General features: G+C 34.8%; 2 protein-coding genes across 10 annotated transcripts; one reads left to right on the top strand and one right to left on the bottom strand.

Annotated features, from left to right (window-relative positions):
• Window positions 1-21,701: 21,701 nt before the first annotated feature.
• On the top strand, window positions 21,702-139,650 carry TRIM24 (tripartite motif containing 24). Of its 7 annotated transcripts, none has more exons than XM_051961774.1 (20): window positions 21,702-22,128; window positions 22,904-22,966; window positions 77,510-77,628; window positions 88,495-88,642; window positions 96,435-96,567; window positions 103,028-103,144; window positions 106,896-107,010; window positions 110,491-110,637; window positions 111,838-111,955; window positions 114,514-114,782; window positions 117,795-117,965; window positions 121,255-121,434; window positions 122,889-123,024; window positions 124,540-124,612; window positions 125,695-125,863; window positions 126,294-126,619; window positions 129,366-129,498; window positions 132,122-132,196; window positions 134,341-134,490; window positions 135,458-139,650. In XM_051961774.1, the coding sequence occupies exons 1-20, from the start codon at window positions 21,741-21,743 to the stop codon at window positions 135,665-135,667; spliced, it is 3,240 nt and encodes a 1,079-aa protein (XP_051817734.1). In that variant the 5' UTR covers window positions 21,702-21,740; the 3' UTR covers window positions 135,668-139,650. The 7 variants fall into 7 exon arrangements, with proteins under 7 accessions (XP_051817734.1, XP_051817737.1, XP_051817733.1 ...); XM_051961777.1 differs by having other exon boundaries at window positions 21,704-22,128; window positions 114,514-114,680; XM_051961773.1 differs by having other exon boundaries at window positions 21,705-22,128; window positions 117,792-117,965.
• Window positions 135,697-200,168, bottom strand: SVOPL (SVOP like). 3 transcript variants are annotated; one of them, XM_051961781.1, is made up of 12 exons: window positions 200,097-200,168; window positions 192,184-192,308; window positions 190,979-191,042; window positions 185,980-186,105; window positions 182,359-182,487; window positions 175,831-175,904; window positions 171,329-171,531; window positions 168,299-168,410; window positions 164,706-164,787; window positions 161,991-162,080; window positions 149,198-149,311; window positions 135,697-141,981 (listed from the first exon to the last, which is right to left on the bottom strand). In XM_051961781.1, the coding sequence occupies exons 1-12, from the start codon at window positions 200,166-200,168 to the stop codon at window positions 141,970-141,972; spliced, it is 1,203 nt and encodes a 400-aa protein (XP_051817741.1). In that variant the 3' UTR covers window positions 135,697-141,969. The 3 variants fall into 3 exon arrangements, with proteins under 3 accessions (XP_051817741.1, XP_051817740.1, XP_051817742.1); XM_051961780.1 differs by lacking the exon at window positions 135,697-141,981 and having other exon boundaries at window positions 142,373-149,311; XM_051961782.1 differs by lacking the exons at window positions 135,697-141,981; window positions 192,184-192,308 and having other exon boundaries at window positions 142,373-149,311; window positions 200,097-200,110.
• Between the last annotated feature and the right edge of the window lie 2,088 nt (window positions 200,169-202,256).

Genomic DNA, 202,256 nt, shown 5'->3' with positions numbered 1-202,256 from the left:
AGGACCATTTATATTTTATAAGCACTGAAGAAACAAAAACAAATAGTTCTTGCTCTTAATTCAATTCAATTTAATGAGTATTTATTAGTAATATATTATGTAATTAATTCTAGGCATTGTAAGGCTACAAAACTCACTAACCCCAGTGCCACCTTCTTCCCTAGGCATCTCTTCTGTGGCAATAAGAAGCTCAGAGTCCCAAAGTTTACTAAATTTTTAGAGATTGGAATTCTATGACTGTATAATGGAGGCTTCTGGGAGAGAGGAGGACTAGAACAACAGACATTCTTGTTTTCCACTAAGCAGGAAGAAGCACAGACAGGGTGGAGTGGGTGATCTCTGGGTACTGTATCTCTTATCCTTTTCTTCATGACCTTACATGCTACAAAATGGGAATTAGAGACTGAAAAAAAAAGATTTCTTCTCTCCAATCCTTAGATAAGAACTACTGATGAGATTGTAGAATAATCAGAGGGATTTTGTGTTTTCCTTTACTCTGTTAAAGAAGGATTAGTCCAAAGCTATTATCTCCAACACCCTTAATTTGGACAGTTTCTTTTCCTTTTGGGAGCATTCTCAGCCCAAGAGAAGAAACTCATCTGGCTTGGCATTCAGTAGTACAAAATGCCAAGTTATTCCCATCCAAATGAAATTTTTCCCTTATTGCTCACTCTCCTTTCTGGTTCTCATTTTTATTCCTCCACACATTTATATTAAGGAAAATGTAGGTGCTGCTAAATCTTTGTCTGATTTGGGGACAAGTCTAGATCTTTGTAAAAGGATAGGTAATATAACCTTGCTTTAATAAGACTGAGTCATGATGAAAGGAAGAGCTGATATTGACTCCACATGGAAATCCTAAACACAAAGGAACTCATATTAAAATGTCATCTACCCCTACACAAGTGCAAATTTCTATAAACAAGAGAACTTATTATCATGGAAAGAGTAATAACATATTCTTATATACTATTAGACTTAGAAGAGATAAATCTTTGAAACACATCAACCTAAGGAAAAGAAGGTTTTGTGCTACTGATGGGATACTTACTTGCTAAACCTCCTGATGCAAGAGAAACATTGTTTTAAAACTGTATATGCCTTAGAAGTGGTGGTATTGAAGAGTGTAGAACATTCCCCAAGAATAGGAACTCTGCCATCCAGCTCTGTTCCTGCCTACCAACTCTCTAGTCCAGATTAATGTTAGGACATTTCTCAAAGGGAATCATATCTCCATACTAATGAAATATTGTGAAATCCTTTAAAATCCTGGACACAAAATAATTCTTCCCTCAGTTAGCTCTCATTCTCCTACCGTGTTTCCCCGATAATAAAATTAAAATTTTTTTTGGACAGAAAAACACCAGAGGGCTTATTTTCAGGGGAGGGCTTATTTTAATGAACATTGACAGCAATTTTAATAAACAGGTAAATGTGAACAAAAAAAAGTACTTTTATTCAATAATGATCATATCATCTTCTTCAACAACATTGTCATAAGTGTCCATACCCTGAATTCCGTCCTGGATGTCTTGTGCCTCTATTTCCTTCAGAAGAAGTGGACCCAATCTGTCATGTCCAGCAATATAGCTCTCTTTAAATGAACATGTCTTGTCCAGGTAACCTGCTTACATACCGGGTTTTTATGTTGTCCTGCCTCAGCTCTCCTCCGCGGCACTGCTCTCAATGGCACCAGCAAGCAAATCACTGGGGAAGAACAGGATGACGCGCTCACTGCTGCAGCTCTGATTGGATGCAGCTCAGAGTTCGGTGTGCCTTTCACCCAGGAGGAGGAGTGGGGGGGACGGTGCATACAGAGGGTACCGTAATGTTGTGTGTAGCGCAGGGGATCACCTTCACTACAGTAGCAATCTCAATAGGACTTATTTTCGGGGGAGGGCTTATTTTAGAGGAATCTTACACAGTAAGGGGAGGGCTTATTTTCAGGATAGGTCTTATTATCGGGGAAACACGGTAAAAAGACAGTTTGCTCAGAATATAGAGTATGTAATGGGAAATAATGTGAATTCTGGAAAGGGAAGCTGGATCTGTTCTATAAAGGCTTTTTTATGCCAAGAAGAGGAAATTGTATCTTATCATTGATAGACCAATAAGAGAGACAAAAAGACAACACACACACACACACACACACACACACACACACACACACACGGGGAGGGGGGAAGAGAAGGAAGGAGATTTTTTCACTAATTAATAAAGTATTAATTATGTGCCAAGTGCTGGAAACAAACAAAAATAAGAATGAGTAAATAAGACAGTAAATAAATAAGCTCAAGGAGCTTGTGTCCTAACAGGAAGACAATACAAAAAGGAAAGCAGAAAAGATAGACTTAAAGGGTCCATTTCCATGTGGAGGGGCCTGAGAAGTGATAGAGATACCACATTTGGTAAAAGATGAGGTGTAATTTTGCTTAACAGACCCTGGCTTTCAGGATAGAGTCTATCTACAATTCTAGTGGGAGGGAAGTAAAGTCAATGATCATAGAATAGATGACAAATCACAGAGATAACAACTAATGTGGAGATTTATTCTGGGAAGAGAAAGTAAAAGGTTAGCTATCAGAGACTGGATCTAGTGAAGCTTCTTGAACAGCAGAATATTTTCCAACCAGTATTTCAGGAAGTTTATTTTGACAGTAATATGAAGGGTAGATTGGAGAGAGAGTAGAGACTGAAAACAGGAAAATCAATTTGTAGGCTATTACAATATTCTAAGTAAAAGATTATTGTAGGTGGGGCGCTAAAGTCAGAACACTCAGTTCAAGTTTGGGATGAAAGGAAGTGCTTGTAAGCCATTGAACAAAGGAGATTTACTGTGTTCAAACATAGCAAGAATATACATGAACAATATAGTGGCACTTAGTTTTTCTACACAGAACTCTTTTCCCACGTCTCCACCTGGAATATCATGTGGTACATCTACCTTAGAGTGACTCATGTAGTCTTAGGCAACCACTAAGTCTGATTGTCTGAACCTTTCATGCCTCCAGGACAAGAAGCTTCATCAAAGAAGCTGAACCAATTGGGGTGCATATCAAAGAGAAAGTCAAGGTAATCAGAAGAAATCAGAAAAGTCAAGGATGCAGAATCAGAAAATAAAACAAAATTATCCTTATTATATTCCACCCCTTGCTGGCAAGAACTTAATGTTTTTCTTTTTCTGTTTTCTTTGTTTTTTTATTAATGTTATTTTTTTCCAATTACACATAAAGATAGTTTTTCAACATTCATTTTGTACAATTTTGAGTTCCATATTTTTCTCCCTCCCTCTTCTTTCTCCTGCATCTCCAAAACAGCAAGAAATATCACATTCCTAATGACTTTCATAATGATTTTCCACTATATAAATGATAGGATAGTTCTCCTATCATGGATAATACTAAGGAACAGAAAAATAAAATAAACCAAAATGTATATAAGGACAAAAACTAGGAATCCTAAGTCTTTCTTTTCTTATTCAGAAAGACTCAGTTTCATAGTTTATCCTATATGATGTGTAATGCCATACTCCTACATTTCTCAGTAGGTATCCTAACACAAAATATTGGTGGTAAGTCAGAGCAACACCAAGAATATAGTACAGATGATGATACATTCAGTGTAATTGAAGATTTTTGAAAGCAGGCTCCAGGGTCTCAACTGCTAGTTTCAGGCTCTGGCATAGTCATTATTCTTTTCTTTTCTTTTTCTTTTTTTGGTGAAATGCACTACCACCAGAAGGAACTAGACAAGTATGATTTCTAATGTACCATTTCCATTTAGCAATACAAGGCCCCTATGTTTTATACATCTTGTTAGAGGGACTCTCTTATATCATCCAAACTATAATAGGCAATCACAAAGTTGATTGCAACCAATACCCAGTAAGAAAAAAGCTAAATATTTTCAATGAGATTTCTCTGGGGCATTTAGAAGTCCAGAAGCCTAAGAGTGGCTTATTCTGGCCTCTTGGAATAATTTGGTGCCTGCCAGGTACCCAAGGAAAGGGACTGCTGGATGGCCTACTTTATCTCTTCCCAGTGTTGAAGTCTATTGAGAACCACACATTTATGGGTGAATTGGTCATTTGGGACTATCAGGATAGTGAGGTGAGATATGTACATTTTTCAAAACCTAAAAAGTCCAATAAATTTTTGAACTTGCTTCTTAGGTCACAGGGAGGCAAATATCAGTAGTTTATTCTCATTTGTGCTTGTTCTCCTCTGGGGTTTTCTATCATATTTCCCCAAAACTTGACTTATCAGACTTGACCTTAGATCTCTTTAGGATTGATTTTCCAACCTTTATCCCTCGTATGGATTACTGTTTGATTTAGAACCTTTGCCACAGTGGCTCATATGACCCAAACAACAATAAATCATGAATCTAATGATACACATCAATGTCTTAAGGAAAGGAAGTCTTTTTTAGTCTCTGTCTATCATAATTTGGCAGTATGATGGAGTATTTAGATAGACTTGGGAAAGGAGAGTCAAGCATATTTGATTCCTAAGATAAAAGGAAACTATTTCTGAGTAGTTTCAGCCTAAAGTACAGAAATAAAGGTATTGGCAAATTTGGTAGAGCCTTATTATTCCAAGCCTTGGCTATATGATCTATAGCATTGATGAAATCAGGAACAGTAATAGAGATGGACATTATATGGAATGACTCAGGGAACTCTAAGGGGTTTCATTGGATGTCACCCATGTAATATTCCCAGAGGTTATAGGAAGGGCTTGAACAAGTATTGAGACTGTAATACCTATCACCTCAAGGACTGTCCTCTATAGTTTCCCAGAATGATACAATTGAGATAGGAGTTTGGAGAATATTTCAGGTCTGGATAAAGCTGAAGGGTTCCTAGTTTTTTATTTCCCTGAACATGTGTTTTATTAGCTGGTATTTTATATATATGTTTTATGTTCTATTTTTAACAGTAACCTCATGGATTGGCCATCATTTACTGTACCATCAACCCCATGTTTCAGGAGCTACATCTAAAGCTCCTTCTTATGGATGGCATCATTCCCCCTCTACCTACCTAGCAGGACAAATAGGTTGTGTAACTCCTCTGCCTATCTAGAATGCACAATCTAGAATAGCAATATTAATCCAAGTCACAATTGTCTCTACCTCTATTTTATTTTATTTTTTCCAACAGTAGGAAAAACTACTTTATTATTATTTTTTATTAAAGCTTTTTATTTATAAAGCATATGCATGGGTAATTTTTCCAACATTGACCCTTGCAAAACCTTTTGTTCCAAATTTTCCCCTCCTTCCTCCATCCCCTCCCTTAGCTGGCAGGTAGTCCAATACATGTTAAATAGGTTGAAATACATGTTAAATCCAATATATGTATATATATTTATACAGTTATCTTGCTGCATAAGAAAAATCAGATCAAGAAGGAAGAAAAAAAACTGAAAAAGAAAATAAAATGCAAGCAAATAACAACAGAGAGAGTGAGAATGCTATGTTGTGATCCACACTCTGTTCCCATGGTTCTCTCTCTGGGTGTAGATGGCTCTCTTCATCCCTGCACAAGTGGAACTGGTTTGAATCATCTCAATGTTGAAGAGTCATGTCCATCAGAATTGATCATCATATAGTCTTGCTGTTGCTGTATATAATGCTCTCCTGGTTCTGCTCGTTTCATTTAGCATCATTTCATGTAGGTCTCTCCAAGCCTCTCTGAAATCATCCTGCTTCAACCTCCATTTTAAGTTTCACCAGTTGTTTAGAAAAAAGAAAGAAAAAAAAACTGACTCCTTTCTGTATCATTATCAATACTTTGTACAATTGCTAAAGTTAAGGCTCATTTTTCTAGCTTTAGTTTTCCTGAAAGTAACATGATTGTGGAGAAATCTTCTATTATTATATCATTAACTGTTTTACAGGATGCAGGTGAATACAACTAATCACAACCCCAAAATTCTGGGAAAACTCCTAAATCTACAAACTATATTTTACTATAAAAACTCTTATAAATCTCTCTTTATGATCCTTGTATCTCCTGAGAGGCTCTGGACCTAATTTGTTCTGCATACCCTACTAACAAATCACAGAGCTCTGATCTTATTTCCTTAATTATTACAAAACTATTCTGAATGGTTTTGGTGAAGAAAATCAGGAGAATGAGAGGGGACTTCAGCCCCTAGAGACAGCCTCTATTGGACTTCCCCTTGATTTCAATTTCTGAGCTAAGGTAAGCCTCCACACTGTTGTGAAAGTCTCCTCAAGGGAATAAAGGAATCAGAGAATAACATACAGAAGAGACCCCTTCCTCCTCAAACTAGAAATATGTCTTTCAGCATGGGACCAGTTTGTGCCAGATATGATGAAGAAATGTTCCATTATCTTATGTGAAATTTGGTCTAAAACTGAGAGACTTAGCTGATAATTTGCATTGGCTTCAATTTGGCACTTTTAAGCATTGTAAATTAAAGGATCTAAGGCTAGCATGGAGACACATCACCAAACCAGTTGGAATTCTGATTCTATTGAGCTCCCCTTTCTGATGGCATATGTCTCACATATTCATAGATATTTTCTTTCCATCCTATTTTGCCTGCTCCCTCTCCTATTCCTTTACAACACCTTTCAGTAATTTTTTCTTCTACTAGGCTGCCTCCTCTTCCCCACCTTCTGGATCTCCATCTTATTTTCTATCTGAATTAACTGGAGATTCAGTTTCTCTTTAGCAAGAGGGGCTCCACAACTGATGATTTGCTTCTTCAACAAAAGAGTATATATAATACAGCATATCCTGATCAGATGGTCACAATTAGCAATAATCAGCTTTTTAATCCCTCTGATATTTCTATCTGGAAAAGGGATACTCTCAAATTTGATGAAGATCCAGAAGCAGTTAAAACCTAATTGCAGACCTTTGTTAGAGGTTAGTTATAGTCCCACTCTGGGGGAACATGGCTGACAACAGGAAATCTTACTTTCCCCCAATGAAAGAACTGCCATCATTGAAGCTACTAATAATCAAATTCTGACCAGGGTTTTAGGGGATCTGGCCCTGCAGAATTTCCAAATAGCCCATTGTAGAACCTGAACTCCTATAATGGAACTCCAAGAATCCTGTTGATTACATGAACTTATTTCAGGATAGGGAATGCTTAATTAAAAGCATGGATGTTTGTGCCATCCACACAAAATTGGTATAAGTTCAGAGAAACTCTTCAAGTAAAAAATAAAACCCCTAACTGCTTTTAAGATAGGTTGTGTAAGATTGCTAAACTGCATTAAATCCACTTAATCCAAGAAATGTGAGAATTCATTTAGCCTTTATTGGCCAATCCATGTTAGAAATACAAAAATATTTTCATAAGGGTTTCCCTGGTTGGCATGAAAAGGGTATTGATGAGCTTAAAAGCATTGTCCAATTGTTTATGAAGTAAAAAAGGGAGAAAGAGAAATCTGAGTTCAAGGGCCAAATTACCATCCTTGCTACTGCATAAGTTGTATCAAGAACTTGCCAGTCATAGAGATGATTTTACTTACCACACAAAAAAACTATATTGCCTGAGAATGTAGAAAGAAAAATGGAATCAAAGGAGTAGAAATAATGGTGGGCCTAGATATGTCCAGGGAAATTCTGCTGCATGAAGGTGTGTCAGAATGGTAGGGGCTGTAGAAGATCCTTCAGTTTTCCCTGATCCTGATGTCCTTATCCCAGCCATCCCCATCCATGTCTTTCCCCACACTGGTGAACTCCATGTCACCTTAAAAGATGGTGATATACTCTATTATTGTTTACTAGATACTTGAGCTTCTAATTTAGATTTAGTGAGTAAACCAAACTTCTACTGCGTCTCTGAATGTTGTAGAGGGTTTCAGGAAAATCTCAGAATGTTCCAAAACTGTCTCATCAACATGGTATCCATTGGTCCTCTTTCTGTTGAACACTCCTTCCTTCTCATACCCAAATCCTCTGTAAATCTTTCAGGTCAAGATCTTCTTTGTAAACTTAGGGCCACTATTTCTTGTTTCCCCAATGGAGCTCAGATTTTGCAAATCCTTCTCTTTGTTCTTTGTAATGGTTTAGAAGGTACAAGAGACTCCTGATAATAACCCAGGGATTCCCTCTGACATTCCTGATTGTCTGTGGGTGACATCATCCTCAGATATAGGATTTCTAAACTCATCTGTCCCCACTGTCATCAAGAAAAGGAAGTTTCCTCACCTCCTATCAATTCTTCAATATCCTTTGTCCAAGAAAACCATTGAAGGTAATCTACCCATCATTGACTCTATGAGAGTTCAAGATATTATGTAATGTTCCCCTCATAACAATCTTATCTTCTCTGTTAAGAAATCCATACAGGCCCTGATGATAAACCTGTTTATTACTCTGTACAAGATTTATGTGCTTTAATGCCTATGTTATATCCAGACACCCAGTGACTCAACCCTGCTACCATCATTTCCTCAATTTCCTGTGAGACTATCTGTTTTACTGTGATAGATCTTTTCTCATCATCAGCATCATTATTATTAACATTAACATTCACTTAGATACAAAGGGCCTGTTTGTCTTGACCTGGAAAAACATTCAATGGACATGAACTCATTTACCTCAGTGGTATGGAGTAAGCCCTACTCTGGTTTCTCAAATCCTTGCTTCAAATGGAAGCAAGATTTAGCTTCCATCACTTTCAAAGGTTTGTTTTTAATCCAATATAATGATGATTTTCTACTGGCAGCACCCAGTATTGAAGTTTAAGAGAACAACTGTTACTTTCTTCTTCAACTGCCTCAAAGGGGTCGCCAAGTCTCTAAAACAAAAGTTCAGTGTGCCTCCCACAGGTGAAATATCTTGATTTCATTTTATCTGCCGGTATCTTCTGTTTCACTCAAGTGTGTGCTAGGTTTAATTAAGTTGTCTGTACCCACCAATAAAAAACACTATCCTTGGAGCAGTTGCATAGTTTTAACAGTGTTTCCTAGATGCCCATTAATTGGGGAATGGCTGAATAAGTTGTGGTATATGAATATAATGAAATACCATCATTCTATAAAAAATGATGAGCAGGCAAGTTTCAGAAAAATCTGGAAAGACTTACATGAAGTAATTAGTATTGAGTGAAGTGAACAGAACAAGGAAAAGATCATATACAGGAAAAGCAACATTATACAATGAGTAATTATGGTAAACTAGCTCTTTTCAGCAATACAATGATCCATGACAATTCTAAAGGACTCATGATGGAAAATGTTATCCATATCCAGAGAAAAAACTCTGGAGACTAAATGCAGATTGAAGTATACTACTTTCACTTTTTTTAGTTTCTTATTTCATGTAGTTTTCCCCTTTTCTTCTGATTTTTCTTTCATAATATGACTAATATGGAAATATGTTTTAAGTGATTGTACATGTATAAAAAAATCTACTCCCATACCCCCTCCACATACATACCAAATAAAATAAAACATGAAAGCTTAAAAAACACAACAAAAACAGTATATTCCATCATTTGGTGAGATCACTAAATTAAGGAATTTCTCTAAAGAGTTTGTTCCAAAACCTTGATAACATCTCTCTTATCTTGCAGATCTCAAAAAGACCTTGTTTTTGGCCTCTGCTCGGGGACTCTCAGATTATAAGTAAATCCTTCATTCTCTTTGTACATGAATGAAGTAGGGTGACTTCCAGTGCCTTGACCCAAACATTTGGCCTGCTTCATTAATGTCCCATAGCTTATTATTCTGCTCAGCTTAATGCTATGGCTGCTGGTGTTCTGCCCTGTCAACAGGCCATGGCTACCATAGGCCTGTTGGTGGATAAGGTTTGTATATGGTTCTGAGTGACCTGTTAATGATACAATATCCCCATAAGGTTAAGAACTTCTTTTATTTACCTCTGAATTCAGGCCTTTTCTGACCAGACACTTTTAAAATATGAAGTGACCTTGCTGAGTAAAGTGAATATTCCTCTGGAGACATATGCCATCCTCAATCCCACCATATTGTTCTCCAGTTTGCTCTGGGGAGCCACTCCATAATATATCTCTAGCAGACATGGCTGAACAATTATGTTCTTAACTATCTCTTGCAAAATTCTGATTATATTTTGTTTACTGGTGGGCCTGATTTTATGTGGGATGATCTTCTTTACAATAGTGCTGCTGTGGTCTCTGACCATGAAATCATCTGGGTGACCTATTTGCACTCCAACTTCAGTCAAGATGCTAAGCTTGTGGTTCTTACTCAGGCATGTCACCTTGCCAAAAGAAAAAAGTGCCACAATCAATATTGACATATGGTATGTTTTTGGGGATCTGTCACTGGGTTGGATTTCTTTGGCTACAAAGGGTTTTTTGAGCACTGCTAATAAAGACATTACAAATGTAGAATTCATGAAAGATCTCCCATCTGTCTTAAGGCTTCCTCATGCCCTAGCCACTATCCATTGTCCTGCCCACACCAACAGAAACTGATCCTATTTCAGGAGGAAGCAGTGCTGCTGACGCTTGTGCTAAATTTGCTACCCTAAAGGGACTGGTGAGTTTGGGTGATTGTGGAAGGCAAACTGCTTCTTCCTCAGAGCTTCTATTACCAGGGAGGTTTAGCTATGCATGGGATTGCTGTTCAGTCATGTCTGATGCTTCCTAACTCCATTTTGGGTTTTCTTGCAAAAATACTGGAATGGTTTGCCATTTCCTTCTCCAGATCATTTTGCAGATGAGGAAACTGAGGCAAATGGGGGTTCAGTGATTTGCCCAGGATCACACAGCTAATAATGTCTGAGACCCGTTTTAAATTCAGGAATAGGAATCTTCCTGACTTCAATCTATCCACTAGACTACCTAACTTCCCACTTCTGTTCACAAAAGGAGCCATTTTGGTACACAAAGGAATATGAACTATATAAGGAAGGTTTGGGTTGCTCTGGGCACCACCTCACTAACTGCACTTCCTGCTTTTTTTTTTTAGCAGATATCTAATGAACGGGCCTTCCCTGCCATTGGTAAGGCCTCCTAGTTTATGTTTCTTTTAAGCATTTGTAGATTAATTTTGTTTGTATGCCTAAGTCAGGCTACTTTAAAGCCTGCCTCGTTATTGTAGACCAATTCACTGATTAGTAGAAGCCTTTCCTGGCTCTTAAGCTACAACTGGATTTGCAAAGATTCTCCTGAAAGAATTTGTTTCCCACTTTGGCCCTCTGACTTTCACTGATTTTGATAGGGGCACACATCCTACTGATTTTATCCTATCCAGGATTTGCTCTTGCCAGGATTAGTCCTAAAATTTTACACACCTTGCCACAATCACAGTTCATGTCAGGTTGTGTATATACAAAGAGTTTAAAAATCTGATTGGCAAATTGCATGTCAGAACCCTGTAATGTGGTTTGATATTCTTCCTCTAACTCTGTTCTGTTTGTGGAGCAGACCTGAATGGAAATTTCATACTTTTTCTGAAGTGCTTTTTAGGAAACATCATCATTACCAATCCAAGAAGACCTTTTCCCCTGTATGCAATTCTCCATTAAGAGGAAATACCTCCGTTGCTTCTTATATACAGAAGCTTAAAATCAGGGTGATAAAAGTGCTGGAGCAGCAGTCCAGACTGGATCTTTGGACTTTTCACTCCACGATTTTGGTCCTGTACATAAAGGCTACCTCAAGAATTTTTAATAGACCTATTAATGGACCACAGCTAATTTAAGTACTACTGACCACTCCAACAGCAATTAAGATTGGGAAAAGGGACTTTTGGGTACCTTGTTCCCACATGAAGTGTGCCCCTTGTGCTGCTTTATAATTATTTTGTTGTTTGATGTGTGCTCTTCCAATTGTGACTTTTTCTTTCCCAATCCAGTCCTTTCAGGATGATTGGAGGAAACAATGCTGTCAGCAATCCTCATGATGGGATAGGGGATTCTTTATGTCATCTCAAAGTTATTGGGCCTTCTAGGTGTTGGGTTTGCCATCATCTATGTGGAGGTGGGGGGAGGAATCTTGAACCATGTGCAGTCCTTCCCATTATAGAGACTGAAATCATTCTGTCGTCCTCCAAGATTATTGGAGATGATTTGTATGTCTGTGTTCTGGTAAGCCCTTTGCTTCCTGTCTTAATACTTTGTAATATACCTAGAGGGAAAAAAATCTAACTCTTTGGCTCTGCAAGCTATTTACCTTTTCTGAATTAAAAAATAGTAGAAAAAAAAGTTTTGTTTAGATAAATGTTATGTGATTTTAGGGAAAAATTCGGATTCACTCCTATAAATGACACTCTCAGACTCAAAGTGAAAGTAAAATTTAATTATACAATACATGGAATAGAATGCTTACAATAACAACTAACATGGCAAATAATACATAAAAGACAAAGAATAATGAGGATTATGATTAGAATAGAGGAAAAAGAGAGAGAGAGTACATCACCAATTCGAGGGAGCACCTAAGTGGCTGGGGGCCCCATTCTGCAGCCTTCAAACTCGATTGGGAAAAGTGGGTCCCAGGCTGATCGTTATCTCCATGGGTGAGGCTCCAGAGATTCCTGGGAAACCCAGGGTTTATATAGTTGTTCAAACAAAGAAGGCTCTGAACCAAACAAAGGCTTATATGAGACATCATATAAGACAAGGAAATACCAATAGGGGGCTCCAGGCAGTTATAGTTAAGTGTTACGTCGACAAGTGGGCCAGTCCTTGTCAACTACAACTGTTCCATGACTGGAATCATGTATTTGGAGCTAAAACACATGTGGTACATTCCCAGCTTATAGGTTAAAAAACGGTGAAGTTCTCACAGGAGAAGGAGATAAAACATATGCTCTGATAGGTTAAAGAATGGTCAAATTCTCACAGGAGAAGGAGCTAAAACACCTATTCTTATAGGTTAGAGAACGATCAAGTTCTCACAGGAGAAGGAGCTAAAACATATGCTCTTATGGGTTAGAGAACGTCAAGTTCTCACAGGAGAAGTCACGTCTTACCTTGATTAGGTTCACATGGTTCACATGGGGATTAGGTTCACATGGGGAAAGTCATTCATATGGAGACTGGGTTCACATGGTTCATATGGAAATTAGATTCACATGGGGAAAGTTTCGTTCTTACAATGATTTGAAATGAATTTATTAATAATATGGAGATTTCTTATTAAATAAATAAATAAGAAAAAATAGTAGATTCCTCATCTAGCTTAATGATTTCTCCACAGCATACGGTAGCTGGATTACTACACTACCTGTATCAACCCCCTTGCCTATATTCCCTATGTGTTAAGCCAAGAAAAGGATTAATGTCACTTGAGCCTGGATGATGCAGTGAATTGCATTTAAACTGCCATGATTCCCAATGCCACTGAAGGCAGTTTCTGCGTGTCACTACAGTTATGCATCACCTCTGATCAGAAGACCACTCCAAATTATGTTTTTCTTGGCAATTTGACATGCAATGGCACTACAGCCAGTAATTTCAATAACAACCTTTGGTTCATATGTTATCACCCTGCTAAGATCCTTCAGCAAATTCAACAAGTTACAGCAGAATCACAATCACTCACCCAAGTGATCCCTGGTAGAATCCTTCTTCCTGGTTCATTTAGCTGCAGGGAAATGGCCTGGTAGCAACCCTTGGTAAATGGCCCCTTATTGCCTTTTGCCTTATAATTTTATCTTAGACTTTGCATTAGTTGGTGCATTAAAGCCTATTCTAAGCTAGTCTTAGAGAGGTTCATGCTAGTCTACCCTGCTGACTTTGACCATGTCAAAACATCTCCTTGGGAGGTTAAATTTCAAAGATCAAAGGGGGAAATTGAAAGAATCATACCAACTTCATTTTGTATCATCACCAACATTTTGTACAGCTGCTGAATTAAGGCTTTTTTTTTTTTCTTGAATTAAATTTTTCCTTTTAAGTGACATGAAATCATCTACAATTGTATCATTAACTGTTTTACAAGATACAAGTGGATGCAACTAACCAGAGTCTCTGAATTTTGAAAGTCCTTAAATGTAAAAATAATAACTGTATCTTACTATAAAAACTCTTTGTAAATCTCTCTTCAGTGCCCTTGTGCTTACTGAGGGGCCCTAGATCCAATCTGTTCTACATTGCCAATAAATTGCAAAGATCAGAGTTTGTTTTCCCAGTTATTATAAAACTACTGGAGACACTAAGCTAGTCTTATAGAGGTTCATGCTAGTCCACCCTGCTGACTTTGACCATGTTAAAACATCTCCTTGGGAGGTTAAACTTCCAAAGATCAATGGGAGAAATTGAAAGAATCATACCAACTTCATTTTGTATCATCACCAACATTTTGTACAGCTGCTGAAGTTAAGGCTTGTTTTTTTTTTTTTCTTGAATTAAACTTAGTTTTCCTTTTAAGTGACATGAAATCATCTACAATTGTATCATTAACTGTTTTACAAGATACAAGTGGATGCAACTAACCAGAGTCTCTGAATTTTGAAAGTCCTTAAATGTAAAAATAATAACTGTATCTTACTATAAAAACTCTTTGTAAATCTCTCTTCAGTGCCCTTGTGCTTACTGAGGGGGCCCTAGATCCAATTTGTTCTACATTGCCAATGAATTGCAAAAGTCAGACTTTGTTTTCCCAGTTGTTATAAAACTACTGGAGACACTACCCCACACATATAAGTTTGTGTGATAATAAGCCAGTACTAAAATCTCAAGCCATTCAGGTAGGTGAGGGAGGGAGGGAGAAATTGGAGAAGGTTTAACCAGAAAGAAGGATCTAATGGCCTCTGAGACAACCTGGGCTTAGGATGTAGCAAGCATTGATAAGACAACATAAATACAATCTATCTAATCTATTTCCTGTAGGAATTTCAGATCCCCATCTTCCAGCTGATGGCAGCCTGGAATGGATAACTGGGCAATTAGATGGTCCAGTGGATAAAGGCTCAGACATTTACTAGCTGTATGACTCTAGGCAAGTCACTCAACACTGCCTCAGTTTCCTCATCTGTAAAATGATTTGGAGAAGGACAGGACAACCTACTCCGGTATCTTTGACAAGAAAATCTCAAATGGAGTCACCAAGAGCCAAATACAACTGAACAATTACTGAATAATTCTTCATTTTAGCCACCCAAAAAGGGACAGAGTGTATCCCCTCTATAAATTTTAATAAATTTAACTGGTCCTGTAACAGGTCTTCAGGGAGTTCTCCCAGGCTATTGAAATCTAAAAGTAGCTGGGGTTAAGTTACTTGGCCAGCGTCAAGTAACCACCTAGCTAGTCCCAGCAGAGAGCTTTTCAACATTGGCTATCTTAGATCATATCTTCAGGAACCAATCCAAGTTTCTGTTTGTGCATCCACCTGTTTGTGCAATTTGATGGAGAGTGTCAGCCTGCTCTCTCATGGAAGATACTCAGAGAGCAGTGATAGATACAACCGGTAAAAGTTCCCTAGTCTTCCCAAGTCTGTTCTCCAATCTACTTATTTGTATCCCCAGAAGAATTGGACCTCTGGGTCAGAGACCACAGTAAGGGATCCCACAGGAGGGATTTCATCATTTGCACAGCTACCAGTTCTATTTGCTATGTCTCTATTTTTATTGCAGTCCCCATAGTTAAGAGGTCTGTTTCTAGCAACTGAATTTGCTGGCTTAATTTACTTTCAGTCTATGCTGGCAATCTAACTTCTACAACATCCAGGGAATGCTGGCTTTGCTAGTCTCTTTACCCTCCTGGGAAGCTTGTTCCAACATCCACTAAGCTAATCCATCTGCCTAAGCTGGAGCCTGTAACTGGTCCCACAGAGGACTCACTCTACAAGATCAAGAGGGCCCTAGCAACAGGAAGCCAGGCAACGTCCTACCATAGAATCAGATGACTCTTTTATATTTACATGACTCTTCCCCCAATTTAACCACAATGTGAACCAAAGGATCAATTCCTCTTGTTCCACCCTGCTAAGACTACACCAAATGTTATGGGTGAAGCATTGAGGCCAGTAGCCTCTTAATTTGGGTTCAAAACTGGGATGAAATGGGGTGTTCATGAGCCATTGGACAAAAGTTTAATGTGTTCAAACACAGCAAGAAAGGATACACTTAGCTTCTCTGTACTCTGGCCCCCCTTCTCTTATATCCATTTAGTCAGTATATCATTATGTGGTTTTAGACAGCCATTGAGTCTGAAAAGCTTGTACTACAGAGGTCTGGGATCTTTTATGACCCCATTCCATGAAGTTGTGTCAAGGAAGCTGGAGCCAAACAGTTTTCATGAAAGGAGAAAGTCAGGGAAAGAATGCTGAGTAAAGAAAACATGGAGTCCTGTCACAAAGGTTGTCATGGAATTCCAAGTTGTCCAACCTACAATCAAAAAAACTAAGAACTGAGCTCATGGTACTTTATTAAAGGGTCCCATGTCCCCCTCTAATGAAGTAGATCTTAGACCTTCCTCATAATTTGAGATGACCCTTTCCTCTGGGGCTTTAATTTTGTAATGCTTGGTACCCAAACAATACAGATAAACTAAAAATATAGAATTTCCTTGGTTGACCAACTCTACCTTTGACCCTCCAGAAGTTCTACATGAAATAAAGAATCCCTTTGGTTGATAAATGGGTTAATGAGCAGACCAGACTTATCTTGAAAGGATTACCTTTCAGGAAGTCCTACCAAACTGATGAATAGCCTCATAGGACAGAATAATAAATAGATGTCAAAATATCTGCATGAATCCATGAATCCATGGGCTGGTAGAAAATAAGGTAGCAGGCTGGCACCAAGGATCATTCACTGGTCAAGTGCTCAGGATCATCTCCTTATGTGTGCAATAGAGGGATGGTAAGGAATGGAGGACAACAAAAATAGCTGGGGAACCTTGCATGTATTTGTGTTACCTCCTCCATGCTTGTCTTGATCATCATTACAAGGTTAAAAATGTGTATATGTCCTCTAATTAGCTTCGTAGGGTTACACAGTGAATTTACAATCTGCAGTTCACAGTTTAGGGGCCTAATTTATGAACTTATAAACATTACTCTTATGGGATCATATCAAACTGATTAATACTCACTGGAATAAACTAGGGGTCCAATTCATCATCTATTACATTGTGAGAGCCCAAACAAGGACAGTGACCATAATGTGGAGCTAAGGGGATAGATGCAGATGTGAGTGATGTTGTGGGAAGAGTTGACAATACTTGTATATGAGTGGGGTGATGGAACAAGAAAGAATAAAGGAAAGAGATGAGTAAAAGGTGAATTAGTGTCAAAAGATAAAGAAAAGGAAGATCAGGAAGAGACTAAGAAAAGGCCATTAAATTTAGGTCTTGGTTAGATTACAAAAAGTTTCAGTTTCTATATGGTTGAGATAAGGGATAAGGAAGTTGAGAAAACTGGTATAAACCTGAATAGGTGACTTTTTCTTGGTGTTTGACTCATGGAGAAGAATGAAAAACAATCATTTTGTGATATCTCTGATACACTAACAATGTAGAAATCCCTCAAACATAGTAAAATGAATCGTCTCAAACATGTTGTAACAACTACTTGTTCTTGGAAAAGAGATCCAACAGTTTTGCTTAAAAGAACTTTAACAAATTGTAAAAATCTTTGATTCTTTCTCTTTTTCTTGCTCTTGGATAGGGAATGTATTTTACAATAAATCCTGCTATTTGCATTCCAAATATTTCCCTGCAATGATTCTCCCCTCTTTCTTTACCTCTCCTCCTTCTATGAAATCCTCTAGTTATCTTCCAAAGTTGTGGAAGAATGTTGCTGATTGACTATGTATCCTAAAATGTCCTGAAAAGCTATAAAAAGCCACATTTTATCCTAGAAAACTAAATGTGCTATTCATCAAGCGTAGTGTTCTTTATCATGCCAATTAAGTTTCTTTGCTTTCTGTTTGCACTCCTATCTTTGACCCATAGTCATTGTAGTAGTCCTCTCCCAAGATGCCTCATTCCTCTAAGTCATCAGAATTATTGAATGGTAGGATTATAAAAATAGTTTTCTTACATTTTGTTTTTTTAAAATATTATATCCATTTCTGAATACACATCTTCCTTGTTCTCTACAAAGTGGGCATTATTGTAGACAGGGGTAAATTGTTTTCCTTATTCTACTTACTTCACTGCTTTCTTCTGCATCAGTTGATGTCTTTCCATTTTCTTTTGTATTCCCAATGTAAGAAGGGGTCCTTTGAAAAGAAATTGTCTTTTTTAGGTAAGAACATTTCTTGATTGAATCAGTTGTTACTAGTTGTGAACAAATCATGGACAGCTCTCCTGAAGCAAGCAAAAATTTAAGCTGGATGAAATTGAAACACATTTAAAATAGAAGTCTGTTCCAGTTGGTTGAGGGAATTGGTGATGCCTTCTGGGGCCTATATAAAAGCAGATAGCTTGTTAAAAAACAAAAACAAAAAACTACAAACAAACCTTCCAAAGATGAGTGTCTAGTGGAGAAAAAGAGAGATTTCTTCCTCTAGGGACAGGGACTAGATCAGTAATTTCACTAATAAAGTTCCCAAATCAGGAAACACCTTTTACCAATGTAGGTGTGCACTTTCTCTGCATTTTAGGCCTAAAGCACTTTAAGATTAGGTGGCTGGCCCAGGACCACAAAGCCAAAACCTGCCATTGGTAGAATCAGAATCAAAGTTCTCTGAAGAGCAGCTCTTTGTCCACCATGCCATTCTTAGTCATTGGCTCTTTTACAACAGTGCCTTCAGGAAAACCTTCAGGAAGCCCAAAAGCTATTCCAATTTTTGGGTATTAATAATGTAAGAAACAAGCATCTTATCAAAAACTCCACTAAGAGATGAATCCTGGAAAAGAACTTTATATTGTCCCTATCTGTTTTCCACATTGGTGGGGTACTACAGAGGTTACAGACTATCTGTTGTGCCTAATTCCTCAACCTGAGTGTTCCCCACTAATTTCAAGGGCCATTCCCCACATTTCAGGAACTAAGACCTGATTTTCTTTTTTCTTTATTTGGGTTTGTATTCACCCTTACAGCATCTACCAATAGCTTGTTTCTTATTCTAATTTATGGCTTCCCTCTGTAAGTTTCCTTTTCTTTGTTCAAAGTCAATTTAACCTTTAGGTTTCATTTCCTAAAATTCAATTTGTTCTTCTGCATTTCTCTAATTTAATTTCTCTGATTTTTTTAATATAAGTTATCTAATTTTTACAATAAGCAGCTAAGTGTCCATATTCTACTTGCATTCACTTTCAAAACCCATTGTCTTATTTTGACCTTTGCTCACTTTAAAAAGTTAGCATTTTCATGGAAATGCCTTTTTTGTTTTGTTTTTTTGTATCCCTAGACTAAGTTGGGTATAAAGCCCTGTCTTCCTGTCATCTTTCAGTTATGTCTGATTCTAGGTGACTCCATTTGGGGTTTTTCTTGGCAATAATGGTGGACTGATTTGTCATTTCCTTCTCATTTTACAAATGAGGAAACAGAAGCAAAGAGGGCTAAGTGATTTGCCTAGGGCCACAGAGTGTTAGCAGCCACCTTTAAACTCAGGAAAATGCTTTCTTAACTCTTATCCATTGAGCCACCTAGCAGCCCTTCTTAAAAAGTAGGTACTTCCTAAATGCTCATTATTAGCCATAGGCTCTGGAAGCACTTCCTCACAACAGGGGCTCTGGCTAGATTTTATTTTATTTTTTTAAATAGCTTTTTATTGACAAAACATATGCATGGGTAATTTTTCAACACTAATCCTTGCAAAAACTTCTGTCCCAACTTTTCCCCTCTTTCCCTCCACCCCCTCCCACTAATAAATATATGAACGTATATGTTAAATACAATATATGTATACATATTTATACAGTTGTCTTGTTACACACACACACACACACACACACACACACAAAATGAGATTTATAGATTTTAGTTTTTACAAGGACCTAAGAAAGGAGATCATCTGGAACTCCAGAATATATAAATACCTGGAGATCTAACCCCTAGGCTGGATTCAAATTGAAGGCTACTTCCTAGGCCTCTCCTCTAGGTTGTAGGAACACATTGCAATCAGATTCCTAACAGGTGCAGATAGAAAGCTTAATCTCTGAGCTCTACTCCTTGGAAGATCTGGTGTTTGCTCCACTTAAACTTTGAAGTTTAAATTCTGTGGACGTTGAAAAGAATGGCTACCTCTATCCTATCTAAAAATCCCATTGGCAAACCTCATAATACAAAGGTTTTGAAAATCCTTGTATTGGTGGATTTTGTTTTTCCATAAGGAAAAGTCACACAGTCTCCTTTCTTGCCCTTTAAAAGCTGTTACAGCAAAAATTCCTCCCTAGGATCTTATTTTAGGATTAATTTTTTTTTTTTTTTAAAGAAGCTCAATATTTTTTCTTGATAAACTGTTTCAATCCATCCCCAGAATCCAGGCTCTCTTAAGAGAATCGTTCCGCGTACAAATCAGCATAAAAGAGGTTTGACTTGATCCATTCATCTACTCACTCTTCCGCTCACCCAGCATTGTAAGGGTTCATTTCAAGTTCCACCCACATTTCTCCCCACCTTTACCATTCATTATTCTGATTAAAAAAAAAAAAAAAAAAGCAATTGTAAAAATCCGTGGACCTCCTGCATTGGAAAAAAAAAAAATCACAACACACCACCATCTCTTATTTTTCCCCTTAGAAAAAGCTCGTGTTTCCTCTGCTTCTTCCCACTCTGGCACTACCGTCCAGACCTTTATTCCCCTCAAAGCAAAGGTTCTCAACCCGAAATTATGTACTTTACACACAAAATCTGAACGCTATATTTTAATATACATAGATGGATTCTTTTGCAAACCTATGCATTTTATTTTATGCATCTAAATATAATATTCTGAGGTGTCGATTCAGAGGCTTTCCCGGATTGCCAGAGGGTCCGTGACACAAAAAAGATTTCTGTCGTTCTTTTGAACGCCGAGTGCCGGGAGGTCGTGCCCCCAACTCTACCACGCAAAAGGCCAGGAGAGTTATCTCGGGCAGTTACTTATTAATCACGGCTCTCAATAGGGAAAAGGGGGGGAGGGGGGGAACGCTCCGGGGGCTGGAGGAACGTGCGGAGTTAGGTGCGAGGTGGTTGGACGCAGGGAGGGTGCAGGCTGGGGGAGGGAGGGCGCCGCTCAGGCCGGCCAATACAACAAACGGAACCCTCCATCTCCTCCGCGGTACAAAACCGCCACCAACAGCCCAACCGCCGCCAGAGTTCCGCGGAGAGGAGGAGGGGCTTGCGCCTCCCTCCTCTCCGCTCCCTCTCGCGGTCCCCTCTCCTGGGCCGAGCCTGGGTAGTCCCGGGCAGACTCCGCCCCGTCGCGAGAGACGGCGGTCATTGGGCTACGGGGCTTTTTTTGCGGTCGTCCTAGTTGCGAGGAGAGGGCGGAGTCGGGGAGGAGGCCGCCTACGGAGGGCGGGGGAGGTGGGAGGCGGCGGTACGCGACCGGTCCGAGAGCAGAGCCGAGGGCTCAGGAGAAGCCGGAACCGGGGAGGGCTCCAGGATCGCGGCGGCCTGGGCGAAGCTTCCCGCCGTCGGCGAGGAGCGGTCTCTGCCGACTCCTCTCGCTCTTTCCGGCCGCGCCACCGGGGAGGCGGCTTCCTCTGCGCCTCCCTCCCTCTCCTCCCCGCCCCCTAGTCCGGAGGAGGAGGCCGGGGGCGGTGGTTGGAAGGAGGAGGAGGAGGAGGAGGAGGAGAAGGCGGCGGCGGGCGGAGACCGCGCTCCCCCTTCTCTCTCGGCGGCGGCAGCGGCAGCGGCGGCGGCGGGGACAGGACAATGGAGGTGGCTGTGGAGAAAGCGGCTGCGGCAGCGGCAGCGGCGGCGGCTGCTGCGGTAGCGGCTGGGGCCCCGGCGGCCGCGGTCCCCAGTGGGGAGAATGAGGCCGAGAGTCGGCAGGGCCCGGACTCGGAGCGCGGCGGGGAGGCGGCCCGCCTCAACCTGTTGGACACTTGCGCCGTCTGTCACCAGAACATCCAGAGCCGGGCGCCCAAGCTGCTGCCCTGCCTGCACTCGTTCTGCCAGCGCTGCTTGCCCGCCCCCCAGCGCTACCTCATGCTGCCCGCCCCGCTCCTGGGGGCCGCCGAGACGCCCCCCCCTCCCGCCGCCGCCGCAGCCGCTGCCCCCGGTTCCCCCATCTCTGCCACCCCTCCATACAGCACCCAAGGTGAGCGAGACCCTTTCCCGCCGCGCGCGTGAGGCCCTGGACAGGGCGAGCCGAGCGGAGCCGCGCCGCTAGCTGGGGGAGGGGAGCCGAGGGGCGGGGAGGCGGGGGATGCGAGCAAGGGAGGCTCACGGCGCGTGAGTGAGAGAGAGAGAGAGAGTGTGTTTGTGTGTGTGTGTGTGTGTGTGTGTGTGTGTGTGTGTCGACCCTGCTGTCATGTCGCCACTGGCGGGGGGGCGGGGAGGACGGAGAGAGAGGAGCGCGCGCGTGTGTGTATGTGTGTGTGTGCAGGCGTGTGACATGCATGGAGGGCCCTGCGCGCTCTCTGCGGTGTGTCGGCTTCTCTGCAGGCAACTTCCATGGGCGCTGGTGACTTTGCCACCCCGCCGCGGGGAAGACGTGCCCCGGGCTCCCCCCAGTGCCCCTCTTCGGCCTCCGCGCCGAGCACCCCGACTTTGCCTTTTTTTTTTTTTTTTTTTTAAAGTCTCCCTCGAGTTGATCAATGTATTGTTAATGTCGAACTTTTGCAGCTTCCTTAGAGTTATTTCTCGGTGTTTGCCCGGAGCTTTTGTCCAGGTCTCCGTGGTTCCGGGAACGTAGGGGAAAACCATTCCATTTTTTTCCTTGAATTGTGGAAATGATGGTAGATTTCACGTCCGATTCTGGGGTCGGAGCTTTGAGTCGATGTAATAAGCTGGTTCCCTGCAATGTTCTTGCTCCCCTTCGTTAGGGACAAAAGGACAAAATGACAGGGGTTTTATTTTTTCCTCCTGTAAAGGGACTAACTTTAGCGGGCTTGGACACAGGAGAGTGAGAAGAAAAAGAACTAATCCTGAAAAAAGTAAGTTTGTTAGGAGTGTGTGGGTTGGTGTTTTTTTTTTTTTTTTTTTTTTTTTAATATGCACGTAATAATGAAAACAGCTGGAAATGGGAAAGATGTGCGGCTTCTCCAAGGTGAAATGGTTGTTGGTCAATCTGGTACGAGAATCTCTTTAACAGGTAATTTGACGTTGCTTTTGATAGGAAGGCTAAACGTTTTTCTTTCTTTTTTTTTTTTAAGTTTCAAAACAAAATATTTTATATAATTTATATAGTCTTAGAAAAGTTTTGCATTTTGGAGTGCTTTTGTTTTTGTTTTGTATCTTTCTTTAAAAAGTGTAAAAGTACATTCAAGAAAATAGGTTAATTGCTTTTTAAAATGGAAATAATTTATTTTTAACTCCAACTATTGTTAGAGGAAAAGCTCGACTTAGCTTATGTTATAATGCAGTGGAGAACCCTGAGCCTGGAGTCCGGAGACCTGAGTTCAAGTTCGGCCTCAGATAGTTGTGTGAACATGTCAGGACGCTGCGTTTATGTCCGCCCCAGGTTCCTGTTATGACGATTAAATGAGATAATAGACCTAAAGGACTTATCAATGCCAGCTATTAAGAATTATTCCTACATTTGCTGGTTTCCTCCTTTTTGTTCAGTCCTGCCCAACGCTTCATGACTCCATTTGGGATGCAAAGGTACTGAGAGCTTTACCTTTGCTTTCTCCTGCTCATTTTAAAGATGATGCCAAACTGACGGAAGTGACTTGGCCAGGGTCATTTAATGTTCTAAGGCAGGATTTGACTGCCACCTAGCTGCCAAATGTAGTGCCAAATTATTATTGAACTAGATTTTAATTTTAGGGATGAAAAATGCTTTTTATCGGATTAAATGAACTGTGGCTTTAATTTATCCATGTAGTTTATCAACATTGTGTTAGGAACACCATCCAGCTCACCTTCCAGTAAGGAATCAGCCAGCCTATCCAAGATTTATCGTGGGTGTAAAGGCAATTTTAGTGACTAAATTGGGGGCTGCGGGGTAAAGGACTTAACCCAAGTAGTATATTTATTTATTCAATGAATCTGCTTTTAAAGAAGTAATTCATAAAACTATTTTGATCCTTAACTAGAAGATAACCAATGTTCCATGACCTTCTGAATCTGACCTGTCTGAGCCTAGAATTGTTCTAAAAATTGTAAACTACATTAGTGTCATGCAAAGAGATCTTGTTCAAATATTGAGTTTATATTTTGTGGTCTGAAAAATGGGCTAGATGATCTTGAAGTCTCTTCCAGGTCCAAAACTGGAATTCATACAAGTAGGCCAGATAATACTTGTATTGTGAATCCCAGATTATAGATTGTAATTTACCTGAAATAGGAACAGGACAAGTTTTCAGAAGGACACGCAGGATTTAAAGAGGTTTAAAGTTTCAGCTTTGCTTTATAATATATAATCTCAGTGAAAAAGCAAAACAATTAACTCCTTGTCTAGAGTTATGTGATTTAGGATCATTTATAATCTTAAGGAGATTTTTCTTTCAGAACCAGTTGCCTTGTCTAGTTTCTTCACTTTATTTTACTCTTTGAGTCGTGATTTGTTTTGGAAAAAGAAGCTAATTTTAATAATGTAAATGATTGGAAAGGCAAATCTTCAAAAATTACCTTTTAAAAAAGGTAGAATTGATTCCTGGAATTCATGTTGACTTCCTTAAGAGAGAGGCATTATGAGGGGCAGCTACATGGTGCAGTGGACAGCACATCAGCCCTGAAGTAAGGAGGACTTGAGTTCAAATCTGATCTCAGATATTTAACACTTCCTAGTTGTGTGACCCTGGGCAAGTCACTTAACCCCAATTGCCTGAGGGAAAAAAGGCATTATCATGTAGTGGGGACAAAAACACTGGAATTATCATCATCATCATCATCATATTATGGAATTTAATGAAATCTATCTAATCTAAACCTTTCATTTTGCATTTGAGTAAACTGCCTCAGTGATTTGCTCAACCTCACACAGGTGGTAAAGTAGTTGGGGTAATCAGACTTAAATCTGCTCTGCCACTGTGAAATTGTGTCCTTTTCACATGTAAAAATAGTTCATAAATTTGGTGTTCATTGAGCTTTATGTTCTCTTTAGTTAAAGCCAAGTATTTACTATCATGGGAAATATAAAAATATTTAATAGAGTTAAGTGAGGTGAGAGACTAATGTAAAAGTAGTAGGTCATGCCTTCTTTAATCCTTGTTTCCTCATCCTAGTAGATCCCTTTCAGCTTTTAACAAATTACAAACAAATAACAAAAGTTTCTATAATCATTACTAATGAACAGTATGACAATACACAGGAAGAGTTCTGAAAGGCAGTCTAGATTTAAGCTAGTAAAGATGCTAAACTGCATATCTATTGACTCAGCAATAACAGTGCTAGGCTGCTACCCCAAAGATCTGACTGAACAAATTCTGATTTATCGAAGTAATGAATACTTTTGTGGAATGGGAAGGGTTCAGAGCAAATGTGTAAAGACCTTTATGAACTGAGCAGAAGCAGAACAACTTACACACTAACATGAAGATAAACAACTTGGAGGACCTACTGATAAAATAATACTCTTCTCCTGATAGAAGTGTTGGACTGAGGAATGCTGCAAACTGAGATAGATAGTTCTTGGATGTAACCAACAAGATTTGTTTGCTTGACTTGACATATTTGTTTGAAATTTTGTTTTTGTTTTTTTTAGTGGAGGGAGGTAGAAGGAAGAATTTATTTTTAATCATTTTAAACATGAAACTAATTGACTTCACAGAAAAAAAGAGCAAAAGGAACTTCAGAAGGATAACGAGAAAGCAAGAATATTATTGCTTTCATGTTAAATTTAAGGGACACTAAAAAATTGCAACAAGTTTATATAAAATCCTCATTTCTGTTCTTTGTGTATTGAAATGTTCAAGTTTTATATCTGCTAAGTTTGTTAATATAAAATTTATGTTGATGCTCCTTTTGTGTTCTTAAGGACTCCACACACAGACTCTATTGGAAAACTGTCACTGTTGCTCCAAGTATGTAATGTTTCTGGAGGGTCTCTGGACTAGCCTTGGTCTTAGGTGAAGGAATGAAGTCAGGAGAGCCACCAGGAGGATCTGTTTCTGTCTCCTTCTGTGTCTCCTCTGTGTATGCGTCTTGAGTCTGAGATCTGAGCTCTCATTTCCAGTCCTCTTAGCCCTTAAATACTTAAGTATGATTACATCTTTACATCACACTAGGTATATGCCAACTAGAGTGATTACATCATTATATCACACTAAGTATGTGTGAACTAGAGAACCATTATCTCTGAGTCACACTGAGTAAGCACTCTGCTGTAAGTACCCTTGCTTCAAGTAGGAAGTGTCATGCCCTGACTTCTCAGGGAAGGAGGTGAGAAATTCTATAGGGAAATTGGGGAGCCATTTTCTAAAGATAATGGAGTTGCTCACACTGGACACTGCCCTTCCGGTGGGTTATACAATGTGTCTGCCAGAGCCAGTGCATCTTTATCAAAATTCAAGAAGTTAATTGTATAAAGAGCTAAATTTAAAAGTTCTCTAGGGTTACCTTTGGCTCCCTCTTTCTTTTGTTTTTGGAGGAGTGTCTTTGATGTCTGTTTCTCCTCTCTACTATTGCCTGTTCTTGAGGATTGCCAGTGTTTTGTAAAATCTGCTACTGGGCACAAAAGTGTGCAAAATGTTTAAAAGTACATACAGGTCCATTATCTGTAATTTATGGCTTGTAGCACACCCATAATTGCAAATGCTTGTGTAAAGAATTCAGTGATCACTCGTGCTGTCTCTTTTGCTGCTGGTACTGCAAAAGTGAATCCTGAAAAGGTGTCTACCACAACTTGGATAAAAGACAGACGACCAAAAGATTTATAACGGGTCACATCCATATGCCAAATTTCACTGGGTCTCAAACCACAAGGGTTCTTCCCTGGAGGCAGTATAGGAGCTTGGAAAGGAAGGCAAACTGTACAGGCTTTTATTATGCTCCTAGCTTCTTCTCTTGTTATTCCAAATTGAAAATGTAAAGCTTGAGCATATTGATGATATTTAGAATGAGATTCCTGGGCTTCTTGAAATAAAGGAGTATTGGCTAACATGGTTAGAAGGTGACCTGGACCTGCCTTTGAATTTCCATAAAAAATAGGACCTGGAAGTCTACTATGAGAGTGGACATGCAAGATATAAATCTTACCTGAATGCTTTCTCTCACTTAATCTTGAAGTTCCTTAAATAGCCGATACATATATTTACATCTCCTGGATAATAAGTAAGAGCTAGCATGATTGCATACAATTCATTCTGCTGAGTGGAAAAGGAGTTCTGACTACTCTCTTTATACTTAAGTCTTGAGATTTAACTATAAGGTCATGACATATGTCATGAGGCTTAACTATAAGCACAAACGTTATGTTTGGATGCATATGTAAAGATAGTTGGTCCTTTAAGAGGAACCTTAGAAAACTTTTCTTCAAAAATCTCTATTGCCAATTGTGTAATAGCCAGGTTATCTTTAATGGAGACCCATGTGTAAAAATGTATAGCTGTGGCCAATAAAATTTGCCACTCTGGGATGGTTTCATAGCATACATTAATTTGTGCATTGATAAAAAAGGGTTTATATCTTGTCAGGTCTTATCCCAGGTAATTGTACTACTCTCTTAATGGCATTTAATCAGATTCTAGCCACAAGTACTGGGTATAAGGCTTTGGTCTAGTTGTGCTGGGAGAGTCACCCACTCTATCACACTCCTTCATGAGGGATTGTTGTGGGTACCTCTTCTGTGGCAAAAACTGGTATTTCCAAGGGTTTTTGAGTGGCTTAACCACATTGGATAAAGCCAGTTCAAAGTAAGCTGATTTGGTGAGTTTAAGCAGTGTCTCCCTTTAAAATGCCACATAATGGTTGTAATTGATAGTCAAGCCTAACACTGGACGCATCCATTGGATATCTCCTATCAATTTCTGAAAGTCATTTAAGTTATTCTGTTTCTCTGTTCTTTTTTTTTTTTTAAACAACTTTTTATTGACAACATATGCCTGGGTGATTTTTTACAATATTATCCCTTGAACTTACTTCTGTTCCGAGTTTTCCCTTTCCTCCCTCCACTCCCTCCCCTAGATGGCAGGCAGTCTTATTCATGTTAAATATGTTATAGTATACAATATATGTGTGTAGAACCAAACAGTTCTCTTGTTGCACAAGAAGGATTGGATTCAGAAGGTAAAAAATAACCCGGAAAGAAAAACAAAAATGCAAACAGTTTACACTCATTTCCCAGTTCCTTTTCTGGGTGTAGCTGATTCCGTCCATCATTGATCAATTGGAACTAAGTTAGATCTTTTCTTTGTCAAAGATATCCACTTCCATCAGAATATATCCTCATAAAGTATTATTGTTGAAGTGTATAACAATCTCCTGGTTCTGCTCATTTTACTCAGCATCAGTTCATGTAAGTTTTTCCAAGCCTCTCTGTATTCATCCTGCTGGTCATTCTTACAAAATAATAATATTCCATAACATTCATATACCACAATTTACCTAACCATTCTCCAATTGATGGGTATCCATTCAATTTCCAGTTTCTTGCCACTACAAAAAGAGCTGCCACAAACATTGTTGCACATGTGGGTCCCTTTCCCTTCTTTAGTATCTCTCTGGGATATAAGCCCAGTAGTAACACTTGCTGGATCAAAGGGTATGCACAGTTTGATAACTTTTTGGGCATAATTCCAAATTGCTCTCCAGAATGGTTGGATCTGTTCACAAACTCCAACAATGCATCAGTGTCCCAATGTTCCTGCATCCTCTCCAACATTCATCATTATTTTTTCCTATCATCTTAACCAATCTGACAGGTGTGTAGTATCTCAGAGTTGTCTTAATTACATTTCTCTGATCAATAATGATTTGGAACACCCTTTCATATGACTAGAAATAGTTTCATGTTACGATTCTTAAACAAAGTGCTAAGTCACTGGAATTGATAGAGACAATGCTTATATACTTAGTTTACTTTAAGAGAGTTCACACCTTTAGAGAGCATATATAAGGAGGAGCTCCCACATGCCCATTAGAGACTCCAGGAGATTCACAAGTCAAAAGTCCACAAGACCACTCTCAGAGGAAGAGTCAAGATTCATTCTAACTTCCACCTTTGTGCTGGCTAGAGACTTTGGATTCAGAGAGAGCTAGAGGCTGAAACTGGAAGAAACAAAGGACTAGCGGCAAGAGCTCTCTGAACCAACGAGAAAGAGAGGCCTCTAAGAAAGCTAACCAGGCTATTTTGAAGGAAACAATAAAGTATTTGGAATTTAACAGCTGGCTGCATTTAAGGTAATTATTACACTGAACTGAAAGGAAGGCTGCTTCCAGAAGCTCCCAAAGAAACCTGATCCCAGAGAATGATTATATTTGAGAGAAGAGAACATTACAGTTTCAATTTCATCATCTGAAAATTGTCTGTTCATATTCTTTTGACCATTTATCAATTCTTACAAATTTGAATCAATTCTCTATATATTTTGAAAATGAGGTCTTTATTAGAACCTTTAAATGTAAGAATGTTTTCCCAGTTTATTGCTTCCCGTCTAATCAAGTCTGCATTAGTTTTGTTTGTACAAAAGCTTTTTAACTTGATATAATCAAGATTTTCTATTTTGTGATCAATAATGATCTCTAGTTCTTCTGTGGTCACAAAATCCTTCCTCCTCCACAAGTCTGAGAGGTGAACTATCCTATATTCCTCTAATTTATTTATAATCTCGTTCTTTATGCCTAAATCATGGACCCATTTTGATCTTTGTGTAGAGTGTTAAGTGTGAGTCCGTGCCTAGTTTCTGCCATACTAATTTTCAGTTTTCCTAGCAGTTTTTGTCAAATGGTGAATTCTTATCCCAAAAGGGGTGAGATCTTTGGGTTTGTCAAATGATAGGTTGCTATAGTTATTGACTATTTTGTCCTGTGAACCTAACCTATTCACTGATCAGCTAATCTATTTCTTAGCAAATACCAAATGGTTTTGGTATCGGCTGCTTTATAAATATAGTTTTAGATCAGGTACAGCTAGGCTACCTTTATTTTATTTTATTTTTCCACTAGTTCCCTTGAAATTCTTGACCTTTGTTCTTCCATTTAAATTTGGTTGTTATTTTTTCTAGGTCATTAAAACAGTTTGTTGGGAGTCCGATTGGCATAGCATTAAATTCGTGTAGATAGTATTGTCATCTTTATTATATTCACTAGGCCTATCCAAGAGCACTTAATATTTTTCCAGTTATTTAAGTCTGATTTTATTTGTGTGGAAAGTGTTTTGTAATTTTGCTCATTTAATTCCTGGCTTTCCTTTAGTAGATAGATTCTCAAATATTTTATGTTGAGTTTTTTTCAATGGAATTTCTCTTTGTATCTCTTGCTGTTGGATTTTGTTAGTGATGTATAAAAATGCTTTGAATCCTTCAACTTTGCTAAAGTTGTGTATTATTTCTAATAGCTTTTTAATAGAATCTCTGGGGTTCTCTAAGTATACCATCATATCATTTGCAGAGTGGAAATTTGGTTTCCTCATTACCTACTCTAATTCCTTTAATTTCTTTCTCAACTCTCATTAATGATAAAGCTAGCATTTCTGATACAATATTGAATAATAATGGTGCTAGTGGGCAGCCTTGTTTCACTCCTGATCTTACTGGGAGTAATTCCAGTTTATCTCCATTACATATGATGCTTACTGACAGTTTTAAATAGATGCTACTGATTATTTTGAGGAAAAGTCCACTTATTCCTATACTTTCAAGTGTTTTTATTAGGAATAGATTTTGGATTTTATCAAATGCTTTTTCTGCATCTATTGAGATTAATTTCGTTATTAGCATGGCCAATTATAATAATAGTTTTCCTAATATTGAACCAGCCCTGCATTGCGGGTATAAATCCTACTTGATCATGGTGTATAATAACCCTGGGGATGAGTTTCTGTAGTCTTTTTGCTAATATCTTATTTAAGATTTTAGCATCAATATTCATTAGGGAGATTGGTTTATAATTTTCTTTCTCTGTTTTCAGCCTACCTGATTTAGGTACCATGTCTATATTATAAAAGGAATTTGGTGTTAGGACTCCTTCAATCCTTATTTTTTTTTTTTTTAATGTTTATATAGCATTGGAGTTAATTTTTCTTTAAATGTTTGGTAGAATTTACATTTAAATCCATCTGGTTCTAGGTATTTTTTCTTAGGGAGTTGATTAATAGCTTGTTCTATTTATTTTTCTAAGATAGGACTGTTTAACCAATTTACTTTTTCCTCTGTTGATCTGGGCAAGCGATATTTTTTAAGATATTCTTCCATTTCACTTAACGTTATTGAATTTATTGGCATAAAGTTGGGCAAAGTAACTCCTAATTATTGCTCTAATTTTCTCATTAGGGGCTAGTTCTCCCTTTTCATTTTTAAGACTTAACAATTTGATTTTCCTTTTTCCTTTTTTAAATCATATTTGCTAAGGGTTTATATATTTTGTTGGGTTTTTTTCATAGAACCAACCCTTAGTTTTATTAATTAATTCAGTAAATTTTTTTTTTTTTACTTTCAATTTTATTAATCTCTCCTTTTATTTTTAAAATTTCAAGTTTAGTGTTTGGGGTTTTCTAATTTGTTCCTTTTGTAGCTTTTTTTTTACTTGCAAGCCCAATTCATTGACTTTCTTTCTCTATTTTATGCAAGTAGGCCTCTAGAGATATAAAAATTTCCCTTATTACTGCTTTGGCTGCATCCCGCATATTTTGGTATGACATCTCGTTATTGTCATTTTCTTGGGTGAAGTTATTATGTCTATAATTTGCTGTTTCACCCAATCATTCTTTAGTATGAGATTTAGTTTGCAATTATTTTTTGGTCTATTATCCTCTGGCCTTTTATTGAATGTAATTTTCATTGTGTCATGATCTGAAAAGGATGCATTTACTATTTTTTGCCTTTCTGCATTATGTCCTAATATATGGTTAGTTTTTGTATAGGTTCCATGAATTGTTGAGAAGAAAGTGTACTCCTTTCTGTCCATTTAGTTTTCTCCAAAGATCTATCATACTTAACTTTTTTTAGTATTCTATTTACCTGTTTGACTTCTTTCTTACTTGTTTTGTGGTTTCATTTATCTAATTCTGAAGAGTGCAAGGTTGAGATCTTCCACTATTATAGTTTTACTGTCTTTTTCTTCTTGGAGTTCTCTTAACTTTTCTTTTAAGAATTTAGATGCTACACCACTTGATGCATATATGTTTAATATTGATACTGCTTTATTATCTATGCTACCCTTTAGCAAGATATAGTGCCCTTCCTTATCTCTCTTAATTAGATCAATTTTTGCTTTTGCTTGATCTGAGATCAGAATGGCTACCCCTGCTTTTTTGACATCACCGGAAGCATAGTAGATTCTGCTCCAACCTTTTACCTTTACACTGTTATGTATCGCCCTGCTTCAAGTGTGTTTCCTGTAAACAACATATTATAGGATTCTGGCTTTTAATCCAGTCTGCTAGCTGCTTCCTCTTTTTGGGGGGAGTTTGCCCCATTCACATTTATGGTTAAAATCAGCAATTCTATATTACTTGTCATCTTGTTAACTCCTGTTTGTTTTTTTCTTTCCTTCCCTCTTACCCTCCTCCCCAGTATTAAGCTTTTGAGCACCACTTGCTTCTCACAGCCCTCCCTTTTTAGGATCCTTCCCCCACCTTAAAATTCTTCCCCCTTTCTTACCCCTTTTCCTCACAATTTTTGTATTCCCTTTTGCTTAGCTTACTCTTTCCCTTTTCACTTTTCCTCTCCCACTTTTCAAAGAGGTGGGAGAAGTTTCTCCATAAATCAAATATTTCTAATATTTTTCTCTTTAAGCCAATTCTGATGAGAGTAAAGATACACACTATGTTCATTCTTCTCTCCTCTCCCCCCCCCCCCCAATTCCTTCTCTCAGATATAATAGCTTTCCTTTGCCTCTTTGTGAGATGTAGTACTCCCACTTTACCCTTTTTTTCTGGTATAATTTCCTTTACACCTCTAGTTTCTAGAACAAATTATTCATGTGTTCTTTATATATCTTTATAATAGAAATATAGTTCCCAAGATTTCTTTTTACCTTTTTAGGTTTCTCTTGAGTCCTATATTTGGAGATCATACTTTTTGTTTGTTTCCAGTTTTTTTTTTTTTTTTCATCAGAAATAGATGAAATTCACCTATTTCATTGAATGTCCGTCTTCTTTCCTGGAAAAAAATGCTCATTTTGGCTGGGCAAGTTATTCTTGCCTGCATACCAAGTTCCTTTGCCTTTTGGTATATGAGATTTCTGGCCCTTTAGTCCTTTAATGTGGAAGCTGTTAGGTCCCAAGTAATCCTTATTGTGTGTGGCTTCTCTGTATTTGAATTGTTTTTTTGTTTTTTTCCTAGTAGCTTGTATTTTTTCCTTGGTCTGAAAATTCTGGAATTTAGCCACAATTTTTCTTGGAGTTTTGATTTTAGGGTCCTTTTCAGTAGGTGATCGATGAATTCTTTCAGTGTCTATTTTGCCCTCTATTTCTATAACTTCTAGGCAGTTTTCTTTGATAATTTCCTGGAATATAGTGTCCAGGCTCCTTTTTTCATCATATTTTACAGGAAGTCCAATAATTCTCAGATTATCTCTCCTAGATCTATTTTATACCAGGTCTGTTGTTTTCCCAAGAAGATATTTGACATTTTTTCCATTGTTTAATTTTTTTTGATTTTGCTTGACTGACTCTTGGCATCTCCTCCAGTCATTCAATTCCAATTGTTCAATTCTGATTTTTAATGAACTATTTTCTTCACTCACTTTTTAAATTTTCTTTTTCTTATTGTCCAATTGAGTTTTTAAGTGAGTTGTTTTGTTCTTTGGAATTTTTTTCCATTTTGCCAATTTTATTTTTTAGAGAGCTATTTTCTTTTTCCAGTTCACTAATTCTGTTTTCCTTGGAATTGTTTACCTTTTCCAATTCACTAATTCTGTTTTTCAGGGATTTGATTTCTTTACCTATTCTATCTTTAAATGAGTGGGAAGACTTATTCAAACCCTCTTGCCAAGCTTCCCTTTCCTTGCCCATTTTTCTTCTAGCTCTCTTGTAAGAGCCTTTTTAATTTTGTTCTTGGAGAGTCTTGTGTGGTGGGGACCACATCATATCCCTCTTTGGGGGGTTTCATCTGGAGACAGTCTGTTTTTAGTCTCCTCAGGGTTTAAAAAGTCTGCTCTCTATCCGTAGAGAAGCACTCTGTTGTTAGAATGTGCTTTAAGTTTTAGCTCGTTTTGTCAAAGAAGAACCAAAGAAAACAAACTAACAAAAAAAGTAAATGCAGTCTGCATTGGGGGGGGGGGGGGGAGGAGGAAACAGTGAGGCACTAGCAGGATAGCAATGGCTGCGCTGGCGCTGTGCTCTGAGACTCTGAGAGCTGTGGAGTCACTCCAGGTGGGTGTGGACAGGTTCTGAGAGACCCTAGTGTTTTGGGGTTATAGTCTTTACTCCCTGCGTTTATGGTTTCTCTGCTGATTTACTAGCTTGCTGCCAAGGCAAAGTAGCCACACTGTGGTAAAGTTCTCCCCACAGATTTTCCGCTGGCTGAAATACCACACCCTTCCCCGTTCAGGTCTGCCCAGTGTGAGCTACCTTCTGTGCTCTCACTGCCTGCCTTCAGTCTGCACCTCATCTAACTGTCCCCACCGGGAGCAAAAAGGACCTTTTCTGACAAATTTCGAGGATATCTTCTTTTGGTAATTATTTGTGGATTTTTTCAGTCAAGCTCTAATTCTGAGGCCTTGTCGTGAAATAAAGTATTCTGAGATCAAGAGGAGCTTAGATTGATGTGTGTGTGTCCTCTCCGCCATCTTGTCCAGAAGTCTAGTTTCTCTGTTCCTAAAGAAAACTTTTGAATTGTAAGCAGCTTGGGATATTTCATATCCTAAATATTGAAAAAGGAGCATGCCTTTGAATTTTTTCTATGTGCAATTGGTAGTTCCGTAGTGTTTCTATGGTCTTTTGTAGACATGTTTCTATAACATTTGCAGGTGCAGATCCCAAGATATCCATGTAATGTTATAACATAATTTTTGGAAATGCTTTTCTTAGTGGAATAAAAGCAACAGCAACATACATTTGACACATAGTAGGGCTGTTTTTCATTCCTTGTGGCAAAACTATCCATTCATATCTTTTATAAGGCTCAGCTAAGTTAATACTGGGCACTGAAAGAGCAAATCTCTTCATAATCCTCCTTATCTACAAAGATAGAATAGAAACAATCCTTAATGTCTATAACCCAAAGATGCCATTGTCTGGGCTTATTGAGTAGGGGATGGAACTCCAGGCTGAAGAGTTCCCATAGTTTCCATCTGTTCTTTTCTTTTCTGAAATCAGTCAACAATCCTGCATTTTTAGATTTCTTTTTTACTACAAATACAGGAGAATTCCAAGGACTTAGAGAAGGTTGTAAGTGTCCTTAGTCAAGTTGCTCTTGTAGTATATCTAATAAGGCCTGAATTTTATCTGACTAAGGGCCACTGTTCTATCCACACTAATGTATCAAGTTTTCCACTGAATAGGAACAGGTGAGAGTGTTCGCAGGCCTTGCCTAAAAACAGTAGCCCTGCCTGAAAAACCAAAGTACTCAATTGTAATCCTAACTGTTGTAGGATGTCTCTACCCCACAGATTGATGGGGATTTTTTTTAACTACAAAAGGAGTAAACACTCCTGTTTTACCTTCAAATTTCAGCTTCAAATCGATCCTCCTATGCCAGACATATGGGTGTCCTGTCGGAATCTTTGGCCAATGACTGCGCCAGTTGGCAGCTCTAATGACCGTACGATCTGCACCCGTGTCTACCAACTCTTTCAATGGTATGTCATTTACATAGATAGTGAGCAGAGGATGGTCAGCTGTAACTGCTGCAGTCCAGAATATTCCTGGATTCTTTTGCTGGAAGTCAAAATCTGGGTAAATATCACCAGATTGCCTATCAGGCTGTCAGGAGTGTGTCAGTAAACCTGATGCTACTACTTCTCCTGGGTGATAGATCACACATTGTCTACCTGTATTAGTAACTGGGATATTAGCTACATGTTCCCCAATTTCCCAAATCAGTGCATGGATAAACACTGTTTTGTAACCACTCTTACAAGGTAAAATGATCAAGCCCACTCCTTGGGGAGGCAAGGGTTCTATAGGCTGGAGAGGGATAGATTTTACCTCTCAGGGGATAGTCCTAGCGGCATACAGCTCTGTTCTCCCTAATTACAGCCTCCTTCCCCCATCAGGTTGCTTTTCAGCTGATTGATCATGTTTAAAGACACTCTAGATGTAACATCGGCTGCCATCATGCCCCCAAGTGTGTTTTGCCTGGGGCCCTGGGGCTAAGTCCTCCTTTCACCTTTCCCTGAATCAATGTACATTCTGATCCCCAATGGAAGCCTTTGTTGCATTTTGAACATGGGTTTTGGGTCTTGTTCTCTCATCCTGCTTTCTCACTCTGTCTCTGTGCCAACATTGAGCTTTCAGTGCCCTACTTAACCACATTGAAAGCATTGATGAGTCTCTCTGGAAGTCCTTTGCCAAAAGGCATCCTGTCTTCCTATGTTTGGATCTTGTGAAGTCTGCATCATAGACTGTCTATAAAAGTATTTGTGCCCACTGTGGCACAGCATCTTATGATCTCCTCTAAAGGAGCATCCTTGCGCAGTCCTAGTATAATTCTTCTACAAACCTCATTAGCATTTTCTTTAGCAAGCTGTCGTCTTATAATTTCTGTTGCTGCATTTTCACCAATAGTTTATATGACAGCTGTCTGCAGACTTCCACCGAAATCAGCAAAGGGTTTATTTGGACCTTGTACTATTTTCGTGAAGGCTTCCCCTCTATCTTGTCTTCCTGGGAGGCTGCCCCATGCTTTGATAGCAGCAGAAACAATTTGCTCATCTGCTGCTTATAAGGTAATAAATCTGTGCTAAAGTATCTGCATGAGGACCTATATCTGCCAAGTGATCAAAGGTGACTGGCATATGAACTCCAGGTTGCCTATTTCATTGGAGTTCTTAACTGTCTTCATGAAAGCCACAACAAGTTTTGTCCAGGTTCTAAGCATGTCTGCTATAGATTTCCAATCACTAGGGGTTAAAACTTCATAAGCCAAATTCTCTAATACTCTAATCTTAACATAAGACTATGTAGATCCATAAAGAGTGCAAGCCCTTTTCAGATCTTTGATTTCAAGATTAAAAAGAGTGTATCTTCTATTTTCTTGACCTGAAGAGTCAAACTCTTCAATTATAGGGTGTGCTTCTATTCTCAAATCAGTTGTATTCTGTCCTTCCTTTTTAGCTTTAACTAGGGCCTTTTGTAATCATGTCATAAGGGGTGGGAAGGCTGTTGCATGGGTGGTGCTAATGGTGTCACTGCCCCTCCCACTCCTCCCTCCACCCAAGAAGGCAAAAGTAAGGGGGGGAGGGGTAGTGGGTAGTGGAGGTGGAAGTGAAACTGAGCTGTGAAAGTGGGAAGCATCATACCTCTTAAGTTCATCAGCACTGTACTTAACTCTTTTCTTGTCCAACTTTCCATGCTTTTCAGCTACTTTGTCAATACCAAATCCCTCCTACTCTTTCTCCTCACACTTCCTTGTCTGGCTGTCCATTTCAAAACTTTTTCTTTTTTTAGAACTTATGGGCTTCTTTAAAGGAATTGAATCAGGCCCTCAGCGTTGTAATATTCAATTAGTTGCTCTCCCACTAGTCCCCCATATCTGGCTCTAATTTTTCTAACTTAGGGAGCTAAGAAGATGTACACTCTGATATATTTAACAGCCCAGTGATCTGCTTTCAAGTTACCAACAAATCTTGCTTCTTTATTAACCTAATTACGCATGCTACATACTTCCTTCAGGGTGGGGAAGGCTCTTTTTCTTGCTCCATTTCAGCTGAAAAATGAAAGTGACTAGTTTACCCCTTACTAAAGTTTTCTGCTTGTCTATTTTTATACTCAACCTCTTTCCAGATCACAGGGACTTATCCACTGAATCGTGTGTTATGTCCATAGCCTCATGCCTAAGACCTCAAATTTAGTGCCCTATGTTTGGGCACCAAAATGTAAACTCTGGAACACCTCTCTGGAGTATCTCTGGATGAGCCTTAGTCTTATGGTGATGAAGGCAGGAGAGCCCCCAGAAGGATCTCTATTTCTGTCTCCTCCTGTGTCTCCTCTGTGTGTCTGAGCCTGAGATCTCAGTTCTCATCTCCAGTCCTCTCAGCCCTTAAAATACCTCAATATGATTACAGCATTACATCATACTAAGTATATGCCAACTAGATTGATTACATCATTATATCACACTAAATATATGTGAACTAGAGAACCATTATCTCTTCAATCACACTGAGTAAAATCACACCTTACTTTTAGTTTCCTTGCTTCAAGTAGAACACAGGTGGTCACACCCTCCCTAACTTGTCAGGGAGGGAGGTAAGCAATTCCAAAGGGAAAATAGGGAGCCAAACAAGATATTTTTAGCAGGTTTCCTCTGGGCTGAAGAATCTTATGCCTCACTCATAGTTCCCCCACTATCTGCAGCCCTCTACAAGAATAATGTGTGGGATGGCAGTGTGCAACCCCTGACTCAAAGTGATTACTCATGAGATTTCTCAAAGTGAAGATTAGAAGTTTTATTTAGAATCTCTGGAGAAGTGGGCAGTCTGCTCGCTGAGTCTGAGAGAAACCTATGGGTACAGAGTTAGAAGCCGACTATATAGTCAAAACCATAGGAACCCGTGACCCCCATGCTTTATCTGGTTAATTTTCACTCTTTGCTCAATGCTTGCTCAGCAGGTAGCAAAGGTTTGCTAAATTCTAGTCAAGCCAATATTGTTGACTTATTGCAGATGTGTTGCCTGTTTATTGTGTTCATGTTTGCTAATGCTTGCTTGAGCCCATATAAATACAAAGAGTTTCATTTTTCCCAAACCCATCAGACCCATACCTTCATAAACAAAAATTTAGGTTATAGGTTCAATCCATTTTATGATTTTGTGAGATATAACATAATTCCTCCCAGTACTGTAATCTTCAATGTTTTCCTTTGATATAATTGTTGTACTGCATTGTTCTTTTAGTTCTCTTTACTTTGTTCTGTATCAATTTCTACAAGTTCCCAAGTTTTCCTTCTTGTTTCTTTATATTTGTCATTTTTTTTTTAGTTCAGTAATTTACTATGATATATATCCCACTTTTTGTTCAGTCAAGCCATTCTCCAAGTGACAGACATTTATCTTACTAAAAAATAGATATTAGTACTATTAAATTACAAATTATTTTGTAGAAATTTTGTGCCAGATCTCACCTCAGCATTAGTGTTCTTGTTTTCTCCTATCCCATAATTTGGAGTTGGAGCATTATTTTACATAGTTGTTGATAGTTTTCGTTTCTTTGGTCAGAGGCTCTTGAACCAAAGTGTTCTTCATGATTTTGTGGTGATTATTTTATAGATTTTTTTTTCTAATACAAATCTTTCCCTTTTACTTTGTCTTGTAGTTCTGGCTGAATTTTTTTTCATAATGCAAAAGCATTTTGACTTTTTGCACTCAAAATTTTTTATCTCATCACTTCTGTTTATCACACTTTTATCACACTATTTAATGAAGACTTCTATTAGGGTTAGTTCTAGAAGTTATTTCTTGCCCTCTTAGCTAACTTTTCTTTCTTTCTTTTTTTTTTTTTTAAATAGCTTTTTATTTACATACATGGGTAATTTTTCAGCATTGACAATTGCAAAACCTTTTGTATTTTTCTCCTCCTACCCCTCACCCTCTCCCCCAGATGGCAGGTAGACTAATACATGTTAAATATGTTAAAGTATTTTTAAATATAATATATGTATACATATCCATATAGTTATTTTGCTGCACAAGAAGAATCAAACTTTGAAATAATGTACAGTTAACCTGTGAAGGAAATAAAAAATGCAGATGCACAAAAACAGAGGGATTGGAAATAGTATGTAGTGGTTCACACTCATTTCCCAGAGTTCTTTTGGTAGGTGTCTTAGCTAACTTTTTAATGATGTGATCTTTTAATATTTAGGTTGTTATTGTGGAGTTCATTGTGGTGGCATATGGTGTAAAATGTTGGTCTAAATCTAGTTTTTGTCTAAAGTATTTTCCAAGGGCCCTTCCCAGCATTTTTTTTTTTTTTTTTTTTTTTTAAGAATTGTGTGACTTCATTAATACTTGGTTTCTTTGAGTCTGATAAACTTTGCTATGTTGAACTCACTTCTGGTTATTTTTTGCCTATTTCATTCCATTGATCTACTTTTTTTTTTTTTTAAGTTAATTTTTATTTTTCAAAAAAATGCAAAGATAGTTTTCAGCATTTTACCCTTTTAAAACCTTGTGTTCCTTATTTTTCTCCCTCCTCCACCTAGACAACAAATTATCTAATACAGGTTCATGTGTGATTTTTCCAAAAATGTTCATGTTTATTATGCTGTATGAGAAAAATCAATTGATATACTTTTTCTAACTTTTTAGTTAATACCAAATAGCTTGAATACAGTTTTATAATATACATGGCACAAAGGTGAGAGGGGCTGGGTCTGAAATCTTAAGATCCAAGTTAAAATCTATCCTTAAATTAGCCATGTGACCCTGGGCAAGTCACTTAAGTCTTTTTAACATCAGTTTTCCCCCAACTGTAAAATAGGGGGGGAAGACTTTCTGCCCAAGTTTTTTTTTTTTGAAGATCAAATGAGATAAGTATTTAGCACAGTGCTAGGCATGTAGTAGGTGTTATATATAAATGTTAGCTATTACAGTTGGATATTAATTTGAGAGATCTGGTAATGCTAGGTCTCTTCCCTTTTTTTCCCCCCCAAACTAATTTTTATTGATTTCTTTTTTTCATCCCCTACATTTCCATTTGTATCTCCCCCTTTCCCAGAGAGCTGTCCCAAGGAACAAAGGTTATTTCTCAAAAAAGATGAAAGAAAATGAGGGGGGAAAATCAATATATGAAAATATTTTAGATGTTCTACACTCAATAGACTTCCCATTTCTGCAATCTAGTTAAAGTCCCTTTTATATCTTATGTGCTATTTTTCTTGAGTTTCTTTAGCTTGTTATTGAAGTGTTCTATTTTTTTCTTGGCCTCTAGGTAAATTCTTTGATTTTTATTCATTTCTATAATATAAGCTATAAGCAAGCGTTTGGTAGTGTGAATAAAAAGAGCATTGAATGTGAAGTCAGAAAAGTTCTAGCTCTTGACCACTATTTTATGATAATCATAGAATTTAGATTAGGAAGGAATTTTGGGGATTCTAGTTAAATACTCTTATTAACTTTTGAACATTTTCTTTATACAATGAGGATTATAACATTTGGGTTATCTACCTCACTTGGGGATCAATTTTTGTAAGCTGAGTACTTGTGCTATTTTTATTCAAAATCCTTTGTGTATGCAGATGTTCCCAACTCTGAATTCTCCACTATTGAACACTAATCTAATTTCTAATGCTTACTTCTAGTATCCAGTTGTCACCTCAGGCTCAAAATAATAAAAATCAACTTAAAGGTTCAGGTATACATGTAAATACATTGGCAAGATAAGAATTTTTTCAGAAAAAAATCCTTTTAATAATTGATGGTTATAAACAGATTGAACTCTTTGTTTTCCCCTTTGCCTCTTCTCAGCAAAATAGCTTATTACTTTTTTTTTTCTTTTCTTTTATTAAAGCTTTTCATCTTTAAAACATGTGCATGGATAACCTTCAATACTTACCCCTGCAAAACCTCACGAATAACTTATATCCTAAGTGCTTCAAAACCTTGTACTTTTTTTGTTCCTTCCTCTTTAGCAACCATGTTTTGTTGATTGTTTGCAGTGACTGGTATCTATCCTTTTTCCATTCCTACTACAGTGTTAATCCAGACTCCTGATCATTTTCCACCTGGCTTTTATCTGGTTTGGTCAGATTAATTTGTAAAAGCTTTACTTTTATCATGTCAGTCACTCTCTGATCTTTTGTTAGGAATTTTTAAGATCCTTAGACTATTAAGTTAAGGCTATCATGCTCCCCATTGTCTTTTAGAAATTCCCTATGAGAAACTTCTGATCTAGTCTGACGTGTTTATTTGTCTTTCTCCTTCCATACTTTTTGTTTATATTTTCTCATTCAAACCAAGGCAATGAGTATTATTTATTTACCATCTTATCACTGTCATAATAAAACAACCCACCTTCTGTGACATTCAGATTTTACCCTCCTTTATTCAAATAAACCCCAACTCCAAATAACTCTTTCTCTCCTCAGAAACCTATGTGTTAATTACTATAAGAACTCCCCAGATCTTAATTTTTTTTTCCTCTGCTGCTTCTTTGGGGTTTTGCCTTTCCCTGTCAACTGCAAATGTACTAGGGCATAAAGCTAATGAAAAGAGCAGATATTTTCTCTCTTAGTATTAGTGATCTGTCATTTGAATCCAAAAGCATTATCTCCTATTCAGAGATAATCCAAAATTCACTCCTCCTTTTTGTAGATTAGTGACAAACCTGGAGAGATCATAGTATGCCCAAGGTTACACAACTAGGATTAGAACACAGATTTTGATTTCCAAATCACTGTAGCACATTTGTCCTTACCATAAATGGGCAAAAGAAATGCCAACATACGTTACAGGCATTTTGAAAACCAAAGCACTGTTGACTGCCAGCCTTTCTATTAAGCATTAGTGGTGGCATGGTATAGTGAAAAGATTAGATGTATAAGCAGAAAAAGGGTAAAGTGACTTAAAATTTTCAGTTTTAGATCTGATTTACTTAGAAGCCCTCAAGTAAAAGATCATTTCATAGATGTTACGGGATCGATCTAGGTTTGAAACTGAGCCTTGCTACTTAATAGCAATATCAATTTTGGCAAATTAATTGAGCTTGATTTTCTTTTAAATAAAGTAGGAATGATAAATAGATTGTATTACCTATTTCACATTATTATTAAAAAGATCATATTAATAAATTTTCTTAGTATAAAAATCCTGCAATAGTCAAGTATGTAAGAATCATTATCACAGTCCCCTTCTGTGTTAGTTCTGTTACAAATGTTGTTCTTAATTGTAGTTTTCTTCTCACTCAATTCATGTGGCTTTTTTAAAAATAAACTACAACTATCTTTCCAGCTTCGATGACCATTATCCTACTTCAAGTATTTTGCAGTCCCGCCTGCATGCCATTTTTTGTTTCCATGCCATTGTACTGACAACCCCAGTCACTTGGAATTCATTCACCTATTACATTCACTTCAGTGAATTTTTACTTTTTATTACTCTTTCATTTCTAAATACATCCTTCTCCCCACTCATCTCCAAAGAGTCTTTCTGTATAACGAAAAATAAGAGTGAAAAAAAAAATTGGGAGAATTAACCAGTATATTAAGAGACTCAGTATATTCAAATATTCCATATTCATAATCCTCCAACTAGTACCTCCCTTTCTTTGTAACTCTCACATATCTTTGAGGCTAACCTTGGTCATTACTTGACAGTATTTCAGTTCTTTCTATTTACATTGTTACTGTTTATATTGCTTTCCTGGTTTTGCTTTCTTCACTTTGTATCAGTCAATTCATATGTCTTTCTAGGGCTTTCTTGTTTCATATTTAATATTTTCTTAAATAGTACATTATTAATCTTCATTGTCTTGAACTGCTCTAGTGGGTTTTCTTGGCAAACTGGTTATATATTCCTAATGAAGAGATACTTTGATTTTTTTTTTTTTTTCCTAAATGAGATAACAAACATAAGACGTTATATGACTGTTGAAAATTTCAGGTTTATCCAAAATTTTTATCGATAATCCCAAATGTTTTGTTCATGTGCACATTAAGTATTGTGGCACTACAATTATTTTCTTTTGTAACATTTTCTTTGGTGTCATAGTTTTTATTATTTTTAATTTTTGGTAATTTTTATTAGATTTTTCATTAAACCAGTAATAACTACAATAATAACTTGCCTCTAAGCTCCAAGTTTGTGTACATTTTGTAATTGTAAAATAAAATTTTATTTTACTTTGTAGTTATTATAAGACTATAATGACTCTTGAATATGAAATTATCAAATATAATTATGAAACAATTATGAGTATTTTATGTGGAAATTTATTTTTTGTTAACATTTTAAGTTCTAAACTGTCTTCCTTTTTCTTTCCCTATCTTAAACTAGAAAAGGCCACTATTTCCTTTATGCCCATTTCTTTTTCTTTATTTTTACACATTGCTTTATGAATCATGTTGAAGAGAATAAAAGGGAAAAACCATGGGAGATAATATATTTTAAAACAACAACAAAAACCAAAACAAAACTAGAAAAAAAGAAGGGAACAGCAGGTGTTGATTTACATCCCATCTCCTTAGTTTTTATTCTGGATGCAGATGGCATTTGCTTTAGATCACTGAGCCACTGAGAAGAATCAAGTCTTTCATCACACAATTTTACTGTTATTGTGTGCAATGTAGGTTCTGCTTGTTTCGCTTGGCATCAGTTCATGTAAATCTTTCTAAGCCTTTCTGTAATCAGCTTGTTCATCATTTTCTGTAAAACATTTACCACGATTTGTTCAGCCAATCCCCAGTTGATGGGCATCCATTCATTTTCCAATTCTTTGTTATCACAAAAAGAGCTGTTTAAATATTTTTGTACCTATGGGTTCTTTTCCCTCCTTTGATTTTCTCAAGATAAAGACCCAGTAGTGGTACTACTGGGTCAAAGAGCATGATAGACCCTTTGGGCATAATTCCAGATTGTTCTCCAGAATGGTTAGATCATTTCACAGCTCCACCAACAATGCATTAGTGTTCCAGTTTTCTCTTGATCCCTTCCAACATTTATCACTATCTTTTCCTGTCATCTTACCAACCCAAGAGGATGAGGTGGTACTTCAGAGTTGTTTTAATTTGCATTTCTCTAATCAATAGTAATTTAGGGCATCTTTTCATAACTATAAATGGCTTTAATTTTAATTAATCATCTGAAAATTGTTCATATCCTTTGACCATTTATCAATTGGGGAATGACTTGCATAAAGAACTGTGTCAAATTTATAAGAAGACATTTTAGAAATCAGATACACTGGCAGTAAAGAGTTCTTTTTTCTCAGCTTTGAACTATAATCTGTTCGTTTGTGCAAAATCTTTTTAATTTATTGTAATCAGAGTGTCTATTTTGCCTTTCAGAAATTCTCTAGTTCTTCTTTGTTCATAAATTCCTCCCTTCTCCAAAGATCTGATAGGTAAATCATCCCATGCTCTCCTAATTTGTTTGTGATATCATCCTTTATGTATCCATTTTGACCCTATTTTGGTGTGAGGGTGTGAGATATAAGTCTATGCTGAGTTTCTGACATATTTCTGTCTTCCCAGCAATTTCTGTCAAATAGTGAGTTCTTATTCTAGAAGCTGTAGTTTGGGGGTTTATCAAATACTAGATTGCTATATGCTTTGATTATCGTGTTGTGTGTATCTAATCTATTCCACTGATCCACTACTCTACTAAATGGTTTTGATGACTGCTGCTGTTTCTTTTTTTGAACAAAGGTTTTGAAATACACGGCTCAACACCAGTGTCTTAAATCTGCTTCTGCATTGAGGCTTTTTTCTTCCCTTTATTTCAATTTAAAACAAGAATAAAGTGAAAATCCTTACACAAGCACTTTGTGGAAATTAGTAAGAGAATTTTACAAGTTTTCTTACTGAGAGATGGAAACTCATTTTTAATTTTCAACCACTTAAGCAACTGACAAAAATGAACAGCTAGTTAAGATAGAAAGTGTTTGCTTTCTTCTGGCTAAAGTATTATTACATCTATTATGTAGGCAATAATTTTTATAAGAAAAGAGTCTCTTTACATGGAGCTTTTTTTTTTTTTTCTCCCCCTACTATGGTCATAACAAAGCATGTATTTTTAAGATAAACAGTTGAACTACTGATCAGTATTATTAACCAGTTCATTTGAAAATCTGCCAGACAGAAAAGCAGTAACAAAAAGATAAATTTTAATCAGAAAACAGCCTTAACACTTCAAAGAAATATAAGATTTGTTTCCACAAAATATTGTTGTATTTTTAAGATGGCTTATAATGTATATACTCAATAATCTTGGTTTTCACACAACCTGACATTTGATCTGCAAGAAACAACTTTCTCGGCATAGCCGGGAAGCCAGTATCTTTTAGCTTTGAGAAGCACAGTTAGGGGCCTGACATGGAGGAGGGGAGGGGTCAGCATAGCCTTGGGGGCGGAGAAGCTTTCTCCAGCAGCCAGGCTCTAGAGGTCAAACCATCACCTACTATAATATAGCCCCAGGAATTGGAAACACCAACCTGGCCTCTGCCTGGGCCAGACAAGCATCACTAGGACCACAAATTAGCACCAGGGAAACTGCCCTAACCATTCTGGCCAGCTCACCCTCTCTGCACAACTCAGGGCAGTGTTAGTGCAGCACTAGGTACAAGAACCCTGAAAACTGTACCCCTTCCACCTGATGAGCAAAGCTCAAATTTAAAAGAAAAGAGGAAGGCTGCCCTCTGTGCACCACATCCCCCATAGAGGGGGAAAAAGCACCTGGAATAGAAAGTTGTGAAAGGGGAAGGACAAGACAACAGACGAGAACAATGTTAAAACCCCAAAGAAAAATGGTATTTGATCTTAAGCCCAGAACTTTACAGAAGAGCTCAAAAAGGAGCTTAAAACTCTTTAAAAGAAAAAACTCAAAAGCAAAGTATAAGAAAAATTGGGAGGAAAAGAGTGATGCAAAAGAATTGTGAGAAAGTTAACAGATTAGAAAGAACAACTGCTTAAAAATACAGTTGGTCAGATGTCAAAGGAAGTGAAAAGGTATCAGGGCGAAAATATGCCTATTGGTTTCAAGACATTCTGTATGAATACAGAAATAAATCTTACTAGACTTAGTAAGAAAGGAGGAGATTAAAAAATGGCAAAAGGGAGTGGGCAGGAGTAACAAGAGTGGAGAAGAGGAGGTAGTGCACAAAAAATACCGAGGAAGGAAAGAGTGAGAGGATAGAAGACAAATAGGAAGAAAAATATGCAATAATCATTATTATGAATGTGAATGAAATCTTCCATAAGAAAGAAAAAGAGAGGATAAAAAAACCAAAATCCTACAATATGTTGTTTACTAGAAACAAAAAGCAGACACACAAAAAAAAGTAGGGGCTGGAGCAGAATCTATTCACTGAACTTAAAAAAAAAATGCAGGAATAACAATCCTGGTTTCAGACACTCCAAAATCAAAAATAGGTCTTAATTAACAGAAATAAGAAAGGAAGCTACATTTTGCTAAAAGGCATAATAAACAATGAATGTCAATACTAAACATATACACCCAATAATATAGTGGTTCAGAAAGGAGTTTAGTGATTTATAGGTTCGTGACCAAAGGAGATAGCATAATGAAGTATCTCAAATAATTTTGACTGTTGTAACCTAGATTAGAAGAAACAATCTTTATAGCAAGTGTTTTTGATAAGGACCACATTTTTCAAATGAATAAGGAGTTGAGTCAAAATTTGTAACAGTTAAGGCATTTTCCAATTAACAGGGGATATGAAAGGCTTAGTTTTTTCAGATGAAAAAATTCCAAGCTACGAAGGTAGGTATATGAACTACTCTAAATTTCTTTTGATTAGAGAAGTACAAGTAAAAACAAATTTGAGGTAATCACCTAATAGATTAACCAATATGACCAAAAAAAAAAATAAGTGTTGGAGAGGTTATGGGGAAATTGGGGCACTAATGCATTGTTGGTGATGTTGTGAACTGATCCAACTATATTCTAGAAAACAGTTTTGAACTGTGCTCAAAGTGCAAACAAATTGTGCATGCTCTTTGATCCAACAATACCATTTCTAGATCTATCCCAAAGAGTCATAAAAGGTGGAGGGAAGGACCCCCATGTGCAAGAGTATTTATGGCTGCCCTTTTTGTGGCAAAATGTTGGAAGTTGAAGGAATCCCCATCAATTGGGGAATGGCTCAATTGCAGATTTCAGAAAAAAACGAAAAGACTTAGAAATTGACAGAAAGTGAAATGAGCAGAACCAGAAAAATATTGTACACAAGGATAGCAACATTATGTGGTTTAACAACCATGAATAATTAGGCTTTTCTCAGTAACATAATTGATTTAAGACTAGTGCAAAGGATCCAGCAAGGAAAATGTTATCCACATCTAGATAAAGAACTTGATGGGCTCTGAAAGCAGATCAAAGTATACTTTTTTTTTTTTCACTTATTCTTTTCCATGCTTCCCTCCCCTCCTTATGATTTGTTTAACAACTGTGACTAATATGGAAATGTTTCACATGATAATACTTGCATAACCTGTATCAAATTGCCTTTTTGGGAGAAGGTAGGGAGGAAGGGGGAGAAAATTTTGCAACTAAAAATTGTTTGACAAAATTGGGGGGGAAATAAAATATCATTTTAAAATATAGTGAAGTTCTCATTAGCTTCTCTTAGCAAGTTATGAAGGATAAAACTACCTTTTATGTATTCAGTGATATGGAACCATTGTAGTGTATTATTAGAAGGGAATGGGTAACAGGGTTTGACTTGTGATTTAGAAATATCATTTTGATAGTTGAGTAAAGTATACATTAGAATAGGAAAACAGTTGAAGCAGGAAGACCTTACATTGCAAAGTTTATGAGAGCCCAAACAAGACAAAGGTATTTTGGGGAAAAGGTGGTAGGTGAGAGATTCCTAGACCAGAAGTAAAATTATGAGAAACATATTCTCCTCTTTCTAGGGAAAAAAAACCCAAAACAGTTCTTTGTATCATAGAAAGTTCAATCAGTTTTAAAGAGAAATGCAAGTTCCCTGGTTTTATATTCACAAACAGAACAAAGTAAAAGACTTGAGGTATTGGAAAAATAAAATTTACAAAATTTGACACATTGGATTTTTGCTTAGTGAGAGGAAGTGAGGAAGTCAGGATGACTCCTGGTTTGGGTGGGTTACTGGGAGGATGGTGATACCTATAACAGTAGTAATGAAAAGAGAAGGAACCAGAGATTTTGAGGGAAGCAGGGAGAAGTTCAGTTTTAGATATCCTGAGTTTAAAAGCCTGATCCCTATTTCGGGTCAGCATAGGTTGATAAAGGCAGGGGGAAAAGCTACCAAAAAAAAAAAATTGTCCACAAGGCTACATCCCCCTTATTAGAATTCTTGAAGCAAAAATTAAAGAGCCTATTTGGTAGACATGTTATAAAAAAGATGTTTTTTTTTTTTTAAATTAAAGTTTTTTAGTTTCAAAACATATGCCTAATTTTCAACATTCACCTTTGCAAAGCTTGGTGTCCCAAATTTTTTCTTTCCCCTCTCTCCTAAATGGCAAGTAATTCAATATGTTAAACACTGCAATTCTTAATTGGCTTGTTTCTAATTTTTAAAGCTTTTTATTTTCAAAACATATGCACGGATAATTTGACAACATTGACCTTTGATAGTCTTGTGTTTAGTCTTGTGTTTCAGATTTTCTCCTCCTTCCTCTCCCCCCCTCCCCTAGATGGCAAGCAATCCAATATACGTTAAACATGTTAAAATAGGTTAAATCCACTATATGTAAACATTTATACAATTCTTTTGCTGCATAAGAGAAATCACATCAAAAAAAGAAAGTGAATAAGTAAAAATGCAAGTGAACAGCAACCAAAGGAGTGAGAATGCTATGTTGTGATCCACATTCAGATCCTGCAGTCTTCTCTTTGGGTGTAGATGGCTCTCTTTATCACAAGATCATTGGAACTGGTCTCAATCATCTTATTGTTGGAAAGAATCCTGTAGAGGGTCACAGTCAGTGGGGAAACTCTGGGTAAGGTATACGACCCTTCAGCCCAGAGGGAACCTGCTCCCCATCTCCCCTAAGGGCTCTCTGCCTTCCTGAGAAGTCAGGGGGTGGTGATAACTTGTGTTGTGATTGAAGCAGAGTGAGACCAGGTGGAAGAGTGATACCAGGTGGCAAACTACATACAATAGCAAGTTGTTTATGTGGTCCTACATGCTCAGAGTTGTTTTTGTTACATTATAAAAAGGGGAAAGTCCTTGAAATAAATGGACTCCATTTTCTCCCACCATCTTCAGAAGTCCTGCTTCATCACTTCTCTACTAGGAAAGTATATTTTAATCACCCGGGTATGGGGGTTCTAGAAAGCAGGACACAACAAAGTTCTATTCCTCAGAATTGATTGTTGTATAATATTGATGATGTCGTGTACAATGATCTCCTGGTATTGCTCATATCACTCAGCATCAGTTCATGTAAGTCTCTCCAGACCTCTCTGAAATCATCAGGCTGATCGTTTCTTACAGAACAATAATATTCCATAATATTCATATACCTTAACTTATTCAGCCATTCTCCCAACTTAGTTTCCCAGTTTAATAGGATAATTCTTAAGCTTTGGTTTGGATTAGATTGTTTTTGAGGTGCCTTCTAATCTGAGATCTTGAAGCCTAGGGTTCCTTGATAGAGCTCTGTGACACCCAAGAGATTTTCAGTCTTTTGGCTTTGTGAATGTGGGACTCTGGTGTTTGCATTTGTCTGGAAAACTGATTAAACCTTCTATGGCATAGAGAGTGGATGATGAGGCAGCTAGGTGGAGCCATGGATACAGCACCAGCCCTGAAGTAAGGAGGACGGGAGTTCAAATATGACCTCAGATACCTAACACTTCTAGCTGTGTGACCCTGGGCAAGTCACTTCATTCACATTTTGTTGTTGTTGGTAGTTGGAGTTAGTCTTTCTAGAAAGAAGAGGAAATGTTTTACTTCTAGTCTAAGGGTCTGTCACTACTATCTTTTCATCATTTTTTGCTCTTTTCTGTGTCTTGGTTTACAAAGAAATACTTCTAAGTCTTAAGAGTTTTTATAAAGTCTTTTGATAGAAGAACCTCGAAGAAATTGATTAGATGAAGTGAACTGTAGTTAAGGGCTGTTAATAGTAATGTGGATGTTCCTTCCCCCCTCTCCCCCCTTTAAGGCTCTCATCTTAATTTTATTTGTATGCAAGCAGGTTTCTGCTTTAGAAAACTATTTAATCTTTCATAGAAATAAGAAATCACATTTGCTAGTCCATTTACTTAATAGTGTTGCAGTGCTTAATCTTAAAGTACAATTCAAATACTGTAGAAAAAAAAAAGAATTAAAATGGGAACTGCCTGCCACTTTGTTTTGATCTAGATTCATTTTTTTAGATATTAAAGTGACCCAACTCTTGTGTCTAGTAGAGAGAATTAAAAAAAAAAAATTACAATCATGTTTGGCTTGGTAATTGTTTAGATGTAACAGGAAGAAGTTAATGGGTGGTTGTCCAAGTTGACAGTAAATGAAAGATTATCAATTTGTTTTGTTCAAATATTTGATTTACATGTTTTGGTGAGGGGTGGTGGGGTGCCATTTCTAGTATCAAGTTATTTAGATTTAATAGTTCCACTTTAGTATATACAAAGAGTATTTACTTCTAAACTAAACTAAAATATTTCTAAAGTAAATCTGCAAGTAGGTTATAGGTTACTTTATAGATTAGGATGTGGCTCTTCAGAGATTACAGTTTATAACATATTGGGAATCAGGAATCTTAAATGTTTAATCTTCCCAATGCCCATTTAATCCAACCCCTTCCCACTCACTCTGTAAAAGTTATATAAGTGGAATTTACAGGGAAGAAGAAACCTAATTGTAATTGCTTTTTCATATAACTTTGAATTTCAGTTCAAAAAGATAAAAAAAAATGCACTCCAACTCATTCTTGGGGCAAAAAGGGAACATAGGAAATTGAAGACTAGAGGGGTGAGATTACTTTCAAAATGCCATATAATTTCTGGTTAAAAGGGTATTGGGATTTGAATCTAAATTTATTTAGTCCAAGTACAATGCAAACACTTGCTGAAAACAAATTTTTTATTTTTAAGAAGGAATCCCTGTCAATAGTATTGGCTGACCATATATTTAGCTATATTAGAACTGCTTATTTTATGTTTGTTTATTTTTTTTTTTGGAGTTTCCCTACCCTTCTCCAAACTGAGGAATTATTTCCTGGAGGACATTTATTGAAATAACAGTATTTTAGGGAAAGGACAGCACACAGTTCTTTTTGTTTTACTGCCATCAGTATTGAAAATTCTTGACCTTTTCCCCTCTTTATATCTTTTAAAAAAAAAGTTAATGTTTGATTAAAAATCTAACATTTAACATTAACCTTAACATTAAATAGTTAACCTTGACTTTCATTTAGTCTTTAAATGTATCAAGTGTCAACACTTTTTTAGTTATTTCCTTGATCTTCATAAAATTTCTTTTGCTCCGACTCATTAGCTTCCTGATGACTTTTTTCTTCCTTCTCCCTTTTTCTTTTCTTTCTATTCTTTAGATTTAAGAATGTGTGAACATTGTTGTAGTCCTTTGTTTAATTCTTCATTCCAAAAATTGCCGATTCTTTATCCAGAAAACTATACCTGAGTGATCCTTTGTAGACTATTAATTTCTCATTTCTGCCCTTCGCAAACACCTCCTTAGAAAAATGTAAAAAAAAGTGCTTCTGTCAGTTAAAGTTTGTTTCTTATTCAATAACTAAATTTCTTTTGCCTTTTCCCATAGTGAAAATCCTAACAATACATAAAAATTAAGAGTTTCTTAATTGACTGTCTATGTTCTGGATCAGAGCATTGGAAAGGAATCTCAGATTATTTAGCTTGAGATATTTGAGCTGGAATCTCAGGATTCCTCCTTAGAATACCTCCTTACAAATAGTCATCCAGCCACTGCTTAAAGATTTAAAGTACTATAGGAAACAATTCCTGTCTCATGCTTGTTTCACTTTGGGACCATTCTTAATTTGGACCATTATTTTTCCTTTTTGAATAGTATTTTTTGTCCATATTAACAGATAAAGGCATTTCTTAACATTTTTTTATTGTAAATTTTCTTCCTCACCATAAGATGGCAAGCAATTTTGACATAGGTTATGCATGCATCTTGTAAAACATTTTAATCTTGAAAGAATAAACAGACCCAAAAAATGCAAAAAATAAAAATGAAAAATAGTATGCATTAATCTGCATTCAAATTCCATCAGTTCTATCTCTTGATGTAGATAGTCTTTTCCATCGGGAGTCCTTCCAGAATTGTCTTGTAGTGCTGAGAAGAGCTAAATTCTTAGATGATCATGGCACACTATTGCTGTTACTGAGTAGTGTTCTCTTGGTTCTGTTAACTTCACTTTGTCATCAGTTCATGTTAGTCTTGTTCTAGAGGTTTTTTTGTGAAATCAGCCTGCTCATCATTTCTTATGGCACAGTAGTATTCCATTACATTAAAATGCAACTTTATTCAGCCACTCCTCATTTGAAGAACACCCCTCAATTTCCAATTCTTGTCCACCAGAAAAACAAATACAAATAAAGAAAGAAAGCTCTTTATTAGGAAGCATTGTTTATATCACATCTGTACTTTGGGGTTAAGTAGAACTTTAATGTAGTCACTTTTGAAATATTTAGAAGTCCTGTCATATCAGGTGAAATAACTTGAGTTCCTTCTATTTTCATGTTATTGGTCTAAAATTTATTCACCTTTTAGTGTCCTCCTATTTGTTAACTTGTCAACAAATTTCCTAAAATGTTCCCTAAAAGTGTTTAATTTTCAAAGTGTGGTGTAGTTTAGTTCTGGGATTTGATTTTTATAAATTAGGGCTAAGGGTTTTTGTTTGTTTGTTGTTGACAACTGTGTCACATTCCTTACTTATTGGCTTCATGTTAATTTTTTTTTTCATATTTCCCAGCAACTTTACTCATGCAGTTAGCATTTTTAACTATCTCCTTTATATTTTATTTTATTGGATTTGTCTAATTCTAATATATTAATTTTGTTTTGGATTCTCACTATGATGTGGAGTGTTTGCTATTCCTCCTGTTTTTACAAATTTGATGAACATAATATTAATAATAAATTGAATAAGACTAAAAACAGATTCCTAGAATACTTTAATAGAAGTCTCTCAGTTAACATCTTTTAGTAACTACTTTTTAGTTGTACCCTTTTAATAGATTTTGGCTCCATCTAACTTTAGTATTTTGTAGTCTCTTGCATCTTGTCTACAAAAAAATCTCTTCAGTGATTGCTTCGCTGAAGGCAAGAAGAGGCACATCTACATCTAGCTAATATATCTGGATTGCCTGTTGAAATTCAATTAAACAAAGTATGTATTGAACATCTACTACATTTGAGGGGTATAGTTAAGGAGTTGAAGGGGAAGGAGGAGAGAGAGGCAGTCCTGTTCTAAAGGGACTGCTTACATCATCCTGAGGTAATGAGGTGAGTAAGTCTAAAATTTTAGGAAGGACAGAACATGAACTACTCTGAAATAAGTTTCTAATAAGAGGTGGAGTCTAGGCTATACCTTGATTGAAGTTAACTAAGGATTTTAATAAATGGAAGTAAAGAGGAAACATCTCCGAAATTGAGAATTATTTAAGTAAAATCATGGAGGTGGGAAGTAGAATACTTTGTTCAGAAAACAAAGTAGGGTATTTTGATTGAAAAGTGAAGGAAAGTAATAAAAATAAGTTTAGATAAACATGTATATCTCATTCCTGCAGAACGAAACCTCTAAAGTTTATCTTAACACATCCTCTAAGTTTCTCTGTAGAGATCATTTTGGTTGGATCCAGTTTGTGAAGGCTTTAAATGTAAAGCTAGGAAATTTGTATTTATCTGGGAGGCAGTAGGGAGCACTGAAAAACATGCTTGTAGGAAGATTATTTCTGCAAATGTGTGAAAAATTCAAGGAGGGACCTAAGAGAACAGTAACAGGCTACTGCAATATCCAACAAAGAATAATTGAAATTCTGAACTATAATAATAGTAGCAGCAAAGTGTAGGACTATGGAGTCTTGTCAAAATAAGAATGTTAGTCTAGCATTACCTGTTGACACATTATTGTTTGTCTCGGAAGCCTTTTAAAATTCCAGCATTTTCCCAGGACATTTCAGAAAATCTTTTTTTCCTCCTTTTGAGAGAGGGTGTTGGTGGTAAGATTCACCAATTCAAAAGGTTTTTTTTTTTTTTTCCCCCTTTCAATCACTTTCCCTGTTCCTTCAATCCCCATTGGAAAAACATCTTGAGTCTTATTATTTTTCTGTCTTGACATTTATTTTTATAGGAATGGGGATTCTTATTCTAAAGTTAGATTTTTCTTCCATCTTCTATGTGTCTTATTTTTAAATAAAATTTAATTTTCTCCCTTTGGGGGTGGGGGAGAAGTTGTCTTCTAAAAGTTGAAATTTTTATTAAAGTGTTGTTTGTACATCCACATCCCTTTCCTTTTTTTTTTTTTTTTTTTTTTTTTTTTTTAATTAAAGCCTTTTATTTTCAAAACATTATGCATGGATAATTTTAAACATTCACCCTTGCAAAATCTGGTGTTTGAAATTGTAGATGGGAAGTAATCCAATGATGTGTTAAACATGTGCAATTCTTCTATACATATTAACATGATTATCATGCTACACAAGAAAAATCAGATCAAAAAGGGAAAAAAAAAATGGGAACCAAAAGAGCAAGCAAACAACAACAAAAAAAAAAAAAAAAAAAAACGAAAAAACTATATTGTGTTCCACATTCAGTTCAGTATTGTCCTCTCTGGATGCAGATGGCTCCCTTCATTAGAAGGTCATTGGAATTGGTCTAAATCATCTCATTGTACTTTTTTTCATTAATTCCCTTGAAATTCTTGATCTTTTGTTCTTCCAGATGAACTTTATTATTTTAACTCTGTAAAATAATTTCTTGGGAGTTTGAGTAGCATGGCACTGAATAAATAGTTTTAAGTCTTATTATTATATTAGCTCGGCCTATTCTTGAGCACTTGATATTTTTCCATTTGCACATCCCTTTCTTTATATTAACTTTTTTATTCCTTTCCAGAATTGTTTCTCCTTAGGAATTGTATTATCATGTATTATCAGAAAATGGTTCTTCTTTCTGTCTTCTCCAATTGCTTAGAAAATTCTTTCTAAATATGAGTTAAGATTTTTTATCTGGTAACTTTAAACTGTGCCCTTAATGTAATAATGGGTTTTGTTCTTTAATATTGAAAATAGAGGCTGTATCATATTTTTAAACCAGGTAAGGAATTTATGCCCTATTCTTTCCATTCAAATATCTTTTGGTGTGTTTCCTATTACTTAATGAAACATTTTTGTGTGTGGATTTTGACTGCAAATGAACAGTTTTGAAAATTAATAATATTTTATATCACTATATGGCGTATTACTTACTTGATAGTTTGTTTATTCTAGTCTTGTAAACAGTACCCCCTGTTTGTCATAAATACATTCCCTATAGACATCTTTTAATATCATCAACCTGTGACCTTGTACTTAACTTTTATCATGCCGAGCTTTTAGGATCTTTACTAATTTTTGCTTTGATTTCTAGCCAGACTATTTCCTTGGCATTGCATATTTTTGTTAATACCATCAATATTTTAGTTTCAACATTAATACATGCATTATGTTATTAACTCTCCATAGTTAAATTTATTACATTAGCTATCAAGTGATTCTCCCAGTGATCCTCTAGACAAGTATAATCAGAATTGAACCAATACACTGTCCATAAGGATCCTTTCAGGTTGCTTGCTGATTTAAAACCAAATATTAGCATTCACTGTCTTTTATACATTTTTTTTAATTTTGATAAATATTTCCCATTTATATTTGGCTGACACACATCACTTGCTCTGAAAGTCTTTGTATTTGGTTGTTTTCTTTTCTGAAAGTGGTTTCTTGTAACTTAGGTGAAGCTCCTTATTATTGGCCCCTTGTTTACTAACTTGAGCTCTTTTACCTTTTAAAATTTTTACTCTTATATGGCTTGAATGTCATTTCCTTCTTGAAGAGATTCAAATTGGAAGATTTCATTTTATTTAAGTTCAGAAAATAAATGCCTGGAAGATTTCCAAAGACAACTGTGATTGGAATTCCCTCCCTCTTCCAACTAGGTAGCAATCTTTAGGGAATAAGATACAAAAGTCATTCTTTTATATATTATGAGTTTTGTCATCCTCATTTGGTGTAAATATAGTATAGGAATAGTGTATTCAAATACAAGTATAGTAAGGAAGTAAATTTCACTCTGGTCCCAGAGATGCAAATTGAATACATATGAAAGGATACTGTAGTTTTAAGATATTGGTTCTCTTTGACACTTCCCCCAAGTTCATGAATATATATGTGCATAAACAGAGAAGTAATAGTTTCTTCATTTCATTACCCCTTTCCCACCTCTGTCTGGTGGGTGCCAGCACCAGGTTTTCAAGTTATTTCTGTTTATAATATAATGCTATCCATTTTCAAGATTTGTCCTTTTTTTTTTTTTTTTAACAAAAGGCATATTGATATCGTCTTTGTTTTTACTAATTTCAGCTTTTCTGCATACTTTATGTAGCTTCCCACTGTTGTGAATTTGTAAAAATGCACTTCCCCAACTCTCCTCATTTTACCTTTTTTCTCCCCTGTTTTCTGTTTTATTGTAATAGCACATGATAATTTTTTCTCCCTTCTTTCAAGTATGATTGTCATTTTCCTCTTAAAAAATAGTATTGTTACTTACATTCTCACTTGGACCTGTAGACTATTTAGTCACAGTTTAATAGCTTCCTTTGGATTTCATACTGTTATGATAATCTATATGCTATTGGCTCTTTCATATCAGAAGCTATTTCAAGGTTGGTTAGTTCACTCTTCATTAAATTGTTACAGATTTTTAAATAGTTGTAGTGGGATTGTTGTTGTGGGAATTTTTCTTTTTAAACAAAAAGAATTTTGCTAAGAGGAAGTTTGGGGGCAAACTCCAGTCCTCTATAGAATGCTTCTTAGACATCTCTAACAGAGTATGCAGTATTTCTTGTCCTTAGTCCACTACTATTGGAGGAATGTTGTGTTCCTGGTAACTAGGATTGATGTTTAAATTTAATCTGATATGTTTTAGCATTGTTTAATTTATATTAGTCACTGAATAAATGTTTTTCCTGGTTCTGCATTCTTCCATTACCTCGGTTCTTATCTTTCTCTGACTTCACCATTTCTTATAAATGGAGTAATGCTCTTATAATTGTTACTGCCTGAATCAATAGACACTCATTAGTGGCTTTTTTTTTTTTTATTGTTATTGTTTATTTTGCTATTTGCTATCAAATAGCATTTGTTGGAGGGGGGGGAATTTAGGGGTGTAGGGGTGTGTGTGTGTGTGTGTGTGTGTATGTGTATCCATTGAATATATATCTATTGAAATTTCTAGGTTAGAAATTATGAAAATTCTCGTGACTTTCCCTACATAATTCTAAATTTTCTCAAAATGCTGGTACAACTCAAAAAATATTTTGTGAGCCTGATTGTACCACTGTACCTCCTATATCTAATATTTCTTTTTGTATATCTCACCTCAGAATTTTAATTGGCATTTTTCATGTTTCCCTTTTAGAACTTTTTTAGTATAAATATTGATAGGTCATTTGTTATTCTGAAAAATGTTTGTCCTTTAAAAAGCTTTTTTAAGTAGTAAGTTTTATAATTTAATTGTTCCATTCCATGACTCTCTTCTATATTAGACAATTTTGTTTAAATTGCCTGACTATTTACTCATAAAACCCTCCAAAATGGCATTGGCCATGTCCAAAAAATTCATGTTATTTACTGCATTTTCAGTTCAGTACCTTTCTAGTAGACAAAAATGGGCGTTTCTTTTTTTCAGAATGACTAGACCAAATTCAAACAGACTCTACTAAGTATTTTCCAATATTTGCTATTTTCTTCTTTTGTCAACTTTACTAGTCTGACACTTGTGAAGTAAAAAAAAAATTTGAAGAAAAAAATTGTTGTTATAGGAACTACTGTAGTTCCTACTAATCTCATTGACCCTTCAAGTAATCCTGAGTACCTTTTTGGATTCCCCAATAATTTGGACTTTGACTTGACCCAAATTTTATTGAATATTTATATTACCTGCTGATATACATGGTGTGTATATATATGATGTACATATTAAACTAGTTGGAAACTGCTTAATTGTTTATATGGGGGCCACCAGTTGCTTGTTTTTATTATGCACTTCTTTTGAATTCTATGTAGAATGAAACTTAGACTTTCAGCACTTTTCTTCTCTTCCAAATTGCTTTAAAAAATGTTTTCCCTTCAGATTTTTTGTTGTTGACCAAAACTTAAAAGTTGTTTTTATTTGAAATTTGCTAATTACTGTTATTTAAAGTATTTCTCTTTCATGTATTATTGATAATTTGGATATCTTCCTCTGAAAATTGCCCCTTCCTAATTCTTTGACAATGGTTTCAATGATTCTTTTCTGTCAGTTTGCATTGGTTCCTTATATAATCTTGGGAAAATGAATCCATTAATCAAAGAATGTAGTCAGAATTTTTTTTCCCAGCACTTTAAATTTTATGTAATTGAAATTGCTCATTTTAGCTTAGCATATCTGTACTGCTTGTTTATACTTGAACTCTTCATCTATGTATAGATACAAAAGGTATTTTATTGTATTTTCTTCCATATTCCTCTAATTTAGTTTATGATGATGTGCATTTTTATCTAAATTGGTTCTTATCTGAATATATGGTGATGAAGTATTGGTTAAAACCTAATTTCTTCTGAGTTGTTCTCTCATTTCCCTAGCAGTTTTTGTCAAATAGTGCCACCCTCAGTAATAAGAATCTTAAGATTAACATTATACTAGATGTAGTATGTCTAATTGCTTCCACTGATTAACCTCTTTCTGTTATTTTTTAACAAATCATTTGAATGATTACTATTTTTAGTGTAATTTATGATATAGTACTGGTAAATTGCCTTCTTTTTCATTCCTTTCCCCAATAATTACATTATTACCTATTACTATTGCATTTAAGGTAATCTGAGACATAAGCTTTGGACAGGATTGATTTATTCACACTTTGCTAATAAACAGGTCTCAGTCTTGTCTCTTGGGTAAGCTAAGATCCTGAATGAGGGCTGATGGATCATTTTTGTAGATAAAATGAGAATCATCCAAAAACTATAAGGCATTATTATATATGGAGAAAACAGAATGTCTAGTTACAAACCATTTAGCATCATAGATGGGGAAAACAACAGGGTTGGAACTGGAAATTGGGAATGTCTTCCTAGCAGCAACACTTCATCTTGTTAGTAGGAAATGCTAATTGATTTAATCCAACTGCAAGAATAACTAGTGGTCTAGAGATAACCAAATTCCTCTAATGATACAGTCTAATGAAACAAACAATCTAATGATACAGAGACAGCTATGGGGGTATAGCCATAACAGTTTTCTTTTAATTAGTGATTTATAGAGAAACTGAACTTTTAAACTTAAAGTAAAATTGAACTCGTGAACCTATGAACTTCTGAACTTAATTCATTAAAACAAAAATGACTTGCGACAATTATACAAGATATCCTTAGTAATGAAGAATAGAATAAATTATAAAACAGAATCATTTTGATTTTCTCAGCCATGAAAGTCTTATTTCCTTGCACACACAGAATGTGATTTCTGTCCCTACCTAAGCTCTTCAAAATACTCATTTTTGAGAATTTGGTTGGTACAGAAGTGAATAAGTAAATTAATTTAGAATTGTCATTTTTATTATACTGACTCAAACTTCCACTCTTTGAAGACAGAAATAATTGCTCCTGGATAAACTAAGGTTCCGTCATGGTGTATGATTCCAACTATAAAACCAAACATTTATAACTTGTGTTTGTAGATTTATTTTATAGCCTGAATAATTCATTGAAATTCAGTTTTCCAGTTGTCTAGTGTTCTTTAAACCCTCATAATATCTGCCTCTTTCCCCCCAAAAAGCAAAACTTTTTTCTTCTTACTTTATAAAATTCCTTTTCTTCACTTGCTGCACTAGTTTACATTTGAAATACCGTGATGAAAATAATTGTGATAATGCGCACTTTGTTTAAAACTTGACCTTGTTGGAAAGATATTTTTTCCATTAGATGATCATTCTTGAAGGATCATTGGATTTTGTCAAGCCTTTTCAGCATCTACAGATAATGAGTTTTGTATATTTGTATTATGGATATTAATAGTCTATTGTCATTTTTTTGAAATCTAATTTCTATAATTAGATTAGATTCTAATGATTTTTAAAAATTAGCAAGTTAAGAACTTTAACTTGCTAATTTTTAAAAATCATTAGAATCTAGTTTCTTTTAATAGTTCTATTGAGTATAATGTTGCATTGTGATGGGCAAATGATATTTAGGGTTTCTATTTTTGTAAATTTTCTTTAGTGAAATTTTTGTATTTGGAATAAGTCATCGTTTTTTGTAAAGTATGTCATGAGCAGTTGAAGGTATATAAATTCCATTCTGTTCTCATTCAAGAAATGAGAGATCCCTTATCCTTTAATGCAGGTCTTTAATCCTGATCACAATGGATTTGTTTGTGCAAAAGTTCTAAAATGTTTAATATTTTCTCCCCCTCTCCCCTGCCCAGTTACACGATTTTTAAAATTCAATTTTAAAACTGCATTTGAAATTTTCTCTTTCTTCCTCCTCATTGAGAAGGCAAACAATTTGAAACAAGTTATACATGTGTAGTCTTGCAAAACGCATATAATCAAACTCTTATCCATTATGCATTTTGTAATGGTTTCTTTTGGTCATGAATTCTTCTTCATAGATTCAACAGATAGAATGTTCCATGCTCTTTTATTTATTTTGTTTATAGTATCATCTTTTTTGCCTAGATTGTGCCCATGTTGACCTCTTCTCCATATGTGATATGGATGTTGCTCTATTACATAGTTTGGACTATATTGTTCTCCAGTTTTTGTTAGAGTTTTTATCCCAAGGGCCTGAAGTCTTTGCATTTATCAAACACTAAACTATTATGGTCATTTACTATTTTATAGTCTTGTGTACCTAATGTAATCCACTCATCCACCATTCTATTTCTTAGCCCTTGCTAGGTAGTTTTAATGGTTACAGCTTTATGATATAGTTTGAAATCTGGTGTTATGTTCATATGGTTCTTGGATTTGTCTTGACAAAGTAGACTCAAATATTTATATTGTTTACAGTATATAAGATGAATTTCTCTTTATATCTCTTGCTGCTGGGCTTTGTTGATAACATGTTAAAATGCTGATTTATGTGGATTTATTTTATATACTGTGAATTTGCTAAAATTATTAATTACTATACCTAATTTTCTAATAGGTTCTCTTAAGTCTCTTCTCTTATCCGCAAAGAGTGATGGTTTTGTTTATTTTAATTTCTATAATTTTTTCATTCTCAAATTGCTAAAAAGTAATATCTCTGGTGCTATATTGAACAGTAGTGTTGCTAATGGGTATATCTTTGCCTTCACCCCTGAGCTTTACCTTAATAATGCTTGTCCATTTTGGATAGATACTGCTTATCGTTTTAAAGAACATTCCCTTTATTCTTATGCTTGCTAGTGTTTTTTTAATAGTAACTGAGTGCTGTATTTTTTCTAAAGTTTTTTTTTTTTCCCCTGCATCCTTTGAGTTAATATGATTTCTTATGTTGAGAGTTGAACTGCATTCCAAGTATAAATTCCACCCGGTCATAAGGTATGATCTTTCTGATATATTGATGTAATTAACATGTTAGTATTTTATTCAAAATATTTTCGTCAACCTTAGAAAATTAGTCTATAGTTTTCTATCTGTTTATTTCCTTCTGAGTTGGATATATAAGCATCATATTTGTGTCATGAAGAATTTGGTAAAACTCCTTATTTGCCTATTTTTCCCAGATGCTTTCTATAGTATTACATTATTGTTTTATAAATGTTTAATAGCATTTGCTTGTGAACTGGGGTAAAGGCCTGGAGATTTTCTTCTTAGGGAGATCACTGAAGGCTTGATGAATTTTTATTTCCTCTTGTGTTCATCTGTGCAATTTCTATTTTTCCAAGTATTTCTCATTTTCCCTCAGATTGTCAGATTTATTGATGTGTAATTGGGCAGAGTATTTTCTAATGATTGCTTTAATTTCCACTTCATTGGTTTTCACTTTTTTTTTGGGGGGGGGGGAGAAGAGAATGTTTTATTTTGTTTTAATCTAACTAACCAATGATTTATCCATTTACAGGTTTGGGTTTTCTCTCACACTTCCCCCAAACCAGCTTCTGGTTTTATTAGCTCAATATTTTCTTTCAATTTTATTAAGATTACCTTTAGTTTTTAGGGTTTCTTATTTGGTGTTTAATTGGGGATTTTAATTTGTTTTTTTTTCCCCAGGTTGGTTGGTTTGTTTTTAAATTGGATATCTAATTCACTGATTTTTCTCTTTGTTTTATTGATGTAAGAGTTTAAAGAAAAAAAAATTGTTTTACTTCTCTGTCTGTATCATTTAAATTTTGATATGTTGTCTCTTTGTCATTCTCCTTATTGGAATTATTATTTCTATAATTGTTTTTTAAACCTACTTATTCTGTAAGATTAGCATATTTAGTTTCCAATTGCTTTTTAGTCTCTTTTCTAATGTTAATTGTAATTATTTATAATTAACATTAATATTCTAATAAATTAGAATTAATAATTCTAATAATAAATAATAGTAAATAAATTCTAATTTTTATTGTGATGTTGTCTGAAAATGATGCATTTCTGCCTTTCTACATTTGAGTTTGAGGTTTTTTATAAACCTTAATAGATAATGTACACGCGTGCGCGCGCGCACGCGCGTGTGTGTGTGTGTGTAGATATTGCCCTTATTTCTTCCCATTTAGTTTACTCCGGGAGTTTGTTATATCTAGCTTATAAATTTTTTTTTACCTCCTTAATATTTTTCTTAATATTTTGGTTGGATTTATCAAGTTTTAAAGCTCCTCATTAATAGTTGTGTTTTCTGTTTCTTCCTATAATTCATGTAACTTTTCATTTAAGAATGTGGATGTTGTAGCACTTGGTAGATATATACTAGTATTTACTTCTCTGTACATTTCAACAGGATGTAATTTCCTTATCTTTTTAAATGAGATCTATTTTTCCTTTTGTCTGAGATTATGATTGCTGTTCCTGCTTTTTTTATTTCAGCTGAAGCATAATCAAATCTGCTTCACCCCTTAATCTTTCACTCTGAGGGTTTCTCCTTACATAGTTTTATTCACTGACTAGGCATTGCCTGCCCCATTCAAACTGAGACCTGTTAAAGGCCAAAAACCTTAGCTTAATAAAACCCCAGGGTCTCCCATTGCATCTAGTGCTATCTCCCACCTTGATCTATATCTTGCCACTGGACCCAGGTGGGGAGGACTTGAGACTGGTGACTGCAGTCTTCCCCCCCACCTTCAGTTAGTTCAATTCACTTATATGTCATGGCATCAGTCCAAAGAACAAACAACAATCTTTCTGCTTCAAGTGTGCTTCTTGTAAAGGATAGATTGTAGGAATTCTATCTAGAATTTTTGATCCTCCCTATTATCTGCTTCCATTTTATGGGAGACTTTATCCCGTTCACATTGTTATGATTATCCTCCTCTCCCCCCCTCCCCCACTTTTTTTTTTTTTAAATAAAAAAAATTTTCTCCTCTTCTCCCTTCCTACTTTCCTATAGGATAAGATTTCAGAAAAAACAAATTGGTGTGTTTTGGTGTGTATTCGGATACCATCAGTTATTTCTCTTGAGGTAGATAAATAGAATTTTTCATCATGAGTCCCTTGGGGATTGCCTCAGATCATTGTATTGCTTAGAATAACTTATTCATATTAGATCTTCATATAATATTGCTTATACTGTCTTCACTTTGCGTCAGTTCATGTAAGTCCAGGTTTTTCTGAGAGAGTGCCTTACTCACCATTTCTTATAGCACAGTAATATTCCCTTACAGCCATAATGCAACTTGATCAGCCATTATCCAATTGATGGGCCTTCCCCTCAATTTAAATTCTTAGCCACCACAAACAGAGCTACTGTAAAATGTTTTTGTACTGATCCTTCTATCTTTTTTTTTGCCTCCCTTTTTGTGTCTCTGATACAAGCCCAGGAGGGGTGTTGTACACACATAGTTGCTTAGCTCTTTGGACAGAGGTACTGAACCATTCTGAAGCTCCATTTCTAGGGATGCTGGATTTTGTGGGTCTCTGGACAACCTGCTCTTTGTCCAGAACACTGCACACCCACTCTTGTGTAGTCTGGATTGCCTGGGAAGGGTCTTCCTCCCCGTGGAGTGCAAGCTGGAGGTGCTAGAAGCATCTCAGGTAGCCAGGGGCTTTGGCTTGAGTTCTACATGAAAAGAACATTAAGAATTGACTCCATTAAATGGTGTAACTGTATTTGCTATATTGGTATATATTACCTATTTTCAGATCGTTTGTAATGATCTAGTTTCTTCCAGGATTTGTCTTCTAATTGCATTATGATTGTTGTGGTCAGAGATCAGTTGGAGCAAGTTGGGTCTCAGTCAAGGCAGCCCTTTTTTATTTTTTAAATTTTTTTTATTAAAGCTTTTTATTTACAAAACATATACATGGGTAATTTTTCCAACATTGACTCTTGCAAAAACCTTTTGTTCCAAAATTTCCCCACCCACTCAAGGCAGCTTTTAATGTGAACAGCAAGGCTGGCTTAAATCCCTAAGGGACTGGCAGCAAGCTAGACAAAGGGCCCTAGATTTATAACAATTTCTGGGCCAGGTGTTATAGGCTGAATTTGTTTTTGCTTGAACAGTTAATTCAAAGGAACAGCAAAACAAAACACAGTAGCCTACTCAGCCAGATACAGGGGACTTGGATTATGGTATGTGTTTCAAAGAACCTAAAAAATAGTCTGTTAGGGGGCATAGCGTGGCTTCCCTTGCTGCTGGGCACGTTTTCCACAGGACAGGCTGAAAGGCAAGAGTTTAAATCCATCCCATCAATAAGGACATAATCCTTCCTTTTAAATTAGTGGTAATCATCCTTTAGGTGACCAAGAAGCACATCTCTTTTGGTACTCTTTGACGCTGCTAGTCATGAATAATAGAATGGTGTCAGTTATAAGAGACACATGCCATTATCTACTTCTCATGGAGTTTGTCTCACTGAGTGAACAAACGATTCTCTGCATCACTGATTATTGGCTGTAACTAGTCAGTAGGGTTAGGGGAAATTTTTGACATGTCCACTCTTACTGTTTTTTCTATCCAAAACTTCCACAGGACTCTCTAACTTCCTGATTATAGGCGTTTAGAAATAATTCCTTTTATGGCTTAGTAAAATGGACTATCTCTAAGTCCTAGTTGAGTGTTCCTAGGATTTAGTATCCTCTGTATTTTAGATTGTGTTATAGGTAGTATTTAGATATTTATATCCTTTGACCTTTAACTTTTTAGATTAAGAATTCTTTTATATTTGTACCTTTCCAAATAGACTTTTATCTTTGTGTCTTCCTGTTTGTTTTCATTAGAATTGATGTTTTAAAATTTTGTCTTTTCACTATTATTTCATAATAGTGAACATATTAACCCAATATGTTATTGGGAACATAAATAACACAAATACTTAATAATGTAATAATAAAGAATAATAGAAAACTTTACATAATACTTAATCTCTTATGTATATACATCTTAGATTAAAAGTATATTTTAATTTTATCACAACTTTTATACCCATTCTTGTCAGATTTATTATCTAATCAGTATTACTCAGAAATTTTTATTTATACTTAATCTGAAATGATAATGAAGCTACATACACACACACTCACACACACACTCTTAAGAACGGTGTTACTCTTGGATCTTAGATGAGATTTAAGAGAGCTATCGTCTTTGCAGATTATTAGCATTTTTCTACTTGGGTTGATTTGTTTAAGATGATTTTCATGGTTCCCAACAATCTTGTTTTCCAAGAAAATATTATTTTTAGAAAAATTCAGGACTTAGCTAACACTAATCAAAAAACCCTTGAACATGCCATATACAACATAGAGCAGGAAAAGGAAATGTATACTTGCTTCTTAAGTAAATAAAAAATTCAACATTTTACTTTCAAAATTGTCTAATTTGTTTCCTTCAGACCTTTTCTTCAGTTCTCCCTTCTGTGCATTTAAAAGTCTCTCTGATCCTCTTCTGCTCCCTCATTGAAATTTATAAACAACTTCATTACAGAGGAGCCTACGTACACACAAAACATTATCCATGTATTTGCCATGACTAAATACAAATGTGCATTGATGGTATGAGTAGCATGCTCTATAGAGTCATAATTGGTCACTGTGTTGGTCAAAAAGTTTAGTTTTTATTTTTAATGTAATAAAATTCTAACATTTAAAAAATAAAACCAAAATTAGTGTTACACATGAAACTGTTTTCTACATTAGAATTAATTTTTTAAAGTATATATTAATATCAGCTTGTCCTTTTTAAAGCTATCTTTTCTAACCTAGTTTCTGGTCTTCTATGTTTTTCTATTTAAAAAAAAAGAAACATCAATAACACTTCCTGTTAATTCTCTATCTTTCATATAAAAAGGGCCTTAACTTTTTCAATGAAATATGAGGCAAGTTTTCAATTGAAAGGGTAGGGAGACCAAATGATTTGAAGAGTGATGAAAATTGATTAAGGAAGATAAAAGTATTACCATTCCCAGGGAGGTTCCAATTGAGGTTGTGTAACATAAACTGGTGATGGAACCATTAATATGATTTTAGTGATTTTTCTTATTTCATTCAGCAACATGTGAGTGAGGAGGAAAAGCAATTGATGGTGATAATAATCTCCCATCAGGAGGGGAGGTTATTGGGAGATTGAGAGATTGATTTGAGGATGAGGAACAGGGTTTGGAGCTACATGGCAGAGACAGATGTACATGACTGTACATTATGACCAATTAAAGGAATTTAAGAGTGTGGATGTGTGGAACACATATTGGCAGAGGCAAGATCATCAAGTCTTAAGATCTTTCTATATAACTGTTATGAAATGGAGGAATACCTGATGATTATTAATAATCAATAATTTGGGGAAATTAAGATTTCCCCCTTTTTCTTTAATCCTTATTTCAAGATCCCAGTCTCCGAAGGTTGGGCTAACCTGTCAACATCCAATGTGTTTTTCTCAGGTTTGATTGGGGATAAATTCTTTGAATAGATTGCTCAAGTCTGGGGTTAAGAAGTAAATGATATAATCAAAGTTTAGGTTCAACTTTTCATTCTCTCATTTATTGTTAACCAGTTGGTTAATTGCCACCCTGGGAAACACCTTTTCTTTGAAGGGGCATAAGAACTGTGAGCTTGCCACCATGGTGCTATGAAAATGCTGACATTAATAAAATGATTAATTACCCAGAAATTATGTTGAACATTATTTTAAACATTGCATTGGGAAATGAGTTGAACAACTAGAAGGTTAGAATGTTTGAAAGATCGGAATGTATTTTGACATCTGCTTGTGTAGATGTAGGATATTGTAGGAAGAAAAACACTGAGCCAATGACTCAACTTTGAGGAAAATTGCAAAGTGTTTTAGAGGTCAATAGTCAGTGGGCTACCAGAATCATGATTGGATGGTAAATATGGGACGGATGAACCTCGGTGGAGTAATCTTATCCTCATGTCCATCATTTCACTGTTGGTTTCATAGAATTTTAGAATTTACTTCATATTTCTGATATTAAATGATGCTGTTGAGCTTCTCTCCCCCCTCCCCACCCATCCCAAACAACATGAAGTAGGGTTGTGTGCTTGCTCACAAACTTTTTAAAATAATGTTTTCTGCAATCTTGTCGGACACCTTCCATGAGAATGAAAATAACATCAAGGTCAGCTAGGTATAGACAGTAAGTAAATAACTTGGAAAAAGGCTACAAGCCAACACTGACATGGAGGAAGAGTCAGAATATGATTTTGTTCACAGATGATTTTTCATTGAGTAATATGTCTGGAGCTGAACTGCAACATAGTATGGAATGAATTTCTGCTGTTCGTGCTGATTTTGGAATAATAGTTAACATCAAGAAAATACAGATTCTCCGCTAGCTAGCACCTACACCATGGAACCATCAGCTACAATTAATTGAGAAATTTTGAGTGGTGTGGGTGAGTTCGCTTACCTTGGCAGTATACTTAATGCACATATAAATGGTATAAGATAGATACAGGCATTACCAGAGCTAGTGTTTGGGGAGGTTTCAAAGGAAAATGTGGGAGAGATGTCTTAGCTTGCCTCTCAAGGTCAAGGAGCTGTCTTAACTGATCTCTCATTGTTGAATGCCTATGAAACCTGGACATCATTATGCCAATGCCCTATCCAGAAACTGAATTGCCTTGGGAAGATTCTGAAAATCACCTGGTAAGATAAAGTACCAGTCACTGAGGTCCTTTATTGAGTTGAACTGCCAATTATTCAAACTCTACTGCAGAGAGTACGACTTTAATGGGCTGGACATGTTGTTCAAATGCCTAAGATACATTTGCCTAAAAGACTTATTTTATGGAGAACTGAAAACAAGACAAGCATTCTGGAAGTCAAAAGTATCACTACACAAGGACACTCACGGTCTCACTGAAGAACTGTAGTATCTGTGAGACATGGGAGACCCTGCCGACACAAGATCTAGCATTATGTGCTCTGAGTAAAGCAGAATTGTAGTAATTCAAAGAGTTGTAGAGACCTCTCCATTCCAAATGTTTATATGGAATATGTGTGTCCTTTCTGTAAAGGGCCTTCTGAGCTCATGGGGTCTAATGATCCGTAGGAGGACACACTGGACTTTGATCCCAGCATCCTGAGGTCATTTTGAATACTCTTTAAGACTAAAAACATATTTTAAACTATAAATTGACTGCCCTGATCATCATTTTTTGGATAACAAAAATGTAGTCGGGAGTTTATGGAGTGAGGATGCTTACCTTAAAGATGTTTCTTGGAGTAGTAAAGGGTCCATCTGGTGGCCACTTAATACAGAAGATATTGCCCTGGGACCCATTTCCCTGTAATGCTATGGTGAACTTAAAACATATATTCATCTACCCTGCTTATATCCAGATGTTCATCAGGTCTCTTCCTGGTTGAAGAAATTTTCCTTCTATCTCTGTTCCCATTTATATTTTCCTTATACATCTCTCCACCCTAGCTTCTAGATGCTTAAAAGATAAGATGCTTGATATCTAGAACAAACTTTTATTTTCCTTCACTTTTCTTATTTTCCCTGATCTTGTTTATTGTGACCCCTTGGGTTTGGTGATTGTTATAGCATCCCTTAAGTCTTGACAGCACAAAGGATCTCTATTGGATGTCTTTTATAGATTCAGCTGTGTAATATTAATATAACAAATATGTACATTTACCATCACTGAGAGATTTTTGTAAGATATACCTCCTGGAATTAGTCCCCCTGGTTTCTTTAACTATTACCAGGTAAGTTTGGTATTCCCAGTTTGGGTAATTAAAACTCATTTAATAGATTTAATTTCTTCTTAGTATAATTGAAATCTTACTACTTTAATATATTTCTATACTTACATAGTATTTTCCCATGAAATATGACACTCTGATGCCAATATGTTGATAAATTCATTATTTTAATAAAACACCTTTTAACAGCAGAAACACAACAACCAGGTATAAGTACTATCTGTTCCTAATTAATTTGAACCATGTTTAATTTAATCTAACTTTGAAATCCTCCCAATCTTCATAGAACTTAATATTGAAAAGCAACTCTGAATATTAGTTTGTGCACACAGCAGCTGCTGGGTGTTCTCACTTGTAGAGGTTACATGCATCAAAACTTGACAGAGAACCGATAGCTTTATCTTTGTTTTGGCTGTCCTTGCTTATGAAGCTGCTAGAGAAAAAAGCCTTTTCTGGCCTTGTTCCTTCCTAGTTCAGTTTCAAAGAAAGCCATACTAACTTGGTAACCTTATTTCTTTTTGACCTAATTTCAACTCTCTCCTTTCTTAGGTCATCCAGAATCGATGTCCCAATTCTGATCAGTATTTTGTGCATTTTTTTTTTATTTTGTTATTTGTTTCTTCACAAAATTCCCCCTTTTCTGCTGAACTCTTGTAAACCATTTTGAATAGTTATTATTTATTCCCCCAAATCATTCCTGTGGATTTGACATGCAAGTCTGAACTATAAATGTTCATAGTTTTATTAATCTAGAACAGAAGCAACCCCAGAATCCAGTCTCTTAAAAAAACTGAGGTCTCATGAAGTTTTAAGTAGCTTGCTTGAGATCACATGGATAGCCGCCATCTGTGGGAGCATGTAAACTCGCCTCTCCCAACTCTAGAGATCACTTTTTTCATTGCACTAGTTCTTTTGTTTGGGCATATACTTATGGCTTACACTAGGTATCTGCTTTGGAATCAGAACATGGTGGGTGATAATGCACCTCTTTCTTTGGTCATTCTTTCCTTAAAAAAAAAAAAAAAAAAAAACTGGGAATGTCATACTTAGTAATTCTATCCTGGCTTTTGACCAGAAATAAAAGCTTTTGGAATCACTCTCTCTTTTAAAACTCATTTTTATTTCATTAGGTATTTCCCAAACTTTAAAAAATAGTTCTAAATTTTTTCCTCCCTCCTTGAGAAGGCAACTAATTTGATTTTGATTATACATGTGAGGTCATGAAGAATATTTCCATTTTAGTGATATTGCAAAAGAAAAAAGACAAAGTATTGTTTGGTCTTCACTAAGAGTTCATCAGTTCTCATTGTCTCTCTCTGTATCTTTTGGAATTGTCTTGATCAGAGTAGCTAATTTTTTTTCTTATAATATTGCTTACATTGTGTAGTGTTCTGGTTCTACTCATTTTACTTGATATCAGTTCATGTAAGTCTTCCCAGGTTTTTCTGAGAACCTTCCAGCTCATCATAAAGCACATTTTCATCACAATCCTATACTACCACTTGTTCATTCCTCACTTAATGGATATCCCCTCTATTTCCAATTCTTTGCCACCCCAAAAAGACGTATTATAAGTATTTCTTTACAAATAAGTTCTTTCCCCTTTTCCTTTGATTTATTTGGAGGTACACAACTAGTTGTTAATATTTCTGGGTTAAAGGGGATTTACAGCTTTATAACCTTTTGGCAAAGTTCCAAATTGTTTTTCAGAATGGTTGGACTAGTTCAAAACTCCACTAATTGTGCATTAGTGCCCCAATTTTTCCACATCCATTGGAATAGTTTTTGTTTTCCTTTTCTGTCATGTTTGTCTTTTTAATGTATTTTTAATCCCGGCTTTTATTTTTTACACCACTAGTTTATCTTTTCCATGATCTTACTTTTCATTAAATTAAATGAGCCACATTTTCGCCACTTCTAGCCTGTGAGTAGCAAATGCCTTGTTTTTAGTTCTTTGCTACCACAAAAAGTATTGCTATAAATATTTTGTTTGCATATATATATGAGTAGTATATTCTCTGACCTAAGTATGAACATTTAATTATTTTATTTGCCACTGATTTCAAATTGCTCTCCAACATTGGCAGTAAGAATTAGTAGTTGGATTTGTTCTGATTCACAAGTATATTAAAAAATACTGGTGTCTGGCTTCCCACAACTCCACCAGAATCAACTATTTGCTACTTTTGTTAATTTGTGAGTATGAGGCTAAAAATTGGATTGTTTTAATTTTTATTTTTTATTAGTGATTTGTAACATGGCTATTAATAGTTTCCTCTAATTTTGGAAACTCTCCGTATCTTTTGATCGCTTTAAGATTGAACTGAAGAATGATTTTTAGTTTTCTTATGTTCGTTATTCACATATCTCATATACTAAGCCTTTTGCTGAGAAATTAGATAAAAAGATTTGCCCCACTCCTTACACCTCATCCTTTATGTAGCTACTTCCTTTATCCTAGATGCATTGTCTCTCCAACCTTTAATTTGATTAAAAATACCCTACACAACTGTGAAAGGTGATAGAATCTTCAATATCAAGGTCATATTTCCATTTTGAATTTATTATAAAATATGTCATCAAATGTTAATCTAAACTTAATTTCTATGGTTTTATGGGGTGTGTGTGTGTGTGTGTGTGTGTGTGTGTGTGTGTGTGTGTGTGTGTGTGTGTGTGTTTTAAAAAGAGTTCTCCTAAACAATTTTGTTTAGATCTACTCTGGTTGTATTTAATCTTTCTCATTCTCCTCTCTGTTTTGTTCTATTGATATATACTTATATACTCTACAATACTTCTCCATACACTTCTACTTTGAGCTATCTTTTATAGTTTAAAAGAGGAGAAAAGTCAGCTAACCAACCAACATTAGGACATTACATTATGTGCATTACCACATCCATGGTCCCCCATTTTTCCCATTTATAGAAGTACCTATATTATCTATAAACTTCATCCCACTGCAATCTTTTTCCCCTTGAGGCAATTGGGGTTAAGTGACTTGCCCAGGTTCACACAGCTAGGGAAGTGTTATGTGTCTTTTTTGTTTGTTTGTTTGTTTTTTAATTTTTATTTAATAATTACTTTATATTGACACTCGTTTCTGTTCCGAATTTTTTTTCCCTCCCTCCCTCCACCCCCTCCCCTAGATGGCAAGCAGTCCTTTATATGTTGGATATGTTGCAGTATATCCTAGATACAATATATGTTTGCAGAACCGAACAGTTCTCTTGTTGCATAGGGAGAATTGGATTCAGAAGGTATAAATAACCCGGGAAGAAAAACAAAAATGCAGATAGTTCACATTCGTTTCCCAGTGTTCTTTCTTTGGGTGTAGCTGCTTTTGTCCGTCATTTATCAATTGAAACTCAGGTCTCTTTGTCAAAGAAATCCACTTCCATCAAAATATGTACTCATACAATATCGTTGTCGAAGTGTATAATGATCTCCTGGTTCTGCTCATTTCACTTAGCATCAGTTCATGTAAGTCTCACCAGTCCTCTCTGTATTCATCCTGCTGGTCATTTCTTACAGAACAATAATATTCCATAACATTCATATACCACAATTTACCCAGCCATTCTCCAATTGATGGGCATCCATTCAATTTCCAGTTTCTAGCCACTACAAACAGGGCTGCTACAAACATTTTGGCACATACAGGTCCCTTTCCCTTCTTTAGTATTTCTTTGGGATATAAGCCCAATAGAAACACTGCTGGATCAAAGGGTATGCACAGTTTGATAATTTTTTGGGCATAATTCCAGATTGCTCTCCAGAATGGTTGGATTCGTTCACAACTCCACCAACAATGCATTAGTGTCCCAGTTTTCCTGCATCCCCTCCAACATTCATCATTATTTTTTCCTGTCATCTTAGCCAATCTGACAGGTGTGTAGTGGTATCTCAGAGTTGTCTTAATTTGCATTTCTCTGATCAATAATGATTTGGAACACTCTTTCATATGAGTGGTAATAGTTTCAATTTCATCCTCTGAAAATTGTCTGTTCATATCCTTTGACCATTTATCAATTGGAAAATGGCTTGATTTCTTATAAATTTGAGTCAGTTCTCTATATATTTTGGAAATGAGGCCTTTATCATAACCTTTAACTGTGAAAATGTTTTCCCAGTTTGTTGCTTCCCTTCTAATCTTGTTTGCATTAGTTTTATTTGTACAAAGGCTTTTTAATTTGATGTAATCGAAATTTTCTATTTTGTGATCAGTAATGGTCTCTAGTTCATCTTTGGTCACAAATTTCTTTCTCCTCCACAAGTCTGAGAGATAAACTATTCTATGTTCCTCTAATTTATTTATAATCTCGTTCTTTATGCCTAGGTCATAGACCCATTTTGATCTTATCTTGGTATATGGTGTTAAGTGTGGGTCCATGCCTAATTTCTGCCATACTAATTTCCAATTATCCCAGCAGTTTTTATCAAATAATGAATTCTTTTCCCAGAAGTTAGGGGCTTTGGGTTTGTCAAACACTAGATTGCTATAATTGACTATTCTGTCTTGTGAACCTAGCCTTTTCCACTGATCACTAATCTATTTCTTAGCCAATAATGGTTTTGGTGACTGCTGCTTTATAATATAATTTTAGATCAGGTACAGCTAGGCCATCTTCATTTGATTTTTTTTTCATTAGTTCCCTTGAGATTCTCGACTTTTTATTGTTCCATATGAATTTTGTTGTTATTTTTTCTAGATCAATAAAATATTTTCTTGGAAGTCTGATTGGTATAGCACTAAATAAATAGATTAGTTTAGGGAGTATTGTCATCTTTATTATGTTCGCTCGGCCGATCCAAGAGCACTTAATATTTTTCCAATTATTTAAGTCTGACTTTATTTTTGTGGAGACTTTTTTATAATTTTGCTCATATAATTCCTGACTTTCCTTTGGTAGATAGATTCCCAAATATTTTATGGTATCAACAGTTATTCTGAATGGAATTTCTCTTTGTATCTCTTGCTGTTGGGTTTTGTTGGTGATGTATAAAAATGCTGAGGATTTATGGGGATTTATTTTGTAGCCAGCTACTTTGCTAAAATTATGAATTATTTCCAATAGCTTTTTAGTAGAATCTCTGGGGTTCTCTAGGTATACCATCATATCATCTGCAAGTGTTATGTGTCTTGAGGCTGGATTTGAACTCAGGTTCTCCTGACTTAAGGGCTGGTGCTTTAGCTGCTGGGGCCCCACCCCCACCCTCACCCCCCATTTTAATTTTTAGTTTGAAGTTTGGTTCACTGTCACCATCCTTTTTAATTGCTTCTTGTTAATACTTTTTATTTATGCCAATTATCTTTTGTGTTTCTAATCTTAACTACCCTTTTACATATCAAGATTGTGTCTAGTTTTTGCCTCTCTGCCATTTTCAAGAAGCAGTGTTTACCCTTTGGGCATTATCAAGCCTCCTGTAGACCTATACACCTATGTAGTGCTATATATGCTTGTTGGAGCAGCTTAAGTGGAATATAGTACTGAGACTCATTTTCCTGAGTTCAGATTTGTTTTCTTTTGTTGTGATTTTTTTTTTTCCCCTCCTTTACATGCCAAGAAAACCCCAAAGAGAGTCATGAAAACTCATAAAGGAATGAATAGTGAATGAACAACAACAAATATGCTTGTTTGCTCTAAGCTATTTGCTCACTGGAAAGTTCTCTACAGAAGCTGCTAATGATTTTGTAGGATTAAAATTCTACTCCCATTTTTTTTTTTAAGTTGTTGAAAACTTCTTTGTTTCAAAGGCCAAGGTATAACTAGGTATCTCTGTGATAGCCTTGGGCCTAGAGTTAGGAAAACCTGAGTTTCAGGCACAGAACTATCATTATAGGCAAGTCACTAAAGAATGTAGCTCAAATAGCACTTCATATAGACAGTCTTTCCTAATCACCTTAACCTGGTATTGCCATTTTTTCAGATTTTTTTTATTACCTTTTTAAAATATATATATATGGGGGGGGGAGAGGGAGGAGATTGTAAGTTTCTTATATGTAGGAGTTAATTTGTATCTCCAGCATCTAATACAGTTTCTGTTAAATATTTGATTAATTTGTTAAAGAAACTGTTTACTTGGGGACAAAATCAATAAAAGTTTTAAATCCTATATGTCAGTTACTAGAAATTACTTTCATACCTGTTATATAATAGATCACATATATAGTGCTTTACTCAATTCACTTCTCAATAGTCTTATGAGGCACGTTAAATCAAATTAACAAACATTTATTGAGTGCTGCTCTTATGTTATGCATTATGCAAAGCTTAGATAGACTTATCCACATGAAACTAGGAAAGTCTAAAAATCACATGTAGAAAATATTGTAACCAATATTAAAACACATGCTCTCTTTTTCTGTAACTACAGTATCCTTCTGTTGTTGTTGTTGTTGTTTTTTTTATATAGTAAACTTGGGCCATCAGAGATTACTCATCAAATTTCAGTCTCTATGAACTGGATCTGTTGATACACAATGAAATCTGGGAAGGGAAATATTTTAAAAGTATTCCATTATTGTTCATGCAGACACAATCAAGTATTTACAGTTTTGTTTAATCAAATATTTGTATATTCACTGTACACTGTCCTTCATACATACATACTGCTTCATACATATGGAGCAGTTGGGCATATTTGAATATATGGATCATTGAAAAAATCATCTTAAGAATATGGTAAATATTCTGTCTAAAAGGTTGTAATAATTATTTGCTCTTAAGGACTAAATTAACAATGTGTGGTAGAGAGATTTAAGCATTTAAATGTAAAGCAATTCTTATTTTATACATTATTTAATGCATTAAAATAGTTTTCTTAGGAGTGAAAATAGACATAAATTTTGAAGCTATATGATAGTATGAAAGTAATTTGTGAAAACAGGAATGATTTTTGTGATAGTGTGAAAGTAATTTTATCACTTTAGCATTTGGTAGTTTGGTTTCTGGAATTTTCAAATACTGAACTCATTTGTTCCTAAACCAAGTTTTGCTTTTTTGTGTTTTCTTTTTTTTTTTTTCAGTTGGAGTCATTCGTTGTCCGGTATGCAGCCAGGAATGTGCAGAGAGACACATTATAGATAATTTTTTTGTAAAAGATACTACAGAGGTTCCCAGCAGTACAGTAGAAAAGTCTAATCAGGTGAGTATTATTTTAAATGTCAACTCATTTGCAACATCTGTAAAAATACTTAGGAGAAAAAAGAAACGCCAGATTTGGAGTACTCTCCAAGCATTGGTTGGGACTCCTCAAGACTTTGAAGTTAACTCAAAAGTAGTTGAGTGCTAGAAATCACTTGGTGATACCAAAATAGAAGTAGTGTGTGAAGCCTTTGGTCACATAGATAAATTCTTTATTTTAAACTCAACATAGCTGTATAAATTGTTATTCTTTTTGTGACTATAATGTAGACTATCAAGACTTTGAGGATGACTTTATGATGTAGATCTGAAGAACTTTAATTTAGCACATGACAAGTTCACTGGTGAATTTAAATTTCTTTGCAATATATTATTTTCTCATTGGTTTTTAAAGTTTGACAATAGTCTTGAGTCCACTCTGTACCATATTGTAAATTCCATTTGATGAATTCAGTCTTGACTTATATATAAGGAGCTGATTCAAGGAAATACTTTTATATCAATAACCAGTCTTTCTGTCGATAAAATGTTTCCTTTTTTATGGTATTATTTGGTGTATACAATATCCAGTTATGATTCTTCTAGAGAATAAGTTTGTGATACTTAGAGACATGTAATTTCTATGTCTTTGGCTTCTGATTTCCCATATATTCCCCCCCCATTGTCACCTTTCCCCTTACCTTTGTAGTGTAGTCACTGAGTATGAGAGTATCACTTCATTTGAATTGGAAGATCTCATCACATTCCTTGTTAAAAATAGATTTTATCCTATCTTTTGTATTGGCATTGCTAAAGTTTCTTCTAGCGAGTCTCTTCTTTCCACCATTTTATATGATAAATAAATCAGCAAAACCCATCAATACATTAAAAAAAAAGTCTGAAAAGTATATGTATGCACCATACAAGATTCTCTGGGATAAGATTGTCTTTTCTCTTCTTCAAAGCCTTGCTTTGCTTGTAAATCTACACCATTCACTTTTGATTATATTTTTCCATTTGCATGTTTCTGCTGATTTACAATTATACTAAAATACACTATAATATATGATAAAAGTTAGACACATTGTGTCTGCTTCTCACAATTCTACAATATTGGTTATTGCTATTTTAACTTACTGAGAATAATGTGAAATAGGATTATTTTGATTTGAATTTTTCATGAAACTGCTTGTTAAAATGCTTTGACTACCTATTAGGGTAATGGTGGTCAGTTGTATGCATATATACATACACATTTGTATCTATTATTGGACATATATACACACTTGTATCGATAGTTGATATAATTTGGATACCAAGCTATTATCTAAGAAATTTGATTTAAAATAAAAGGTATTTGCCCCACTTCCCATATTGTAGATTAGTTCATTTTCTTTATACAGCACCTTTTTAGTTTCACAATATTGAATTTATCTTTATTGTGTTTGTCTTCTATCTTGTTTAGTTAAATTTTTCCCCGGGGGAAGGATGGGGGATATTTCAGATGGTGTAACAAAAGATTGAGAATCTTGAGATTAAGGGGAAAAAATGAAAGGGGAAAATATCAAAGGAAAATTATTAAAGAAAAATTTTTAAAAGACTTTAGAACTCTGATCAATTCCAAGTTCAAACAAATTAAGAAGCCAGTCTCACTCATCTCCTGACAGAGAAGTGATGGATTGAAAATGGAGTACATTCATTTTCAGATATGAATAATATCAGAATTTGTTTTATCCACCTGTATTGGGATGGCAGATTTGATCAATAAGAGTTACCACAGAATCAGATTGGCTTCTCAAAGGAAGGGGCTTGAGGGGAGGCTTCTGTGAAGATGACAGAATAGATGAGAAAAATTTTGAGCTCTCAACATTTCCCCAACAAATAATAAAATTACAATTCAGAGTATAGACATAGATAGCTGAAAAATAAGTAAGAACAGAGTTCTTCCTGAAACAATCAGACAACACCCCTGGACAGGGATCAGCTGGTGTGAAAAGTGAACCACCTCTAAGTTAGTTCTGTAAGAAGCTGCAAACAGAAAGCCCTGAAGGGCCCCCTGGGGTTGGAGGTAGCCTCAGCCAGAGCCCTAGAACTTTCAATTCCTATACTGGGGCTTTGGAGAGGGTTGAGTCTGTAAAGACCAAGAGAACAATTGATTAGGAACAGCACCAAGCTCAGTGGCTTTGCGCAAAAAGGAACCCTGCCACTGTGAGTGTAGAGGCAGCTGGGCAGGATGTTGTGGGCACCTGTAGTGTAGAAGGGAGCTCCAGTTTTGGGGGTCCTGATCAGAGCTGAAGTGAAGCTAAAGGCACCATCCCCCACATCAAACAAAAAAAGCTTCTACCCCAAAGAGTAATAATAAACGTCTACCTCCTCCCCCTCCCCCCCCCAAAAAAAGATGGCTTTTTTTTTTTTAAACTTGGAAATGTTTAAGATGTTTAAGATTGACATCAGTAAGCGCATCTCAGAAGAAAGATTGGGACAGAGCTGAGTATGATCTGATTTTAAAAAGCAAAATTTTCTAGGAAAAGGTAAAAATAGTAATTATGCTATATGAATGAGGTGCAGAGGAAGAATTTACAGAGGCACTAGCGGGGAAGAGGTCTGGAATTCTGAAAATTTATTCATATTGGAAACAATGATTAAATAGAGAACGTTAAATAAACAATTTTGGGGGAGGGGAAAGGGGGCTGAGGCAATTGAGGTTAAGTGACTTGCCCAAGGTCACATAGGAAGTTTTAAATATCCGAGCCCAGATTTAACTCAGGTCCTCCTGATTTCAGGGCTGGTGCTCTATCCACTACATCATCTAGCTGCCCCTAAATAAATATTTTTTAAAGGAGGGGGCTTTATTGTCATAAAAGCAGGTGAAACCAAACAGCATCAGGGACTAGTTGATTAGAAGATATCACTTGTGATGGGTTTTTAGAGAATAAGACAATGGTTAACTCCTCCCAGGGAGTACTCTCCAAGCATTGGTTGGGACTCCTCAAGACTTTGAAGTTAACAAAAGTCACACCAGGCCCCCAAGTGTTTGAAACACATATCCAGGTTTCTCACATTTGGCTGGATGGGTGACCACATCCTGTTTATCATGACCTAAGCCCCCTGTACCTGCCTGAGTAGGCAACATCCTGTTTTTCTGTTCTGTGTGTTCAACTACCAGCCTAAGAATGTTCCCTGGGACCTATTCCACACCTATGTATGTATTAAGGATTTTTTTTTTTTTAATGAGGAAGATATTTAGGGATGGATGTTAAGTAACTTGGAAAAAAAAAGTTAAAAAGGAAAGAAAATAGAAAAGAAAATATTTCCACATTGCTGTGAGAGACTTTTTATATATTCATGTATCAATTTTTAATTTATGGCACAATATGCTGTGGGCATTTAATTTTTTGTCGTACTGCTATCTAATTTTTTCAGCAGTCTTTTTATTTTTTTAAATCATATATTCAGTTCTTATTATTAGAGTTTATAAAACATTTGAATTTTTGAGTTCCATCCCTTTTGAGTCTCTTACTTTCATTGTTCTACTCTTTGCTTTTTTTTAAACAAATAGCAAATAGTTTTGATGGTTGCTGTTTTATAGTAAAATTTAATGATTCTATGTAATATTCCCCCTCATTCCTACATTTTTCATTAGTTCTTTTCATAATCGAGATTTTGTTAAAATTCCTACTTCATCCTCAGAAGCTCATGTTGATGAATAACCTGCAATTATTTTTGCGGAGGTGGCATTTTTTGGTTATTTTTATAAATGTTTAGTATTACTCTTATCATAGTTGATGATCAAATATTGGCTTGAAATAAGCCTCCCTATAGCTTCTAATGAGAACATTTTTATCTATTCTTAATACCAGACATGTTCCTTGATACTACAACTAAAGAAAAATCAGGAAACATTAAACACAGTCATAGCAATAATATAATAATTATCAACTGCAGAAAACCTAATACTCTGAAGTTAGTGACCCAAAACAGTTTTAAAGATTCACTTTTCTTTTACAATATGGCCAATGTGGAAATGTTTTGCGTGATCTCACATGTGAAAGCAAAATCAAATTGCTAGTGTTCTCAAAGAGAGGGAAGTTGGTATGGTAAATAGGAAGAGAATTTGTAGCTAAATGAAATCTGTTTAAAAATTCCTCAGATTTTTTTGTATATGTAATTATATTGAATGAAATAATTAAAAAAGGAGAAAAAAAAGTAGAGTGAGGAAGAAGCCATTAATTTATATTCTAATGTATATGCATCTTGTCTATTTTATATATTCTTTCAATAATGTGGTTTGTACTCTCTATGTCTACCATTCTTGATTGCGTTTTGTTATTCTTCTCCTGGCCAAAGATTGGCCAACCAGTGTGGAACCAACCATCTTCATTTTCTTTTAATACAAAATTATGTAATCATGGTTACTGTTGTAGCCCCCACCCTGTTCCATCTGTGTGAGGCCTTGTTCATTTGTGCATGTATGTATGTTTATTTCAGTGTTATTTTCACTTCCAAATTCTCTTCCATTGTCATCTATACATTGAGAAAGGAAAAAACCTATTAATATTATGTACAGTGTTCAAACTTTAATTTTAATCTTATTTCAAGGGATGAACAAGAAAAATAAGAAAATGTCCATTTGTAAAAGTGGATGGCATTTTTCAAATGAGTTCTGTGGAATTGTGGTTTATTTATTGTGTTATTAAGTCTTTCAGACTTAGTACTTTACAGTATTGCTTGTACTATATAGAAATTGTTTTCCTTGTTCTGCTTACATTATTTTGCATCAATTCAATTCTTCCTTGTTTTTTATAAAACTATTCTGCTCATTATTTTTCTTATCATGTTAATAACTAGCTCAGTTATTCTCCCAACCATCTGATTATGACAAAAAGCTGATATATATATGTGTGTGTATATATATATATATATATATATGTGTATATATATATATATGTATATATATATATATACGTATATATATATATATATATGTAAATATAGAGATAGATGTATAGCCTGATGGTTATAAGGTTAAAAATCATCATAGTTATAATTTGCATCTGTTAGTATTTTAGAGTATTTTTTTGCATTTGACTATTGATAACTTGGATTTCTTTGTCTGAAAATGCTAAACATACCAGCTGGGAATAATTTTTCTCTTAAACTTGATTCAGTACCCTATGTATTTTTAGAATTGCAATCTCATCAGACAAATTTACTGCAATGCTTTTACATTTTTCTGCTTTTCTTCTACTTTTGATTTTATTGCGTTTTTTGTATTTTGGCAAAAGCTATTTTCTGCATAGAAATAATCACATAATTTTTGTTGGTTTTGTTTTCAATATGGTCAGTTTATGCTAATAGTTTTTCTGTAATATTGAACAAGCCCTTCAACAGCCTTTACTTTTCTTGAGTAACCAGTTCATCTTTTCTGACTACACATTTCTCTGTTGATATTTTATAGCACTCTTGCTATGTAATTTCTTGGTTTTGAGGAAATTTACTGATAGTGTCTACTTGCTTGGGTTGACTCAGAACTTAAATTTTTTGTAAAATATACTAATTTTAATTCAACTATATAGCATTGTTTAAATAAAAAGATTATTAATGTTAAACAAATTGGCCCTTTTTGCACATGGGAGACCCTTTTTAAAAATCCAAAGGACACTTAGAACTAAAATTTTATTATATTCAATACTGGGTCTGGCTCATAATCTACAATGTTCATTTGATGCCAATACAGAAAACAACCGGGGGACAGGATTTACAAAACCGTCCATTCTGTGTTGAGAACAAGAAACATTCTTTATTTTTTTTTCCCCCAGCCTACATAGAAAAGCCATCCTCTTTAGTATGGTCATGGGTATAATTTAGGAGGTGTTCTAGGAATTGATACAAATAACATAATGTCCACAAGTGAGAACAACTTCCGAATCTTAATGTAGACTTCTTGTTTGGATATTCTACATGACATTGACAAACACTTTTAGTGAATAGATTACATATCCCTTTTTTATACTTCTTATTTATAATTAAATCATCTTTGCTGTTAAGTCATTAAAGGAATCTTAGATGATCTTACCATTCCATAGAAGACATTTTTGGAATCAAACATTTGGAATCAAACCGTGGTCTATTCTAGGATACTGTTTGCCAAAATTCTTTATTGCTCCTTTTTGTTTTCTCATTAAATGTATTTTTAGTGAAGGTGTCTTTTTAAAAATGTGACAGGAATATGGTAAAAATATTTGAGTTGGTAGATATTAATATAATTTCTGATTTCTTTTTTTTTGTTTTGTTTTGGTCAGAGATTGTTCTCATACTTGAACCTTTTTCTTTTTTAGATATATTAAGAATTTCATGATTCTTCATTACCTTTAAAATTATCAACTCTTAATAGTGATTTTTATTGTATACCTGTTTTAATCTAGCTGCTTTCTCCTTGGGTTTTTTTAGTGTCATTTTTTCTTCCTCATACAGGGATATCTAGGACTTTTCATTTTTATTATACTAATATAGCAGCACTACTATCATTTGTGTTTCCCTTCCAAAAAAGAAGTTATAAAAAATCTTAACGTATTTTCCTTGTTTCATCTGTTGGCTGTCTCATTCTGAGGTTAACTGTGTCTTTTAGATATATCTGGTTTTTTTTTTTTGGTCCTTCAGCTATTTGCTTTTTGCTTCTATTACTTCCTGTTTTGACAAATGTTGTGATCATAATCTCCCACAAACCTTCACTATAACTTTTTGCAAAGTAGAGTTTATACTCTATGCTGGTGATTGCCATATACTATTTCTTTTGGGGAGGCAATTGGAGTTAAGTGACTTGCTTAGACTCACACATATACTAAATATCTAAGGCTAAATTTGAACTTTGGTTTTTTTCTGATTCCAGGCGTAGAGAGCTCTATCCTTTGTACAAATACATTTGCCATGTACTTGTAAACAGCAAGGAATCTGGTGTTTGCTAATTTGATATTTAGTCTTGGATCTCCATAGGCAAATTGATTTTTATTAGTTGTAACAATTTCACATAGAAGTTTAATCCTAGTCCTCTTTCTCTTCCTCCTTTCCTTCTTCCCTCTTTTCCTCTGCCCCCCCTCTTCTTTCCTTCCTTCCTTCCTTTCTTGGAAGTTTTTTGAAAGATCAGTTTTTCATTGTATATTATTTACCCCATTTTCTTCTATTTTGAAATTATCTTTGCCCTAAAAATTTGGTGGTCTCATTGTATACAGGAGTTTGATTAAATACAGTCAGTTCCAAAAAGTACTCTCATAATGTTGTGTGGCTTCCTCAATATTTTGTGATGTCACTTGGTGCAAATTATAAATTTGTATAACATTGGAGGCTAATGGAATCTTATTTTAGCCAGTAAACATTTGAGAGAGATTGAGCTGAGATTTTCTCCATAGTTCTGCTTTTCTTCTTTTAAGATACATTAAAAATTTATGATTACTCATTACTTTTAAAATTATCAACTCTAGTAGGAAAAAAAAAAGGTTGGGAGGAATTTTTAAGTTTTGGTGTGGGCTTTTTTTTTTTTTTTTAAATATATATCTTCTTTTACCCACAGAAACAGTAGAGCTATCATTTAGATTTTTCACATCTCCAAGTTAACCTTGCTAAGGAATGGAAAGGCACTGGGGAGAAAAAAAAAAAAAAGGATATGAAGCTTTACTAGAACAGACAGACATAGAAAAACCTTGTGCTGTAGATAAGTTTTGTGATATTGAAGATCCCTTTTGGTTCAAAAATTTACATAGCATCCCCTTGAAGAGGTGAAAGAGGATAAAACCAGAATTGAAGAGGGGCAGAGAATGGCTTAGAAAGTTGTGGTTTCTTTTAGTGATTTCAAGTTATTCCTCGAAACAGAAACAGATACTTATCTTTTACTTCCAGTGTTGGTATATGACTGAGTCATTTCACAGTGACTGAATAATTCAAGTTTGAATATTATTTAAAAGGACACTCACAAACTCAGCAATCGACAGCTCTTCCAGAGAAGCTCCATAAAGAGTGTTATTCAAAAGGTTTATGATGAGACAACAAGAAGATTGACCAAATCATAAGATGAGAATGAGAGAATGACAGATAAACCAGAGGATAGTATACTTCCCAGTATCTGGCAATGAGGGAAGTCCTTCCTTCCTTTGTCTTGGGCCTCCTGTGGAAGTTTCTTAGGAACACGTGGGCAAGTAACCACTTGTAATCCATAGTAACCCATATATGTAGATTACAGGCTGCAATCTTAAGGGAATACCTGCGTTAGTAACATTACAGATAAATTTTTGTATAAATCCTTTTAAAGAAGATTTGAGTTCTGTCATGAAGACACACTGCATTTTTTTGCATTTTGCATGATCCTGATTTGTTATGGCATGGAAGTGACCTCAGATTCACAAAAAGTAATGACAGTGAACTGCAAGCTTGGCAGATTCTGTCAAAAGCCCAAAACTTTAAGGACAAGCCCTCCACATAAATGATTTCTGTTACTTAGAGACCAACTTGGTGAAGTCTGTTACTGGTCATCCCATCTCTTAACCAGGGATGAGAGGGTTGGTATGTGTTCAGCATTCCTAATATTTTGGTGATCATCATGCTAGAAAAGGAAGACCCCTGTAGCCCTGGACCTGGAGCTAAGATGATCTGTGGTATTGGTGTAACTTTGGGGAAGACCATGACAAGTCTAGGTTTTCCTTTTAAAACTCCATGGTACAGTGAATGGTTTGGACTTGATGACCATTGAAATCTTAATCTCTGATTTTATGACAATTATATCTTTCTTTGCCCTTACTTGTAAAGGGTTCTTGCTTTGCGGTGGAGCCCTTTCCCAATGAAGTAATAGATCCATTGATTATTGAATCGTGGTATGTAGCAAGATTGAATTCTTAATATACAATTGAGAGAAAATTGGTTTTGGGGTCACAGAACTAGTTTCAAATGCTTGTTTTGCCACTTAACCTGTCTTTTTTATGTCATTTAGTCTCTCTCAGACTTAGTTTCTTAACCTGAAAAAGGAAGGATTGGGTTAAATGATCTCTAAAGTTGCTTTCAGTTCGAAACCTGTGATTCTGTGATTTAAATAGATCTTTGGAGAAAATAGTTTGGGTTTTATTTATTTATAGGAGTCTCAACGAAGAAGAAACAAGCCACTTTAGAATAAATAGTTAGGAAGATGCCTAATTGAAGTCATAAAAGATATCAATCCTCATTTAATGAAGTGAATTCTTGTGGATTAAAGCTGTCAAAGTGTTCACTGAGGTTCAGTGATTAGGCGGTAGAAGTAAGAAATAATGTTGACAATTCATTAAGTGATTATATAGCATGAACTTAGATAGTAGTTGCCTCAAGAGTCAGAGACATACTGTGAATCACCCCATTGTTAGGCAGCTTCAAATCCTTCAATGTGAGATGCAGGTTTCTGTCTCCTGAGACAAATGCTATTCACTAACACCCCAATTATGTTGTTCAGGACACTAAAATGAACCTTTTATTAAAGATGCTTCATTTAAGGTATGATAAGTTTGTTATTTTGTCCAAAAGTAGAAAATGAGTTAATAATGCCTAAGTGATGATAGAGTAGATGATAAAAATAGAAGTTTGTATTTCAGGTAAAGACTATAGATTGCAAAGTGGACAGTAAACAAACTGGCCCTGGAATCAGGAAAACCTGTGTTTATGTACCAACTAAGATTAAAATAAAGACATGTCTATATTGGTAAAGGCTAATTCTGCACAGAGAGTCTTCCACATCAGGAAACTCGAAACATTCTTCCCCTTCCCCCCCAAAAAAAATTAGCATCTGTGGGATGGAGCCAAATCTTTACTCAAAGCAAATTTATCAGGGAAAAAAAAAGAATGGCTAATTTATAAAGTAAACTGAGCTTAAAAGGGATCAAACACAATGGTGATGGAAGTGGCTTCTTTTCAACTTTTCAGCAATGAGGTGATACCATTCATATCCAGAGACAGAAATATAAAGACTGAATGTGAATCACAGCTTAGTATTTTCATATTCTTTGTTGTTTGCTAGGGATTTGGGGGTAGGGAGGTTCTCATTTTTTTTATCTGATTTTTCTTATACAGCATAATAAATATGGAAATATATTTAAATAAACTGCACATGTTTAACCTATGTGGGTTATTTGCAGTCTAAGGGAAGGGAGGGGAAAAATCTGAAACAAAGGTTTGCAAGGATGAATGTTGAAAATAACTATTTTTTTTTTAAATAAAAGATTAAACAAGACTAGCAATGTATAAAACTTGGAAATTAAGGGAAAACAGTTTTGTTGTCTTGTCTTTTCTAAACTAAAATGGAAGAATTAGACATTCTAATTAAAGAAGATGGAAGTAGCATATTCTAAAAGATAAGAATACTGGCTTTGGGTATGAAGACAGACCTGGCTTCACTTTGTAAGTCTCCAGTAACATCCTGGAAAAATTATTTATTTCCTGTAATAGTTTCCATTAAGTTACTGATAGAACACAGTTTTGTGGGGCAAGGTTTTCCCTATAAAGATAAGTCACAAGTTCTATTGCTTTAAAAAAAAAAAAAATCAAAGAGAAAATATACATAGCCAAACCAACTGTTATGTTTTCTGCTTCATATCTTTCCAGAGGAAAATGTAACAATATCTTAGGTGATATTTATTATCTTTTGTAACCATATTTCTACTTAAAAATAAAATTATATTTTCTCTTTGACATACTTAAAAAAAAAAACCATGGTTTTTAGTTGAATGCCATTGAAATGGAGATTGATATTGTCATGTGATATTGATGATAGTATTTATTTGGTATTATTGCCATGATAATCTATGTATACTCAATAGAGATTGTCCTTTCATTTTTCCCAAATAACCGTCTTCCCATATTACTTTCTCTTAAAAACTAGGTTTGCACGAGCTGTGAAGATAACGCAGAAGCAAATGGTTTTTGTGTAGAGTGTGTTGAATGGCTCTGCAAAACCTGTATCCGAGCTCATCAGAGAGTAAAATTCACAAAAGACCACACTGTCAGACAGAAAGAGGAAGTATCTCCAGGTAAGCCTAGAATTTCAAATTGTAATTTGATATTTGTTATTAAATGCATATTATTTTGAGTTCCATATGTTAAAAGGCCCTTGTGCTTCGCACTTAAGATTAATAGAAATAAAGTTAAACATAGAACCTCTCTCCAGCGTCTTCTTCCTTTTCCACACCTGTAAGATAGCAAAAAGAAACCATTTCTGTACTATTTACTGTTTTACTCGTTGTGATAGTTTTATTTATATTTATTACAATCAGGTTTGTTTAAAAATGGGTATGGAAAACATATATTCTGCATTTTAGCCAGTTTCTGAGAGACAATAGATAAGCTTTTTCTGTACTGCTTATTAATACTTTTATTAATCAAGTAATTTCAACTTAAATTTTATATTAGTAATGAAACAAAAGTTTCACAGTAAACATATGTAATTAAAATAAGGTTTTTTTTAAAAGTAAGTAGTGTGTAATTCAAGTTTATGACTTTCAGTTTTTAAGTGAGATAATAGTAATGTCCGAGTACCATTGGTGAAAATATTTTTGAAATCAACATACTTTCCTCCAGCCTCCTTTAAAATTAGATTTCCCCCTCATGTGAGAGTACATGGGCTATTTAGAGTCCCAATTCCACTATTGACTGGCATGGGAGCTTTGATGTGCTCCATTTCTGATGTGGACCAGTTTGCCTTCTCTGAAACAACTGAGAGCTTATCACAATGATGGGGCCCACCTGCAATGTGTATTCTCATCTCAGAACTTATAAGCTCAGGAGACCCACCTGGTTAGTGGCTAGAATTACAGGTATGCATTATGATGCCCAGCCATTTCTTCCTTCTTATATGTTTCCATTCAATTTTGGGTCAGAAAGTGGAAAAAAAAAGATTTATTTTAATTGAATTAAACATATTTTATATTAATTCGATCACCTTCAAGGAATCAGTGCCAAGTTCCATTTGGTGCTATGTCTAGGCTAGGCTTTGATTGATTTAGAGTGAATGTAAGTACTAGTTTTCTGTTTTGGCCAGAAACCCTGAGAGTCTTCTCCAGGATTAAATTTTTTAAACCTCCATAAAAGAGGTTACTGTCTGCCTCATTTTTCACTTACTTTGATTTAGTGCTGATTTGGTCAAACTCCTCATGAGACCTGTTACAAACCTTAACTTAAAGAGGTCAGATCTCCCATTGCATCTCAACTGGTCAGGTCTGTATTGGGCCACTGGACTCAGATGGCTCTGGAGGAGAAAATAAGCCTGGTGCTTTTGCATGGCCTTAAGCCATAAATCCATTCAGTTGTATGGGGCATCACCTCCCTGATGGTCATTGTCCTTTCCAGGACCAAAAATAACAGTCCTTCTAGTCAACAAAGATAATTTGTTGATTCAAGGGAGACCAAAGGCTCTTAGATTATGGCATGATTTTTTTTTAAAAGAACCTTATAACAAAACTGAGGTGTTTTCTCCACAAGAAGCAGGCAAGTCAGTGAATAGAATGCCTGAACTTCAAGTCAGGAAGACCTGAGTTCAAATTTTGCTTTTGATAGTTGAATGTGATTTATCCTTCCTAAAATTTAACTTTCTTACCTGGAAAAACCCAGGACTTTATGAAATTGTTGTGAGACTCAAATAAAATAATGTATATAAAGTGATGGAAATCTTCAGACTGAATGTTAATATATAGTATATGTAATATATATGAAAGTTTACTTTTTTTCAACCTAAAATCACTTGAAAATCGTGTTATCTCTTATCACTTTACATATTTGCAAAGCCAATAATCATGAGGCCTCTTGTTAACTTAGATGAAATGAAATGGAAATTTAAATGGTTAACTTGTAAATGATAATGTCTTAGTTAACGATTCATTATCATAATAACTAGGCATTCATAGGATAAGGTTTAGAAGTGTTAAGAATCTTTACAATTTATCTGATCTGAGCTTTTCATATTACACATGAAGCACTGAAGCACAAATGGAATCAAGTGATCAATAAGGCTAGGCTTAAACATCTAATAAGAGTCAGAGCCACTGTTAGAACCCAGGTTTTTCTAGCACCAAAATCCAGCTCGTTATAATTTTAAAATGTGTAAGAAATTTAATCATAAAAAACTTAAAACGCCAAAAATTAGTTCTATCATTTAAACTGCAGTAGCATGAGAATGTTCTATTTTTGAAATAGTTGAATCATGACTATTTTTAAGTAATAAAACTTTATAGTTGAGCATTTTTTAGAGCATCTATTTTCAAACAGTTTTGGGGAAAACTGATTCTTTCCTATTGTACTTTCTGGCTACCATCCTATTCTTCTTTGTTCCCCATAATTCTTTGTGAGATCTGTACATATTGATTCCATTTTATTTTAACTCTTTGTAATCTAGTTTTTATCCTTTAATAATTTCTAAAGGTATATTCTCTCTCTTTTTTTTTTTTTTGCTGAGACAATTGGGGTTAAGTGACTTGTCCATGGTTACACAGCTAGGCAGTGTTAAGTGTCTGAGGCAGGATTTGAACTCAGGTCCTCCTGATTTCAGGGCTGGTGCTCTATCCACTGAGCCACCTAGCTGCTCCTAAAGGTATATTCTCAAATCTAATAGTGTTACCATCATCAATTGGTAATTAGATATGATGACTATAATCTTTTTACCCTCTGAAACTGAAGATTGTACTCAAATGAAAATACCACAGATCCTACTCTATATCTATTGTATTTTAATTATCTAACATTTTCCCCTAATTACATTAAAAACAAAAAAATTTTTACATTTATTTTTAAAATGTTTTCCTGTTCTATATTCTTTCCCTTTTCCCCTATCCTCAATTAAGAAACCGCATTTAGAAATTGACTTACCTTACTTAAAATCTCATTTATGGACTGCTAAAAGATGCAGTAGATAAAGTTGTTCCCCATAATTAGGAAGACCTGAATTCAAATTCAGCCTCAAATATTAGCTGTGTGATCTTAGCTGAGGAAGTTACTCAATCCTTTTGTACTTCAGTTTTCTTCCTCTTGAAGATGAAGATCAAAGAGTGCTATTTATAAAACATTATTCAAAGTCCCTGCACATAATAGATGTTAAATGCACATTTCATTCCTTCCTATGTTCATTTGATCTAATAACCCAGCGAGGTAAGTACCATTATTCCCTTTTTACTGATTAGGAAACTTACTTTGAGAGGGCAATTAGCTCATCTACCCAAGGTCAATCAACTAAAACAGTTTTGGAACTGAGAGAGGGAGAGAGTTATGTTACATATAATACACAAATAGTGTATAAAATATATATTTTTAAATATACTCCTATTTCTTTAATCTGACACTACTTAAAGGTTCTCTCCATTTGTCACCCAATGCCTAGTACATTTGCAAAAAAGATATTCATATGATAAATATGTGATCCTTTCAGGCTTTATTCTTTTTTTCCTTGTTAAATTTAACAAATCATCTCATAACATTTTTTAAAATATGGGAGGAATTAAACATCTGTGTTTAACATGTGCAACATTCCACACTCAAGTCTTTTCTCTTCATAAATGAAAGCATATCTTTCTTTTCAGAGCTGTGCATTTTTTCCACTTATAGTTACACCTATAATTTTTTTTTTTTCATTTTGCTTAATCTGCATCAGGTCAAATAGGTCATTCTTTGTTCTTCATATTTTTCACTTCTGACATAACATTCTATTATATTACATTCTTGAAACATGATTAGTCAAGATATTTCCCCAATCATTAGGTGTCCATTTTGTTTCTAGTTTTTGTTTTTTTAAAAAAATAGATTCCAGAAACATTTTTATTCATTTCTTTAATATCTTTTGATTATATTCTAAGTCATAGTAATCAGTTAGCATAATCCCAAATTCTTTCCTGTATTGTTGGAGCAATTAACAATTCTGGCAGCATTGTTAACATGTTTGTCTTTCTACACCCTCCCCAAAATAAATTATTTCTGTCCAAACTTTGCCAGTTGGACATAAGGTGAAACTTCAGTATTGTTTAATTAGTAAGTTAACATTTTAAATACCTATGTGCTAGTTACTCTGCTAAAAGCTAGGGATACAAATATTTAAAAATGATAGTCCTTTCCCTCAAGTAGCTATTTAATGGGGGAAGACAATATGCACAAAAGAAGCTGAAAAATAGGTGATTGGACTGACTGCAATGTAAGGTAAACTGTACGAAAGCAAGGTGGAAAGGCTGAAGATTTCCCACAGCAGTATACCGTAAGTGGAACTTTTGAAGTTCATGGTTCCACTTTCTCAATTAGATTAATGGGAGGGTGATAATGAAGTAGAGTAGCAAGGCTTATATGATCTTGCAGGGTGATAAAATTTTTCTGTATAATTCATTTTTGTGGCATGGGAGAAAAGTCAGGAGAGCCCTAAAGAGAGTTCCGCAAGGTAAGAAATAAATTGTTTAAGATTGGTCAGAGTTATGTGATGAAACTTTGTAAATGTGATGTAAATGAAATTTTTTTTTAGTTTTTAATGATGATTTCTATCATTCATTTGCAAATTTTATCCATTCATAGTTGCAAAAGGTTCCTGATATCTGGTTAATGAATGTATATCTTAAGTATTAAAAAAAAAATCAACATTGAATATTTATATTGCCTACTATTTGCCAAATCCTCTGCTAGGCACTTGTAATTATCTTGGTTTTTTTAGTTTCATATTTTGAATAGTCATTTATTAATATGCTTTCAATCTTTTTTTTTTTTAACACTCTTTTCAAAATTTACCTATGCACAGTAAATTTTATTACAGCCTTTCAATCTTAATTTTCAGATGACTTTACTTTTTTAAATGTTTTTTAATCCCACAAGTTATTTGATATGGTTTTCTTAGAAGGATAAGTACAGTCAGATCCTAGATGGCTAGTTGATCTATCATTAGAAGAGTTATTACTTCAAGAGTAGTATGGTGCCCACATTGTTCAGATGTTTTACTGACTCTAAATAATCTTTTATTATCTTGTATTCATTATATATATTTGATATCTCAGCTCTGCTTTCTTCATGCTTTATCACTTCACAAAAATCTTTTGCTGTTGCCCTGCATCCTTTTTTGTCATTGTACATAGTACACTCTTATATTCCTATAATTTGTAACACAAATGAAAAGATGAGTTTATTTGTGTCTATGTATATTTTAATCTGTTATTTTCTTACTGCTAATAAAGTCCATGGGGTGAGAGTGAGGAATAATTAGTCTATTAATATAATTTCTAGTTCAGTGTGTAATGAGTTCAGTAACTTTTCTTATGTAACTTTGATTTATATAAGACAAGTTACTGAACTGTGTTGGATTAATATTGCCAGCTACAGGGAATTAGAGTGCTATTCTTATTTACCATGGCATCTAAAACTTCCTTTTTTAAAGCATCATTACTAATTTACTAAATGTGACTTGAGGATTTTTTGATAATGATAAATAGCTGAGAATTGACTATAGGAAAATGGGATTTAAGTAAAAATCTGTTTTTCTAGAAAGAAATAAAAATCTAAGTAATTTAAAATAATGGTTATGGTCTTTTGCTGTCCTGTTCCAACAAAGAATAAAAACTATGATATTGCTCATATTATAATGCATTGTATCTTAGGTCTATACCAGTAAAACTATCAGAATAATACTTAATAGAATTTGCCAACATAATAAAATTCATTTCAAATAATAAAAAGTCATAGAAATAAACAGAAAAAGTAGGAAGTAGGGGAAATTAGTGCTGCTTCATCAAAAGTATAAAGCAAAACACAAACTTGGTTTTTGTTTTTAAGCCAAGTAATTATAAAAATGGTATTTAATTTAAAAAATTAAATAGATTCATTGGAATAATTATTTTCCCCTAATTCCTTTGCTATTGCCATCCCTGTAATTTATATTGTGTATGTCTCTTTTAGCATGTTGTCTCCATTTTTAGATTAGGAACTCCATGAGAATAAGAACCTTATTTTTGCCTTTTTTTATATCCAAAGCTCTTAGAACACTTTTTTGGGAGATAGTGTGCTCTTGATGACTAGGAATTGTATGGTTTGGCTGTTAATATTATTGGTTTTTTTTGTTGTTGTTGTTTTTTGTTTTTTTAAGATGGGTTTTCTCACTATTCTCCTACCATCAGTAAGATAATGCCACATGCTGCTTCCTTTTTGAGGATTAACTTAGGGTGTTTGCAATCATTTGTTCCAGACATTTATCATTTTTATTGGGGCTTTTGTTATTAATATGTTGAATGAACTTTGTTGTTTCCTCCCATGTACAAATGATAGAGCATCGTTATAAATCAATGAAGTATGCTAAAATTTATGACTTTGCACTTTCCCTTGGTAATATCCCTTCTTAGAAATACAGAATTAAAAAACATGACAAAAGAGATATTTAAATATGGCAAGAAATATCTAACACCCATCTAACAAGATTATTACAAATAAAAAGAGTAATCTGGTTTCTTCTGGTGAAGCTCTGACACCATGACAGTTATTGGCACGTGAGGAAACTGGTATATATTAATTATTGCTTATCCCAAGTAACTTGCACATAATTGTATGATTTCATATAACTTCAGATCCTAAGCTTTTTTTTAAATGAGTTCATTTGGTTATATTGTTCCATCACAGTGCTTTTAAGTAGAAAAGAGGTAGCATTCTTCAATTCACCAGTTACTTAAATAAAAGATACATTGAGTTCAGAAAACTTGGCTTTTAATTTCACCTTTGTCCATATGTAACTAAGACTTTGGTTATATATTTTAGCATTTGAACCTCATTTTCTTATCGTTGGGTTTGGGATCATTTAACTCTTCAATGAGTATGTGATTTTGGTAATGATGGTTAGTTACCTAGTACAATAAAATAAAATTTTGGTTTGGTATGTTGTATTAAGCCTCATATTTACCTAGTTATTTTATATTGCTGGAGATTAAATTCTTGTGTGACCACTCTAACAAAGGTGACTTTCCCTACTTAATGAACCTTTCGTCTACAAAAGAGATAGTGGAATGAAGTAGTAATTTAAGGAGTTATAAAAATAACTTGTTTGACTCATTAGTAGAATTTTTGAGGTTATCATCAAAAAATCCTAAGTGTAGATCTGGAAGAGAAGTTATACTGCCTATTTGAACTCTTTATTTTTAAAGTAGTATTTTTAGAGTAGTAAATGAGATGCAGGAAGTTCTTCAGAATATGGACTGAAAGAATTATACCATTTTATTTATTTATTCATTCAGTCATTTTTTTTTTTTTAGATGATGTTTTCTGAAACATCACTGGAATTTCCTAACATACTATCAGCCATAGTTCTGTATTGGCCCCTTTTTGTTACAAAGACACAGTTAAAATCATCTTATAAAGAACTCTGAAGAATTGACGCTCATATTCCCAAAGTCAAATCCCACACCCCTCTACCAAGAGGAGGGAAACTGTGTTTATTTAATCTCTGTTCTTTGGACTAGAGATTGGTCATTAAAATTTTTTTTAAAGGTTCAGTTGACTTTTAGAATTATTTTCATTTATAGTTTTTATCAGGTCATTTATATATTGTTCTCATTTCTGCTTACTTAATGTTGCATCAGTCTATACAGATTTTCCCATATTTTTCTGGAACCTGAATGTTTTTTAATAGCCTTTCCATCGATTTTTTTATCTGTAGTTTCTGCATTGGAATGAAGCTCAAACTGTTGAGGATTTTTTTTTTTTTTTAACATCTTAGTAAGAGTAAAAGTAAAGTAAAATAAAAAAACTTACTTGATTTATAACAGTTCAATAAACTTTCTTTTCTTCCCTTCTCACTAATAGGAATTCTAACTCTTCCTGTTTCTACAGAAGCTGTTGGTGTGACGAGTCAGCGACCAGTGTTTTGCCCTTATCATAAAAAGGAGCAGCTGAAACTCTATTGTGAGACCTGTGACAAACTGACATGCAGAGACTGCCAGTTGTTGGAACATAAAGAACATAGGTAAAAAACAAAGTAATATGTAATTGAGGTAGAGCAGACAGTTTAATCTTTTTTAGAAAATAAACTTATGAGTTGTACAGGCTTGAATTTCTTGTTAAAGTGATCTATGAAAAATGACCATTGAATGAATGTACTTTCTTTGATTGCTGTTTATTTTAGATATTTTGAATTTTGTAAGTAAAATGTGACCTGAAGCCAAATAGAATTTTACAATGAGATTACATTTACTTTTATTTTGTTCAGTTATGAGAGTATAATCGTTTGTAAATTTTATATTCTAATTAGGAGTTTTCCACAAATTTAGAATTATTTTGAAACATGATTTTCATGGGTCAAATCATGTCTCCCTAAAAATAACTTCATACAGTGAAAGCCTGAAGTAATGTTTTGTTTTTAACAGATGAACAATAAATCTCATCTTTGTCTCCCTGCTCTCATGCCAATCCAATTAGCATTTTAAGTACCTGCTATGTACTTAGTGTTATGTTCTGGATATTTTTCAAGACTAGACGTTAAGAGGGGCAGATAGCTAGTACAGTGGATAGAGCACCAGCCCTGAAGTCAGGAGGACCTGAGTTCAAATCTGGTCTCACACACTTAATACTTCCTAGCTGAGTGACTCTGGGCAAGTCACTTAACCCCAATTGCCTCAGCCAAAAAAAAAAAAAAAACTAGACGTTAAGAGACCAATTTGCACCTTTTTCATTGGCAACTACAATTAAGATTATGTCTTCCCCCTTAGACCAAAATAATTTCCACATAGGCAATTTTAAATAACAAATTTATTTGTGCTACTAAATATAAAAATAATTCTTAATCAAATTTTTTTACTTCATCATCATGCTTACACTGGGCAAATTCTCTCTTTTGGGGGTTCTGTAGATTGGATTTCTGAGAAACATAATTAGGGTATATATTATAGATCCTCTAAATGATCAACTAGGGAATGAATCAGAATTGCATATTATATAGAAGTAAGTGGGCATGTCAGTATTTATTTATGCCTGTCCATTTGTTTCATCATGATTGAATGTAATTAAATTATAAGTTTTATAAGTGTCTAGCTTTAGGATAATCTACATAAGGGCTGGTAATTTGACAAAAGAGCAATAATAGCTACCACTTATGTATAAATTCACAAGAAACATTTATTAATATAAATCACAGATGCTGTGTTGGAATTTTGTACTACTAATCTTATTGACACATTTCCCAGGTAATCTTAGAAAATACCAATAAATTACCAGATCTAATTTTTCAATGATTTTTTTCAATCTTTGGCCACAAAAGGTACATCGTATGAACCACAATTTGATTAAAATTTCATTTATCAAAATCTCAGAATAATAATACCTAAAACTTTTGAAATAGTTTTCTACTCATCACCATAACTTCAAATGTTAGTAATACACTATATAATACTTTTGGCCATTCACTTATTTACATCTAACTCGGTAGTAGGAGGATACCAAGGTGTGCCTGCAGTTGTAGGAGTTAAGCATAGCCTAAAGTGTTGTTCATAGGAATAAACTAAAAGAGTACTTGTTGGATTTCTCATTCTTTATAAAAGTGGATGTAGTAATCCCTAAATTCTTAGAGAAAGTTTTTCCACCACTAAAAAGAATGGAATTACAAGACCTTTCAAGAAGACCTATACTGTTGTTAAACTTTACGTATGAATTCAAAATCTCAACTAAAAAGGAAACACTTGTTTTGGAAAAATAGACATTTGTTTTTCCAAGTTTCCTTCCCTTCCCCCCCTTCGATTTTTAAAAAATGTTTCCATATATTTGTTTTCCTTTTGATATTTTTTAATTCCATACATTTTGGTCTTCCCTCTCTTTTCCTGCTCCTTTTTGTTTATCATAATCTACAACTGAAGTGAGGTTATTATTATTTGCATTTTTAGTTTTCCATTTTCCTCTTCTTAATTTCAGATACAGATGATGAATTAAATATTTATTTTTGAAAATGAATATTAGAATTATTAATTTTTTTATATGATCATTGAGCTTTTATTTCCCTTTGTGAGTTGATGATCTTTCTTATTGGAAAGAAGTCCTGGCTACCGGGTCTGAAGAAAAGACAACTTGTAGAGGTTTCATGATTTCAAAAACATTCTATTTCTATAAGATTCTAGGCCCTATTTTCTATTACTCTGTAGTAATGAAGGTCTTGACTTAAGAAGTAGCCCTGACTTCTATACTGAAAAAAGAAAAAGAAAAAGGACATTGAAGTCAAAGTAGAAGTAGGGCCTGCACCTTTGACCTCAACAGGAAATTCAGCATAGCCTTAAGTGTTTTTCATGTCTTTCTATGAAATGATCATCTGTTTTGTGTGTTTGAATAATCATCTTCCTATTTTAGAGTTTGTTTCTGTTGCCTGTGCCACAAGTACTGCCTCTTATTTCAAAGGTTCTGTGTAGTGAGCCCCACGTTGGGCGCCAAAATGTGGTGATTCTTGTTCTTCTTTAAAATAATGGTGGATGATTCTCTCTGGGAGAGAGAGCAGGTTTTTCTGGGGAGGTTTTCTTGGGGGCAGCTTTAGTATTAGTTCAGATCGATAATTACCCCAAATGCAGTCAGGTGATAAAAGTTCAGTTCTTTTATTGTCTCTTAGCCCGGTTAGCTTGATTCTTAGAGGCTTATCTCTCTGTTCAGTTCCAAGAGCTCCCTCCGAATGTCTCCAAATTCAAAGATTTTTCCTTCAGCCTCTGCCTCTTCTTTCTTCAGCCTCCAGCCAGCACAAAGATGGAATGAATCTCTTGTCTCCTTCACTTGGGGCTCAGCTAGCTTTCTGGCGAGTCTTTCAGACCAGCTTGGTCTCAATGGAGGAAGTGCAGGAGCCCAGCCACCAACTAGATTGGTGTGAGATGAAGATGAATCTGGTTGTGCCTTTGAGAGAGCCTTCTCAGTCTGCAGCTCAGCTCTGACTCGTGGCTTCTTCTGACTTGACGCTCCTCTCTTCATGTAATTTGGCTGAATTCTGTCCGAGAGCCTCTGTCTGTTCTTTTATACGAGAGAGAGAGAGAGAGAGAGAGATAAATATATATATATATATATAAAATGGGTTTTCTCCCATACTGCTCTCTGGCCCCAAGAGTTTCAAGGGAGGTGTGAATTCACAAAGTTACATAGTTAACTTTGTGAACTCCAGTGAGTAAAGGTGTGAACACAAGCATTGTATCAATTTGTTATACTTACCATCTTGTTTCAGGTTCTGGGCCAAAACATCATCTTGTAAGATCAGATCAATAATCTATCAACTCTAATGAGTTAGCAGTTTGTAAAGATTCTAACAGTTTGCAAATAACAAATGAGACTAGGATATATACCCTGTAAGGCAGTCACAAGTAGTAAAATTAAAATATGTTGTGCTGGAGAGCTTTTGATTGGGATTCAGAAATACAGAAAGCAAAGCAGTGCCCCATCAAAAATGCCCCATGCAATCTTTATTAAGAAGATCAAAAAAGGTCTGCTAACTAATAATAATTATACTTAGATTAGATTTAGATTGACCAAATCCTATAGCATAAAACAGTTGGGTTAATATATAAGTAAATCTTTATTGAAGTGCCTTGGGGGGGACCCTATTTCTGTGTTAATCAATATTCTTTTTTTCAGAGACTTTAAAAAAAAGTAAATGGTATCCTTTTGAATATTGTGAATGATATATTTTTAGAATCTGTATCCAAAACAATTTCAAGGGGATGACATAGTTGCTACCAAATTTACATTCAATTGCTTGAATGTAAAATTCTTCTTCATCCAGGCATTACTGTATATTGACAAGATTAGCAGCTAGGCATTATTTTCTGCTGATAAGATTGCAGATTCAGTGTGCTGCCTACTCAGTATGAATTATCAGTATGGCATGGCAGAGAAATAATCTAATGCTACTTTAGTCTACATTAGGAGCATCATAATGTCCAAAATGTCAGAGGCAGTATATGCCATTATTCTCAATCTTGGTCTGAAAACACCTGGATTATTGTTTTCAGTATCAGGAGTCATATTGTTCATAAAACATAACCTTTTTCAAATTGTGTGTGACACAATTTGTATTATGAAAGCAGCATCCTGAAAGAAATACCAGAGATGGTGACCAGAAGTACTTGTGGGGATAGGTCATTCAGGGACCCAGGAAATAATTAGCCTTAGGCAGTTGGGGAAAGATTAACTGGAAAAAATAAGTCTTTTGGATAAAGAGGTTGGGTTTAAGATGCTTAGGCTCAGAGGGCAAAACTAGAAGCAGTAGTTGGAAGTTGTAGAAAGAAAAATTAAAAGCTCTACATAAGGAAATAGTCTGAGCTGTCAGACTGATGATTTGGATATTTTCTTCTCTGTCCTGGCTATCTCTCACACACCCATTATGCAAGGTAATGGATCGCTTCTTGGGATTTTGGTTTCAAGCCTCCATTTTGCTAGAGGACTGCTGGCCTCCCTTCTAGTTCGTAGGTTCTGTGAAACTTACTCTGCTGCTTATTAAATATGTGGTGTGCTATAGCAAAATAATTGGGAGACATGGAGCTTAGGTTTTTAGCCTTTTAAAATAAAGGCATTAAACTTTAGAGATTTGAGAGAAGATTTAATTTAAGGCTTATATATGTTTATTTTTGTCTTTAGAATTTTTTATTTATCAGTTTATTATTTATTATTCTGGATTTCTTGTGCAGTTTTAATGAACTCCTGGAATAATTTCAGATCTTACATATGTTAACATGTGTACAGATTTAATAATTTTTTCATTGAACAATTTTCTCCCTCCAATCTTGACCTCTTCCCTTCCCCCCTAGCTTTCTCCAACGACCTTCTCTAAATGAAAAAAGAAAAACTAAATCCTTGTAACAAATAATGCATAGTGTAGGAAAACAAATTGTAATGTTCGGGCTAGCTTTCTGGACGTCCTCTTGAAGAGCCTTGGTCTCAGCAGGATAGTCACCATGAGAATGGACAAGAATAGAGTCCAAAGTCTTTATTGTCTCTTTACAGTCTGTGTCTGTCATAGTCTAATGTAGTCTCCTCTGACAGTCTTAACCAGTCTCAACTAGTCTTCCCCTGAGTCTGACTTTGTTCCCTGTTTAAATACCCTATTATAGTTACATCATTACAGTATACTGAATATTTGTGAACTAGAAAACCATTACATCATCATACTAAGTTCTAAGTATATATGTGAACTAGAGAGCCATTATCTCATCAATTCCACTGAGTTAATTTAATACCTTGTTTCAAGTATACCTCTCCAGTGTTCAGGCTCTCTACAACAAATTCCCACATTTCTTAAATTTTGTACCGTAAGTTCATCAATATTCTTTCAAGAGTTGAGTAACTTGCTTAATAATTGGTCTATAGAATTGTGGTTATTATCTCCGGCTATTATCTTGGGTCTTTATTTGCCTTTACTTATTAATCTGTTGTTACATATGAATTGTTCTCTTGATTCTGCTTATTTTTACTCTGGATCAGTTTGTATCATTTCCTTGATTTCTCAAACTTTTCATCATTTATTACAACATGATAGTATTCCTTTACCTAAACAAAATTTGTGGATTGTTTTAAGCATTTTATTCTGAGGGGGCAAATGTAGGGTATTAAATCTAGTGTTTCTTAAAAGATGAATACTAGCTCCTGCCATCCTCTTTCCAATAAGTCAATTTAAATATTTCCTCCACTCTGAAATATATGTAATATTTTACTTTTAGTAGATAGAAGATATCTCTATTGGGGCATCTGTAGAAATTTCAGGACCAACCTAGAAAGTAATAAAGCTTATTCTGATCTCTTTAGTTGGTTTTTAGATGTCAGGGAGAAGATGAGAGAACTCAATCAAGTCAAATGAAGTATACACCATATAAATAAATAAAAAGGGGACTCCTTGTACTAAGATTCAATTGCATTTAACTTATCTAAGGAATTTTTTTGAGGGGCAGAGGGTAATGAGGTCATTGGAGTTAAGTGACTTGCCCAGGATCACATAGCTAGGAAGAATCAAGTGTCTGAAACCACATTTGAACTTGGGTCCTCCTGACTTCAGGGCTGGTGCTCTATCCACTGTGCCATCTAGCTGCCCTTGCATTTTATTTATCAAAGACAGTTGTCGCGTATTTTATCTTATCAATCAAAAAAATGTCATTACCTGAAATGGAACTTTAAATTTCTGCTCATTGAAATTCTTGTTTTAACTTTTGGATTTTTCTGTTTTAAATGGAACAAATTCTTGTAGTAATGAATCTTGCTTTCATTTTTATGATTTGTGCGTGGTTTTTATCACAATGCAGTTCATCAAAATATCAAATTATTTGACCCATTTTTAAAGAAAAATGCTTTTAATAAAACAGTTGCTTGACAATTGTCAGTTGTTAAGACTTACATCAATTTTTGTCTTAGCTGTGTTAATTTGTTTTGATTGTATATGTTAAGGTTTTTTTTTAAAATAATGTATTTCCTTTTTCCTTCAGGTATCAGTTCATTGAAGAAGCTTTTCAGAATCAAAAAGTGATTATAGATACATTAATTACTAAGCTAATGGAAAAAACAAAATATATAAAGTTTACTGGAAATCAGATTCAAAACAGGTAATAAACTGTTAGTTGGTCATTTTATTATAAAAATATCTTAATTTGTAGCAACAAAATTCTTTTTAGTTTTTAACTATGTGATAATTGTTTAAAAAAAACTAGTAAATTGCTATTAAAATATCTATATTTCATAATTGCACATTGTTTTCCTCAGTATTCTACTTGAGTAGCATCTTCTGAAATTTATTTATGTATTTCTCCAACTTTAAATTGAGAGTACAAATGCAGTTTAGCCATTAATAGACAGCAGATCTCCATTACGAAAAATTTAAAATAAAGTACAATGTGGTTTGGCTATAAACAGGGCTGGGATTAGAACCCCTCTTTCTGTTAGTTTATATATGTTTATGATTACCATTCTTTATCGGTCCTTCTCTTCTTTCCCCCCCATCCCCGTCCACCCCTGTCCACTTTCCCCAAGTTTGCTATACGCTCAGAAAGCAGAATTATCATCATTATTATATATATCTATATATATGTCTATATATAGATATATATAGATATATATTTTATCTCAAAGGCAGAAAATAATAATAGCTAACATCTATATTTGAACTCAGGTCTGACTCTAGACTTGGTATATCTATTATTGTATTACCTACACACCCCGAAAATGGAATCGTTAATTATATATTTATTAAAATTAATGTAAAATTATATGTAGTAAAGTTATATTTGAACATTATTAGAAACACTGATGATGAAAGAGAGCAGTTACACAATATCAAATCCACTTAAGCCATACTTTGCTGATTCATTTTGGTTTAACTTATCAAATTCTTGATTTATAAGATCTCTTTGTATAGACACACTTTTTTTTTTTTTAATTTGAAGGAGCAGTATTCTCACTTTAGTAAAGATTCATATTTCTTCATTCTCCAACTTGAGCGGGTCACATTTTATTCATTCTCCTACTTTCCAAATGAGAATTCATATTAAGTAACAATTTGGGGGTTTTGTGGAGGAAGTGGGAGGAGTTGTTTGTTTTTAATTTTAAAATCTATTGTTGCATATTTGTTCCTAGCCATTTCTCCCCAACCAGCTCAAGGAAAAAAAACTTTTTTTAATTCTCTAAAATAAAACTAATATAGCCCAGGAAATGCAAGCTCCCATCTATTCTGATCAAATTGAAGACATACAATAAAATAGCTGTTTCTACAACTAAAGAAAAAGGGTATAAAGCTATTTATTTAAAAGGGTTTTTAAATCTGTTATAGCTGTGTTTGGGTTATTTTTTTCCCACTTGAAAAAATTACAGCATACTATAATTCAAAAATTCTTGGTTCTCATAGGCAATTTTCTGCACCTTTCATGTGAAGATGAGCATTATAATTAGAAAATGAGACTATGCCAGAAGGTATAAAAGTCCTAATACATTAAATTCCTGAAATTCAGTAAATTCCTAGTGGTATTTTGATTTTAATCCACTCTGCAAGGAAATTAAGTAAGAATGAAAACATTACTTCCTAATAGATCTTTCAACATGAGACTAAAGAAATCATGAAGTATATATAGTTAAAGGGTTTTAAAAACGCTGCTTTTAAAATTGTGAATCAGGCTAATTCACATTTATGAAATTAAACAAAATTATGTCATGAATCACACATGTGCTTTGTGAAATTATGAATTTATAAAATTATAGATTATATGAAAATCATATAAAGAAAGCCAATTCATATTAAAATTAGATGATTTATCTTCAACAATTACTGAATTTTGCCGTGTAGAATATTTATGTTTAACATTTGGTCATCCACAGGCTGTTAGGGGTATGTGGGTGTGTATACACATGTGCATATATGTATGTATGTAACATTTTATGTTCTTCCACTCTAGCCCCCCAGAATGGACACATAACACTAGGTGTCATCTGGTAATTTTTCAGTGTTAAGGCACCTCACTCATTTACCCCAGTTTTTCAGTTGTTGCTGACAGTGACCATGGTTGCTTATTGTTGTGTCTACCAAGCTTACCTTGCCCAAAGATGAATCTCATCTGTTCAACACAACTCAAGGAGAAAGTAGGGTTTCTTGCCCTTCTTAATCCTTATTTGGATTATTGTCTCCATGGTGGCCATTTCTTTGTTCTCTAGTTATACCAGTACAAGTCATTCATCTGTCCAAAGAAAACAGCCAAAGAAGGAGTTGAGCATTTTCTTTACTTTCTCTTTTCCACTTGGATAATGTTCTTAGGGTACAGTTTTTCTTTGGCCTTTGTTTCCTATTACAGCTTAAAAGGTTGTTGCTGCTGCTGTTCTTTCTCAGCACCAGGTCAGTCCTGACCACTGTACATAGTTTCCCCCATAAACACCTGCTCTCATGGTCATGCTATCCTGTTTGCTCGTCCCCTGATGAGAGGATGGAAACTTCCTGAAAGCTTTTTTGTCCCCAGCATCTGCAAAAGGGCCTGACACATAAATAAGCACTTGTAAATGTTTGTTGATTGGTTTTGGTTGTATGTGTCTTTTTCAAATCATAAATTGGGAAGTAAGTTCCTTATATGAACTCTTCCCTTTTGTTGGAATTGTTTCCCCCTGTTCCTTCAAAGTTTCCTTCTTGAGTATCTCAGATCTCTATTGGGCTATTGGATAGACTTTCCTGTTATGAAATCTTACCTCAAATTGTTCTCTGAAATATTTCCTCCCCCCAAATCTATAATGTGTTTCTATTGCGTGTGGATTTTGCCTTTTCTTTGCCAGACTATAAAGAGAAAGAGGGATTGCTATCTTCCCAGAGTTCCTGTTATGTCAGCATCCCGATTCTTCTAATTACTGGTACTGATGGTGATGATGATAATAGTTCACATTTCCACATCACTGACTAACCATGCTGCAGGCTTTACAAGTATCACTCCATTTGGTCCTGGCCAATCTTCCCTTCACCATACATGTGGCCCCACTTTCCACCTCTCCCTCTTCCCCAAAATAATGCTACTATTTCTATTTTATAAGCAAAAATACCCAAACAAAAAAAGGTTAAGTAACTTAGGTCACATGCAAGTGAGTGTTTGAGGTACAATTTGAACTCAGGTTTGAATGGGCAGGCTTTTGACCCATTTACTAACTTTTCTAGAAGTATTACCTGTCACGCTTTCTAAGAAATAGAACCTTACCCATCCTCTGTCTCCCTTTCACCCACAATCTTAAATCCTATAGCCTTTATTCCAAAAGAAAAATTCATAGATGTTAACAGGGCTGATTAGAACAAAACAGTTGGTCATTGTGCTTGAGACTTAGAGGTTAGTTATTTTTCATCAATTTAGTGACCCATATAGTCTTAAAGAGAACAAAAGAGGCAATCTTTTAAAGCCTATTATCTAGGATCAAATGGAATCATAAGCCCAATGATTTATCTTTCTATTACCTTTGGCAGAAAGAGGGTGATTTCAGGTCAATTTCCTCAGTCTTTCTGATAAATTATTAAATTTATTAAAAACATAATGTGCTTACCTCTCCATTAGCCAAATACTTGATTTTTTTACTTTTGTTTGTGATCATGCTATCCAAATGTAGTCTCCTATATTTTTTTTTAATTTTTTATGATTGTTATCAAAATTTTATTTCAGTAATTATCCTTTTACCTCTTGGTTTTTTGTGCTTGCTCATAATTTGTTTAGCCTATTCATCTCAGTTCAAGTTGGTTAACTCGACAACTGGGAATGTTCTGAATTAACTTAAGGTATTTAATCGGTTTAAACAATTTCTTTTTATCTTTAAGTTTTAGACTTTTCTCCCTCTTTTTTTTTCTAGAATAATTGAAGTAAATCAAAATCAAAAGCAGGTGGAACAGGATATTAAAGTTGCTATATTTACTTTGATGGTAGAAATAAACAAAAAAGGGAAAGCTCTCCTGCATCAGTTAGAGGTAAGTTTCCTTTTCCTGAAATTTTACTCTCCAGGGGAAACAGTGCTGGATTTAGATGGGAATTTCATATATGTTAACTGTGTGAACATTTAATCTCTGTGTCTGTTTCTCCTTTGAAATGGACAAAATAACATTTAATTTACTCTGATATCATTTGTGAGCATGAAAATAATCAAATTTTATCTCTCTCAGATTCTGTAAAAATTCCTTGTAAACTATTACATCATAATACAAATTCAAGTTGGTATAATCCTTGAAAAAGTACATTCCTTAGTGTTTAAGTTCAAATGTGCTTTACTTGTTTGTTTATAATTTTTTATGTATATAATTGTCTATTTTAGTTTGAATAATTACCTTATGTCCTCCTGTTTTGTCATTTAGTGAAATATATTATTTTTTCTTGTGCTGCTTGAATTTCATCCTCATTATGAATAGAGATTTTTTTCCTACCTTTATTTCCCCCCCCCCCCCCCATTTAATAATATTTGGATGTATAAATCATTGCAAATGCAAAAATTCATAATTAATCTTTGACAATTGACATGTAAAAATTAGTGAATAGCATTAATAGAAAATTGAATTGTTAGCAGTCTAAAATACTTATGAGATTTCATTACAGGAAATTCTATTTGGCACTCTTGAGAACACTAGAGTACTGCTCTTCACCTCAAGGATCCCATAGTGTAATTGTAGAAGCAGCATTTCAAACTGCTGTAATTATGATTGGTAGTTCTAACGTCAACTAAGTCTTACAAACCAGTTATTGACAGGTAATAGCTTATAAAATTTTAATTATCTAAAAGTTTTCGATCTCAAATTGAAAAATAGACTTTTTATTCTTTTAATACTCCCATTTTGTGATTGCAAGGAAAAACAAAGGAAATAAGGGGAGAAGTAGGATCTATTAATTAAAAAATTCAGAATTTGCATTAGCTTTTTGCAATACATGTGCTCAAGTTTGGGAAATATTGGTCATCTTTCACTTTTCACCTCATCAAAGCCTAGATTCCAATCTGAATATGGTGAGCTTTATGATTGTTTTTTTTTTTTTCCTTCTTTATTTATTTATTTATTATGATTGTTTTTTTTTTGTTGTTGTTGTTAATAAAACTGCAAACAAATTAAATGTGGAGTCATTGATAGCTATCCATCCAGTGTTTTAGCACTAAAGTGTGAATATTATATTTGAATTTATTTTTAAAGTTGAGTGGTGCAATAAATTATTAACCTAATATCTGTTATACAAAAATACATGGAGAAAAATATTGACATTGGAGAGATCAGAAAGGATTTAGTGTCTGTTCCCAGCCTTAAAGAGAGATGGAGGTAAGGAGGAAGTCTACTTTTCAATCCAAGGAGTTTGGTGTGTGTCCTAGCTTCTTACAACTGTGGTTTGTGATCCCAATTGGGGTCATTAAATTATGAATTATTATCAGTAAATGAATGGGTTTTTAATACCTGTTTTATATATCTATAGTTTTCTTGAGTAAAAAGGGAATGAGTCAAAAGTTTTAAGAATCTCTCACTTATATGAATTGATGGAGGGCAAAACATTAAAATTGAAGTGTGAAAGAAGACTTTGCCAATTTAACTGAAATATACCTAATTTTCCTCATCAAGAGTATTTATATGAAAGTAAGCAACAAAATTAGAAAGGGCCTAGATTAAGAAAGGGCCAGTTGTGACTTTTGTATTTTTTTTTTTTCTAGAGTCAATAAGAATCCCTAGAAGGCTTTTAAGCAGGAAAAGATGGAAAGTGCAGAAATAAGACCAAATGGGAGGCTGTAAAACTAGTCTAGACAGGAGAAAAGCCTGAGCCCAGGGTATTGTTGTCTCTGTATGTATATTTGGTAGGACTTTGTAAGTGCTTGTAAAGGAGAGAGTCATTGATGAGACTCTTAAGCTACAAAACTGAAGAATTGGGGACGTTATAGTGCACTCAATAAAAGTTAGAAAGTTTGAAGAAATGTTGAAGAAAAGAATTTTAATGAATCACATTTTGAACATTATATGTTTGAACTCCATGTAGGAAATAAATTTAGAAGAGTTCAGAACAATGTGGATTTGAATACAGGTAAAAGATTAGGGCTGAATATAAACATTTGGGAGTCATTTACATAGACAAAATAATTAAACCCATCATCAAAAATGAAGATCATCAAGGGAAAACTATATAGAGAGAAATGAAGGCAGAGTAAAAGAACCTTGATGGATATCCATTCCAAGGGAGTGGGAGATGGATAATGATTTAACCAAGGAGAATTAAACTGCTTTCCTCACCTTTATAAGGTAGGTAGTCCAAGTATTATTCTCATTTTACAGGTCAGGAAACTGAAGGCCCAGAGAGTTACATGATTTGCCCCTGGTTACAAACCTAGTAACCATCTGAAGCAAGATTTCACCTTGAGTTCATTGCCAAAATCCAGTACTCTTTCTGTTATTCTCAGTGTCTTCTAATGTTATAGAAAATAAATGTTGAGGGAATGCTAAGGAAAGGCTTCTTGGCAGAAGGTAGGACCTGAGCTAGGCCTTCAAGGTAAATAAGATTCAAGTACATAGCCAGGTATCAGAGTTAAAATATCTAGTATTTAAAAAAAAAATTTTTTTAATATCTTTTAAAATAGTAATGACTAACTTTTATAATATTGCTTTAAGATTTTCAATGTTTTTCATTTTTTCATTTAATATTATCTTTACCACAACGCTCTCTGAATTCTATGGGCCATGATTTCCCCATTTTACAATGAGAGAGGAAGGATGCTCCAAGCAGGGAAAAAAGGCAAATATGGGAAAATTTGGGTTCTCTCTCCCACAGTTACACAGTACTATCATTTCTAGAAGCAGAAACCCTCCCATTAATATTAGAACAGTTCTTCACCTTCATCTGTAAGGCTATATCCATTTTACTCTCCCTACAAAGATGAAGCCAAAGTCTGCAGATATGGAGATTTGATCTCAAGATTTAGGAAGAAAAGCAGATTGCAATATTCTTAAAGCCAGTAAGAAGCCAGGACCTGTTAACTTTTTTATTTAAGATCAGCACTTAATTAATAGCCTAACAACAAAAGCTCCAATTGTTTCCCTACTTAGGATAAAGGCACTTGAATTAGACTTTGCTTTGTTTTTCATCTTGAAAATAATTCTTGAGCTTAGCCAGAGTCACCCCTGTATGTGTTTGAGATCTTCTCTCTCTAGGGTTCACCAAATGATGCACAAAAGAACTCCTTTGCATTAAGAGTCTTCTTTGACCTGTTCCTAGGGTCAAACTTGGTTAGGATAATGATTACCTTTTCATCTTTCCAGTATACTAGCTCATGTAAAGGGAGAAGGGAGGGTAGAATGAAATGGCAGAATTGGGTTACTGTTAAGGATATATTGACTATCCTTAACTAGGTGCTTAGGCCTCAATCATGTGAGGATGAAGAGTATTGAAGAGCATTAATGGGAGGTAGGAACTCAGAATTATTTCCTTGGTTTCAGAGTCTTGCAAAGGACCACCGCATGAAACTTATGCAGCAGCAGCAAGAAGTGGCAGGACTTTCGAAACAGTTGGAACATGTCATGCATTTTTCCAAATGGGCAGTTTCAAGTGGCAGTAGCACAGCACTACTCTACAGCAAGCGTCTGGTAAGAGTTTTTGGCTTTTCATGTTTAAAATTTTGGTATTCAGTAATGTGATAGATTAAACTAGTGAAATGGTCAGAATGCACAAAAACTAGAAAATTTTTTATCAGTTATAATTCTCTCTTGGCAGACATGTATTTTATAGGTGAGAAACTTATATTACTACCTACGTTTTTCCTATCTTTATTTCCTTAACACAACGTTCTTTATAGCTGTAGGTGAGACTTAAATTTGTTTTAAAATTTTAATTGTTATTATATATGCCTTTTCAATTAGTATAGAGAAATGATTGATTTTATATTTTCTATATATCTATTTATATAATTTCACTGTGTTTCCATTCACACTTGGCTCCCATCTCCATTTCTTCATCTGCTTATCTTGTTTGTGGAATAATTCTCTTACAACTGCTATGCTACAAGGGTGAGATTTCACTCTTAGGTACTACATGGCCAACTTCTTATTTCTGCCACTTTCATAGTGGTCTATAATATAAAGATTTAACTCCTATAAGGGTTGAAAGATGGGCTCATCTAGGACAGACAAACTCTATAACTACAGAATCACTTAGTATAATGTCATTTGTAAACCTCAATTGGTGCTTAAGAAAACTTTAAGTGGAATTAGAGGGATGGGATTTTGATAGGTAGAAATAGTAGTGCCAGATTTTGTAAAATATGCTTTTGTCATTTATCTTCAAAAATTTAGGTTTCACTTTTTACCAAAGTTTTTTTTTTTAATGTCTATTTGAAATTGGGGATTTTTTCATAAAGTTCTTAAACCATTATTTGCTCTTCACTCAGCCAATTTCTGGAATTTGAATTATGTTTGTTCCCCAGATTTACTGTGGATACATTAAGACTTTGAATGGACAGTTAAGATAATTACTCTTGGATTTCTGAATATGTATTATGTTTATAATATTTTTTCAAGTGCTGGGTCAGTTTTCTTTATATCTGGGAAGTTCTTAACTTAGAAAAGCACTCACTCCAGCTGTTACTTGCAGTAGTACTTTTCCATCCATGTAGTTGATTTCAATACATATTTTGAGTGATTAAAATTGAGTATGGCAAAGTTTTGTGTATACGTCTCTTAAAACGTAAGTTTCTTTCATCATTGTTATGTGAAGATTAAAAAAAGTTCACAAAAATTCTTTGTGTTTGCTGACTATTAACATTCCATGTTTTTATATTTCTTGTCTAGATCACGTATCGATTACGGCATCTTCTTCGAGCCAGATGTGATGCTTCACCCGTGACTAATAACACCATTCAATTTCACTGTGATCCTAGCTTTTGGGCTCAAAATATTTTCAATTTAGGTAGGGTATTCCTGTATATCTGCTGCTTTATCTGCCACTATTTAGCTGACATGCTATCCAAAATAATTTCCCTCTGAATAATCTTATTCATCTACATATTTGAAATGTTTTATTTGTATGATCTCACAATTCTTGAAGATAATCCACCTCTCTAGTTGGAATGCTTTGCTCCCTAGCATTTACAGCAATAATTTTTAACCATTTTCACTCACTGATCCCTGTGGCATTCTGAAACTTATGGAATGCTTCTCAGAATAATTGCTTAAATGCACTCTATAAAAATAAATTCATCATAAAGTAAAGGTTGTGCTGAAATCGTTTTTAAAATATTTTACACATGCACGCAAATGTGCGATTTTACAGGGTTTAGATTTAAAACCTCTGATTTAGGGCTAGTATTCTGAACAGATACTTCATTGGTAGAATTGTCTTCAGAGCAAAAAATGTCACACCCTGAAACCTGATAGAGAAGAAAAATATGGCTAGAGGATAAATGCTGGCAAAATTATTAGGGACAAAAGAAAGAGATGATCTTTTGACAGACAATAGTCTCTTAAAATTGAAGGGAATATACAAAAAAGGTTTTAAGATTAAGGTACCTCAGAATAAAGACCTCTGTTCAGTGTAAATGTTCATTCAGCACTTCTCTATATATTCCTTTACATATACCAATTGCTGGGAAGGGGGGTGGAAGAGGGAAGTGAAATGTCTTTTTTGGGGATATTTCTGACTTTAGATACAGATTGATGCAGTCATAGAAACATTAACTTAAACCAAAGATTCTTATCCATTTTTGGTGGCCTTGACTTCTGGCAGTCTGGTGAAGACTATGAACTGTGTTTTTCAAAATAAGATGGGATTTTTCGATTTTTGTCTCTTTCCCTCCTTTCTCTCCTCTTTTCCCCCTTCCTCCCTTTTTCCCCTCTATTTTTTCCCCCTCTGTCTCTCCCTCTCCCCTCCCTTCCCACCTTTATCTTACTCAGGCTGCAAGTTCATCAGCCACTACTGGGCCCCATCACCACTATTAATTGGTATGGGACCTTTGACTTGCTTTCTGATCTGGGTCTGTTCAGCCCTCTTCAGGCAGCGTGATAGCCCTCTCCACTTGTAGACTTAGTGTGGACATCTGATCAGTAATCCATTGCAGCTTAAAACTTCAGTGCTCTAACTGTCCACCAATCTCAACTTCTCTGGTAATTGGGATTACACGGGTATACCATCATACCCTCCTTAGAGTAATGTTTTGAAATGCATAAAATGAAATGATTATAAAGGAAATAAACCCGTCTATCATTTATTAGATTTTTTTTTTTTCCATTCAGATGGAAATCTCTCCACTGACCCATTGGACCTTCATGACTTCCTGGTTAAAAGCCTTAAAATGTTCTCTTTCTCACATTTATACATAACTGAATCACTTTCACCCAATTATTCATCAGATTATATCTGCAGATATATTTATATTACTCTAAGGTGCTGAGGGGGTGATAGATTGGGATTGCTCAGCAAATGCCTCCTAGAAGAGATGTATTTTAAAGGAAATTATGAACATGATGATGGCGTCCGAGGTTGAGAGAATGGCATATTAAAAGACATTATAGGCTTTGTATACTGCTACTTCTCTTAGGTGTCTGAGAATATAGCAACAAATGTAAGATTGGGAAGAAACTGAACTCCAAACAGAAAAACTGAGATTTGAAATCTCAGTGGGGCAATTTAGGAGACTACTGCAATAACCTAGGTGTAAAATGAAGATGAAATTGGCTCGATTATTGGCTCTCTCAGATGAAAATCAGAGATTATTTTAAACAGGTCAGTGTATAACCTACCTTGCCGCAATTCCTGACAGGTGATCATTCAAAATGTTAATACTTCTACCAGCCTTCTCATTCAGCTTGTCCACCAAATTATAATCTAGTTTACATCTAGTGGTTACAATTTTTTTGATTACATTGATTTGAATTCTCTTTGTAACGTTAATCTTTATTAGGGAGGGGGGAATGCAAATTTGTGCATTGTAAAGAAAAAATTTTATGTGGACAATTAAAAGATGGAGATAGATGGGAATGGAATCCTATATCTCGCTCCTCAAGAGTTTTAATACAATAGATGTAATGGTTATCCTAGTGATAGTGAATGAATCAGAGCAGAACAGTAATTTCAGAGAGAAAGAATCCATATGAGTAATCAGACTTTACCTGCTAATGTTAGTTTATTAAAAAAAGAGAAAATGAGAAGAGGCTTTAGTCTTGCTGGATATTTAATAGTTCAAAAAGTAAGAATAAGAACTTGTGCTGAGAGCAACATTTTTGAAATTAAGATGGATAAAAAATAAATAAAAAGTAAAAGTTAACATCCACTAACAGGTGAGTGTCTGACTTATTAGATGAACAGATCAGAAAGGATGGGATGATCCTGTAGAGAATGCATTGATGGAGATGGCTTAATACTTGTCACGAAAATGACTTTAGTATTATTTCATGCGATTGCTATTTAGATTTTAAAATTCAATTTTAGTATTCAGAAAAAATATTTAATTTGGCTTTCTTTTTAATCAGGTTCTTTAGTAATCGAGGATAAAGAGAGCCAGCCACATATGCCTAAGCAGAGTCCTGTGGTGGAACAGAATTCACAGCCACCAGGTGGCTTATCTTCAAACCAATTATCCAAGTTTCCAACACAGATCAGCCTAGCTCAATTACGACTCCAACACATGCAGCAACAGGTAATGGCTCAGAGACAGCAGGTGCAACGGAGGCCAGCACCTGTGGGGTTACCAAACCCTAGAATGCAGGGGCCCATCCAGCAGCCTTCCATCTCTCATCAGGTAAATTTGGAAGTCGGCCCCATCCCAATCTAGCTTCCTCTAGTATAAATGTGTTACCACTCTTAAAGAGAGAGAAAAAGAGAGAGCTACATTTCTTTTCAATCTATGGTAAGACTCCCTTCCCTTGTGCCCCCTCCCCACCAAATTTCAGTAAATAAAAATGTTGATTTATAAATCATTTGAGAATTTACTGCAAATGAGCTGTTGATTCTTAGCCCTGCTTTCACTATTTGGATTTAATGGTCTGGTTATTTGCTTTTAACTAGAATTGTCATATCAGGAATACAATCTAAAGGAAAACTTGATGACCATTTTAAAGCATTTCAATCAAGATCTAATACTTTTAAAATACAACTTCCTGAATCAAAAAGTGAAAAACAAATATCAACAGCTTGAAATAGGCATGCATTTGGATATGAGCTCCTACATTTTCCTATCATGTTCAACCAATATTCCTGTTAGAGTAGAATAAAAAAAAATTGTGTTTGGGTGGTGGTTGTTGTTGTTTTAAAATTTTACTTTTAAAATTCTAGAAAAAATCATTTTAGGTTGATCTGTTTAGCAAAAGGATATTTTTGCACACATCGGCTAACTATTCCTGACTATTCTTTGTATAACAGTTATATAGAAATAGCTGCCTTGGAGGAGCTTAAAAATTGTGGCTTCTTTTATTTATTGTGTGACCTTCCATGGCAAGTTTCTTAATTGCTGGTAGGAGCTTTAATTTCATCTTATTATATACAAGGAGTAGTTGGACTGAATGAATCTCTAGAGTAATTTTTAGTTAAAAAATCTTGTGACCCTCTGAATAAGAAGGGAGTTTCTCTTGTCATTTCCCAATTTAAGATATTTTAGTAGTTGATTCCTAGGAGTCTTCATGCAATAACAAGAATTTCCATTATTGCTGATAAAAGTTGCTGATTTTTTTTTTTCCTTGGGTGGTAGGAGGATGGAGGGAAAAAGAAATTTGTCTTAAAATAATTTTTTCTATTACACAGTTTATCTCCCTCTACTTTTACCCTCCTCTCTACTTTTTTACTCTCTTACCCAAATCACCTTATTCATCTACTTATCATTTACTCAAATAATAATTTTCATCCCTCTACCTACTCCATAATATGATTGTTTTATCTTTTAATGTGTTTGTTCTTTCCATAGTCCCTTTCTTCCATTCCATCCCCCTCACCCCCGTACCTCCATTTCTAAAAGTATAAATAAGCACAGATTGTTATATAAATATCTATATATGTTTGGCATTGAACTTTAAATCAGTACCTTTTCATCCTTAGCTTTGGGGATAAAGGCACATGGGATATTTGGGGATCTTATCTCTTATTTATTGCTTTTACCCTCTGCTTTTGCCTGGAGGATACGTGTAGGAGTGTCACACTGATAGTCTCTTTTCTTCTCTCCCACTTTTTCTTCCCGCTCTTGTCTACTCCCCAAACCAAAAGACATAAAGTTTATAAGACCCAGTAATATCAACATTGCTAGAATGGAAGAATCTATTTCATGCATAAATTAGTTTTATGTGACAAAATGCATTAAAACCCATTTTTATACTCATTAAGGAACAAATATAACCTGTTCAGTAGATTTCACCTTTTTTATAACAGACCTGAATAATAGTTTATTAACAAAAGACAGTCCAAAATTTATATTAATATCCTTAAGTAAATATATGGATAAGAAAAAAGCAGTTAATATAGATTTAATATATACACATATATGGCATGTGAGCTACTCACAAATGCAGCCAAACATATGCATATATACATATGTTGTCCTTTTAACTTCACATGATTTTTTGTTGTTGTTGTTGTTGTTGTTGTTGTTGTTTTTGGGGGGGGGGATGAGGGAGGGATGGGGAAAGTTAGAGATGAAGTTCATTATAAAATTCTTAACTATATAAATTAAGTCCTTCAGGCAAAAACAGATTTAGGTTGCCAGTCCAAAAAAAAAAGTTTTTTTTTTAAAAAGGGTGTGTTTGTGTGTGTGTGTGTACACACACGTATAATAAATACATAAATGCTTATTAACTGGTACACATCTTTGTACATCTAAGACTTGATAAGATAAAAATATGTATTCATGGGTGTAATGTATGGTAAGAAAGTATAAATTATATAGAAAGGCAGCTTAGTATAGTGGAAAAGAACATTGTAATTTAAATCCAGGAGACTTCAATTTATATTCTACCTCTGATACTTAGTATTTTTATGGAAAGAAGGAAGCCTGTTTTTAAGCATTTGCTGTATGCTGATCCCTATGCTGAGTACACAGATACTAATGGAAAAAGCAAGACGGTCCCTGTCCTCCAGGAACTTATATTCTTATAGTGAGAGCAAAACATAAATGGGAGCAGTGACCAAGGCCAAGAACACTTTTTCAGCAAAAGCAGAGGGCTAGTAAATGGAGTATTAGAGCCAGTGATTGATACAGCCTTACCAGGAGCAGTATGTGGATGCATTTCTATTTCCAGAAAAGGGTGAGTGGCAGGTGGGGAAGCGCCAATAGTAGTAGAGCCTAAAGGTGGCCAGGAGCAGCAGCCTTGAGGCTTGGGTCAAGCCAGCTGGAGTGCTGAATCTTTGATCAGAGACTGAGGGGTTGGGGTGGAGGTGGTGAGTTGTGGAAACTCTTAAACTTTCAGTTTTCTGTCAAATGTGGGCAAATAACTTGTGTATTCCCTACTTTTCTGATTGAGAGAAAAACTCTTTTTAAACTTTAAAGCATTATAGAAATGAATTGTTTAAAAATGGTTTAAAACTTCATTATAGAATCGTAGTTTTCATATGTTCCAAAAAACAGATAAATATAACTCCTATCAGGATTTGTACCAATTTCATATAAGTAAGTGAAGGAGTTTCTTCAGTATAAAAGTTTTTCTTAATATGGTGGGTTTATTCTTGGAAATTCTGATTTCCAGTGAAAGATTTAAGCATTTTCTACCGTTTTGCATCATTTAAAGAAAATATTAACAACTTGTTTTTTGGTATGCTTCTTTTTTAGCAGCCCCCTCCACGCTTGATAAATTTTCAAAATCACAACCCCAAACCCAACGGACCAGTTCTCCCTCCTCATCCTCCTCAATTGAGATATCCTCCCAACCAGAATATACCACGGCAAGCAATAAAACCCAATCCACTACAGATGGCATTTTTGGCCCAGCAAGCCATAAAACAGGTATCATTTTTTCTACTTAACTATAATCTGCCCTTTCCTAAATAAAATCATTAATGAAATGCTTCTAAATTTCTATTTTTTTAAATTACTTTATTTCTCTGTAATTCCTGTGATTCCTTATGTTTGAAGTTTATAATTTCGCCCCCCTCAGGTTAGCTTGTTTTTCCCACACCTCTCCAATAATATAAGGACAAGCATAGAATAAATAATTATCATTTAGGGTTCTGTAACTACTACCTCTAATAGATTTGGAGAATCTGGCAGGGAACACTTAAGGCAGAAGAATAAATGCTAAGAAATTTTAGAAGGATTGATTTTTTTTTTAACTTTTTAATTTAAAGTTACAAATTCTGTCCCTGCTTCCCCTCCCCATCTTCTTTAGGCAGTAAGTAATCAGATATTAGTTATACCTGTGCAGCTATATAAAACATTTCCATCTTAAGTCATTTTGTTCAAAACAACTCAGGAAAAAAAAAGAAAAAAATGGAGAGTAAGTGTGGGAAAATAAAGTAGTAGTATGCTTCATCATTAGTCCATTAGGATTATCTTGGATCATTGTATTGCTAAGAATAGCTAAGTTGTTCAATGTTCTTTATCATGCATGAAAAGTTGCTGTTAGTATGTACGATGTTTTCCTGGCTCTCTTCACTTCACTATGCATCAATTCTTATAGTTCTTTCCAGGTTTTCTGAAATTCCTTTTCTTAATAGCACAAAAATATAGAAAAATCATTCTTAAAAAGCAGTCTTGAGATATGAGATTTAAAAGATAAATAAATGTAGTAGCTAAGTGGCATTCATATCCCAGTTTAAGAGCTTTATACTTGAATATACCAGCAGCAAGCATGCATCATTTTTTTTTAAATTTTAAAATTGTCTCCTTCCCTCCATTCCTCCTCTCCTAATTGAACAGGAAAGAAATAACATATAAAATCATGCAAGCCTTTTCGAACTTGATCATGTTTCCTTCCTTTACTTGCATCTATCTCCACCCATCCCCCAAAAAGAAAAAGGAAAAAAATAGTGCTTCAATCTGTTATTTGGACACAGATATCATTTATATTTATGCATAGTTGGAATTGTCTTGAAAGGATCATCATATATTGATCTGAGTAGCCATATCTTGTCATCATTATAATATTGCTATTCTCCTGTACAAAGTTCCCCAATTTTGTTCATTTCACTTTGTATCAATTTGTGTAAATGGAATATAGGTTTTTCTGAAACCATCCCCTTCATCATTCTTTGTAACACAAAAAATTTCCATCACATTTTAACACCGTAAGTTGTTCAGCCATTCTCAATTGTTGGCTGTCCCCTAAGTTTCTTTCAGATCCATTCTTAAACTACATTGATAAATCCCTCTGATGTCTGTCACCCACATACGGACCATTTTGATGTGAGTGAATTATACTGTGAATTAAAGTTAGCAACTGAAAAGATAACTAGGAAAGATAGTTTCAAAAAAAAAAATCTTTTTATTATTACATAGTAAGAAACCTGGTGTGTTTGTTTATACTTTTGTAGGCTTTAAGTAAAAAAATTATATTTTGGGAGCTGTGTGTCACTTAAATCTAATATCTGGGACCACATTTTATATACATACCTATTGTCATTCTGTTGGGTTTGAAGTCATAGCATTTGGGTTCAAAATATGGTTCTTTTTCTTTAACTCCTTTTGTGATCTTAGATACGTCATTTAATATATCTGGATATCAATTTTCTCCTGTCAGAGAAGTAGTACTGGATGACCTCTTAGGTGTCCTACATGTCTAAAACTGTGATTACATTATTTTTATTCACTTATTTATTCTTCTGTTTGGCCTGAGCCTTTGATTCCATCTCGGTGCTTTCATTTTTCATTTCTATTTTTCATTGACTTTAAAAAAAATTTTTTTTTATTAAAACATTTTATTTGTATTGCAGTTGAAAAACCATTACTAGATATATTATTTCACTTATATATCACAGATCTAGGAGTATTGTCATTCACATCTTAGATAAAGAAATTTGGGCTTTAAGTAGCATATTCAAGATCACAAAGCTAGGGAGGAATTGTAGTTGGGAAGGAACTCTGGTTTTTTGTCAAATGTCAGTTCTGTTACAGTTTGATAGATAAGATATATGTATGTGTAAACTCATTATGGCCATTGGGCTGTGTTCAGGGAGATTAGTACCAGAAAAGAAAATCCTTATGTACACCCAAATATTTAGAATTGTAACATTGGCAGGGGAGGGGCAAAAGAAGATGGACATTAATTGAAGAATGGCTATGCGAATTATTATACATAAAAGTGATGAAATGTTAGTATGCTGCAAGAAATAATTCATATGAAATAGAGCTATAGGAAGAATTATTTACTAGTGTAAAGTATAATGATAAAAACCAACAAAACCATATATTCGGTGAAGGTTTCTACTATGTGAATAAAAATACCAACAGCAAAACATTATAAATTAAATGCTGTGAAATTATAATGACCAAACTTAACTGCAAATAGGGAGTTTACAAAGTACCTTACTGTGATAATTTGGAGAGATCAGTGATTAAGAGTGTGTAATATTAAAGTTTCTCAATAGAGCAATTTATGTATTTGTTTTTGCTGAACTCTTTATTTTCTTCTTTTTTTAGACTTCAAGTTAGTTGGGAGGCAAAGGTGGGGGAGGGGATGCTTTGGAAGATGCAGGTGATATAAAGACAAAATAAATTAAAATTACTTTTCAAAAATAGGGTTCATTTAATGTCTTTCTAAGTTTTCCAGACTGGAAAGGGTATAAGGGAGATAAGCGTGCACACTAAATTCTTTAAAATAAAAATCAACATCAAAAAGCCATTTAAAGTCCTAAAGAGCATCTACTAGAGAACTTGAAATTTATTTAGGTGAGACATGAGAAGTTTAGCCTATTTGCTTTTCCTACATTTTGGGCTTTCTTCTCTCTATCCCTTTCAATCCTTGTTCTTCTATTCTTTGGTTCTTGTGTACTTGTATGGGTGTGTGTGTGTGTGTAGTTTGCTCTGCTACTTAAGTCCATATTACATGGCATTTTAAATATTACAGTATTTTTATGTTCCTTTCTTACTAACCTAAAAGGGAATTGTTGTTTGCAATTTATTTTAATTTCCCCACAAAATTTTACATTATTTTATATTGTCTTTTATTCTTTAATTTCTAATTTTTAGCGAATTATAAAATGTCAAGACAATATACTTTGTAGTTAATTTTGCTAGCCAGAATCAAGGGAATCATTCATAGGATAATGATGGTAAATTGTTAATTCTTTCTTTTTAGTGGCAGATTAGCAGTGGACCAGCATCAACTGTTCCTTCTACTGCCAGTAGCACCACATCTACTCCTTCTAGTCCTACTATTACTAGTGCAGCTGGATATGACACCAAGTCTTTTGGACCACCTATGATTGATCTTAGTTCTCCAGTTGGAAGTTCCTATAATCTTCCTTCTCTTCCAGATGTAAGTATATCAGAATACTTCGGTTAGACTTAGTTTTGGGTATTAAATACATGTTTAGGACAAATAGAATGGAATATTTCTTTATCCCTGATAAAGGGATAAAGGGATTTTTATTTTCTTTTAGTGGTCAAAAGCTGGAATGAAATCAATTTATATATTTTTATTCTGTTTTGTGGTGGGAATTTACAATTTCAAAAGACATTCTTTTTCCTACCTTCCCCCCAAAAAGGACTTCCTTTTGTTTTTGATGTGTATAAAGTTTTCTAAAGTTATTAAATATTAAATCATTGTATTACTGTCTATTATTCATTCCTATATCCATTAGTTTGTGGGCTTGATTCTCCTTAAGTTGCTAGGAAGATGTCTTTTGTGAGCATAGGCAGAAGCAAACATTTTTCTTTCCTTCTGCTAAGTTAAAAGTTTAACTCCACTGAGTGACTCTATAGCAAAGGATCTTCATTCATTCCAAGATGCTCATGTTTGTTGAACCACATAGAAGGTGTTGTTATAGATATTTAATGGGCCATTCCCATACTCCTGGCATACATAAGTTAGATTTCATTGTTTCTTTTGCAGTCTCAGACCACAGTAACAGGTTGAATTGTTTTTTTTTAACCACTTCTCTCACTCTGTGAAGATATTTTCAACAGCAAATATAAAACCTAAGACAGGTTGTGATTGTCATATTAAGCTTTTTCATTATTTATTTGTGATATTCTCAGAAGGAATATTATTTGTAGGATGAAGAAATTATGTTTGGATGCTTTTTTATGCAAATGATCAGTCCTTCAGCTCTGAATCTTGAAAAAGCCAGTAATTACTATTATCAGTCATCAAGACAAAAACTTTGTTTTTCCATATGTAGTGTTAAAGCAACAATCTGAAGAATAGCGCTGCGTGTGTGCATGTGTGGGGCAAGGGGGGAGGAGGGACATAGTTAAAATCAAGCCTGGTGTGTTAGAAGCTTAGACTTAAAAAACATGTAACATCTAGTCCCTACTGATCCTTGTTGTGTAGTAGATTTTGCTCAAATAAGTACTTCTTCCTAATGTGGGCATGATTTTCAGTATGATTCCAGCCCAGAAGCTCCAATACTTGTTTTTAAACTAGAAGCTTCTAAGATATATCTTCAGTGACCTGTTATAGTTATAGACTTTCCTTTGTCCAAGGAAGACTTCACATGACCCAGTGTAGCATTTGTCCTTAGTAGTTCAGCTCTATTGTGATTCATTTTTAGTCACAGCAATTCTAGATTAGCATATAGAAAGTAGAGATGGAGAGTAACTGAAATCAAGATATTTGAAGTATTTCTTAATGAGTCAGAACCTTGCATTTTGCTTATATATAAGATTGATGTGGGCATGTATACATTTTTGGATAAGTTTAAAATGGTTCCTAATTTGCTAATATAGAATTTCTTAAATACAATTGCTCTTTTGTGTTTGTGTTGCAAGATTGACTGTTCAAGTACTATTGCACTGGATAATCTTGTGAGAAAAGATGCTAGTGTAGAACAGAACCAACCACGACCTCCTTCAAACAGAACAGTCCAGTCACCAAATTCATCTGTACCATCCCCAGGTCTCCCAGGTATATTGCAATTGTTTTGGTTTATGTATGTAGCTTTTAAACCTACTCGTAACTTGAAGTTTTCTTCTCTTTATTCAATACTCGGGGGGATTTCACTGATGCCAAATATTGTGGTGTTAAGAATTCAAGATCAAAACTAGATAAGGTGTTCCAGCATAAGTTCAGCTTCTTATTACTCAGTATTCAATATCCAATTTTGTGAGGTTAAAATGTTTGTCTCCCACTTTAATTATCTTGTCCTCATTATTAATCCACTATAGTTAGGACCTCACTCCCCACCTGTCTACATGAGTGTTTAGTAATGCTTTCTGATTGCCAGAATTCTCCTTACTATTCTCTAAGTTTACACTGTAGGCCTATGTTACTGTCTTATCCCCTAATATGTACTATGAAAGTACTTTTTCACAAATAAGCTGAAAATATACTGGGTTTCCATACATTAACAAAGATTTGCCTGTGGTTATAGAGTCTATATAATTTTATTGGGTGTACATTGATGAAAAAAATCACATTTTAATGAATTTTGTGTTTTTTAGCTATATTTGTACATTTTAATGAGATTTCATGAACCCATTTCCTTTTGTAATTTCTCAGAAAACGGCAATAAAGAATAGGATTTGTTTTGCTTTGGTTTTGACCAAATAACCCTATGAAAAGCAAATTTTACATAGAAATAAAATAAAGGAGGAATGTTTTTTGTTTTGTTTTGTTTTGTTTTGGGGGGGTTGTTTTTGCAATCATTTACCAGTCATTAGAAAGTTGCAGGGGCAGTTAAGTGGTGCAGTGGATAGAGCATCAGCCTTGAAGTCAGGAGGCCTGAGTTCAAATTTGGCCTCATACACTTAACACTTTGGGCGTTGTGACCCTGGGCAAATCATTTAATCCCAATAGCAGTAGAGGAGGGGTGGAGATTTAATTAGTCATAATAGTGATATATGAAGTATCATTGCTTGTTTCTAATTTTTCTTTCATTTTGCATACGCATCCATCATGCTAGTTCTGGATTTATGTTAAAAGTCAGCCTCCTTGACACAACATCATTAAGATATACTCTTCATTAAAATAGGTTTTCATTGTCTTCTTCCTCTTCGTGAAACTTTAATGATTTCCTTTTGCCTTTCTGATCAAATCTAAGACCTTAGGCTAGCTATCTAAAATGAATATGCTTTTTATTTAGGTGTTCTTTTGATGATATGCTTCTTCATCTTTGCTTATGTTTGTTCCTACAACTGTTATTTCCTCTTGCCTTCCATCATTCTGAATCCTATATATATATATATGTGTGTGTGTGTGTGTGTGTGTGTGTGTGTATGTTTAAATCCCATTCTGATTAAAAGATAACTATATTATTTCTCTGTATCACACAGTTTAGCACTTTAAGTCATACTCTTTCTTGGTTTTTTTACATTTATGCTACATTGCTCCTTTGTACACAAATAACACTCAGTTTTTTATTTGCCCATTTTTTTTTCTTTTTTTAAACCCAAATACACAGATAATTTGGTTTATTTTTAGGACCTGTAACTATGACTAGTGTACACCCACCAATTCGCTCACCTAGTGCCTCCAGTGTTGGAAGTAGAGGAAGGTAAGTTGACTGTTTTAGTATATAAATATCTTGTGGTGGTAATAATTTTGTGAATTCTAGCGCATTGCAGACATGTTGCTTCATATATTTCGAATATAATGAGGTAAATAATTATAAGCTGCAATATAAGTTAAGTAGTTATTAAAAAGCAAAAAATACTCAATTATTAAAAATAAAAATGCTATTTGCATATAGTGTGGAATCATGGGTGGAAATGATGAAGTAAGAATAATATGAATTGAATAGAAGCTAAGCTAGTATTTTAAAATGGAAACAGTATAGATATATTAGCGAACAGAATTTTTGTCATGACAAAAATAATGAACTTGAATGGATAGAAATGTGGTGAATAAATGGCAATATCTGTTTGTCTTTAGTCAGAAATAATGCTGTTTCCTTTTATCCTTATACTATAAGAGTGGTTATAGATAAAGTGGGCAAGATTGGTACGTAGTTCTGTCCACAAAAAATTAAGTGAACAGCTCAATGCTTTTTCAGCAAGGTTTTGATGATTTTCACATTTCATTTAAATTAAATTTTCTTATTGTATTTCATTGTATTGATGTTTCAATTTCATTTTGTTTGGTTTTTTGTTTTGTTTTGTTTTGTTTTAAAGCAAGGCTAGAGGATATTGATGCACCCTGCTTAGGTCAAGCAAAACCATGGGTTTTGTTCCAAAAATTCATTCATATGTTATTTGTTTAAAATTTAAATTACATTTTACCCATTGATCACATATTAGTTAAATTTCTTGTATACCCTTCAGACAGACACCTATTTAACCTGTCATGGAGTTAAACTGCTAAATTAGCACTCTGGGAACAGAAAACATTAAATATAAATGCTACATTCATGAATTTACCCATCAGACTTTGAAAATAGTCTCTGTGGGTGGGTGTGTTTATCTTTCTGGTTTATCCATGAGGAGAGATTCGATTTGTTAAGTCGGTAGGAGTGAATCTAGAAAATAACTGTATATTGTCCCATACTATGGATTTCCTACTTTTGTAACATTGCAAATAATTTTATGGCATATAGACTTTTTCTCTTCCTTTTTTTTTTTTTTTTATTTTTTTTTATAGCTCTGGCTCTTCCAGCAAACCAACAGGAGCTGATTCTACACACAAAGTCCCAGTGGTTATGTTGGAACCAATCAGAATCAAGCAGGAAAATAGTGGCCCACATGAGAATTATGATTTCCCTATTGTTGTAGTAAAGCAAGAAACAGATGAAGAACCTAGATCTCAAAATGTAATCATTTAAATCATAGAATACTGTTCTTAGTTTGAAGGATGAGATTTTTATAACTGTTAGTCAGAATATTAGTTATTAAGAGGAAAATCTATCACCACCATTGATTTTAAAAAATATTGTTGTAACAATATCAGTATGTACTAGGAATAACACTTTGTAACTTTATAATCTTTCCATACATAATTTTACCAATTTTATTATAAAATCATTATTTAAAACATGCTTATTCATAGAATGTCTAGTATGCCCCATATTCAATTCTTATATACTTTCTAGGTAAGGGATTAAAATTAGGCAAGCAGAGTAACAGTAATCTAGGGGGAAATATTTTAAAAGCACTCCATTTCATATGTTTTTGTTTTTATTTGTGTGTGTGTGTGTGTGTGTATGTGTGTGTGTGTATGTGTGTGTTCCTTTTCCCATGCAGACCAACTTTCCCAGAAGCATACTTACATCATTGCTCTTGGACAGTAATCATAATGCCACATCTGAGGAAGCTGTTTTAAGAACAGATGCTCCAGATAGCACAGGAGATAGACCAGGACTTCAGGCAAGTCCTTCAAATGCAAAGTCTGGATGGGGAGGTGCTTCACAGAAGTCACCCCTTCATGGTGGAGAAAGTAGAAAAGATGATGACCCCAATGAAGACTGGTGTGCTGTGTGTCAGAATGGAGGAGAACTCCTTTGCTGTGAGAAATGCCCCAAAGTGTTCCATCTTACTTGTCATGTGCCTACATTGATGAATTTCCCAAGGTAAGTTGTCTGTCTTTCTTTCTTACTGTTGTTCACTGTCTGTGATTCCAAAATAATTGTCTACATTATAAATCCTTATCTGTCACAGAAATTGAATGTTGAGAACCCTCTGTTTAAACACTTTTCAGTAGTGTATCAGATATCACAACAAGACAATTTTTCTTTAGCTTTAAGAGAGATTTTGCTAAGTAAGTCACTTAGATTCTATGAAATATGCTTAAGAAGAGATCTGCCATCATACTTTCATATTTATTAATTTTTCCTTCAATAAACTAATTCACTTAATGTTAATTCTCCTGTTTTGTTTAGAGTACTTTGTTAGCTAAGTAAGTGTAAAGTTTAAGTAAGGCATTATTTAATGTTGCCACAAAACCTACATTTTACTCTTAAGAGTAAAGAGTATGCCTAAGAGAGATGATTCCTGAATGTGTATTTTAATTTAATCCTTATAAAATATTTAGTTTTAACTGAATTTTTTCCATTCTTATCAATAGAACTCTTACGATAGAACTTTCTAACAAGTTAGTCTTTATAGAAGAATTTAGGAAAGCTAAAGATGGTTTACAAATTAAGAAAACAATAGTATTAATCTTTTCATGATTTTTTTTTTAAAAGCATTCAAAAAATGTAAGAATGTTGATTGTAATATATCACATTCAGAACATTATTTGTGCCTTCTAAGAAACCAATTTCAAAAGGGCATTTATAAAAGAAAGTTAATGCAGGCTAATCAAATGGTGTAGGTGAGAAAAGGAGTTTATTTCATGCAAAAGTGTGAAGAACAGATATTATCTATCGTGATTACCAAGATAGCCAGGCTATAGAGGAAGGGGACCTTAGAAATCCAGGTTGAACTAGATTTAGATTGTCAAGGATTTTAAACAGAGGAGCTTAGTATTTTAATAAAAAGGCAGGAGATATAGGGAGTTGTGACTGCTAGTTGATTAGGCAGATTAACATGGTCAGATCTGCGTTTGGTTTTTTTTTTGTTTTGTTTTGTTTTGTTTTTTTTTTTTTTTGCTATGTTTACAGGATAAATGAGATTGATTTGGAAGAGATACCATAATAATGCACAAAATTTTTTGAGGGCTTAACCCTAAATTTGAGTTGAGTAAATGTGATATAATAAGAGAAATTGGCAGTTAAATGCACATATGAAGCTAAGAAACATTTCAGTCTACTTTATTTCATGCCTTGATCACCTCCCATCTGAGCTATTTGAAAAGCCTTGTAATTACTTGCTTGTTCTCATACCTTTAATCTCTCTCCTCTGTATACTCCACAAATTTTGATAACTGAGACTTGTTCAAAGCATTCCAGTGATTCTCTGATGCCAAGTGTTTAATCTTAAATGTAAAGGAGCATCAAGATGGGTGCAGTAGATAGGGCACTGGCTCTGGAATAAGGAGGACTCTGTGTTCAAGTTTGGTCTCAGACATTTAATAGTAGCTGTGTGACACTAGGCAAATCATTTAAAACCCTAATTGCTTCACCCCCCAAAAAATCCCAAAATAGTCTTAAATTTAACTATAAAATCTTCTATAAAGGTGTTCCATTCTTTCCTTTTCCACAAATTGTTCAATGATACCTCTTTATCTCTCATATTTCTCCCTTTGCCACTGTTGACACATCATTTGAATTTCTACTGTTGACATCTAATTAATCTCTTTGAATCTGTCTCATATAGACAATCTGTGTCATTCCTTTGCTCAAAAATCTTGATTGGCTTCTACTTTCTCAGAGATGAAATACAAATACAAATTTATTTTAAGACCTTCCAAATCTGGTGTCCTATCTTTAGATTTAGGTTTATATTATTACCTTATATGTATTTAATACTTCATTTAGAAGGTCCTCAACTCTCTATGCATTTGTATAAGCTTACTTCTGTTCTTAGAATGGACTTGTTCTCTCCTCCACCTCTTAGAAGCATAGCTCTCTTTAAGGCTTAATTCTCCATGACTTTTAAAGCTTTTTCTGATTTTTCCCTATTCCTTTTTGCTTCCCACCCAATTCTATATGTTTAATGCTCATAGTAGTTTTTTTTTTTTTTTTTTTTTTTTTTTTAACATATTGTATTTCTCCAGCACAGAATAAACTTTAGGAGCAGAGATGTTTTATTTTTGTCTTTGTTTCTCTTTGTTTCTCTAGTACCTAGCAGTGTTTTTTATATAGATAGGTATTTGGTTTTCTTGATTTAAATAAAAATGAATCTTTTGCATTGATCTTACTACTGTACTTCAAAAGGTATCTCTGCCATCCCGTTTTATCACATTGCACATGACAGTGGATTTGGTGATATAGCACTTAAGTTTACACCTCCATTACTAAATCTAGCTAGGATTTGGATAGAAAGGAACTCTTTTGAGTATGTAAATCCCTTGGTATATTTTTGTTTGTTTTTAAACAATAAATACACAACTTTCTCATGTGAGTATCTTCTCTGCTAGATTGAAAAGTCCAAGGGAGGGCCATGACTTTTTCTTACAGATCATAGAATGTTGAGCTAAAAGATAACCATCTCTTCTAGTACTCTGCTTTCATTAAAATACCTAAAGGTTCATGAGTAAATATTTGATACAAGGTTTAAGGAAAAGACAAACCTTATGCTTCTTGTAAACTAATTTCTTCTAAATCTTTCATAATAGAGTGAGAGAAATAATTTTATATGCTAGGATAAATATGATTCCAAAAAATCCAGGATTATATTAAAAATTCTAGAACATCATTTTTCTTTTTATTATAGTGGAGAGTGGATTTGTACTTTTTGTCGAGACTTATCCAAACCAGAAGTTGAATATGATTGCGATGATCCCAATTACAGCTCTGAAAAACGAAAGTCTGAAGGACATGTAGGATTAACACCAATAGATCAAAGGGTAAGTTTCAAATTTTTTTGTCTAATGTGATTGGCCAGGCTTTGGATGTAACTTAGTGGAAGTTGCTTCACATTAATGCAGAAATGTTTTCCCAAAAAAGTCAAGGTAAGGTGAGTTTTTTTTTTTTTTCTCCTGCCCTCTCTTATTAAATGGAAATCCTTTTTGGTGATGAGTTTGCTTTTATAATAAAAGTGAAGAATTATCAGTCAGGATTCTATGAGAAAATTTTACTTAAATTAGCTTTACTAAAAATTCATATCTTGAAAATTCATGTAATTATCAAATATCAATGATGGTAATAAATTATATAGTACTAAATATATAATGATGGCCTCTAAGGTCACATTTAGATGTAAATGTTATGAACCTTGGAAGTTTTTTTTTTTCCTAGCAAGAGAATATCACCCTATATTGCACTAGTATATTATGAGAAAAGAGAGTATGAGGAGAAAATGTGGGGAGGGATGGTGTACATGTGCTTAGGAGCATGCAAAAAAGGTGAGAATGCTAAGACATCTTTTGATTCAATAGATACAAGCTGTGTCCTCTTCCACAGCTATTTGCACTATTGCAATAATCAAGAAAAGATTTTGGTCTGAAATCATCTGTTATTGCATACCCAAATAATTTTCTTTGTCATAGACTAGTTTGATAGAACTTGTTCCAAAAAGGCTGTAGGAATCATTCAGTTTCTTCTATCGTGGGTTATTTATTTTCTCTCCACATGATTTTTGTGGTGGTGATTTTTGGTTTATGTTTTTTCACTTAAGTTTACTGGTCCTTAGTTCCTAGTGCACTTCCCTACTCTATCCCTTTATTATTTTTTTTCTGTCAAAAGATGCCATTTGATTTTTTTTTTTTTCCAGCAATCATTTCCTATACAAAGTCTGAGTCTGGTACTAGTGTTTACTCTTTATTCTCTAGTTTGTGCTCAGGATAAAAACAGAATTATAATTGAAATGGTTGAAAATGACATCAGAAGACCATCATTCCTCCAAGACTGTCATCTTGAATATTCCTGACAAATAGACATCTACTCTCTGCTTCAAGACCTCTAGTAACAAGGGACTGCCTACGTGTTCATCCCCAACTCGTTCCATTTTTAAAATAGCCCCAATTATTAGAAGATGTTACTATTTTTTCATGGCTAAAATCTGCCTTTTTCTTAACTTTAACCCATTCAACCAGATTCTCCTCTCAGGAACCAAGGAAAATAATTGAGTAATGTTAGTACTTTTGTCTTTTTCATAGTCTTTTTCTGTACAAAACATCCTAGTTCCTTTATTCAATGTCCATTCTAAAATATGGCATTCAAAATTGACTACTATTTTCCAGAAGTGGTCTGACATATGCGTATGAGAGTAACATCTCTTCCATTATTAGGCATGTTAATGTAATAGAAGATTGCATTAGCTTTTTTGAATACTGTATCACTCTTATATTAAGGTTGTGGTCCACTATTAAGCCCCTCCTCCTTTCTTCCCTACATGAATGCTTTTGAGGTACTCTTTTTTTCTTTTCCTAGTCTTTTATGCATTCTTTTTTACCAAAGTTCAAGTAATTACATATATCCCTATCACACTTAATAATTTTCAACTCATCCTAGACTTTAGGACTTGACAGTATTCTAAGAAGACCATACCACACTTCTCCTCTTTGTTATTAGATCTAATTCCATGACTACCTTTTTTTTTTTTTTTAGTCTTGAGTAATTATAGCCATGCTCATCTTTTTTGACTTACTTTCCTTCTCTCATAGAAATTTGCCTATTGTTTGCAAAATTATGTTCCTAAGAAACTCATCCTTCTTATGCTAACTTAGTTTTTCCTTTATAAATCTTACTTATTCCTTTGACAAAGTTTAATATTTGCTCTCTAACATCTAAAATGTATGTCAAATTATATGTAGAGTTCCCCATTTCAAATTGTAGTCTGGTGCCTTTAGTATCTCAGTGGACTTCTGTTATTTTTTTTAATTGATCAAAATCATAAAATACCCCTTGTATCAATCTATTTTTTAACTTCTCATCCCAGAAAATGTAATTATTTGTAGAGCTTGTCTATGATGATCTGTAGCAGGAACTTTTTTCATTTCTTGGAGCTGGTTATAACACACTAAAGATAAGGTCGAAATGGGTTCATGATTTAGACATATAAAGAGTGATAAGCAACATTTGTTGTTTATAGAAGAACATTTGTATAGTTTACCTCTCAGATCTGTGAAAAGGAAGGAATTTGTTCCTCAAATGAAATCATTAGTCATTTGTATTTCATTGATATTACCTGGTAATGATTTATATTATTAAGTGTTTTGGACAGTACTTCTCTTTACTCTCTTATGAACACAGGAAACCTTTCCTGATCTTTCTTACTATTACTCTTTTTCCTCTGCTGATTATCTTCAATTTTACCCGCATATGTGTGTGTGTGTGTGTGTGTGTATAAAACATTTGTATAATTTTCATATTGTCTCTCGAGTTGAGTTGTAACCTTGATGAGGCACTATTCTGTATTTTCCTTTTTATCCCCAGCATATATAGCATGATTCTTGAATGAATAACTATTAAGAATACATATGCATTTGTTTAAAGCCTTGTTATATTATGATTAATTTTTTTCTTCAGAAGTGTGAACGACTACTTTTGTTCCTTTACTGCCATGAAATGAGCTTGGCTTTTCAAGATCCAGTTCCTTCTACAGTAAGTATTCATGTCATACTTAATTCTTACAATAAAAAGAAATGTGATTTATCCATTGAAAATTGTTTTTGAGATTAAGCTTAGTACTCATTTGATATTTTCAGCCTAAAAAACTTAGTAAATGGTATTATTGATCATACTTTTCATAAAAGTACCTGAATTTTTTTTAGTATTTTATTTTATTTAATAACTTTATATTGACAGAATCCATGCCAGGGTAATTTTTTTTTTTTTTTACAACATTATCCCTTGCACTCGTTTCTGTTCCAATTTTCCCCCCCCTCCCTCCCTCCACCCCTTCCCCTAGATGGCAAGCAGTCCTATATATGTTAGATATGTTGCAGTATATTCTAGATACAATATATGTTGGCAGAACTGAACAGTTCTCTTGTTGCACAGAGAGAATTGGATTCAGAAGGTAAAAATAACCCGGGAAGAAAAACAAAGATGCAGATAGTTCACATTCGTTTCCCAGTGTTCTTTCTTTGGGTGTAGCTGCTTCTGTCCATCATTTATCAATTGAAGCTCAGTTAGGTCTCTTTGTCAAAGAAATCCACTTCCATCAGAATACATCCTCATACAATATCGTTGTCGAAGTGTATAATCGCTTGGTTCTGCTCAGTTCATGTAAGTCTCTCTAAGCCTCTCTGTATTCATCCTGCTGGTCATTTCTTACAGAACAATAATATTCCATAACATTCATATACCACAATTTACCCAGCCATTCTCCAATGGATGGGTATCCATTCAATTTCCAGCTTCTAGCCACTACAAACAGGACTGCCACAAACATTTTGGCATATACAGGTCCCTTTCCCTTCTTTAGTATTTCTTTGGGATATAAGCCCAATAGAAACAAAGTACCTGAATTTGTATATCTTCTATTGTACTTTGACTTTCTGTAATAGTTTGTGGCAAATCATTTTTGTTCTTTCAGAAGACTTAGGGAAGCTTTTTGTTCTTTGTTTTCTAAGACCTACATTTTTTGAGCTAATTGGGGTTAAGTGACTTGCCCAGGGTCACAGTCTTAGGAAGTGTTAAGTGTCTGAGGCCAGATTTGAACTTAGGTCCTCCTGATTTCAGGGCCGGTGCTCTATCCACTGTGCCACCTAGCTGCCCCTAAGACTAGCAGTTCTTTATTAGGAGCAGCATTTAGTTTTGCCATCCATTGTCTAACCTTTGCTATGTGGTGTGTTTAAATCTAGAAAATTAACCCCTCACAGTCACATTCTTTGAATTCGCTTTGCGTGTTTCCAGTGAGCTTGGAAAGTTACCATATTTTATATAAGTATAACTTTTGCAAGTTCAAATATATGTACATAGTCATTTCAGAAGATCAATTATTTATAGTAATTTAAAACTAATAATGGTCTACAAAAGTAAAAGCCCGTTAACCCTACATATAATATTTTGGATTTTTCAAAACCCAGATTTTTGTCATTTGTTTAATATATTCAGCATATTAATTAATTACTCCAATCCTCAATTATCTCAACTATATAAAAAGCATTAGGTTTATTTGATTTCTTAAGTATATAGATTCTAAAATCTGTATAGCCTAATACATATAACACCATCTAAAGGTATCTTTTAAAATGTAGAAAATCTCAGTTAGCTTTTGCCTACATCATACAATTTAGCGAAGTTTCCTTTATGAGAATCCCTACTTGAATGATTTCAGGGTGCTGGGAAGATTTTTTTGCCCTCAGATTAAACCTAGATGAAAGTTTTAATTTGCTCATTAATCATAAGACTTAAAATGTAGTAGCATTTGTCATTGGAGATTGACACATTGCCAAAAATTATTTATGCTAATACTTGTGTGGAGCCACTTAAGAGTGGCTGGAGAAAAAGCGTATTCAAGGAGAGTGTTGGAGTGTTGGAAGGCTTTTTTTTGCCTCTTCTCCCATTTTAACTTCCTTATCACTGAATTTCAGACTTGTTATAAATTATTCTAAAATTATTCCATTATTTCCACTTAATTTCTGTTAATATTAGATGGTATTTATAAATCACTACTTCAGCGAAAGCATTTGGTAATAGCATCCACAGATAATTTCATTTGAACTTTAGAACCTGATAAATTATCTCTCTCAAGACACACAGCACACCGAGGATTAATGATATCTAATTTATTTTCAAAGGTGCCTGATTATTACAAAATAATTAAAAATCCTATGGACTTGTCTACCATCAAGAAGAAACTCCAGGTAGATTCCCCAGTATATACCAAGCCTGAAGATTTTGTAGCTGATTTCCGGCTGATTTTTGAAAATTGTGCTGAATTCAATGAGGTGAGATAAAGATAAGTTATTTTAGAGATAATTCTTTATTCAAAACAACTAAAAATGTTTCATATCTCAGATATATACATATATATATATCTGGTGCAAATCTGCAAGAGTTCAGATTAATTGCGAATGGGTTTGAAAGCAAATTTTCTACTTGCTTTTGTCATTGCATAAAACTTAAATGATTATTTTTATCCTATAATTTTCTCTGATTGTAATGCCACAAAATATCGAAATTATTTTGGATTGAAAGGTCAAAGTTGTTTAAGGAACAGTTTATCTTTTGGTTGGATCATCTATGACTAAGTACTGTCTTCAAATATTTGCATATTTTTGGGATTTTCGAAGCTATTTTTTGGAGATGATTCATATGTTTTTGCTATCCACACAGCAGAGTAATATTCTTGTCTGTATTTTGAAATCATTTTCTTCAAGGGTTGCTTTCTAGTTCTATTATTTAGAGAATTGGAGGCCAGTCCTCTTAATGTTCACTTGAATTGTGTTTTTTTTAGTTATATAGACTTCCATCCCCTCAGTTCCAGATAAAAGGATCTCTCCTAATAGATATTTTGTAAGTTTTTATTATGTTATATATTATTTTGGTCAAATAACTCTACGAATTATAAGTCTTACCCTAACCTTTGAACATGGTAAGCACTTGAGATACATTTTTATATATATATATATACATATATATATATTTTTTTTAATTATATCTCTGCTGTCATCCTTTGAGCTGTTTTCCAAGCACTTTGACAAATGGTTCTAAAAATACTTTTGTGGACTTTTTTCCTTTCCCAACTTTACCTGTCTTGATGTACGGTAACTAAAACAGCATTAAGTACTTATATCATTCATATGTATAGGCAATCAGATCTAATCAAACTTTTACATAGTTAAAATAGATTATAATGAATTTGTTTTCCTCTTGATATCAGTATTGATGTTATTTTTACATTTCCTTCAATAGCCTGATTCTGAAGTAGCCAGTGCTGGTATAAAACTTGAAAGCTATTTTGAAGACCTCCTGAAAAACCTTTATCCAGAGAAAAAATTTCCAAAGCAAGAATTCAAGAATGAAACAGAAGATACCATATTTAGTGATGATTCAGATGATGACTTTGTACAGCCACGGAAAAAGCGTCTCAAAAGCATTGATGACCGCCAACTGTTTAAATAAGTGACACAGTGACAAAGACTGGTTTGAACTTTTTTTTTTTTTTAAACCTTTTTATTAGTGATTAACATAATTACAAGGAAAAGTCCATGACCACTCTGACATTTAGGTTTGTGGATGTTTAATAGACGTCAATTTCCTTAATAATCCATTTCTCTCTCTCTCTCTCACTCGTCCCCGTTAGGAAAAGGGGGGGGAAGCATCATTAAAGATTGAGATTGAGCCCCTTTCCCCTTCTCAGAAATGATAAAACAGCATCTGAAAGTATGACTGTTATCTAAAGGAGGGAGAATGACTGACTGTATTTACATCTAAAGTTGAAAACTTAAATGTGGTTTCAACGTGTGAATTAATCCATTTTCAAAAAATGTGATACCACTACCCATTATTCTTACCAAAGGCACGTGGCTGGCCATTATAAGTTTATTCTACTGTACTTAACAGTATGCCACGAATATGATATTAAATGTCCTAGGATACTGATTGGTGTGATTGAAGTGTAGGTAGATGCCACTAAGGAAGTACCTGATGGTCTGTCATGTAATATGGAGAGTGTATTAAAGAAAAATCAGGAAAACAAATGCTTGGGTTTATTTTTTGGCTTGTCTGTGAAGATGTTTTTATGTATCAGGTGTGTTTAGGCTATTAGCCAATCATTTCTGGAACTAGTGTCTTCTCTGTTATTGCCTCTAACAGCGTTAAGTGCAGATGTGACTTGTTTTTTTACTCTTGATAAAAGCCCTCATTCATTACCACATGGCTTTTGATTGAATTCTTTGAAATAACAGCCATTTGCACTGTATGAGATGTGAAGTTGCTTCACCATATACTTTTGGGCATTAATGAAATTTTAAAAGAAAAAAAGGAATAAGTAGTTTCTGTAATTTTTCACTGTCTCGTGTTGCTTAGGACAAAACTGTTTTGGCGTAAAAATTTTTAGTGGAATTTTTGTTAGATATTAGCGTTTGCTGTTTTCTGCCTTGGTTTTAATAGTGTCAGAGCTCATTAACAGTGTCATCTGCAACCCTCCATTGTGGTTGAACTTTGATTAGATTTTCCTTCTCATCAGTCTGGATAGAAACAAGAAGTTTTCTCCTGATTTTATATTGGGATAGGTTTTAAACCTGCTCAGACTTTAATTCTTTCTATTCATTATTTTCAGTGCTTGGGCAAATTTTTAAAGGAAAAAAATGTAAATTGGGGAAGAAGGAACAAAATAGCCTAGCTATAATTTTCTAATATATTTGATGAAATGTTTGTTTTACACTGACAGAACTTTGTTGAACTTTTTTTTCATTGAGGTGGTAATAAAACAACACAAGTGACCACCTGTAAGGAAAAGAACCTGGCTAGGGCACTTCAAAAATATCCCATTTGATGATATTTTGAAGTTAAATTAGTTGGGTCATAAAGTACGGCTGAAGATGACACTCAAAGAGTAAATTAACCATAAGCAATAGGTTTGTTCCCATTTCCTGTACAGAGAAAGTTCTTGCTCCTAAAATATTAATACTGCTTTCCATGTTGGTTTATGTAGCATCTTTTAGCAGTCTTAAACCTGGATCATGAGATTTTTAAAAGTAACTATTAAATGAGGTGTCTGTTATAATTTTGAGTATAATTGTGGACAAATTAAGAAAAACTATTATTTATAGTTAACATTTTTCACCAGTTTCAGTCTAGGTATGCAATGGCATTATTAGCACAAAAGCTTTTGAGCTGTTCATAAGTGTTTTGTCTTGTTGGGCTATATTTTTGTCACAATTTTTTTTTTACCCCTTAGACTTTCCCTACTCATCCCTTGGGTTGGAATAGAGCAACATTAACTAGATTGTTGTAAGGAGGGCAACCAAAGGGGATGTGAAGCTTCAGCAGGGGGAGAATGTAATTTTCCAAATAAAACTGAGCCAGAAATCCTGCAAGCGTGTACATACATACCTCTTATTGTGGTATTCAGTGCCATACCATTTTGTTTTTTGTTTTTCAGTGCAAACTGTCAGGTTACCTGCTTTACCTCTGCTATGTATTTAAGCATTTGAGAGAGAGAGAGAAAAAGAAAGTGAGAGAGCTCGTGTTCTTATGGTTAAAGTGCTTTCCTCACAATAGTAGGTAGTCGGAAGTGTTACTGCTCCAATTTTACATATGATAAAACTGAAGCTGAAAGAAGTTAATTTGTCCAAGACTAATAAGTATCTGAGCTACAACTTCTGTCTGGATCTTCTGATCCAGTATTTGTACTATCCCCACACTGCCTCTGAGTATCTCTTATAAGGCCACCTGGAACATTGATTGTTTCAGTATTACGTTGTGTGAGATCATCTCTATGATTATCTGTAGCATTTCTGAATGTCCTATATATCTTAATTTCAATTAAGCATATAAACTCCTACTACTATGTGCTTGGGACTCAGGTTACAAAGTTATAGTGATACAGTCCTTAAATTACCTCGTATTGCCTGCTACCTTATTAACTAGTCCCCTTGGTGCCTGGCTGTATCCTAGTCATAATGTTCTGTACCCTTTTGGCAGAGGACATTAAGAGGACCCTAGTCTTGACACATCCCTAGGATGAAGAAAGGGCTGTAAAAAAATGTTCATTGTGACTCAGGCTTCCCTGACCTAAACTTGTGAACTCCAGCTTCTATTCCTTTCTTGGAAATCCATGGAGGTTTCTTTTGGGATTTGGTTGCAGGAGTCAGAGATGCAAATCTCAGAAGTACAGTAGCCCTATTTATAAATCCTATTCTACTTTAGCCCTAGTATCATAGTTCTGGAATACAGTAAAAATAATTTGGCCCAACCTCATAAACAATTATGGACCCCCAAGCATTGTACAACTATGTAGCAGGGGAAGCCAGGTATACAAGCAGTGACTTACTGATAAGGCCACTTGGCCTAGTATTCACAAAGCTATTTCTTTTCAGAATTTTATTAATGCAGCAGAACTTTAAATTATAGTAACTTATTATTGAATTTAAATTACTTGATATCAGTATTTGGTAATGAAATAATTCTTAAAAATTGAATGATATGCTATTTTTTCCCTTTATTTAACTTGGAATTAGACCATTCTTTAAATCATTTATGACAGGAGCAAGGGATGCTAGTTTATACAGCACTAAACTAAGTAAATGTCAAGAAACAAACCTAATAGTTTTTTTTTTCTTTTTGCTCTACTAATGGTACCCTGTTCTAACCTAAAGACTGCTGGTTGTATAACAAAAGAGAAATAGTGTAACCTATGAATACTTTGAAAACAGAGTATGAGGTTGTCCCCACAGTCAAAAGGGTGAGTATTAATTACTCTGATACTGAATTTTGCATTTCAGTGTCTGGTTTTTATCCAATAACTTGAACTTTCAAGTTAAAATCCCAAAATAAAGTTAGTACAATGGGGAAGTAGAGGAAGGGTCTTCCTTTTTTCTAGGGCCTACTCCACAAATTAGAAATTCAGAAAAATAAGTTGCTGCATGTGATCAAAAGGTTTATAGGTTGAAATTGAAGATTTATTCGTTTCTTTCTTCTTCTTTTCTTTTTTTGGGGGGTGGGGTGGGAGGGATATGTCCTGCATTCATTAAAAACGAGAGAAAGTGATCTGATTGGCTATTTAAATTACAAGCATCACCATGAGTTCAACCACCCAATTCCTGCTTAAAATTTAATCCCTTTAAAATAACCATGTAAATATTTTTTAAACATTTTTATAACATTGTGTAAATTTATATTTAATGTCTTTTTACAAGCTGATTGCACCTAGCTTTCATCTTTATAAAACTGGGTGTGAAATAAATGGGCCATAATTCACATACTGGTGGATCTTTTTCCTGAGTAATGCTAGCCAATCAGATTACAGATTTTTCTTCATTGAAGAATCACTTTATTGTGAAGGACATCTGATACAGTAGTCTTTGTTACTGTTATGTATGGAATGTTTTGTTTTTGGCAGACTGTGGTGCTTTGATTTTAATAAAATAAACTTGAATGAATGTTCATAATGTGAATATTTCAGCTCAAAAGAACTTCAAAATATACTTATTTGGGCAAAGTTGGTACAACGTGCCATCTTAGGAGAATCCTCCTGACTTTCAATAGATAAATAATAGGAATTAGATCATCTTTAATTATGAAGATTGAAACAACTAAGCAGAATTTTCAGTTACATTAAAATATAGACCATTTTACTAAATAAATGTGTACAGAGCTTTAATTAAGGTTTAGCAACCGTATACATTATAGGATGAGCAAAAAAAGTCTTCATTTAGTTTTAAGCTTTTAATATTTTCAGAAGCATAAATACTAGACTTGCATAAATCATCATTTGAATGTTTGTTTGGATTTCTTTTACATTTAATTGGTTGTGTGAATTTTAATTTTTAAACTGTGCGGCACCCTAATTATTAAGCATTATGTGCACAACAGTTTCTGGATGATGCTGTGTCAGACCAGTGGATTAATACAGGAGTTCTGCCTTACTTGGCCACCTTCTCTATCTCCATAGATTATTTCTTGTGAGATATTATCTAGAGAATGAGATTTTAATGTGAAGTCTAGGATTACACATGCATTGAGTAAGCAGCTAATGAAAAATTTTTTAAAAGTTTGGATAGAGTAAGATGGATATTGAATTTTGTCAACAGTTTTACTTTTTAATTTTAATTATTTTTTCAAATTTGTTCTTATAAATTTAATTTACTTTTAACGTTACTTTGGGTTAAAACAACAAAAAATGCCAAAGGTACAGAGAAGTTATACATTGAGAAGCTGCCTATTTCAAACCTTTTATTTTAAAATGAAAACATCTTTTAAATTGCAATCCATTTGGCATTTCATTCAGCTCTTATAGACTTATTGTTAAGCATAAATCTTTAGTTTAACCCTGCTTAGGATTTTTAGAGGCAATAACAACAACAAAAACTTAATGTTTTTATAATTAGGTAAATATTGCAATAATCTGCCCATGGAAAACATTAAATTCGTAACAGTTGGAAACACAGCAAAGTCCTATGCTTACTTTTCTTCTGAGAAAAATGAAATATAGTTTTTGCTTCCTGACACAAAACTTGGAAAGGAAAAAAATTAGATATATAAACTGTCTCACATTCTAGAACATTAAATAGGAAAGATTCCTAATATCTAAAAAAAAAGCTTTGTTTTTAATTTCAAGAAATCTTGAGAAGAATCTTACATTTTAAAATTTATTTTTTATGACCTACTTCTAAAGCAAGGCAAAATTATATTATATGTCTATGTAACATTTTAGTGTATACATCCTTTTAAAATCCTTTTTCTCTTATGAGCCTAAGTCACAGCTCTGTAGCCATTACAGGTATTATTATCTTAAAAATTTGAAGCTTGAAGGTCAGAAAAATAAGACTTAAACAAAATTTTTATATCCAGTAAGTTAGGCTCCTGGTTTTTCAAAAGCTGTTGTCCTTATCATATTTCACTGCTTCTCTCACTGATAAGCAATAATGACTAATAAACTGAAAACTCAACTTAAAGACATTATATTAAGTGATAAGATCTTAGATTTAACCTTCTAATATCTTCATTTTATAGATTAGGAAAATAATTCCTAGAGAGGTTCAGAATTAAGCAACAGAATTGGGATGCTATTTAGTTCATTTACCTTCAAAGCTAGTGTGCTTTCTTTTTTTCCTGTTGCCATTTAGTTTTCAGTTGTTTGTAATATACTATAAAATGGATATTTTCATCAATATTTTGGCAAAGTTAGCAAACATCAGCAGAAATCCAGACTTTTCAAAGTCATAAGTCATAACTCCCAAATCCATGTGTATATTTTAGTTACACTTAGCATAAGAATGACCTACGACGTCACCTAGTCCAAATCTCCCTCATCTGTAAGATGAGAAAACTGAGTTTGGAGAGGTTAAATGACTTACTTTAGAATCAAGATTGCTCTCAAAAATAATTATACATACAACGTGAAATCTTTTTTTCCTAAGACTCAATTTTGAATTTCTTGGGCATTCCATATGTGCCAAGGCATTGTTGTAGAAGTTCAAAGAGTCACAGAGAAAGATTTGTGTGGTTTTTTGGTTCTGATGCCTACTTAGATTAAGAAGAGACTACTTTGGGCTATATAACAGGTATTTATTAAATCTTTGGAAGAAAACTCCTAGGAGGGTGAGCTACCTTTCAAATCCATAAAAAAATTGTTCCTTAGTGACACAGTATTAATCAGAAATGAATTCAAGATAAATTGAAATAGGGAGAGGGTAAAATAAAACTACCTCAGGAACATGTTTATGAAAAATAAAAAATATTTCTTCATTTGCACGTCTTCATTTTGTCTGCTGTTAAAAAAAAAAGATAAATTGAATAAATCAGAATATGACAATTATCACTTTAATTTACCCACCATCGTGATATATTCTTTCTGTACATGTATTTAAGATACTAATGAGAGCATATGTTATGATGCAATATGATCTCTAAAGTTAGTTGTTCTTATACTAACAGAAGAGGAAGAAATCTTGGTCTAATTCCTAAGTAGATGGGAAAAAATCCCAATTTAATGGAAACACTCAAGAAAGTGTGATTCCATGTAATTCTGAAGTTGTATTTGGACTCAGACAAGTCAGTAACATACGTATCTTGAAATGGTACAAATACTATTTATATTCCTAATTTAAAGGAATGGATGATCCTATCTTACAAGTGATCTTGCTCTATTTTCCAGGAAGTACAGTACCTGTGTGGAGAGTTCCAGAATATTAGAGTTGGGATGGACCTTAAATAAGCAGTCTATAAACATTCTCAGGTGCTTCAACCAAATCTCCTGTGGTGTGATCTCAAGACTTTTCATCTCATTATCCCATTTTAAACATTCTGTTTTTCTTGTGGCACCCAGAAGTGAATGCAATGCTCCATATAAACTCTCAAAGCAAAGACAGTCACCTTTCTTGTTCTGGAAAATCCACTATTCCAATAGATTATTTCATATGGATATTCTCTCTGAGGTTGCAGATTATTGGCCGTCATCTTGCCCTCTGCATTTGTTGTATGTGACCTCTCAAATTTATTTCAGTTCATATACCTCATATACTGGGAATCTTTGTGGAGGCTGCCAGAGAGAAATATAGACTGTCTACTGGTTAACTCTGCTATGTAACTGGCCTGTCTCTCTGGATCATTTTGTGGTTGACATTATTCATAGCACTTCTGCACAATCTGTGTTAGTAATATTTTCCAGACTGTTCATGCGCCCCCCCCTTGTGGTTCTCCTTGTCTTTTTGGGCAAGAATTTCCATTACTCACAGCCTTAAACCATCACTAGGAGTTTATTAATGTCGGAAAGAGGAGCCCTTGCTTTTTCAAGAGGAAGTTTAAGGTCATTGAAAGACCTTTGTTGTCTTCCAAAGGCCATCCAATTAATTATCTCTTGTTCATTCCTGCTTCCAAATCATCCATCTACAATATCCATGATTCATATTGATGGATAGATTAGTTGTCCATCATGTAATCAACAAAGCTTTCATAAAATAACTAATTTTTTCCCTTTATGTACCAAGTCAAGGACTAATTCTGCCTATGTAAGGTAATTTGGATAAAAGACCTTCTTTACCTTATGCTTTTTCCCTTTTGGACAGTTAAATCTATTGAGTGATTATGCGTGTCAGTCATCAAAATAACAGCCCCAAACAGGTCCATCTCTTGGACCTTAGCCTATAAAAGAAGAATAGTTGCTTGCTTTTCCAGCAAGAACCTCAAGATTCAACTTCTGGTTCTGGATTTCTTCCATCAAAATCTCAAATTACTTTGGCTAAGCACACCTTGTTTTATGCTTCAGCATAAGGTGCTGTTTGTGCTATAAAATTAAATGAACAGATACAGTGGCAATCCTGTGTTTTTATCCTCTAGCCAATTTTATGCTTCTGTTGATACAGACTAAGACAAAGAGAGGCATACATTCTGCAGCATCATGTATTGCCCAAATCACATTAAAATACACTAAAACCTACAAAATAACACATTTTAAACTAAGTTAACATGTAGCCTGCAGATATCTTTATGTATGGTTGAATGACACTGTTTCCATTTGAGTTTGACACCAGCCTAAGTACTCTGATAACCTTCTGCTGCCTTCTTGCCCAAAACATCTTCAGATGAATTTCTGTCTAGGTACTTCTTCAAATCTCATCTTTGGAAGTTGATTTTTTTAAAGTGATTTTTACAACTTCATTGAATTTTATTAGCCAAATATTCTGACGCGCTAAGATCTTTTCTCCTACCTTTCATCTTTGGAGACATCTGCAAATGGGATAAGATGGACATTCACGCCTTCATCCAAATTATTGATAAAAATGCTAACATTGAGCAGCACCAAGAATACATTTAGAAGGCTTTTTCTAAAGGATATCTCTATGCTGAAATCTGCACTCTCCTTAAAAGACTAGGTCCTGTCATTCAGTTTCATCTCATGTAGTTAACGTTTTATCCATGAGGCTAGTGTGAGAACCGTCAAGTGCATTGTGGAATTCAGTGAGGATTTTGAAAGTACCATGCAGAAAGAGGTGCTTAAGGATACAAAGACAAAACTACATTTCAAAGAATTCTACTTTAACGGGTACCACATGCTGAAATAATTTTAAGAGATTACAACCTGCTCTTGTCCCTCAATATCTAATCCGTCCTACACCTATTTATCCTCATTAGAACCTCCATCCACTGTAGTCTCCTAATCTCATTTCTTAATCAAATAGTTTTATAGACCCTGTCATCTCTGAAATATCTTTGCTGTCTGACACTGAAATCCAATCTTGAATTATTTCTACCACCTCTCCTGCTCATCTCAGGTGTTGCTTAGTGGAACTAGAAACAAATTATACAAACAAGTTGACTGGGACTACTACAAGTTTGTTAACCTCAATGTGCCTTTTCTGTAGCAAGGCTACTCGTCCTGGTATTTGATCCTAAGTCTTACTCCTTACAGAGGTCGTTCAAATCTGTTTCTATCTTAAACCTTCCATAACATTTCCTCTTCCTTCTTAACTCAGAACCTCACCTTGCTACCTGGGAAAATAAAATAGAGAACCTTTAAGATATCCCCTAAAAAATGCTTTGATATTATCCTCCTCCATTTACTACTTCCAAAGTTAGCCCCTCATTTTGTACTTTTGACCACCTCTTTCAACCCATAGCCTCTCACAATCACCTCTCAGGTTTAAATCTCTACCTTCTGGTTCTTTGGTGCCTAAATATATTCCTTTGCTTCTTTCAAGCCTTCCCTTCTTATTTATTTAAATCTCAGCCAAACTCCTAGAAAAAAGTGGCCTGAATTCATTGTTTCCATTTCCTTTTCTCAATCCTTTTCTGACTCCCTTCACTTAATTGAAAATATATAGAGAATGGTTTGGGGGAAGGAAAGATGAGGCGGCAGGATCATTGCTGAACTTGGTCATGTTGGCTACAGGGATGATGATGTTAAGAGATGTGAAGGTAAAATCAACAAAGTCTGGGCCCTCACTGAATGATGGTAGAGGGTGTTAACTTATGTGACAGGAAGATGTTGTGTCCTTGACAGAAATAGGTAAATATAGATGAGAGGTATGAATTCCAAGGGAAAGAAGTTTTCTTTTGGCTTTCTCTTTAACATTGTCTTGCATTTGCCCCCTTGATGTATTTTGTGTATATCTTGGGTGTATATAGTTCTTTACGTGTTTTTTTTCTGTATTAGAATGGGTATCATGCCCCTGTGTATAGTAAGTATTTAATAAATACTTGTGGACTCTGGCTAAGGGACTGAGTTTGAAATCTTTCTAGGGAATGGCTAAACAAATTGTATATGAATATATTGGAATATTAATGTACTATAAAAAATAATGTGATAAATAGAGAAGTGTACAGAAAGATCCATAAACTGAATCAAATCAAAGAAAAGTATCATCATGTGTGCCAGGAAGGGTCAAAACAAGCAATGGACAATTTTCATTACATAAAATTGTTTTTGCACAAACAATACCAATGCAGCCAAAAGTAGAAGGAAAAACAGGAAATAAGAATACTCTTTATAGCAATTTACTGATAAAAATCTCATTTATGAGATAGTTAGAAAATGAGTCAAATTAAAATAAGCCATTCTCCACTTTATAAAACGGACAAAGGATATGTCTGAGCTGGCAGTTTTCAGAGAAAGAAATATAAGCTATTAAAATGGGGGCCAAAGAGGAAAAGATGTGCATCACTAATAATTCATTAATTACCAGTAAATTGGAGAAATTTAAGCCAACACTAAAATGCCACTTTACACACCTATCAGATTGTCAGAATTGACAAAAAGAAAATGATACACTAGAGAGCCTGTGGGAAGATAGGTACATGAATGCAATGTTAACATTATAGATTGGCCCTGACCATTCTGAAAAGTAGTTTGGAAATGTTCCTGTAAACCCATTAAATTGTGTATACCCTTTGACCTAGCAATACTGTTACTATGTTTGGTCTCTACGCCAAAGACATTCAACAAAAAAGACCTATATGTATGAAAATAAAGTGCATCTGCATTATGGCAAAGATTTTGAAACTAAGGGAATGCCTCCTAATTGGGGAATAACTGAACAAGTTGTGCTGTGTAAATATTAGTGGAATTTTATTGTGTTATAAGAAATAATCAAAAGAAGTATGGTAAGATTTCTGTGAGCCGTTACAAAGTAAAGCAAGCAGAGGGAGAATAATTTATACAATAACAATATTTTAAAGAAAAAAGCCTAGAAAGGTCATTGATAAATACATTATTTTACTTAACTATTCATATCTGTAATGCGCTTCTTGATGAGTATGGTGTATGGAAGTAGGAGGGAGAGAATTTGGAACTGAAAAGATAAATCTCAACAGAATTGGAGGGTGGGCCAACTAATAAAATAGTAGGCATTTTACTGGGAAAATGTAATGTTTAGGATTTTTGTTGTTGTTTTTTAAATTGGAGAATGTGAACTAAATTCTGTATTGACGTTCCAAAAAAGCTAATGGAATTTAAGACAGTCATTTTAAAAGTATAGTACTAAAAGCAAGGGAGATAAGTACCATAATACTCTAAAAGATACCTATGAACCTAGAGTACCTTCAAAAAGCATATTCAGGATAGAGAATGCACTCAAAGCCATTCCATGTGGGGATCAGTTTGAACTTTAATCTGTAGCAGATGGGAGACTTGATAACTACGTCAAAGTAACAGAAGGTCTGTATGTAGGAACAAAAATCACCTTTGTTTTATTGGCCCTACATAGCAGAATTGTGAGAATAGTGGGTGAAAATTGAGCAGATTTTTGCTGAAGATCTTATAGTCTATCCCAAAGTGAAATAGTGTACTTCAAGATTTAATTAATTACCTAACACTGAAGAGTTTTAAGAAAACTGGATGATCCTTTGTTGAAAATATTAAAAGAAAATTAAGGAGGAATGCTTTTATTTTATCTCCAAATGTGTTAGATTTGGTAACTAATAATAAGAGGTTTATTTTTCCTCTAGGCCATATGTGGAATGTACAATCACAAACTCTCCCGCAAAGCTGCATGAACAAAGAAGAGATAAAGACAACCTGTCTTTGTTGATTAAAATAGTATTTTGAGTTCTAACATATTCCTTAGGTCACATATATTCTCTTGAGAAAGATGCCCCAGGATGAGTCCTGTTTTTTACACTACTTAAATTTTTCCCCCCATTTTGTAGCACTGACCCACGTACTCATTTAAAGGAAGCAGAAAAGCTACTGATTTTACAAATAATTTCTCAGATGGAGCCAATAAATGGAGGATTTATCACTTTCAAATTGAATTTCAGTGCTCCAAGAACCTAAGTGAACGATTGTGGCCTAATAAGGCTAATTTTGGAATCTGACCATAGATGAATTCTCTTTTTAAGACAGTAAATTATAGACAAATTGCCTCTCTGAATTAGTGGAGTGGATTTTCACATTTCCAGCAACACTAATGAAATCATCTGCCTTTTATTGTTCCCCAAAAATGGAGGGTGGGAACCCTCAAAGAAGAGTAACCAGAAAATAAGGGGGGCCAAATTAAAAACAAGAGAAGTTGAGTCCAGTGTTAGAAGGAAAACATTTTTTCAATGAGATGAGAATGTTTAGGAATCATTGCTGAGCTTATGAAGCAATAAAATGTACAAAAATCTTAAAATACAAATAACTGCTATGTTCTAATCAGTCTTGAGCACTTAGTAAGATTTCTACCAAGATGGGAGACTAGGAAAGAACAAAACTACAAAGGGACCTTTATAGTTGGACAAGAGGAAAAATCCAGCCAGATAGGCTTGGAAAAATCTGTTCTTTATTATTTAGGGTACACCAAACAGAACTTCTTTGATTATTCTAATTCATTGCTGCTTTAAAGCTACACACAAAATTGCTCTCCTCTGGTCAATGAAAATATTAAACTAAGTCTTGAGTTTAAATGATTTACCTTCTCTCAGGTCAACTCAAAATCATTCTTGACTTTTCCACCATGCCATTGCCTCAGAACTTGGGAAGCCACTCCCGCTTCCCAACTGCACAAAGGACAGATTCCCACACCAATTCCTCTGGGTCTTTGAGGAATTCTCAACTTTGTTGCTGCTCTTTTCAGCAACCAAGCCCTTTCTGATCCCCTACATTCCAGAAGGTTTTTTTATGACATTGTCTCTCTTATTTGTCATGTTCTATCCTCACCAATACCTAGTTTTCCTTCCCTTCCCAGACAATTTAGCCAGTATATCAACACATCTTAAGTGGAGATGGCCATGAGAGTTCAAAGGACCCGAATTTGAATTATAAAAATTGTCACATTGGTAGTGATTTAGTTTTGTGTTTTTATGTTCCTCAATGTTTCATAGCACAAAGGAGCCATGATTTCATTGATGTGGATGAGACATCATTTTAACTCCTTAAATGAAACCCATAAAATACCTCCCTTTACACATTGTCATCAATTTTACAAAGTACTGCTCGGTCAGCCTGGTAATAAGTTACTCCAAAGTGCAAGAGAACAGACAACCAAAGGCTGGACTTGGACTCAAAAGCCTTTCTAGCATGGTGCAGAAGCTGCCAGAGCCTATACTGCTGACACATCTAAGAACCAGGATCTCTACAACATAAGGCATTAAAAGTAGGATCTTGGTGAGTGCACTCCAGTGTGTGCATTGGAATTATATAGATTAAAATATAATTTAAAAAGCTTTATATGAAGTATAAGGATATTTTATAGATATATATTTAAAATATCAAGACTTTTTTTTATAGCTTGGAGAAATTTGACAGAGTTGGTATTCTGTTGGCCTAAGCTTCATGGCCCACTTTTCTGCCATGTTGAGGCATCAGATTAGGATTTATGTGTAATGTGTTTAGATGTATATCAAATAACGAGTCTTCAACGCTTTCCCTTAAAGGGTACTGTCCGCATTGTAATTCAATTCATATTACTTTAAACATTTACTAGTCTTTTTCCCTAGAGCAAGAGCATCTGAAGGCAAAGGAAATAAGTGGTAGTGTGAAGTACTAAACGGTTTAGCAGTGTCACCTACCTGTAGGGCCCGTCCTTTAGTCTCAATGGGAAGTGTGAATGCAGAAATGGCGCACACAACACAGACTGATGAGAACAGACACAAAGCTCCCAAGAAGGATGCACTCATGAGTACCTGCAAGCGGCAAAGAAAATAAGTCAATGGGAGTCCAGCATCTCTATGGGCAAATGAGTGCCAGAAAAGCAATTAATGGTTTTGGTAATACCAAAGCCATGTTCGCTATCTGAAAGACTTAAAGTCAAAGAACTTGAATGATTTAGATTTCAGGCTTTGTACAAATTATTTCATCTCCCTTTATCTGTTTTCTTAACTGAAATAAATGGAAGTTTATTCTAAATGTCTCTAAGATCCTTTCCAGCCCTGCATCCTAATCACTTACATGCTCTACATGTTTACACCTGTGACTCTTTACAATTTTCAAGGCATTTCTAGCACAAGCTGCTTGTGACATAGTGTTAAGTATCACAGGTACCCTTTCATTTTTATAGACTCTGGGCTGACTTAAGTGTCAGAATGGGACTCTGTACCACAAACTGTTTTCAGTACAACTCTCACTGATTCTTGCTGCAAGCATGCAGATGAGGAATTTCAAAATCTTAGCATGACTATGTAAGGATCCAATAAAATGATTACATAAGCTCCTTAGCCAGGGCCTGGCACGGGGGGGGGGGGGGGGGGGGTGTATTTTAATAAATGCTTTCTCCCTGCCCCTTCCTCCATCAATCTTTTTCTCAACAGTAGCTCCTTGTTTTCTCTATCTTTTGGATGTGGGAAAGGGTAATTTGTCATAGAGAATTAGAGTCATGATCAGACTGTCCAGGACCAGACTGAATTCCTCACTTTACAGATTTAGAAACTAGGATTTGCCTGAAATCTCATAGCTTACGGATCCCTTTTTTTGGAATATTGCTTATCATTTTTTTCTTTAATTTTCTAGTGTTCTATTGCTGAGATTTTTTAAAATTTTAAGCTCCAAATTCTCTACTTGCCCCTCCCCCATCTCTTGAGAAGGGGAGGAATATATCATTTGTACATGTTAATGATAATCATATAAGTTATTTCTACACAGAATATTTACATTGAGGGAAGTTCTAAGTTTTGGTGGAAAATTGGTGAAAATTGGACTCTTAGAAATATTCTTCACCAGAGCTAGTCCATCTTCCATTTACCACCACACAGCAGTTGAGGTAGCAGAACACAAGATAAGAGATTTTGCCTTGCTGATTAACAAATTCCTTCAGGATGACCTCTCAGACTGAATTCTGCTCAGGAAAGCCTAGATATATTGAATAGTTTTTGCTACCCCAATCAGCTTAGGAAAATACATAGCTCTGTTGATGCTGGGGTAGGGACAGGCCCGGATTACAGTACAAGCAGAACAGCGGGTAATAGGTAGAAACAGTAACTCTGTGGGGAGCAATCCAGCATCCAAGGATGATGACACGGAACATCTGGGCAGAAAGAACCCCAGGGATCTCCACACTACACACCAGAAGCACGAATGGGTGCCATCTGGCAGCTCCAAATTGTACACAATTCCACGGGGGAGAGGTGGTTATTGTGGAGCAGGGCTCCTGTCAACTTGTATAAGAAGCAAGAAACTAGTTCTAGAACTACAATTCTGTGGTTCGGAACCAAAAGTAATTTCTAACCCTTGGTGTTACACATGATCCGCCAGTTCTCTCTTTGAACTTATAGTGAACCTACTGGGAGGTTTTATAACTGATTCCAGCAGAAACTTAACCATAAACCATATACATTCACATAAACAGACTTATCTGGTCACATTTTGCTGTGAAAATAGTATATAAAAGAGGAAAAATTTAGGCCAGCCATCTTCCTCCAGAGATGAGCAGAACCTATCCCAGAAGTCAAAAAGTAGCCTGGGAAAATGAGGGGTGGAAAGAACCTGACCACAGAAAATTGCTATAGTGACAGAGAAATTCAAGACATAAACTCGGATGACAATGACATCTATAAGCAAAACCTCAAATGAGATTTGGATGCAAGCCTAACAATTCCCAAGTTTGAGAAAGCAATTTTTAAAATCAAGAAGTGTAGAGAATAAATTGAGAAGGGAGGATGCTATGCAAGGAAATACTGTAAATAGAATTTATAGCATGTAAAGAAAGGCACCAAAAATGCTGAGGGAAAGAAAAAATTAGAATTGGCCAAATGGCAAAAAAGACAAAAAATGCTTTTAAAAATCAGAATTGGTCGCATCTTAATTCCATGAGACTTTTTTTAAGTTCAAAAGATTGAAAAAATAACAATTGTGAAATATCTCTGGAAAACCACTGAACTGGAAAATAGATTAAAGAGAATTTTAAGAATCACTGAACTATGTGGGAGCCATGCACAAAAAAAAGACACTTTTAAAAATTAAAGAAATGTCAAAAATTTTAAGAACCAGAGGGCAAGATAGAAATTAGAAGAATCCAGTCACCTCTTTAAAAAAAAAATTCCCCAAGGAATATTTTCAGTAATGTTATAGCTCAATTCCAGAACTCAGATCAAAGAGAAAATGCAAACAGCCACAAAGAAATAATTCAAATACCATAGAGCCTCAGTCATTTTCATATCAGATTTAGTAGCTGCCACTATAAAGAAACAGAAGGCTTGGATTATGACATTCTGCAAGGCCAAGAATAACCTAGCATTCTAAATGAAAAGATCAGAACTGAACACAAAGCTTGACATTCAAACACAAGACTCAAGAAAATTATAAAATGTTAAACATAAGTGAGAAGGAATTAAAGCTACATCCCTATGTAAGAAGATGCATGTAAACCCTCAGAACTTTATCACTAGATGATATAGATACTAGATTGCACAGAACCATACATCCCTGAAACATTAAAAAAAAAAAAGTTTGTAGGATATTATTTATAGGACATAAGTATGAAACCATTATCTTGGGATTATCTCAAAAGAAGAGTGACATATAGGAAGAATGAGGAAATTATGTCACTAACCACCATTCAAATCAATAGATTTCATCTCCCAAATCATATCCACTTCAAAGAATTTTTTTTAAAAATCCAGTTTACAAAATGGATACATTCAAAGATAGAATTACTTCCACAAAAAAAGGGAGAAAAGGCCATTAAGAAATTTCTTTAAATATGATCTCCCATTATATTTAAAAGGATGAGAGTAAGAAGGAGTAAAGAAAAATTAGGGGTCAAAGAAATTTCAGGTGGTGTTAAGATAAGTTGCAGATTGAAAAGGGCCTTAGAAGTCATCTGATCCAAGCCTGTCACTGTACCAGCAAGGAAACAGGTCCAGAAAGAAAAAGCCAGTTATTTGTCCATAGTTATGAAAGTAATAAGTAAACCTGGATTTGAACACTGCTTCAGAATCTAAAGCCAATGGATTTTCCTCATACTGCCTCCTACTGTCTAGTGAAAGAAAAAAAAAAATGAAGGTAAGCAATTGCATTATTCTGTAAGTTAACATTAATATGGGATAATTTACAAATAGATTTTTCTGAAAATAGAATGGTGGTTTTTGTTCTATTTTTGCCTGCCATCAGAGATGCCATATTATATTGTATTTTGTTCTGGCACAATGAGAAAAACATTCTCCCTTCCCAATCCCTGCCTAGCCAATAACTTAGGGGACACCCTTAAAGAAACTTCTCTTCTAATGTTTATACATTGTCCTGATAAAGCAAATACTTAGGGAGAGGGAGACATTCTCTCCCTTTCTCTATTCCTTGCTGGCCAGCTCCAAGTTCTTCAGAGAAAAGAGGAGAGATTACATTATTTCATGGATATATTTCCCAATTCCTCATGTACCGCTGATCCTATTTTAGCCTATCATTTCTCTTTCCATCTTGAATCCCAAGAGATAATCTCGTTCAGATTTACATGTTTTGGTTAGCCTTAAGCTTTTCCATACTCCTTCCATCATTTATCTAAGGGCAGGGGGGGATGTATGTGTGTGTGTGTGTGTGTGTGTGTGTGTGTGTGTGTGTGTGTATAACAACATTTCAGAGTTTGAAATAACCACAATGACAGTGTTAATTCAGCCCATGTCCAGAAAAATAATTCCCCACTACAGCATAATGAATAAGTGATTATTGAGCCTTTATTGAAGACAGCTAGTAGAACTTAGTACCTCCCAAGGTAGCCCATTTTACTTTTGCAAATCTAATTGTTAGAAAGTTTTTTCCCCACTTCAAATCTGAATTTATTGCTTTGCAATTTCTGCCCATTGTTCCTATTTCCTATTCCCTCTGCAAACAAACCTTATGCTTTTACACAATTATCTCCATCCCCACATCCAGCTTCTCAAATTCTTTCCACAAATCCTTATGTGGCATAAAGGATTATTACCAATGATGACAAATTTATACTTTCTTGGGAAAAGTTACAGAAATGTATAGAGCTAATTAGGATATATTTGTTTTGATTTTGTAATTTGGGTGTTACAGTGACTCCCAGTTCTCTTTAGGTTTCATAAGACTGGGGTGACTTTACTCCAAACTGCATCTACACTGACTGATTAGTTTCCCCAATAAGTTACAATTCACTCTCAGAATCCTGAGGGTAATTCTGGTATGAGCAGAGACAAGGATCTACCAACAGTTAAAACTCCTGAGCCCCCATTAGTGTGTTTCCTTTAAAAAACTATACATCATGAGACATTTACTAAAGAAAAAGGAACAAAGTAAGAATAATCATAATATAAATCCTGGATCATTCTCACCCACCAATGTATTTTGTTTTGGGGTGTTTGGGGGGAGGGAGCACAATGAGAAACCTAGCAGTGAGCCATGAATAGGAAACCCCATGCACTTATAGTCCTGGATTCCAGGTCTGAATATTCTTAATCTTTTTGGGAAACATGACACCTATTGCTTGAATATATTCCTCCCTATTGAGCCTCTCCATTTACCTGTGGGACAAAAACACTTCTCTGCTACTTTAGAACATTAAACCTTAGATGTTCAGTCTTCTGGGTATATTCCCTTAGCGGTTATAAATTTCTTCAGCGAAAATCAGTTCCCTTAAGCCTGATACCTATAAAAATTCAGATCTTTTCTCAAGACGCAGAAGTAGTGTAAAACAGGCAAACCTCTTTTTTTCAAGCTGTTAATGCTTTTTATCAAGACAAGCCTTTTCTCAACCTTGAAAAGACATAATTCTGCTTCCTTCATTCAGTTCTCAGGATCAGAGTTTTCCTTCACTCAGAACAACTCCCTGTATTAACTGCAAAAGGCTGCCCATCTTTAATCAGCTGATTTTGGCTCAAAGTATCTGCTATTTTCTTCTGTCTCCCTTTCATTTCTCTGCTTCCAGGTTTTTTGGCCACATCAGCTTCTGTATGCCGCTTCTAACATCTGTCTCTTTATTCATTTTCCCACTTCTTACTCATTACTTATGTGCTGCAATATACTTATAACTTAACACTAAGAAACCCCAAATCCATATTCCTGTCATATTATTCACAAATAGTCCAATTACATTTGTTTTGTAGTTCCAAAGTGGTTCTTTGACTCCATTTCCCTAGTTATAAACTTCAAAATTCTAAAAATAGCTATATGTAAACTAGCTGGTGGAAAAAATGTTTTATAACTACCTTTACCATCAGCTAAGGAAGCTCCCTGCTTCTCTATATGTGTGTTTCTCCTCAAGCCCTTTTATCTAAAGACTTGATTTCCTTCTGTGTTTCTTCTATGTTTGTCCTTTTAGTAAGTGTCAATATAAGGAAAGAGCAGCATTTTGCACACAAATTGTGGTTAAATGAGTAACATTACCTGAAAAACCTGATAATCAGTTTCTGAAGAACATGTTAAAGAGTTAGCATATTCAAGAGTTATGAGAATCATTACTAGAGACATAGTATATGAAAGTAAATTATGAAGCAACACAATTATAAGACAGTATTCTTACTCAGAAATTGGATTAGTTTCCTTCAGCAACAGTTATTTATCTGTTAACTAAAGTGGTGCATTGGACAGAGCACTGGGCCTGGAGTCAGAAAGGCCTGGGTTCAAATTCAGCCTCAACTCCTTACTAGCTATTTGACTCTAGGAAAATCATTTAACTTCTGTTTGTCTCAGTTTCCTCAAATGAAAAATGGGGGTTTCTTAGCAAAGAAACTGGAATGGTTTGCCATTTCTTTCTCCAGTGGATTAAGGCAAACAGGTTAGAGTTAAGTGACTTTGCCTTAGTTCACACAGCTAGTTAAGTGTCTGAGACTGAATTTGAATTCGGGTTTTCCTGATTCTTGGCTCAGCACACTAATCACTGAACCATCTGGCTGTCTGGCACATAGTAGGTGCTCAATAAATGCTTGTTTCCTTTCTTCTTCCTGGTATCTACATAAGTAGCTGAGCAAAATATAAATGTCAATTTAGTGGAAGTCCTAGTTGTCCCACAAATCATTATGTAGTTCAGGATTATATGAATATGTATATATGTTTACACAAACATACATATATATGTGTATGAAATAGCTAAGTGATATGAATGGCATCCCATTTGTGGCTCCATATTTGCTTGGATGGATCATTCAAAGTCTAAAATTTGTAAGATACAAATTTTAAAATATAAAAATATTAAATAATTCCCAGGCTAAAACATTTCACCAGGCAGTGAAAAAAACAACTCACAATAAAGCTAAAAATAGTTGGCTTGCAAGGAAATTAAAAGCTATTTGCAAAGAAATTCCTTAGGGCCTGAGGAGCTCCTGTCCAGAATCCTTTAACTGCCTATACCAACTGTCTATACCAACTCTACCCCAAAAGGCCCATAGCTGAGTCCCAAATTAGTCTTCCAGAGGATAATGTTAATTCAAACTATTTGAGAGTTCTGGTGGGTGTAGTATGAGCGTGGGGAGGCTTGACTCACAACATCAGACAATATATGGGGACTGTTCCGATTGTTAAGAAGTCTTTCTTGCATCAGCACTAAATTTGCATCTTGGTAACTTCCACTCTGTTCTCATTGTTTTTTCCAAAACAATGCTAAATTTTAAAAACATTCTCTCCTGTGGTTTTTTCCCTTTTATTCTGATTTTTCTCTCCCAACATGATTCATAAAGAAATGTGTATTTAAAAAATTAATATATGTATAACCAGAAAAAAAAATTTTTTTAAGTAATATCTAGAATGAATGGCAATGTTCTTGTCTCAGAGTTTATGATAGATAAGGAAGGGGATAGACCAATGTGATCAGAATTTAAAGGGACCTTAGAGGTTACTGCTCTAAATCCTAAGGTGTCATGCCCCTATCGGACAGAACAGAGTTTCAGAGGAAGAAGTAGTAGCCCATTAGCTTAAATTATATAGGGAAAGACAACTCAAGAGGGAAGGGATGTTCCCAATAATGATATTCTAACCATATAAACAAATCATTCTAGGGAAGAAAAGTAGGAATTGATAATGAAAAACCAAATCATTAACCAGTTTAAAAAAAAAAAAAAAAGACATGTTAAGATAAAAGATATTTTATCTTTTATAAAGATAAGTTAAGATAAAAATATAGTTAAATTTACGGCTGTCAGAAAACTTAGAAGGCCCTCACTTTTAACCCTCTTATTTTACAAATGAGGAAACTGAGGCACAAAGAAATTGCCTAGAGACTGCCCTGGACCACACAATTAGTAAGTGACCAAAGCCAAATTCAAAGTCTAGTCTAATTTCCACTACAGGGTTCTATCCACAATGACTCTAGTTGTTCTCAAATCTAGCTCCTTTTTTTTTTCACAGAAAAGAAACCTGAGGCAGAAAGGTTGCCCAAAGACTTGACCAAAAACACATAGATAGTTTAAGTCAGGACTTGAGCCCAGATTTTCAGACTGAAGTTCAGTGCTCTTTTCATTATACCACACTACTCCCTAGAGATGGCAATTCATTAGATTTTGCTAAATGTTAGAATAGATGAAGGGAAAGTTTTAGTTTTGGCCACGCTAAGGTAACAGCATTATCTGAAGCTTCCGAATATTTCTGAAGTCAAGGTCAATGGTGATGATTAAGAGGACTATTAGGAAGCCAGATTCCCAAGATTCCAGGGGCTAAAACATAATGGACAAAATGACAAAAAGACAATTCTGTGTGTGTGTATGGGTATTTATGTGTATGTATGAATATATGTGTATGTATGTATATATACACATACAATATAAATACATATATTTATACTAGATGCCTACATGTTGACATATACACATGCATTTACACATATGTAGACATGTAGATTTCTCTTTATTGAATCTTTTAAATTTGACTTTGTCCAAGATCAATGATTACTAGCCCTTTTTTTTCTAATATATTCTACTTCTGATCCTTATTATAATGTTTGTGTTCATCTCTTATTTCCTGTTCCTGCTAACTCTTCTAATTTAATTCTATTCCTTAACTCATCTGGCTATTATTTAACCTCCCTCCATCCATGCATCCCTCCCTTATTTCTTTTCACACCTTTTCCTTCCTTTTTTCTTTATCCCTTTCCCATTAATCTGTGTTCCTTGTACCAGTACCATAAATTTACACACCCTTCTATACCCTACCTTGTTTTATTCCCTCCCACCCTTATTTATTTATAGTTTTTGGAAGGTGCTATACTAAGGTAATGATTGGTGGGTTTTTTCTTTTTCAATTTTCCTCTTATAGTCTATCACTCCAGAACAATTTTCTTTGATTATTTCTCTTACTATTGTATTAAAGTTCTTTTTTTGGTCACAGCTTTCAGTAGTCCAATTATTCTTACGTTTTCTCTTGATCTGTTCTCCAGATCTGTTGTACTTCTTAAAAAATGTTTTACATTCTCTTCAATATTTTCATTCTTTATATTTTGTTTTGTTATTACTTGGTCTCATAGCTTCTCCTTGCCCAATTCTAATTTTCAAAGAATTATTTTCTTAAGACTCTGGATCTCTAGTTGGGTTACCTTTTTTTTATGGACAGGGAACCATTTTACATAACTCTTTGGGGTAGAAAAGGCTTTTTTTTTTTTTTTTTTTACTTCACTGTTTTCCTTTTAAGATGAACCTGGTCTTCCCTATTCCCATAGTAAGTTTCTATGGTTGGGTTCTTTCTTCTTTGTCTATATTACACACACATGTTTTAAATGAGAAATATTAGTGTAAACTCCTCTAATCCCGGTATGAGGGGGGATGGTGCCTCTAACTTTACCTCAGCTCTCCCTTCTGACCAGGAAACCCAAACCAAGGACTCCCCATTCCTGCAAGTGCCTGCAGCCAGCAGCATCCCTGCCCCACTGCCTCTGCAGTGCTGGCTCCTTCTCACCCAGGGCGCATCTCAGCAGCACAGCTGGGCCTGGCATTCCTGATCAGCCGAGGTTCCCTCAGTCTTCCTGGACTCAGACCTTGACCCCTCATCCCAGGGCTCCCCAACTTGTTCTTGCAGAGATAGCCTGGACTGGGTTTTTTCTTCAGGTCTTCTCTGCTTGTCCCAGGAGGACCCCTGTTCTGTCTCAAGTCTTATTTATTTTTCACTGACCTATGTTCACTCTAAGGCACAATTTTGTTTTGTTTGTGGGAGAAATCTGGAGAGCTTGGATTTTCTGACCTACTCCACCATCTGCCCAGAATCCTTTCCCTCTTAAGGATCCCAAAGGACAATTTTTAAAAGAGAAAATACAAATTCAGTCAATCAAAAAGTATTAATTTGGCATCTGCTTTTTACCAGGCATTCTGCTTGGGACTAGAGATAGAAAGGCAAAAATAGAAAGTCTTTCTTCAAGTGGCTTATTTTACTAGCAAGTTGTATAACAGGAGTGCTTTGCCCTTTTTCTTCTCGGCGTTTTTTACAGGGTTAAGGGACTTACCAAAGATCACATAGCCAGGAAGTGTCTGAGGCCTGATTCTAACTCAGGTCCTTCTGATTACAAATCTTGTGCTTTATTCACTGTGCCCTTTAGCTGCTCCTTGCCCCTTTGATACAGCTCATGGACCCCATAAAGTCTATCAATAGATACTTTGAGGGTCCACAGAGCCCAGATTAAGAACCCCTGGACTAGATAATTTTGTAAGCTCTTGAGAATGAAACTCAGAGCATCTGAGTGGTACAGAGTTCCAAACTTGGAGTCAGTAGGATCCAAATTCATATCTGGCCTCAGATACTTACTAGCTCTGTGACCCTGAGCAAATTACTTCTCCCTGATTGGCTATACAAAAGAAAAAAAGAGAGAGAATGAAAAATCACTCTAAGAAGTGCCAGTTTGGCCAGTAACAACCTTAGGATTAATTGGAAAACTCCTGGGGATGAGATGGGAAGAAACCCATCAGGAAATCAAAATCCCTCATAATTTGGCCTTTCCTTTTCTTCCTTCCATGTTCTCCTCCTTTCTGTCTTTCCCTTCATTCTCTAGGTCCTCTCTCTTCTGAGAGGACAAGATATAGTACACATCTCTCTCTTTTCAAAAGGAGGGAGGAGACACATGGGAAGAAACCCTCAGTCTCGCCCTCCAGTCCCCAGGAGGGCCCATTACGGATAAATAAATCTGTCCCAGTGGGTGCCCTTTTCCCAGGGTTTCTGGGGGCTCTGGGAGGCTCAGGAGGATCGAGTAACTAGCCCAACTGGGCCAGGAACTGAATACAGCTAGTGTTGTTCAGGCCGCCAAACTCCACAAAGCTTCCTGTTTGTCTGTTAGCATGGTGAAACGAGGTCATTGTAAGACACGGAACAGACACAGGTTTAACTCAAGGAGGGACTCGGACATCGGCGTGCCCAGCTGAGTTAGTAACTCCATGGAGTTCAAGAAACATTAAGCGCGGACTGGGTATAATAGGAGGCAGTCAGGTGGCAGGCAGACTAGAGCGCTGACCCCATATTCAGTAAGACTCATACTCCCAAGCTCAAATCCAGCCTCAGACACAAGGATAAGTCACTCCACCCTGCTTGCCTCAGCTTCCATATAAAATGAGCAGAAGAAGGAAATGGCAAACCACTCCAGTATCTGCCAAGAAAATCCCAAAGTGGGTCACAAAAGTCTAAAATGACCAAACAAGAAGAAAAATATATTATTATAATATATAATTATGGTACATATAATTATGTATTGTATAATTATTATATTTATAATAAATATATTAATATTATAAATATTATGTAATGTTATATAATAATTATATAATATATACTTATAATATTGCATATTATGGCTCTGCTTGGTGCCAGGGATACAAGGTTATGTTCCATGTCTGGAATACACCCCCTCTTCACTTCTTAGCATTATAGATTTAAATCTTCGAGACCATGGAGTTGAACACCATCTCCTTCTCTCTTCTTCTCTCCTGCCTCTCTTATCACAGCCTCTGACTAATATTACTTGCTAGTTATTTTCTATACACATGCAGCATCCCTTACATAGTTCATAAGCTCCTTGTAAACAGACTTTTGTCTTTCTATCTCTTAATACCTAGCGTGGTGTCTTGTACATACTAGCTACCTACACATATTTGTTGAATTGTTCAATTAAATGGACATTGTTGTCAAGGAGCTTATAATCAAATGTGGAGAAAGATGCATGAATATCTATAATACAGGAGGAAGTGAGAACAGCAAAAGAAAGATCTGGGTAAAGTGTTAAGGGAAATTTGAGAAGGGAAGGATCGCTTTCACTAAGGAGATTGAGGGGCAGGGAAACCTTTGTGAAGGGAACACCTGAGCTGGGTCCTGAGGGAAGAGAAAGACTTCACCAGATGGAGATGGGGCAGGTGTCCATTCCAGGGAAGTGGGGCACAGTGCAAGAAAAGGCACAGGAAAGGCTAGGATAAAACCTCAGGATAGAAAGTACAAAAGATAAGTCCCTATTTCCCTTTGCTGGGATTCTACCTCCTTTCACTTCCTCATAACCGCTGTCTGATACCTTCCCAAATTCCCTTAGGTTGGGGGTAGATTTTTATTCCTAAACCTTTAACTTTTAACCCATTACCTCTTACCAGTGAGTCTGAAGTGATTAAAAAATGGGTGGAAGGTGCCAAATCCCATATAGAAATACATACTCTAGAACTGCCTCCTTAAGTTACCTATTTTTAAAATTTTATTTTGTCCCAATTGCACATATAAACAATTATTAACACTTGATTTTTTTTTTCAAGTTTTGAGTTCCAAATTTCTCTCTTTCTCTCTATGTTCCCCCTCTCCCTCAGACAGTAAGCAATCTGATATGGGTTTATACATGTACAGTCATGATACCCCATTAACACAAGGAGGTCATTTGTCACTGAAAAGTGACTACACCTGGAATGATGTAATGTATCTGTGGGGTTAAAATTCTAAGAATCAGGATTGTTCCCCTGAATTGTAGAGTGGTTCAAACCCCTGAGAGCTAGATTTCTTAGTAATAAGCCATGCTTCCTGTGATAGTGACACCATTCTGACAGGTCCCTGGAGGATCCTGAATCCACAGTGGGCTTCCACAACCTTCTCCTAACAAGGAAAAATATCATCCCTGCTATATCTCCCCCTGGCACACAGACGTTAGACTACTGCAACTAGAAGAGACCTTAAAGATCATTTGGCCCAACTCCATATTCTTACAGATGGGGAAACTGAGACTTCTGAGGGGAATTTACTTGTCCAAGCCATAGGGAAAGCTTCTCTTTCTCCTATGTCCTGCTGCTTCCCTATGTTATTGAATGCCCCAAAAGACTGGACAATGTCTCATCTTGGGGTAGGGGCTCAGCGCGGCTTTCCCAGACGATTACCGATTTAGAGAATGTTCTGATAAAACAATCCCTGGTCAGCCTTCCCTTCTGAAGTCTCTTCTACTTCTTCACTGCCATCCCCTTCAGGCTCACTGCAGGGGCATCTCACCTGGGATATAAAGGGAGCCACCATCGCACCAATCCGACACAAAGAGCCACTTGTGCCCATGCCCAAAGCTCGCATAGGAGTGGGGTAGACCTGCAGCAGGAGAGAAGCCTCAATCATTAAATACTCATTTCTTCTGCTTCCCCCAGCCCAACATGCCCCAGACCCAATGCAGACCTGAATCATATCGGACAGAGCCATTTGGCTCAGTCATTTGAAGGAGGGGACCTCAAGAGCATCCATGCCCTCACAAGGTGGTCAGAAAAGGCGCCACACTCTCAAGGTCTCTCTTAAGAACTCGAGAATAGACCCTGGCACAGGACCACCCAGCATGGCGTGCCCTCGTCCGAGAAGGTGCTCTATGAGCCAAGCAGAATTTAGTTAACTCACACAAGTGAGAGAATCCCACCCTAAATGTTCATTGGGGCTATTTGTGGCCAACCTATAGCATTACGAGCTCATATTGGTCTGATGCTCCAAAAATACAATAATAACATAAAGAGCTTTGCAAATATTAAAGGGCTGTATATGAGTGTCAACTATCATAAGGTTAAAAAGGAAAACAATAACAACCACAATAGACCAGGCAAGAATGAATGCTAGAGGTCTGGTTTATCAGGATAGCAAGTATTAAATTATGATGTGAAATAAGAATGGAAAGATAGGCTTGAATCACATCACAGAGACCATTGAATGCCAATGGTAGCATTTGTCTTTTATTCTACAAATAAGTAGGTACAAGGAAGATTTTTGATCTGGGAAGGAATATGACCAGGTTCTTTGTTTTAAGAGGACTACATGAGCATCTAAGTCCCTCAGGGATCAAGAATAAGTGAGCCTAATCCCTATTCCACAGGACAAATCTTGAAATGCTGTCACTTTCACAATAAAAAAGGATTCAAGGCCTTCTGCAGCCATGGAGAGAAGGGAAAAAATGAGTTCGAAAGAAACTGAAATAAATGCAATACTCATTTTTATTTTTTTATTCATTATTTTATTAAATTAATTATTTTTGTTTTTTTTAATTTAAATATTGAGTTTTTAAATTTTATTATATTTTGGGGAGGAGGCAATCAGGGTTATATGACTTTTTCAGAGTCACACAGCTAGTAACTATCTCAGGTTCTTCTAGGGCCAATTGCTCTGTCTACTGCAATACCTAGCTGCCCCCCTCCCCCTCAATTTTAAAGACATAAAATTTCCAGACATTTTATAACCACAAAGAAAAAAAACATAATTTTAAAGACATAAAATTTCCAGGCATTTTATAACCACAAAGAAAAAAAAAACCATAAGTTTGAGGGAAATCAAGATGTACACATTACTCATCTTTTCAGCTTCCTAAAAAATATTGATCTAATACCTATGAGAGGAGAAACAAAGATATCTTCAGCATAATTAATTTGCTCCTACAATTATCCAGTTGGGATATGACATTTTAAAGTAGAGTTGAGGCAACTTCATGACTTTTCTAGAAGCTAGTTGACTGCTTCCTATCCTCCTGACTAGTTCTCAAAGGACTGAAGAGTGACAGTTACAATAGCCCCTACCATCACTCACTCTCTGCGTCAACTTGCCTCTGGGGAGAACCCTAAATCCCCAAAGCCCCTTTTCCTTTGTTTTCACAGTTCATTGGCAATTTCCTTTGCTCAAGTTTTTGCCTGTTTCTCATTAATGTGCAGAAAATGGAAAGATGCCAAATTGTGGCCCAACTTGTCACAAAAAGTGAAAACATTACAAAGAAAATCTGATTACCAAATTTCTAAATGTTGCCTTGAATAAACTCTATTTTTAAAGGTAATATCCCAAACTAGACAATTTTGAGAGTAAACTAATTATGTCAAGGATTTCTTTTATATTCTTACTTTTAACAGATGTTAAAATTATATTTATATACATATATAAATCCTTTATCCTTAAGCAGAAATCCTTAATTTTTTTGGGGGGGGGGCGGGGCGGGGTAATATGAGGCAACTGGAGTTAAGGGAATTGCCCCAGGGTCATACAGTTAGTAAATATCTAGTGTCTGAGGTCAAATTGAATTCAGTTTCTCCAGACTCCAGGGCTGATGCTCTCTCCACTGTGCCCCCTAGCTTCCCCAAAAATTGATTTAAATAATAAATAACAATTTTGATAAGAGTATTTCGAGCATAATTTGTTTCCTTTAGAATCTTATGTATATTATTTCATTCATTAAAAAATACTATTCTGAGGAGTCCATCAGATTTCACCAGTCTGCCAAAGGAACCTATGGCACACAAAAAAGTGAAGATCCCCCCCCCCCCATGTTTTGAGCTTGGCTGATATTCTCCCAACCTCCTCAAAAAAAAAATCTCAGGATACAAGAGGACACTTGCAAGAATCCAGAGGAACCCACAGTGCACAAAAACAGGGAGATTTCCATGTCTTGAGTTTGGCTGGTATTCTCCCATCCTCCTCAAATCCGTGAATAAGAGAAGACACTTGCAAGAGTTGGATTTCTGAAAATGAATGAGGGCCAAAAAATGTCCTTTCCCAATAACAATACAAAGTTGGAAATCCCTGCTGGGTATTATTTCAGAGGGATGTATTTAGAAAGTCATGAAAGCTTTTAAATCTTAAAAGAAACCCCTTAGTAGAGGGTGAGGAAAAGTTGCCAGTGGATGGGCACACATTTTAAATGATTTATCAAAAGCAGTTTCAATCATACTATCCATCAGAGCCCTGAGAAAGACCAACCTCAGCGGTATAGATATAGATGGTATTGAAATTTGCTGACACCAGAGCCCTCAGCATGAAGAGGAAGCCAATCAGGCCTGTACTAGAAAAGAGAGAATAAAGGGGAAAGGATAAAAATCATTATTAGCTTAGTGTCACCAATAAGGAAATATTTATAGGATCAACATCCATTTCAACGTGGCAGGGTTTTTTGTTGTTGTTATTTGGTGTTGTTTTTAAATCAACAAAAATAAGTAGATGCATTATCACTCCAGCCAGAAGAGAAATATAATGGCTCCACTGGCCCTTTTGTTGTTAGGCCCTCCAAAACAGGACTTTGGGACAAGACCCCTCCATCTGTCAATGAGGACCCTTGCCCTTCCTATTCTTTTTTTAAAATATTATTTTAATAGTATGTTATTTTTCCAGTTGCATGTAATGATGGTTTTCAACATTTATTTTCTTTTTGAAAATTTTTAGAATTTTTTTTATTATAACTTTTTATTGACAGTCCATATGCAGGGATAATTTTTTATAACATTATCCCTTGCACTCACTTCTGTTCCGACTTTTCCCTTCCCTCTCTCCACCCTCTCCCCTAGATGGCAGGTAGTTTTATATATATCAAATATGTTATAGTATATCTTAGATATAGTATGTGTGTATAGAACCAAACAGTTCTCTTTCAACATTTATTTTCACAGGATTTTGAGTTTCAATTTTTTTTCCTCCTTCTCTTCCTTACCTCCTCCTTCCCCAAGATTGCAAGCAATCTGATGTAGGTTATACATATATAATCATTTTTAACATATAAATCCACATGAGTCATGTTGGGAAAGAAAAATTAGAACAAAATGGAAAAATCCCAAGAAAGAAAAATAAAGCAAAACAAAAAGGTGAAAATAGTGTATTTCAATCCACATTCAGTCTCCATAGTTCTCTCTCTGGATGCCAGTAGCATTTTCCACCCCAAATCTAACTGGAATTGTCTTGGATCATTGGATTACTGAGAAGAGCCAATTCTATCAGAATTGATTATCGTATAGTCTTGTTGCCATGTATAATGATGTCCTGGTTCTACTTATTTTACTTAGCATCAGTTCATGGAAGTCTCTCTAGGACTCTCTGAAAACATCCTGCTGATTGTTTCTTACAGAACAATAATATTCCATAATATTCATATGCAGTCATTCTCCAACTGATGGGCATCCACTCAATTTCCAGTTTCTGCCACAAACACTTTTCCATATGTGGGTCCCTTTCCGTCCTTTTAAGATCTTTTTGGGATACAGATTTAGTAGTATCTTCACTGCTGGATCAAAGGGTATGCACAGACCCTTCTTATTCTTAAGCTTTCCACTCTAGCCTAAGAATAGGGAGATGAAATTTATGTACCCACTAACACTGCAATTCTGCATAGTTTCATAGAAGTTTTTAAAAATTAAAATTGTGCTACTGACCAGAACAAGACTCTTCAAAATGAACTCTCTGGGCCACATAGAGGGATAGGGAGAAGACCTGGGGTTTCACTGGCTTAAGAAAAACATGTGAAACAACATCATTTTATCAACAGCAGAATTTCACCTTCTTTGCAAGTCTTATGGAATTGCTTAGAGCAGGAAGAAGTAAAGTGATTGCCCAAAGTCATTTAACTCACATTTGTTGGGGGTAGGACTTAACCTAGGATTTTGCAGTTCCCAGTTATCTTGTTCCAACAGGACACCAAAATCATCCATTCTCATGTGACTTTATAATAATCAAACTCTGACCGAAAATTTAATTTGCGGATAGATTTAAGGTAATCTCTCCTATGAGGGTCATGTATTCTTCCCCCTAAATATGAAGGTAACGCTGTTTTAGCATCAACTTTAACACACTTCTTGGACATTCCCCCTTCAACCTTAGAGGGAAAATTCCAGTTGGATAAAGAGAAACTGGGACAGCACATGGAGGAAAGAATCACTGTTTAGAACAAACAAGACTCCTTTCTCCTCTCCCTTCTATGGACCAAACAGTTCATAATTTTCACATAAGTATAATCTTAAGTGGCATTTTTGACCAGCCATAAGATGCTCTGGAGAACTTGCATGTGATGTTTAAATCTCTATTTTTAAGAGATTGTTTTAAGACTCATATCACCATCATCCTGATAAAGACACGCATCACCTGAGAACCACCAGAATCTTGCAAAAGCCTTGCACTCAATCTCTACCTTAAGTCTCCTCTTACTCCAATCCATCCTTTGTTCATCTGCTAATATGATTTTTCAAAAACCACAGGTTTTGTCATGTTATCTCACCCTCTTACCCCCATTTAATAAATTCCAGTGATTCCCTATTACCTCAGATCAAATGGAAAGTCTATTGTTGGAGGCTTTTTTGTTTTTTTGTTTCTTGAGGCAATTGGGGTTAAGTGACTTGCCCAGGGTCACACAGCTAGGAAGTGTTAAGTGTCTGAGGTCACATTTGAACTTGGGTCCTCCTGACTTGAGGGCTGGTGCTCTATCTACTACTAGCCATCTAGCTGCTCCCCATTGGTTTTTAAAGTCTTTCCCTCTCCTGTTCCTCCATTTTCCATCCTGAAAGATTAAGAAGTCTAAGACTATTCCCCTTCTTCTATGAATCAGCAACATCTCCCACCTCCATGTCTTTTCACTGGCTGTCTGGAATGTCTGTCTTCCTCTTCTCCACCTCCTAGTTTCCTGACTTCCTTCAAGACTCAGCTCAAATGCCATATTCTCCACAAACATTTATGGGTCCCCATCTTCCATCCCCATACAGTGTATTAAAAAAAAAAAAGTTCCTTTGATGTGATTTTTTTTTTCATGAAATGTTATTGTTCATGGGAAATGATGAGCAGGATGCTCTCAGAAAAAAAAAAAAAAAACAAAACCTGAAAAGTCCTCCATTAACTTAAGTAAAATAAAATGTACGCTATATAAAGTAATCACAATGTTCTGGCGTGACCAGCTATAAATGACTTTTCTATTCTCAACAATACAATGATCCATGACTATTCTGAAGGACTTAAAATGAAAAATCCTATCCATACTCAGAGAAGAAATTGTTGTGTCTGAATATAGACTGAAGAATATCTTCATTCTCTGTGTGTACACATGTACACTCACACACTTTTTTTTTTTTTTAGAGTTTTGTTGTTGCTGTTGTTTAATTAGGATGGGGGATTTGTTTTCTTTCACAACATAACTTATGGAAATGTTTTACATAAGTTCACATGTAATTTCTTAAGTGGGGGCTGGGAATTTCTTAAATGGAATAAAGGCGAGAATCTACAACACAAAAGTTTTTTTTTTTTTAATGTAAAAAAATGTTTTAAATGTAACTGGAGAAAATATTAAGTAAATAAAAATTTTTTAATGGAAATTACTTCCAATTATATGTATGTATATGGTTTTTTTATGGATAATTTTTTTCCTTGTTTCTCTTATTAGAATATGAGTTCTCTGAAGACAGGACTGTGTTTCTTTTGCCTTTCTTTGTATTCCAAAACAGTTGTTGATCTGCATGAGTAGACAGTGGGGAGCTCCCTAGCATTAACAAAAAAAGTTCACTATTGCAAAACCAACTATTTTGGCGCACCCAAAAGGAAGATACCTTGAAGTACAAATATTGAGCAGCAGAAAGAACAAAGCTGTACATCCCATGGTGATAGAAAGGCTGATCCGTCTTCCCAAAAAGTTAATGCCCAGGATATTTAAAGGATTTACTAGAAGAGAAGAAATAACAACCAATCCTTGACATCTTAAAAAGCAGTTAGCACATTCAGACATCGACATTAACCATTTCGTGCCTGTTTCAAATGGAAGCAACTTGGTTCAAACTTCTTGAATGCTGTCTCTTTGGTTCTTCTTTGTAAGCAAATTTCCTGGCAGTCCTTTATTTTTGTGAGAACATAAAGATCTGTTGGATAGATATATTAGATCATAGTTCAGATTCCTTAGTCTAAGTCCCTTCACAGGAGGGGAGACAATCACTTTCAATCAGAGAGTAATGTTTCTATATTGTTTCTCCCCAGATCAAAGGATTATCCTAGGAGCCACTGGGATTGCTACAGTTTCTGAATGGTTAAGGGGAAATTACCCAATTTCAAAGCTCCAGGAAGAAACCCTCAATCTAAATTGCTGTTGAATTGACCATCTGCAATAGTTGAGGAAATTAGTAGAATGTAAATTCCTTTTGCAGATCCTGGGAGAAAAACATTTTTTGAGGAAATCGAAATGTATTCATTTGTCATTGGCTCACCAAAAAATAGAATTCTAACATTTATTAGAGTAAGAACTCTCTTTTATATTGTTATTCCCAGTGCCTGGTAGGATGTCTGTTAACATGTATTTTTTTTTTTTATCCCACCTCAGGCATCTAGATTATACTGGCTAGAGCACTAGACTTAGACTCAAGAGGACTAAATTCAAATTTTACCTCAGATATTTACTAATTATCTAGGCAAGTCACTTAACTTCTGTCTACTTCCATTTTCTCATTTAGAAAATGTGAATAATAATAGCACCTACATCCCAGAATTGTTGTTCCTAAATGAGATAAAATAAGATAACATTTAGAAAGCACTTTGCAAACCTTAAAGCAGTATATAAATACTATTGTTGTTGTTGTTGTTACTATTATCTTGTTGATTGAAAAAGAAATAATACATGGAATTTCCACACCAAGAACTTCTTATAATGATAAAATAATTAATCCTGGCATTTTCTCTGCCCAATAAAAACAAACAAATTACACGAATATTCATCTCTCCTAGTCATCAGTTTTTTAGGCACTAAATTCCCATAGTTGCAGAAAGTCTCTGACATTTCCCTGGCTCAAAGGATGTTTCCAAACCGCTGTTTCCTGACCACCCTTGAATGTTACAAATCATTTCTGGCAGAAATTTGGGAAGAATAGGAGAAAATTATAAGCTAGAGTAGAAGGGACCACTTGAAGCTAGAGGATAAGGAAAGGAAAAAGTGGTTTAAAAAAGGGGGGAGGGGGAAGAAAAATAAGAAGCAGTGCCCCTGATCTCCAGAAAACTGGAGCAAAATACTGAGAAGGAAGGAGAAGGACTGTGGTGGCAATTTTTACTTATTAATGCCTGATGATCTCTTGCCCACTTGAAGTCTTTGATCTTCCAAACTCAGCTCTCTAACTCCTGAGTCATCTAGCTGCCTCCTATGCAAATAGAGGTTAAGTGACTTGCTGGGTCCTTTACTTTATTTCTCAATTCACCCTCAGGAAAGGGCAGCTCCCGTGCCCTAGAATTTACCTTCTTTTGCTTAAGAAGTTTACATGGTGTGGAATAAAGAGCTGGTTCTGAAAGACCTTTGTTCAAACCTTCTCTGTCATTTTTACCTTGAGAAAGTGATTACACCAATTCTTGCTTCAGTTAGCTCATCTGTGACCCCCAAACCCTCCCCCCAATACATAGACTGACAGCACCTTGACAGTGCACCAATTCACAATCCTGCTATTTGCAGGCACTCCCAATTAGCTAACTTGTCCTTTTCTCTTGATTTGACATATTCTCTATCTTCTACCCACTCAAACTGCTCACAATACATTCTGTCACAAACACCCAGGAGCCAGCTACCTCATTGTAGTAGTAGTAGTAGTAATAGTAGTAGTAGTACTGATTACTAGCATCTGAAGAAAGTCCTGATGCTCTATTTTAGGTAGAGATGGGGTTGGGGGGATGAAGCGATGGAAAGGGAGAGAAGAGAAAAATCAGGAGGAAGGGGGAAGAAAAGTGAGGGAGAAAGGTGGAAAGAAAAGGGGAAAAAAGGGAGAAATGGGGGAGAAAAGGGGGAAAGAGGAGAGAGAGGGGGAAGGAGGAGAGAAAAGGAAAAAAGAAGATGGTAAGAAGAGAGAAAAGGGGGAAATAAAGGGAGAGGAAGATGGAGGGAGAGACAAAGGGGAAGAGAAAAGAAAAAAGAGGAGAGAAGGAGCAGCATCAGAAGAAAAAAAGATGAGAAGGAGAAAAAAAGAAGAAAGATGAGATATCCATGACTGTGTGCCTTCCAAGTTGGATCTCCCAAGACTAGCAATTTTGCTGAATTCTTCATTTGACAGTACACGAAAACCTTTCAAATTCAGATTTTGCTAATATATGATTAGCTACAGTTCACCCCCCAAATAGAGTTTAGGAACTATTGAGGATAATCCCTGATAAACAGTTGGAAATAAATTCCTGTTTGTTTTTAATTCAGGCTATCAAAGATCAATCTAGGTCCAATTGCTTTCTTCTCCATCCCAAGAGATTCCTTCACTGTACCTCCAACTTGTGGATCAAATAATCGCCAACAAAAATCATATAGACATAGATTTAGAGCTTTAACGGAGCTTAGAGATCACTTGAGTCTAATCCCCTATTTTAAAGAAGAAACTAAGATCCCTAGGGGTGTTACAGTTTGTGTTGGGAATAGGATTCAAACTTACATCTTCCTCCCTGACCCAGCATCCACTACACAGAGTTCTCTATCAGTAATACAGTTGACCATACCCAAAAGGATGGATCAGCTCCGGTGGGCTGGATCACTACCCCTTGCTACTCGCCTCATATTGGGAACTTTAGATGCTGATGTTACTACGTTCGCATGTTAAACAAAGCAATCTCCCAAGACGAAAACTCCTTACGAGCAATCTCTCCCAGGGTACTGATGATCATGGTCTTGTAGTCGGAGGGAGCAAACAGGTGACAATGACAAGGGCTCTTGCTCTCTTCCGAATCCCCATTCAGCACCATCTGCGTCTCCGTTTGGGAGCCACAAACTAAGTCTCGTTCCAGTAACTCCGCACTGGCCAGAATGACCCCGTAATACGCAAAAGAGATCCCAAGCCTGAAAAAGCAGTGAACAAGGAACAAATGTCAGGGTTTGGAAACTTCCCCGCTAAAATCTGTTCCTTTTCCTTCTATTTCCTTGTAATAAGAAATGTATTTCTTATTACATTTTTTAAAAAGGAAATGAAATAGCTTCAGGAAAAATTTGCACTAGTCTGTCTGTATTAGAAGGGGGGGGAGGGGGGAATCATTAAAATTCCCTATTTCTGTTAATTAAGAAGTATCAAAGGAAGAGTTTGATTATTCACTAATATAATGGAAAGAGAACTAGATTTAGAGTCAAAGCAGAATCTTAATTAACAATTTTTACACCCAGTGAAAGCACAGGTATCCCTTCCACATAATGACGTTCCCCATCATTGTTTCGTGGCCTGTGAAATAGGCCAGAATCAGAAATTTAATGGATATTTGGATAAAGGAAGCTGCAAGCAACACGCCAATTCCAGCAGACGTCAAAGAAAAAGTTTAGAAACTCAGAAATACATAAACTATATGGATGATACTGTATAATATCAACATATTTTATCTTTTAAAATCATAATAATATAGACTTCTCTGGTAGGAAGGGAGGGCCAAAACTTTTTACATCATTGATTTTCCAGATCGTGGGGGTGCTGTGCCTCTAAATCCTGTGATATGGAAGAGATAAGTGTATCATGAAACCCATCTTTGAATCAACTTTGTAACCTATGATGTAAAAACAATACATAAAGTAATTAAGATAAATGTTGTTGAATAGAGGGGATACATTATAATACTTCACAGATGGGTGTTATTCATAATGCACAATGTAACAACATAGGTTACCATTTTAAATAACTATTCTTGCTAACTAAATTGTCTCTGAAGAAGTAAGCGTTTAATTTTTTTTCTTGCTCTGAATTTCAATACCCTAGATCAATGATGTCAAATTAGAATTAAAAACAGGATTTACCCAAACCATACATAAGAATCCCTGCAAAGTTGTGTAATGAGTTAGAAAACCATATATTTATATCATCATTTTTTCTATTTTATGTTATTAAATCTTTCCTTATTCTATTTTAATCTGGGTGCTCTGTGAGTCCCTAGTGATAGAGCACAGTTGTCTAACATGCTAAGTCAAAGCTTCTAATTTTGGTTGAGTCAGATAAACTGGATTCAAATCCTTGTTCTGCTGCTTACTAGTTATATGACTTTAAATAAATCATTTTCTATTCTCTATACCTCAGATGTCTTGGTCATCTCATCAGCTCCCACAAATTCAATTAACATCTCATATGGAGACAATTCATATATATAGATAGATAGATAGATAGATAGATAGATAGATATAGATATAGACATATATAGATAGATAGAGATATAGATATAGATATAGATAGATATAGATATAGCCAGCCCTAACCTCTCTCTGATCTTATTACTAAACTTTCACTTCCCATAACCTCTAACTTTAAGATATCTCACAGAAATTTTAAACTCAATATGTTTAAAACTCATCCATTCAAAACCCTTCTCCACAAATTCTTGCCTCTTTCTAAATGCATTATTACAATTATCTTTTCCATATTAAGGAAAAGTGCCTCCCAATTTGGAAAATCCATGTGAACTTTTGGGGCCTTCCCTTTGTACCAGAGGGAAAAAAAAATCTGATTTGTTTTCTTTTTTTTAAAATGGGGTATTGATATTATACAATACTTTACATTTTTATGCATTTCTGAGTTTCTAAACTCTTTCTGTGTTGTCTGCTGGCCTTTGCATGTCGAATTCCCCCCAAACTCCCATTTAATATATTGAAACTGCAATGGGGAAAGTCGAGATGTGGAAGGAATAACTGTATTATTGAGAGTAGTGATATTTCTCCAGTTACCTAGACTCATAACCTAGTTGTCATCTTGATTTCTCACACTCTTATTTCTCAGATCCAATCATATTCATTCTGCCTTTGCAACATCTCTCTTTTTCTGACACTGATACTGCCCCCAATATAGGCCATCATCACCTCCTGTCTAAACTATTACAATAGCCCTTGGTTGATCTCCTTACCTAAAATCTTTCCTTACTCTAATCCATTCTTCTCTGCCTAGCAAAGTGATCTTCCTAAAACTTTCCAGTCTTCTTACATTTTGTTCCCCTCCATATACTCTGTGATCTAGTGACACTGACCTCCTAACTGTTCTTCATATGTGACATTCCATCTCCAACTTGATGCCTTTCCACTGGCTGTTCCCTAGGCCTGGAAGCCACTCCCTACTTATTTCTGCTTCTTTGCTGCCATGACCCCCTGCAAGTTCCAGATAAAATCCCTTTTATCCTATTATAGGCTTATTATATCCCTTCTCATTCCCCCTTGCTGTCTTCCTTAAGAATTATCTCCAGTTTATCTCATACACATGATCATTTGCAATGTTGTCTTCCCAATTTAAATTAAAAATTTTAATTACTATTTTTGCCTTTTTCTCTAAAAATACAGCAGTGTCTGATGCTAATAAATGCTAGTTGACTGACTGGTTCCAGCCATACATACATACAAAAGCCTTATTAGTTCTCTACTATCATATTGGCCCAACTTGCTTGCTCCATGTTCAGACTCCTTTCTTTCCAGGTCATATAACATTCCCCTTTAATGTTGCTTTTTATATACTTCTTTTATATAAATTTTGGCTGATCATCTGCTGAAGCCTACTCATATCCAAGAACTAGAAAAGAACATTTATTAAATTGAGTTACTATGAATAACCAATTACATTAAAAAAAGATAATGCAAAGTTACTCATCCAAAGCTTAGAAATAATTTATCATAAGGTAAGTTTAAATTTATCATAAATTAAATTCTATTATCTGTCCTACCCACAATAATCCTGAATTACTCATAATTTTCTTAAATTTGTGTCATTAGTTGAAAAATCTATATCTAAAATAGAACAGAGCCAAATATAGTCACTAGCTGAAATATCCCAAAATGACCACAAGAGTGCAACATTTCTCCACATAAATTGGTCCTTGCCTTTCAAAATGAGATTTCCCTGACACCATTTTCTATATCCCAGAGCAAAATAATTTTGTTTTCCTCATCAACAACTAAAGAAAAAAAAATCCTTTTACTTTACAAATTAAGAAACTGAGACCTAAGAAAATAAAGTGATTTACCCACAGTCATTAAGGAAGAATATTTTTATTACTTTACATAATTAGGCAATGTTAGGCATTACAAAAAAAAAAAAAAAAAAAGAGTGCTCTCACTTGTATTCCATCTACTCCACGAACTACCAAGGTTATTTTACAATTAAGCAATTGTTCAGCATATAGGGGTGATATATTTTGACATGAATATGTTATAAGAACAAATCAGTATCAATTTTTTAAAATGAAGGGGGAAAAAAGCTTTTTTAAAAGTGAATGTTGAAAACTAGGACCTATAATTAACATTTGAGAAACACAGCATGATGTAATAGAAAGAATTTGGGGTTTGGAGTAAGATGAATTAGCTTCGAATCATGTGTGACTATGGACACTTCAAAGTCTCAGTTTTTCCATCTACAAAACAATTAGTTTAGATTAGATGATCACTAACTTCCTTTCAAAATCTCTATCCATTGAACTTGGCTCTTTTCAAAAGCAAGGCAATTCAGGCCAATTTCAATAGACTTGTGATGGAAAGAATCATCTGTATCCAGAGAGAGAATTATTTAGCCTTAATGTGAATCACAACGTAATATAGTGTCTGAGACAGCATTTGAATTCCGGTTTTTCTGACTCCAAGCTCTGCCTTTATAGCCACTACACCACCTGGCTGCTTCATTGAAGGCACTGTATAAAATTACAAACCGGTTTGGACCCCACATTCTAATATCAGGCCAGTTTAGAGAAGAGATCAATACTAAATAAGTTTGCCAGAGGGAATCCCTTAGCGGGTAAGAGGGACAAATCCAACCTACTTGACCAGAATAAGACATTGTGAACTTCAAAAGGTCTACAAGACTTGAACTTCTCATAGATATCCTAGCAGCATTCCCCCAAACAACTCACTATCTGTTTGTATCAGGAGCCAAAGACAAGCTAGATATACTGAGGAAAGGGCCCTTTAGGGAGCCCAATCTAAGGAGAATTTCAGGAGGTCTACAGAGGGAAAAATGACCTTTACTCATCAGGAGCTTTGAGTTTACCTCTAAGGCTTGAATCTCAGCCCTCAGGACTTTCCTACTTTCTGCCTATATAATCTTATGATCCCAGTACCATCTAATAAATACTTCTTTCCAGTAGCTTGCAAAACAGTAACAACACAAACTCAGTTTTTAAGTCTTAATGTTTTTACCATATGATCCAGATCTGCAAAGTTGTCCGTAAGTATTTGCCATCCAATAAGTCTGCAAATCTTCCTCTTTTTTCCTGACACAATGGAAGAGAAATATTAAATTAGAGACAGGTGTGAAGAAGGCAACATCCAAACAGTAATCCTAGCAATGTGGGGTTCTGAACAAGAACACAAGAAGAGTGCTGAAGACAGATGCTTGAAAGCTACCAAACTATCTAGCTAAAGGAAAAGCCAGTCCTCACTATGCTAAATTTTCCTGAGAAGTAGGAAAAAGAAAGATTTCTTGTCTCTTATCTCCCTGAAAATCAGATTTGATGTTTTCTGTACCCTGCCAAGATCAGAGTCCAGCATAAACCTTCATATGGTTCCCATTTTCAAATGTGCAGGGAAGAGAAAATATTCTGGGAAGTGATCTTTGCCCAGGCTTTCTTGACAGACAATCTTACAGTAGTACATTGACATGGAAGGACAATCCTGCTTGAGCCCTACTTGGGCTCAATTGAACTGATCAATATTATTCTTTTCTATGAGTTTTGATATAAATTATAGATATTTCACTTAACCAATACATACTAAATACCAGGGATGCCTTATTCAGATATTGCCCCCCAAAAAAGTTGCTCTATATTAAAAGCATCCCATGGGGCAACATTCACTCAAAAGCATAGCTCATAAATCACATATTTATTTTTACTAGCCAGAATACACATTTTAAACAAAAAGACATTAATTAAATAATTTAACTAATAAAGGGACAAGATAAGGTGCCTGGAATATAGTTTCTTATAGGGTAGGATAGCATCACTGGGAAGGTGATGGGCTCAGGAAATATGAATAGAAGGTCATGGGTATTGGGAATACTTCTGGCCAAGGAACACGTGTGAAGAGGCATTTGTATATACACACACACAAATATGTGTGGCCAGGAAAACTCCCACATTCCCTGCATTAGAGGTCTGCTAAGGTGTTCTAGTGATGTTTTTATGCAGATTTATGCTGGGTATTTCATCTCCACTAGACTCAGGGTCATTATTCTCTCTGTCACCATCTCCTACAACTTAGATTTTAAAGGCCATGTAAAAGACTCTTGGTTCCCACCTGTTAAGCTACCATCTTCTACAATTGAGGGCCATGTAATGAGTTTTTGGTTCTCATCTCTTATACCAGACCTAGGTATTCTATCATAATGTGGCATCTATTCTTTTAACAACCTGTGCAAACTAATTTTGGGGTTCTGTTTTTTTAAAAAATCAAAGGTATATGGAAAGTAGGGCCATGCCACTGAGAAGATCCTCAATCAATGTGCAAAAGAAATTAAGCAAGAACAAGTGCTAATTAAAGCCATCTCCTCTACCTTCCTGGTCCATATTTGTGCCTTTATACCTCAGTATGTGATTATAATTACATTCACACATATCTGTCAACAAAACAACCCTTTGGCTTTGGGCTTTATTTTAGTCGACACACCCATCTTTCTGAAAATAAATTAAATATAAATTAAATAAATGAAAAGAAATAAATATTCATGGTTTGAGCCTTATCAGTCCAAATACCTGAAAAAGAAATTTCCAACCAGAGGGGGATAAGGTTGTTGAACAGCATATTTTCCAAATTATTTGGACCAATGAATCAGAGAGGTGAAAATTCTCTTTAAAACACTGAGAATCTTCAGTCAGGAGGAAGACTTGGACACAAGGATTACATTATGAATCTGGTAAAATTGGTCTTTGATTGTCTCAGACACAAGGATTACATTATGAATCTGGTAAAATTGGTCTTTGATTGTCTCAGATTTTCTGTTCTATTCTCTTTTCCTTGGTGCCATCCATCTCTCTCAGGCACTCAATGTACTTCTTTCTGCTTCTAAATGTCTTTTCTAAAAAATGATCCAAAATTTCTACAGCTTAGAAATACATGATGGATGGGGTTGAAAATACTAGTCCTCCTTGGCTCAACAATGAGGTGATTCAAGGCAATTCCAATGTACTTGTGATGAAAAGTGCCATCTACATCCAAAGAGAATTATGGAGACTGTGAATCAAAATATAAGTTTTTTCACCTTTTTGTTGTTGTCGTTTGTTTCCTTTCTCATGTTTTTTTTTCTACTTTTGCTCTGATTTTTCTTTTGCAGCATGACAAATGTGGAAATATTTTTAGAAGAATTGTACAAGTTTAATCTATATTGGATTGCTTTGTGTCTAGAGGAAGAAGGGGGGAGGGAGAAAAATTTGAAACACAAGATTTTGCAAAGGTTAAACTATCTTTGCACATATATGAAAAAATAGAAAGCTATTTTTAAAAAAGAAAGTCTCTAGGTAAAGGGATGGATGGCCAATGGTCAGACTTCAAAAAACCATTCAGAATGAAAGAATATTTCTTGCAATGTGGCTTCCTGGTATTCCTGAAACCATACCACATAAGGCAGTAGTACCCACTGCCTTCTCCAGAAGGGGAATGGGGTTAACAGATATTGGAAGCAACAAAGAGGTAATGTTAATTCCCTCTCTTCCCATGCAATTTCCTTCAATTATCAAAGAAGACTAATAGGTCAGATTTAGAAAGACTGAATTCAAATTCTGCCTCAGACAATAGGTGCATGAACCTAAATTACTTTATCTCCAACAACTTACTCTGTTTCTAAAGCTACAGGTAAGTCTTGGGTTGTTTTGATAGAAGTCATAAGTCCTTGATATCCCAAAACAAGCCTCTCACATGGACTCCTATGGCTTGTTAACTGACATACTACTCAATCCTACTTGGTTTGTGGATATTCCTAAGAATATAGTGATGTAAGCTTTGAGCACAGACCAGCCCTAGAATAACCCTAGTATTGTAAAGCATGGACTACTCTCATATTATAGGATTGCAACAGTACAGGAAAAGAAACATACTCTACATCAGTAGTATAAAACCTGGAGACCACTTAACCATACATAAGGATCCCTGTGCCATAATCTGATTTAGAAAACCATATATTACCCATTATCTATGCTCTATTTTGACTTTCTTTATTTTGTTAAATATTCCCCAATTAAAATTTAATTTGGTTCCTGAGGAAGAGATGAGGGCAATAATGTAGTAGACTTGACATTTGGCCCTACAAGACCATATATATCCAAAGGACATGATCTGCCCAGCAAGATGGTAAGCCTATACTCACCTATAGTCAATTATTTTAAGTCCACAGAAATAGTTATAGGATGCACAAAAGTGTGTAATTTGATAGAGCAGGGAAAAGTCCAGCTGTGAATTTGGCATCTCTTAATAGGGCAATGTCCCCAAATCTGACCTTTTGATCTGTTTTACTGTTTTGCAAAATGTAATATTCACAGAAGGTTTGGGGGATAGAGCTAAGATAGCAGATTAGAGGCAACCATTGAAAGTCTCCCAACATTACCCTCCAAACAACTTTAAAATAACACCTCAAATCAAATTTTGCAAATAGCAGAGACAACGAAAAGTCAGGATGAGCTATTTTTCCAACTTAAGAATTAAACTTAAGAGATTGGCAAGTTTGACACCAGAGTTAAAGTCTACTTCAGGACCTCTTAGCCTAGAGATGGTGAGGGGGCCAGAAAACTGGTCGGAAAGAGAATACAAGGGTCTCTTTGTTGGGTACAGTTGGCACTGATTAGTAACTATTGTCCATATAAAGTTCCAAAGCAGAGAGGAACACAGGTTAGTCAGAAGGGAGTAGTAGCCTTGGTCGCAAATTCCAAGGCAAAGACACCATATTTGTGGCTGAAGGACACTAGCATCTCTTCCTGAACCAAAATTCTGACCAGGAGATCAGAAATTATACCTCCCCTAAAATCACACCACCCAAAACTTTCAAACCCTCAGAAATAGCTTTGAAAACAAAAGCATGGGAAAAGCTTGGAACACTGCTTCTCCATCCCAAGGTAAGTAGAGCCCAATTTTAACATAAAGTCAAAAGCCAACAAATAAGCTGGAAGATGTGCAAACCAGAAAAAAAGAAATTTGAGTATAAAAATATAGTGACAAGGAAAGTCAAGACAAACTTAGAAGAAGACAACACTAAAAACAGTTACAGATGGGGAGGGGGAGGAATGCTAATTGGATCAAAGATCAACAAGAATTCTTGGAAGACTGAAAGAGATAAGAATAATAGAGGAAAGATTGGGAAAAGAAATAAAAGTGATGCAAGAAAATTATAAAAAGAGAATTAACAATTTGGTTAAAAATCCAAAAAAAAAAAAAAAAAAACCTGAAGAAAATAACACCTTCAAAAACAGATTTGATCTAATGGTTTAAAGGAAAAAAGCACAAAAATTCACTGATGAAAAGAATTCCTTACAAAGCAGAATAGGGAATATGGAAAAGGAAGTATAAAAATTCACTGAAGAAAAATAATTTTTAAAAAAACAGAATTGGTCAAATAAAAAAAGATAAGCTCACTGAAAAAAATTCCTTAAAAATTAAAATTGGGCAAGTAGAAGATAATTCCATAAGACAGCAAAAAAAATTAAAACAAATTTGGAAAGATTAAAACAAAAAGAAGAAAATGTGAAATATGTCATTGGAAAAATAAGATACTTGGAAAATAGATGGAGAGATAATTTAAGAATTAATGGATTATTAGGAAAAAAAGACTTAATATGCAAGTATTAAATGCCTCAAAGGTTGATGAAAAAGGCAAATCATATTTTAATTGTTATAATTTCTCCAAAAATAACCAACTTGCCCTTTAAGCTTTTATATTTAGTCTACCATTCATTTGTTCTTTCTTTCCCAGAAAATTTTCCCTTATTTTAACATGCCATTTTTTCATGAAGGTAAAACTAATTGTTTAGACTTCTTTAAATTTAAACTTTTAATGGTGTAAAAAATTATTGTGATATTGCTGGATGTTATTTGTTTAAGAAATTTATAGTGATTTGGAGGTTACTAAATGTCATATCTATTTCACTGTACTAAAATAGCATCTGGCCATCAGATTTATTTATTTAAAGTATTGTATGGTATGTGGACATCTACATGCAACATTATGGTTGAAGAATTATTGTGTTACAATAAGTGGAAGCATCAGTATAATTCTGTTTATTGTTAAATCATCTCCAACTTTTCTTCACTCAATTTAGAGTTTTCATGGCAGAGATATTGGAGTGGTTTGTCATATCTTTCTCTCCAGCTCATTTTACAAATGAGCAACTAAAGCAAACAGGATTAAGTGACTTGCCCAAGCTCTGAGGTTAGATTTGAAATTTGGAAGATGAGTTTTTCTAACTCTAGGTTCAGCATTCTATCCTATGTCACCTACCTGCCTATAGTTTTATATTTAGGAACCATTTTGACCTATTACCATATGGGGAAAAAACTTCTTCTGAGCATGTATTTTTCTTTTTTTTCCCAAGAAATTATTTTTTAATATTATTTCAAAATGCATGCAAAGATAGTTTTCAACATTTACCCTTGCCAGAACTTGTGTTCCAAATTTTTCTCCCTCCCCTTTCCCCAGTCCCTCCCTTGGACAGCAGGTGGTCCAAAATATGTTAAATATGTTCACTTCTTCTGTACATGTTTCCACATTTGTCGTGCTGCACAAGGAAAAATCAGATCAAAAAGAAAAAAAAATAAGAAAGCAAAAGGGCAAGCAAACAACAATAAAAAGTTCTATGTTGTGATCCACATTCAGTTCTCATAGCCTTCTTTCTAGATGTGAATGTGAGTATATATTTTTCTTTTTTTTTATTATAACTTTTTATTGACAGAACATATGCCTGGATAATTTTTTACAACATTATCCCTTGCACTCACTTCTGTTCTGAGTTTTCCCTTCCCTCCCCCTCTTCCCCTAGATGGCAAGCAGTTTTATACATGTTAAATATGCTATAGTATATCCTAGATACAATATATGTGTGCAGAACCAAACAGTTCTCTTGTTACACAGGGAGAATTGGATTCAGAAAGTAAAAATAGCCTGGGAAGAAAAACAAAAATGCAAATAGTTTACACTCATTTCCCAGTGTTCCTTCTCTGGGTGTAGCTGTTTCTGTCCATCATTGATCAATTGGAACTGAGTTAGATCTTCTATTTGTCGAAGATATCCACTTCCATCAGAATGAGTATGTATTTTTCTAAGGAAATCTGCTTGACTATGTTTTTAAAGGACCTGTCTCATACTTAATTGTAGTTTTTGATGAAGTTGTTTAAGTCAAACTTATAAGGTTTTTTAACTCTATCCAATAAATAGGATGAAATTAAGAAAATGCTCATTACTACCACTTTCCAAAATATAATACACACACACACACACACACACACACACTTTAAAGATGGTCAGAAATAAACCAATACAAGCAAAAAAAATTATTGAATCACCTGAAAGCCATAACAACAACAGGTTAGACATAATATTTCAAAAAACTATCAAGGAAAACTGCTTGAATATCTTAAATCCAGGACGGTAAAGTAGAAATTGAAAGACTCTACCAATCACCTCTTAAATGATCCAAAGGATCCAAAAATGAAAACTCCCATGAGAAGACCCTGAGTTTGAATGCATACCGAGGCAGATTCCACCAGCTTTCCCTCTGGCATGACTGATCGGTTTATTCGGGCAATGCGCTCCAAAGTAGCCACAGCAGCCTGGGTGTTCCCAGTAGAGACATTAAATCGAGCTGATTCAGGAATGAACTGTCGATAGACATGTTGTAATGAGAAAAGGTCATCATCCAACTTCCATCTGTTTTACATCATAAGAAATAGGACTGTTTTCCCCATCTACAATGAACTTTCTCTTTCAAGTCACTAAAGCGTCTTTTGTGGATCTTTTCCATTAAGAAGTTTCCTGATACAGAATAATAATAATAGCTAGAGAAAGGCATATAGGAGGGCAAATCAAATTTCCAGATGGCATAAGCCTGGCAGGGATAACTATTACATTAAACAACAGCAGTAAGCTTTATTGAATATGACCTCAATAGGCTGTAATGTTGGGCTGAAGCCAGAAAGATCAACTGCAATGAAAATAAACAATTTTGGGTTTTAAACAATTTGGGCTTTAAAAATTCAATTGTGCATGCTGAGGACGGAGGATACCTGACTTGGGATCAGCTCATATGTGAGAACTACCTGGAATTTCACTAGACAGAAGGCTCATTATGAATCAACATCATGGTGTGGCCATTACAAAGAGTTAATGATATCTTAGACTGATTAGCACACACCTAGCATCTCATTCATGGGAAATGATAGTCCCTTTGTGCTTGGTACATATTACATCACATCTGGAGTGCAAGTTCAAATTTGGGCCCTACATTTTCAGCACTAATGAGCTGTTCATTCCTCTTACATCAAAGTAAGGTGAGAAAGATGCTTACAAATTTAGAAACCGTGTCATATGAAGAATGGCTGAAGGAACCAGTGATGTGAGGATGTTTAAGGTGTATTTATTTTTCTAAACGCTGAAAATTACTTTAAAAATCACTATTTGCATTTATAATTATTACTTTTGAAAATGAATCTAAATATATAAAAATAGCCATATCAATTAATCTGTTATTCCAATTTCTTTCCACTTTCTTCAGCCATTTTTTCTGTCTAAACAATGTAGACACTATCCAGTTTTGGCTTCCTGTACTTCACATTATTTTACAGATTTTTCCACACCAGTTGACATATCTCATTTTTGTTGTCTCATTTGTATTCTTGTATTTTATTACCTCAATATGCCACAATTAATTGAGCCATTTATTTAAATTGATTCAAAGTTGTTTTTTAATGACAAACAATGATGCTAAAAACATCTTCAAACAGATGACTTTTTTCTCATTGACTTTGAAAAAAGGAGGCTTGAAGGAGAATGACTTAAAATATTTTTTAAATTTATCTCATATAGAAGGATAATGCTTTTCTTCATATTTTGTTGGGGAAAAATTATTTCTTTAGTCGAGTACCCTTTTTTCCCTTCCTCCTTACCTTATGTCACTCAGATGCTTTCTGACACTATCTTGTCCCTCACCCCAAGGCCAACCCCTCTGCATGCACAAGGAATCCTATTCCATCCCGTCTGCTCTACCCAATTACTCCTCCCATCCTTCACCATCATCTTTATTTAACTTCCATCTCTCCCTGTCTATTGGCTACTTCCCCACAGACATTGCCATATATCCTCCATCCTCAAAAAAAAAAAAAAAAAAAAAAAAAAAAAAAAAAACCTTTACTTAATCCATTCATCCCCACTTACTATCATCCCATATCTTTCATGCCTTTTGTTACTGAACTTTTTAAATAACATTTTATTTTTCCCACAATTACAAATTCAACAACTTTTTTTTAACATTTTAAAAAAAGTTTTGAGTTTCAAATTCTATTCCTCCCCCTCTCCCTTGTCTCACCCTCCTTAAGACAATAAGTAATCACATATAGGCTATATAAGTGAAATCGTGTAGAACATTTTCATATTAATCATTTTGTACAAGAAGACTCAAATAAAAGAAAAAGAATGAAAGAAAGAAAGTGAAAAATAGCATACTTCAGTCTGTATTCAAACAATATCAGTCTTTTCTCCGGAGATGGACTATATTTCATCATTAGTCCTTTGGGATTGTCTTAGATCATTGTATTGCTGAGAATTATTGCTAAACTTTCTGTGAATAATAGAAGCCTCCATGTTCTTTCCTTTCAATCTCATCTTAATTCTCTCCGGTCTGGATTTCCACCTCATTTTTTTTTTAAACTAAATCAATTCTCCCCAAAGTTACCAATGATCTCTTAATTGTCAAGCCCAGTGGCTATCTTGATACTTCTTGACCAACTGTAGCTTTTGACAATAATCCTCTTCCAGACATAGTCTTCTCTAGATTTCCATAACATTACCTTCCTGGTTTTCTATCTACTTATCTGACCATTGTCAAGCCTCCTTTTACTGGATGTTAACAATGCATTTCACTATTTCTTGATGATCTTATCAGATTCCAAAAATCCCATTATCTCAAATCTACTTGTTCAGACTTAATCTTCTCTGCTGACCTCCAGTCTCATGTCTCCAACTGCCGATTAGAAATCTCTAACTAGATGTTCTGTAGATGTCAAATTCTGTTTAAAAGAGAATTCATAATCCTTCATTCCAAACCCTACTTCCTACCAAATTTTTGCTTTACTACCAAAGGCACCATCATCTTTCCAGTCCCCCAGGCTTGCCATCTAGGAATCATTCTAATCTCTTTGTTATCTTTGAAATCCTCATATCCCATTGGTTGTCAATTCCCATCAACTTTTCCTTTGTAGCATCTTTCAAATATGCTCCCTTCTCTTTTTGATATTGTTTCCTCCATAGTATACATCTCCTTCATCTCCTCATATTTAGACTATTGTAATATCTTTCTAGTTAATCTTTATGCTACATATTACACATTCCAATCTACCCTCCACTCATACACCAAAGTAATTTTCCTAAAATGCTTCTCCCCCCACCTCCAATTTAATTAACTCCAGTGTCTCCCTCTCAATTATTGACAGAATTTCAAACATAAAATCTTGAGTTTGATGTTCAAAGCCCTTCTATATTTCCACTCTTCTTATACATAATTGCACCCTACTTATATAATCTTCCATCCAGTGACGTTTGCATCTTTATCATTCCTCAAGCAAAACATTCCATTTCCTTACTCCAAGCATTTTTATTGACTGTCCTTCATGCACAAAATTATCTCATCTCCATCTTGTGACCTCTATAACTTCAACTCCCAACTAAATCTCATCTTCTGGAAAAAGTCTTTTGCACTTTTTCCATTCCAGATCATTCTTTTGGAACTCACTTTCCTCATCTGTGAGATGAAAGACTTGGACTAGATGGCTTCTAAGCTTCCTTGTAGTTTTAACTCTATGGTTATCTCTTTTAACTAAATCTACATAGTCAAGAAATGTGGATAATAAGTACAAAGCTGAGATTTATTAGAGAGGTACTAGAACAAGGTATAGCTAATCAGAGAAGACTTCTAAGGGAAACAATATTGAATCCTAACTTAAAGGAGGCAGTAAATATGAAAGAACGGGAGAAAAAGCATAGCATTTTAGGTATGTGAAGGATAGTAAAGCATGAGTAAAGTTAAGAATGAGAAATGTGTGTGAGGATAATAAAGTAGCTGGTCTGATAACAGCAGTGACCTAGACAGCCACTCTCACCTTGAAGGCCAGAATGAGTATGATGCCAGGGATAGAGGCAATACGAATAAGCCAGCGCCAGCCAATGGTTGGATTGACCACTGATGCCAACCCAATGATTAGCAGGGAGCCAGCAAGCCAGAAAACCTAATTGATGAAAAATAAAAAAGGTTAAAGGCAATAGAAATCAATGGTGCTTAATTAATTATAGCATTTCTTTCTCAAAGATCTGAAAATTTTATCAACATAAGCAATCCAATTATCAGTGATGTCCATGGTAGGTTTGAGATTCTATCTCAAACTATCTGTCGATAGTAATCAACAGCATGATAACCTGACATACTGGACAGAGGAATCAGGAGATCTAGGTCATAATCTGATATTCTGCCATTGAATTACTCTGCCATTTTGTCTATCAGGTGAACTTCTTGAATCTCAATTTCCTCATCCATCACAACGCAGCATTTTCACTCTTTTTGTTGTTGTTTGTTTGCATTTTGTTTTCTTTCTCAATTTTTTCCTTTTTGATCTGATTTTTCTTGTGCAGCAAAATAATTGTATAAATATGTATACATATATTGGATTTAACATACATTTTAACATGTTTAACATATATTGGATTATTTGCCATATAGAGGAGGGGGTGGAGGGAAAGAGAGGAAAATTTGAAATGCAAGGTTTTGCAAGAGTCAATGTTGAAAAATTATTCATGCATATGTTTTGAAAATAAAAAGCCTTAATAATAAATTAATAAATAAAATTTCCTCATCCAAACAATCTATGGTTTCATTCTCTTTCTACTGCAAACTCTCTATGAGCTGAGAAATAGGTTTTGAGAGTTGCTTTAGCCAAAAAATTCCATCATCCTGTGGCCAACCTGTCAAGAAACATTTGTAAATTTAAGAATGACAAACTCAATCATAGAGCCCACACTTGAGGTCTTTCTACCTTATTAGTACCTGTCAGACCTTATATCTGTGGGCACCATCTTAAAGGAAACCTGATGTAACCCTCCAAATCAAATGAGGTTGAGGCATCAGAGGAGAACTAGAAAATAGAAGAATCAGCTCTAGCCCTCTGTAGCTCAAAGTGTATGAGATGGTGAGAGATCACAAAGGATGCCAAGAAAATAAAATTACATTGTAGATAAGAAAGTACTTGGGTGGGGGGTGGGGTATAGAATTAAAATCTATGGATGCCGAGAAAATAAAATTACGTTGTAGATAAGAAAGTACTTGGGTGGGGGGCGGGGTATAGAATTAAAACCTATGGAGGCATACTAATGCCTTGCTGGTGGTAGGAAAATAAGCTACAAGGAATTCTGAAAAATCCTTCTTTTAAAAACACTTATACATTATGGACAAAGAAGAACTAAAGAACATTATGAAATGCAGAATGGATAATTTTGATTTCATTAAATTTAAAAGATTTTGCACAAACAAAACCAATGCAGCCAAGATTAGAAGAGAAGCAGAAAGCTGGGGGGAAATTTTACATTCAGTGTTTCTGATAAAGCTCTCATTTCTAAAATATCTAGAGAATTGATTCAAAAATATAAGAATACAAGTCATTCCCCAATTGATAAATTGTCAAAGGATATGAAGAATTTTATTTATTATTGAAGTTTTTTATTTTCAAAACATATGCAAAGATAATTTTTCAACATTGACCCTTGAAAAACCTTGTGTTCCAATTTTCTCCCCTTCCTCCCACCCCTTCCTCTAGATGGCAAGTAATCCAATATATTAAACATGTTAAAATATATGTTCAATCCAATATAAGCATACATATTTATATAATTATCATAACATCCAAGAAAAAGCAGATCAAAAAGGAAAAAATGAGAAAGAAAATAAAGTTCAAGCAAACTACAACAAAAAGAGTGAAAATGCTATGTTGTGATCCACCCTCTGTTTCCACAGTTCTCTCTCTAAGTTCAGATGGCTCTCATCATCACAGGATCATAGGAACTGGTCTGAATCATCTCATTGTTGGAAAGAGCCACGTCCATCAAAATTGATCATGATATAATCTTGTTGTTGCCATGTATAATGATCTCCTGGTTGTGCTCATTTCACTTTGCATCACTTCATATAAGTCTTTCCAGGCTTTTCTAAAATCATTCTGCTGATTGTTTTTTACAGAACAATAATATCCCATAACATTTATATACCATAACTTATTCAGCCATTCTCCAACTGATGGGCATCCACTCAGTTTCAATTTCTTGCCACTACAAAAAGGGCTGCCACAAACCCCTTTTTTTCTTTTTGCTCATGGTGGGCCCCTTTCCCTCCTTGAAGATCTCTTTAGGATATAAGCCCAGTAGAAATAATGCTGGATCAAAGAGTATGCACAGCTTGATAACCCTTTGAAATTACAATTTTCAAATGAAGAAATTAGTCATTTCTTTTTTTATTATTTTTATTTTTACTATAGCTTTTTATTACAAAACATATGCACAGGTAATTTTTCAACATTAACCTTTGCAAAACCTTCTGTTCAAACTTTTCCCCTCCTCCCAATCCCCTCCTTTAGATGGCAGGTAGTCCAATACAAGTCATTTCTAGTCATATGATAAAAAGCTCTAAATCACTATTGATCAGAGAAATGTAAATTAAGACAACTCTAAGGGATTACTCTCAGATTAAGATGATAGAAAAAGATAATGATAAATGTTTGGGGGGATGTGAGAAAACTGAAACACTAATGCATTGTTGATGAAGTTGTGAATTGATCCAGCCACTTTGGAGAACAATTTGGATCAATGCCCAATGGGCTATCAAGCTATGCCTACTCTTTGATCCAGTAGTATCTCTAATGGGTCCATATCTCAAAGAGATTTTTTAAAAGAGAAGCCACACATGTGCAAAAATGTTTATAGCAACCCTTTTTGTAGAAGCAAGGAACTGGACATTGAGTGGATGATTATTAGTTGGGGGAATGACTGAATAAATTATGGTATATGAATGTTATGGAATATTATTATCCTATAAGAAATGATGAGCAGGCTGATGTCAGAAAACCCTGAAGAGACTTATATGAACTGATGCTAAGTGAAGTGAAATTAATCAAGAGAACATTGTATATGGCAACAAGATTATATAATGATCAAGTGTGATGGATTTGGATCTTTTCAACAATAAGGTGATTCAAGGCAATTCCAATAGATTTGTGATGGAAAGAACCATCTATAACCAGAAAGAGAATTATGGATACGGAATGTGGATCAAAGCATAATATTTTCACCTTTTGTTATTGTTTGCTTTGAGTTTTTCCCTCATTTTTTTCTTTCACCTTTTGATATGATTTTTCTTGTGCAACATGATGAATATGGAAAGATGTTTAGAGGAATTGTGCATGTTTAACTTATATTGAATTGCTTTGCTCTCTGTGGGAAGGGATAGGAAGAAGGAAGGGAAAAAAATTGGAACATTTTATAAAGATAAATGTTGAAAACTATCTTTTCACATATTTAGAAAAATAAAGTTATAAAAATGTAAAAAAAAATAATTTAAAAACATTTATACAGCATCTAGGTATCAGATACTATTCTAAGTGCTTTACATTTATCTTTTTTTTGCTCCTTACAACAACCCTGAAAGGTAGCTGCTACTATTGTCCCCATTTTACACATAAAGAAACTAAGGCATACAAAAATCAAATGACATATTCAGTATCACACAATTGATAAGTATTTGAGGCTGGATTTAAACTCAGGTTTTCCTGACTCCAAAGCTCTCCACTGTACCTCCTAACATTCTCCAAATGCAGAGAAATATGTTATATTCAGGAATAATTACAGTGGCACTTTTATTTTAGAAGTTAAAAAAAAACACATTCCCCCAAAAAACTTGTAGAAACAAAGTAGGTGCACATTGACTGGGGGCTGCCAAAGAAAGTGTAGCATATAAATAGTTTAAAATGTGTTTCATGAAATGGTGAAGAGGAAGAATTCAGAGAAGTCTAAGAAGACTTGACTAAACTGAGTAAATAGGAACAAAAAAAACAAAGTGGATAATGGCTACAATAATGAAAAGAAAAACAATATTTTAAAAAATCAAAACAGAGCAGTGCAATGACCAATTATGATTCCAGAGGATTTAAAATAGTTCTTATTTTCAATAGAGAGGAGGTAAGCTATGAATACCTCCTTTTGTTTGCTCCTTACAACAACCCTGAAAGGTAAACTGCTACTATTGTCCCCATTTTACACATAAAGAAACTAAGGCATACAAAAATCAAATGACATATTCAGTATCACACAATTGATAAGTATTTGAGGCTGGATTTAAACTCAGGTTTTCCTGATTCCCCCATGAGGAATAGACTGTCAGATATAGCCATTGAGTCAATCTGCTTTGCTTAAATGTATTTCTATATTATAAAGGGAGGTGGGATGTATTTGTGGGAATAGAATGTTGAGAAATGATATTAATACAGAAAAAAATAGGAAAATAAGTAAAATTTTAGTTTAATAAACACATTATCAAAGAAATAGTATGAATCAGATTTTAAAATTCATTTGTCAGCTAGAAAATAACTTCCATGATTAGCATAATATAATTTATGTTGAATAGTAATTATTTCTCATTTCTTCTCAACCATATTTTTCTTTGGCAAGTTTAAGATTAAAAAAAATCAAACTTTTGATTTTAATTTGTATTTAAAATATATCAGTTGTTATTCCTTGACCAAATAAAGTATTTCTATGACTTTAAAAACAAGAATGCTATGCCAGTCACTTTTTACTTTATGTAAGCAATTTATATATCTCTTCACTTTATATCAAAGGATCTATGCTTGAGGTATGGACTGAGATATATGGTCTCTGTGATTCTTTGTTAAGATGATAAAATCCCACAATTATGTGAAGTAAGTTTATTTATTAAGCATTTACTGTACACCTCACCAAGCATTGAGCTAAGCACAGAGCATACAAAGACAAAATTGTAACAAGTCCCCACTCAAGAAGGTATTTCCTGCCTTCAATTTCCACAGAATTTCTACTTAACCTTACCTGAGATAAGGGTAGCATATAACCTCTGTATTTTGTAGGCAAAAATTCTGTTTTTATGATGAGTCTAAAAAGAGAAAATAAAAAGAAAGATTTTGTATTCATCAAATTCCGGTTTTTCAGTTTTTTTCTACAAAAGGAGCTATAAAACCCCAGAGAAATCAAAACATATATAACATAGCAAAATTGTTGCTATATCAATTGTTAATATATCAATAATTGTTACATGTCATAATACTGACTATTGTATAGAGTAGAGAAGTAAAATTTCTCAAGTCAAGCAATCTACTTCTTGATAACTTTTGTTCTCAATGTTATTGTTCAATTAAAAGATTCAACTTCAATGTTATTGATAAACGAAGATGATATTATTAAAAACAAACTCATTACTCTACATTTATATAACAATATTGTGAGACACATAAGGTAGTTATACTTATTTAAAGAATGAGGAAATGGAAAAGTCAGCATTTCACTGACTTGTTCAAGGCCACACAGATAGTAAAAAGGGAAAGATGGGAAAAGTACTCAAGTCTAATCTCTAGTCCAGGCTATAAGCATCATGTTGTAATAATGAATAATAATATCATAATAGAACTTGAAACAAAGGTGTGATGGTAGATATTTAACAACTAAATCTCTGAAAATGCACAATATACTTAGATTTAATTGCACTATTAACTATTTCTCCACTACCTAATTGAGTCCAGGGAATCAATAAAACAATAAATCAAGCCCTGCTTTGTATCATTTACCAATTTCCAAGGTGTAAAATGCACACACTCAAAATGTGACAATTGGCTCTGAAGAGCTGGTAGGAGTTGGAACTAGCAAACCATGAGTTTAAGGATTGCAAGTATCTGTGGGTCAATCATATATAGCACTTCCACTGATGATGGTGGGACAGTTTTTCAAGAAGATCAGAATTTGTGATGTTCAGACCACTTAAATATGGTCTAAGCTACATTTCTTTTAGGACAATTATTCTCCTCTGCTACATGGTTATGGGCCATTATCATTAATTTTTCCTTTTAAAAAAGGCAATTTGAAATCTGCAAAACAAAATTAGAAAAACAAAAAAAATTGAAATCTGCAACAAAAAAAAATTCAAGGCAGAATTAATCAACTCAGTCATTGCTGAGAATCATTAACACTAGCATGTTTACAAATGGACATTTTACCTGATGTGGTAAAAGTAAAATATTTACCCTTGTGCGTGTCCTGATACACCACAGCCCACCATAGTTCGCAGAAAGACAAACCAGATGTATGATGGGGAAAAAGAGGTCAAGAGAGAAAAATATGCCCCCCAGAGGAAAGAGATCAGCAAAATCTGAAGGCAAAACATAAAGAAACAAACAAGAAAATTATTAGTAGACTTGATCCAGATGTAAAAATTCATTTCCTGACTGTGTATAGAATGTTTAACATCTGGATGTTTTCAGAGAAGCAGGGATTTGGTATAGAAATTTCCATTGTAAAGGACCCCAGAGAGCTCTAGTTTAACTGTCTTTTTAAATGTGAGAAATTGGACTATAAAAGTGAAATGATTCACCAGAGACAAGTGACATGATCCATCATCACTGAACAAATTAATTGTAGATCCAAAGCTAAAATCCAGAAGACCTCTTTCTCCCAGTCTCTCTTCATTAAACCTATCCAGCCTCTAATATCTTAGCGGATCAAATAATGATGGTAACACCTCTTAATTCAGTATAATCACAGTTTCATCATATTCCAGCTAAGCATTATGTAGCTAGTTCTCCCATAGATGATCATAAACTCTTAACCTTTTCATTAACAATCTTTATTAATTGCTGTGGGGAAAAAATTTCCATCTACTGGCAATCTTCCTATGTTCCAAGAACATAAGCTTGACTTTCTGGTACTTGGCTACCAGTCACATAATCCATTATCAACTTTATATTCTGATTCTTTTAGAAAACTGTCAGAGCTTATACTCTATAGGTAAAGTTAGCAAGAACCCAGAGTTTTCGTAAAGTATTACTAACTATATAATATTGTGAGTTTTTAAAGGTTTGGGCAAATATAGCACAAACTCTAAGTAGGGTCCCAATATTGAATGGGGAGAGATTTATTACCAATACATGGCTTCCAGGTTATAAATTCTTTGGCTATGGTCCTCCTCAAAATACATTTTAAGAAATACAAAATAGCCCTCTATTCAATAGGAAACTCTTTTTACTTCTGTGCAGTGCTGAAAGGACAGAGTATGCAAAAATCACATTATTTTTAAACCATCTACAAAAAGTAACACAACTGCTGGCAATCGAAATGTGACATCTTTGTCCAGTGACTCCTTCGTTGGAGGAAGTAAACCACATTCATTTTACAATCTCACTAAAAATGAAATTAAGGAAACAATAAGAAGTTGCACATAAATGGAAGGATTATCCAAGGTCTTCCACAAAGAGACAAATAAAGGAGTTGTTGCATTCAATATTTGGTCATCTTGCATTATAGAGCTTAAGATAAATGTAAGCCAAAATATTACCATGAAAATAATTGAAACTTATGTGCCAATACTTGTTTAAGAAAATAAGGAAGCAGAGAAATACTACAGGAAACTTCACAAAGTCCTCCCAATCTTGATATTCTTGGACTTCATTGCAAAGATGGCCAGCCAAGAGAATGGTAAAAAATAAGTTGGAAAATATGCTTCAAGATTAAATAATGAAAGACGGTAAAGGTTTATAAATTATTTATAAGTCTCACAAGCATATCATCAATATTTTCTCTAAGAAGAGTTTGAAGATACTTGTCATAAGCACTGAACACCATGACAATGAAATAGATCAAGTCCTAATAAAGAAGAGGTGACCGATTACCACATGGGAGCCATTTTTGAATTACTTTACCTGTGTATAATCAGATCCTAGATGAGCTAGAGAAAAGATTGAAATCATTATTAATTTGGGGGGGAAAGGATAAAAATACAAAAAGATGATAACAGCTGCAATTGGATTTGTTCAAACAAGTTACTAATTCTAAAAATGGGAAACAGACAAATGTAAAAATATTGATTCCTCAATGTTAATAATCTCCTTGCCAAGCAAAAACTGCTACCAAAAAAAGAATAACACTATATTACAATGTAAATTCAAATAGATGTTCTGTTATTTTTGAAATTATAGCTCAGTACTTCTTTTCTTACCGCTTTATTGACCGAATTACTCCATTTCTTCCAAAGGATTCTTGCCCAAGTGATATATAGGTAATGATCACCTAAATTAAATTCACCCATTCCTCTTCACTTAATTCTACTGACACCAAAGATATTGATACTTAATCATTCCATTTCCTGTTTGATCACATCTAGCTTACCTTGATTCATAAATCTTAAATTAAAAGAAATCATTAGAAACTCTCAACCTATAGCTTCTCATCTCAATAAAATTTGTGTGAATAGAATTTACTTCTGTCAAAGTATTCTGTTTTTTTTTTTTAAAGGATTTTATTGAAAGTATGGCAAGATATCAAGGTGTTGATGGACTGATCACTGGCGATCAGCAATGACCAGAAAATGGAGCCAAATTTTATAGATAATTTTTGTAATAAAATAAAGAAAAATCAGGTAGGTCTACATTAGCAAAAGAAGTTGACCCTTGCATCTTATTCCTCCCAAAAGTAGGAGTATGTAATTTTCAAGGAGTCTTGTAATTTTCAGGTACAAGCAGTTAGAAAATGATTTGATTCCATGTCAAGTAATCAGGGAATACAAAGCTTCAGACTGACATTTCACTGATTTTTTAAAACAGCATTTTATTTTTCCAAATACATGCAAAGGTAGCTCTTTATATTCACCTTTGCAAAATCTTATCAAGGGTGTTCTTTATGAAATATTCTAAAAGATATGATAGAATTTTACAATTTTATATGGCAGGACAGATTTTGCAGCCACACTTAAATGACTAAGAGGCAAAAAGAATATAGAATTTTCTCTTCATTAAGAAAAAGCATTTGATTATATAGAGCAAAATATAGCCTCTGAGGCTTTTCTCCAACAAAGTTTTTATGTACATATTAAGACCTTACAAGATTTCATATTTGATAGAATGACAGAAACAATGTTTAATGGTTCTCTGATTATCAAGATTGAGCTTGAGATAAGACAGAGGCAGATAGTTCAAAGTATACACTGCTATGGAAGATAGCCTGGACAAAATTGAAATACAAAAGGATTTCTGATTTACAATATCAAGACTCTCAACATGCTCTTACTTTAAAATGATATCTTTCATATTGACATCAAACTCTCTTACTAGAGATACTATAGGACTCCCTAGTAATCCACAGAGGAAAAAACAAGTGGACAAAAACACATTGTCCAGATTCACAGTTGTCATAACTCAATAGGCTTCCCATCCAACTGTGTTTTAAGCCAGTAAGACAAAGCTTGGATAGCCACTGCAGATAAATAAGACCCATATCCCAAATCAAATAAAAGAAAAATGAGAATGGTTTATTGTCAAAAAATGTATAATGTTTTCAATGATCGTAGGTGACTTTCTCACACAAAAGTCCACCTTTTTCAATATAAATAATCTTGTGATGTTGCTACCATTACAAAACATGGAACATCATGATGTGAAATTGTTAATGACAAAGAGCAAGGGAGGAAAATGTACGACATGTACATAATCTGATACATATTCCTAATAAAGACTTGTATGCTAGAAAAAGATGAATAAAAAATACAGTTAAAGAAAGAAGTCAGGTGGTCCAGTAATTGGTAAAAATAAAAGATAACTTAGTAGCTTTGGTTGTTTGGTAATCTTAAATTACTAAAAAAAAAAACTTAGGAAGAAAACATTTAGCATGTTGGATAGGACATCAGTGATGGACTTAAGGATACAGACAAAAATTTCATGGGATGAGAAACCACAAAGATTATACTTTATATCAATGACAGATATAAAAAGTGTTTTGCGAATCTTAAAATACCAAATTTTAATCTTTACTTAAACTATGATTCTAATCCATGAGAACATGGACACCTCAAAGCTTGACAATTCAATAAATGTTCTCTTTTTGAATACCCAGCCAGCCCCTAGAGAGGCAATATGACATAATGGAAAAAAAAAGTCAACTGTGGAATCAGGATAACTTAAATTCAAGCCCTTTCTCTGACATATATTGGCTATATGATTATGACGTCACAACCTTATAATGCTACAAGCAATAAAGACTAAAATTGCTAATCTAGCCTCATAAATGGAAATGACATTTTTCCTAGCTCCTCATTTTACAGCTGAGCATCAGTGGAGAGTTTCTAGACCAAGAGTTCCTCACTTTAATGTAATCACATGTTTGCATCATATCTCCTTTCCCCTAACTTCTTCCCCCCTTAAAAAATATACTCACGGAGTCTGTAAAGCCCATGACTACCAGGGCAGCAGATTATGCAAAAGTGAAAGAGAGAAGATTTATAGTTAGAGAGTTTAAAAAACAAAACAACAACAACAACAAAAACCCTTTCTTTTAGGAAAAAAAAATAGAAGGAAGTTGTTCAGTCTTAGCCTGGAGCAGGGTAGGCATGAGGAGTGCGGAAAGGTACATTAAAAAGAACCATCAGAGGGGCAGCTAGGTGATGCAGTAGACAGAGCACCAGCTCTGAAGTCAGGAGGACCCAAGGCCAAATCTGAACTCATATACTTAACACTTCTTAGCTGTGTAACCCTGGGAAAGTCACTTAACCCCAACTGCCTCAAAAAAAAAAAAAAAATGTCAGAGCTAAAAAGAACCATTATCAGAGAAGATAGGAATCTTCATTTGAAGAAACAAAGTGAAGGTAAGTTACAAAATTGAATTGGTTGGTGTGAAAATTGAGAGAAACAATTGGATTCCATCTCATGAACACTGAACTTTATCTTGTGTTACCTCATGTAACTAATCTCTATCTTGTTTTTCTGTTAAATCATTCAAGGAAAATTAATGGCATAAGTCATCTATTTGTAGATGTTTTGTAAAATACAAGTGGAAGCAATTAATCATATCTCTGAATTCTGGGAAAGGCAATATCTTGAAACCCACATGTCCCCTCCCAACTCAACCAAAACTCACTCTCTCTCCTTCCCAACTTGGAAAAAATCCATCATATTTCTTCAATTAGAAATCAGATTACCTAAACTTGTATCATGGTTTACATTCTATTCATTCTTTTCTTTTAATGCATAGAATCTGTAATCTAGTGCATTCAAGCTCAATGCCAAGTTAAGGAGGCTTGGTCCTACTTGTTATGCAATTAAAATGCATTGCTTAATAAATAGTTATGCTTGGAAGCTCAAACTTTTGTTTCCTCAGATATTTCGATCTGTTTCCTCAGTAATTGTAATTAAGCCACAAAAGTGAGAAAAGGGAAGTTCCAGGAGGGAGACCTGGCAGAGACTATTTAATGTTTCCAACTTTATCAAGCTAAGAATGTAACAGCATACCTCTGAATCACCTCAAAAAATATATGTTTTACATTCTGAAGAGCAATTTGGAACTATGCCCAATGGGCTATAAAACTGCACACCTTTTGATCTAGCAAAATCGCTACTAGGTCCATATCTCAAACATCATTAAAGAGGGAAAAGGACCCGTATGTTCAAAAATATTTACAATAGAGCTTTCTCTGGTAGCAAAGAATTGGAAAACGAAGTGATGCCTGTCATTTGGGGAATGTCTGAACAAGCTGTGGTTTATGAATATGATGGAATATTATTGTGCTATATGTAATGATGAGCTGGAAGATTTCCAAAAGTCTGGAAAGATTTACATGAACTAATACAGAGTTGAAGTGAGGAGAACTAGGAGAACATTGTACATAGCAACAGCAGCCTTGTGCAGATGATATACTTGGATAGATTTATTTCTCAACAATTCAGTGATCTAAAACAATTCCAAAAGACTGATAACAGAAAATGCTCTTCACAGTCAGAGAAAACTATGGAGAACAAATGCAGATCAAAATATAAATTTCTCCTTCCCCACCCCCTTTTCTCAGGGTTTTCCCCTTTTATTCTGAGTCTTCTTTCACATGATGATTGCAGTATTATGTTTAACATAATTGCATATGTAAACCTATATCAGATTAGTCACTGTCTTGGGGAGAAAAGAGAAGGGAGAAAAATTTGGAGTCAAAATCTTACAAAGATGAACGTTGAAAACCATTTTTACATATGATTTTAAAAATAATAAAATACCATTAAGTAGAAAAAATATGGTTTATCTGAGGTGAGATATCAGATGTGGCAAAAATGGAAAATGATAAATATTGGAGAGAATGTGGGAAAGCTGGGACATTAAGGCATTATTGGTGTAGTTGTGAACTAATTCAACATTCTGGGAGAACCTATTTGTACAAAAACAGCTCTTTTTTGGTTACAAAAAATTGGAAATTGAGGGGATGCTCATTAATAGGAGAATGATTGAATAAGTAGTGGTTCGTGATCATCTGACAATTATTCTCAGTAATACAGTGATCCGTGACGATTCACGATGGAACAGGCATACCACCTCCAAAGAATTAATGTTATTTGAATACAGACTGAAGCACAGAATTTTTCACTTTATTTTTTCTTTTTTCTGTTTTGTTCAAGTCTTCTTGCATAAAATGATTAATATGGAAATATTTTTACATGATTGCAACATGTATAACCTATATCATATTGCCTACTGCCTTAGGGAGAAGGGAGGAAAGAGAGAGAAGGATGAATTTAAAACTCAAACTTAAAAAAAAAAAGCCAAATCTTAAATTTTATTTTTATATGTGATTGGGAGGGAAAGTGTTTTTTAATTTTTCAAAAAGCAAATGACAACAATTGAGGTATGACCTCATACTCATGAGATCGGTCATGAATGCTGTGGGGAATGTGGGGAAATAGTCATACGAGTGCATTGTTGATGGGTCTGTTTCCATTCTGGAAAGCAATAAGGAACTATGCCCCAAACTATTAAACTAATTATATTTTTTGATTTAGCAACATTGCTATTAGGTTTATACTCCAAAGAGAATAAAAAAAGAGGAAATAAGTACAACTATATTTATAGCAGTTTTTTGTGGTGGTAGTAATGAATTGAAAACCAAAGAAAAGCCAGTCTACAGGGATGACTGAAAAAGTTATGCTATATGAACATGGTGGAATACTATTGTGCTGTATGAAATGATGAAAGAGATGCTTTAAGAAAAACCTTGAAAAACTTATGTGAATGGATACAAAGTGAAGTCAGCAGAACCAGAACAATATCTACAGCAACAGCAATACTATAAAGATAAAAACTCTGAAAACTTTAATAACGGATCAGTGTAATGACCAACCACAATTTCAAAAGACTCATAATGAAACTCCTCCAGATAAAGTACTGATGGACTCAGAGTGCAGACTGCAGTGTATTTACTTCTTTTTCTTTTTCTTTTTGATGGACATAGCTAAGATAGAAATTTGTTTTGTATAATTATATATATTTGTAATGTTGTTTTTTTGGCCTTCTCAATGGATGCAGATAGTGGGGAAGAGAAAAATTTGGAACTGAAAACAAAATAATTTTTAGATGATAACTTCTTATTTTTAATACATGCAGAGATAGTTTTCAATAACATTCACCCTTCCAAAACATAGTGCTCTAATTTTTTTCTCATGCTTCCTCCCCCCTTCCCCCGCCCCGCAACAAGATAGCAAGTAATCCAATATAGGTTAAACATGTGAATTTTTTTTTTATTCTTTTGAGCACTTGGGGTTAAAGTGACTTGCCCAAAGCCACACAGCTTGTAAGTGTTAAGTGTCTGAGGCTGGATTTAACTCAGGTCTTTTTGACTTTAGGGTCAGTGCTCTTTCTACTGCACCTCCTAGCTGTCCAATTCTTTTAAATAGTTCCCTATTTGTTATGCTGCATAAAAAAATCAGATCAAAAGAGAAAAAAATGAGGGGAAAAAAAACAAGCAAGTAAACAACAACAACAATAAAAGGAGAAAATACTGTGTTGTGATCCATATTCAGTCCCCATATTCCTCTCTCTGGATGCAGATAGCTCTCTTCATTGCAAGTAATAAAATAATTTTTTAAAAAAGATAATGAAAACCAAAAAACTCTACATTAGGTAACCATACTCAACATACCTTCCAGCGGCCATATCTGTCAGCTAAGAGGCCAAATACGATGCTGAACACCATGTAGCCAAAAAACACCATCTATGGAGGTGAGAGAAAATATTTAAATCACAATCTAAAATGTCACTTTAACCTTTCTTCTCTAAAATAGAAGAAGGAAGTAGAGGCTAATGCTGATGAAATGCTTTTTTAGGACATTTTTGTGATTCCTGCTTACTGCTACTTAAGAATATGTTGCCAAAATGTGTGCGCCCTCACCCCAGACTGCATTTCTGACATAAAATAGCAATTATATTAAACAAACTTAAGTAAATTCTAAGTATCAGCACAGATTATTATTAAGAATGTTCTAAAAAATATAAATAAGCCACTCTTCTTATGAAGAACTTGTTTTTTTTTTTTCTTATTGTGGAGGCATGCTAGTGAAACCTAGAGACTCTGACTCAGAATTGTGTTTTTAAATGTATAAAATAAAATACAAGGAAGAAATCAATTATATTTAAATAAGGATTTTTTTCTGTCTAAATTCATGCACTATTTATGGATTAAGAGGTCCATATAGTCTTCTTAAGAACCCCTAGGCTAACTGGAACGTACAAACACGATTAGAATTTGCAAGGAAAGGAATTTAAATGATCTTGTTGATGGTACTTCGTTACCAATTACACCTGCCTGCTAGGTTGCTTTTACCTGCACTTAGAAATGGGATGTATCTCAAAATCTGGGTTAGAGTTTAAAACAATACTATGTTGTAGAACAATGCATCAAATTGAAAAGAAAGTAAATTCTTATAATCATGGGATCTTAGAAGTAGGAACACTGGGAAGAATAAGGAGTCAAAAGATGACCAGTTGTCAGTGGCCTTTGGTCTGAGTTGTGGGCAGTTTCTGCTAACAAAGTTGCTATCACAAGGCCAGAGATCAAAGAGATCTAGAATAAACAGCAATTGAGCAGGGGAGAGGGAACCAGGAAGAATAGGGTACAATGTACAGAGAAGAATCAGACTTAAATAAGAATGGGATGAACTGCATACTCAAAATCTCCCTCAAAGTATTCAGAAACACTTTTTGTGGTTTTGTTCATTCATTTAAAAATTTTTTTATTAAATGCCTGTTGTGTATAAGACACTAGTTTTATTACACTACAGTCAACTTGCGGTATAATTTTTGACAAACAAGTGGTTAAATTGGAGTTTTAATACATCATGCAGGTCTTTCTTAACGTGAAGAAGAATGGGGATTTTAGGGATCCATTAAAAAGTACCAGTGTAACATTCTCATCTTTCAGACTAAGTATATAAAATGAATCAAACATTAAGTATGTTTGATAGAAATTGTTAGAAATTTGGTTTATAAGAATTGCTAATAAATGACCAGGTTCTAGAATTCTCCATTTTAGGACTTATAGCTGGGATAAGGTAAGATGATATGTAGATGCTCTGGGTTCCTATTCCTGTATATTCATAGCATGAAGAAGGACTACTCACTGTGGTCACAAAAGCCACTTGCCAGTCCTCCAGATGCCATTCACAACGGATAACAGGGGACACCACAGCGATCAACATGATTTCCATGGCCTCAGCCACCTTGAGGAAGAGAACACCAAGTCTGAGTACCCTGTACATAGCTCTCCAAGCCTTTCTCCTCCTTCCTTCGTTTGTTAAAAAAAAAAAAAATACTCTGTATTGATGATTGTAAAAGATAAATAAAAAGACATGTTCCCTGGCTTTAAGGGCCTTTTAGTTTAATTGAAGAAAAAGTATGAGACCTCCAGAAAATGATTACAAACTATTACATGAATAAGTACATGAGTTCCCCTAAGTATACAGAGGTCTTGGTAGGTGAGACAGTGGATTAAGCACTGGGCCTAGAATCAGGAAAACTCATTTTCCTAATTTCAAATCTGACTTCAGATACTAATTAATTATGTGAGCAAGTCACTTCCTATTTCCCTCAGTTTTCTCACCTGTAGAATGAATGGAGAAGGAAATGGTAAACCATAATGTATCCCTGCCTGAAAACCCCAAATGAGATCACAAAGAGTTAAATACAACTGAAACAAATAGTTTCTTTTTCTAACTTTTTTTCCCTAATCTCTTTGGAATACAGATTTAATAGTGGTATTGCTAGATCACAGGGCACACTCAGTTTTATAGCCCTTTGGGCATAG

The sequence above is a fragment of the Antechinus flavipes genome, chromosome 5 (genome assembly GCF_016432865.1).
Source record: "Antechinus flavipes isolate AdamAnt ecotype Samford, QLD, Australia chromosome 5, AdamAnt_v2, whole genome shotgun sequence".
Classification (NCBI taxonomy): Eukaryota; Metazoa; Chordata; class Mammalia; order Dasyuromorphia; family Dasyuridae; genus Antechinus; species Antechinus flavipes.
Note: the sequence above shows the minus strand (reverse complement) of the source record. Positions and strands in the feature narration are given on the sequence as shown.

Coding starts and splice junctions, on each gene's coding strand:
- TRIM24 (XM_051961773.1), top strand. CDS start 21,741: ATGGAGGTGGCTGTGGAGAAAGCGGCTGCGGCAGCGGCAGCGGCGGCG. Junction 107,011..110,490: donor CTCTCCTGCATCAGTTAGAG/GTAAGTTTCCTT, acceptor CCTTGGTTTCAG/AGTCTTGCAAAGGACCACCG. Junction 125,864..126,293: donor AAGAACCTAGATCTCAAAAT/GTAATCATTTAA, acceptor TTTCCCATGCAG/ACCAACTTTCCCAGAAGCAT.
- SVOPL (XM_051961780.1), bottom strand. CDS start 200,168: ATGGTGTTTTTTGGCTACATGGTGTTCAGCATCGTATTTGGCCTCTTA. Junction 164,788..168,298: donor CTCAATATTTGTACTTCAAG/GTATCTTCCTTT, acceptor TCTCTTTTCTAG/TACAGGCCTGATTGGCTTCC. Junction 149,312..161,990: donor TGGCTCCCTTTATATCCCAG/GTGAGATGCCCC, acceptor TGCCGCTTGCAG/GTACTCATGAGTGCATCCTT.